At 43.1% G+C, this 246,782-nt stretch overlaps 2 protein-coding genes across 2 annotated transcripts; one reads left to right on the top strand and one right to left on the bottom strand.

Annotated features, from left to right (window-relative positions):
• Positions 1-18,753: 18,753 nt before the first annotated feature.
• Positions 18,754-184,634, bottom strand: ola1 (Obg like ATPase 1). The gene is made up of 11 exons (XM_033023932.1): positions 184,481-184,634; positions 183,943-184,057; positions 152,937-153,080; positions 145,223-145,350; positions 108,605-108,780; positions 106,624-106,704; positions 106,314-106,411; positions 49,252-49,392; positions 43,403-43,499; positions 32,292-32,414; positions 18,754-20,008 (listed from the first exon to the last, which is right to left on the bottom strand). The coding sequence occupies exons 2-11, from the start codon at positions 184,041-184,043 to the stop codon at positions 19,907-19,909; spliced, it is 1,191 nt and encodes a 396-aa protein (XP_032879823.1). The 5' UTR covers positions 184,044-184,057; positions 184,481-184,634; the 3' UTR covers positions 18,754-19,906.
• A 46,228-nt stretch (positions 184,635-230,862) lies between these two features.
• sp9 (Sp9 transcription factor) lies at positions 230,863-232,970 on the top strand. The gene is made up of 2 exons (XM_033023931.1): positions 230,863-230,985; positions 231,225-232,970. Exons 1-2 carry the CDS (start codon positions 230,965-230,967, stop codon positions 232,554-232,556), a joined length of 1,353 nt encoding a protein of 450 aa, XP_032879822.1. The 5' UTR covers positions 230,863-230,964; the 3' UTR covers positions 232,557-232,970.
• The last annotated feature ends 13,812 nt before the right edge of the window (positions 232,971-246,782 follow it).

The following is a 246,782-nucleotide window of genomic DNA, read 5'->3' as shown; positions in this document are numbered from 1 at the left end:
TAGCTGGATAAAGTAAGATGGGGCGCAACTTTTTCTTAAACAACTCAGACATTACATTATGGAAAAACTTTCTCAATTCCAAAAGCTCATGGCTGTAATCAGGAACAAACCGAAACTTGCATCCTTTATATTCAACCATGCCCAACTTTTTTGCTGCCTGGAGGATATTCTTCATCTGCAAGAAGTGAAACTGAACGATCAAATGTCTCGGTTTATCTGGGGGACCAGATTTCTTCCCGATCCTGTGTGCGTTATCCAAAATTGGAAGATTTTCATAGTGCTCGATGTTGAAAGTCTCCTTTATAATTTTAGAAGCATATTTTATAACATCTCCTTCTTGACCTTCCGGCAAACCAACAATTCGCAAATTCAGTCGACGGCTTCTGTTTTCCAGATCCATATTTTTATTCTTGTATTGCTGGAGTGCCCGAGTATTTTCATTCATTTTCCGTTCCAGTTTTTCAATCTTCAAATCTCTCTCCTGGCCCAAGGTTTGCAAGTTATCAATTTGGTCCTTCTGTTCATGAGATTCAGCTTGTAACATAATCAGCTTGAAATTCCTTTCACCATTTTTTCCAAACTGCAAAATCTTGTTTTCAGTTCATTTTGCATTTCATCGTTCATTTTCAATATTGCTTCTAAGATACCAGAGCAGAAGCTGCGCCTTTCCCACGCTCCTTCCTTGGAGAAGCTCCTTTCCCTCTTGTCTCCATCCTTTACACGATTAAATCGTATAAAAGTGTTATCAACACTTTAAGAAAAGTTAGACCGTGCCTTGAAATCAAGTAATAACAAGTAACATTGAAAGAGTGGTAAGCAAAAGTTAAAAGTTAAGGGAGCAAACGAATTTGCAACCTTTACAACATGCCGCCACTAGGAGAGTTCCCCACTTTTTAAGAAAGGCGGGAGAGAAAACGGGATTTTAGACCAGTTAGCCTGACCTCGGTGGTGGGGAAGATGCTGGAGTTAATCATAAGAGTTGAAATAGTGGCACATTTGGATAGCAGTAACAGGATCGGTCCGAGTCAGCATGGATTTACGAAGGGGAAATCATGCTTGACTAATCTTTTGGAATTTTTTGAGGATGGAACTCGGAAAATGGACAAGGGAGAGCCAGTGGATGTAGTGTACCTGGACTTTCAGAAAGCATAGAAACATAGAAATTAGGTGCAGGAGTAGGCCATTCGGCCCTTCGAGCCTGCACTGCCATTCAATATGATCATGGCTGATCATCCAACTCAGTATCCCGTACCTGCCTTCTCTCCATACCCTCTGATCCCCTTAGCCACAAGGGCCACATCTAACTCCCTCTTAAATATAGCCAATGAACTGGCCTCGACTACCCTCTGTGGCAGAGTTCCAGAGATTCACCACTCTCTGTGTGAAAAAAGTTCTTCTCATCTCTGTTTTAAAGGATTTCCCCCTTATCCTTAAGCTGTGACCCCTTGTCCTGCATTTGAAAAAGCATTTGATAAGGTCCCACATATGAGATTAGTGGGCAAAATTAGGGCACATGGTATTGGGGCTAGAGTGCTGACATGGATAGAAAATTGGTTGGCATTCAGGAAACAAAGAGTAGGGATTAACGGGTCCCTTTCAGAATGGCAGACAGTGACTAGTGGGGTACCGCAAGGCTCGATGCTGCGACCGCAGCTATTTACAATACATATTAATGATTTAGATGAAGGGATTACAAGAAACATTAGTAAATTTGCAGATGACACAAAGCTGGGTGGCAGTGTGAACCATGAGGAGGATGCTATGAGAATGCAGGGTGACTTGGACAGGTTGGGTGAGTGGGCAGATGCAGTTTAATGTGGATAAATGTGAGGTTATCCACTTTGGTAGCAAAAACAGGAAGGCAGATTATTATCTAAATGGTGTCAAATTGGGAAAAGGGGAAGTACAAGGGGATCTGGGTGTCCTTGTTCATGTCAATGAAAGTAAGCATGCAGGTGCAGCAGGCAGTGAAGAAAGCGAATGGCATGTTGGTCCTTCATAACAAGAGGAGTTGAGTATAGGAGCAAAGAGGTCCTTCTGCAGTTGTACAGGGCCCTAGTGAGACCACACCTGGAGTATTATGTGCAGTCTGGGTCTCCAAATCTGAGGAAGGACATTCTTGCTATTGAGGGAGTGCAGCGTAGGTTCACGAGGTTAATTCCCGGGATGGCGGGACTGTCATATGCTGAGAGAATGGAGCAGCTGGGCTTGTACACTCTGGAATTTAGAAGAATGAGAGGGGATCTTATTGAAACATATAAGATTATTAAGGGTTTGGACACGCTAGAGGTTCCCGATGTTGCGGGAGTCCAGAACCAGGGACCACAGTTTAAGAATAAGGGGTAAGCCATTTAGAACGGAGATGAGGAAACACTTTTTCACACAGAGAGTTGTGAGTCTGTGGAATTCTGCGCCTCAGAGGGAGGTGGAGGCCGGTTCTCTGGATACTTTCAAGAAAGAGCTAGATAGGGCTCTTAAAGATAACGGAGTCAGGGGATATGGGGAGAAGGCAGGAACGGGGTACTGATTGTGGATGATCAGCCATGATCGCATTGAATGGCGGCGGTGGCTCGAAGGGCCTACTCCTGCACCTATTGTTTAACATCCACTCCTGTGTCATCTAAAAAAGAGGAAATTTCCATTGGAGTCCATTGTTTATATTTTACATCATTAGGGAGTAGCCTGCTTGTGAATTAGCACATTTAACATACATAAAGATCCCCAAGTATCACAGAAACATTAACAAAAATTTATGCTCATCCACTTGAGGATATTATAATAATAATAATAATAAATTTAATTTTTATAGTGCTTTTCTAAGACTCAAAGTCGCTTTACAATAGTAACAGATAATAGCAAACGGAGAAGCGGCGAACAAACAGCGCCAGCGTCCTCTCCGTGCAGCACATAAAGAAAGAATACAGACATAACAATAATAAAGACATTTAAACATAAAAACATCCCCCCACAATGGTTCCCATTATGAGGGAAGGCACAAAGTCCAGTCCCCATCCCCAGTTCACCCATAGTCGGGCCCATTGAGGCCTCCACAGTTGCCTCCACGGAGGCCCGATGTTCCAGGCCGTTCTCGCCAGGTGATGGTGCTCCGGCGTCGGGAGAATCCTCACAACGGCATGGGAACCCTGGAATGGCCGCTTCCGTACTGGAGACCGCAGCTTCCGAAGCCAACAAGGCCGCGCCGGATGGAGCTCCACAACTGGTGATATCGTTGAGAGATCCCAGGCTCCCGATGTAAAGTCAGCGCCGCCGCCCGCAGCTGGCCGCTCCTCAGACCCGCAGCTCCGCGATGTTTTTTATCGCCGGTCCCAGCATACCGGAGTTCCAGCGCGGAGACCCGGGCAAGGCATCGCCCGCTCCACGATAGCGCTCCAGTGCTGTGCCGCCACCGAAGCCGTGGTACTGGGCGGTCCCCGACAGGAAACGCCGCTCCAGGCCCGCTGGTAGGCCGCGAGGACGGGTCGAAACTGCAGCCCGGAGAAAAGCTGCCTCTCCGACCAGGTAGGGACCCTGAAGGAGTTTCCCTCTTCCCACCCCCCCACATAAAAAAGTTTAGACCTCCAAACAAAACACTTTAACTAACTAAAAATTAAAAAAAAGATGAAGAGACAGACAGCTGCTGGCTGGGCAAAAAGCTTGTTTAAAGAGCTTGGTTTTAAAGCACATTTTTCAGGGAGAAAAGTGGAGCATTTTGACGAGCGATTCTGGTGCCTAAAGAGTTCCATGCTAAAGGCATGGCTGCATTTTCTGGAACAAATAAAACTGGGAATGTTCAAGAGGCTGCAACGAGGCGATTAGCACAGAAGGATATTACCGAGATTGGTAAACCGAGGTCATAACAGATTTGAAGACAAGGACAAAAATTTAAAAAATCGTTATCATTTTGAGAACTACAAAATCAACTGCTGTTAATAGCAACATGTCTTAACTATGCTAGAACAGCTATTGACCACATTGGTGTCAATGATTAAAATATCTAACACAGCTATGGGTAAATAAAACCAGAATCCTTTAGTAAAGGGTTAAACTCCAAAGCAAAACGGAAATACTGAATTGAAGAAACAATTTATATGTTGGTAGATCAAGAGAACATACATATTGGGCTGAACACAGGGTTTCTTAGTAGCCTTCTATCCAAGTAGCTGAGCAACATTTCAGAACTAGATCTACATATCAACACTTCCATGTGTCTCAAATGGAACACAATGCCATTGGAAAAATTGCATACAAGCAACTCTGTGACAGATTACTATTCCTTCAACCAAGCTAACTGATTATTTAGGGCACAAAGAACTGGAGTAACTCAGTGGATGAGGCACATCCCTGGAGAAGATGGATAGGTGAAGTTTCGGGTCAGGACCCTTCTTCAGACTGAAGTGTCTTTAGATTGAAGGGTCACGACCTGAATCACCTAACCATGTTCTCTAGGGATGCTGCCTGGCCCGCTGAGTTACTCCAGTACTTTGCGTCCTGTTTCATAAACCAGGATCTGCAATTCTTTGTTTCTACTGGTTGATTATTTACTTACCGTGGTTATTTTTGTAGATACTTTCCTCAACCACCCAGGTTGGGCACGTTATGCACCAAAGTTAATATTTGCTTTGCCTTCCAAAGTAGTCTGCTTTTATAATATTTCTCTATATTGCTATCTAATTTCATCCTTTTAATCACTTTATTCTTGTTTGTTGCATGAGTGTTAAATTGATATGCAAGATTGGGTAGATAACAAAAATATCGGAAATGTTCTGGAATGGTGCAATGTATTCCATACTGTTGACTTCAGTCTCCTGCACAACACAAGCATTCATGAATTCTCCTGTTATTCCCTGGAAACCAAACAGGTTCAGATGGTGGAATCTTAAATAAAAGCAGAAAATGCCTGACTTGCTGAGTTTTTCAACCATTTTCTACTTTTAACTTCTTGTTCTTGCCTACCTGGTACCACTATGACTGCACATTAGATTTTATTCAGTGTAATGAAGGCCATTCACAAACATCTGAGAACTTTGCTCCATCAAAGTGATGCTCAGAATAATAATGTTTACGTCTGAAGAGTTTGAGTAAGAATTCTCAACTACATTTTAGGAACACTTGAAATGTTTCCCGTCACCCGAGTTTTTTCACCATTAGGTTAAGACCCATGTGATGTGATTACATACTGTCTCTTGACAAATTACATTTAAATCTAATACATAAAGGCGAATCACAGGTGCTGCCTGCTTGTGGTCAGCTTGTGGCTATTTCCAGATTACAGCTCTGTTCCTAAGAACTGTCGTAATTTGATTTTTCTCCAAGTCAGAAGCGTCCGTCTCTATAACTAATGGAATATATACTCTGAAGTCTGAAGAAGGGTTTCGGCCCGAAACGTTGCCTTTTTCCTTTGCTCCATAGATGCTGCTGCATCCGCTGAGTTTCTCCAGCTTTTTTGTGTACCTTCGATTTTCCAGCATCTGCAGTTCCTTCTTAAACACGGAATATATACTCTATTGGATTGTTAATGAATATAACAAAACATTGTTATTACAACAAAAAATTCTCAAAAAATTTATGGAAGGCTGTGTGTAAAGTTGAATTTCCATATGTCAGGTCAATTCTTTAATCAGGAAAGACCCTGCACAAGATCTAACCCACTTACCTTAAAAAACCATAAGCACATTACTATAATTTGCATGGAGCTGAATCATTCACTATATTTATCCATAATTAATCAAATTACCTCAAAATAGCAATCAAGTTCAAGTGAGTTTATTGTCATGTGTCCCTGTATGGACAATGAAATTCTTGCTTTGCTTCAGCACACAGAACATAGTAGGCATTTACTACAAAACAGATAAGTGTGTCCATATACCATGATATAAATATATACACGCATGAATAAATAAACTGATAAAGTGCAAATAACAGAAAATGGGTTATTAATAATCAGAGTTTTGTCTGAGCCAGGTTTAACAGTCTGATGGCTGTGGGGAAGTAGCTATTCCTGAACCTGGTTGCTGCAGTCTTCAGGCTCCTGTACCTTCTACCTGAAGGTAGCAGGGAGATGAGTGAGTGGCCAGGATGGTGTAGGTCTTTGATGATACAGCCAGCCTTTTTGAGGCAGCAACTGCGATAAATCCACTCGATGGAAGGAAGGACAGAGCCGATAATGAACTGGGCAGTGTTTACTACTTTTTGTAGTCTTTTCCACTCCAGGGCGCTCAAATTGCTGAACCAAGCCACGATGCAACCGGTCAGCATGCTCTCTACTGTGCACCTGTAGAAGTTAGAGAGAATCTTCCTTGACAAACCGACTCTCCGTAAACTTCTCAGGAAGTAGAGGTGCTGATGAGCTTTCTTGATAATTGCATTAGTGTTCTCGGACCAGGAAAGATCTTCAGAGATGTGCACGCCCAGGAATTTGAAGCTCTTGACCCTTTCAACCATCGACCCGTTGATATAAATGGGGCTGTGGGTCCCCCTCCTACTCCTTCCAAAGTCCACAATCAGTTCCTTGGTTTTGCTGGTGTTGAGGGCCAGGTTATTACGCTGGCACCATATGGACAGTTGCTCGATCTCTCTTCTATACTCTGACTCATCCCCATCAGTGATACGCCCCACAACAGGGGTGTCGTCAGCGAACTTGATGATGGAGTTCGCACTGTGATTGGCTACGCAGTCATGAGTATAGAGTGAGTACAGCAGGGGGCTGAGCACGCAGCCTTGAGGTGCTCCCGTGCTGATTGTTATCGAGGCTGACACATTTCCACCAATACGAACAGACTGTGGTCTGTGAATGAGGAAGTCGAGGATCCAATTGCAAATGTGGGAATCTAGCTCTGCTGCCACCTGATATGTCAACTAAGATTTATACAACAAATTTAAATAATACAATTTCACAGGATTGTAAGATGACAAAATATATTGGCACACAACTGAAGGAGATTTAGAGCATGATATTAGGGTGTGCAACCAAGTTTACGTCTTAGGACATACACATTATGAATTAACTTAGGGCGTGAATCGGCACATGTAATTGGGATGTTGTAACTGTTGCGGAAATGTGGCTAAGAGAGGGACAGGACTGGCAGCTTAATGTTCAGTGTGTTTTCACGTAGTGGTAAAGTGAAAAGCTTTTGTTGCATGCTATTCAGTCAGCGGAAATACAACGTTCCAGGTTACAGATGCTACAGGGAAGAAAGGGGTGAGGGTAAAAAAACGAGTGTTGCTTTATTGATTGAGAATTTCACGTTAGTAATCCAAGATGATATTACTAATGTTCCCCCCATAGAGGCTATATGGGTGAAGCTAAAAAATAAAAAAGATGATCGTCTTGTTGGGCGTGTACTATAAGCCTCCAGTCAATGGGAATTAGAAAAACAAATATGCCAGAAGGTAGCATGCAGGTGCAAGACAAATAAAGTTGTCATAGTAGCAACATTTTACTTTTCCTAAATCCTAAATAGACTGGGACTGTCATAGTGCCAAGGGTTTAGATGGGGTGGAATTTGTCAAATGTGTGTAGAAACGTTTCCTCAGGCAGTGTGTAGAGGGTTCTACAAGGAGGAGGGCAAAGCTTAGAAGGACACCAACATCTGCAGTTACTCAGAAGGTCTGGCAGCATCTCTGGAGAACATGGATAGGCGACGTTTTGTGTCAATACCTTTCTTCAGACTCATTGTGCGGGGGGAGGGGGGGGGGGGGGGAAGAATGCTAGAAGAGAGGTGTAGGACAAAACCTCACAGGCAAAAGATGGATGCACTTGAGGGGAATTTTTGATAGACAGAGGGTTGGAACAAAGGGCAGAGATAAAATTAGTTGTAAAATAGTTATGAATAAAGACAGGCTAACTTAGATCATATTAAACAGGTACTTGCTCGAGTTGATTGGAGTAGATTGGCTGTGAGCAAAGGAACATCCGGAAAGTGGGATGCTTTTAAAAGTGTGATGACAAGAGTTCAGGAAATGCATGTTCCAGTTAAGGTGAAGTGCAAGGCAGATGGGAGTTCTGAAGCGTGGATGTCGAGAGAATTTCAGGTCAGGAAATGGGACAGGGATAGGCAGCTGGGATCAAGTGTATCCTTGGAAGATTTTGGGAACTGAGAAACATCTTTAAGAAAGAAATCATGAGAGCAAAAAGTGGGCAGGAGTTCGCTCTGGCAGATGATATTAAGGAAAATCCAATGAGATTTTAATGTACATTAAGGGAAAGAGGTTCATTAGAAATCAAAGGTCATCTCTGTTGTGGAGTTGTCCTGTTCTTACCATGGAGAAAGACATGAAGACAGGGGAACTTGGGTCAGTTAATGGAGATGTCTTGAGGGCAATCAGTATTACAATCGAGGTGGACGTCCAAGGCATATGAAGGTAGATAAATCTCCTGGGCCTGATCAGATATGTCATGAAAACTGGAGAGTGTTCATGTCAATGATTTGGATGAAAATGTACAAGGCATGATTAGTAAGTTTGCAGATGACACTAAAATGAGTGGTATTATAGACAGCGAAGATGGATATAAAATAATTACAGCAAGATCTTTATTAGCTAGGCAAGTGTGAGTTATAGTTGATGCAGTTTAATGCAGAAAAGTGTGAGGTGCTGCATTTTGGGAAGTCAAACCGAGGCAGGACCTTTATAGTGAAAGGCAGGGCTTTGGAAAGTGTTGTAGAACAGTGGGTTCTAGGAGTGCAGATACAGTTCCCTGAAAATGTCACAGGTAGGTAGGCTGGTCAAGGCGGCTCTTTCGGTACATTGGCTCTCATTAGTCAGGGTACTGAGTATAGAAGTTGGGATAGACAAAAATGCTGGAGAAACTCAGCGGGTGAGGCAGCATCTACGGAGAAAATGAATAGGCGACGTTTCGGGACGAGACCCTTCTTCAGACTGATGTCGGGGGGAGGAGGTGGTGCGGGAAAAAGAAAAGAAAAGGAGGCAGTACGCTTGTGGGAGAGCTGGGAAGGGGGAGGGGAAGGAGGGAGAAAGCAAGGACTATCTGAAATTGGAGAAGTCAATGTTCATACCGCTGGGGTGCAGACTACCCAAACGAAGTATGAGGTGCTGTTCCTCCTTGTCAGAAGTGGCAGCTTTCAGATAAGGCATTAAGCCACAGCCCCATTTGCTCTCTCAGATTAAACAAAAGCAAGTTATCCCTTATATCTGGAGCTCCATATATTCCTTGCCAAACATTGATAAACAAAACAATTAAACAATTATCGAACCTCAGCAAGAACTGACTGTATACAAATAGGGTTGTCATACAAATCATTATTTAACGCTAATTTTATGCCGTTATTAAATAAATTGAACGCGTTGATTAAATTCTGGAAAGCGCTCCCGTTGTCATTAATAGGCAGAATAAACGCTAAAAAAATGATTTTTTTACCACAAATATTACACCTATTTCAATCTATACCAATATATATACCAAAACATTAAAAAAAAAACTAGATTCTAATATTACCAACTTTATTTGGGACTATAGATCACATAGAATTCAAAGAAAACACCTGTGTAAACCCAAAGATGTAGGGGGACTTTCACTTCCGAACTTTTTGTATTATTATTGGGCAGTGCATATTAAGAATATAATTTATTGGTTGGACAGCTCTTCCCAACAGACAGAATGGATAAGAATGGAGAAAGAGGATTGTTCTCCCTGCGATATAAGAGCGGTCCTCTTCTCCCCGATAAAACGGAATAACACAATATATAAGAATAACCCAATTATCCATAATACAATAAGAATTTGGAAACAAATAAAATTAACGTTAAAATTAAGAAACCTATCTGTGTTAACGCCAATAGTGAATAATCCTTCATTTAAACCACCTCTTATTGATAAAACATACAACCAATGGGAATTAAAAGGATCGGTGATATGTATGAAATGGGAAATCTGTTATCATTCCAACAATTACAAATAAAATTTGTTGAATCACAACCAATATTTTAAATATCTTCAGATCTGCGATTTTATGAAGAAATATATACAAAGACAAACTATAATTTTAGACCCACTGGAAGAAGCAATGAATATTAAGACTGACTCACAGAAATTAATATCATATCTATACAATAGTATTTTAAATATAGAACTACCATCGACAGAGGCACTTAGAGAAGAATGGGAATGAGAACTAATGATAAAAATCACGAAAGAAACATGGGAAAAGTATTTGATATCTATCTATCTATTAATATATAAAACTCTCGCCCAAAATTCCGAAACGGAACTCCGTCCGGCTGTCACATTTCTTCCATTGATTCCCTGCAACTCCGAAACTGGACGCAGAATCGCCGACATCTTTTCCATTTCGGTAGAGATTTCACTTTTCTTTCTAAGTATCCGCTCCTCATTACATTCCGTCGTGTTTAAGTACACGTTTTTAATCAAATCCTTCCCCCCCCCCCCCAATATTTCAAAACTAAACTGGCTTCACACCCACAGAACCTTCACCAGCCCCAGCCCCTGCTGAACGTTCCATCGTGTGATGTCACAATGCCCAATCTTCACATATGTCCAATCGGAATGGATCCATTTACATATGCCTATGCAGGAGCCCAAGCCAATGGTGAAGGTTCCATCGTGTGATGTCACAATGCCCAATGCTCAAAGACATCGTTGCCATAGAGAGGGATTACAGAGAAGGTTCACCAGGCTGATTCCTGTTATGTCAGAACTTTCACCACTTAAAAGTGTAATGCCCCAACGCAAAAGTGTAATGCCTCCTCCCCCCCCCCCCCCCCCCCCCCCACAGTTTTTCAAATAAAAACTGGCTTCTCACCCATACAAGCAGCCATTTCGGTAGACATTTCACTTTCCCTTCCAGCTGTCCACTCCTCATTACATTTCGTTATGTTTATGTCCATTTTTTTCATTAAATCCTTCTCCTCCACCCCCCCCCCCCCCCTCACTCATTTAAAAACGGCCTTTCGGGAACGGCTCTACTTCGAGGACCACGTCTCCCGTGGGGGCTGCGGGTAGGCAACGGCTGCATTGGGGCATTACACTTTTAAGGCTCTGTGTGTGATACCGCCCCGCCACCCCCCCCCCCCCCCGCGTTGCCGAGACGGACCCGACTTCGACGACTTCAAGATACGCTATTTTAAGACCCGACTTCGACGACCACGTCTCCCCTGGGGGCTACAGGTAGGGAACGGTCTTTATACACTTTTCCAACTCTGTGTGTGGGGGTGGTTAGTGTGTGTGATGCCGCCCCCCCCCCCCCCCGTGGGGGCTACGGGTAGGGTACGGCTGCGTTGGGGGATCAGACCCAACGGGTTTGCCATTGGTCGTCGTGTTTAAGTACACATTTTTAATCAAATCCTTCAACCCCCCCCCCCCCCAATATTTCAAAAATAAACTGACTTCTCACCCATAGAAGCATCACCAGCCCCAGCCCCTGGTGAACGTTCCATCGTGTGATGTCACAATGCCCGATGCTCACAGATGTCCAATCGGAATGGATCCATTTACATATGCCTTTGCAGGAGCACAAGCACTTGGTGAACGTTCCATTGTGTGATGTCACAATGCCCAATGTTCAAATACATTGTTGCCATAGAGGGAGTACAGAGAAGGTTCACCAGACTGATTCCAGGGATGTCAGGACTTTCATATGACGAAAGACTGGATAGACTCGGCTTGTACATGCTAGAATTTAGAAGATTGAGGGGGTATCTTATAGAAACTTACAAAATTCTTAAGGGGTTGGACAGGCTAGATGCAGGAAGATTGTTCCAGATGTTGGGGAAGTCCACAACAAGGGGTCACAGTTTAAGGATAAGAGGTAAATCTTTTAGGTCCGAGATGAGAAAAACATTTTTCACACAGAGAGTGGCGAATCTCTGGAATTCACTGGCACAGAAGGTAGTTGAGGCCTGTTCATTGGCTGTATTTAAGAGGGAGTTAGATGTGGTCCTTGTGGCTAAAGGGATCAGGGGGTATGGAGAGAAGGCAGGTACAGGATACTGAGTTGGATGATCAGCCACGATCATATTGAATGGTGGTGCAGGCTCGAAGGGCCGAATGGCCTACTCCTGCACTTAATTTCAATGGTTCTATGTTTCCCTCTACGCACCCCTCTCCCACCCATCCCTCTCTCCCCCACCCCCCTTCCCTCTCTACGCCACCCCCTTCCTCCTACCCCTCTGTCCCTCTTCCATCACTCCCCCAACCCCTCTCCACCTCCCTCCCCACTCTTCCACCTCTCCCACTTCCCCCTCCACTCTCCCTCCCCACTCTTTCCCCTCTCTCCCCCACCCCTCTCCCCCTCCCTCCCTCCTCCCCTACCTCCCCATCCTCCCCCTCCCCCACATATCTCTTCCCATCCCCCTCTCTCACCCCCTACCCCGCTCTCCTTTCCCTCCCAAATCTGTCCCATTTCCTCCACCTCCTCTCCCCTCCCTCCCCTCTTCACATCCCCCCCCCCTCCCCCCACCTGTGTGTTTGGGGGTTGGTTAATATGAGTTTGATGCCGCAGCCCCCCCTCCCCCCCCCCCTGCAAAACGCCGTTGGGGAAACAGACCCAACGGGTCTGCACTTGGTCTAGTTAATATATAAAACTCTCGCCCAAGATTCCGAAACGGAACTCCGTCCGGCTGTCACATTTCTTCCATTGATTCCCTGCAACTCCGAAACTGGACGCAGAATCGCCGACATCTTTTCCATTTCGGTAGAGATTTCACTTTTCTTTCTAAGTATCCGCTCCTCATTACATTCCGTCGTGTTTAAGTACACGTTTTTAATCAAATCCTTCCCCCCCCCCCCCCAATATTTCAAAACTAAACTGGCTTCACACCCACAGAACCTTCACCAGCCCCAGCCCCTGCTGAACGTTCCATCGTGTGATGTCACAATGCCCAATGTTCACATATGTCCAATCGGAATGGATTCATTTACATATGCCTATGCAGGAGCCCAAGCCCATGGTGAACGTTCCATCGTGTGATGTCACAATGCCCAATGCTCAAATACATTGTTGCCATAGAGAGGGATTACAGAGAAGGTTCACCAGACTGATTCCTGGGATGTCAGGACTTTCAAATGAAGAAAGACTGGATAGACTCGCCTTGTACTCACTAGATTTTAGAAGATTGAGGGGGTATCTTATAGAAACGTTTAAAATTCTTAAGGGGTTGGACAGGCTAGATGCAGGAAGATTGTTCCGGATGTTGGGGAAGACCAGAACAAGGGGTCAAAGTTTAAGGATAAGGGGGAACGCTGAATCGCCGACATCTTTTCCATTTTGGTAGAGATTTCACTTTTCTTTATAATTATCCGTTCCTCACTACATTTCGACGTGTTTAAGTGTACGTTTTTAATCAAATCCTAACCCCCCCCCCCCCCCCCCAATATTTCAAAACTAAACTGGCTTCACACCCACAGAACCTTCACCAGCCCCAGCCCCTGCTGAACGTTCCATCGTGTGATGTCACAATGCCCAATCTTCACATATGTCCAATCGGAATGGAGCCATTTACATATGCCTATGCAGGAGCCCCAGCCAATGGTGAACGTTCCATTGTGTGATGTCACAATGCCCAATGCTCAAAGACATCGTTGCCATAGAGAGGGATTACAGAGAAGGTTCACCAGACTGATTCCTGTTATGTCAGAACTTTCACCACTTAAAAGTGTAATGCCCCAACGCAAAAGTGTAATGCCTCCTCCCCCCCCCCCCCCCCCCCCCCCCAGTTTTTCAAAAATAAACTGGCTTCACAACCATACAAGCAGCCACTTCGGTAGACATTTCACTTTCCCTTCCAGCTATCCACTCCTCATTACATTTCGTTATGTTTATGTCCATTTTTTCCATTAAAACCTTCTCCTCCCCCCCCCCCCCTTAAACTCATTTTGTCGCCTCCTGCTGGCCAGCGACCATAACGGCTGCTGGCGCCCGCAGCACAACTTCAAGCGACGCCATTTAAAAACGGCCTTTCGGGAACGGCACTACTTCGAGGACCACGTCTCCCGTGAGGGCTACGGGTAGGTAACGGCTGCGTTGGGGCATTACACTTTTAAGGCTCTGTGTGTGGGGATGCTTTGTGTGTGTGATGCCGCCCCGCCACCCCCCCCCCCCCCCCGCGTTGCCGAGACGGACCCGACTTCGACGACTTCAAGATACGCTATTTTAAGACGGCCGGAACCCGACTTCGACGACCACGTCTCCCCTGGGGGCTACAGGTAGGGAACGGTCTTTATACACTTTTCCAACTCTGTGTGTGGGGGTGGTTAGTGGGGGTGATGCCGCCCCCCCCCCCCCAGTGGGGGCTACGGGTAGGGTACGGCTGCGTTGGGGGATCAGACCCAACGGGTTTGCCATTGGTCGTCGTGTTTAAGTGCACGTTTTTAATCAAATCCTTCAACCCCCCCCCCCCAATATTTCAAAAATAAACTGACTTCTCACCCATAGAAGCAGCACCAGCCCCAGCCCCTGGTGAACGTTCCATCGTGTGATGTCACAATGCCCGATGCTCACAGATGTCCAATCGGAATGGATCCATTTACATATGCCTTTGCAGGAGCACAAGCACTTGGTGAACGTTCCATTGTGTGATGTCACAATGCCCAATGTTCAAATACATTGTTGCCATAGAGGGAGTACAGAGAAGGTTCACCAGACTGATTCCAGGGATGTCAGGACTTTCATATGACGAAAGACTGGATAGACTCGGCTTGTACATGCTAGAATTTAGAAGATTGAGGGGGTAGCTTATAGAAACTTACAAAATTCTTAAGGGGTTGGACAGGCTAGATGCAGGAAGATTGTTCCAGATGTTGGGGAAGTCCACAACAAGGGGTCACAGTTTAAGGATAAGAGGTAAATCTTTTAGGTCCGAGATGAGAAAAACATTTTTCACACAGAGAGTGGCGAATCTCTGGAATTCACTGGCACAGAAGGTAGCTGAGGCCTGTTCATTGGCTGTATTTAAGAGGGAGTTAGATGTGGTCCTTGTGGCTAAAGGGATCAGGAGGTATGGAGAGAAGGCAGGTACAGGATACTGAGTTGGATGATCAGCCACGATCATATTGAATGGTGGTGCAGGCTCGAAGGGCCGAATGGCCTACTCCTGCACTTAATTTCAATGGTTCTATGTTTCCCTCTACGCACCCCTCTCCCACCCATCCCTCTCTCCCCCACCCCCCTTCCCTCTCTACGCCACCCCCTTCCTCCTACCCCTCTGTCCCTCTTCCATCACTCCCCCTACCCCTCTCCACCTCCCTCCCCACTCTTCCACCTCTCCCCCTTCCCCCTCCACTCTCCCACCCCACTCTTTCCCCTCTCTCCCCACCCCCCCCCCCCTCCCTCCCTCCTCCCCTACCTCCCCATCCTCCCCCTCCCCCACATCTCTCTTCCCATCCCCCTCTCTCACCCCCTACCCTGCTCTCCTTTCCCTCCCAAATCTGTCCCATTTCCTCCACCTCTTCACATCCCCCCCCCCTCCCCCCACCTGTGTGTTTGGGGGTTGGTTAATATGAGTTTGATGCCGCAGCCCCCCCTCCCCCCCCCCCCTGCAAAACGCTGTTGGGGAAACAGACCCAACGGGTCTGCACTTGGTCTAGTATATACATAAATGTTCGATTAATGTAAGACACAAATTAATACAATTCAAAATTCTACATAGATTATATTATTCAAAAACTAGACTGAATAAATTTTATTCAAATACTTCTCCCATTTGTGACAAATGTCTATCTCAAATTGCCACTATAACACATTCTTTTGTTTCCTGCATAAAACTCCATAAATTCTGGTGCGATATTTTTGATATACTTACAAAATTATTCAAGATAATAATGGAGCCTAACACTGAAATTATTATACTTGGAGTAACGGGAGACGGGAATAAATTAAACACATTTCAAAATTCATTTTTTAATTATGGGTTAATAAAAGCAAAAAAACTCATACTCAAATTTTGGAAAAATATACTCATACCAATGCTTAAAATGTGGATTATAAATATGTTGGACACAGCACATCTTGAAGAAAGCGATTCCTCCTAACAGATAAACCAGACCAATTCTTAACGAGTTGGTCTCCATTTATTGACTTCTTGGAAGCATATGGTGCAACAAAATCGTAAAAACCAACTGTTTCAGGTCTGGGTGAAAGATGGTCAAGAATATAAATACTTATCTCCTATCTCCTATTTTCTACTCTTTCTCTCTCTCTTTCTTCTTTTTTACTTCTCTCACTCTCTCTCTTTTCGGTTTTTTTCTCACACTACACATCACATGTTTTTTCTACTCTCTATTGCCTACTCTCTTTTTCTCTCTCTCATTTAAAAAAAAAATGAAGCTGTACATAGAATGTAACATGCCAACATATATTTGGCACCTGAAAAAAGGTACCACTGTATTGTACTTACTTCTAATAAATAAATAAATAGAGTTTAGAAAGGGTTGTCATCCTGCCAATGGTGACATCAATAAAATTGCTTAAATTTCTGTGGACAAAATTGTGATATCCCAAAAGACATTATATGAATGAATGAGTCAATGCAAATTTATGTTGATAGTACTCTCCCCATATACAGTAATACTTTACATACCCACTGATACTTCTGTAGTCCATGCCTTTACTTGGATCAGTCCCTCTGCAAACTCAAAATACATTCTGTCAAGTCCAAACTTCACAATTTCTGTGAAAAGATTAAAAATAACTATTTTAAACATAAGGTAGACAAAAATGCTGGAGAAACTCAGCGGGTGAGGCAGCATCTATGGAGCGAATAGGTGACGTTTCGGGTCGAGACCCTTCTTGAAAAAGGGACTCAAGTTGTTTGCCTCCACCTGTTCCTTTTCTTGAGAAGGGTCTCGTCCCGAAACGTCATCTATTCCTTTGCTCCATAGATGTTGCCTCACCCGCTGAGTTTCTCCAGCATTTTTGTCTACCTTCGATTTTTCCAGCATCTGCATTCTTTCTTAAACTCTTTTAAACATAAATTATCCTATAAATTAATTACTTAATTAATTGTTTGAGTCAGAATGATAGAGTGTAGAAACAGGCCCTTCGGCCCAACTTGCCCACACCGGCCAACATGTCCCAGCTATACTAGTCCCACCTGCCTGCGCTTGGTCCATATCCCTCCAAACCTGTCATATCCATGTTAATTTACTCCAGGCATAATTTTATATACCATGTGACATGTTAGATCTGTACCTCCATTCTTTTTACCCACTTTCTCCACACCCCTTAATGGTTAACATAAATCTATCAAAAGCTCCTTAAAACTTTGCTTGGGTGAGGTTTTGGGGAGAAAGTTAAGACTCTCACATGTCTTCTCGTGTGAACGGGCTATTGAACTCGCTTCTGCTTTATCTTGCTACATTCACCAAATATTAGCTTAACAGGGAAGGCCACATTTACTGTCATTCCCCATTTACCCTTGAACTGAGGTAAGAGTGGGTAAGAAAGGCAGATTTTCTTACTTGAATGAAGAATTTTATATCATGATTAAGGGGCTGTCCCACTGCGGCAACCTAATTGGCGAGTTTAGAAGAGTTTGAAAAATTGTCATGTTGAAGACTAGCTTCGGGAAAATTGGAATAGTGGAGAGTGAAGACGACCTCCTTCGATCTGTCTTCGACTATATTGAAGACTATCTGCGATTACCTTTGATTACCCTCGATTACCTACGAATAACATGCCGACCTACTGCGAATTACTTCGACTAAACAGGCCCTTCGGCCAACTGAGTCTGCCCTGACCAGCGATCACCCCTTACACTATCCTACACACTAAGGGCAAATTACAATTTTCCTGAAGCTAATGAACCTACAAACCTGTTCGTCTTTGGAGCGTGGAAGGAAGGAAACTGGAGCACCAGGAGAAAATCCATGAGATCACAGGGAAAACGTACACACTCTGTACACACAGCACCCTTAATCAAAATTGAACCCTGGGTCTCTGGAACTGTAAGGCAGCAACTCTACTGCTGCCACTGTGCCACCCATAAATCTTGGGTATATGCTCCACACTATCTTTCTTTTAATTACTATTACATCCACAAGGTGATCAGTGGCATGAGGGATAGACTCATGCTTTATTTTTTATATTGTTCATCTTATTATCCTTTTCTTCACCTATCCCAGTCCTTCCTAAAACCTCCTAAGCCCTCACATTTAATCTGTCAACATGCATACCCATTCGGCATTGGTCTGATTTTGCTGCATATATTGATTAAATTTTAGTAATTCTTTTCTGAATGGTTATTTTCAGAGTAAAACGTGTAGACACCCTTTTCCAAAAATTATTTCCCAAACATATTTCCAATCACCTAAAATATATACAACTACAGCAACCGTATTTCTTCTTTTAAAACATTTAAAGTTCACATAAGAACAAGAGGGACTCCTTTATATTGAGAATGATATTCAGTAGCTGCTAACTTCTTTAAAGATGCCATATGTACTAGTTGACATTTAAATAGACATTCAATTCAGAACTCTATTGTTCTTGTAAACAAAAAAAATCGTATCCAGAACAGAAAATAAATTCAAATCTATCAGCAACCAGTTTCCAATATGTATCCTAGCCATATAAACTGCTAAGTACTATTCCGTTGCAAATTTCAACACATGATGGAACTGTATAGATCAATTGGCACCTGGAAGAAAAAATGATATATGAATGTGCCTCTGCCAGTATTAAATTTCCTCTCTGAGATTCCAACATTTTAATATGCTTTTTGACTTTTTCTTTTTAATAATTACTGGAAATTTATAGCATTAAAATTACAATGACCAATCCATTGTAAGTGAATTAATTTAATGAAGGACATGTAATAAATATTTCCACAAAGTTACAGGCCAGAATTAAACACCAACTTAAGTCAGTAAAATGCAATGTGCGAAATGTGTCTGGTGACAAGTGTATTATGATATTAGAAAAGAGCTTTAATCACCAACACAACGCATTAAAAAATGTCTAAAGGGGTTAACTGTAAAATAATAAAACCAAACCACTGAGGTGAATTTCAGAGTTGTACACAAAAATAACCAATATGCGAGAAAAATAAAAATTAATGCCTCTGCATTCCCCCTTCTAGATCATGAACTCCTATAACACAGACATGAAAGCACTTATCCTCACAACAAATGTCTATCTATTCATGCTTTCAGTAAATCATCGGCATCCTAATCTTTATCTTTTAATGAAAAGAACCATTTATGAAATATAATAAAAGCTGCCCCACACTGGCAGTTACTGTATCATACACGTCTTTAAATTCTGTAATCAGCAACCACCAGGTGCCATATCACATTTAACACACCACAGTCAGTCAATACAGACATCCCCAAACACACCAAGACTGTTTTTGTCAAATGTTTTATTGACTGTAAACATCTGGAGTACTGTAAAACATGCATTATCTGTAGATTCAGAAAGGAGCAAGTGGCATTGTCTTTTCTGTCAAGTGTGTCAGATTTGGCATCTAGTGATGGAGATTAATGAAGTATCATGAGAGTAATATGGTTCTTGAAATGTTCCAATTTAGAGTAGAGCTTTAATCTTAAATTAAAGCTGTCGACATTTAGTGAACCTACATTTTCATTGGAATAACATTATCTCATTCCAGAACAAACATCAGGAATACAATTAAAGGAATATCACTGCCCCCAGACAGGTTGGAATCATGATTTACAGCCATATATTTAAAAATAAGTAAATTCAATATAGTTCAGATGTTTCAGAACACAGTAAAATCCACATGTAAGACCATATAAGCAGAATCCTGTCAAAGATCCAATTTATTGTAACTGTTGCCAGATGCCAATCTATCCCCGACCACTTAATTAGTCAGAAACCATCTCATAAGTCCTTTTATTCACAAGTTTGGATATGTGCAATGTCTTGCCTATTATGTTCTACTGCTTATGACAGGAGGAAGTTGTACTTTAAATTCATTTCTTTTTTGATTGCTGTGGAGTATTGAATTTGAAAAAGATAATGTCTCCATCTTCAACAATATAATTTCTGCCTTGTTGTCTGTATTTTCCAGCGCTCTGCAAACAATTACAAGAATGGAAATGAATAAATAATCACAACTTGAAAGAGGTACAAAAATATTTTCAAAAACATGATTTAGTATCTTTTTTCCCTGAAAAATCCATGATTTACACATCTATTTATTATTATGTTTATCAGCTTTAAATTTATTCAGTTCTTATTCAACATTAAATTTTCTTTTTTTTCTGAATTAACTTCAGTAATAGAGCCTGAGATATATGACCTGATGATTTCTTCTTCCAATCGATTTTGATGATTGGTCTTGGAATCAAATTATCAACTGGAAAATATTAGTTTCTCTATTTGTGACCAGCCTATTCAAATAGTAAGCTCATACAAATACAAGCACATTCCAAGTGATCTTAGCTTGTATTTATTAACCCATTCTGCCCCAAACCTGATACACCACATTTGGGAAAACATTTATCATTTAATGTTTAGAATGGGAATAAAATCCACTGCATTTTTAATGATGTTTGCCTCTTACAGTTTCTTCTCTTGCAACAAACACTCATTTCACGGACAAAATCAATTGTGTGACACTTTTCAACACAATGATATTGGATGCCAGATGGGATTAATTTAACTTTATTCTGTCTCTCAGACAAGCCTAGCATCAGCCCAGATGCCAAGAATAATAATTCAAATCAAAATGGAGCAGCCAGTTTGAATCTTACCATTCTGATGCAGCATATCAGTGATACTCATTTCAAGTCAAGTGTGTTTTATTATTATAGGTCCCGAAACAGAACAATGAAATTCAAACGCAGCAGCACACCAGATATAACATAGTAGGTATGTTGCAAAGCCTACCTGAAGCGTCTTTGAAAATCTGCCGCTGCGTGTGTGCGCGATTTTGGCGCCGTTTAGAGGGGGCGGGTTTAAAACGCGATTTTCTCTAGGCTGTTCAAATCGAAGATGTTCAGCCTAGTTAATTATTAACGAAAAATCGCTGGAAGACCCCGTCGCAAAAGCTATTATTAGGTTTAAAGGCCTCGTATAATAGTTATAGTAGTTTAAAAATCAATCTCTAAACCCGCGACCGCCAGCAACCGCAGAGTCTCATAAAGCAGATAGCAGAAGTTAGGTTGTATATTTTTACATTAAAAAGGGCTTCTAAAGATCCCTTTATACAAAATTTAATATTGCGAGTAGCTCAATTTGGGCCCATTATATCGCGCAGTATTTTTCTGGGCATTTGGGGCACAAATCTACCGCAATGTGAACGTTCTAAACCAGCGCGTTCCACAGGGACCCACTGGAAAGCTGATTTAAATGGGCATTTATTTACAGCAATTGAACACTGAATTCCTTCCATTTGGTCTATAAATTAATGTAAATGAGATTTAAAAATCATGTTTTATTGTGAATTATTTGTGAATATTATTTGGACATTTAGGCTATTTAAAAATGTTAATAATTTATTAAGAAATGGATAGATGTTTAGATCTAGTAATTGAAGTCTGAAATTAGCTACAATTAGGTAACTAACTAATTATATGCTTTAATTTCAGGTCATCCAAGTAAGATTATTTTATATTTGTTTCAGAATGCTTCAATCTATGATAACTGAAAATTTCATTCAGTTCTCTTAATTTTTAAGAAAGTTAAGGGCTTTTGACTGTTCACGATCACAACTTTTTTGTTATGTCCATAGAAAATCAATAGGGAACAAGATGCTCATTTCCGAGTATGAAAATGGCCATAACTTTTTAAATACTTGAGATATGAAAGTGAATTAGGTGTCAAATTAAACTTATTTTTATGCTTTATCTGATGGGATAAATTACAGACTTGATTTTTAAAATCTCAAAATTTTGTAACATTGCTAAACATAGTACTCAGTAAACACCACAAACACAAAGACTTAAATATAAGAACAAACAATATAGTGCAAAGACAAAAGCAAAGCACCATGGCCCTAGTACTATCAAGGCAGTCCGTAGATTGGATTTTAGTTGGAGGTCGTAGTGTTCAATAGTCTGATGGTTGTTGGGACGAAGCTGCTTGTTGACGTGGATATTACAATTTTCAGACTCCAATACCATCTTCCTGAGGGCAGGAGGTGTGGGTCCTTGCTGATGCTGGCTGTGAGTTTGAGGCAGTGTCTCCTGTGGATTCCTTCAATGATGGGGAGGTCAATACCTGTGATGAACTGGGCAGTGTTCACCACTTTTTGTAATCTCCTTCGTTCCTGGGAGTTTGGGTTGCCAAACCAGGCCATGATATAACCAGTCAGTCACCTGTAGACGTTCAAGAGAGTATTCGTCGACATACTGAATCTCTTAACCTTGTAAAGAGGCAGCGGCTTTGGTGTGCTTTTTTTATAATTGCATCAACGTGCTCGGTCCAGGACAGATCTTCAGAGATATGCACGGCGAAGAACTTGAAGTTTTTGACTCTCTCCACCACCCTTTGATGAAGACAGGGTTGTGCATCCTCGACCTTCTTCTTCTAAAGTCAACAATCAGTTCCTTGGTTTTACTGACGTTGAAAGCAAGGTCGTTGTTCTGGCACCAATCAGTCAGATGATCAATCTCCTCCTATATTCTAACGTATCATTATCTGTAATTCATCCAACAACGGTGGTGTCGTCAGCGAATTTAAAGATGGAATTGGAACTGTGTCAAGCAACGCTGACATAGGTATAGAGTGACTAGAGTATCCTTCAGATAAGCCTAGCATCCGCCCAGATATGAAGACTAATAATGAAAATCAAAATGGAGAAGCCAGTTTGAATCCTACATATTTGTGATACTCGTCTCAGACTTCCTGTTAAAGTTAGATCATTTGGCGTTTAATATAGTAAGAATGGAAATTGAATGGTATTTGTATCATTTGCCAAGTAATCCAGTGATTTAGGAGTGGGCAGCATGGCGGCGCAGAGGTACAGTTGCTGCCTTACAGCACTTGCAGCGCCGGAAACCCGGGTTCGATCCCGACTACAAGTGGTGTCTGTAAGGAGTTTATACGTTCTCCCCGTGACCGCGTGGGTTTTCACCGAGATCTTCGGTTTCCTCCCACACTCCAAAGACGTATAGTTTGTAGGTTAATTGGCTTGGGTTTGTATACTTGGTGTAAGTGTAAATTGTCCCTAGTGTATGTAGGCTTGTGTTAATGTGCGGGGATCGCTGGTCGGTGCGGACTCAATGTTCCAAAGGGCCTGTATCCGCGCTGTATCTCTAAACTAAATTAAACTAAATAGATAATCCAGAAATACAAATTAAAGTGATGTTACTGCAGTTGGAGAAATTGTTTAGTAATTTAATTTTAGTGTATTAGAAATTTTTTAATTTTTGGGCAACTAATTGTGAGATGTAAAAACATCAGATTCACTATTTTTTGTCATACTGACAATGCTCTTGGCTTTTAAACACCCTCAGAAATAGCCGAATGTACAACTAAGATCAAAGACTATTGCAGGGTTACAGGATACCAGTTTTGATTTCTCCATCTCAGAGAGCTTCTCGGGATAAATCATGTCTTGTTTCTACTCTAGTTGTTTGGATTCTGAGGTGGCTGATGAGGCCAAATGGAATCAAAAGATGGTTGGCAGAATAGAGATATGGGTAGTTTGGGAAGTGGTAAATGTTTTCCATATTTTCATTAAGCTTAAGATTAATAAGCTTAAGAGACTCAAAATTCTCAATGTTATCCTAATTCCTCCTCCTTCATTTTCCAAGACAATTGGCTTGGGATTAAGCGAGTCCGTGAGGAAGTTTTGAAGAAAGTTTTTAGAATACCAATTGGTTCATTTAACCTCTTGGTAATTACTTACTATTACTGAACTTAATGCAGAATATCGGTTTTAGGAGTCAGGTGTCAGGCACGTGAAAGATCTTGGCTGTCCATCGGAGCCAACTGAATGTGATTAGAGCCTCGATGTTGAGCATGCTGGATGGGAGAGGAAACTGGCATTGGTAAATTTATGTTGTCAGAGGAATTGCAGGATTTTGCAAAGGTTGATTTGAATGGTGTAGAACACAAAGTGCGAGAGTAACTCAGTAGGTCAACAGCATCTCTGGAGGGCATGAATAGTCAACATTTTGGGTCCCAACTCCAGCACTTTGGTTTCTACTCAAGATTCCAGCATCTGCTGTTCCTTCTCCTCTTAGCCTTTGGACGGTACCTCTTCTGTGCTCCTTGAGACACGTTATGCCTCTGAAGCATACATGAGGTAAAGATCACTGTTACCTTGTAGACCATAAGTATTTTGAACCTCAAACACTATTCCCCAAATTACCCAAGTTTGAGCTGGTGCACTGCACCTATTCTCTCATGAACTTCAGGGAAGCCAATAAAACAAAATAATTGTAATCAGTTGCTAGCAACCTGAAAAAATGTTCAGTAAAATGGAATGTACAAACCATTAGATTTTATGTATAAATCTAAGGTTTGTTTTACAAACTCTGTTTGCTCATGATTCTTTTAAGCACAATTGTCTCCTCTTTGATATTTAAATTATAGGGACAGTAATGGCAACAAGTTAATTGTGCCTAACAAACAATAGACAATAGACAAAGGAGTAGGCCATTCGGCCCTTCGAACATAGTCTGTTCAAGTTAAATCTATAAAAGCATTAAATATTCACTAATTATTTTTAAATAAAGCATTATTACTCAAAGCAAAATAGATCTAAAGGACAACAACAATTTAAATAATTGTAAAGACAAAGCTATTTGAGTGTTGTTTATTAACATATCCTTTACGATGCATTATCTACACGTTCTCTATGTGTAATTAAAAGATCAATTGATCTTTGTTCAGGGGCCTATTTATTTTACCTTTGAACTGGAGAAAGAGTATTTAAAAAATGTAATGACAATTTGAGATCTTAAATATGTATTAAGCGAGATGATGTGAAACCAGTTCATTTGCACTTGAAAGCAGACATCTGGAAAGGCCAGCATTTCACAACCAGATACGACTGGTAATATTACAATACTACAAAGCCCTCACAGAGCCATTCAATGTAAAGTTAGCAGAATAATCAATGTGCTATTAGTAAAATGTATGGCTTACACAATATGCTTTCCGATAATAATTATTAGATTGGCTCAGAATCCTTTCTCCATACATATTTTTAATTCCTTCAGTTTCAAAAATAACTATGTTTCAAGCATATATTTCTTCCGTTTAAGTATTGCGATGCAATTTATTTTAAATTATTTACTCTTGCACCTTTTGAATTGGCAGTTTAGTAGAACATTCCAAAGTGTTAAGTAATGCAGAAAGTATCCAGAGATGAAGTAATTAAGAAAAGACTATGCTTTGTGATTAAGAACAAGAATGGGGCTGTTTTCAAAGAAGGAGGCAGCAAGCAAGGTGAACGAATGCTGCTGAGGATAATAATATAGGTTTCACAGCTGAATATGGAGTGAGGAGAAAGTGAGATGCCCACATAGTTTGAACTGATGACATGCACCAATACAAAGGTTAAATAATTTTTCAAAATTGAATAATTGCTACTACAATCCAAATGCACTTTTAACATTTAATTAATCACATGCTATCAGAACGCGAAGCTTCAAGTTCCTATGATTAAATATCACCAGTAACTTGGCTTGGACCAGCCATATCAAAGCAATGGCCAAGAGAACACATTAATACCTCTACTTCCTTAGAAGGCTCAGGAACTTTGGCATGCCCCCAACAACTCTCATCAACTTTTTCAGATGTGCTGTAAAGAGCATTTTATCGGGATGCATCGCAGTATGGTATGGGAACAGCTCCATCCATGACCTCAAGAAATCGCAGAGAAAGTGGACGCAGGTCAGACCATTACACAAACCAACCTCCCTTCCATTGACTCCATCTGCACTTCACACTGCCTCAGCGAGGCCACTACCATAATCAAGGATGAGTCTCATCCCGGTCACTCCCTCTTCCCCACTTTCACATCAGGCAAAAGGTACAGAAGTGTGAAAACTCATTCCTCCAGATTCTAAGACAGTTTCTTCTCAGCTGTTATCAAGCAACTGAACCATCCTACCAACAACGAGAGAGTAGTCCTGAGGTACTATCAACCTCATTGAAGACCCTTGGACTATCTTTAAGCTGATTTTACTGGACTTTATCTGGCACCAAACGTTATTCTCTTTATCATGCATCTCTACATTGTGTGTGGCTCGACTGTAATCATGTATAGTCTTTCCGCTGACTAGTTAGCACACAACAAAAAGCTTTTCACTGTATGTCAGTACACCTGATAATAAACTAAACTATTAAATTAAATTGATGATTGAAAGCCAGTGAAAAAAACAAATCATTTAGAAATTTCAACTTCATTCTGCATTGCAGTCTCAAGTGTGAAACATCCATTCCTACACTTTTTTTAAACTGCATTGCCACTCAGCAACGCGATCTAGCAACGGTACCAGTTTCAACAGATACATTTTTTCTGAGCTGTCTATATCTGGAGATCATCCAAATTGCTTTTTGTAATACGGTACCAAATGAGCAGAAATTTCCTCCAGCTAAATTTTCATTATCCATTTCCCAGGTATCTGAAACAGAACCAGATTTGATTCCAAGAGGAGATGCTAATAACACTTGTATATCACCACTTAGATTGCCAATTATCAGTTTCATAATGCAGTCTGACCATGTCCCACCTCAATTTATGACCTGCTATTAAAAAAACCCATTCTTTGTTCCTTTTAGATTTCACTATTCCATTGTAGTCCAGGCAAACCTCACTCATTCTGTAAATTTGAAGTCGTCCAAATTTATTTTTTCTGTGTCTTAACTCTTGCCAAATCTCACTCACTCATCACTAAGAGGGTCAAGGCTGTTTAATTGTCTTATGTATTGACAATGCAATTCTGCCCATCAAACCTGGTTACATACACTGGCTCTATTTAAGCAATAAGTTCATTATAAATTTTCCATCCTGTTTATCCCTATATCCGAAATTTATTTGATCCTCACAACCCTCAGATAGCTGTGTCCTCTAATTCGGGACTATTGCTTCTTCTCAAATGTGATATTTCACGTTTTGTTAAGGTCCTAAGCAATGGAAGTGTTTCCATAAAACTGTGTATTTTTAAGGTGGATGCTCTTTAAAATCTTTTGCATATGCATTCAGTCATTTGCACTAATACATTCTTGCATGGATCTGTGTTAAATTGGCTTGGTAACATTCCCAAGGTCTAAAACAAATTGTGTGAACGCTTAGGACTTGTAAATGTAACAGCTCTACATAATCCATCAATATGTTGTGTTGATTAGTTAATGATTGATTATAAATACCTCTATCAGACCATGTAACCTACTTTGTATCAAGGGGAACAATCCTTGTTTCTCCAATCCAGCCGCACAACTAAAATTATTAATCTCTGGAATTTGATAAATCTTGCTTTGATCTCTTTGCTAAAGTGTGGCAATCAGAATTGAAAACATTAGATATCTGAGAAGATGTGCATGCAAAGTCTCTTGAACTATTACAGATGCACTGCAGAAAATATCTGATGTATCTCAATCTGGTATGAACTGGTCTCATACTACTCTGCTCATATTCATGGTGCGTTGCATCAGGAAAACTGCAAGTATCGCCCTGTCCATTCCCTTCCCTCTCTCTTACCTCCCAGGAGAAAGTACAGTATCTGGAAAGCTTGGAAATCCAGACTCAAGAACAAATTCTTCCACACCGCTATCCGACTCCAACCAATTCATCATCTTTTTCATATCTCCTTCAGAGATGCTGCCACATACTCTTACTCTACCTTAATCAGTTACTCTGTTATTGTACTTTAATATTCTTTTGCACAACATGGATTTTGCACTAGTCTTGACAAGTTTTGCTATTTTGTACTCGTCATTGTATTTATCATTACTGTATGTACACTGTTTATTCTGTGAGCTTCATGGGAACAAATAATTTAATTTCACCCTGGAATATATTACAATAAACTAATCTAAACAAACTGACCTTTGACTTCTTGCCTTCAGTAGTGGTTGAGCCTGTATTTTATAAAGATCTATCATGACCTTCATGTTCATAATTATAATGCGCAGAATCTTGTCTGCTTTATCATGTTCAGAATTGTGCTCTCCAGTTTATATTGTCCCTTCTCATTCTTCATACCAAACAGACTATCCTACATTTCTCAGCACAAAGTTTTATTTGCCACCTGTCCACCCATTTTACCAACCAATCCTCAAGTTTATCAATATCTCATTTGGTGCTCACTCTGCCACCGGTTTTTTGATATAATTTAAAATAAATTGTGGCCTCTACACCCAAGTCCCAATCATTGAAATATATTGAGAACTGCAGGAGTCCTTGTTCCAATCCCTGGGAACACCACTGCGCCATTCCCTCCAGCCTGAAAAACAACCTTTCACTATTATGTTTTCTATTAATTAGCCATTTTTCTATCCATGCTTTTACAGCCCCTTTAATTCCAGAACCTACAATGATAAGTCTATTATGTGGCAGTTTATCGAATGTCATTTTGGAAGTCCTCGTTTACATAACACCCACATGACCCTCAATGTCCCTCTAGGATAGATACAAATGGACTTTAAGACATGCATTATAGCTTTCTCTAATCAATTTACACTTATCCAGGTGACTGATAATCCTGTCCCATTATTGTTTCCTGTACTTTACCCATGAGTTAAAATTGGCTGGTCTATAGTTACCAAAATTGTGTTAACATATTTTTGAATGAAGGTGAAACATTTGCTATTGTCACTCAACAAACATGTTGCAGAAATCTTGGATTATGCTTGTAGGTAAAGCCAAAGCTTTGTTTCATGTACTTTATTGTACAAATTTATTTCAAATTAAATCCTTTTATATCATCTCAAGACTAATTAAATTCAAGTAATTCCATTCATATTACTTCACCATTCACTGCAGCCAGATTCCATCTCCTACACCACAGACTTTTCATACCTCTGTATGCTCTCCTCTCCTGTCTTCAGTTAATCCCAGAAAAGGCTCTTGAATTCACCCATCAAGCCCCTAACTTTCTCTTCTTTAAAAAAAGTTAAGATTTATGTATGTGACCAAGCTTTCGTTTACTGAAACCTCCCTACCACTGAAGGGATCAACAGGAGAAGCTGCCTCAAAAAGGCAGCTAATATTTTCAAAGACCCACACCACCCTGGCCACACTCTTATCTCGCTGCTACCACTGGGTAGAAGGTGCAGGAGCCTGAGAACTGAGACCTCCAGGTTCAAGAATTGCTTTTCCCCCAGCCGCAATCAAGCTCTTGAATCATATTGTACAACCTGAAACACAACCCAACCTCAGCTACAATCTACTGTGGACTTTGTTTTGGTTGCATCATATTTATCTGCTTTAGCAACATTACGGCATGCTTACCTATAATTGAATATTTATTTATTGTATTATTAATTACTGTATATTTATTTGTTGTGTTATTGAATTAATAAGCATGTGAAATCTATAGCCAGTCAGAATTTAATTGTTCCATTTCTGGTAATATGACAATTACATGTGACAGGGGCGGCAGAGTGGTGCAGAGGTAGAGTTGCTACCTTACAGCACCGGAGACCCGGGTTCAATCATGACTACGGGTGCTGGCTGTACGAAGTTTGTACGTTCACCATGTGACAATGTGGCTTTTCTCCGGGAGTTCTGATATCTTACCACACTGTAAAGATTAACAGATTTGTAGGTTAATTGGCTTTGGTAAAATTGTAACTTGTAAATTGTCCCTAGTGTGTAAGATAATGCCAGTGACCGCTGCTCGTTGCAGACCCGGTTGGCCGAAGGGCCTGTGTCCGTGCTGAATCTCTAAAGTCTAAATACTCAACTCATTTTATTTGGCTCAATAAATAATTTCGTCACGGTACCAGCATGAAGTGCCTTTGGAATATTTCAATGTTAAACATGCTACCCATAAAGGCTTCAGCAGTGGGTTGATATGGAAGCCTCGCCTCAACCCCGAGTCAAATGGCCAGATGTTCACCTTCCATTCTAGAGACTTTCACATAAAAATTACGATTGACTCTCCAGTGAACTTGCCCAAAATGAGTCATACTTACCCAACCATGCATCAGGACCACACCTTTAGCTTTTTATTATTTTTATTGGCTCCTGGTTTGGGGTCATTTTGGGATTTTTAAATATCTCTTTCTCTTTTCATGGCATCTTCCCCGCCCATTTACCTCCAATATCTCCCTGCTTCTCCTATTCATTCTTCATTTTGAATCTTGCCACTATCAGCAGATGTGTCTTGGTTGCAAAGCCATTGTTTCTGGAATGTGCTTCCCAAGCTTTAACCTCTCGAAGCCTGAACGTCTACTTACCTCAGTTCCCCCTCTCTTACTTTACGTTGAGAGTTTCAAATCTATGAAATTCTCTCCCTCTGAGGCCTGTGGATGCCAAGTCTCTGTCTACTCTTAAGACTGAGATTGATAACTTTTTGGAATAAGAGTTGGTGGACGAGATACAGGAACAGTCAAATTAATTGAATGGTGGATCAGGGTAAATGTCACATTGAGTACTCCTGCTCTATTTATTAAATATTCCTGTTTTTAAATGAAGCAGATCATTTCAGCAATGCAATTATAATGCTTCAAATATAATAATTATATTAGTGTTTTACCCATAGTTCTACAAACCACAGAATACTAGATTTCTTATCTGCAGCTTTTAATGCAATTACTAGCACAATAACAACCTTGAATTTTGAAACAAGGAAGAAATTTTAATCCTAATAACTCAGGCACGATCTTATTGAAGAGTGAAGGAGGCTAGAGGGGCATAACATTCTACTCCTCTTATTTAAGTTATAGCGCAAGGCCAAAAAGTGAATTTGGAAAACATTTCTTTGTGTTTTTATATAAAGTTTAAAGCTCTACACCTAACTGCCAAATAAGAATAACGCATATTCAGGTACAAATTAGTCCATGCCGTTATCGCTCAGGCTAACGTACAACCTCTTGTTTAAAGTGATAGATCTGTATAAATCTGTACAATCAGACACCTGGAGTTACAGGAACCACATTTGCATTTTGTGGATTAATTTTGGTAGAACCAAAATATATCAGAGATCATTATGGTACTAATTGTATATTAAATGGTGAACAATAAAATCTAGTTTTTTGAAACCACAACACAGAAAAAATTCAAATACTAAGACAACCAGAAAAAACAGTTCTAATCAAAGGAAATTTGACATAATGCTTTGTTTACAGATTTAATTCATGTACATTTTATGTAACAGTTGTCAATGTACATTTTTGCAAGGGGGTGTCTATTTAATTTTTTTTTTAACTTAGATTGAATATTCAATTTGTATACGAGTATATACATAACCAGAGTTAAAAGTAATAGTAAAAATTAATAGCAATAGTCATTTCTGTATCTTTGCACAATGATTATTACAATTAATGCAAGTAATATGTTTGAATCATTGGTGATTTAAAAAGTGAAAAATACTTAATATCCCCATGTCTGGAAAGTGCCATCTAGTGTTTAGAAAATAGATTAATTATCATTGTTTGAAGGAGTCGTAGTAGTTCTTTAATTTTTCAGAAACTGAGATTAAAAAGATCGGAACCGTGTCTAATATAAGGATACCTACCTTTTTCACCCACAAATACAACAGACATTTGCTGAGTCACTTAGATATTAATTGATTCATTTAAGACATAACTATATTTAAGATAATGGTATATTTTGGTTTGTGAACATTTATGGTGTGATGTGTTGCTCTGCAAGTCAGAAATATAACTTGATTCAAACGGATTTAAAAATGTTATGTTGTTACTCATGGAAAAAACAAAAATTTAAATAAGGCGATACTGACAAATTAGATTAATAGGAATGATTTAAAGTTTACATTTTTTAATCAGTGATATTAACTAAAACTTTCAAATGCTAAAATTTCAAATATGCTAAGTGTAGGCAAATAACTCAGTGCTGGCTTTTTCATGAAAATATCTGTTTTCATAGCTGATTTGTTTTAATGCAACATAAAATGTTTAAAGTATTTTATTTACAATACAATTTTAAAGTTTTGTTTTTCAATTTACACTTTTTGTATTGAATCCAAAAAACAGTATCTGTATTTCTGCTCAGATTTTCAAATATAATATCTGTGCTTTTAAGCTGCCATTCATTCTCTAATGCTCATGTAATTTAGAACAGATCCAGGATAATTCTTTCCCCAGTGTAAATCCACAATACATTTGTATTAACAGCCATTCTGAAACTGAATGTGACTGCCACAGTTGCTTATCGCTAGAGACTTCTCTTAATTCAAAGAAATGTCTAAAAACCTGCAAAGGTACTCTCACCTTGACAGCATTTTCACAGCCTTCTGCTTTAAAATCTTCAAATTTCATTACTTCGGCCATAATGAAGCCCTTCTCGAAATCTGTGTGGATCTTGCCAGCAGCCTGAGGAGCCTTCGTCCCTTTCTGTCAGTAGAAGACCAAAGGAAAATTAATTGTTTTTAGGAAGATGGATTACAGGAGAGATGCCTGTCTCTTTGATACAAAATCAGGTTTCACAGAAACTTTGCTTCATATCACTTGACATGTCACATATACAATCAGCCTTATCCTGATATTGGATACCCATTTAGCAAACCAGGGATAAAGTGTCCTCTGTTATCAATGCAAAACAGCAATTTTTGATACAGATTTTGAAGGTGGTATTGATTTTAGATGAAGTAATCTTGTCACCGTGAACCAAGCTACATCTCTTCTCATTTAAGGTGTCTGAGGCAATGTTTTGGTTACATGATCTGAAACTGTAATTGGATTTATTGACCCAAAAAGGGTACAAACTGCATTTTCAAAAACATTAGACAGGCTTAGTTTACGACATTTTCAGTTCATATTTATACCAGGACTCTTCAACAGAAATCAAATGTTTTCCTGTCTCAAAACTCCTGATTTGGATCTTTAGGAATTACTGATAGAAAAGGGAAAAATATGAACCTGTTGACTTGTCATCAAATAACTGTATTAAAATAAACTACAAAATGCAAATATTGTTTAAGCATTATCTAAAATATTTGCAATACAACCAAAAGTTTGCTACATATTGGCAAAATGGAGGAAAATAAGGTATTGATTCAATTTTAACCTTGTTTATCAGATATTTAATCTGAAATGATTAATGACAGTTTACTCTGTAATTAACTACATTCGGCGATTGGTACCAAGTTCTGAAAACTGTGTTACAAGGTCACATCCAGGACAGAAAAATGCTCAAAATATCTGGCGCTCTCTTGATAACCATGCAATAATAATAATAGTGCCATCTCAGTGATACTCAAACATAACCATCATAAATCAGAGTTAAGGTTTAAATTGGACCATAGGAATATTATATAATATAACTGTCCAAATGCTATTTTAGGTGGTGTTGATAATATCTAAAGCATCATGCACAGAACCTGAGATACCATAACAATCTGAAAGGTACTTGATGCACAGATTACATTATCTGGCATAACAACATACAGTTTTCATAACAAAATGTATCAAGTTTTTATATAGCTACTCAGTGAAGCTCACCTGACTAAATAACAAACATTCAAAATTACTAATGGAGAGTACACAACTACAATTGCATCAATAATTATCAATGCAAAATAAATTATCCATTCCCTCCATCTATTTTTACAGCATGGTAGTTTAATTACGTGCAGTTCTTGCTTCAAATCAAATGCTGCTGAATCATTCTCTATCCTCCCTCATGCTACACTGCAAGATAACTTGCCCTAAACTTGCACAAAGTCCTATTCACACATCACATCTATCCTTGCTAACCTACATTACCTCATGATCAGCAATAATACAAATTGAAAATTTCCTCAATAGGTGTCGAGGTTATGGAGAGAAGGCAGGAGAATGGGCTTAGGAGGGAGAGATAGATCAGTCATGATTGAATGGCGGAGTAGACTTGATGGGGCGAATGGCCTTAAGGGCCTGTTCCACTTAGGCGATTTTTTCAGCGACTACCGGTGACTGTCAGTCGTAGCAGGTCGTCGAAAAAGCGGCGACTGGACCGCCCCACAACAACCTACCACCTAATCGACGTCACGCTACGGCAAGCTACCGACAACCGGCGATCCATTAGGACATTCACCTACGACAACCTACGACCACATAGGGGACAACCTATGACAACCTGTCAACCTAAGTCCACCCGCGACAAGCTACGACAAGCAACGACCCTGTCGGTGACAATTGAAGACAACTGAACACAATTCGGTCGCCAGTACCTGTCGCCGGTTGACGTAGGTAGTCGCCAATGTAATTCACCGAAGTCAGCACCCAGCAACAACCAACTTCACCTGGCGACAACCTGCATCATCCTGGCAACAACCTACGACAGGACAAGACAAGCTACATGGAGCCCACAGTCGCCGAAAAGTTTTGAACATTTCAAAATCCAGCAAGTCAAGTCAAGTTTATTCGTCACATACACATACGAGATGTGCAGTGAAATGAAAGTGGCAATGCTCGCGGACTTTGTGCAAAAAGACAAACAAACAAACAACCAAACAGAATTGAACAGAATCACATATTCTTTTACATATTAAATATTGTGGGCGGAAGGAAAAAGGGGAAAGAACAGCAATTTAAAAAAAAAAACAGTAGAGTGGTATAGTAAAGTTGGTCCCTGGTGAGATAGAAGTTTACAGTCCTAATGGCCTCTGGGAAGAAACTCCTTCTCATCCTCTCCGTTCTCACAGCATGGCAACGGAGGCGTTTGTCTGAACGTAGCAGCTGGAACAGTCCGTTGCAGGGGTGGAAGGGGTCTCCCATGATCTTATTGGCTCTGGAGTTGCACCTCCTGATGTATAGTTCCTGCAGAGGGGCGAGTGAAGTTCCCATAGTGCGTTCGGCCGAACGCACTACTCTCTGCAGAGCCTTCTTGTCCTGGGCAGAGCAATTCCCAAACCAGATTGTAATATTTCCGGACAAAATGCTTTCCACCGCCGCTGAGTAGAAGCACTGGAGGATCCTCGGAGACACTCTGAATTTCCTCAATTGCCTGAGGTGGTAAAGGCGCTGCCTTGCCTTACTCAGCCTGTGATGACCATGTCATATCCTCAGATGTGGACTCCCAGGTATTTTAAACAGCTCACCCTATCCACAGTATCCCCATTTATCCTCAATGGTGTGTACGTCCTCGGATGATGTGCCCTCCTAAAGTCCATGATCAACTCCTTAGTTTTTTTGATGTTCATGAGGAGGCTGTCGTCCTGACACCAGAGTGCCAGATCAGCCACCTCCTCCCGGTAGGCCTTCTCATCGTTGTCTGAGATCAGGCCCAACACCACAGTGTCATCAGCAAACTTGATTATAGAGTTGGAGCTGAATCTAGCCAGTCATGTGTGTACAGGGAGTACAATAGGGGGCTGAGGACGCAACCCTGGGGGGATCCTGTGCTCAGGGTGAGGGACTTCGATGTATTCCCTCCCATCTTGACTACCTGGGGCCTGGCGGTGAGAAAGTCCAGGGTCCAGGCACACAGGGGGGTGATGAGCCCTAATTCCAGTAGCTTCTCGGCCAGTCTGGTGGGGACTATCGTGTTGAAGGCTGAACTGAAGTCTATGAACAGCATCCTCACGTAGCCCCCCTTCTGGCTGTCAAGATGAGAGAGAGCGGTGTGCAAAACCTGGGAGGCTGCATCGTCCGTGGATCTGTTCGGACGGTATGCGAATTGTAACGGGAGGGAGGAAGGCGCAGTGACCAGAAAAACGTTAGTCGTCTGTAGTTGCCGAAAAAATCGCATAAGTGGGACAGGCCCTTAAGTCTACCTAATTTTCAAGAACATATCTTTGTAGTCCCAAATGCTACCGAGGTATATTGTTCAAGGGTAGATTACTGGATCATTAATCTAAGGAACTGGCCTGATGATTTTAAGTCACATCATAACAGGAATAGTGATTCAGAATTGTCAAACAAAAATTCACAAATACCTTTCAGGGATGGAAATACATTAATTGAAAAGGTACGAAGGAGGACATTCTGATAATTGTGGTTGTGCTGGTCAGAGAAGACCTATCCAATCTAACCCCACCTTCCAACACCTGGTCTTTGGCCCTGCCAGTTACAGCTCTTTAAGTACATATCCAAGTATTTTTAAAATGTGATGAAAGGTTCCATCTCTACTACCTACTGCGTTAAGTAATTTTTCCTCAATTCTCCTCTAATCCTTCCAATTATTTTTGTCTTCTCTGCAAAGGGAAATGGATCCTTTCTGCTTCCTCTACAGTGCATTCAGAAGGTATTCAGACCTCTTCACTTTTTCCATTTTGTTACGTTACAGCCTTATTTTAAAATGGATAAAAATCATTTTTTAATTATCAATCCACACACAATACCCCAGAATGAAGATGCGAAAAAAGGTGTTTAGAAATTTTTGCAAAGTAATTAAAAAAAACAAAAATTGAAATATGACATTTACATAAGTATTCAGATCCTTTGCTAAGACTCAAAATTGAGCTTAGGTTCATCCAGTTTCCATTGATTATCCTTGAGATGTTCCTACAACTTGATTGGAGTCCACTAATGGTGAATTAAATTGATTGGACATGATTTGGAAAGGCACACATCTGTCTATATAAGGTCCCACAGTTGACAGTGCATGTCAGTGATCAAGCCATGAAGACGAGGGAATTGTCCGTAGACATCTGAGACAGGATTGTGTCGAGACACAGATCTGGGGAAGGGTATGAAACAATTTCTGCAGCATTGCAGGTCCCGAAGAGCACAGTGGCCTCCGTCATTCTAAAATGGAAGAATTTGGAAGCACCAGGACTCTTCATAGAGCTGGCCGCCCAGCCAAACTGAGCAATCTGGGGAGAAGGGCCTTGGTCAGGGAGGTGACCGAAAACCCGATGGTCACTCTGACAGAGCTCCAGAGTTTCTCTGTGGAGATGGGAGAACCTTCCAGAAGGACAACTACATCTGCAGCACTCCACCACAAGCCTTTATGGTAGAGTGGCCAGACGGAAGCCACTTCTCAGTAAAAGGCACATGACAGCTCGCTTGGAGTTTGCCAAAGGGCACCTTAAGGACTCTCAGACCATGAGAAACAAGATTCTCTGGTCTGATGAAACCAAGATTGAACTCTTTGGCCTGAATGCCAAGCGTCACGTCTGGAGGAAACCAGGCACTGCTCATCACCTGGCCAATACCATACCTACGGTGAAGCATGGTGGTGGCAGCATCATGCTGTGGGGATGTTTTTCAGTGGCAGGAACTGGGAGGCTAGTCAGGATCTCGGGAAAGATGAACGGAGCAAAGTACAGAGAGATCCTTGATGAAAACCTGCTCCATAGCGTTCTGGACCTCAGACTGGGGCGGAGGTTTACCTTCCAACAGGACAACGACCCTAAGCACACAGCCAAGACAACGCAGGAGTGGCTTTGTGACAACTCTGTGAATGTCCTTGAGTGGCCCAGCCAGTGCCCGGACTTGAACCCGATCGAACATCTCTGGAGGGACCTGAAAATGGCTGTGCATCGACGCTCCCCACCCAACCTGACAAAGCTTGAGAGGATCTGCAGAGAAGAATGGGAGAAATTACCCAAATACAGGTGTGCCAAGCTTCATACCCAAGAAGACTTGAGGCTGTAATCGCTGCCAAAGGTGCCTCAACAAAGGTCTGAATACTTATGTAAATGTGATATTTCAGTTATTTCTTTTTAATTACTTTGCAAAATTTTCTAAACACCTGTTTTCACTTTATTAAGGGGTATTGTGTGTAGATTGATGATTAAAAAAAAAGAATTTAATCTATTTTAGAATAAGGCTGTAACGTAACAAAATGTGGAAAAAGTGAAGGGGTCTGAATACTTTCTGAATGCATTATATCTAAAGCACTCCCCTCCCCACCAATCCTTAATTTTATGCACCATTATTGTCTGTCTTCAGTTTCTCTGCTCCAAAGGACATAATGTTCGTTCATCCATTTTTTCCTCACAGCTACACTATTCCGGTTCTGGTAGTATGCTGAAATCCTTGCTGCAATGTTTCCAGTGCAATCTTATCATTCCTGTAATGATTCCAAGAACTGTACACATATTCACGTTGTGGTCTAACAAGTGTTGCCTACAGTTCTAACATAAATTCTCTGCTCCTGTATTGCATTGGCTCATAAAAAATCAACTCATACACCTTTTTTAACCATCTTGTAGTTTGCTGCATTCATTTTAATATTGCAGCTCAGTTCAACAGGCCTGGACAATAGAAGATTACCATAATGACTTTAAAGGCAAGTGAATTCCTCACAACATGCATAAATGATCTTTTTAAAATCATGGAAACAAAAATTATGGCACTCAGAATGTAATTTAAATTTCTCTTTCAGACTTTAAAATAAATGTTATAGTGCCATTATATCAGATTAAATTGCTAATTGTTAATACTTTTTTAAACTTCGGACTCCACTCCAAAACTAGTGTCGCAAAGCAAATACAAAATAAGTCTAAGGAATTCCTTTTCTTCCATTCGAAATATCATCTCTTCAGCAGTATTCCTTTGCATAGTAATTTAACTAATGAATTTCACCTTTAGGAAACTACACGCCATGTTAATATTTATGATTTTGTAATGTTGACTGAAGAATAAATTGTACCGTGCAATAAAAAAATACAATAATCATCACTTCTATACTCTCTTTCCCTTAGGCCGTCTCTCAGGATCAAGGACAACTTACTTCTTCTTTGTGTAGGAAGGAATTGCAGATGCTGGTTTAAACCGAAGATAGACACAAGTTGCAGGGGAAACTCAGCGGGACAGGCAGCATCTCTGGAGAGAAGGAATAGGTGACGTTTCAGGTCGAGACTCATCTTCACTCTAATTCCTGACCAGGGCTCTCACTTAACTTTTCTTTTCTGTTTCCAGCCGGGCAACCTAGGCAGCTTTTTAGGTTGCCAAATGACAGTTTAGGTGGTCATTTAAGATGGCTTGCATGACGCGTGCAATAATGTGCTCAGACGAAGTGTGTCGGAATTATGCTCAATGAAGCATTCACATATTATTTCTGCTTCAAATAAAGTCACAAACTAAACATATTCACCAATCAAGACATTATATATACCACAATGACATGCAGCAAAATTATAATACAGTATATACAATATCTCAACTCTTTTTACACGTTGCAATGAATGCAATTTCTATTATTTCTTTCCACTTCCAAACAAAAATGTGGTTGGATTATTCAGCGTATGATCAACCTCGGTGAGACAAAGCGCAGGCTTGGCGATCGCTTCGCACAACACCTCCACTCAGTTCGCAATAACCAACCTGATCTCCCGGTGGCTCAGCACTTCCAACTCCCCCTCCCATTCCGAATCCGACCTTTCTGTCCTTGGCCTCCTCCATGGCCAGTGTGAGGCCCACCGTAAATTGGAGGAGCAGCACCTCATATTTCGCTTGGGCAGTTTACACCCCAGCGGTATGAACATTGACTTCTCCAATTTCAGGTAGTCCCTGCTTTCTCCTCCCCTTCCCAGCTCTCCCTCAGCCCACTGTCTCCGCTTCTTCCTTTCTTCTTCTCGCCCCCCCCCCCCCCCCCAGTCTGAAGAAAGGTCTCGACCCGATACGTTGCCTATTTCCTTCGCTCCATAGATGCTGCCTCACCCGCTGAGTTTCTCCAGCATTTTTGTCTACTCATTCACACAAGTTCTGTTATCCCACTTTCCTCACCCACTCCCTACACATTAGGGGCAATTTTACAGAGACAAGTTACCCTACAAAGCCAATGCATCTTTGGGATGTGGGAGGAAACCCACACGCTTGCAGGGAGAATGTGCAAATTCAACACAGTCAGTGCCCGAGGACAGGATCGAACACAGATCTCTGGCCTGTGAGGCAGCAAGCCCACCAGCTGTGCCACTATAATTTTCCAACACAAAAAAATTATACGTTGATAACTTTGGTTACTAAAAAAAAAGAAACTATCCTTTTTCAGTATTAAATCTCTAAGTGACGTTATGTCCCCCTTTACAGCTACTGTATGTTTTAATTCAGTTCAAGACTATGGGGTAGTACATTGGCCATAAAGTTGCTGCCTTAAAGTGCCAGAGACCTGGAATTAATCCTGAATATGGGTGCTGTCTGTATGGAGTTTGCTCTTTTTCCCTTTGATCGCATGGGTTTTCTCCGGGTGCTCTTGTTTCCTTCCACATTCCAAGGGTGTGCAGGAACCTATTTCAGACCCAACCCAAAACTTAATATTTTCCTTTTGTCCAGAGATTCTGTCTGACCTGTTGAGTTACTCCAGCTTTTTGTGTCTATCTTCAGTTTAAACCAGCATCTGCAGTTCCTTCCTACACACACAATACTATATGATAGAACGTTATTAATCCCAGGAGGGAAATTGTGTATGTGTGTGTGTGGGTATATATATTATACACACACACACACACACACATATATATATATATATATATTTATATAGTTATTTATTCATATATAAATATACACTGTTTTGTTTTCTCGTTTACAACATTTTTTACAGAGTACTATGTTTACATATTCTGTTGTACTGCTGCAAGTAAGGACTTCATTGTTCTAACTGGGACGTGAGAATAAAACACTCTTGACTTATGTCGCTAATGTGTGGGATAGAACTAGTGTACGGGTGATTGGTGGTCGGCGTGGACTCGGTGGACCGAAGGGCCTGTTTCCATGCTGTATCTTTAAATTAAACTAAAAACACTAAAACCAGAGGGAATCTAAAGAAGGGTCTCTACCCGAAACGTCAACCAATTTCTTCTATCCAGAGATGCTGGCTGCTCCATGGAGTTCTCCCGCACAATTAAAGCATGGAATAGTCTTCACCCGACCATAGTTACCCAACCAGACGCAACTAAATTTAAGGTAGCTCTTTTTTCCCCAAGAACCCTTTTTTTGCTTAAGTCCAAGTCAAGAGTCAAGAGAGTTTCATTGTCATGTGTCCTAGATAGGACAATGAAATTCTTGCTTGCTGCAGCACAACAGAATATGTAAACATAATACAGAACAGGAGATAAGAGTTCAGTGTGTCTATAACCATAGACCATAGATATACACAATAAATAAACAGATAAAGTGCAATAGGCTGTTATTTTTCAGAGTTTGGTGGTGGAGGGTCCACTCCAGTTTAAATTCCATTTGGAATATTTTTGGAGGACCAGGAAACAAGAGTTACTCCAGCTCCAATGGAGTGATTCTGCGTTGGTTTTCAGCGGTCGCGGCGAGGCGGCGACCGGACAGCAATGGCGGCCAGATCTCCCACAATGCAAAGGGAGGGAGAAAGTTCCCGGCGCCATAGGTGTCCCGGGTGCTTGCCAAGCCGGGCAAAATGGCACGGCTTTTAGGTTGCCTGGCGGGACTTTAGGTCACCATTGGCACCCGGGCAACTGTTAATTTCGAGCCCTGCTGACTCTTACTACCTGTCCCGCTGATTTACCCCAGCTTTTTGTGTCTATCTTCGGTTTAAACCAGCATCTGTAGTTCCTTCTTACACATGTTGCCTGTCCCGCTGAGTTACTCCAGCATTTTGTGTCTTATTTCTTCCCTGCTTTTGTAGGTTCTGGGGTGGTTCATGAGACTGCACTCTTCACAGAAGGGACAGGACCAGACTGATGGGGCAGGCAGGTGGGTGACTGGTGAGTGGAGCATTTCTTCCACCATTATGCGCTTTGAATGCATAGCCTCATGGTTCCCAATACTCTTCTTGAATGCTTTTTTTTAAAAAATAGAGCATTACACTGATAATTTTGCAGGCCGTCATCAAATACTTATGGGTCTCCTCATGCCTCGATTGCAGGTATATAAATTATGATTGGTTCCAATAGAAAACTCTTTATTTACCAACCATAAAATAGCAAAGATAAATAATTTTCTAGTGTGCCCAATTCCCTTCAACTTATTCAACATAATTTAAAGTGTAGAAAAATATACAATTTTAAACTTTTGTATCAACAGTGACAACTGAAAGTATTCCAATTTTTTTTTTAAACTGTTGGGAACCTGGTCATTTAGCAATGTAAATGAAAGTAATCAAATTTTAAAGCAAAGAGTTTGTAGCAACCAAAATGTTCTAATATCTTGCATTTGAATATGGTCAACTATATTGTATATGAAACTAACTATTGGGCTTAATTTTATACTCATCAGTGGTAGAGAAACTACCAATGTGACTGTACTTTAATCGGTACAGTAAATTCAAATCTGAAATAATTTACACACAAACTGAGATTTATACAGATTTGGGCAGATTGCTCAACTGGCGGATCTGTAGCAAACTAGTCATTTGCTGTAGTGTTCATGGCAGTGCCTTCCAGAGTTCCAGGTTGCAGTACACAGTGCATGCAAGTGAAAATGCTGGAAATTCTCAGCAGGTTAGGCCACATCTGTGGTGAGACACACATAATTAACACCGGATCGAACACTCTTCACCAGAGTCAAAGGATCTGGAACCAGAAATGTTAACTTGTCTCTTCCCACAGATGCATCCGATAAGTTGTTATTTAATTTTCATTATATATATATTTACAGTCTCATTAGTTAACGGCAGTTTCATGTGATTATAAAATTAACCAGTGCAGTTTTTGTTAATAATTTGTAGTTATTTCACTGCCACCTTTGATCATCAAAGATATTTTGAAACAGTGAAGCCTCCTGACAGGTTAGGGACCACAATGGCCATGGTGTTGCTGCTTGTTGGATGTCGGGAAGTGTGCAACACAAAACTGCCAGCATTGGTCACGGTGTCAATGTAGCACTGGGGCTTGCACTCACGTGCAGACTAGGATTAGTCCAGGATATTAAAAAACTGATTGGATATTGCATCTGGCCACATTTTGAACCATCATAAAATTCAGAAAGAACCATACTTGCATCATGCTTTGTGTAGGAAAGTACATTAAATATAGTAGAATTCAAAGTAATTTTCCTAAGTTGTACCCAATAAAACATGATTCTGCAGATCAATCACAGATTATATTAATTCAATGCGTTTATTTTTAAACAAATCTCCATTAGTTAAATAAAGCAAAAGAATCAGCCGCACACAAGTCAAAAAAACTTAGCAAATACCAAATGAAAAGCAACATCAATTTCACTGGGGACAAACCCAGTCACACAGATTAAGCAAGCACAATACTGAGGTGCCTTATCTCTGACCACAGGAGGAGGGAAGATAGATTCTGCAGGATGAAGAAATTCATACTATGTAATAGGCAGAATCAATTGCTACCTGCCTCAATCAATGCACCCCACTTTCACTGTTCAACAGCTCACAAATAATTAAAGTTAACACGAACAAAACCTCATCCATAATGACTAGCTAACCACCGCAATGACAAGCTTAAAAGTCGGAGATATCAATCTGAATTCAACAGTGTGGAACTGCATGTGGCTGACAAGAAGACTATGAAACATACCTTTATGGTCCATGCTCGCACTTCATCTAGGCCTGCAGTAAAAAAATATTCAAGCTGTAGAGATGAGAATCCAGTCTTGATGATCTTGGCCAAAGCACTTAAATCACAAACATAATTTTTTTCAAAATTCTATTCAGTACCACAGATCTCAATATTCTAGTATCACAGATACATGTACATCTCAATAGGATATTTTAACCTAAAAAATATCAGACAAAATATGTTTTATAATGTTCTTTTCCCCAATCATTGAACCTTTTCACAACAGTAAACACTTTCTAAAATGATACATTGAGAATAAACCTTTATTATACAATGAAAAGACTAAAACTAGAAATTGCAAGCCGTTTATACTCAAGACGTTTTCTGTGACAATGAGAGTCTTGAGAATATAATATCCAAGGCCTGTCAGGAACATCCCAAAACATCAGCAAGATTATAAGCAGTCGCAAAATCTTTCAAAAAATAAAGCATATGTAACATTGTGGTGCGTGGGTCTCAAAAAGGAAGAGAGGAGTCAAGTATTTTGAGAGGCACCTTTAATTATGTTCCTCCCGGTTGTAGGGAGGTCCAAACGAGAGAAAGATGGCACCCAAACCCCTGCCTTTAAACCCTCTGGTTAAGGGCCGCCTCTGGACTGAACCACTCCCGTACCGAGGGGTTCGACAGCTATGATGGCGCGACCTTTGGGAGCCGCCACAGGACCCCCCCCCAGAACCCGAGGCACGAAACGCACCGGTGGGCGCACGACCCGGCCGGCCCGCGTGCGGAAGTCAGCAGATCGTGGGGCTGGCGGAAGCATAGGTGGAGGGACAGGTCGAGGGAATGGTCGAGGGACCGGCGGGAGGACAGGTGGAGTGACATGCGGAGATAGCCATGAAGGGGGGCGCCCTCGAGGCCGAGGTTGGGCAACCAGCACCGGCTGCTCAATGTCCAGGTGTGCCGGCTTCAACCGGTCAATCGACACGGCCTCCGGCCGGCCCCCCATGTCCAGCACAAAAGTCGTCTGCCCATGTTCCAGCACTTGGAACGGGCCCTCGTTCGGCCTCTGGAGTGGCGTCCGGTGGGCATCACGGCGCAGGAAAACGTATGGGCAGTCCCTGAGGGCTGATGGCACATGCGGGCGAAATGTCCCATGGCGGGACATCGGGACGGGTGCGAGCCTGCCAACTCGCTCGCGAAGGCGCTTTAGGGTGGATGAGGGCGTTCCCTGCTGCCCCGGCGCCGACGGCACGAACTCCACGGGCACCGTGAGTGGCGACCCGTACACGAGCTCCGCCGACGATGAGGTCAAGTCCTCTTTAGGAGCAGTCCGGATGCCCAGCATGACCCACGGCAACTCGTCCATCCAGTCCGGGCCGGAGAGTCGCGCCTTCAGCGCTGCCTTTAGCTGCCGGTGGAACCTCTCCACCAGACCGTTAGCTTGCGGATGGTAAGTCGTGGTGTGGTGTAGCCGCACCCCCAGCAAGCGAGCCATGGCTGACCACAGCTCGGAGGTGAACTGTGGCCCCCGATCTGAGGAGATGTGCGCCTGCACCCCGAAGCGAGCAATCCAGTGCTCGGACAACGCACGAGCGCACGTAGCCGTTGAAGTATCGGCCAGCGGAATGGCCTCCGGCGTGGGTCTCAAAAAGGAAGAGAGGAGTCAAGTATTTTGAGAGGCACCTTTAATTATGTTCCTCCCGGTTGTAGGGAGGTCCAAACGAGAGAAAGATGGCACCCAAACCCCTGCCTTTAAACCCTCTGGTTAAGGGCCGCTTCCGGACTGAACCACTCCCGTGCCGAGGGGTTCGACAGCTATGATGGCGCGACCTTTGGGAGCCGCCACAACATTAAGTTTCTTACAGCACATGATCCCCAAAACATCCGTTATTTGGGTAACGCAATGTTCAAAATTACAGTTCTATTCTAGTGTTAAATTGCATGTTATTACAATCCTTTGCTATTTTCTCAAAAGCCTAAAGGGCCTGTCCCACTTACATGTCCTTGGCACGCAAATTACGCGACCTCGTGGTCGCGTTGAGGCACACGGGCATCGTATATGGCCGCGCGGGGCCGGTCCCACTGAGAAGCGCGGAGGGGTATGTAGTTGTGCGCGACATTGCGCGGGGCTCCGAAATGTTTGTAGCGAACGAAAACTTCGCGCGCCAACGGCCTATCGCGTAACTGACGGCCAAAGTGGGACAGACCCAAGACCCTGGCGCGACGCAATGTCTCACCTCCAACAGCAGCAGAAGCAGGCAAACGATCGCCGAACTCGGCCTGGGGCTCACGGCCGTTGCGGTCCGGATCCGCCCCCACTTCTACTCCCCAAGGAAAATTGAAGATGGACACAAAATACAGGAGTAACTCAACGGGACCGGCAGCATCTCTGGAGAGAAGCAATGGGTGACGTTTCGGGTCAAGACCCTTCTTTTCAGACTGAAGAGTCTCGACACGAAACGTCACCCATTGCTTCTCTCCAGAGATGCTGCCTGAGCCGCTGAGTTACTCCAGCTTTGTGTCCATCTTCAAATGATACACGCTCCAGACGGCTGTTAGTACGCATGAAATCGCGCGTGACATTCGCGGGACCGTCGCGGCTCAACGCGACCACGGGTCATGTAATTTTCGTGCCAAGGACACGTAAGTGGGACATGCCCTTAATGTAATACATTTGTACCCAATGTGGACCCTTTTTAAGAGTTCTAGTATTCCCAGTAATACTACAGCATTTTCTGGGGTAAATAACTGTTTATCTGCTTATTTTTTAATCTACCTCCTGTTGATCCCAGAAGGGCTTTCATAAAGATGCTATACTCTCCAAAGAGCTCATCAAGCCTGCTCATGTGCTTGTGCGTTCTCGCTGCTGCTGGTATTCCAGGCAGCACCAACTTGAGTCAACGCAGTTAGACTGCTGGAATGGGAACCACCCCATCTAACCCACAAAAGATCCATTCTTGAATTGCCAAAGTTTATTACCCACCAAATGATTGCCATCATAATCCAGACAGGAGCAGCGTCATAATGTCATACCACATGTACGTATCATCCTCTGTGTGAAAAGGTTGCCTCCTCAGGTTCCTATTTAATCTGTCCCCTCACCTTGATTCCCCGTACTGGCATTTACCCTATCTTTCCCCTCATGATTTTATTCACCTGTATAAGATCATCCCTCAGCTCCATGCGTTTCAAGGAATAAAGTCTTAGTCTGCCCAATCACACCCAATAGGTCAGGCCCTCCTGGCAACATCTTTTCTGCACTCTTTCCAGCATGGTTCCTATGACAGGGTGACTAAAATTGAATACAATTCTCCAAATGGAGCCAAACAAGTGTCTTCTCTAATTGTAATATAACATCCCAACTTCTATACTCAATGGCCAATATAGAAAAAGCTTTCATCACCACCCTATCCATCTGTGACACCTCTTTCAGAGAGCTGTGTATTTGTACTCCTTGATCCTCTGCTCTACAACACTCCCTGTGGCCATACCTTTTACAGTGAAGGTCCTGCCCTGGTTCGACTTCCCAAAATGCAACACCTCACACTTATCCAAATTAAACTCCGCTCGCTATTCCTCTAGCCCAGTGTTTCCACTTTGAAGGAAATTACCCGAAATTCGGAAAATTCTGATTTTCTTCGGGTAATTTTAGGGAAATTAGCTAATTTCGGGAAATTTCTGGAAATTTCCGCATCTGGCTCACGAAGGGGTGTAAAGTTAATACACACAGCACTGCTGGTTTGGCGCCCAAAGGTTTAAACAGAGCGCTGACAGTTTAATGCGTGGGAATTTAAACGAAGAGCTGTTGGCTGCAGCACTATGGGTTCTAAATGTAGCACTACCGGCAGGAGCGCTATGGGCTCTAAACAGCGCTATGGGCTTTACACATAGCACTATGGCCACAGCGCTATGTGTCACAAACTGTTCGGGAAAATTCTCGTATAACAATGAGTCTTTTGAATTCTCTTTCTCAGTGGAAGTCGAGCATTCGATTATTTTTCAGGCAGTGGTAGAATTCTGGATAAGCTTAGTGGTGAAACGTTACCAGTGGGATTGAGTTACATTGGGATTGCCTTGATTTTACAAAACGGTGGGCTCAATGGGCAGAGAAGGAGGGGTGGAGAGAGGGAGAGGATGGAGGGGGAGGGAGAAGGAGGGAGGGAGAGAGGGAATAAGAGGGAGGGAGAAAAAGGAAGGAGAGGGAGGGAGGGAGGGAAAGGGGGAGGGAGGGAGAGAAAGAGGGAGGGGGAGGGAGGGAGAGAGAGGGTGGGAGAGAGGGAGGGAGAGAGGGAGGAAGCGACAGAGAGAGGGAGAGAGGGAGAGAGAGGGATGGAGGGATTGAGGGAGGGAGGGGAGGAAGAGGGAGGGGAGGGGAGGGGAGGGAGAGGGAGGGGGAGGGAGTGAGAGGGGGAGAGGGAGGGAGAGAGAGGGAGGGAGAGAGGGAGGGAGAGGGAGGGGAGGGAGAGGGAAGGAGGGAGAGGGAAGGAGAGAGAGGAAGGGGAGAGAGGGAGAGAGAGGGAGGGAGAGATGAAGAGAGGGAGGGAGGGAGGGAGGGAGAGAGAGAGGGAGGGAGAGAGCAGAGACTGAGACACATGAGAGCAGGTTGAAAAAATGAAGATACCGAAAGCTGCTGGAGGCAACGAAAGCTGCCTTGCATAACACTCTACAAGTGAGTAACAGAAGCAGGCAGATACTGTGTAGTTACATAGATCTGTTTTGCCTTGTTCTTCTTTGTGTTGTTAACGTGTGCCCGCAAAAAAAACCCAACAACAAATAGCACGCAGGAAGCATTTTGAAAATTTCAGGAAATACCATCAACTTCTAGGAAATTTGGGATTCTATTTCAGGAAAACAAATTTTGAGGTGTGGAAGCACTGGTCCAGTCACTGCCCAGCTGATCAAGATCCCGCTGTAATTCTTGATAACCATCTACTGTCTACAATACCACTTATTTTTATGTCATCCACAAATTTACTAAACAGGCCATGTACATGCTTATCCAACTAGTTGATATAGATGGCAAACAGCAATGGACCCAGCACCTATCCCTGAAGAATACCATCTACTTTCTGTCTATACCTTTGGTCTACACTTCACTGCAACTCCTACCTATGATGCTCCTATTCTGCTGTTCGATCCCAAAGTCATGCAGCCAGAGCTCCAGTCCCTCATGCTGCTAGTTAGGAGCTGCAGTGAGATGATCTTCCCACAGGTGTAGTCCTCAGGGACACATCCCCAAAACTGTCTTCTCTGTGAATTGTCACCTTGTCCTGGTGGAGAAGCTTGTGTGTTCCTGAGATCCTGAGAGCGATGCCGTCTGGAGCTATGCTCCTGGTAGGGCCACCCATGGCGGTAAGGTCGAGGGGGATGTCTCTGACAAAGAGCAATCCAACCAAGACCTCAACGGTGGAACAGGCGGAGGATGATGGCTGACCTTAGTGGAGCGTCACAACGGCTGGGAAGGCGGATGAAGGCTGCAGCAGAAAAGGGCCTCCGGTCATCTTGGACTCCATGCCACTGGATCCTGACCCAGATCTGTCAAGGACCGTGTGGTGGCTGTCTGTGCATCAGTCTTCCCACGTTAAACAAAGTCACACACTGGCGTCCTCCAACCCTGGGACACCCATGGTCAGCCATGACCGAAGGGGGCCTAAGAAGACTCAACTGATACTTTGGAAACCAGAACAAGTATTTCTACTGCTGCTACATTTAAAGTGCATTCAGAGAAAATGAACTAATCTATATACTTTATCTCATCGCAAATAATGAAAACTTTTTAATTGAATTGGAAAATATAAATTGAAACTTCATTGAAATGAAATTATTCAGAATACAAAATAAAACTTTCCAAATAAATGACTAATAACCTTTGCGTTTTGTTTTCTTCCAGGTATTTTGTTTGTTCTTCTTCATCCATCTCCTGGAACTTGAGTTCTATTGCTCCACTAAAAGGTATGACCAGTGCTTTCGGATCATACTTGTCCACCCACTCCTTAATTTTTATCAACCTGGACACAAAAGATGCAAAACATTGTTAAGTACTATATGCAACATTGAGCACCATTCATTATCCATTGGTGCATACAATTTCAGAAACCATCTGTGTTCTTTATAATGCCATTTTTCTTGTATACATCTCATGTAATGATTACGTTAAGAACCCAATATGTCACTACACTGTTGCAGTTACTTTTCCTCAATCTCGGGGACCAAAAAGTAAATTAGACATACAAGTTACTTGCAAATTTAAAAAAAAAACCCTTTCAAATAAGAAAGCTATTATTGAAACTGGCTCATAAGGTTAAAATATGTGAGATCTGAGATTATGTTGGAAAATGGATCCAAAATCTGCTTTGCTGATGGGGAGCAGAGGGTGAAGGGCTGATTATCTGAACGGAGGTCTGTGGTGCCCTGCAGGAATAGGTGCTGGAAACTTTGATGTTATAAATGACCTGGATGGGAATGTAGGTGGTTTGATTAGTAGGGATGTTGATGACTAAAAAAATTGGTGGAGTCGTAGATGGTGAGGAAGATTGTCCAAGGATATAGAGATATAAATCAATTGGAAAGCTGGACAGAGCAGTGCCAGGTGATTATTAACCTAGATTATGTTAGTTAATGCATTCTGGGCAGTTAATGCCTCCCAATTTTGTTAGCCCTTGCTGTCTCCTCCCCTTCCTCAGCCCTCGGGCTGTCTCCTCCCATCCCTCAGCCTCCTCCTCCTCCTTTTTCCTTCCTTCTCCCCGCCACCCCCTATCAGTCTGAAGAAGGGTTTTGGCCCGAAACTTTGCCTATTTCCTTCGCTCCATAGATGCTGCTGCACCCACTGAGTTTCTCCAGCATTTTTGTGTACCTTCGATTTTCCAGCATCTGCAGTTCCTTCTTGAACACTGAGTAAAAGGGTTGGCATGTCATATTGCTGTAGATTAGTTGGGTTGCATTACTGTGCACAGTTCTCGTTGTCATACTACAGGAAGGATGTAGCAGCATTATAAAGAATACAGCAGACTTTCACCAGGATGTTGTCTAGAATGGAGGGCTTTATTTACAATGAGAGATTGGATAGGCCGTGTTTGTTCTCTGGAGCTGCGAAGCCGAGGATAAACTATATAGATGTTTAAACGATATTGAGATGCAGAGATATAACAGATAGGATTTTGCTTCCCGGGTAGCGGAGCCTAAACCTAAAGGGCATATGTTTGTCTTTAGTCTCGACCCAAAATGTCACCTATTCCTTTTCTCCAGAGATGCCGTCTGATCTGCTGAGTTACTCCAGCCTTTTGTGCCTATCTTTGGTTTAAACCAGCATCTGTAGTTCCTTCCTACACACCGGGCATATGTTTAAGGTGAGAGGAGAAACATCAATTACACATCCATTTTCTACAGAGAAGGTAGTAGCTATATGGAACAAACTGCCAGAAAGGGGTGGTAGAGGCAGATGCGATTGCAACGTATTTGGACAGGGTTAGGAAAAATAGAGGGATACAGCTATAGTGGCAGATTATTATATCGTTCAAGAGATCGCTCCGTTATCTCTATCTACTTAGGTGACAACATGGTATTAGGAGAATGTCGTATCGTTACGCATGTGAGCTCTTCACGAGACTTTCAGAGCTTCACCAAAGATAAATCTTCAAAACACAGTCTTTTGATTAATAGTTTCTTTTTGTTGAAGAAAAACAGTAAAATATTCATCCAACCTTCTTCCTAGACTCGTACACTTTAATCTTCGTCAATCTCCAGCATATCGCTTTTAAACGTTAGAAAACTCCTCATGTATCGGCAAAGCTCCACATGGTCGAAGGATATTCCTTCATGCCATGTGGAGCTCCAAAACTAAACAAAAAAGTTACAGCTTCTGCGCAAGAATCTCAGCAGCAAACATGCCTCCGACTACGTAATAAATCCCACCCACATAATTACGGGCAGACTAAATTTAAAGGCAAATGCCATAATATATGATACACAAAATAAAGTCAAATGACCACTACAACAGGTCTAATGCAGTTAAATGAGATTAGATAGGCCGAGGAAGGAACTGCAGATGCTGGTTTACACCATAGACACAAAATGCTGGAGTAACTCAGTGGGACAGACAGAATCTCTGGATAGAAGGAATGGGTGACGTTTTGGGTGATGACCCGAAACATCACCCATTCCTTCTATCCAGAAATGCTGCCTGTCCCGCTGAGTTACTCCAGCTTGTAGTGTCAATCTTGAAGATTAGATAGGCATTATGGTTGGCATGGATGAAGTAGGTCAAAGGGCCTGTTTCACTGCAGATAGTTCTATGACTATCACAGTGAAGGCTCATTTGAACAAATTATCTGAAATATTGCAATCTATTAATTTGATTTGTAATAGCCTATTAGTTAAGTTACTGACCAGCAGAGAAACCTGAACAACTGATTCAAGGAAATTCAGGAACTTTCAGTTTCACCAGAATTACTGAATGTATTAGAATAATGTGCTAACAACAATGATGTTTATCATGAAATTACATAGTGTTGTGAAAAATGATCTATTCCTTCAGGAAGAAAATCTGCGGTCCCAATCCAGGTCATCCTCAATATCTCCAGAACCGCTAATGTAGCTAATTCTTAATTTCTCCCTGATTTGGCCTATTAGCATTGGTTTATTATTGTCACTTCTACTGAGCTACAGTGAAAAGCTTATACTATGCAAAAGTACAGTCAAGACATAGGTAATAGCTTAGCAAGCCATTCAGTATAGGAAACAATTAGTGATGGACCAAACCTCTGTACTTGTTGATGAGTTCCTTGTCCCATGATTGAACAAAAGAAGCTCAATTTATTGTTAAATTACCACAAATGCTTTGCCTTGTTCAAGTCTAATTGAAACAATTCAATATTTTTTTTTAAATGCTTAAATTATGTTCTGAAGGTAAATCTTAACATGAAATTTAATTAGCGGAACCAGCAAACACAAGAATGAAACTGACAAAAAAGTTTTTTTATTTTGCTATTAATAATATTGATTTCCAGATATAAATGTGTGAGTGGGGCATAGTAGAATGCAAGAGACAGGCAAGGAGGTTTGCTAATCTCAACAGAAGCAGGTTGTATAGAGTTTATTCAAAATGTTAATTCTTAACAAAACAGCAGGAGGCACGAACAATTATGGGATTAAACACACCCATTCAGTCAGTTTTGGACTGATCCCAAGAAATTAAATGCAATCAATTTCCATCGTTTTGTTTCTATGAGCTGGAACATTATAGTAAAAGGACATTTCATGAGTAAACTACATTTTTATTATAAAGAAATGTGAACACAAGAAACAAACTAATAGTAATTAATAAATCTATCTTGCTATTCCCCGGATTTTAGGGGCATATATGTAGATCAATAAAGATACTAGTTTTTATTTCAGACATCTTGCGAATGTAATGTTCAATATGTTTAATTTGTTGTCGCTCTAAAGGCACAATTAATGAAAATTTCCAGTGTGTAATGGAGGGATCTGTGTGCCGAAGCTACTCAGCCCTATTTTTTTAAAACTAGCTCTAAAGATTGCGGAAGCTCAATTTAGACTCATTTCACCCACTCAAGATCTGGTTTAGGCTAGAAATCTTACATTTTCTGTGCCAGAGCAGTAAAAGTTACAGTAAAAAGGCCATCGAGCTTCTCATGTTCATGTCAATGCCAACCAAAACCTGTGCAGTTTAATATCACTTCCCAGGGTTTGGTTTGTAGCCTTGTACTTCAAGTGGAACTGGCAGTATTTTTTAATAAATGTGGTCAGGATTTTTGCCTCGACCACACTTTCAGTTGGTAGACCCATCATATCTATGTAGACCACACAATTTTATCAATCACAATCCCAATAATCACAATCACAATAATACTTTATTAACCAAGTATGTTTTGCAACATATAAGAAATTTCATTTGCCAAGTCAGTCATACAAATAAAAAGCAACGCAACACATAAAACACATTTTAACATAAACATCCATCAGACTCCTCCACATTCCTCTCTGTGATGGAAGGCCAAAAAAAAAGTTCAATCTCTTCCCTTTGCTCTCCCGCGGTCGGGGGCCTCGAGCACTCAGTTGATGGGATGATCTTTACTCCCATAGCCGGCGGCGGGCCCTCCACATTGAGGCGATCAGCTCCTGCATCAGGGGGATGTAAGCTCCTCCGCGCCAGACGAACGAACTCTGCGTCTGGGTAGGTCAAAATTTCCGCGACGTTGGAGCTCCCGACATCCACGGCCTCTCCCGAGACTGCGAGCTCCCGATGTAAAGTCCACGTCCTGCAGTTGGAGCGATCCCAGGCAGGGGATCGTCTCCGATGTAAGTCCACGTCCTGCAGTGGGGCCCAAGGTGAGTCCGAGGAAGCCTCCAGCTCCATCAATGGTAAGCTGCAGAGCAACCGGAGAATGCAATCCGAAAATTAATCGCATCTCGGGTAAGGTAAGAAACTGAAAAAAAAGTTTCCCCCTCCCCCTCCCCCCACATAAAACAAACCAGAGAACATTTACACAAACTTTTAACACACACTAAAAATTAAAAAGACGAAAAAACAGACGGTTGGCGGGGCTGCCAATCATACGGCGCCCCTGGTGGGGCGATTTTTTATATACTGAGTATATTAAAAAATTACATGGCATGGTGCTGAGGATTGTCACCTCAATATCCAACCAGCTGGACAGTGTCCTTGGAAATGAGGACCGATGAGTGAAATTTGCTGCAAATCGTTTCATAAACTACAGATAAATTCAGAGGTGGACGAAACCTCAATTGTCTTAAGGGCCTGTCCCACTATAGCGACCTTATATGCGAGTTTAGGAAAGTTATTGTCATGTGTCCCAGATATGACAATGAAATTCTTGCTTTGCTTCAGCACAACAGAATATAGAAGGCATGAATACAGAACAGATCAGTGTGTCCATATACCATTGTATAAATATATACAAACATGAATAAATAAAACAGATAAAGTGCAAATAAACAGATAATGGGCTATTAATGTTCAGAGTTTTGTTTGAGTTGAATTCAATAGCCTGATGGCTGTGGGGAAGAAGCTGTTTCTGGACGTTGCAGTCTTCAGGCTCCTGTACCTTCTACCTGAAGGTAGCGGGGAGATGAGTGTGTGGCCAGCAAGGTGTGGGTCCTTGATGATGCTGCCAGCCTTTTTGAGGCAGCGACTGCGATAGATCCCCTCGATGGTAGGGAGGTCAGAGCCGATGATGGACTGGGCAGTGTTTACTACTTTTTGTGGTCTTTTCCGTTCCTGGGCGCTCAGGTTGCCGAACCGCCACGATGCAACCGGTCAGCATGCTCTCCTGTTGCATCGTGGCTTGGTTCGACAACCTGAGCATGGTCGACACGTGGTCGTAGGTGGTCACTGGTAAGTCTCCTTCATGGTCGAGAGGAGTTTCCGCATAGTGGTTACTACTCGCGGCCTCAGTTTGCTCGCGGAAAATTTTTCAACAAGCTGAAAATTTTTCTGTGAATAAAAATTGTTCGGCATGGAGAAAATCTATACTTTTGAACTCGTAGTGCAGTGGTAGTGCGGTTGCCATGTCGTTGTAGGTAGTCAAGGTAGCCGTAGGTAATCTCCTTTGCCGACCGGGCATTTTAATTAGCTCATTGGGGGGAAAACAACGTAAGCACAAGTTTTTAGAACCAAGGAAAACTGACCGGTAATGTTAAATGCTCGCTAAACGCGCGCGTGTGTGTGTGTGCAGTGCTGCCGGTCGATCCATCTCACGGTTGTTCAGCCGAGTGCCCCCGAGCTTGAAGGTCGCAGACAGTTTGCTGAAAAGTCGCATACGTGGGACAGGCCCTTGAGGTCATAATTTATTTGTTTTCATTTTAAAAGGAGGCTGATTTCATTTTTTTTAAACTTACTGAAAGTTTTGTTGAGGAATCTTTTAAAACTAACAGGTTTTAGGGATAATCACAAATTTTGTGATTATTACATTTGTTTCTAGTTTAGGTTATTATTTCAGACTGAAAACATGAGAATTCCTCCATATTTTGAGGGCAAAAACTAGAAGTGATAATCAACTAAGAATTATGGAATTAATTCTAAGTAGCAAAAGGGAAAGTAGAGATGTCCACAATGAGGGAATAAGAAAAACAACAGCATTTTCAGTGATTTGTGAAGAGGGAGGGTAGGACAAGAAACAAGTTGATGACATAAATTTAAAACAGAATGCAGGGGGAAAAAAGCAGTAAGAGACTGTAGATTGCACTAAATACAGCAAGTTAGTGAATGAAGCACAAGCTTTTGACAATTTTTCAAGAATCACAAAGTACTCGTTACATATGCTCGTTCTATTCTCACAGAACGAGCATATGCAACGAGTAATATTGCAGATTTGCAAAATAAATACCAGCAAAAACTGACTAAATGTAATGAACTTCTTCAGTTCTACCGTAGTTCTAATAAAGGGACGTTGACCTGAAATGTTAACTGTCTCTCTCCACAGAATGCTGCCTGGCCTTTCGAGTCTTTTCAGCACTTTTTCTTTGTTATTTCAGAGTTACAACATCTGCAGTTTTTGATTTTCAACTGTTCTTCAGTTCTATGGTAAAAGATGAGCTATCAGAAAGGCCATCATATTAATGTCAGGCTGCACAGCTCACAGTGGGTACCCTCTTGTCGCTTGATTGTCAGTATCTAGGCCTCCCAATTTTTTACAGACACAACACACTACATTATTGTAACCACTGAAGAGTCTGCAGAAACTGAATTATACCATAGTTATTCTGGAGGCAAGATATAGGAGAAACTTTCAGTTGATAAAGATGCAATCTTGTTGCTAGGAATCAATGATTAATTTGGCAAAAAAATAAAAATCAATAAAATCCATAAATTTATCAACATTAAAGACTTTACAATTATGAAGGCACTCTTTTGGAGATGGCTTGTTATGACTTTTTACAAGCCTTCTTACGTATTGTTCTAAATTACCTTCCACATTCTTCATAATGGGAATATAAACCTCAGCCTCAACATGGAAGAAATGAGTGGACCATGTACACACTTGTTGAAGCCTTTCTTTGTTATTTATGAAGTTCAGTAGCATAATGATATAACTAAAAGAGCTGTGGCTCATTGTTCCACTGACCCTGTTCAATCCAGACCTGCTGTGTTATTTTTGTGGAATTAGGAGAGGTTCCCAATGATCATGTGATGGTCAGTGCAGACTCTGTGGGTTGAAGGACTGTTTCCCTGCCATGACTCCGGAAAAATATATTCAACTGACAAAATGAAACAAAATGGCAAAGCAAAAAGGAAGGATGCAATCCAAGTGAAAAAGCATCTAAGACAGGGGTGGAGAGGGTGATGTGCCAAGAGGAGAATGATAGAGCACATGGTGGGAGAAAAGGAAAACAAGCAAAGTGATGTTCAAAAGTGAGCAGGGAGATAGGGAGAAGGGGTGATAATGGCAAAAGCCAAAGGAGACAGAAGAGAGCTAGTGGCAGCAAGGAGATGTGGAGCCATGCCAGGTGGTTGGGAACAAGCTGGGAGGGTGTTGACTGCAGGTCAAAGAGGGTGCAAGAGAAACATTTGATCACAAATACAATTGATATTCCTTATATCAACAAAAAAAACAAATTTGAATGTACTAATTACTTAATGTATCTATATCAGTATGTGGCAATATGGTTGAAATTTATAATGTTTTTAAAAAGTCAAATAACTTCATTGTCAATCCCAGAAAAAGAAACGAGTTTTTACTTTTGAAATCAGCATACAGCTCCATGACAAGTCCACAAGGTGGCAGTGAATAATATGTGTTAATGTAACTGCAATATCCCTAAAAAGCAACAACAATACCACATCAGAAAATGCATAACAGATCTGAAAAAAGTGTGGGTTCCTAAATTATTTTTTTCCTGAAATAACCTCTCGTAGTCCCGTTCTACTATTGCCAATCAGTGTGCACGGAACCATGCGCTTTACGGGCTTAGCACATTTCCTAATTGAAAGACATTTAAAATTTCATCCAAGGATCTTTTAGTCATCTTTAAATTATCAGAATTCTATAACTGCTGAAGAAATTTAAATTCTAAATAAACAGAATACTTTATTGCCACATGTGACTAGGCACAGTAAAATTATTTGCTGCATACCCTATGTATACAAATAGCAGCCACTGCCACCCATGGCACTGACAAAGTTACAAAGCACGGCGGCTCCTCCTTTTGTTCTCCCCCCACCCCACACGCAGCAGTTCCCCCACGCCGGGTCCCCATTGCTGGTTCCCCCACGCCGATCCCCATTGTCCTTAGTGCTAATAAAGGAGGGGGTGAGGAGGCATGAAAGATATGGGAGTAGAGAAGGAAATGCTGAAAGATGCTGGAGTTGGTGGAGTGCACTGGCAAACATGGGGAAATGGGATTGGGGATGTCATCTCTTGATAACGGAGGGAGAAAGAATACAGAGAAAAGGGCCAGGCACATAAAAAGTGCTGCACATAGATGTTTATGTACTAGTTTACCAACCATTTGTTATTTCACCTCAACTTGATAAAAAAGGTATATAATAATAATTATTATATAAAGAATCCTCAGGAGAAGCCATTATTGAACTCAACCACCAAAATGCTGGAACCAAATTACAGAACAATAAGATATATAATTGGATCTATTCAGGGCACGTAATTGGTGATCCTCATAATATAACAACGATCACCCTACTTGTTGCGGAGCAACTATTCAGTCTCAATGCAAGCTATTCCATTGGAAATCTGCTATAAACAAATGTTGACACTAATAGTTTTCGCAAAAAAACGAACAAAACTCGATTCCAAAAACAATTAACAATTTAACGTTATCCGATAAAAATGTATTCGATTTATTCCAGCTACAAGAGAATTGGTTTGTTGTTATGACTCCATCATTATAAAACAACATACTTTACCTAACGCCATGGTTATACTTTGTCTGAAATACTATGAGAAAGTCTGAGCTGAACACCTTACAAAATATATTGCGCTTCTTCCAGTTTAACATCGTGAATTTGTGTTCACTGTGATCTGCTCTACATTGGAGACCCCAAATGCAGATCGAGCGTGGAGCACCTGGATTCAACCTGTAGATGTAACCAAGGACTTTCTGTCCATGCCACGTTAATTCTCAATCCTACTCACATTCCGACCCATCTGTAGCCCCCTTCACTGTTATTATTTATTTATTTACTTTAAAAAAATATTTAGAAGCCATGTACAAAAGTATAAACCGTGGCATATGACATAATACATTTATTGTACGGCTTCCATTTTAATTTTAGCAAAGATGAAATAGAATAAGAGAGAAAAAGCAAGAAAGAAAGTGAAAGAGAAAGTGAATGTGTAAGAATAGAACCCCTAAACTACCAAATGAGTGTAGTCAAAGAGTAAGTAAAACTTTAAAAAATAAAGACAAAAACGAAAAAAAGAAAAAGACCCAAAAAGTGTTGATAAACCTGCTTCATTTCTCACCTCACCCATCACCCAGTCCGTAAATCGGTTTAATTCCAAAGTTGTGTTGCACCATACTATCTTTGTAATGAATCAATGAAAGGAATCCTTATCTTTGAAAATTGCTCTGATTTTCCTGCTAAGACAAGTCTCATATCTTCAAGATGTAGCCTCAGACATGTTTGTAATCCACATTTTAAGAGTTGGAGGAGATGTATTTTTCCAAAATGTAAGTGTACGTTTTTTCGCCATTATCAGGCCATAATTAAGGAAACGTCTTTGAAATATTGATAGCTCAGAGCAGGCTTCTGCTGTTCCGAAAATAATCAGTTCTGTATGGGGGTCCAGTTTTGTTTTTAATGATTTTGAGAAAATTTCAGATTCCTATCCAAAAGTTATGGAGTTTTATGCAAGAGGCAAAGTAGTGTGTTATAGTTGCTTCTTGAAGGGGACATTTGTCACAAATAGGAGATACATTTGAAAAAATCTTTTTCAGTTTAGTCTTTGAGTAGTAGAGTCTGTGGAGTATTTTGAATTGGATTAAAATGTGTCTAACATTAATCGAACAATTATTTATATATACGAGATATTTTTCCCATCTGTCTTTGGAAATTTTTAGGCCTAATTCCTCTTCCCATTCTCTTCTAATTGCGTCTGACGATGGAATTTCTATGTTTAGAAGGATATTATACAAGTATGATGTTAGATTGTTTGACTGAGTTTCTATTCATACCTTCGTCTAATATATCTGGCAGCAGAGTTTGATAATCGTGGGTATATGTTTTCAAATAATCTCGAATTTGAAGATATCTAAAATATTGATTACCTTTCAGAGTATATCGACTGTAATTTCTGGAATGACAGGAGATTTCCCATCTCGTACAGATCTCCAAGCTTTTTAATTCCTAGTCTTTCCCAATAAATAAACGTTTTATCTATAATAGATGGCTTGAACGACGGGTTATTAGCTATTGGAAAAGAAGAGACAAATTTCTTAGTTTAAAAGTAGATTTTGCTTGTCTCCAAATTCGTAAAGTGCTGTGAATAATCGGATTTTTCTCATATATTGTGTTCTTCAACTTTATCGGGGAGAAGGATCGCGCCTATATTAAAAGGCGAGCAATCCTTTCTCTCCATTACTAACCAGTCTACCTGTTGGCATGCGTGATCCAGCCAGTAAATTGCATTTTTAATATTCGTTGCCCAATAGTAGTACAGGTGCACAACCTTTTATCCGAAAGCCTTGGGACCAGACACTTTTCGTAATTCGTAATTTGTCGGTCTTCGGAATGGAATTTTTTTAGCGTAGATTTTAATGGCTGGCTCAGTGGTAGAGTGCTCGGCTCATATCCGCAAGGTCGCGAGTTTGCGCCTTGATCCCGGCAGTAAACTCGGTCGCGAGTTTGAGTCTTCAATGTAGTTTTTTCTTGCAGAATAAATGTTTGTATGAAATGCAGTGTAGGAGAGGTGTACTGACTGTGTGGGCAGAACTTTGGAAGTGATTGCCCACCAGTCTAAAAAGCCGCTGTGTCTCCCTGTCCCTGGGATAGCAGGGGGCGATCAAACAGCACAATACCCCCTCCCCCTCCAGAGGATACCGCTCCCCGATGGGCCGCTACGGCGACAAGTGGCAGTTTGCCCACAGCCCGAGCTGCGCCCCCTCATCCGCCACCCCAAGAACAAGACGTACCTTGCACACCATCAGCTTCTGCCCCTGCGTGTTCCTCTGGAGTTGGAGCGGGGCTGGGCTGGAGCTACTGCTGGCTGTGGGTCTCTGGGATCTCCGTGCTTGCAGTGGGCCTGGGGGTCGGTGTCCCGTTGGTCCTGACGTCTCCGGCCACCCCCCTGGACTGGAGCTGAGACTGGAAACTGTACCGCCCTTGCCCCCTCCCTCTGCAACAACAAACAACCCCACTCTCCTGCAAGGGCGGTACAGTTCCCGGAGGATGGCAGGTGGCCGGAGACGTCAAGACCAAAAGGAACCCGCTCCCCGATGGGCCCCTACGACGCCCCGAGCTGCGCCCCGTCACCCGCAACCCAGGTTCCTCTGTAGTTGGAGCGGGGCTGGGCTGCTGTTGGCTGTGGGTCTCTGGGATCTCCGTGCTTGCAGTGGGCCTGGGGGTCGGTGTCCCGATGAGGGGGCGCAGCTCGGGGAACGGCTTCTGGTGGTCTTGACGTCTCCGGCCAGTTTGCAGTTTTCCTCTGGAGTTGGAACGGGGCTGGGCTGCTGCTGGCTGTGGGTCTCTGGGATCTCTGTGCTTGCAGTGGGCCTGGGGGTCGGTGTCCCGTTGGTCCTGACGTCTCCGGTGACTGGCACGGTCCTGCTGCAATCGCCGACTTGAAGACAGTGCAAAGCCCCCGCGCCGGTGCAGAGGGGAGGGAAGGGGACACACATATGGCCGGGAAGCAGAGGGGTGTAGGTGGGGTGAAACTGAAGCGAGCGACAATCTGCTGCTGCCTGCCCGCTGAGTTAAAAAGTTCCCAGGCAAGACTCACGAAACACTGTGTATCGTGAGTCTACCGTGGGAACTTTTTAACTCAGCGGGCAGGCAGCAGCATATTGTCAATTATTAACCCTCCCGCGCAATATACCCTCACCTTCTCTTTTATGAATGGGGATTTAGTTCCCCTTTCTTCGAGGACCGACCGGAGGTTCCGCTGTCACCTCTGCGGGCCGCCCTCGGTGAACGTTTTCAAGGACCTTTCTTCAAGGACCGAAAAAATGGCCGCTATTCGGAGGTTTTCGTTATTTGGATCTTCGGATAAAAGGTTGTGCACCTGTATAAGAAATTGGGGAGCGCCAATCCGCCCATTTCTTTGGGTTTACATAGATGTCGTTTATGAATTCTATGTGATTTATGATCCCAGATAAAGTTTGTAATCCGGGAATCAAGTTTTTAAAAAAAAATTTAGGTAGGTATATCGGTATTGATTGAAATTAATAGAGAATTTGTGGGAGGAAAATCATTTTTATGGCATTTATTCTGCCTATTAGAGACATTGGAAGTGTTTTCCAGAATTGAATAAGAGTGTTTAATTTAGTAACTAAAGGCGGGAAGTTTGCATTGAATAAAGAATTATATTTTCTGGTTACTTGGATACCCAGATATTTACATTTTTCTGTAGCAATTTTAAAAGGGAATTTTAAAAGGTGTGTCGGCTCTTGAGGTTTTATTGCCATAATTTCACTTTTGTTCCAGTTTATTCTATATCCTGAGAAGGAACCGAATTCCTCTATAAGATTTAATATATTTGGAATACTAACTTGAGAATTGGTGATATATAATAATACATCATCTGCATATAATGATATTTTGTTATTGGAATGTTTAGTATTATAACCGTCAATGTTCGGATGTACTCTTATACTTTCCGCTAAGGGTTCAATCGCAAGGGCAAATAACAGGGGTGATAATGCACAACCCTGTCTATTGCCCCTGGATAGTTGAAATTTCGAAGAAAGAATGTGGTTGGTCAGTATTCTGGCAGTCGACCTAACATATAGTAATTTTATCCATGAAATCAAATTCTCTCCCATCTGAAATTTTTGCTGTACTGTGAAAAGGTAACATAGACATAGAAACATAGAAAATAGGTGCAGGAGTAGGCCATTCGGCCCTTCGAGCCTGCACCGCCATTCAATATGATCATGGCTGATCATCCAACTCAGTATCCTGTACCTGCCTTCTCTCCATACCCTCCGATACCTTTAGCCACAAGGGCCACATCTAACTCCCTCTTAAATATAGCCAATGAACTGGCCTCAACTATCTTCTGTGGCAGAGAATTCCAGAGATTCACCACTCTCTGTGTGGAAAATGTTTTTCTCATCTCGGTCCCAAAAGATTTCCCCCTTATCCTTAAACTGTGACCCCTTGTTCTGGACTTCCCCAACATCGGGAACAATCTTCCTGCATCTAGCCTGTCCAACCCCTTAAGAATTTTGTAAGTTTCTATAAGATCCCCCCTCAATCTTCTAAATTCTAGCAAGTACAAGCCGAGTCTATCCAGTCTTTCTTCATATGAAAGTCCTGACATCCCAGGAATCAGTCTGCTGAACCTTCTCTGTACTCCCTCTATGGCAAGAATATCCTTCCTCAGATTAGGAGACCAAAACTGTACGCAGTACTCCAGATGTGGTCTCACCAAGACCCTGTACAACTGCAGTAGAACCTCCCTGCTCTTATACTCAAATCCTTTTGCTATGAATGCTAACATACCATTCGCTTTCTTCACTGCCTGCTGCACCTGCATGCCTACTTTCAATGACTGGTGTACCATGACACCCAGGTCTCGTTGTATCTCCCCTTTTCCTAATCGGCCACCATTCAGATAATAGTCTACTTTCCTGTTTTTGCCACCAAAGTGGATAACCTCACATTTATCCACATTATACTGCATCTGCCATCATCTTGCAGCCTCCTAGCATCCTCCTCACAGCTAACACTGCCCCCCAGCTTCGTGTTATCCGCAAACTTGGAGATGTTGCATTCAATTCCCTCGTCCAAATCATTAATATATATTGTAAATAGCTGGGGTCCCAGCACTGAGCCTTGCGGTACTCCACTAGTCACTGCCTGCCATTCTGAAAAGGACCCGTTTACTCCTACTCTTTGCTTCCTGTCTGCCAGCCAGTTCTCTATCCACATCAATACTGAACCCCCAATACCGTGTGCTTTAAGTTTGTATACTAATCTCTTATGTGGGACCTTGTCGAAAGCCTTCTGAAAGTCCAGATATAACACATCAAAAGGTATTTCCATTCTACTTGGTCAAATGCTTTTTCTGCATCTAATGAAATAATTGATAAGTCTTCTTCAATTTTGTGTGAGTACATTATGTTAAAAAGATCTCAAATTATTAAATGAATGTCTCTTGGATATGAACCCTGTTTGATCCGAATGTATTAATTTATTAACGTATTTACTTAATCTTCTTGCCAAAGTTTTCGCTAATATTTTCTGATCTGTATTTAACAGGGCAATTGCTCTGAATGAACCGGGGTCTTCTAGATCTTTATCTTTTTTGGGTATAAGTGTAATAGTTGATTCAGCTAGTGTTTGTGGTAATATCTGTTCTTTAAATGCATATGTATAAAGCTTGTGTAAACGTGGTGAAATTACCTCGTGAAATATTTTATAAAATTCGTTACTGAACCCATCTGGTCCAGGTGTTTTACCGTTCTTCAGTGAATTTATTGTCTCTTCTATTTCTTTGATTGAAAACAGTGCTCATAATTCCTCTTGTTCCAGCGTGTTAAGAGATTACAGTTGTCCAGAAAGTATGTTATTTTTCTGCTTTCTGTTGATGTTTTGGACGTGTATAAATTTTGATAAAATTGGGCAAATCTTTTGTTAATGTCTTTGGGAAGCATTAACATTTCACCTTTATCTGATTTGACTTTTAGAATAGTCTGATCCTTTTCAACTTTTTTCAGCTGACGTGCCAAAAGTTTGTGTGGTTTGTCGCCAAATTCGAAATTTTCCTGTTTTGTAATTTGAAATAATCGAATAACTCTTGCAGATAAAATTTGGTTTAGTTCAAATTTCAATATTGCTATCTTGTTGTGTTTATCTATAGTTGGATCTTTTCTAAATCAAGGTCTAATCTGTTCTTCTAGTTGCAATTGTTCCGTCCTATTCTTTTTATTTTGATAAGCTTGGTATGAAATGATAGAACCTCTAATAAACTCCTTAAAAGATTCCCATAATAGGGAGATAGGTTATAATGAGGCCCAACAAAAGCTTGAGAACTTTACTGCATTGTTCATCTGGTAATACTGCTATTCTGGACTTAATATTGAACTATCTATAACTTCAGGTAATTAACTTTCTCACTGCATCACAATTGACAATGTCTACACATTGTCTTGCATTTGTGAAAGCGATGCTTCTCTCTGATTTAGCATAGGCTGATCTACCGGGAACCTCCTATAGCCTGAGTGTGTAAAATTTTATGTTCCTTAATTTATAATTTCATTCTTAGCTACCAAAATCAAGTCATCGACTGGATGTCCTCTACAATTCATCCCAATGGCAAACCCTAGTGTCAGCATATCAGTGACATTATTAGAAACAAGCGCGGACCCGTTGCATCCCGTACCCCAATTTGATTCAAACTGATTTTTTTTGGAAAATCATGATTTTTTAAATGTAAATAAGATTCGGGATCACATTGTGCAGAGCTGCCAAGTTTTGTCAGAGCATTTCAGTATTCTAGTACCTGAAAATCAGTATTTTGCTGAGGAAAGCAGTACTTTTACGCAGTGCCATTTTGCTGGAAAAAAAGGTTGTTTTTTATGTGCAGTCATTCCCACAGGAATGCATAACTTTGCTACCAATTCACATGTCTTCTACGCAGCTTACTTGACAGTGCATTCATTGTCGTCTCTTTGTATACTGCTGTTTGAACGGCTGCTTCCTGCTTTTAGCACCAGATGATGATGTAGAAGCCATTTTGGAAGCCTCCCTCTCCCTCCATCCTTCCTCTCTCTCCCTCCCTCTCTCCCTCCATTTCTCCATGCCTCTCACCCTCCCTCCCTCTCTCCCGCCCTCGCCCCCTCCCTCTTTCTCTCCCTCCCTCCCTCCCACCCACCCTCCCTCTTCCTTCCTTTTTTTCTCCCTACCTCTCTTATTCCCTTCCACACTCTCTCCCGTCCTCTCTCCTTCTCCCTCCCTCCCTCCCCTCCCCTCTCCATCCTCTCCCTCTCTCCCCCTTGAGCCCACCCACCGTTCTGTAAAATCAGGGCCAATCCCAATATTACTGCAATCCCACTGGTAACATTTCAGCACAAGGCTTATCCAGAATTCTACCACTGCCTGAAAAATAATCAGGGGCTCAACTACCACTGAGAAAGAGAATTCCAAAGACTCATTGTTATACGAGAATTATCCTGAACAGTCTGTGACCCATAGGGGGGGGAACGGTCCAGTGGCAGTTCGGCAGCGCTTGCGGCGCCGGGACTCGGGTTCGATCCTTGCTGCGGACGAGGCGGGTCTGTGTGGGTGTAGCTGCCGAGAATGTCTCTCCGCCGATCCAGTCTCCACAACCCCCCCCCCCCAGCCCCGTCTCCCACTCGCATCTGCCCCCTCTATCTCGCTACTCCACTCTCCCGGTGCCTGGCACCCCCGTTTCTCAGATTAGATATATTATTACACATAAATCATGAATAAAGATAAGAATTTATACACAGTTTATACAGTCAGCGCTCCGTTCGCTTTTTCTTTATAACGAATGACCGTTGACAAATCCCATGATTCCTTGCGTTTTTCGGAATACCGAACTCGCTTATACAGACCACCTTTTTGAGCCAGGACACAAATCTTGTAATAATGAAATCCTAAGGTCCTTTTAGGAGTTATGATCATTCATTACTGCAAAGAATCATGTTCCTTTAGACCTTCCATTTTATTTTTGTGCAAACACAAATTTACAAAATCATTTTCCTGCTACAAATAAGACTTTGATCAATGAACATATTATTTCCACTGTATATCATAATTAAACAAACCATGACAATGTTGAACATCATAAGTGGAGTAACAAAAGACACCATTTCAAATTTCGACAGCCTATCTTCATAATTTAGAAGCAAAACTGGTATATTCAACCAGTAAATGAGCATGAAGGTCTTAAGGTTTCTACAGTGACTGACATCAAATCTGACAAAGACTGACTAACAGACAAAGTATAAAGAAACACCATGTACGGTGTAAACACTTCATTCCCTGCCTTAATGTCATATGTCTGCCACATACTGTCGTGTGAAATGAAAAAGTACATTCTTGCCAACTTGACATAATACAGACAGCATGCACCAGTGAATAAGGTAAAAAGTCTTAAATTATCAGTCTATTACAGTAAAGTAGTCTTCAGCTGTCTAGTTATGCAGTTCGTTAGTTTTCAAGCTAGTTCATGATAGCAACTTAATAGTAATCAAAGACATCTTATTCTTCACATGATATCTTGCTCTTGTAGACATTGTTATAAAAGCTAGCAGAAGGCAACGCAAATTATATTAACTTTAAAGACACAATAGTCCCATGAAGAAAATACTTGTTTAAAACAAAATTGCTGTAGGTAATTAATCAATGCACTGAAGCAAATTTGAAAAGCACATACATGGGTATTTCAAATATAATCTTCCTGTGGTAATATAGTATGCCAGAAAAATATTACATTAAACACAAATGCACATGAAAACAAATGTGTCAATACTGCATATGTAACAACAAAAATGCTTTACAAGAAATACGTTGTGGATCAAGAGTTTATACAGGCAACTTACAATATTAATGAAATATTGCTGCAATACTGCCCGACTTCAGTACATCCATTAACAATTCTTTCAAACCAACCTAAATTTTGTAGCATAGTGCCTCTACAACGTAGAAACAAAAAACTGCAGATGCTGGTTAATACACAATAGGATACAAAGTACTGGATAAATTCAGCAAGTCAGTTGCTGAGTTACTCCAGCACTGTGTCCTTTTGCCTCTAAAAAGTATTTGGTTAATCAAAACAAAAATGACATCTGTATGGTTACAAAGGAATGGAAAAATGACGATAATTCATTCAGCTGTGGGAATAAATGGGAATCGCCACTTGTATATAAAATTAATTTCTATTTACTAGTAATGTGGCTGTAATAGCTCACTCCCAAAAGTTATTATGAGGACTATGATTCCTTCAAGACACCTATTTAAATTTGTTACTAATTTAAATTGTGATCACTAATTTTTTTGCACTTCATTTTTCACCAAAGATTTCAGGTACTGGTTTCCTTTTTAAATTATGTAAGCTAAATATTGTCACAGAGCTTTCCTTCCCCGTTAACTGCAAATTGTTACCTTCCCCAATGCAATCCAAACTGGATTTAATCTTTTCCTGACCTTGAAATCTAGGCTAAAACTAGGCAAACTCAACTAGCCATAAAGGGTTCAATGATTCCCAAACTTGCTATTCAAAATAGTGACTAGGAAGAAATGAGTGACAGCAAGAGATCAATGAACCCGATCAGTAATTTTATTCAAAACTTCCTGAGATAAAAACTGCCTTTTGAATGGACAAATAAGGGAGAGGATCTAATTTCCAAATTTCAAATATATTATGATACATATAACAATAAAAGATACAAATCCAACCGTGGAGTCAACAGCTTCAAGTCCATGGGCATGCATATCTATGGCGATCTATCCAGCATAGTGATGCAATCACGAAGAAAGCTCACCAATGCCTCTATTTCAAAAGACATTTGATGAGATTCTGCATGTCGCTGAATACTTTATCGAAGTTCTATAGTTGTATGGTAGATAGCTTTCTGATTGGTTGCATTATGGCCTAGTGAGGTAACTTGAATGGATGCTGCAGAAAGTGGAGAACATTGCCTGGTCCTTCACCAATATTTGATCACCCCACAATAGAGCGCTGCCTCAGGAAGCAACTAATATCATCAAAGATCCACATTATCCTGTCCATACTCTCTCATCTTGCTGCTACCGTTGAGGAGGTGGTTACAGGAGTCTGTGAACCATTACATCCAGGTTCAAGAACAGCTTTTAGAGTTTAGAGACACAGTGTGGAAACAGGTCATTCAGCCCACTGAGTCCATGCGACCACCATACACTAGTTCTATGGTATCCCACATGCATCCTACACACTAGGGGTAATTTACAGAAGCCAATTAATCTACAAAACTGTACATCTTTAGAATGTGGGTGGAAACCGAAGCATGCAAAGAAAACCCACGCGGTCACAGGGAGAACGTATAAACCCTGCTCAGACAGCAACCATAGTCAAATCGAAACTTGGTCTCTGGCGCTGTGAGGCAGCAGCTCCACCACTGCGCCACAGTGCCGTCCCTTCTTCCCATAAATCATCAGGCTCTTGAACCACTGCACTATCCTAACCACTACCTTTCCTCAGCAATGAAGTACTTTTTTTGTACAGATTGCAGTAGTTTGTTCTGGTTACCTAGTATTACTGATAGTTTACTGTACACTTGGTTATTGTAAATTGACTTGTGTTGTTGAGTTAGTGTGTCTGCAGCAAGTACAAAATTTATTGTACCGTTCCCAGTGCAAATACTCTTGACTCCTTCATCCTAAATCACCGTTAATACCCTCTATTTTCTACTATGCTTTGTTTGTGCAGTGTTCCCTGTTGAAATGTTTCTGATGGCTACATAGAAACAGGAACTCTTGCTCTCACAAGTATTCTTTCCATTGAAGACCAGAGTATTTCTATTGAAATAGAAGTGAACTCTGACATTGCAGAGTTTTACTGGCCAAGGCTACTCAAATAACTCATTCCTCCATTGTTAAATGCTTATTATTACCATATGTATTTCTCCAGTCAACGTCCCATGGGAACAAGCTCATGTCAGCAAGGGTATTATTTCTGTGGCCCTTCCATCCAGCTGCTAAAGGTGACAACAGAGGCACCAGCCGATTATCTGCAAACATACTTTGCATGCCAATCTTTCCAATAGTATAGTTAAGAATATACTGGAATTTTGAAAAACCTTGAGGTGTATAATGTTCTTCCAACACAAATGGATCTTGCATATTTCAAAAGGGGTTGCTTCTTAATTTCTCTCTGTTCGTACTCTGCTCCATTTGATTATACATTTCCCTGATTCTCCAGTTTTATGCTCTTTTGATCTGTAACCAAATAATACACAAAACCTAAGGATGCATAGTGCCCTCTAAAATGTTTAGGACAAAGACCCATCATTTATTTATTTGCCTCTGCACTTCACAATTTGAGATTTGTAATAGAAAAAAAAATCACATTTCAATTCAATTTATTGTCATTTGGACCCCTTGAGGTCCAAACGAAATGCCGTTTCTGCAGCCATACATTACAAACAAATAGACCCAAGACACAACATAATTTACATAAACATCCATCACATTGCTGTGATGGAAGGCCAAAAAACTTTTCTCTCCACTGCACTCCCCCCCCCCCCCCCCCCCCCCCCCCCCCCCGATGTCAGAGTCAAAGTCAAAGCCCCCGGCGGGCGATGGCGATTGTCCCGTGGCCATTAAGCCACGTCGGGTGATGCAAGGTCGCACACCGGGTCTTGGTGTTAGAGCCCCCGGCGCGCGCTCGCAGAGACCCGCGGCCATTCCAAGCCGCGCGGGGCGGTGCTGTAAGGCCCCGCTCCAGGAGCTCTTCAACCCCGCAACTCGGGCGGGAGAAGTCGCCGTTGCGGAAGCCCGGAAAAGCGGTCTCCCTCCAGGGACCCGTGGGCTCCCGGTGTCACTGTCCGCCAAACCCGCAGTTGCAGCCACCGAATCTCCGGGGGTCGGGTCGCAGCAGCGTCCACCACAGCTCCGCCCGCTCTGGACTCGGCCAGCTCCGCGACGGTGAGGTGAGTAATCGGCACCAGAGTCCCCGGTCTTCATGTTGGAGGCCGCTCCTCGTTGCAGCCCCAACGACAACGGAGACCCGACAAAGAAAAGGTCGGGTCTCCCGTGCAGGGAGAGATTTAAAAGTTACCCCCTCCCCCCCACACCACCCCCACCCCCCCACACACATACCCCAACAAAAAATAACAAAAACTACATAAAAACATAGACATAAAATAATAAAAACGCAGACGGACTGCAGAGGCCGCTGCTGACGAGAGCCGCGCCGCCTACCGGAAATGGTAGGCCTCTGGGTAGTGTTGTAGAGCAGAGGGATCTAGGAGTACAAGTGCATGGTTACTTGAAGGTCGAATTGCAGGTAGATAAGGTGGTCAAAAAGGCTTTTGGCACTTTGGACTTCATCAGTCAGAGTATTGAGCTGGAATGGCTGGCAGACAGGCACCCATTGTAAAGAATTGCTGATATTCAGCAAATATGGTGCCAACAATCTGCCAACCACATTATAATATCCCCACAATCAGCAAATCAGGCTAAAAACTGCCCAATTCTGCACTTGCTGAAGCCCATTTGCTGAAACCATCATACATGTTGTTGTGACTTCCACAATGAACTATTTGTTCAACTTTCCATGAAACAGAGCCCATAATCTGTCGATCTTGTCGAAACTTTTATTACGCTATTTTGCAAGTATTTTAGTTCTCATCATCATTCAATATCCTCCAAAGATTCTCCACGCCATATGTTGCATTTAACTTTAGCCTTACAAGACAAGTTAACTTGCCCTTCTACAAATCCACATAAACATTGGTGATTGCAATTCAGGATTTTGCCTTCAGTTACCAATGTCACAAGCTCTAGAATTTCCTCCTTAAACCTGCCCTTCTCTCCTTTAAAAACCTCATCATCACCCACACATTTGATCCTCTTCCCATATATCTCAAAACAGTCAGATTCTGCTTCATAATGCTTCTGTGAAATACCTTTGGTAGTTTATATTTTACTTTAAAGGGTGATATAAATACATGTTGTCATTGTAGAGTTTGATTTCAAGGAATCACATATTCCCTTTTCCTTGTATTGCCTCACCACAATAAAACACGTTCACACCTAGTGTCAATGCTTTTAAAAAGTATACATTATGAAAATGTTATATTTTATCAAAGTTTGTTTCAGGCTAAATCCTAAATTTCTAGCTTGAATATATAATTCTCTATGTTTCAGGCTAAATCCTAAATTTCTAGCTTGAATATATCACTAATACACCCATGATACAAATGAAATCCTAACATGACTAATACATGTCACTATCACACTGTTGTATTAACCTATCAACCCTTTATTCAATTACTTGAAGGGAGTCCTGCTAGCATAAAGAATTATGATATTTAGCAGATTTATCTTCTGAACTAAATTTTGGATTCAGATGATCTATCCCTCAGTTTACTCATATTCCAAGTCTGTTATTAGTCCTTGCTATTTAAATCCTTTCGCAGAAGCCGAGACCTATAAAAAAAAGACATTTAAATCAGCAGACTAATTTTCAAACCATATATAGGAGATTTACCTCTTAATATTTATACTGTTATCCATCAATGTAGTTTCCAACTGCATGCCCTAAAAAAGACACTTTCTGATCACATTTGAAAGTCTAACATTTCTCACATATCACTTTATAACAGCAAAATATAGCCTTATAATTCAGAATTTTAATCTGTGGTCCACTTTAGTATAATTATTCAGATAGCAATGGTGAATGGCAGAACAAGGTCTGATGTACCATTATTCATAAACACCAAGCCCAGATCTATACAAGACCTTTTGATCTTGTAATGATGGCATTTCAATGACTTGCATTGCAAATCTAGTAGAAATCTTTGCATATTAAGTACAAAAATTAGGTGACGTTTACCACATTTTAATGTAATTAAAGCAAATAGGATAATTATTTCTGCTAATCATTTATCAGCTTAAAACATTCAAAAATAGACTTTGGTAACTAATAATATTTGAAATCATTTCAATTTTAATTACTTACTTAAGTTCAAATGAAAACCATTACCATTCCACTAATAAATTTAAAAAAATCATTTTGATTGCCATCACAGCACTTTTCCTACAATTCAGTGAACACCAAAAAACAAAACACAAATGTTTACTGTCAAGAACTCCAAAATATTGCTGTTAGAACAAATTCCAGCAATTAGCTTATATTATATAATTTTGCTGAGATTATTTTGGTTTTAAAATGCTTGTTGTCAAATCAACATCTGCTTTGTGGCAAATAACTCTGGTTGTTATATTGCTAGCAGATGACAAACATACTGATAGATTTAACAAATTAGCATTTATACCAGGTAAAAATATTATTTATAATTACCTTAAGGCTGTCAATTAGTCACAGTTGACATGTTCCATTAACTCAAGGTGTGCATTAAAGAAAAAGAAAAAACATTGAGCAGATTTTGGTAAGCCCACATTGTTGTTGGCAAAAGCGATGAAATAAAAAAGTTGGGGAATATTGCTACAACTGTACAGGGCTATGGTGAGACCCAATCTGGAATGCTGCATGTAATTTTAGCCTTCTCAAGCAGGCATTTGATTAATTCTTTTGATAAATGGTTGTTTAATAGGAAATAAGAGCACAGTGGCCATATACTCATTGGAGTATGGAAGAATGACATGACAAGAATACCAAGAATAAAAGGAAACTGATTTAGGATGCAATGAGGAACGATCTCTTTTCTGAGGGTTGTTCAAACTGAGTCATATTTGTCTGAACTACAGGAGAAATCAAAGATTATGAGAGGAGAATTGAACATGGTCCATTAACAGAACTGTTGGCAATAAATCAGTTGTGTGGAAAGACTAGGTAAGCTTGAGTTGTAAAAGATAAACCCTGGGCTGTCAGATACAAAAGGACCAGATAAGATTGGCCTTCACTTGTCAGCTCTGCTGAAAAATGTCAGCTCACTGCAGAAGGCAGGTCAACTTGCTGCAAAGTGAATGACACATACAAGCTTAATGCCAAAACATCTGATGTCTTTTCACCTGCAGTATCAGCTCTGATGGGTGCAATATACCTTGCATCCGGTCAGTTTCTTTATACCAGGAATAACTGACGTCCATTCCTTTGAATGGGATCATTGATGTTGACTAAAAATGTTGCCATGGGTGCATGGCTCAGTTCTTTTATTTTACTTGTTATTGAAAGGCACCCTTAAGTAGGCCCCCCCCCCCCCAGTTGCATTAATAAATTTATTAAAGGCACTTACATTTTTAAAATATCTTCGATCATTGTTCCTTTTGCCAACAATGTGGGCCTACCAAAATCTGGTCCAAAAGTTTCTATTTCTTAAATGCACATCTTTGAGTTAATGGAACAAGGCCAACAACAGAAGCTGTCAATAGGGCGGCAAAGCATTCTATGGACATGTTGCTGTTCTCAGCCTGCTCTGCTTCTTGGAATGATGCTGATAGACAGGTGTCCAAATTAATCAGATCTGCAGGGACGCCCATAATAAAGAGAAGCCACCAGAAAATGGTGGGTGTGTTTGGAAGGCAGTGGAATACACTGCCAGCAGGCCAGCTCAAACACAATACTGTCCAATATTTCTGAATATCTCAGAGTTCACAAAACAATTGTAAAACAAGGTCAAAAATACCTAGTTTAAATTAAAACAGAAAACAATTAGAATGAACCACAGTTCAAAATTTAAAAAATATTGATACTGTTTATCAGTGTGATTAGAACTGAGCTCAAGTGACGATTAATGTGTTAAATGTAGTCGCAGAGTTACAGCATAGAAAGTGATTCTTCAAACCAACTCGTCCAAGCCAACCAAGATGACTGCCTAAGCTGGTCCCATTTGCCTCCATCCTTCTCAACCTGCATTATCCATGTACATGTCTAAATATATTTTAAACATGTAAATGTACCCACCTCCACCATTTCTGTAGGCCGCTTGGTCCATATGCCCATCAACCTGAATGAAAAACTTCTCTCGTAAGTCCCCATTAAATCAATATTTAAAAAAATTATAATCATTCAAGACTCCAAATTAACCAAATTCAATTGAACATGACTCCAAATTAACCAAATCCAATTGAACCAGGGTATACCTTACAATGTTAGAGACCCAGGTTTGATCCTGACAACAGGTGCTGTCTGCACATTCCCCAGGTTTTTTCCCAGGTGCTCTGGATTCCACCCACACTGCACAAATGTGCTGGTTTGTAGGTTAATTGACTTCTGTAAATTGTCCCTAGTGCGTGGACTTGGTAAGCCAGAGGGCCTGTTTCCACACAGCATCTGTAAACTAAACTAAATTAGTATGATTGGCATTATACAAATAAGGATCAGGACTCAAAATGAAGACACAAGAGACAATGTTGGAATCTGGAGCAAAAATACAAACTGCAGGAAGAACTCAGCAGGTTAAGCTGCATCTGTGGAGGGAAATTAACAAATGAAGTTTTTGGATAACACCTTTCAACTGGACAGAAAAAGGGAAATAGCTACTATAAAGAGGCGAGGGGAATAGGTGGGCAAAAGCTGGTAAATGATAGGTGCGGAGTGGATGATTGGCAAATGAAGTCTGATGAAAGGATGGTGGAGATGGCAACTGAGCTGAGAGGTGATGATAAGTGGAAACAACAAAGGACTGCAGTTTATGGGATCGGATAGAAGGAATAGTGGGAACCTGTATCTACCCATTGCTTGCCAATTCTTGCATCACTTCTCTTCCTCACCTCTTTATAGTGGCTATCTCTCCTCTATTCTTTTTGTTCCAGATTGAAGGGCTCAGCCCAGAATGTCAACAGTCCTTTCCCCTCCTTAAATTCTGCTTGCCCTGCAGAGCTCCTCCAGCAGTTTGCTTTCAGCATTTAATATTACCTTTTGGAAATGTTAACAATACAATAATCTTGTATTTTTTTCCCTCCCTGACAATTTCCAGACGTGGAAGATTACTTTCCAGTATGCAAGCCTATTAAAAGCACAATCAACTTTTCCCTTAACAATACAAAATGCAGCAGCTCTTATTGCTCTTTTGCAGGCAAAAGTAAAGTTCATGCAATAAGAGGAAACATTACTTGGTCTTTCATTTTATAAAAAGTAATGAAAATATCAGAATATGGAGATGACAAATTATATATTTGCTACTCATGAGTTTTTAATTATTCTGTATACTCTTAAACGACACTGTTATATAATTCAAGTGCCATTTCTTGGATGTCTGATTATGAAGATTCATACCAAAACTAATTTAATTCTGTAAAGCTCTTCCTGGTTAATCAAAGACAGACCTGTTACAAGTAAAAAATACCAGAGTGGAAAGATCACTTTCAAAACCAATGAAATGAAATGGGAAATTGGGAAAGACAACAAATTATTTTTTCCAATACAGTTTGTACAATTAATTTTGAAATGTGAGGAATGAAAGTGATAATTTTAAACTACATGTGTAATTGGAGGTGCATCCATGCATGCTAATGCAGAGTCTTCTAACATGCTCCCAAGTTGTGACTTCTGTTGTAGCATATCCAGTGAATGATTTGTTATCTTGTTCACAATAGTTGTGCAGCTGGTCTAATTTAGCTTCTGGTCTTGATTATCTTTCACGATGTTGACTGAAGGGTGCGTGATTACTTGACTAGGGAAAATGGTCATACTCTTTCTTGTAGAGGGTAATTCACTGACAGTTCAGAAGTGCAGCAGATCCTGGAAAATTATTGATCTTACAGGCATGGATTCCTTCAACTTCAGAGGTGTTACAAAAAAGCTATTTGACCACTGTGCAATCAGCAAACAGTTCAATTTCTGACTTTATAATGGTATTATCTGGGCAGGACTGCCAAGCCTGCCTTGGTGAACACTTGTTGCAATAGCTGAAGTTTGAGATATTTGTCTCCAACAACCAGGACCACCTAATGCCTTCCATAATGTTTGGGACAAAGACCCATCATTTATTTATTTGCCTCTGTACTCCACAATTTGAGATTTGTAATAGAAAAAGTCATGTTGTTAAAGTGCACATTGTCAGATTTTAATAAAGGCAATTTTTATACATTTTTGTTTCACCATGTAGAAATTACAGCAGAGTTTATACATAGTCCCCCCATTACAGGGCACCGTAATGTTTGGGACACAGCAATGTAATGTGAATTAAAGTAATCATCTTTCGTATTTTGTTGCATATTCTTTGCATGGAATGACTGCTTGAAGTCTGTGATTCATGGACATCACCAGTTGCTGGGTGTCTCTCAGGTGATGCTCTGCCAGGCCTGTATTGCAGCCATCTTTAGCTTATGTTTGTTTTGGGGGGGATAGTCCCCTTCAGTTTTCTCTTCACTATATAAAAGGCATGCTCAATTGGGTTCAGATCGGGTGATTGACTTGGCCACTCAAGAATTGACCATTGTTTGACTGAAAAACTCCTTTGTTGCTTTAGCGGCATGTTTTGGATCATTGTCTTGCTGTAGATTGAACCGCCGACCAATGAGTTTTGAGGCATTTGTTTGAACTTGATCAGATAGGATGTGTCTATACACTTCAGAATTCATTATGCTACTACCATCAGCAGTTGTATCATCAATGAAGATAAGTGAGCCAGTACCTTCAGCAGCCAACATGCGCAGGTTAAGGTTTGACTGATGTCTCCAACAGTTTTGTTCTTGTTTCTCAGTCTCATAATGGATTCTTTGACTTTCATTGGCACGTTGGGTCCTCATGTTGATAAACAGCAATGAAAGTTTCCAAAGGTGATGGAAAGATTGGAGGAAAGACCAGGTGCTGAGCGCTCTCTATACCTGCATTAAGGAGGCATTTAAATACACCTGAGCAATCACAAACACCTGTGAAGCCATGTGTCCCAAACATTATCGTGCCCTGAAATGGGGGAACTATGCACAGCTGTAATTTCTACATGGTGAAACCAAAATGTATAAAAATACCCTTTAATAAAATCTGACAATGTGCGCTTTAAACACATGTGAATTTTTCTATTACAAATCTCAAATTGTAGAGTACAGAGGCAAATAAATAAATGATGGGTCTTTGTCCCAAACATTATGGAGGGCATTGTAAATAGAAATGGACACTCTTGTATTTATTACAGGAGGAAAATTGATCATAAGCCTGGCGATGAAAATGTAGCAAAACAACTATATAACATAAAAGGTATCCTGTGCAACAAAGATAAGAATAATTGTTTGCAATGAAACTCCGATAGGTTCATGAATAAAATTAAATGATTATAAGTATTTTTGAAGGGACATCCTTCATTACGTTATTTTTGCTTTCACTCATCACATTCATGGTATTTCCCTCAGTTTCCTAGACATTTTGACATGGTAGAGGAATAAATATTTCATGTAGTACATATTAACTTGTCATTCACAGCAGTGCTTAAAGTACAACTACAAAATTGAAGGAGAAAACAGTCTGATGTTGAGGTTTTGTAGTCCGAAGCATATTTGTCAAATTCACAGCATGCCTTTAAAACCTCCTCAGAAATGCATTATTCCTAGGTTAACTACTTTTGATATTAGTACAGAAATAATTTTATGATCATAATTTTTTTTAATTAATCCAGTCTATTTTTAATCAGGAAATTATTATTAAAATCTACTTTAATATATTAAAATGGGCACACTTAGCTATTTTGATGAAAGATGAGAGACGAACAATGGCCCAACTGACAGAGCCTTCCCTTCAAGGCAGTTTTTATTAAATATATAAATGTACTCATTTTAGTGATCTGGTCATTGCTGACAGGGTCAGCATTTATTTCCCATCTGTAATTGCCCTTGAGAAGAGCTGCATTCTTGAACCATATATGCACTGTGAAAGACAGAAACCCAAGACAAGCTGGAGGTCAAATGACAGCACATCCAATCATCTGCTCCACACCATTGATGTGCTGAGTATACTTCCCATCTGACCAGCAGCCTTACAAAAGGAAAAACTGGAACGTTTGGCAAACCTGTAGATAAGGTGACCAACTACAAGCTGTGCTTAAATTTCCATTACAATATTTTACATTATTTGTTAATGTTTCAACATGTTTCCATTTAATTTGATTATTTTTGACATTTATAACTATTCAAATACGTAAACTCCCTAATTAAATGTATTGGGAGTAGTTTTAAATTTCTGTATTAAGGACATTCGATTCTTTTAAAAGCTTTTGACACCCTGCATACACAAGGCTTACTTGCTTCTGAGTGACTATTCTGCATCACCTGTTAAGCATAGTTATTCAGTTGTCCTAACTTCCATATCCAGACAAAGTGTAGTTAAGAGATGAATGTAGTTGGGAACCTTGGATAATGAATCTGGGCAGAGAGCCAAGGCAAGGAAGATGCAGTCCATGTGTTTCATAGAATGACTTGTACTCCAATTCATTAACTTTTGTATTCAGAAAAGCTCTTAAAATAATTTAATATTTTGAAATTCACTAATATTCAATAGTATTAGTTCAGTAACATTCATGTTGTTACTGTTGATGAGATAGAAAGAAAAACAAAGTTACAACAATGCAGTGCAAAGAAAATCTGTCCCGATTATCTACAATTTATTCACTTTACCTTCCTTTGATTTTCTGCACTCACTAAGCAAATTACCTGTTGTGTAGCAGCTGCTACATTATTACACCAATTTTACCAGTTGCTTTACAATGTGCAAGCAATGAAAATTATGCTATTTAAAAAATATATGCATCTTTAAATTTCCTATTATTTTAACTGATCAAGACGGCAATTCTATCCACAGAATGCTACAACCCAGGCCATATCACCACACTGGAACACACTAGCTAGAACACATAAGCGAGCCAAGATCAATTGCAGTCTGTCATTGTTCCCAAGGGAGTGGGTTTTTTTTTGTCACCCACGTGCAATTAGACTGGTAATTTCCATGAAATTTGGCATATTTCTGACCTCCGTATGTGACAAGATCATCAAAATTACAGAAGGTTGCAGTGCATTATTAGAGAAAGGAAAATATCGCTTGGTTACTTATAATTTACAAAAAGATGTCAGAATAATATGGTGAAAACAGCTTTTTCAAATGTACCCACATTTGCAGAACTCTTTCAATTACTTTCTGCCATAGGTTTATAGAATACTAGACCAAGTGGGACCCATTGGGTCCCATCCCCTCATCCCCGTTAGGTTGCGTCACCCACACACACTAACCCCCCCCCCCAGATATATTAATATTATTAATTTGCTCCTTTTACCCCATCCCCTGCCCTATCCACTCATGCATAGCCCCCAACTGCGCAGGTGCGGCTCGAGAGGGATGGGGGGGGGGAGGTAGAGAGGGAGAGCGTGAGGGGGTTAGAGAGGGAGAGGGTGAGGGGGTAGAGAGGGAGGGGGTAGAGGGGGAATGGGAGGGGATAGAGGGGAGGGGATAGAGGGGAGGGGGTAGAGGGGAGGGGGTAGAGAGGGAGGGGGTAGAGAGGGAGGGGGTAGCGAGGGAGGTGGAAGGGGTAGAGAGGGAAGGGGAGGGAGAGGGGGTAGAGGCAGCACCCACCCAGGTCGTTGAGCAGCGCCAGGGCCTGGAACTCGGCCTGGTTCTCATACTCAGCCCGGCCCTGGCTGCAGCCGTCAGTTCGGCCGCCGCAGTCTTCAGTCCAGGTCCCGACTTCATCTCCGTGCAGGTCCCAACTTCATCTCCGGGCTCGTCCTTTGTTCCACCAGAGCTTCTTTTTTATTGCGGGTCACAGCCCCATCCCAAGCCCTGGTTCAGCCCTCACTCCAGCTCCAGGCTCTGCTCCAGCCCAGGCCCAATCACTGGGCTCAGCCCGCCGCAGCAGCATCCCCACCAGGCGCCAGGCGGCGGACCCGAGCGAGGCTGCGGGCGGGCGTGGACCCGAGCAAGGCTGCGGGCGAGCGGGTGTCGACCCGAGGACCCCGAGCGAGGCGGCGGGCGGGCGTCAACCCGAGGACTGTGAACGAGGTGGCAGGCGATTGTCGACCCGAGGGAGGCTGCGGGCGGACGTGGGCTCGAGGGAGGTGGGCGAGCGTCGACCCGAGGACTCCGAGCGAGGCGGCAGGCGTCTAGCCGGGCTCAGCCCGCGGAAGCAGCCTCCCCACCAGGCGCCGGACCCTAGTGAGGCTGCGGGCGGGCGTGGACCCGAGCGAGGCGGCAGGCGGGCGTCGACCCGAGGACCGCGCGTTCGGCCGCCGCAGTCTCCAGTCCAGGTTTCAACTTCATCTCCAGGCTTGTCCTTTCTCCCACCGGCGGCGTCTTTTGAATAACCCGGGGGGGTGAATAACCCTAAGGGGTGGGAGAGGAGGGGTAGGGGGGGGTGACGTCACTCAAGGCGCGTGGAAGATACTGTGTGTGAGACGGCACCGAGCAGAGCCATTGTGACGTCATTAGTGAAAGCTCGTCATTTAAAATTCAGTAATTTGATATTTTTAAACATTTTCAGTAATGTCGAGAAATAAAGCATGAAATGTTCAGATAAAGTGATTTGGACTCGACGGGAAAAATGTCAACCAGAAGATGTAAAAATGTTATCGTTACCACGCGGTTTTTTCGCGAAGTTGTAAAGACACACACATATACTAGGTATGTTGCAAAGCCTACCTGAAGCGTCGCTGAATATCTGCCGCTGAGGTTGTGCGCGATTTTGGCGCCGTTTAGAGGGGGCGGGTTTAAAACGCGATTTTCTCTAAGCTGTTCCAATCGAAAATGTTCAGCCTAGTTAATTATTAACGAAAAATCGCTGATAGACCCCGTCGCAAAAGCTATTATTAGGTTTAAAGGCCTTGAATAATAGTTATAGTAGTTTAAAAATCAATCTTTAAACCCGCGACCGTCAGCAACCGCAGGGTCTCATAAAGAAAATAGCAGAAGGTAGGTTGTATATTTTTACATTCAAAAGGGCTTCTAAAGATCCTTTTATACAAAATTTAATATTGCGAGTAGCTCAATTTGGGCCCATTATATCGCGCAGTATTTTTCTCGGCATTTGAGGCACAAATCTACCGCAATGTGAACGTTCTAAACCAGCGCGTTCCACAGGGACCCACTGGAAAGCTGATTTAAATGGGCATTTATTTACAGCAATTGAACACTGAATTCCTTCCATTTGGCCTATAAATTAATGTAAATGAGATTTAAAAATCATGTTTTATTGTGAATTATTTGTGAATATTATTTGGACATTTAGGCTATTTAAAAATGTTAATCATTTATTAAGAAATGGATAGATGTTTAGATCTAGTAATTGAAGTCTGAAATTAGCTACAATTAGGTAACTAACTAATTATATGCTTTAATTTCAGGTCATCCAAGTAAGATTATTTTATATTTGTTTCAGAATGCTTCAATCTATGATAACTGAAAATTTCATTCAGTTCTCTTAATTTTTAAGAAAGTTATGGGCTTTTGACTGTTCACGATCACAACTTTTTTGTTATGTCCATAGAAAATCAATAGGGAACAAGATGCTCATTTCCGAGTATGAAAATGGCCATAACTTTTTAAATACTTGAGATATGAAAGTGAATTAGATGTCAAATTAAACTTATTTTTATGCTTTATCTGATGGGATAAATTACAGACTTGATTTTTTAAATCTCAAAATTTTGTAACATTGCTACATATACACACGTTCAAGATCAGTTTTAGAGTTATACTAGACCAAGTGGGACCCGTCCCCTCAACTCGCAGTGGGGTGGCCTGTCACATGGTAGGCCTGGTCCCCCAACGCAACCCGTACCAAAACGCAATATTGCACCACTAACCCTTAGCCCCCACGGGAGGCGTGGTCCCCCAACTGAAGCCATTCCCGAACTTAAGATTCCAGCACTCCCCTGCCTCCCTCAGCAGTGGATTTTAAAAGAAATTCCAATTGCACCTCCCCCGCCTGCTGCAATTGCAATACCAATTGGCGTTCCCCCTGCTGTTGAAGGACAAAGTTCAAAGAGTTCCTGTCTTACAACTTTGTATCGAGGTGTGTTTGAAGCTGTGAAGAATGGTTTTAACAGTAAAAATCTTTAGAAAGTTGGCATTTTTAAAGCTTTAATCGCGAATAACTTGTGAAATATAGGATCCAATCTTAAGTGAATCTGATCACTGCCTGGATGGGGAAAATATGAGTCCAAATATGTAAAAATGTACGCGCTACTGCGTAGCGTTTTGGCGAAAATCTAAAGACACACACATATACACATGTACAAGATGAGACTTTTAGTTATATACTCTTGAAATGGTAATTATTAGTGTGTTATTGAATTAATTCACACATTTTAAAATTATGTGTTGGAGTTCACAATATGTAGCTTTTCAGAACAAACTGTCCAATCCTGCCTGTTCTTCACTCAGCTCCCTAATGATGCTTCATTACAAATTAAATTGCAAGACTCATATGGAGAAATTTACAAGAAATCTGTGGGTAATATGGTGGCTTACCTGATGTTCCCAGAAACCTGACTGCTGGAATGATAAGCAGCTTCCCACAGTGTCTTTGTCTTTTTGTTGCCACGTTACATCATAAATGTGATTTGATATTCAAACTAAGAAGGATTAAGATATTCTCTCAAATGCCACTATTGTATCTGCCTCCACCGCCACCATTGGCAGCGTGTTCCAGGCATCCATCAAACTCTGTGTAAAACATTTATTTTGAAGTTGTCCCTCTCACCTTAGCTATGTCGTCTAGTATTTGATATGTTCAACCTGGGAAAAATAGTCTGACCATCTACCCTATCCATGCCTTTCATAATTTTATGCACTTCTATCAGGTCACCCCACAATCTACAGCATGCCAGAAAAATAACCCAAATCTGTTCAATCTCTCCCTGTTGCTAATACTCCCCAATCCAGGCATCATTCTGGTTAACCTCCTCTGCACCCTTTCCAAATCCTCCACATAATACCTGCAATAAGACGAACAAAACAGCACGCAGTACTCCCATTTGGAAGTCAATGATCTAACTCGGAATAGCCAGCACGTTTTTGTATGGGGCAAGTCATGTCTCACTAACTTGATTGAGCTTTTTTTGATGAGGTGACGAAGGAGATTGATGGAGGTCTGGCAGTGGATGTTGTATACATGGATTTTAGTAAGGCTTTTCATAAGATCCCTCATGGTAGACTGATCCAGCAGATTAAGGTGTGCGGGATTCATGATGACCTGGCTATATGGATTCAGAACTGGCTTACTCCTAAAAGATAGAGGGTTGAGGCAGAAGGTTGATATTCTGGCTGGAGGACTGTGACCAATGGAGTTCTGCATTCCATCTCTATACTTATAAAACTCTGATCTTGGATGTGTATTTAATTGTGTGATGTTCGTGTGCGTTTCACATCTCCTCGAAAACACGACGCGCTAACGGTGAAATTTTTATATATTCCGATAAAGATTTACGCCATGATGTCAAAAATCGCCTTATCTGAAAATTTCATATTTTCTCCCCGTATTGCCTTTTTAGTTATCTTCTGTTGCTCTTTAAAAGTTGCCCAATCCTCTGGCTTCCTGCTGTTTTGTAGCTAATCAATATAGTTGTATAGTTTGACAGCTTTCTTCACAAGTCCACAACCCCAGCAATCTTGGCTTCATCTGTAAATTTACTACCAGCTCATCTGCATTTATGTCCAAGTCATGGCTGCAGCACAGATCTCTGCAGAACTCCACTGGTCAAAAACCTCCAGCCTGAATATTGTAATTTCATGACAACCCCCTGTCTTCTATCAGTAAGCCAGTTCTGAATCCATACAACCAAGTCATTGTTAATCTCATCCTCCTTAATCCTTTTGATCAGACTACCATAGGAACATTATGAAATGCTTTACTGAAATCCATGTAGATAACATCCACCGCCCTATCCTCATTGATCACCTTCATCGCCTCCTCAAACAACAAACTTGATCAAGTTAGTAAGGCATGACCTGCTATGTACAAGCCCATGGTGACTGTCCCCATTTAACCCATTCTCTTGCAAATCGGAGTAAACCCTTTCCTGAAGAATCTTCTCTAATTGCTCCCTACCACTGATAGAGGCTCACCAGTCTATAAAACTATGGACTCTCTCTACTTCCTTTCTTAAACAAAAGACCAACATTAACTACTCTCCAGTCCTCCTGGACCTCACCTGTAACTAAAGACACAAAGATCTTCATCAAGGCTCCTACAATCTCCTCATGTGTCTTTCAATAACATGAAATGGATCCCATCATGTCCGTTTCAATGTTGTAGTGCTCTATGATTATACAAGAAAGATAATTAATCTTTCAAATTAATACCATTCATGAAAACTGAGTGAGAAAATAAATTGGTTTTAAATTGAGTGGAGGAGGAAAAAAAAGAGCACAAACATACAGTCCCCAAGATAATGAGGGTTCAATTTCTGTCAACTGCAAGTTAGGAATGAACAAATTCAATGAGAATCAATAAATGTGACCATTTCATCTTAGAATCCCCACATCCAATGGCTGCTTTGGATGGCCTTAAAGTGTCATAATTGTTACACTGCTTTATAAGGTATCAAAGAATGTTAAATTGAAGAGATTATCTTCTCAGTTTCCAAAACAAATCTCTAAAGTAGCCTCCCTTTGGGAACCGGCAACTGTATTCTTTAAGAAAATGGAGTCAGTTTGATTCTGACAGGTTTCAATCAAAGTTTTTTTTTGAAGACTGGTTGTCTGTATTCCTAACTCCAGAAGATATTTGCATTTCTGTTACCAACATTTGTATCTTAAAAATTGCTCTAAATGCTCTAGGGCATCACGGTGGCGTAGCGGTAGAACTATTGCCTTGCAGCGCCAGAGATCCTGGTTCAATCCTGACTATGGGTGCTTGTCTGTACGGAGTCTGTACGTTCTCCCCGTGACCAGCGTGGGTTTTCTCTGAGATCTTCGGTTTTCTCCCACACTCCAAAGTTGTACAGGTTTGTAGGTTAATTGGCTTGGTATAAATGTAAAATTGCCCCTAGTGTGTTTAGGGTAGTGTTAATGTACGGAGACCATTGATCGGTGCAGACTCGGTGGGCCGAAGGGTCTGTTTCCGCACTGTATCTCTGAACTAAACTAAATTAATGGAGGAAGTTGCATAAAGTCAGATTTCCATCAGTCAGGTCTTCTGGATCTCTGAGTCAAGTAAGGGTGTACTCTGGAGTATCACTCATCCCCATAAAAAAAAACAACACGTGGCACTGATTCAGCCATCACTGAAATTTTGTTATCCATTAATTCTACATTTACCAGTACGTGCATTCAGATTTCTTAAGCATTGTTACAAACCTAAATTTACTGCATCAATAATCTATATGGGTCATCTTCATCTTCTGCAATCAATGCTATAATTACCATCAACATCAAAATGTCCACAACTCATTTGCTTTAGATCAGTCCATAAACAAGCTTATGCAAATTTTGCATACAACTTTGACATTTGACATTTTGACGTCGTAATTTCAATAATATTTTTCCGTCAAACGTAAGTTTTCTATCAGTAATATTGATTGCACTCAGTATACCTTTTACCAAGTTGTTGTATTGCAAACAATTAACTGATCATACTGCAGCCTCTTTTGAAATCTTCTTGCTTTCTTGAGATTCTTCTAAATTTAGCCATAGGCCTTCAGTGGGTAAATCTAAATAGATTCCAAAGTACTTGGCACGGTTTGTTTTTATGGTACTAAAGAAATTTGAAGTGCGGGTCTTTAGATTTAAAACAAAATCAATGATGCTAACCATTGTTTATCTGTAGCTCAAAATCTAAAATGCATTGATTTGACTGCAACAGAATGCTGAAAAGATTGATAAGGATGTTGCCTAAACTGGAGGGTTTAAGTTATAAATAGAGATTGGGTAGTCAGGATAGGCTGGAACTATTTGCCCTGGAGCGAATGGGGCAGAGGAGTGAAAGGCATAGATAGGTTATATAGTGACAGTTGTTGCCCAAGGTAAGAAAGTCTAAAACTACAGGGCATTGGTTTAAGGTGAGAGAGAATAGTTTAAACAGAGCTGGCAACATCGGGTGGTAGTTGAGTGAGAAATTGCGATGGAGCATAGGGACCAAGGGGGGGGGGTAGGGTGTGGGAGGGGGGTGTCCCCCCTCCCACGGTAGGGAACTTTCGCATTTTTCAGCTTGAAATTGTGCAATCTGGTGTCACGTCAATAAAGATGAACACATGATTCTGATTTCTGCCCTCAGTTGGATAACACACATCTCCAGTCATTGTTTTATGGCTGGTTTTCAACCTCTTCAGTCTGAAGGTCTCGACCCGAAACATCACCCATTCTTTCTCTCCAGAGATGCTGCCTGTCCTGCTGAGTTTTTCTAGTTTTTAGTGTCTATCTTCAGTTTAAACCAGCATCTGCAATTCCTTCCTCCACTATTTGTTAAGTAAAACAGGTCAATAGACAATAGACAATAGGTGCAGGAGTAGGCCATTCGGCCCTTTGAGCTAGCACCGCCATTCAATGTGATCATGGCTGATCATCCGCAATCAGTACCCCGTTCCTACCTTCTCCCCATAATCTCTGCTATTTTTAAGAGCCCTATCTAGCTCTCTTTTGAAAGCATCCAGAGAACCCACCTCCACTGCCCTCTGAGGCAGAAAATTCCACAGACTCACCTCTCTGTGAGAAAAAGTGTTTCCTCATCTCCGTTCTAAATGGCTTACTCCTTATTCTTAAACTGTGGCCCCTGGTTCTGGACTCCCCCAACATCGGGAACATGTTTCCTGCCTCTAGCGTGTCGAAACCCCTAACAATCTTATATGTTTCGATGAGATGCCCTCTCATTCTTCTAAACTCCAGAGTGTACAAGCCCAGCTGCTCCATTCTCTCAGCATATGACAGTCAAACCATCCCGGGAATAAACCTTGTTGAGAGTTTACGCTGCACTCCCTTAATAGCAAGAATGCCCTTCCTCAAATTAGGGGACCAAAACTGCACACAATATTCCAGGTGTGGTCTCACTAGAGCTCTGTACAACTGCAGAAGGACCTCTTTGCTCCTATATTCGATTCCTCTTGTTATAAAGGCCAACATGCCAATCGCTTTCTTCACTGCCTGCTGTACCTGCATGCTTACTTTCATAGACTGATGTACAAGGACCCCCCGATCCCCTTGTACTTCCCCTTTTCCCAACTTGACGCCATTTAGATAGTAATCTGCCTTCCTGTTTTTGCTACCAAAGTGGATAACCTCACATTTATCCGCATTAAACTTCAACTGCCATGCATCTGCCCACTCCCCCAACCTGTCCAAGTCACCCTGCATTCTCATAGCATCCTCCTCACAGTTCACACTGCCACCCAGCTTTGTGTCATCCGCAAATTTGCAGAGGTCCTATTCGCAAAATATTATTCACCTCAACTAAATTTTTTCTTCACCTCCGTTGCTGCAGAGAATACAATCCCAGTTATCAAATCTTTCTTCAAAATGAAAAAAAAATTCCAGCCCTGCCAACATTTTCATAAATTGCCTCTGGATCCTCTCCAGAGTAATTGCACCCTTTCTACAATGTGTCATAGTCTTACAGCATGGAAACAGGCTCTTCATCCCAACTTGTTCATGCAGATCATGATGCCCCATCTAAACTAGTCCCATTGGTCCGCATATGGCCTATATCCCTTTAAACCTTGTGTGTACCAGTGTGTGCGAGAGAGTGTGTGTCAGTGAAGCTGCGACAACATCCGGAGTGAGCGGAGATTTGCCAATGCCTGGGGAGCGTTTCCCTCGCCCCCCCCGGGAATGCGGGCCGGCCCAGGTGCTCCTTGTCCAGCTGGGGTCCGGGGAGGTGAGGGTCAGTGACCCGGGGGTCGGGCATCGGAGCGGAGCCTTAGCCCGAGATTCATCCCCGCGGCTCCGGATGCGGCACCGATGCCCCCACTCACCCGGTCCGCTCATGGCTCTGGGCCGGGGTTAAAATTCCATGGGGTGTGGACAGAGCGGCCGACGGACCAGCACCTGCATATTTTTGAGCGTGAGAAATTTGTGATCAGCGTGAGAACGTGAGAATTTTGTGAAATGTGTGACGCTCACGCTCAATGCGTGAGAGTTGGCAGCCCTGCTAATAATGCAAACATTTTATGCAAGTTCCAATTGTTTGGACAAAAATCACTTATTACTGCTTTATAACAGTTGTTACTTGAAGACCATTTCAGAAATTATGGCAGTCAACTAACAATCAACTAACAAATTAAAGCAAACTAAAAAAAAATAACATGTTCCCTTTCCTGACTCTACCTCATAAGTACTTTAACGCTGTTAACAGAGCAAAGGGATATTAATCTCAAGAATCAAAATGGGGAAAGTGGGGGCAATTTTGCTTAAATGGTCATTCTAAGCCCATTCAGATCTGCATAGTCAGAGTTATACAACATGTACGTGGCTGGTCCAATTTGTCCATAATGATCAAGTTGGCATTCTGGCTACAGTTCCCAGATCAGCTCGCGTCCCAGGGACTGCACTTCTCAGGGTCAGCTCGCCTGCCCCGACCCCGCAAAAACGAATTGAAAAAATAAAACGCGTTTCTTTGGGTCACGGGCCGGATTCGGCCCGTGTGCCGTAGGTTGCCGAACCCTGTCCTAGATGTTTGGCCTCAGAGTGGTCCCCCCCATGTTTTACAACTGATTCACCTGGTTAGTTCTGTCTCCGGCTGCTTCATGTTGTCAGCGGCTGCACATCCAACCAAGAAAGAAGAGAAGAGAAGAAACGAGACGTCACTCACAGCCGTCAACCAATGCGTTTCCCCTGACTGCACAGATCGCTCTAATGTGGCGTAAAGAGACAAACTGTGCAGGGACTGAAGACAGCGTGAGAATTCTGTCATCAGCATGAGAGCGTGAGAATTGGCTGAAATGCGTGACTCTCATGCTCAAAGTGTGAGAGTTGGCAGCCCTGTCTAAGGCCAGAATGTGACAACACACACACAGGGAGACACACACACACACAGGGAGACAGACACACACACAGGGAGACAGACACACACACACACACACACACACACACACACACACACACACAGGGAAACAGACACACACACACACAGGGAGGTACACACACGCAGAGACACGCACACACGCACAGGGAGGCACACCCACACACAGAGACACGCACACACACACAGGCAGGCACACACACGCAGAGACATGCACACACACACAGGGAGGCACACACGCACACAGAGACACGCACACACACACACAGGGAGGCACACCCACACACATACAGACACGCACACACACACACAGGGAGGCACACACACGCAGAGACACGCACACACACACAGGGAGGCACACACACACACGCACACACACACAGGGAGGCACACACACGCAGAGACACGCACACACGCACAGGGAGACACACACAGACTGGCACACAGGGAGACACACACACTGGGACGGGCGTGGAGAGGGACATCGGGTCACGGGAAGATGCGACGGCTGCAATAGGGCTTTGTGTCTGGCTGGAGATGGAGCAGGAGCTGCTGGAGATGGAGCTAGAACTGCTGGAGCTGGAGATTGGAGGTAAGTAACCCTAGCACCAGCCCCAGCCCCATCCCCCACGGGGAACAAGGGCTGAAGAGGGCTGGAGATGCGACGGCTTTGTGTCCGGCTGGAGATGGAGCTGGAGATGGAGTTGGAGCTGCTGGAGCTGGAGGTCGATGGTAAGTAGCCCCAGCCCCAGCACGAGCCCCAGCTCCAACCCCAGCCCCAGCTCCAACCCCAGCCCCAGCCATAACCCCAGCCTCAGCCCGAGCTCCAACCCCAGCCCTAGCTCCAACCCCAGCCCTAAAATAGTTTTAATCTCTCCATCACGTGACACTCCCAAACGTGATCATCTCCACCATGCTGAGTAATATCCGTCACATGAGTATTTTATGCTCATAATGTGTAAAATAATACAATGATGACCATAATTATCATTTATAATTGATAAATGAACAGTATGCCTATTCATCTGAAGTTAATATTGTTTTAGAGGAAGTTGGTGAAAAGTTATGAAGGTTACCATTTTGTGGAAAATCACCACTTTTTTCGGCAAGAATGGTCACATTCACAATAATGCGTTAGACTGAATACGTTTTTTTTTTGGTGGTTTATTTGAGGAAGATACTCTATAAATTGAAAGACTGCGACAAAAATGTGATTTTATATTCTTAAATCAGTTATATTTTGCAGTGCTGTTCATCATAAAAGTATGATGGATATGACTGAATGCAATGGACAACCTGGAAAAAGAAGAGGAAAAAATAAATTAAATTCTCTAAAAGATTGCGCCAAACATATTTTTCCCATAGTACAGATGTTCATCTATGTGAAACAACATTCAGAGTTGCAAAAATTTAAGTTTTATTTTCCGGTTTCCAGAAACTTAAAAGTACACACTTACTGAAGAATCACACAGACATATTGGTCAGCATGGACCAGTTGAGCCAAAGAGTTTCTTTCCAAGCGTTATGACTGACTATTAAGTCATGTAAGCATTAACAAGCAACAGTGACAACACCCAATAATTAAATTACAACTTCCAATTTACTAATTTGTTTCTGAATATAAATGTTTGTGGTCCAAATCTGTGCCAAGAAGGCATTATTTCATTTTAGATTTGTCAACTGTACAGACTTTTCTCTCAACTATTTTTCACAATATTATTTTCAATTTAAAAGTAAAATTATGAGTTTGAAAAACTAAAATAAAACCACCAAGTGGCTGAAAGAAAAATACTGATCCCATTTACAGGATTATGATCTATCAGAAAGTAGCATTCATCAACCTCAAAGCAGAATATTAATAATATTTATTTTCAATTTTTAATGGTATGCACTGCGGCCTAATATAATTTTCAATAACTGAATAATGCTGAATGCTTAAGAACTTAAGTATCTTAAGTGCGATACGAACGTAGCATTTGGGAGAATGGCTGAATGGATTTATTCGTAAAAATGCAAAATACAATTTAATATGCTTTTCCAATCTCTCTATCTATCTATCTATTCCTATCGAATAATCCACATCTGCCATGTGAGGGCTCTTCTGACTGGCAACCTGTTCGGGTTACAAGAAGTACCCAGGAAAGGAACCCTGCCAAAACCTGGGGAGCACCTATATTAAGATACTATCACTAACTAGTTACACTGCCCAAGTTAAATCCACTAAATCCTGAGAAATGATGCACAGAATCAATAGTTATAAAACTCTGATCTTGGATGTGGTTATATTTGTGTGTGTATTTGTGTGTTTTTCTGTGATTCACATCTCCTCTAAAACACGACGTACTAACGGTGACATTTTTACATATTCTGATAGAGATTTACCGCATGATCTCAAAAGTCGCCTCATCTGAAAATTTGATTCATTTGGATTTAACTTGAGTTTTTTATTAAAATTGTTCACAAATCTGAGATCTTTTTGAAAGCTAACGAGCTGATGACGTCACAATGGCTCTGCTCCTCGCGGCCAGCTGCGCAGAGTTTTCAATGCGCAGCCTGCTGGCCACTGTTTTCCACGAGCTGCGAGTTACATGACCCCCCCGCGTAACTCGCACTCGGCCGGCCGTCCTCAGCGCCCCGCCCGCAGCCCCCCCAGGGCTCTGGATTGAAGCCACTGAACACCCAGTAATTTGGTTGGGCTTCAGAGGTCCCGAGAGCTGCAGAGGCCCACCGTCCGCTCGCCGAGTTCAAGTCCGCCCTCTCCCTCTCTCCCCCCTCCTCTCCCCCCTCCCCCAATTTAAATGTGACACTAGCATGTTTGATTTTGTGCACGTATAAGCTTTGTTATGAGCAATTCATATTGTCATGAGATAATGGCCACAAAGAACTGGACTAAAACAGCTTGAATTAATTTTATACAGGGCCTACTTGGCACCTTCTGACACTTTACTTCTTGTCCTGCATATCACAGCTTCAAGTACACATCCAAGTACTCTTTGTATGTCATGGAAATTTCTGCTTCTGCCATTTTGCAGGCAGCAAGTTCCATGCGTTTACAATCCATGCCTCTGATAAAGGACTCTAAACTTCTCTTTGTGAATAGTGCACAAATCAATTGTCCGAGAATTGATAAACCATTTCTTCCTGTGCCTATGATTTGGCTATGCTTAAATAATATTAAGACTGCAGTGGAATTAACAAAAAACGATGAGTTAAACAATCTCTGCAGACTCATGCACAGTATGATTTGACTGAAGAACACGCAAACAAAGGTTTTCACTTTAATTCAGTACACATGACAATAATGATCCAATTCCAGTACCAAAATTGGAGCTAATCGGTGTCATAAATTCAGGTTACAAATAGGAAAGATAATTAGACCAAGATGAGGAGAATAACATTTTGTGAATAACTATTATAGTACATAAAAGGATATTAAATTTATTAATTACTGGACCAACTGGGACCCGTTGGGACCCTGTCACACGCGAGGCCTGATCCACCAACGCAACCCACTCCCCAAAGCAATATTCCACCACTCACCCGTTCCCCATATTCCAGTACTCACCCATGGCCCCCAACTGTGCAGGGGCATATCGCCCAGCACTGCCCCTGCACAGTTGCTTCGAGGACTTTAAAAAATAATGCAATTGCTCTCTACCCCTCCTGTTCAGCTAAAAACTTGCTGGAAGGACTGAATGTTCCTCGATTGCAACTTTGTTGCAAGCTGGGCCAGCAAGGATTTTGGCTGCTAAATTTTTCTTAAACTTGAATTTCTAAAGTTAAAATTTATGAATAACTTGTAAAATAAAACATCAATCTGAACGAAACTTGACACAGACCACCACAGGACAATGTTGAGTAAGGTGGTGCAAAAAAAAAAAAAAAGCTTTATTGTGTATCGTTTTGGCGTAATTTCAGGATCACATGGGATTAGATAGATAGACAGACAGACACAAACAAGATGAGAGTTTTAAGTGGAACCCGTTGGGTCCCTGTCACACGGGAGGCCTGGTCCACCAACGCAATATTTGACCATTCACCCATAGCCCCCATGGAAGGCCTGGTCCCCCAACGCAACCCGTTCCCCAGCGTAAGATTCCACCACGCACACATTCCCCCAACGCAACCCGTTCCCCCAAAGCAATATTCCACCACTCACCCATAGCCCCCAACTGTGCAGGTCGGCTCATTTTTTCACCCTCCCTCACTTTAAACTTTTTAAAAAATGCAATTCCACTGAAATTTAATGTGATGTAGGCAATCTTTTGTTATCCAAATCTAATCATTAAACTTTGCTGTGCTGGGTTAGGCTGGCAGATTCTTTCTCTGAAGGACATTTACGGTGAAGGACTCAGTCTTCTGGGATAGCAACATTGTAGCCGGTAGGGCATTGTGACGTCATAGCTGGTAACTGCCTAACTGCCAGTGCATATTTGGGTGTAATGTCCACTGTAAGACCCTGTCGTTCCGGAAGTGGCGGCGCTGTTAACAGCTGCGGCTCGCCTGCAGTCCGTCTGTCTTTACTTTTTTCTGTTGTTTTTTTTGTCTTGTTCTGGTTAAGTTTTAGTTTGTTGGGTTGTGTTAGAGGGGGTGAAACATGTTCTCTGTCTCTTCCTTTGGGGGAATGCGACTTTTTCGTGTCGTATCTCCCTTCTCTGCCTCCGTCTGCGCTGAGGCTGGCGGCCTCCAACCTGCGACCGACCCCGAGGCTCCGGAGGCAGAGCCAGCCAGGACTACCAACGAGTGGTTGGCCGTCTTCGGGGCTAAGGCAGCGGTGGCCCGACTTGCTGATGCGGCGTTCTGGCTTTCGGCGGCGGCCTGGAGCTGATGCAGCGGGGCTCGGAGCTGAGACTGCGGGACCCGGAGCTGGGGCAGCGGCCTGGAGCTGGGGCGGCTGCCTGGAGCTGGGGCGGCGGCCCGGAGCGGAGACTGCGGGACCCGGAGCTGGGGCAGCGGCCTGGAGCTGGGGCGGCGGCCCGGAGCGGAGACTGCGGCACCTGGAGCAGCGACTGCGGGACCCGGAGCTGGGGCGGCGGCCCCGAGCTGGGGCAGCGGCCCGGAGCGGAGACTGCGGGACCCGCAGCGGAGACTGCGGGACCCGGAGCTGGGGCGGCGGCCTGGAGCTGGGGCGGCGGCCTGGAGCGGAGACTGCGGGACCTGGAGCTGGGGCGGCGGCCTGGAGCTGGGGCTGGGGCTGCGGCCTGGAGCGGAGACTGCGGGACCTGGAGCTGGGGCGGCGGCCTGGAGCTGGGGCGCGGCCTGGAGCTGGGGCGGCGGCCCGGAGCTGGGGCGGCGGCCCGGAGCTGGGGCGGCGGCCCGGAGCTGATGCTGTGGCGGGCCATCTCGGAGCGGAGTTGGCGTTCCGGCTTTCAGCGGCGGCGACAACACCACGGAGGTCCGCTGGACTGGAGGGCGGCATCTTCGGCCTGGATCGATCGCCTCAGTGCAGAGGGAGAACAAGGATGGAAGAGACGGAGATTAAGACTTTGCCTCCATCACAGTGAGGATGTGCTTGGTGAACTCACTGTGGTGGATGTTTAATTTGTGTTTATTGTATGTTTTGTTATTATTGATTCTGTGTATGACTGCAGGCAACATAATTTCGTTCAGACCGAAAGGTCTGAATGACAATAAAGGATCTATCTATCTATCTATCTATCTTGTGACCGGCACAATGAATACAAGTCTGCAATTTTGTAAGAAAGATTTAATCAGAACCATCAACTGAAACTTCTAGAAGGTCACCTGACCTCAGTCACGAGGCACATGCACATAAACCAGCTTCTGCTCTTGGCCTCAAGGGGCACTGGCATTTACATTACATTAACATTACATCTCCCCCTTCACTTTATTTACATCACATCTCCCCATTCACTTTGGGGTCAATACAACCTATTTTCAATACTAATAACTTGAACCTTTAATCAATTTAATGTGGATAAAGTACCACAATTAACACAGTGCTGTTCATACCAAACTATAAAATAATTGCCTAACTATTTTACATAACAAGTCGTGTTGGGGGTTTTGACAATCGCCCACTTCTCGTGCAAGTCGTATTTTCGACTCGTTCTGTGTTGTATTTTTGTTGTGTGTGAGTGTGGCTTGGCACGCTTCGAGCAGGTTCCCCCACCACATAACCTTGTGATGCGGCCTGTGATTGTACTCTTGAGTCTAGGAGACTGGCTCTTTCTGGGAGAGGGGCTCCTCCATGTGGGAGTTTTCGCGGTCGTTTGCTGCGTGTTGCCAGGGCATGGCTCAGCTGCTTTGTGCGCAGTTCGTATGTCCTTCCTGTTTCTGCGGTACTTAGTACCGCTCGGTGTAGAAATGAAGTAGCTCCGAGGGGATAGGGTTTCTCGTGCATTCCGGCCACGTTGCCACTCGGTTGGTTTGGCACGAAACCACACCTGTTGTTGTAGTTCCAGGCGCAGCAGCGGCTCGGCGCTTGCCTTCTCATTGAAGTATGGTGCCTGTTTTTCTTGCCGGACGGCCAGTTGTGGTCCCATGGGAGGGACATGACAATTTGCTTCTTATCAGTCTACTGTTCAGTAGCTGTGAGGGGGCATAGCCGCATGTCCCGTCAAGGGGGGTGTTGCGGTATTCGAGGATGGCGTACATCGGGTCATGGCCGCTGCATTCCTCATGATACTTTTCATGGTTTGCACACAGCGCTCCATCTGCCAGTTGCTCTGTGGATATATGGGACTTGGGGTGACATGGGTAAATTCCCATTCATCCTGGAACCTGCGAAACGCAGCAGTCAAATTGTCTCGTGTTGTCTGTCATCACCAAGTCAGGAATGCCATTCCGGGCAAACATGCCCGTTATCTCGCGTATCACCGAATGTGACGTCATGTCTGTCAGTTGCGCTATTTCTGGGTACTTGGAGTAATAGTCCACTACAAGCTAATGGTCAACTCCATCCAGATGGAAGATGTCTACCCCGACCTTAGACCAAGGTCAGCTGGGGATGAAGTGTGGTTGTAGCGGCTTGCTTGCTTGTGCTTTCCTAGTCGTCTGGCATATCGAGCAAGTTCCCACTGTGTCCTCAATCTGTGCATTCATTCCTGGCCACATAAATAAATTGCGGGCTCATTGTTTAAGTTTCGCTACTCCCAGATGTGATTCATGTAGCGCGTTCAGCATCCGCCGGCACATGCTTTGGGGGACTATGATTCGGTTTACCCTCAAGACTAATCCATCTACTTCAACCAGCTCGTCATGGTATGCATGAAACGGAGTCAAGTCCGAGAGCAGATCAGGCCTGTTACTAAGCCAACCCTTTCTTATATACTCGCACAGTGTGAGAGTTTGATCTTTTTTAGTTTCAGCTTTGAACTGTGCATGGCACTCGTCAGACATGTGTAGGATGGCTTCTACAGCATGTATCACGTTCGGCAATGCGGTATGCTCATCCGCAGGCGTGTTTGCACTGGGCAGCCGGCTCAGGGCGTCAGGGACAAATATTTCACGTCCCGGCATCCACTGTATTTCCAGATCGTACTGTAGCAGGTGCATTCACATGCGCTGGAGTCTGGGGATTAATAGGTGTAGCGGCTTGACAATGAAGTCATGAAACTTTTTCTTCAGCAGTTGTATTTTGTCACATTCCTCCGGGCAAACCGTAAGGTCTCATAAAGCTGCTGAGCGGCCGGCCCCGCCACGTGGAGGAATGTTGCACACCAAATCTTTTCTGGCTTACTCGTCAGTTCTGTTGCCATCTCGTACAGCTGGAATGCCCTTATCTAGTCCTTATAATTCTTGGCCAAGTTCCCTTGCATGGAACTTCTAGTGGTCCCGGTGGGTTGAGTCCTGCCATTCTTTTATTTTGTTTTTTTTCTTCTGACACCATGTCCACTGTAAGACCCTGTTGTGACTAGCACAATGAATACACGTCCGCCATCTTGTAAGAAAGATTTAATCCGAACCACCAACTGAAACTTCTAGAAGGTCACCTGACTTCAGTCACGAGGTACAGGCACATAAACCAGCTTCTGCTCTTGGCCTCAAGGGGCACTGGCATTTACATTACATTTACATTACACACCACTCACCCATCTGTGCAGGTCGGCTCATTTTTTCACCCTCCCTGATTTTAAACTTTAAAAAAAAATGCAATTGCACTAAGATTTAATATGATGTAGGTGCCACTGACAAGGCCATCTTTTGTTATCCAAATCTAATCATTAAACTTTGCTGTGCTGGGTTAGGCTGGCAGATTCAGTCTTCTGGGATAGCAACATTGTAGCTTGTAGGGCATTGTGATGTCATACAATACAATACAATATACAATTTATTGTCATTTGAGCCTCAGTGAGGCTCAAACGAAATTCTGTTTCCACAGCCATACAAACAAAGACAATTTCCTAGACATACACACAATTTAATTCACACAAACATCCATCACAGTGGACCCACTGTGATGGAAGGCAAAGTCTTTTTTCTCCCCTGTTCTCCATGTCTATCCCAATATCCAAGCCCCAGGCGAGCGATGATAAGTCCCACGGCCATTTTAGGCCGTGCCGGGCGATTTACGGCCCTGCTCCCGGTCTAAAAGTCACAAAGTTGGAGCCCTCGGCGGGCGCTGGAATGTCCCACGGCCATGAAGCCGCGCCGGGCGATGTACGTCCCCGCTCCAGGTCGTTCCAACCCCGCGACACGGGCTGGAGAAGTCGCGTTGCGGGAGCTCCGGGAAGCGGTCTCTCTCTCCCCCCGGACCCGCGAGCTCCCGATGTCCCAGTCCACCGGACCTGCGGCTGCGTTGCTGGAGCCTCCGAGCCCCAGGAGTCGAGTCGCAGCAGCGAGTCACCACCGCTCCCCACGCTCCGAGGCCGGCCAGATGGTGAGTAGTTCGCAGCTGGTAACTGCCTAACTGCCAGTGCAGATTTGAAGAAATTCTTCTCAAAGTGGGTTTTATAAACTTTAAATGTCAATAACTCGTGAAATATAACATCAATGTAAACTAAACTTTATACAATCGACCACGGGACAAAGGTGAGTAAGATGATGCAAAAATTTAGCGCTATCGTGTACCGTCTTGCTGTTGTTCCTGGAGCTCAATCACTCACACGCACGCAGACACGCACACAGAAAAACAAGATGAGAGTTTTAGTAACATATATACTGGTCCAACTGGGACCCGTTGGGTCCCTGACACACGGGAGGCCTGGTCCCCCAACGCAATATTCCACCACTCACTCAGAGCCCCCACGGGAGGCCTGGTCCCCCACCGCAACCTGTTCCCCAACGCAATGTTCGACCACTCACCCATTGCCCCCACGGGAGGCCTTGTTCCCCAACGCATCCCGTTCCACAAAGCAATCTTCCACCACTCACCCGTTCCCCCATATTCCACAACTCACCCATAGCCCCCAATTAGGGGATCACCCGTTCCCCCAACACAATATTCCAGCACCTACCCATAGCCCCCAACTGTGCATGGGGTGTCTCCCCCAGCACTGCTTCCCCCTCCTCTTGCTTCAAGGACTTTAATAAAATAATGCAATTGCACTTCCCCTGCCACCCTCAGCACTTCCAATTCCTCTGGCCTCTCCCCCTCCCGTTCAAGCACTTGCGGCCACGACCACGACTAAATGTTCTATGATCGCAACATTATTGCAAATGTCGGGTGGAGGACTGAGATCCCATTGTGATGTCATAGCTGCAACTGCCAGAACTGAAGTGTTGAAGTGATTCTTTCTCATTGGATTTAGTAAACTTAAAAATGTGATAACTTGTGCAATATAACATAAATCTGAACAAAACTTGATACAAACCACCACGGGACAATGGTGAGTAATTTTAGCGCTATCGTGTACCGTTTTGGCGTAATTTGGCGACATGACCGAATCAGAGAGCACAAACATGCACGCATGGAAACAAACAAGATGAGAGTTTTAGTAATATACTAGACCAAGTGCAGACCCGTTGGGTCTGTTTCCCCAACCGCGTTTGCGTGGGAGGGGGGGGGGCTGAGGCATCACACTCACATTAACCACCCCCCAAACACACAGGTGGGGGGAGGGGGGGGATGTGAAGAGGGGAGGGAGGGGAGGGAGAGGAGGAGGAGGAAACTGGGACAGATTTGGGAGGGAAAGGAGAGCGGGGTAGGGGGTGAGAGAGGGGATGGGAAGAGATATGTGGGGGAGGGGGAGGATGGGGAGGTAGGGGAGGAGGGAGGGAGGAGGGAGGGGTGGGGGAGGGGTGGGGGAGAGAGGGGAAAGAGTGGGGAGGGAGAGTGGAGGGGAAGGGGGAGAGGTGGTTAGAGTGGGGAGGGAGGAGGAGAGGGGTAGCGGGAGTGATGGAAGAGGGACAGAGGGATAGGGGGAAGGGGGGTGGGGGTAGAGAGGGAAGGGGGTGGGGTAGAGAGGGAACGGGGGTGGAGGAGAGAGGGATGGGAGAGGGGGAGGAGAGAGTGGGAGAGAAGTGGTAGAGAGGGAGGGGTAGCGGGAGTGGTAGAAGAGGGACGGGGGAGTGGTGGAAGAGGGACAGAGGGGTAGGGGAAGGGGTGGTGGAGAGAGGGGAAGGGAGCGGAAGAGAGAGGGGTGGGGGAGGGAGAGGCGTGGGGTAAGGGGATAGAAGTGGAAGAGTGGGGAGGGAGGGGTAGGGGGAGTGATGAAAGAGGGACAGATGGGTAGGGGGAAGGGGGTGGTGGTAGAGAGGGAAGGGGGGTGGGGGAGAGAGGGATGGGTGGGAGAGGGAGGGGGGTGAGTAGAGGGAAAGATAGAAGCATAGAAATTAAGTGCAGGAGTAGGCCATTTGGCACTTCGAGCCTGCACCACCATTCAATATAATCATGGCTGATCATCCAACTCAGTATCCTGTACCTGCCTCCTCTGCATACCCCCTGATCCCTTTAGCCACAAGGGACACATCCAACTCCCTCTTAAATATAGCCAATGAACTGGCCTCAACTACCTTCTGTGGCAGAGAGTTCCAGAGACTCACCACTATCTGTGTGAAAAATGTTTTCGTCATCTCAGTACTAAAGGATTTCCCCTTTATCTTTAAACTGTGACCCGCTTGTCCTAGACTTCCCCAACATCGGGAACAATCTTCCTGCATCAGACAAATGCAATTCAGGACTTTTCACTTCACGAGCAAAGTCAGAATGACGGTTAGTGAAGAATTCGAACAATCGCGGAGCATTCAAATGCTGCGCGCGCCTCCTGCACCAAAGGGGGGGGGGGGGGGGAGCGTGTGTCGTCACACACAAAGATCTTTGGTCACACACTATGCACGCGCCTCCACAAACAGATGAGCGTCTTCTTGAATGGAGAGCGCGTGGCTGTCTCCACAAACAGTCACATACACTGTTGACCTGCACCCGCAAAAAATATTTTGTGTGGAAGGGGAGGAGGAGGGTGGAGAGGGGGAGGAGGGGGGCGGGGGGAGGAGGGGGGGGGAGGAGAGGATGGGGGAGAGAGGTGAAGGGGGGGGGGGAGATGGAGGGGTTGGAGCGGGCGTGCATGAGTCGAGAGAAGAGAGAAGGGCAGAGAGAGAGAGAGAGGCTGGTACAACAACAAAAAACCTGGATAAACTCAGCGGGTGCAGCAGCATCTATGGACTGAAGGAAAAGGGCAAAGTTTTTGGCCGAAACCCCTTCTTCCGGGTTTCGCTCCATAGATGCTGCCGCACCCGCTGAGTTTAACCAGGTTTTTTTATGTCTACCTTCGATTTTCCAGCATCTGTAGTTCCTTCTTAAAGACAGAGTGTGCATGGTAAGGGAATGAGGAGGGAGAGGGGGAAGAGTGTGGAGGGAGGGGGAGAGTGGGATTGGAGGGGGAGAGGGGTGGGGGGAGAGAGGGGAAAGAGTGTGGGGGGGGGACTAAGCTATAACAGTAAATTAAACATTGTCACTAATGCCAGCGTGTTGTAGAGTAATCCCTTCTGATTTGCTGGAACACAAAGAAGGACCCCATGAAACAACTAACTCACTTCAAAAGTGCATAAAGACCGTTCCCTACCTGTAGCCCCCAGGGGAGATTTTGTCGTCGAAGTCGGGTCCCTGCCGTCTTAAAATAGCGTATCTTGAAGTCGTCGAAGTCGGGTCCGTCTCGGCAACGCGTGGGGGGGGTGGTGGGGGGGTTCGCGGTGCGGCATCACACACACGAAGCTTCGACACACACAGAGCCTTAAAAGTGTAAATGCCCGACCTCTTTTCCGTTTTTCTCTAATTTAATTAAGATGTGCAGGTGGTGTTCTTATCGAGGTTCAGGGGTGAATGACGTAAATATTTTCACACAATATGGGAACATCTCATGTTGTCTTGAAGGCTCCTCGGCCCACATCTGACTCTCTGTACTGTCACTATGGCAACGATGTCTATGAGCACTGGGCATTGTGACATCACACGATGGAACGTTCACCATTGGCTGGGGCTCCTGCATAGGCATATGTAAATGGGTCCATTCCGATTGGGCATCTGTGAGCATCGGGCATTGTGACATCACACGATGGAATGTTCTCCAATGGCTGGGGCTGGTGATGGCATATGTAAATGGATCCATTCCGATTGGTCATCTGTGAGCATTGGGCATTGTGACATCACACGATGGAATGTTCAGCAGGGGCTGGTGCTGGTGAGGCTTGTGTGGGTGAGAAGCCAGTTTAGTTGTGAGATTTTTGGGGGGGGGGGGGGGGGGGGGGTGGGTAAGGTTTTGATTTAAAACGTGCGCTTAAACACGACGGAATGGAATGAGAAGCGCATACTTAGAAAGAAAAGCGAAATCTCTGCCGAAGTTGAAAAGACGCGGGCGGTCCTGCGTCCGGTTTTGGAGTTGCGGAGAATCAAAGGGAGCGCGCCAGCAAAGGGAGTGGGCCAGGCTGCCGGACGGACGGCCGGACGGAGTTCCGTTTCGGAATCTGGGGCGAGAGTTTTATATAATAATAGATAGTAGACTAAGTGGGAGGGTCCTTGTAACACGGAAGGCCTGGTCTCCCAACGGAACCTGTTCCCCCAATGCAATATTCTACCACTCAACCGGTCCCCCAGAGCAACCCGTTCTTTCTTTCTAAAGTTAAAAATTATGAATAACTTGTAAAATATAACATTAATCTGAACAAAACTTGACACAGACCACCACAACACAATGGTAAGTTAGGCGGTGCAAAAATGTTAACGCTATTGTGTAACGTTTTGGCGTAGTTCCGGGATGACATACACGCAGATAGATAGATAGAAACAAGATGATAGTTTAGTAATACACGAGACCAACTGGGACACGTTGGGTCCCTGTCACACGGGAGGCCTGGTCCCCCAACACAACCCATTCCCCAACACAATATTCCACCACTCACCCGTTCCCCATATTCCACCACTCACCCCTAGCCCCCAACTGTGCAGGGGCGTATACCCAGCAGTGCCTCCCCCTCCTCTTGCTTCGACGACTTTAAAAAATAATGTAATTGCCCCCTCCCTCTCCTGTTGAGCTCAAAACTTGCTGGAAGAACTGAGTGTTGCTCGATTGCAACTTTGTTGCAAGCTGGGCCAGCAAGGATTTGGATCCCAACAGCAATTGCCCCCGGATTTGGATCCCAACAGCAATTGCCCCCTCCCCTTCCTATTCAGGTAAAAACTTGGTAGAAGGACTGAGTGTACCTCGATTGCCACTTTGGATGCAACTTTGTTGCAAGCTGGGCCAGCAAGGATTTATCTGTTAAATTCTTCTTAAACAAATTTTTTAAACTTAAAAATTATGGATTAAATCGAAAGGTTGTGCAAAAAATTTAGCGCTACCGTGTACCGTTTTGGCGTAGGTCCCAGATCACATATGGATAGTTAGATAGATAGTTCGATAGATAGTTAGATAGATAGATAGATGAGAGCGAGAGAAAGGAATTTGTTCATGTTCCACATGTGCTACACAAATAAAAAAGACAAAATAATTGTCTATATTTAATGCACCTCTGGCAAGGCAATGACTCTTCTAAAATAATGCAATCTTTAAGCATCCTGAAAAGTGCATTTATAAACTGTTCTTAAACCTTTGCTTGCCACAAAAAAGCTATCCAAAAAAGAGCTAAGGGACAAACAGAAATTACATTATACTGACTACTCTCACCTTTTTCATAGAATTTGTCCCTTAATGAAGGCCATCATACCCATCTATTAACACCACGCTATCAATGAAGAATCCAAGCCTGTACCACAGCAGTTGCTTTACTATTATACAGAGGACACCATAAGTCATGTGTAAATAGAAATTTTTGCTCCTTCAAATAAGTCATGTCTTTCAATTCCAATGAAATCAATAAAACATACGGGCGACAGCCATCTAATTGAAAGAAAATGTCAATTTCACGTCAGTTTATTGAAATCATCATGTTCTTTAATATTGAAAACAAGGCATTAAATAAATGCAAATATCTCTTCTGAAAAAGTGTATATATTTGTCACATTAAAAAGATGCATTGATATTTATAAATTAAGCTACAGGTACACAACCTTTTATCCGAAATTCCGGAAACCGAAAAGCTCCGAAAACCGGACATTTTTTTCAGGATGTCGTCTGCACACCAAAGCTCGCGTTTGGCGCCAAACTTGACCCGAAACGACCCACGGTCAACCCAGGTCTGTACTACTGTAGCTACTTAACATCTGTAAATCATTGCTTAAATGTTAGTCAGTTAGTTTGGAGGTCTTTTATGTGGTGTGGGGGGGGGGAGGGGGAAACATTAATTCTTAGTCCCCTACCTGGTCGGAGAGGCAGCATCCCTCCAAGCTGCTTCTTCACCCCGTCCTCGCGGCCTACCATCGAAAATGGAGCGGCATTTCCTGTCGGGACCGGCCGGGACTACAGCTTCGGCGGCGCAGCGCTGGGATACCAGCGGGGAGCGGGCGATGCCTTACCGGGTCGCCGTGCAGTAAGCTCCGGAGCGTTGTGACCGCCGACTCCCAACATCGCGGAGCTGGGGCTGCGGGCGGCGCTGGATTTGGAGCGCCGCGGAGCCAGGGATCGAGTTCGCCGGGGTCGGAGCTCCAACTGGCGCGGCCTGAGGGCTACGAGTGCCCCGGTCTCCGGTCTCCGGGGAGGAGGCAGCCGCTCCAGACTTTCCCAGCCGCTGAGGAATTGTTTCACCTGACGCTGGAGTTTACGGCAAGAAGGCCCTGAAAATCATCGGACTGGCTACTGCATGGAAGTATATTTTCATGTGTTTAGCTAAGTTTGAGCCAGTTTATGTTTAACATTTTACTTAATGTTTTATCTTTTTTTTTAAATTATTTATTCGGGGGAATCAAGAATCCCCGAGCTAGGCCACCTAAGGCCATGTAGCCCCGCTAGGGTGACAAGAGAGCGCTACCTCCCTCACCGAGTAACTGCCGGGATCGAGGCGCAAACTCGCGACCTTGCGGCCACGAGCCGAGCACTCTACCACTGAGCCACCCGGTCCCCTGTAATGCTTTATCTAAAAAATGTTAAAATCTACGCTAAAAATCTTCCATTCCGAAATCCGAAAAATTCCGAAATCCGAAAAGTGTCTGGTCCCAAGGCTTTCGGATAAAAGGTTGTGCACCTGTACTTATATTTTGGAACTTCAGGTAATACAAAATGAACTTTCCAGCATTAAGTGTATTTTTCCATATTCCTTGTGTATTTTAGCAGACATTCATTTCATAAAAATAAATACCATTAATTTAAAGCAAATGTTCCTTCAGTGAACTAAGGTGCATGAAGATATTAATTAAGAAACAGCCAGCATGAATGATAACTGCACTTATCTTTCACATCTGGCATCTCTGTCCGTGCACCGGTACATTGTGATATTATCTTGAATATACAAACCTACCATTATCATACTTCTAAAATTTATTTTTTAAACGCTTGCACATAAATTTTGCAGAGAAAAAATAGCATTTCAGTTCTGGTGTGATCTGTATCGAAAAGAAAATAGGCACCCCACCCCCCAATTTTAGTAGATGCCTTTCCCATAACGCAATGCTTCCACTCATAAATGCATGACAAAAACTTCCTTAATCATTATTTTTACGGGCAGGCACATGCAGGGGGGTAGTCAGTGACTTGCTGGAGGGAAAACAGGAACAGCAGGCAGTAAATTGTATAGGAAAAATGGCTATGTACCAAATTTGCTTTTGGAACATCACCTGTTTGTAATGTCTTTGATCCTCTGACAAAGACAGATAACAGTATGTTGCACATTTTTAATCCTATGATTGAACAATGGATTATGACCCTCACAAACAAGCTTCTTTCTGTTTTAAATTAAGGTTTGTGATATTTGGCAAAATTAACTCTTTTCACAATACTAGTTCAAATCAAAAGTACAATTGTTCTAAGTAAAACAGCAGGAAAATGTCTCCTGTAAGTTTGCTTATTATTAAGGTTTATTATTGACTGTACAATTACGGCCACTTTTAATCAACTCTGTACAAGTGTGAAATGCTTTCAGATTCAGGAATATGTCTCATATCTAATAAATAATTTCGAGTTCAGAGAGCAACAATTAGTCTACAAAATAAAAGAACAATGAAGACTGATATTTCAATCAGGGCCATATAGTAAAGGTTCTTATATATTGATTATTTCCTACTGCTACTAAACATGGAAATGAAGTTAAAATATTAATCCATGAAGAGACGACAATTTGTTTAATATTGTCTCTACTTCTAAAGTTATTTTATTCTTACTCCTTTTGACTAGGCATAATTTCCTCATTGATCCAGCTGATAACAGATGCAAAATAATCCCCAATGGCTATCATACCACTCGTGTGTAGTGTAATCTAAAGTAGAACAATTACTTTTATTTCCATGTGCAATTAAGAAATATTCTTTAGCCCTCTGTATTTCTAGATTTCATTTCCTTTAATCAGACAATTTCCATTCTAAATATCTGCTCATTTAGGTACAAATGAATAAATTATGCATTGAGAACACTTTTATCTTATAAAATGTACAATTTTCTTCAATGAAAAGGCAAAACAAGGAACCATTAAATGAGTGCACCTGATAATAAGGTTATTCTTTAAATAATACACTACCATAAGCTATAGTGACAGAAGTTTATTGAGCTGGCATTAAAACATGGTTCTCATTTTAAAACTGTTATGAGTCATAACAAAAATTGTTTTAAGATTTGTTCTGAGGAACATTTTCGTAATTAGCGTTTACAGACAAGAGCACAGATCAACAACCACATTACAGGACAATGTTTGGACTCCAATTACCTCTTTCTAGTCGGAAACTCACCATTTATTCTTTCTTCTAATGTAGTCTTTCTCAGACAAGTTAACCAAATAAATCATTGGTTTTGAAGTCAATAGCAAATGTTTATTCAATACTTCAATCTATTAAAAGAGAAAAAAATAAATACATTTGTTTCCAAGTTAAAATAAACCAAATAGTTTTCAATTTAACATGTTTAGTCCTATCACAGGACATTTAAAATAGCTAGGAAATTGACAGTTCTCTTCAAACAACCGAATTGCAAGATTTCTATAGAACAAAATGACATCTAACATAGTTTATTAAAATAGTACATCGCTCATCCATGTCTTACCTCCTTATCGTTCCAATCAGGATAGAAGCGCACGTGTTTCTTTTCATCTATAATCCAGTTCTTCACTTTGAACATTATATCCTGGAAAAGATTGCACTAAAACAGATGCATTACCATTCATAACAGTAAATCAATGCAGGAATAATTAGGTAATTATTTTCCTTTCTCAAAATAATTTATTTTAAAACAAAAGCTTCATGGGATGGAAACAAACTTGTTAATTTTCACTCGAGTAAAGATTTCACAGAACATCTTTTGCTGAAATATGTAATTTCCTCCATTAGACTGACTGGGAAAGAAAATGAACATAGGATCCAGGACTGAAATAAATAATGACTAAAGGCAAGGGAAATGAAGGGAGAAAGATAATCTAAATAAAACATTCAAACTTTTCCAACCTCTCAAACGTGAAGATGGGCAAAAGCTTATTCTGTATTTGCTTTTTGCCGATACCTCCCGACTTCCAGAAAATGAGAATAGGAAAAAATCACTTCAATTGCACAATAGTAACAGAATCATGCTGGTGATCTCCAACCAGCTGCATTCAGTTTCAGAACATCTTTCTCAACAGGAAATTTAAAAGGTCTTCTAGTTATCAAACCAATGAGCATTCAGAAGGTGCAACTGCAGGAAGAGACAACTTTCTTTGTTTCTCTGTCCTTTCCTTAAAGAAAGATTAATCATCTGTGAAATGGAAATGGCAAACAGCAAGTGACACAAACTGAACTCTTGAAGCCTTTTCTTATCCATTTCACTGCTCTGAATCGAGAGCTGCATGTGGCACAATTCCCTTTACAAGCAGGTGTTAATAAAAGGCAGGCAGGTTTAAAAGGTCAAACTCGACTCTTATGTATAAAAATGCACATTGCTTCTTTTTGATAAATGTGTGATAGAAATATTTTAACAAAAATATTAAAGACAGAATACAGACTTTAAGATTAAAATATAGAATTTAAGAATATTTTAAGAGCATCAGTTTCTAAGCTCCATTCTATGAAATTGGCAGCCTCCATACAAGATTCAATTTTATAAATGCATGACCATTTTACCCCAAGAAACAAAATCTAATTTTACTATTGGCTAATATTACGAACATTAACATTGAAGAAAAACATGCAAGGTCTGCAAAGTAGTAGATTTTCCTCTTCCAGGAAACCTCTTCATGACTATCACAATTTTTAAATTTAATGACATGACACTAAAAACTTACACATACATTACAATATGAAAATGCTAAACATCATGCTCACTAACTATTCTGTAAAGCTTAAAAAGGCGTTCAGGAGATTTCAGTTGGCATCTTTACATACAACCTTTGACAAGTGATGCAGACCATTTTTATTCATTGCTTAAAATTGTCAGCAATTATGTGCGTCATTGGCCACCTGCAAATTCTGAATGCCTGCTCCAGCCATCATTGCAAAAACCAATGTCAGGAGGATTAATCTGAGAATACACCGAGTCCCTTAATGGTTTCAGCAGGTGAAATGGCCCAGCTGGTTAATACAACAAAGAGTCGGGATAGCTTTATCAAGATAAATGACAGAGAAAATAATGAAAAGGCCAAAACTTTAACTTGTAGAACAAAAATGTTCTGCACTAGTAAAAATCACAAGTTGGAATTATTTTCCCGAGCTGTCACATCAAGCAGTAGGCTTAAAGATCTGTATAGCTTTCCGAACATGTAAAAGGCCTGTCCAAATACTTTCATTAGCCTGGCATTCTGACCTGAGGTTACCCGTTGAATGAATAACTCAGTGCTAATGATGTCTACAACTCCTGGCCACAGACTTTTATAATTTATATACAGAAATATCATGTTAAACTCTGTCCTTTAATACAACTGTCAAAGAAGGACCATGGATAACAAGTAGAAAGTCGACTGACAATGCATTTCAATTATTTCACACACAGCTGGGGAGCTGGGTCAGTGGGGGGGGGGGGGGGTGACTGGGGGAAAAGTGGTTGATACTTTACTTACATATTCTGGTTTTAGTTTCTTGTCACCTCCTCTTACTGCCACTTTCTCTAGTTTGTCAATAATGGGCACAATTAGCTCTTCATCCTTTAGTCTCAGTTCTTCGTGAATGATTTCAATATCCCGAACAGGATCCACACTCCCTTCAACGTGAACAATGCCATCATCCTCAAAAGCTCCTGAAAGAGGCATTTTAAATGACATTTTAAACTTAAGATTTGTTAATGCAAGTTATAGATGTACCTTTACAGAGTGCATTGATATAAAAATAATAATAAACTGAAGATAGCAAAAGTGCATTTAAAAGTGTACCAATGCATTCAATTTCTCATTTAATTTTGAACCCCACCATTCTTGTTTCTATAAAAAAATTGTGCAAATTGTAAAATAGTTGAATTCATCTGCCACAGCTCTTCTCGGAATCAAATCTATTTTATCATTCTAGCTCCAATGGTGATTAGATAATGAACCATTCAGACACACAATTTACACAGCAGCTAATTTCATCGCCCTGATTCCAGGGTATAGATTTTAGGGAGCCGTGAAAAGAGCAAATGACGGCGCATTTGCCATTTGTGAGTGACAGCGATTCACAGTTTGAAGAAATGGTTCTGGCCCTTATTAGTACACATGCCATTATCACATATTTAAAGTACAGATAGGGCCATAATTTTAAATTGCCAACTGGAAATAAAAGTGTAAAACAACCAGATATTACTGGAGTCTGTGTACTGACTCATGCCCTTCCATGTCATTTTTATTCAGTTTATGCAAACAAACTGCATAAATGTAATTCCAAAGAATCCCATCTATAAATAACCAACAGCCAAAGAAAACCGAAAGAAAGAAACAACTATCAAACAACATATCAGTTTAATATAAATTGCAATTGCTGGACAGTTATTCTGAAAATAATAAATTGCAGTGAACATAAAGGCCAACCTTACAAGTGAAATACAATGATTCATTACTTCAAAAGGTTATTACGTATTTATGGATTTTTCTGAGTCAGCTGCAATAGACAAGAATGAAAGGCTCATTTTTCCACACCATAAAATATTTACAACACAGCTGGCCATTCGGCCTATTATGTCTGTGTTGGTTGAAAAAGAGCTACCCAGCTGAATCCCACCTTTCAACATTTGACCCATGACCCTGCAAGTCATGCATTTTAAATGGTACCTAATTCTAACGAAGTATTCTGCTTCTACTAACCTTTCAATTAATTCCTTCGATCCTCCAGGTGGAAAAAAAGTTTCTCAACTCTCGTCTAATTCGTCCACCAGTGATTTTGGTGCTATGTATTGCAGTTAATGATCCTTCGGCCAGGATATAGATCCACCGATTAACTCTATTTACAACCCTCATTGTTTTAATTTATGTCAAAGTCCCCCTCAGCCACCGCCACTCTAAAAAAGAATCATACCCCCGCGAATCTTTCGTCATGGTTGTAATTTCTCTCTTAACACATCTTTGTAAATCTCTTCTGCACCACCTCACTGCAATCACACCTTTCCCGTAAAGTAGTGACCTAACAATATGTAATAGCCAGCTGTGATGTGGCCACTGCTCTACAAGTTTGAGTATAACCTCTTCACATGTACATCCTGACTCAGCGTCTCAGCTAATAATGGAAAACATTGAAATTGCCTTTTAGTTCACCTCAACATTAAGGTTCTGTGCACGTCAAGTCTGGTAAAATATATTGGAGGGATCACAATACGTGATTCTCAACTGGAAAAAAGTGCAAAACAACTGCATACATGGAATATGTGCATTGACATGCCCTTCATGTCATTCTTTCTTCCAGTTGAACAAATAAACTGTATAAAAATGATCCCAAGGGATCACATTCTTAAATTATCATTGCCAAAAAACATTAGACTAATTTTTACAAAGCTTGAGGAAAGCTTAGAAAATGGTCTACTTGAAGAGCAAGTGCTGTTTCCACATTTATTCCAAGTATTGGGTGTTTGTAAAACAACCTAAGTTTGTTGATAAAACAAGATTGGGCATTTGGCAATAGAATACAGGACTTTAAAATAATTCATGAATTCCCTACTGTCAAAACATTATTAATTTTGGAATAAAATTAATGAAAAAAAACGGAATTAACAAGAAACAAAGTAATAACAGAGAGAAGTCTCCTAATTTGAGGAAGGACATCCTTGTGATTGAGGCAGTGCAGCGTAGGTTCACGAGATTTATCCCTGGGATGGCGGGACTGTCATATGAGGAAAGATTGAAAAGACTAGGCTTGTATTTACTGGAGTTTAGGATGAGGGGGATCTTATAGAAACATATAAAATTATAAAAGGACTGGACAAGCTAAATGCAGGAAAAATGTTCCAAATGTTGGGCGAGTCCAGAACCAGGGGCCACAGTCTTAGAATAAAGGGGAAGCCATTTAAGACTGAGGTGAGGAAAAACATTTTCACCCAGAGAGTTGTGAATTTGTGGAATTCCCTGCCACAGAAGGCAGTGGAGGCCAAATTACTGGATGGATTTAAGAGAGTTAGATGGAGCTCTAGGGGCTAGTGGAATCAAGGGATGTGGGGAGAAGGCAGGCATGGGTTATTGATTGGGTAGGTATGTTACAATACAGCGGTGCTGCAGTTCTGCCACTGGCCGTGTGCGCGATTTTGGTGCCTTTGTGGGGGGGGCGGGGTTAAAACGCGGTTATCTCCTACCTTGTCCTGGATTATATTTGGTTGGAGTGCAAGCTTTTGCTGAAGAATTGTTCCGACGGCCGTTCTGTGTATTTTTTTTTTTTAAATCGTCCGGCAAGTTCAGCGCTGGAGTAATTTTAAAATCAGCTTCTAAAGTCGTCAACGCCGACAACGGGGACGGATTTCAGGTACGGGACAGGTAAAGGAAAGCCGTTTATTTTATGTATAAAAGTGCTCCTTAAGATGCCTTTAATTCACATTTTACGTAGCGAAACGGTGATTTTCCCCCCATACGAACCGGCAGTATTTTTCCTGCCGATATGGGGTTTAAATTCACCGCAAACCGCAACGTTCCAAATGATCGCGTTCCAGAAAAACCCACTCGCAAGATGATTTAAATGGCCATTAATTTACAGGTATTAAACATTAAATTCCTTCCATTTGGCCTATAAATCCATGACAATGAGATTTAAAAATTATGTTATATTGTGAATTCTTGTGTGAATGTTATTTGGACACTTAGGCTATTTAAAAATGTTAATCTATTCTTAAGAAATTGATAGATGTTTAGATCTAGTAATTGAATTTTGTAATTAGCTACAATTAGGTAACTAACTAATTATATGCTTTAATTTCAAGTCATCTAAGTAAGATTGTTTCATATTTGTTTCAGAATGCTTCAATCTATAATAACTGAAATTTCTTTCAGTTCTCTTAATTTTTAAGAAAGTTATGTGCTTTTGACTGTCCTCGATCACAGCTTTTGAGTTAAGTCAATAGAAAAACAATAGGGAACAAGATGCAAATTTCCGAGTATGAAAATGGCCATAACTTTTTTAATACTGAAGATATGAAAATGAATTAGGTGTCAAATTAAACTTATTTTTATGCTTTATCTGATGGGATAAATTACAGACTTGATTTTTTAAATCTCAAAATTTTGAAACATTGGGGATCAGCCATGATCGCAATGAATGGCGGTGCTGGCTCGAAGAGCCGAATGGCCTCCTCCTGCACCTATTTTCTATGTTTCTAGAAGATAAAACAGAAAAAAGTTGAATGATAAAGATACAGAGAAATTCAAATATTGAACATAGAAGAGCAAGAGGGCTGATAGATAAAGTCCGGAAACCTAACAATAATATTTTAGATTTAAAAGAGTAATTATATATTTATACAAAGCACAGAACGAGTCGCAATTAACAGTACTTTTCAAGTTTGGGTGTCCAATTATAGAAAGAATAAAAAAGGTTTAGAATCAGAATAGTTAGACTATTATTTTTACTGGGTACATGAAGCAAAAGTGTTTTTGAAAGAGGCTTTTAAAATTAAGGTTTTGACAAGAACAAGACTTATCTGATTAGAATGCTATTAACAAGGGGTATCATCAAAACCAATAGAAAATCATTTTTCCGGTATTCCACAACAAATTGCCTTCCACTAATCCCTACCCACTCCCAGGACTCATGGAGAATATTGTGCTTTAACACAGGTCTTGGTTGAAATATTTTGGAGGGGAAATAATGTTATTAACCTTAGTTGTTCAAGCACAAGGGCTGAAAGAAAGCGATGGATGAATGACTTGTTCTCTTCAGTCAGCTTTGTATTCTACTATCCAACTATAGCTAACATTGTGGCAAATTCACCTTCAAAGAGCATAATGCAAACCACATTGCCGAGATATAATGTTTTAACAATACAAAGGATAGGTTACGGGATGGTCGCATGACCACTATCCTCTCCTTTGGGGAATGCAGAGGTGAAAGAACAGTAGATGTTGCATTATCTCTCATATCATATCAGCCTCCCTCTCCCACTCTCTCTTCTCCCCTCTCTCTCCTCCCATCTCTCTCTCTCCCCACCTCCCCCCCTCCCTCTCCTCCTCCCCTCCTCCACCACCCCCCCTCTCCCCCTGTCTCTTGCCCTTCTGTCTCTGCCTCTCTCACTGTCTCTCCCCATTCTCTCTGCACACCCTCTCTAGACGTGCCTGCGAGTTGGGGGCTATGCGTAAGTGGATAGGGCGGTTATGGGGTTAAAGGATCTAATTAATAATATTAATATAATATCAAGGGGGTAGTTAGTGTGGGGGTGGTTAGTGTGTGTGATGCCATATGCCGCCCCGCACCCCCTCCCCCCCTCAAACGCGCGTTGGGGGAACAGACCCAACGGGTCTGCACTTGGTCTAGTATCTATTAAAACTCGGTGTGTGTGTGTGTGTGTGTGTTTTTGCATGTAAAACGTATCTCCTCGAAAACCAGACACAAAAACGTGGAGATTTTTACAATTTCTGTGGGGATTTAACTTATGAGTTCAGAAATCCACTGCTATAGATTTCGTCAATTATTTCCCCAGATTTTGAATAAAATTGTTCACAAAACATAAAAAAAAATTAAAATCAAACTGCTGCATAAGTCACAGTGCCACCTCACAGATGTCCAATCACAATGGATCTCATTTACATATATGACATCACAATGGGACAGGTGTGGGAGATTGGAACCTTCACGTGACCCCACTAAAATCGAACTGCTGCATGAGTCACAGTGCCATCTCACAGATATCACAATGGAACAGGGGTGGGAGATCTCTCCCACTCCCTCTCTCCCTTCCACCCCCGTGCCTTTCCCCCACTCCCCCTTCTCTCTCCCCCCCTTCCTCTCTCCCTCCCCTTTCTCTCTCCCCCCCCTTCTCTCTCTCCCCCTCCACTCTCTCCACCTCTCCCCTCCCCCTCTTCTCCCACCTCCCCCTCTACTCTCCCCTTCCCCCACCCCTCTACCCCCCTCATCTACACTTCCCCCCCTCCCCCTCTACCACCTCCTTTCCCTACCCCTGTCTCCCCATCTCCCCCTCCCCACTCTCTCCCCATTTCCATCACCCCCCCTCACCCACCCATTCCTCTCCTCCTCCCCCTCTCTCTCTGTCTCTTGCCCTTCTGTCTCTGCCCCTTTCTCTCTGTCTCTCTCCATTCTCTCTCTGCCCTCACTCTCTACCCCCCCCCCCCTCTAGACACGCCTGCAAGTTGGGGGCTATGCGTCAGTGGATAGGGCGGTTATGGGATAAAAGGAGCAAATTAATAATGTTAATATATTATCAAGGGGGGTAGTTAGCGTGTGTGTGGGGTGGTAGTTAGTGTGTGTGACGCCACATGCCGCACCCCCCCTCGCAACCGCAAGTTGGGGGAACAGACCCAACGGTCTGCACTTGGTCTAGTATCTATTAAAACTGTGTGCGTGTGTGTGTCATTTTGCGTGTGAAACGTATTTCCTCGAAAACCAGACGCAAAAACGCAGAGATTTTTACAATTTCGGTAGGGATTTAACTTACGATTTCATAAATGCACTCCTCTCTAGGTTTGTTCAATTATTTCCCCAGATTTTGAATAAAATTGTTCACAAAACATCAAAAGATTTTAAAATCAAACTGCTGCATGAGACAGTGCCACCTCACAGATGTCCAATCACAATGGATCTCATTTACATATGACATCACAATGGGACAGGTGTGGGAGATTGGAACCTTCACGTGGACCCACTAAAATCAAACTGCTGCATAAGTCACAGTGCCATCTCACAGATGTCCAATCACAATGGATCTCATTTACATATACGACATCACAATGGGACAGGTGTGGGAGATTGGAACCTTCACGTGGTTCCACTAAAACCAAACAGCTACATGAGTCACAGTGCCATCTCACAGATGTACAATCACAATGGATCTCATTTACATATGATTTCACAACGGGACAGGGGTGGGAGATCTCTCCCACTCCCTCTCTCCCTTCCTCCCCCGTGCCTTTCCCCCACTCCCCCCTTCTCTCTCCCCCTTCCTCTCTCCCCTTTCTCTCTCCCGCTCAACTCTCTCCCTCTCCCCCCCCTCTCCCCATCCTCCCCTCTTCTCCTCTCACCTCCCCCTCTTCCTCTCCCCACCCCTCCATACCCCCCTCCCCCCTCTACCACCCCCTTCCCCCTACCCATCTCCCCCTTCACCTTCCCCGCTCTCCTCCCCTCCCCCCCCATCCTCATCCCCCTCCCCATTCTCTCCCCATCTCCCCCTTCCCACTCTCTCCCCATCTCCCTCTCCCCTCCTCCCCCCCTCACCCACACATCCTCTCCTCCACCCCCTCTACCTCTGTCTCTTGCCTTTCTGTCTCTGCCCCTCTCTCTGTCTCTCCCCATTATGTCTCTGCCCTCACTCTCTACACCCCCCCCCCTCTCAAGACGCGCCTGCGAGTTGGGGGCTATGCGTCAGCGGATAGGGCGGTTTTGGGGTAAAAGGAGCAAATTAATAATATTAATATAATATCAAGGGGGGTAGTTAGTGTGTGTGCGGGGTGGTAGTTAGTGTGTGTGGCTCTGTCACGCTGGTGGGTGCGCTTACCTTAGCGGAAGCCACGATCGGCTGGTCCCCCCACTGCTTTTCACCGTCCTCAGATCGGGCCCCCACGAGCTGCTGCCCCGCCCTTCGCTCTCTCTCTCTCTCTCCCTCCCCCCTCTCTCTCTCTCCTCCTCTCTCTCTCTCCCTCCCCCTCTCTCCCTCCACCTCTCCCCCCTCACTCTCTCTCCCCCCTCACTCTCTCCTCCCTCCCTCCCCCCCTCCCTCTCTCCCCCCTTCCTCTCACCCAGCCCCCCTGCCCTCCCCCACCCTCCCCTAAACCCCCTTCCCCCCTCCCATAAACCCCCCTCCCCTCCACACCCTCCCATCCACCCCTACCCCCTTCCCTCCACCCCCTCCCCTCCCCCCACCTCTCCCTCTCCCTTCCCACCCCCTCTCCTTCCATATCTGTCTCCCCCCACACCCACCCTTCCCCCTCACCCACCCTCCCCCCCTCACTCTCCTCCTCCCCTCCACCCCCCCTCCTCTGTCTCTTGCCCTTATGTCTCTGCCTCTCTCTCTGTCTCTCCCCATTCTCTCTCTGCCCTCACTCTCTACCCCCCCTCCCCCCTCCCTCTCTAGACGCGCCTGCGAGTTGGGGGCTATGCATCGGTGGATAGGGTTATGGGGTAAAAGGAGCAAATTAATAATATTAATATAATATCAAGGGGGGTAGTTAGTGTGTGTGATGCCGCATGCCGCCGCCCCCCCCCCTGCAAACACGTATTGGGGGAACAGACCCAACGGGTCTGCACTTGGTCTAATATTAATATTAAAATTCATATGAAATGTAAAGTACCATGATTGGGTATACATTAGTGCTGGTTTGAAAACTTCTGTAAGAAGCATTTTGATCATCTCCTTTCATAAGGACGCAAAGTGCTAGAGTAATTCAGCAGGTCAAGCAGCATCTCTGGAGAACATAGATAGGTGATGTTTCGGGTCGAGAATCTTCAGATTCGAAATATCACCTATTCATGTTCTCCAGAGATACTGCTTGACCTGCTGAGTTACTCCAGCACTTTGTGTCCTTTAGTGTATTAACTTAACATCTTCAGTTCTTTGTTTCTACAAAAATGTTCAAGTCGTACATGAGAGGAATGTGCAACCTGCTTTAAAAATCTAGTTAAAATACAATTAGGCAGATTATCATTACTTACAGGAAAAATTAAAGCAAATGGTCTGATTTTAGGATTCTCATTGTGCTATTTTCCATTGAATCAATTATTTTAGTGACATCTGGTGCAAGAGTAGATTTGTCAATTATTTTTTTTGTCCCTTTCCTAGAAATCTACGAAATGATTAATATCTTCCTACAGCCTAGAATTTAGTTGCTTACTAATAATTGCAGTTCAGTATCAAAGTTTTTAAATCAAAGACTTTACATTTAAGTTTATGCCCTTTACATATATGGGATCTATTACCCTATTGGGAAAAGTGCCAATCATAAATTATGATTGACAAAACCTTTTGCTCTTTCTCACTAAGATAATTGTTAATCCCATCTGCCATTTTCCCTTGGTTGCCCATAGGCTTTTATTTTCCTGATCGAGTGCCAAGCAAGATGCTTTCGATAGTGTAGGAATTTACAGATTACATCAAATGTTCTCATCAACCTTCTTTACCTAAGAAAATTCACAGTGGTTCGAAGGGCTTGTTTCCCTGCTGTATCTCTAAACTAAACTGCCGACTCGCTGCCCTTAGTTAGATTAGTTAGTCTAAACTTAGTTAGTCTATACATAGTTAGTTAGAAAATGTTATGCTTCTATGCAGCTCCTGTCCTACTGCCATGTTAAACTGTTTTGTCATAGATTTCCCTTTTATGCCTTACTTCCAAGTTGGGAATACCTGCTTTACTTTTATTTGGAACATATTTGATCCAAATCCTCAATATTGTCTCCTTGCACATCTCCATTGCTCTAACACTGCCATCTTCAAATAGCAAATCACATCTCATCAACCCACAAGGGTCACCCCAAGCATCCTTGCATATTAATTCTCCATCCCCATCCACTGTGTCCTCTGTCATTGGTCTCTTACATTGTTGCGGAAAGGCTCAATGTGAGGTCAAAATACAGTAACTGATCATCCAACTAGGGCCCGTAACTATCCTCAGGAATCAACACCGAATGTTAGAAAAACAGACTTTAAAAATGGTGCTTGACCTGCAGCGTTTCCAGGATTTTTTCTTTTTTATTTCAGATTTCCAGCATCTGCAGGATTAATACTTATTTTCTGCATGTGACAAGCTCTGATGAAAGGAGATGCCCGACTCTGAATTATTCCAGCACCAGCAAATAAGTGCGGTTAAATCATATCTCAGTCTTGTAATATTAGCCTTAATAGTTTAGGTCGGTAGGGGTGCTGCAAGCCGGCAGCTCTGCCAGCAGCATGTCAGTTTTTTCAACTTTTTAAATTTTTTTAGTGTGTCCTAATGTGTGTTTTAGGTGTCTATCTGTGTCAGAGGCAGAGGGAGGGCAGAGGCAGAGAGAGAGCAGAGGCAGAGGGAGGACAGAGGCAGAGAGAGGGCAGAGGCAGAGAGGGCAGAGGCGCAGAGAGGGCAGAAGCTCAGAGAGGGCAGAGGCACAGAGAGGGCAGAGGCGCAGAGAGGGCAGAGGCAGAGAGAGGGCAGAGGCGCAGAGAGGGCAGAGGCGCAGAGAGGGCAGAGGCAGAGGGAGGACAGAGGCAGAGAGAGGGCAGAGGCAGAGAGGGCAGAGGCAGAGAGGGCAGAGGCAGAGAGAGGGCAGAGGCGCAGAGAGGGCAGAGGCGCAGAGAGGGCAGAGGCAGAGGGAGGACAGAGGCAGAGAGAGGGCAGAGGCAGAGAGGGCAGAGGCAGAGAGGGCAGAGGCGCAGAGAGGGCAGAGGCAGAGAGGGCAGAGGCGCAGAGAGGGCAGAAGCTCAGAGAGGGCAGAGGCAGAGAGGGCAGAGGCAGAGAGAGGGCAGAGGCAGAGAGGGCAGAGGCAGAGAGGGCAGAGGCGCAGAGAGGGCAGAGGCAGAGAGAGGGCAGAGGCGCAGAGAGGGCAGAAGCTCAGAGAGGGCAGAGGCAGAGAGGGCAGAGGCGCAGAGAGGGCAGAGGCAGAGAGAGGGCAGAGGCGCAGAGAGGGCAGAGGCAGAGGGAGGGCAGAGGCGCAGAGAGGGCAGAAGCTCAGAGAGGGCAGAGGCAGAGAGGGCAGAGGCAGAGAGGGCAGAGGCAGAGAGGGCAGAGGCAGAGAGAGGGCAGAGGCAGAGGGAGGGCAGAGGCGCAGAGAGGGCAGAAGCTCAGAGAGGGCAGAGACAGAGAGGGCAGAGGCGCAGAGAGGGCAGAGGCAGAGAGAGGGCAGAGGCGCAGAGAGGGACACAGAGAGGGACACAGGGAGGGACACAGAGGTGGGCGTCGGCCCGAGAGAGTGACCAGAGTACAGGGCCCGACTTGCTCGTTCTTTCTGCGTCTTTTGAATAACCGGGGGGTGGGGGGGGGGGGGAGGGGGCGTGACATCACTCGCAGCGCATGGAACGGCTCGCGGAGTAGACCCATTGTGATGTCATCAGCGAAAGGCAGTCGCTTTTAGAGGAGGGGGGGCAGAGAGGGAGGGGTGTCAGAGAGGGAGGGGGGGTCAGAGAGGAAGGGGGATCAGAGAGGGAGGAGGGGTGTCAGAGAGGGGGGGGTCAGAGAGGGAGGGAGGGATCAGAGAGGTTGGGGGGGTAAGAGGGAGGGGGGGGTCAGAGAGGGAGGGTCAGAGAGGGAGGGGGGGCAGAGAGGAGGGGGGGCAGAGGGGGAGGGGGGGCATCACCCGCAGCGCATGGAACGGCTCACGGAGCAGACCCATTGTGACGTCATCAGCGAAAGGCAGAGAGGGCGGGGGGTCAGAGAGGGAGGGAGGGGTCAGAGAGGGAAGGGGGGGTCAGAGAGGGAGGAGGGGGGTCAGAGAGGGAGGAGGGGGGTCAGAGAGGGAGGTGGGCAGAGAGATGGGGGGGCAGAGAGGGAGGGGGGGCAGAGAGGGAGGGAACAAAGGGGGGGTGACATCACTCGCAGCGCATGGAAGAACGGCGCGCGGAGCAGACCCATTGTGACAGCGAACGGCAGAGAGGGAGGGGGGGCAGAGAGGCAGAGAGGGAGGGCAGAGAGTGGGGGGGCAGAGAGGAGGGGAGGGGACAGAGAGGGGAGGGGGCAGAGAGGGAAGGGGGCAGAGAGGGAAGGGGCAGTGGCGGAAGGGGGGCAGAGAGGGAAGGGGGGCAGAGAGGGAAGTGGGGCAGAGAGGGAAGGGGGGCAGAGAGGGAAGGGGGGCAGAGAGGGAAGGGGGGCAGAGAGGGAAGGGGGGCAGTGAGGGAAGGGGGCAGACAGGGAAGGGGGGCAGAGAGGGAAGGGGGGCAGAGAGGGAAGGGGGGCAGAGAGGGGGGGGGGCCGAGCGGGAGGGGGCGGAGAGGGCTGGTCGGGAAACCCGAGCAGAGCCGAGGCGCGAGCAGTCGAAAGTCAACCGAAGGCCGCCGCAGTCTTCAGCTATGATTTTTGGTCGTCAGTCGACGGGCCGACATTTGAATAACGGGGGAGTAGGGAGGGGTGTGGGGGTGATGTCACTCGCAGTGTGAGCAGATGGCAGGCAGGCAGGCAGATCCATTGTGAAATCAGCAAAAAAAACAGGCTTTTTGATTTCAAAGTTTTATCGGATTTGTGACCATTTTGATTAATAACTCGAGAAATAATGCATGAATTTTTCAGATAAGGCAATTTTGGACAATGGGATAAATCTCTACCGGGATATGTAAAATTTTTACCGTTTGCACGTCGTTTGTTTCGAGATTTGGTCGCACACGAACAAATAAATACACACACACACACACAAGATCAGAGTTTTATAGTTATAAGGATATGGATATGATATATACTAGACCAAGTGGTACTCATTGGGCCCCGTCCCCCAACACAGGGGGGGGTGGGGGTGGGGGGATGCGCGGCACGGCGCTCATCCCGGATACAGGTCTCCCCCGGAGCCAATCAACCCCCACAAGGAAAATTAGGGAATGTATAGAGGTAATCAATTGTCCCCACGTTGGGGTGGGGGTGTGGCTGGAGTGGGCAGGGCTCGAAATTAACGGTTGCCCGGGTGCCACTGACCACTCAAAGCGCCGCCGAGCAACTTAAATACCGAGTCATTTTGCCCGGCTTGGCAACCAGATACTGGTTTGTACCGAAGACAGACACAAAAAACTGGAGTAACTCCGCGGGTCAGGCAGCATCTCTGGAGAAAAGGAACGCGACGCTTTGTGTCGGCGGTGATGGCTGTATTGCGGGGGAAAGATACTAGGTGCAGGGTGAGGAAGGGTCGGAGCGAATGACGAGCCCCGAACTGCGGCTCTATCTCCTCCTCCTCCTCCCGCCCGCCCTGATAGCGGCCGCGGCTTGCAAATCCGCTAACGGCGCTTTCAATACAAACCCTCCCGCACACCGAGGCAGGGAGGAGGGAGGGAGGGGGAGGCCTCGGCGGCAGGAGGGTTTGTATTGAAAGCGTCGTTAGCCCATTTGCAAGCAGCGGTCCTTATCAGGGCAGGCGGGGTGCGGGAGGAGGTGGAGATGGAGCCGCTTTCGCGGCCGCTGCTGCCGCTGTTAGGGGCCCGTCATTCGCTCTGACCCTTCTGAAGCAGCTGCACCAAAAATACTATAGCTATAGGATCTTTGAGCTGCACCGCTCGGCCCCCGCACCTTGCTGTTGGCTGGCGGAGGAGGGAGGCGGTGGCGAGGAGTTCCCAACGGCCAAGGCAGCGGGGCGATGTTGTCCGAGGAGTGCTGACCCTCCTTCCTCCATACCTCGCCCCCCTTCTCTCTCTCTCGTATGCCCCCTCCACCCCCTTATCCTGGGACCCCTCCTCTCCATCCCGCACTGATCCCCATTCCCGCCTCTATTCAGTCCTCAGACTGTGCTCCCCTCCCCATCTCTCCCCCCCCCCCAATCTATTCATCCTGCGCTGATCACCCTATCCACCTTGCATTGATTCTCCTGCCACCCTCCCCCCCCATCCATCCATCCCACCCTGGTTTCCCCATTCATCCTGTACTTACCCCTTTCCCACCCATCCTCCACTTCTCCTCCATCCATCCTGTACTGATCCTCCATCCATCCTGTACTAATCCATGCATTCATCCCGTACTGACCCACCCTCCATGCACCTTCCCCTCATTCATCCTGTAGTGATCCCCCATTCATCCTGCAGACCCTCCGATCCACACTATACTGACCCCCCCCCCACCTCATTAATCATGCGCTGATCTCCCCGCCCCCCCCCATCCATCCTGTACTGATCCTCCCATTCAAGAAGAATGGGGGGAACAGTCGGAAGAAAGGTCTCGACCCGAAACAGTGCCTATTTCCTTTGCTCCATAGATGCTGCCTCACCCGCTGAGTTTCTCCAGCACTTTTGTCTACCCCCATCCATCCCGTACTAACCCCCCCATTCAACACCACTGACATCCCCCGTGCTCTCCTCGCAATTTTACCTACTCCAACCAACACGTACTAATTCACCTGCCTCAATCCATCTATCCACCCCGCACTGATTCACACACAACCCCCTCCCTGACCCTATTGTCCTGGAAATGTCTTCAGAGCGAACATTGACTATGTTTGATAACGGAATGCAATCAAATGTGTTTTAATTCCCATTATTTGTTTTAATCCATAAAGATGGATTAATTAAATTGTGAATACATGAAACATTAAAACCGCAGTGTTCGATTGTCACTGCTGCCGTTGACACGTTATTACAGAATTCATTTTAACGGCAAATCAATGCTCTTAATATGGAGTATCAGTACTGTAGTTATTTAATGAGCAACATTCACAACTATACGTACGCATATATGTTACCATGGTCCAGGATTTATTGACACAAGTTGATCAAACGCTGAATAATCCAACCACATTTTTGTTTGGAAGTGAAAAGAACTAATAGAAATTGCATTAATTGCAATGTGTAAAAAGAGTTGAGATACTGTCTTATAATTTTGCTGCATGTCATTGTGGGATATATCACGTCTTGATTGGTGAATATGTTTAGTTTTTGTATTTGAAGCAGAAATAATATGTGAATGCTTCATTGAGTATAATTCCGACTGGTAACTACGCACTTCGTCCGAGTACATTATCGCACGCGTCATACAAGCCATCTTAAATGACCACCTAAACTGTCATTTGGCAACCTAAAAAGCTGCCATGGTTGCCCGGCTGGCAACAGGGAAAAAAAGTTAAGCGAGAGCCCTGGTGGGGGGTGCGGGGCGGACAGCGTGGACTCGACGTGCGGGGGGGTTGCGGGCAGCGTAGGAGGAAAGTACTGGGAATATTTTTGGGAAAACAGCAATCAATCTTTGAGTCAATGAATAGACTCGACTTTTGACTCGAGCCCTCCCCCACCACTCACCAGTTCCCCCAACGCAACTCACTCTCTCACTCCCCCTCGATGGCGGCGCGCAGCATTCTCCTCCATGCTTCTGATGCCATTACCGTTGGCAACCTCTTCTTCAAGCTGTTTCTGCTGTTACCATTGGCAATGTCCCATTGTGATGTCATTGTCGCACTCGGCAGTTTGTGTGATTGGTGGACTGTGAGATAGCATTGTGACATCATCATTGGAAGCTGCTGGAAAACTCTCTCCCAGAACCCGTTCCCCAATGCAATATTGCACCACTAACCCGTAGCCCCTACTCGAGAGGTGGTCCCCCAACTTAACCCGTTGCCAAACGAAAGGTTCCAGCACTCCCCTGCCTCCCCCAGCACTGGACTTTAAATTGCACTACCCCAATTGCAATACCAATATACCCTCCCCCTCCTTTCCTGCCAGGAGCTATGATGGCAACATTGTTGCAAATATCAGGTGCACTTGCTGTGATATCCCATTGAGGTGAAACGTTCAGAGTGTTCCTGTCTTGCAACTTTGTATGGAAGTGTGTTCGAAGCTGGCAGGAAGGATTTTAACAGTAAAAATCATGTTAAATGTGGCTTTTTTTTAAATTTGAATCGTCAATAACGTGAAATATAGCATCAAATGTGAAGGGTACCTGTTTATTGCATCGAGAGGCTTAATGTGAGTAATAATGTCTAAATATTTCAACTGTCGCGCGTAGCGTTCTGACGAAGCGCGCACACACACACACACACACACACACACACACACACACACACACACACACACACACACACACACACACACACACGCGTATATAGATAGATAGATATTTTTTAACGGTCCACATCTCAGCTAAACAATGAAATTATAAACTACTCAAAGTTATATTGAATGTTGAGTATTGAATTTTGAGCAGTTTAAAATGATTTTCATTTGTGTATAATTACAAAAACTAAAAACTATTTAGAACTACCTGTATAAACAATTTTTTTTTTTCACGTAGCCAAAATTCAGTTACATAGCTGAATACAACACAGCTTTCAACTTATCAACTGTTTCTATTTTGAGACCTTTATGTTACAATGCAATTTGCTTTAATTTGGTCCAATAATTTGTTTAATTTTGGCAATCCTTCCCACTATCTTCATTCAACATGAACAGCTCTATGTATAATGGATAGTAAATCACTACAATTAGATCTTCAATGATCTGCACAGACATAGCAGAGAGATGATGGAGCAGAACAGAATGGGAATAAAGACAGAGAATCTAGCTAAATTATTGTGTTATATAACATTTCATCAGAATTTCAACCATTAACAAGACCTCATTTGAGATTGGGAAGCAAGCACTCGAGGGAGCTAGGGCCGAAAGGGGATGCACGCCTGGAAAGAGGGGCAGTGGCAAGGACTGGCACCTGGAAGGAGGGTCCGGGGTGGAGGAGGAGGGGCCAGCATAACCTGGTAGGAGAGGCCGGGAGGGTGGCGCCCGAAAGGGAGGGCCGGCACGATGATGCAGTAGTGCAATGTAGAGTCAGTGGGGGTAGCATGATGGCAGAACCAACAGGCTGCACGAAAACAGGCTCTTTATTTTACAGTACTAACAGCACATTGGTCTCCACTGTCACATTCCTTTTGTTATTCCTATCATTACCTAGTCTCTGCAATTTAAAACTTGTTTCTTTTCTTACTTTGCAGTTCTGATGAAAGGTGGTCAACCAGAAATGTTAACTGTTTCCCTCGATTCAGTCAACTAAGTTATTTCATCAGCACTGCAAAGGTAGCAAAGTTCCTTCCTGTAGTATACTCGTGAACAAGAGAGAATTTTAATGACAATACAATAGTTTCATTGTTACAAATACACTTTATTTATTCTGTATATAGTTAATCAATAAATTTTAAATTTCCCTACTGCCATGATGGCACTTGAATTCCTTCTCCATTTGATAATTCTATTTTTCAAACCACTAACAGTGGCAATGAACAATTTGAAACTTAATTTAAATGATTAAGTCCTAAGATAAATGTCAAGTTATCAGCTACTAATATAGCCACTTATATTACACCAAATAACAAGTGCATGGTGAAAGATGGCAATATCATAAATTGAGCACCTAAATATATTTTTTAATCTGATTCTTAAAATTTCTATCTGTATTATCTAAGTGAAGATCACAATGAATAACTTTGTATGTGATATGTTTACATGGTCTATTTTTGTCTTGCAAATGTAGTAACACTACTGTTGTAGCAGCAGCAATATAAAACACAATCTACGAATTGATTTACAAACTGCTCAAATGGATGATGCAATATTATTATTTTTCCAACTGCAAATTACATTTTTAAACTTCGATTTCATTGAAGGTTTATTGTAAATTCACATCGTGTTCTATTTTTAGTGATTCATTTCCTTGCCAGTCAAGACACATTTGTCGAAGGCTGAATGAGCAATGATTGAAAGAATCCATCTTATGTACATTCCAGTTGCCCCATGTCATTGACAGAACAAACCTTTTTAGATCTTTAACTATCGCAGGAGTGCCGATTACAAAGGCACCAGCAATTTCCTAACCAACGACCACCTGAACAATGATGTGTTCAGCTTCTCAGTCCCTCAAGCCTTTCAGAGGTGAATCATTGCACAGTTTGGAACTGATCTCCATAGCAACTTCTCTTTGAGGGTCTTAGAATCACCATCCAGTAATTCTATGATCATCAAGCTCAGCCATTCCCAACGGCTCTTTTCACAGCAGATGGAAAAGGAAGCCTTGAAATTTTACAGTCTATTTCAGGCAATTCATCTGCCAGCCTATTAGAATTCAAAATATTTCGACCTTCAATCACGAAGCATGTTATCTGAAGCTGTGGTGATTTCAAGTCAAGACAACCAGACCTTTTAGTCTAATCATCCATGATGAGAATAAACTGACAAAAACTTGTAATTCAACCAGCATCAAAATGCTTATTTTAACGGCATGAAAGTCTTTCAACAAGCAATGAAAACACACCATGTACCATTTTCTCTGAAGCTTCTGCCAAAAACAAATATGAATTCTGAAACCTGACACTGGAAGATTTGCAATGTGAGATTCTTGACAGTCGATTGTGTAAATTTCCATTTTTTGAACTTAGATATATTCAAGGTTAAAAAGGCAGCAGAATAATAACGTAGAATCTCAAATGGCTTCAGAATCCGAGACCTCACCAAATTCCGAGCATCCTCCGAAAACAGAAATTTCCAAACAAAATAATTTATTTTCATATAAACAAAGGGTTAAGTCAGAAAACAGGAAAATTAGCTTGGAATTTTTTGAAATAGTTTTTATTTTAATTGTCATTCAGGACCATGACACCAGTTCTCACTACATAACAAATATTTATAAACCATTCGTGAGCAGTTTATTTGGCAGGCTCTGGTAATGTACTCCAATCATACACTATGAAGCAAATTTTAAGTGTTTAAAATTTAGCTTTCCTTTTTCTCAAAATCTTTTCAGCTAGTTAAGTAGGTCAGTTAGAATTAGCTGATCCAGATCGAAAAAATAAGCCCCAAATAATGTCAATCAGAAAAGAACACCGAGTTGATAATACGGTATACCCCCCAGAATGAAGAGAGATCAGAGCTCTCTTTAAAAATACTTGCATGGTTTGTAGCAATTGGCAGAGTGTTGTAAGATTGTAAGAAGTTAGTCGCAAATATTTTTTGGAAGTCTATGTAAAAAGGGCATATTTAAATTAAACTATTAATTATATTACAGATGCAATATCAAGATCACCATTCAACAGGATTCAACCAGCAAGTTGAGAGGAATTCTTTTCCACAAATTTCAGACACACTTATGGTTTTGTTCACATAAAAGCCCATGTCAATGAGGCATTTAATTTAAAAAAGCAGTGATGGCTAGCATAATAATATATGCAGCATTAACAGTAATTTACTGTTAACCAGTATTGTATTTTTGCCCTATTGTAACTGATATTTCCAAGAAAATACCACTCCAACATCAATCATTATATATTTGATTGGTCAGGACAATGTTTTTTGCATTTATTCTTTGAGAATATTGGACCATTTTGTTAAAATGCATTTTAAATTGTCTTAAACAGCTTCTTGACTATAATGATTTAAGTGGATAATTTTCAGTACCTGCCCAATATTAAAATTATAATTTTAATTGCCATCAATATTATTTGCTGCCTATACATAGAGGCTGTCAGAACATAGAGGATATTAGAATATTAGGTAGGTACTGAGTAGGATTAAAGAAGAAAGCATATTTCCAATGCACATTGAAATGTCCATTCCTAGTTATACTGTTTTTCCTCTGCACTTCATTCTATATAGTGTACAAGTCAAATGCTGTAAAGCTATTTACGCCTTAACAAGAGGTTTATGAAAAACTTCTAAGCAGAAAAATAGCTATATCTTTATCAGAATTTGTCTTATTTTGTATGTTTTATTTAACTTGTTTTCATTTAAATGATGACAACAGATGCAGATAAAGACACGACCCATTTCAAATCATAAATCCATAAAGATCAATTTCCCCAACACATTCTCATCAACATAAAAACCAAAAGTGCTAACATTCATTCACCATTTTCATTTTCCAGCGCGTGTGAAGAGGACCATGATATTAGCTGTAAAGTTACTGTTCACTGGACTTTTCTGAAATATCGTCAGTGTGCAATTTATATTGTCTCTATTTTACCATTGCCATTCAAATGTCAATATCCTGTAGCTTTCTTTCAGGGTTGATGGGTGCAGTACTTTTTGACTACAAATGTTCTCTCCTGACTCGGCTGATGATTTAGTTTGGTTTAGTTTTGTTTAGAGATACAGCGCGGAAACAGGCCCTTCAGCCCGCGCCAACCAGCGATCCCCGCACATTAACACTATCCTACACACACTAGGGACTCATACCAAGCCAATCAACCGACAAACCTGTACATCTTTGGAGTGTGGGAGAAAACTGAAGATCTCGGAGAAAACCTACGGGGTTACAGGGAGAAGGTACAAACGCAGTACAGACAGCACCCATAGTCAGGATCGAACCCGGGTCTCCGGCGCTGCAAGGGCTATAAGGCAGCAACTCTACCGCTGCACTACTATGTTGCCCTGACGTTGGAGGTCTGTTTTGACTCAATGATTCTGGTCTTATAGATCATGTCTGAACTCTTCTTTCTATCATGATGTTAGATTAAGCCAAAGTTTTCAAAATATAGCATCACCATACACCATATGGCCTAATCATGAATTCCTTTGATGTACACTCTAATTATGGGCAAAATTAGTTCAATTTTACACGTTCTCTCCTCACCTTACTGCAACACTGCTTGGAGATTGATGTATGGTTCTATTAAAACCATAGATCCCTTTCAACTTCCTGTCCTCAATTCTGAAGTCAAATTAATCCTTGTATTTCATATCTTGTTTGTCATTAATAAAGTATTCCAAAGGCTGAAAAAGAGATATGGACGATGGATAGGTAGGTATACATATGCCGATCATTTCAGAGAAGGGCTCATTAAAAATTATTGAGAATGACACTGAACACATACCAGCATTCATTAAGCTACTAAGGACGTACAGTATAAAAAAACAAAATTAAAATGCAGACGTCAGATATCCAAATGATAGTTAAACTTGCTTTGTTTATTTTATTTATAAAGATATTGTAAACCTACGTAATTGCTTATTACTGTTCAGACAGCGCACACAGATTTGCAGACTACATGCATTCCATTATTTTTTTAATCTTTGATAGAATGGGGAAACTTCTTTGTTGGAAAACATGCAAAAATAAATTGCTATGGATGATTAAAATAAATATAGAAACAGTTGGAAAAGCTCATAATCAGTAAATATTATACCCAATGCTGTTGGGAAGACTATATAATATGCCTTACAAAAAAATAGTGTTCCTTGGGCTTTCACTCAATCAAGGGGGGGGGGGGGGGGGGGGGGGGGGGGGGAAGAGTCAGAATGAGTGAGGAAGAGACAAAGTTTCATTTGACCAAAGTTCCAGATCATAGTTGCAAAGGTACACAAAAATGCTGGAGAAACTCAGCGGGTGCAGCAGCATCTATGGAGCAAAGGAAATAGGTGACGTTTCGGGCCGAAACCCTTCCTCCCTTCAATCATAGTTGCGAGCTGTTTTGTGGAATCATTGCCGGGTCCACAGTATTTTCCTTTTAGCATTTCATTGATTCTGCTTCTCTTATTTACACTAGATGTTTTGGATCTATTATTTCTTAACTTGCCTCACTTTCACCTTCTCAAAATACATTATCATCCACAGTCTTTTAGTATTTTTTTTGCCTTCTAATCCAAGATAAGCTTCTTGCCTCTCTTCCACTTATTTTTCTTTTGAGAGGTAAGTAAACTCAAACATTAACCTCTCTTTCACCACTAATTTGATCGGATCAGCTAAGAATTTCCTAGGGTTTGATTTCATTTCAAAAAGTTACTCAATCACATGATGTTTGGTACTAATGTAAATATTTTATATTTTATGATTTTCCAGTTTTGTTTTAAAGAACAAGCCTGCACAAGAGACTACATGCTCTTGTTCTCCAACTTTAGGTAAACAAACCTCCTCCCCCTTCCCCGTGCCCACCATTTCTCCCTTTCTACTTCTCTCCCTCCCTTTCACCTGTATCCATTAACCACTTGCCAGGCTTGTTCCACCCCACCTCTCTCCCAGCTGTTGTGAGGAACTGCGGATTAGTTGAATACTCCAACAGAAAGGGGTGTCAGGCTCGACACTTGCCCACAGCCGCTGTTGCTATCCACTGCAGGTAAATGAACATCTAGTTGTTTGACCGTTGTATCCGTTATGTCAAAGAACCCGTTGCAACTCACTGCCTGGATCTGCACTGAAATGTACACTCGCAGTAGTACTGAAGGATACAATGAGGCTTTCCCTCTTGTACAATTGACGGAGCCCTGCCATCTCCTCTCTGCATCTGCTCTCACCCCACCTCCCCCAGACAGAACAGAAGAAGTGTTTCCTTGGTCCTTTCATTTCATTATACCAACCTCCATATCCAGCATATAATTTTTCATTAGTTCCGCTAGATTAAACACAATCTCACCACCAGTCACATCTTCCCCTACCTGCCCCTTTCTGTTTTCTGCTGGGTGCCACTCTCTCTCTGACTCCTTGGTATATTAATTTCTCCCTGTTCCCAGGCACTTTCTCTGCAACTGTAGATGCAACACCTGTCCATACACCACTTCCCTCATTCAAGCACCTAAACAGTACGTTCAGGTGAGGAAAGAGATTCATATGCATCTTTTCCAATTATGTCTATTACATTAAGTGCTCTGACGGGCCTACCTCTATATCGGCGAGACCATGTACAGACACGTGACCGCTTTGCCAAGAACGCGTGCTCTGTCCACAATGGCCACCTTGAATTCCCAGATGCAAGCCATTTTAACTCCATTCATTGTTCCCATGAACCCACCTGTCCTCTGCTTTCTCCACAGCCAGAGTGAGTCCTAACGTAAACTAGAGGAGCTGCACCTCATATTCTTCCTGGGTAGTTTGCAGCTTAATGGCACAAACACTGAATCCTCCAATTTCAACGAGACCAAACATAGACTGGACGATCGTTTCGCTGAACACCTTCGCTCTGTCCGCCTGGACCTACCTGACCTCCTGGTTGCCAACCCTTGAATTCCCATTCCCACACTGGCCTCCTCCATTGTCAGAGTGAGGTCAAACGCGATTTGGAGGAACAGCTTTTCATATTTCGCTTGGGCAGTTTGCAACCCAGTGGTATGAGTATTGATTTTGCTAATTTCATGTAATCCTTGCATCCCCACTCTCTCCGTCCCTCCCCCACCCAAGTCGTACCAGCTTCAGTCATCTTTGTTGAGTCTCATTGTCTATATTAGTTTCCACCCAGGCCACAGCTAACAAAGCCCCCCCCCCCCCCCCCACATTGTTACCATCTGCCCAACATGCTTCCCTTGAGTGGTTTCATCAATTTCTTATCTGATGTGATAAGCAACAGTCCTTTGTTGTCTCCACTAATCACCTCCCAGCCTCTATCATTATATCCACCGCTTGCTTCCCCCGCTGCCTCTATCTGGCCATCAACTCTTCCCACCTTGATCTACCTATCACATGCCAGCTCAAGTTTCAACCCTCCCCCTATACTCTTTATAATGGTTGTCTTCCCTTTACACTCATGCAAGATCTCTACCCGTAACTGTCCCTTTGCCTCCACAGATGCTGCCTGACCCACCGTTCATCCAGCAATTTGTTTTTTACTCCAGATTCCAGCATTTGCAGTCTCATATCCCCATTGTGCTGAAGGATGATGGCACTAGAGTCTCTATTTATTAGCAGGTGTACGTACCTGCAGCTAAAGCATGTGCAGAAGCAGGGTTCGTACATTTGGAACAGCTATAAATTCAAGGACTTTTCAAGGTCCAAAAATCCAATATTCAAGGACCAAAATCCAGCAAATATTGATGGTTTATCGGAGACGTATATAAATTGCTTGGTATTGGATAATTTGATTCTGTACCAAATAAAAGTATGTAAGAAGGTTGGCTGGTCACCATCTCAGATTTGATTGAAAATCATGTTTTACACACCTCTGGTACAAAGAACATAGCAGAAAAATCAACTTTCAACAAACTTCCTCCGAAGTTAAGAACCATTGATATAGCTCGAATTATTGCCAAATGCCCATTGGAATTTGGAGTTGAGACCTTGATTTCTGTTGTGTTACTTGTGTGCTCTGATGTACAGACACTGATTTACAGGGAAATCTGAGAAGGTGATCAGTCAATCCATTAGTCCAGGTTGCACAGAACGACACTAAACTACATAATAATTACGCACAAGATGGTTAACTTATCTATATCCATACTTCAATAGAGCACTGATGGTCCATCTTCTCATCTCTTAGTTGTTCAATCTGAAACCATGATAGTGGAAAACTTTGCTTTCAACCAGTCCCAGAAAACCTGTACTGTCCCTGCCTGCTTCAAAGGCACCACTATTGTCCCTGTACCCAAAAAGACAAGGATTGCTGATCTTAATGACCACAAGCCTGCGCACTGACCTCTGTAGTCATCAGGCATGAGACAGGAAAAAAATGAAAGAGGAAGAGAGATGGGGGTCCAGGGGGCATTACCCCCTGATAGGGTTCCAAGGGGCAACACCCCTGGCGGGGGTAAAACATTTTTGGTGATTGTACCTTGAAATGAGTTTTCTTGCCTGTTTACCCTTAATTTTAATTGTACCTTAAAATAACACATTTTTCTTGTCACTTCTTAATTTACACAGAAAATTTGTGATAATCATACCTTAAAATGACACCTACTCCTTGCTTGTTTATACTTAAGTCATATTGAAAATATTTTATATTAATCTTACACCTACTTATAACATACCTGTTCCTTGCTTGTTTACTCTAATTAGAGAGAAGTATCCTTAACACAGAAATGTTTTAATGAAATGACACAATTTCCATGATTGTTTACCCTTAATTTATACTCCCACACACACTCCCACACACAAACACTCCCACACCCCTCCCCCCCACACACACCTCCACACACACTCACCCACACACACTCACCCACACCCACACTCACTCACACTCCAGATCGGTCCAACGACATTCCTCGACTCGACCGCCCGCAGGCCTGCAGCCAGCTCCGCCGCGGCGCCGCCTGCCCGACCACCACAAGGCTGAGATAGCCATCACGAGGAGCAGCAATAACATCCATCGCCTCTCCGATCCTCACCGTCTTCCCGGCCAAACCCAGGCTTGGACCACCGAAACTGCGGCCCACGGCTGCCGACTCTCACCACCTCCACTGTCGCTGACCTTCACCGTCTCCCCGGACACCAATGCTGCTGCCGCCGACCCGGATCTCGACTCCAGCCCCCCCCCCCATGGGCCTCCACCAGCGACTCTGCCAACCCTCGCCTCTCGCTGGCCACCAGCGGGCCAAAGCCGACACTCACCTCACCAGAGCTCCAGACAAAGGACAAAGGTGCAGTGAAATGGTGCAGTGAAATGTTACCATACAGCACATAAATAAGATAAACACAACACTTTAGAATTTAACATAAAACATAAAAAAACACACCCCCCCCCCCCCCCCCACAGTTGAATCAACGTTTCCCCACTGTGAGGGAAGGCACCAAAGTTCAGTCCTCTTCCTCTGTTCACCCGTGGTCTGGGCTTATTGAGGCCTCCGCAGTCGCTGCAACAGCGGCCCGATGTTTGTTTCAGGCCCTCGAACGGAAGAACACTCTCAACGGCCCGGAGCCTCCGAATCGGCCACTTCCTACCGGAGACCGCAGCTTCCGAAGTCCACAGGCCGAGCTGGGCGGAGATTCAACGCTGGCGACCTCGGCGAGAGATCCCAGGCTCCGCGATGTCAAAGTCAGCACCGCCAGTGGCTGGAAAGACAGCGCTGCCAGTGGCTGGAAGCTCCCGCCACCCGTGGCTGGAAGCTCCGCAGACCACAGCTCCACGGTGTTCAAAGTCGGCAGTCCCAGCACTCCGGAGCTCCAACACCGTGATTCCCGGGAAGGCATCGCTCACTCCACGATGGAATCCAGTGCTGCGCCTCTGCTGAAGCTGAAGCTCTGGCCGGTCTCCGGCAAGAGAGGTGGTGCCAATCCAGGAGGAGGTGATGATGTGGCTCGGAGAATAGTCGCATCCTCGCCCAGGAAGTGACTAAGAAAAACAGTTTCCCCCTCCCCCCACATAAAAAAAGACTAAAAGACCTCCAAAACCAAACTTTAAACCAAACCAAACATCACCAACCCCCATTTCCCCTAAAAATAATGGTCATCCGAAGCCCTGCTACTTGCTTTCAGACCCAAAGCTTTGAGTGATGCTGCTTTTAACACGACTTTGGCCACCAAAACCCAACTTTGTGGAAAGATGCAGAGACTTGCTTAAAGGTCAGTATTGTAACAGCAAAGCGAAAATATTCCCTAAATAAGCATGAAATGATGGTCACTAGATGTACAGGATGAGACAGCTATGATTACCACATTCAGCAGCAAAGAAGCTAGAGCATTGCAAAATGTAAAGAAGCCAGACAGCAGTCTCAAGTGAAGAAATCGAGTGAAGTTAGTGAATTCAGAATGGGAACAGTTAGAGGCAAATGAACTGGTACCAACAACTGGAATAGGGAGTTAGGGTACTCTCATCTAGAACAACTAGATGAGAGTCTATTATTTGTCATTATGTCGTATCATGACGATGAAATGAAGGCAGGCGGTCATGGCAGAATGCACTCGAAGGGAAACAATACTGTCGTCTAGATGAAACATCTCCTTACTCAAGATCTCTAAACACAGATAAGGAAAAGAACAGCAACAGATAGGAACACAACATTCTCCAAGTTGTACCATGCGGACTTGGAAATATTTGGCAGGAGTAACAATACTTCAAAGTTACAACATATAGCTTATTTCCCGACAATGAAGATGCACCTGCGTCGAAGACACACCCCCAATTTAAGTTGCTAAATTTTGAGAAAAGGATGGCGGGACAGGATCAAGATTTGGTTTAGTCCAGGGGTCGGCAACATCGCCTGCGTGCCCTGGGACTGGCTGCAGTGTCGAGTAACTCACACATACTCACAAACATGGTACAACGGTATTTATTGGAAAGCACATATAACACACTATAGCATGTTGCTTCTACTGTACAGCAGCATAGACTGACTGCACATGTCGGGTTGCGATAATATGAATAGTGTGGTAGTAGGCGGAGCTTCTGATAATAAAGCACTATATTGGGGTTAGTAAGTAAAGTAACCAATCTACATCTTTCCTTGCAGGAATAAAAGTGAAACACATCTAAATTAAAGTGACATATATGAATAAACACGTTACTATGTGCTGACTGAATAATACAGTAACCGAAACGCTAATGGCACATACAGGGAAGTACAGAGGGAGTAGGGGGCACAACCAATGGTTGGTCTGCAGCAGCAGGGCGTGAGGGAGGAGGCAGTCCGACAGCAGAAGAGTAGATCAGACGCGTTGCATCAGGATACGAGACAGCAGGACGTGGTTCCTTCACAGGAAGGAGATGTTGACGGATGCGTCTGTAGATCCCTCCGTCGGCATTCACCAGGTATGGGCGTGGCTCTTTTGCGGGACTGTGAATGTGATCCAAACGGCCATAGCCCTTGTTGGTTTGAAGGTGAACATCTTTCCCACTGGAGAGAGGTTTAAGTGGTTTGCTGGACATCGAAAAATCGCTTCTGGGCATTTCAGCTGGAGTTGTTTCTGTACAGCAGGTGGTGAACGAACCTGTGGCTGCAGCAGCTGCTGTGGCACGGGCAGGGCAGCACGGGTTTGTCGAGACATCAGGCATTAGGCAGGAGACCCCAGTATTGGGTCACGGGCGATGTTCCTTAAGTTGAGCAGGTCCAGATAGACATCGGATTTGGCAAGGTGTGAGCGCCCCATTAATTGTTTTGCGTTCCGGACAGCCCGCTCTGCAAGTCCGTTTGACTGGAAATTCAGGACTGCTGGTGACATGGCGAAAATCCCAACGTTGAGCAAAGTTTTTGAAGCTTTGGCTGGTGAACTGACTGCCGTTATCTGACAAGAGGCGTGCAGGGGGGCCGTGCACGGAGAAATGGCGCAACAGCTTTTGGATGACTGCATCGGATGTGATGCTTTGGAGCAGGTCGATTTCGAACCAGCCCGAATACGAGTCAACGAGAACCAGATAATGTTTGCCACGCCACTCGAATATGTCGGTAGCGACCGTGGACCAAGGCAGAGGAGGAACAGGGTGTGAGAGCAAGGGCTGCTTCTGTTGGCGTGGCGTCATGCTGTTGCAGATAGCGCAGGCTTGAACTTTCTCACGCACATACTCGGTCATCCTGGGCCAGTAAAACATGCTCTTTGCTCGTAGTAAGGTTGCTTCCATGCCGGGGTGGCTCCCTGTGGACGACATCAAAGTATTTGTCCCGTAGAACAGCTGGGATGACTGCTTTGTGACCCTTGATTATGACACCGTCCTGCAGTACCAGTTCGTCGCGAACCAGGTAGTATGAGCAAATCGCAAGTGGGGCACGATGTTGTTTATCCGGCCAGCCACGCCGGATGACTGAGGACAGTAGCGGTAGAGTTGTATCTGCAGCCCTGTGCTCTGCCAGGTTGCTTAGGCATTCTGTAGGTACGTACGACACCATCATTACTGTGAACTGGTCTCTGGTGTTGTGGGTACCAAGACCAGGCAGTGTCTTTGTGAGTTAGTTGTCATAGGGGAGCAGATATTTAGCTGAGGTTGGGAATGAATTTCCCCAAGTAGTTCACCATTCCCAGGAATCTCTGTAAACTCGTAACGTCAGTGGGAGCTGGCATCTCGTTGATGACAGTGGTCTTGGAGGGGTCCGGTCTGAGGCTGACATAATGAACCCATTAAATCTGTATATTAGAGGGTTGTGCTTGATATGGATGTCTTTAGCACGGTCTAGTACTTAAGTTGGCGTCATGTTCAGCCATGTTGCATCCAACAACAAGAATATCGTCTACAATGATGGCGCACGGATACCCTGCAAATAATTGTTCCATTGTGCATTGGAATACCTCGCTGGCAGAGTTGATGCCAAAGGACATCCGTAGAAATTTGTAGCGGCCAAAGGGGGTGCCGAACATGGTGAGATTGGATGAGTCGGGGTCCAGCGGGATCTGCCAGAACGAACTTTTGGCATCCAGAACAGAAAACACGGAGACACTGCCCAGCAGGGCAGCAACTTACTCTACTGTGCGCATCGTGTAGTGCGGGCATTTGATTGCTGTGTTCAGGTCTCTGGAGTTGATGCAGATTCGGATTTCTTCCTTGTTTTTCTTTGTTGCCACCACCATGACATGACATTGCATTTGGCACCAGTGTCGATCTTTGCAACAGTAATGGTTTTGTTGACATGTAGTGAAACTTCAGGTTCGAGTTGCTTGTTAGTGGAAGCAACCAGGGCGTTTATGTTATGACTGTTATCTTCATGCTCTGGGAGCAGAACTGGGGGAGACGCTGCCAGCTCTTGGTACTCGCTATCAGTCGCTTCATGTTTTAACAGGTGTACAGGCTGCCTTGGGAGTGAACGAGTCACACGAGAATGGCAGCATTTTAAGAAATGATTCCTTCTTTTACAAAAGTGGCATATTATTCCAAAAGCAACGTACAGTTCGCGATCTGGAGGGTGGGAGCCGCCACAGTTAGAAAACTTTTCAATAAATCTTTGAACTTGTCGAGATGGTGTGTGGGGCTGTGAAGGCTGGTTACGGTAGGAAGTGTCAGGAGCATCGACACCGTACGCGGAATGCGGTCCGGGGCCCAAAGACCTGGTGTGAGAAACCATGATTTCGGCAATCCGACAAGCATGTTCAGCTCGGGCCAGGGTCGCGGAGCAATTCATCGCGTACTTTATCACTGAGTAATTCACCCACCAGTTCATCACACAGATTAGCAAAATGCAGCAGTATGTTTCAGATCTCAAATGTAATTTCCCACTGGCTCACCTTGTTGTTGGTTTCGAGCTAAAAACTTAATACGTTCAAGTATGGAATTGGCACGAAGGTCACCCAGCTGTCTGAGTTTATTGAGCAAGACCACAGGATCATCAATAGTTTCAGCAGGCACCAGGACTTGGTTGTTGTGATCCAGAACTGCAGGTGCATAGTCGAAACGTTCTGCACGTTTGATAGTTTCCGGGCCAGCGATGTTGAGAAGTATAGAGACACGGTGTTCTGGTGGAACGTTGCGATGAGCAGCATGGATGTAATGGTTGAAATCATGCTCGAAAACACTTGCAAAGTGAGCTGGCCATGGCAACACGAATGGATGGATAAAATGGGTGAAAACAAAGTATTGTGGCGGCTCCCAAGGGTCGTGCCATCATAGTGTCGAACCCCTCGGCACAGGAGTGGTTCAGTCCGGAGGCGGCCCTTAGCCAGAGGGTTTAAAGGCAGGGGTTTGGATGCCATCTTCCTCTCATTTGGACTTCCCTACAACCGGGAGGAACATAATAAAAGGTGCCTCTCAAAACACTGTACTTCGTGCCTCCTTTTGAGACCCACGCACTACATTGGTGACCCCCGACGCTCCATTGGCGTCATGATGGAGAGAAGAGCAAGCCCAACCTACTCACAGGCCGGCCACGCCCTGTCTCTGGACGCGGTCTCCGTGAAACTGCCCAACTTCTGGACCACCCGGCCGCTCATCTGGTTCCAGCAGGCGGAGACCCAGTTCAACCTGCGGGGCATCACGGTCGATGCCTCCCGCTTCTATTACCTGGTGGGGGCCCTCGACCAGGACACGGTTGAAGAGGTCACGGACTTCCTCGCAGCCCCCCCGGACACTGATAAGTATCTCGGCCTTAAGGAGCTCCTGCTCCAGATTTATGGCCTAAGCAGGATGGAGTGTGCTGGTAGGATCCTGCATATGGGGGGCCTGGGCGACCGACGGCCATCTACCCTCCTAAAGGGGATGGTGGCTCTGCTGGACGGGCACACGCCGTGCCTGTTGTTCAAATATACCTACCTGCATCTGCTGCCGGCCTACATCCGTCTGCAACTCACAGACGCCTCGTTTGCCGACCTCAGGGCCCTCGGGAGGCGCGCCGACGCGCTGTGGATGGCGCGCCCTGATGATGTCAGCGCGCTGGCCGTCAGCAGAGACGGGGTCGCGCTGAGGCCGACGCGCCCTGATGACGTCAACGCGCTGGCCGTCGGCAGGCGCGCCGATGACGTCACCCCGGCAGCTCCCGATTTCCTCCGGTGGGGCGGGGGAGCTGTGGAAGGAATGACAGCTCCAGCCCGACCGCCCGCACGATCGCCCCCAGCGGCAGTGAGGGGTACTGCACCTGCAGTCCAGCGCCAGCAAGCTGCAGGCGCCACCAGCTGGAGCAGGCAAGCTCCAAGTAGCACCAACACGAGGCACTGGTGCTATTTCCATCAGCGCTGGGGTGCTGCAGCACGACAATGCCGCCAGCCGTGCACGTTCCCGGGAAACGCCTGGGCCGGCTGCCAATAGTCCCCGCGGCGGCCGGCCAAATTCACCGCCTTTTCGCCTGGGATCGGCGCTCCGGGACCCGCTTCCTCGTGGATACTGGAGCGGAGCTCAGCGTCCTGCCTCCTTCGCTGGCCGACATTCGTTCCGGTAAGCGGGGGCACGTCCTCACCGCGGCGAATGGCAGCCCCATCCGCACATATGGAGTGCGCATGGTTCCAATCGTGTTCGGCTCCTGCCATTTCTCGTGGCAGTTCACCATTGCCGACGTCTCCCAACCATTGCTCGGGGCCGATTTCCTCCGGGCGCATTCCCTCATGGTGGACGTCAGGCATCAGCGTTTGGTCAACGCCGCTACGATGGAGCCGATCACGTTGCGTTTGGATCAACCGGTGGGACGGCCCCTGGCGTCCGTGGACTCCCGCTTCGCACGGATCTTGGCCGCGTTCCCAGACATTCTGACCCCACAGTTTCGATCATCGACCCCCAGCCACGGAGTGGTGCATTTTATCCTGACTACCGGCCCACCACTCCATGCACGAGCACGCCGACTGCCGCCGGATAAACTGCGTCTGGCACGGCGGGAATTCCGCACAATGGAGACCTTGGGGATCGTCCGCCCTTCGAGCAGCCCTTGGGCGTCCCCACTCCACATGGTCCCTAAGTCGAGCGGGGACTGGCGACCTTGCGGGGATTACCGACGGCTGAACGCCGCAACAACACCGGATCGATACCCCGTACTCCACATCCAGGACTTCACCGCCCATTTGGCTGGGGCCACAATTTTTTCAAAAGTGGATCTGGTACGGGGTTATAACCAGATCCCGGTTCACCCGGATGACGTTCCCAAGACGGCGATCATCACGCCATTCGGACTTTACGAGTTCACTCGGACTTCATTTTCGCTACTTCCTGGAGGGCCGCCCGTTCACCGCCTACACGGACCACAAGCCGCTCACTTTCGCCTTGGCGAAGGTTTCCGACCCCTGGTCCGCACTACAGCAGCGGCAATTGGCCTACATATCGGAGTATACGACATCCATCCGCTACATCAAGGGGAAAGAGAACCGGGTGGCCGACACATTGTCCAGCCCCGCTATCAACGCCGTGTTCGAGGTGGCGCCCGGAATTGACTATTCTGCTCTGGCAGAGGCACAGCTCACGGACGATGAGGTGCCCGCCTACCGGACTGCCATCTCCGGCCTCCGCCTTGAGGATGTCCCTCTCGGTCCTGGGGGAGTGACAATCCTGTGCGATGTGTCGTCCGGGCAGCCGCGCCCCATCGTCCCTGCCACCTGGCGCCGGAGGGTGTTCGAGGTGATCCACGGACTGGCTCACCCATCAATCCGGGCGACAACGGCACTAGTGGCCGCTCGTTTCATGTGGCACGGTCTGCGCAAGCAGGTTGGCCATTGGGCTCGCACCTGCATTCCGTGCCAGACGGCAAAAATCCAGCGCCATGTCCGTGCGCCTCTCCAGGAGTTTGGTCGACCTCACCGGCGGTTCGACCATCTCCACATAGACATTGTAGGGCCTCTCCCGCCGTCCCGGGGCATCACCCACCTTCTGACAATGGTGGACCGCTTCACGCGGTGGCCGGAGGCCATTCCGTTGGCCGATACATCAACGGTTACGTGCGCTCGTGCGTTGTCCGCGCACTGGATTGCTCGCTTCGGGGTGCCGGCGCACATCTCCTCAGACCGGGGGCCACAGTTCACCTCCGAGCTGTGGTCAGCCATGGCTCGCTTGCTGGGGGTGCGGCTACACCACACCACGGCTTACCACCCGCAAGCTAACGGTCTGGTGGAGAGGTTCCACCGGCAGCTAAAGGCAGCACTGAAGGCACGACTCTCTGGCCCGGACTGGATGGACGAGTTGCCGTGGGTCATGCTGGGCATCCGGACTGCTCCCAAAGAGGACTTGGCCTCATCATCGGCGGAGCTCGTGTACGGGTCGCCACTCACGGTGCCCGGGGAGTTCGTGCCGTCGACGCCGGGGCAGCAGGGAACGCCCTCATCCACCCTAAAGCGCCTTCGCGAGCGAGTTGGCAGGCTCGCACCCGTCCCGACGTGCCGCCATGGGACATTTCGCCCACACGTGCCATCAGCCCTCAAGGACTGCCCTTACGTTTTCCTGCGCCGTGATGCCCACCGGACGCCACTCCAGAGGCCGTACGAGGGCCCGTTCCGAGTGCTGGAACACGGGCAGTCGACTTTTGTCCTGGACATGGGGGGCCGGCCGGAGGCAGTGTCGATTGACCATTTGAAGCCGGCACACCTGGACATTGACCAGCCGGTGGTACACAAAATCTATGGAGCGAAGGAAATAGGCGACGTTTCGGGCCGAAACCCTTCTTCAGACTGATGGGGGGTGGGGGGGGGGGGGGGAAGAAAGAAGGAAAAGGGGAGGAGGAGGAGGAGCCCGAGGGCGGGCGGATGGGAGGGTGGGAGGAGACAGCTAGAGGGTTAAGGAAGGGGAGGAGACAGCAAGGGCTAGCCAAATTGCGAGAATTCAATGTTAATGCCATAAGGACGCAAGGTCCCCAGACGGAATATGAGGTGCTGTTCCTCCAATTTCCGCTGTTGCTCACTCTGGCAATGGAGGAGACCCAGGACAGAGAGGTCGGATTGGGAATGGGGGGGGGAGTTGAAGTGCTGAGCCACCGGGAGTTCAGGTAGGTTATTGCGGACTGAGCAGCCGGTGCTGGTTGCCCAACCTCGGCCTCGAGGGCGCCCCCCTTCACGGCTCCCTCCACCTGTCACTCCACCTGTCCTCCCGCCGGTCCCTCGACCTGTCCCTCCACCTATGCCTCCGCAAGCCCCACGAGCGGCTGACTTCCGCACGCGGGCTGGCCGGGTCGTGCTCCCGCCGGTGCGTTTCGTGCCTCTGGTTCTGGGGGGGGGGGGGGGGGTCCTGTGGCGGCTCCCAAGGGTCGTGCCATCATAGTGTTGAACCCCTCGGCACAGGAGTGGTTCAGTCCGGAGGCGGCCCTTAGCCAGAGGGTTTAAAGGCAGGGGTTTGGATGTCATCTTCCTCTCGTTTGGACTTCCCTACAACCGGGAGGAACATAATAAAAGGTGCCTCTCAAAACACTGTACTTCGTGCCTCCTTTTGAGACCCACGCACTACATTAAAACCAATATACTTAAAATAAAAACCGATATACTTAAACACGGGGTGGGTCAACCACATGACACCATGTCGAGTAACTCACACACTCACAAACATGGTACAGTGGTATTTATTGGAAAGCATATATAATATATATATAGCATGCTGCTTCTACTGTTCAGCAGCATAGACTGACTGGTTGCGATAATATGAATAGGGTAGTAGTAGGCGGAGCTTCTGATAATAAAGCACTACATTGGTTAGTAAGTAAAGTAACCAATCTACATGCAGTTTCCAGATCCCTTGTGTATCCCCGACCCCCTCCTTCTCAACGCTCCTGCCCTCCCCGCAACTTTACCCCAGCCAATTTGTGCAGCCCAGGCCGTGCTTACCCGGGCCAGACTCCTCACATGCTGTGAAAGGAACTCTCCTCTCATCCCCTCCCCCTCCCCCCCTACCATCTCCCCCTCCTCTCCCACTCCCACACCCAGCGGCACTGTCCTTTTACCCTTTTACAGCTGCTTCCTACTTTACAGCCGCTTCCCATCAGCTGCCAGCAATGAGGGATAGACTTGGCTATCCCTAAGTACAGCAACATCGTTCTTGATGCTGCTGTACTGAAGGATAGCCAAGTCTATCTTTATTTGCTAACAACCTAACCTTCGGCCTCCAAGACGCAGGTAAATTTTCGTGCCTTATTTGGGGTAAAATATGGCGTCTTCATTGCCGGGAAATCTTCATTGAACAGGGTCTAAATTCTGAAACTCCCTTACCAACCACATAAGCCTCAGCAGTTAAAGGAAGTCATTGATCATCACCTTCCCAAGGGCAATTAGAGATGGGCAGTTAACAATGACACTTCCAATGACACGGTTTATTAATAAATGACAAAGGGTTGCCTTTATAAGCACTGAGGACAGAGGGAGAAAGAAAAACGGATGTGGAATGATGGCCATGATTGAGGCTTCAGATTTACAGCACATAATTGCTGCAAGTTGCACGGAGGCTTCAATAAAGAAATCTTGATTAATTGTCAGTTAATGACATTGGATATAAATTACAATTTTACCCTTGTTTGTCTTATCATGCAACCTAATAAATAAACTAAATGTAGCAGTTACCAGCTACAGCTATTAACAAAATCAAGACTTCACACAATCAGATACATAGCAATATTGGACATTCTCTTGAACTCGAGGGAGCACAGCACCTTTCAAGCTTTAAGCATAACCTATTGCATTCTCAGTGGTGCACAAGAATATTTAAAACATTCAATTATACTGCACTTTTCACCGCCTTGAGTTGTCAATAAAGCGCTTTAGACTAAATGCTGTAACTGAAGTATATTCACTCTTGCAATATAGGGAACATAGCAACCAATTTGGTGTTTGGGCTGAAATGATGTGTGTGGTAATAAGCAAATAATCTGATTTTCAAATGCAGATTGAAACATAAACGGTGAGGGCACCTATGACTCCTTTGCCTTTTCAACAAAAATATATTGTCGTGAAACATTTTACATTCATCTGAGAGTGCAGATCAGCCTTTAACATCTCAGTTTAACATCTCACTCAAAAGGTTATACCATCCACCGTGTAACTGCACTGTCTCACGACTGATCTACAAACTTGAGTCACAGCAAAGAATGCTGCAACCAAGTTACAGCTGGCAATTGCCAATGAAGAATACTACTTCAGTCGTACTTTACGCAATGTATTTTTCAGAAATGTATTTACAATATCTGTGGATCTTGTGTATTTCCAATTTTTCTAAAATAAAATTCCACCAAATCATTTCAAAGTTAGACTAATTGCTTGATGTAATAACTTTGCATAATTTCCAAACCTCAAAATGAAAATGTTATTATTTTTTGAAATACTAAAGCAATATTTTTGTAATATCATGGAATGCATTGTTTATAACAAATGACAACTCAAGATCAAGAAGCTCCCCATACAAATGACAAGTCAACAGCTGCCGAGAATCAGCAAACAAATTCTGCCTTTGCAGAAAGGCTACATCACCATTTAGAATGTACATCTTAAATTATTCTAGCGTGTAATACTTTAATTGTGTAAAACAAAGCTGATGTCTAACACAAAAGATTTGCTTGCATTGTACCACAAGTAATTTTCATGGTGCCGTTGATGGGTGACAAGTGATCAGCATGCTTTTAGAATTTAGACGTTTGTGTGGTGTCGGTGAGGGGTGGGGGTGGAGGGGGAAGGGGATGGGAGATGTGCATTTTAGTGAGAATGATAACAATTTAGCAGCGAGTTGTTGGATAATTTTCACAGAATGGTCTGCGCTGAAATTAACACCACAGTTATTTTAAGTATATGGAAATTCGGGAAATTCTGGTTGTCTTCAGGTAATTTTAGGGAAATGGAATAATTTCGGGAAATTCCGCATCCGGCCCGCGAAGGGGTGTAAAGGTGATGCACACAGCACTGCCGGTTTGGCGCTCAAAGGTTTAAACAGAGCGCTGTCAGTTTAACGCGTGGAAGTTCTGCAGTTCTAAATATAACGCTACCGGTTGCGGCGCTATGAGCTTTAAACATAGCGCTATCGCCACAGCGCTATGGGTCATAGACTGTTCGGGAAAATTCTCGTATAACAATGAGTCTTTGGAATTCTCTTTCTCAGTGGAAGTTGAGCCTGAGGGGAGGGAGAGGGGGGGAGGGAGAGGGGGGGAGGGAGAGGGGGGGAGGGAGAGGGGGGGAGGGAGAGGGGGGGAGGGAGAGGGGGGGAGGGAGAGGGGGGGAGGGAGAGGGGGGGAGGGAGGGGGGGGGGGGAGGGGGGGGGGGAGGGGGGGGGGGGGAGGGGGAGGGGGGGAGGGGGGAGGGGAGAGAGGGGGGGAGAGGGAGGGGGAGGGGGGGAGAGAGGGGGAGAGAGAGAGGGGGAGGGAGAGGGAGGGAGAGAGGGGGAGGGAGATGCTGCCTGTCCTGCTGAGTTACTACAGCATTTTGTAACATTTGCTAATAGTTAATACTCGCAGTACAATGATAATGAGGTTGAGGAAACAAAATCATAAACACGGCAGCATTTCAAATTTCATAGATACATACTTGTAAGATGGAAGATTGCATCACAGGCACTGATGTGGGACAGGAAGGCATTTCCAAGCCCTTGACCAGCGTGAGCACCCTTCACGAGTCCTGCTATGTCCACGACATTCAGAAATGCTGGTATTTTACTGTAAGAAAAATCAAAGTTAAATTTGCTTTTCTATCATTGATCTCTGTTCAAAATTGTTGAAACTCAACCAAATCGGGGACATTTATAATGCTTCATTGTGTCAAATAATAATCATAATAGCTCATTGCTGCATCAGGATTAATAAATGTTGAGGGCTGGGGTAGATTACAATCAGAAACAGGTGAATTTGGATTGACTCTGGATCAGTTCCTGTGGACTTGAGGGGAGCCAATGTAACTCTACTTAAGAGAGGGAGAGAGAAAACAGGGAATTATGGAGCAGTTAGCCTTACATTGGTAGTGGGGAAGATGCTCGAGTCGATTATTAAAGATGTTATATCAGCACATTTGGAAAGCAGTGACAGGATCGGTTAAAGTCAGCATGGATTTATGAAGGGGAAATCATGCTTGATTAATCTTCTGGAATTTTTTGAGGATGTAACAAGCAGAATGGATAAGGGAGAGCCAGTAGATGTGGTGTATCTGGACTTTCAAAAAGCCTTTGACAAGGTCCCACACATGGATTAGTGTGCAAAATTAGAACACATGGTATTGGGGCTAGGGTATTAACATGGATAGAGAATGGGTTGGCAGACAGAAAGCAAAGAGTAAGAATTAACGGGTCCTTTTCAGAATGGCAAGCAATGACTAGTGGGGTGCTGCAAAGCTCGGTGCTGGGACATCAGTTTTTTACTATATATTAACGATTTAGACGAGGGAATGAAATGTGACATCTCCAAGTTTGCGGATGACACAAAGCTGGGTGGCAGTGTGATCTGCGATGCGGATGCTGTGAGGCTGCAGGGTGACTTGGATAGGTTGGGTGCAACGAGACCTGGGTGTGCCTGTATATCAGTCACTGAAAGTAAGCATGCAGGAACAGCAGACAATGAAGAAAGCTATTGGCATGTTGGCCTTCATTGCAAGAGGATTTGCGTTTCGGAGCAAGGAGGTCCTACTGCAGCTGTACAGGCCCCTGGTGAGACCTCACCTGGAGTATTGTGTGCAATTTCTGAGGAAGGACATTATTGCTATTGAGGGAGCGCAACGTAGGTTCATCAGGTTAATTCCCAATATGGAGGGACTGATATATGATGAAAGAATGGGTTGACTGGGGTTGTATTCACTGGATTTTAGAAAGATTAGAGGGGAAATTATAGAAACATATAAAATTCTTAAAGGATTGGACAGGCTAGATGTAGGAAAAATGTTCCCGATGTTTGGGGAGTCCAGAACCAGGGGTCACAGTTTAAGAATAAGCGGTAGGCAATTTAGGACTGAGATGAGGAAAACTTCTTCACCCAGAGTTGTGAATCTGTGGAATTCTCTGCCACAGAAGGCAGTGGAGACCAATTCACTGGTCTTCAAGAGAGAGTTCTCTCTTTTCAAGGGAGAGTTCGACTTAGCTCTTAGGGCTAAAGGAATCAAGGGATATAGGGAAAAAGCAGGAACGGGGTACTGATTTTAGATGATTAGCCATGATCATATTGAAGGGCCAAAGGGCCAACTCCTGCACCTATTTTTCTATGTTTCCGTTTCTAAGTAGGATGGGGAAAGAGCATGAATTACATCTGATTTACTGTTATATCATCAAATATAGCAGTAATATTTCTGCAAAGCCATTTCACAAACGGCAAAAAAGGTAGCATGACTGTGGAGGAATTAAATAGTTCCAGCTGTATGATCAGATATAACCTTGGGTCAACCTAGATTAAATACTAAATCCCTGCAAACATCCCTGGAATTTAATTGATGATCTGGGTGTGATGACACAAGACTGCAGATGCTGGAACCTTGAATAAAAAACAAACTTTCAGAGACTCAGCAGGCCAGGCAGCATCTGTGGATGGAAATGGGCAGACGATGTAGGGTCTGAAGAAAGGTTCCGACCTGAAACATTGTCTGCCCATTTCCCTTAACAAATGCTGCCAGACCCGCTGCTTTCCTCCAGTTTTGTTTTTACTCTTTGGAAGTGAATTTGCCAAATCAGACCAATTTCTTCTTGTAATTTCTTGCTGCATGTGATTCCATTTCATGTTGTCATTGTGAAATAAAGAATGCAAAACTGTCTCAGAGGCATATATTCATTGGCATTACTTCCTATGGGAAGTTATATTACTATGCTATTTTGCCATCTAAGCAATATCTGAAGTGGTTCAAATCCATTGACCATTTGCAGGTCTTCAAGGCAATGCACAGGGCAATCTAGGTAATTGCTTCATAAAACTTTCCTGGATGCACATAAGTTCTGCCCATCTCATCCCTCAGCACTAGTTGGCCCAATTAATATTAGGGAAGTTAAAATCACCTACTATTACAACCCTTTTATTCCTACACCTATTTGCGATGTCCCTTCATATTTGCTCCTTTACGTCTCACTAACTATTGGGGAGGGCTATAGTAAAAATCCCAAAGTGATCTCACCCTTCTTATTAAAAACAAATTAACAGAAAGCCCTGACCTGATTGACTTGATGTTCAGGATTTAGCAATCGGCAAGAACATAAATCTCAAAAGCAAGATTACAGACCACAAACTATTTCCTCCCACACCATAGCACCACTCATCTGGTGTCTAGTATCACTCATTTAGCATCTAGTATAATAAAGCTCGAAATAATTGTGATCAGAAGTTGTTCCTTTTCCCTTAATTTATTCGTTCATTCACAGGATATGTATGTCACTGATGACATTTATTATCCATCTTCAATTGCTGTGAACTGAGGGTGCTATTAGCTAACCACATTATCTGGAGTCCCAAATGAGTAAAAACAGCAGATTTTCTTCCCTGACCAGGTTTTGCAATAATTCTCAAAATTCTTGATAACAGTCAATTATCAATCATTATTAATAATTAATAATTAACAATTATGAAGAAGCTTGAGGATTACCATACCAATTTGAGGACACTATCATATCATCTTTGTATCTGACAATGAAGGATACATTCCATCTGGTCTGGTGACTTGCCAACTTTGAATATTCTTTTTTACCTATCCAATGTTATTCTCCTCTTTCACATCTACTTTTGTAAAGTCATGCCGAAAGATTCAGCAACAGTCACGGCCTTTTTGCTCCAGGTCTGTTTTTCGTTCTTCATCAGGTCCACAACTTCTCTAACTGTGCTTTTAGTGTTTATCTGTTTTGAAAAGGCTTTAAAATCCTTGTTTATAAACTGGCTAATTATCTTGTCTGGCACAGCAGTGCAGCAGGTAATGCTGCCGCCTCACAGTTCTGGAGACTCGAGTTCAATCCTGACCTCCAGTATTATCTATATGAAACTGTACATTCTCCCCGTGACTGCATGGATTTTCCATGGATGTTCTTGTTTCTTCCCATAATCCAAAGACATACAAGTTGGAATGTTGACTTAATACTGTAAATGATCCCTGCCATAGGTGAGTGCTTGGAGAATCAGTGTTGGACCTTTGGCATGTGAAAGAGAAAGTTTGATGCATTGCTCAGAGCCAGCATAGGCTCAATGGGCTGAAGAGCCTCATGACATTTGGAAATATAAAATGTGATACTCTTTTTGCCCTAGTTTACTTTTATAAATATAATTCTACACATAACAAATTCAATTAGATTTTGCACTATTATCTACGCCCGACTTTATTAAATACTTAATTTTAGTCACATTTCCTTTGTTGATCTAAAATTGGCTTGTATCTAAACTAGATTAATTGTTTGCTAACTGCTCTCTTAACCATATTTTTAATTTCCAGCCCACATATGCTACAGCTATTTTTCAAGTTACAAATTCTCTATCTTCTGGTTATATTTGACTTATTTTTCTTTGCCTTTTTACATACCAACTTTAAATCAAATTGCATTAAATTTTGTAATTTGTAAGATCGCTTGTGAACTATTCCTCTGTGATTGTGCTTCACACAAATTCACTTCAGTCTTATTTTATCTCATCCAATCAACCATCTTTCCATTTATTTTATTTTCAGTTTTCATTAAATGGAACTGCACTACTCATTTCAATGGCTAGAAACAATTGTAATTGCAACATATTCACACCTTTTTATCAAAATTCTCACCTGGCATTTCTCAAACCAATCTGCCTTTCTCAGCTTGCCTTTGTGAAGAGAATCAACTAATGCAAAGATTCAAAGTTTTACAAATGCATTGTGGTCGAGACAGAGAATAATACAATTAAATTGGTCTCAAATTTTGGGATAATGCAGCAGTTCACATAAACAGCTGGAAAAGAGGTATTGTCATTGATCTCATCTCAGCGTCAGGTTTAACTCAAATGTCACTTCGCTACACAGGAAAGTATTTAGCATGTACACAATACCAATTTACAAATTCATAAAATCCTGTTTGTAACTTTCATAAAGAGTTATTATGTTTTCTACCTATCAATCTTACACAGAAATACAGTCCTTGCCTTTGAACCAAACCAACCCCTCATTATGCTAGACACGTGCAAATTGTTTTTTAATTTCTCATAGAGATTAGGAATTTATTATCTTCCTTGCTTTCCCCAAGTCTGATAGGCTAACAGAAATAGCCAACCAATTCTGCTAATCTTTTCACTTCTAAAATTAACAAATTTCAACTGAACCTCCTTACAATACCAAAAGAACCAGAATCTACAGCAAACCTCCACCAGTAAAACAGCTTCTGTTTTTGTGTTCAAAATACAATCACAGGTGAGACTTTAAAACCTCTAGTACAACATTTCTCAGTAGAATTTACCACCTTTGATTAATAAACCTGGCAGCAACCCCTCAGAAAGTGATGACGAGCTATCTATTCTCGAACCACTGCGGCTATCTGTTGCTGAGTAGGATGTTTCAGAATTTAGAACAAGCAATGAAGAATGGCAGTATAATTCCAATTCAGGATGGTTTGATACTTGAAGGAAAGTGAAAAGCTGTGGTGTTCCCATGTGGTTATGGTCCTAGGTTCTATGTGGAAGAGGGCAAAAGCCTGATATTTCTGTCATCACAGCCTAATTACACTGACGCCATAGTGAGACAGAGATGGGGGGGGAATGAATGTTTATGGTGGCGGAGGTTGTGCAAGATGACGCCAAGACATATGATGTTGGATCTGCACTCACCCTAGCATTAGCTAACCACATTATCTGGAGTCCCAAATGAGTAAAAACAGCAGACTTGCTGTGCTGACTTGCTATCTGTAAATATTACAAAGCCTTTGGCATGTCAGGAGGCTAATTGCTTTTGCAACCACACCGCCAACTTGCTCTTGTAACCACAATATTTATAACAGCATTTAAAAGACGTTTGGACAGTAATGGATATGAAAGGTTTAGATGGATAACACGGGTAAACAGGAACTAGCTTAGATGGGGCATCTTCGTCAGCACGAGTTGTGCGTATCATTATTTATGTGGTTGGCCCATTTAAGTTTCTGGTCTACCGTCTCCCTCAGGATGTAGGGAGTACTGGTAATGGTAATGCATCTGAATATTAATGGTGGGTGACTATAGTTTCTCTTACTAAAAATATTTGTGCTATAACAGTGCTCCTCATCACCTATTTGGCCTTGCTTAAATGTTGTTTAGGTTTTGCAATATGCAGGCAAAAATGACTTCATTTGCTGAGGAGTTGCAAACGGAATAGAGCAGTATACAATCAACAGCTGACATCCTCACTTCAAACCTTACACTGAAAAGGAGATTATGGGTAACACAGATGATGATATTTGGAGGTAGACACAAAATGCTGGAGTAACTCAACAGGTCAGGCAGCATCTCTGGAGAGAAGGAATGGGTGACGTTTCGGGTCAAAACCCTTCTTCAGACTGATGTCAGGGGAGGGGGCGGGACAAAGATAGAATGTAGCCAGATACAGGAAGACTAGTGGGAGAACTGGGAAGGGGGTGGGGATAGAGAGAGAAAGCAAGGGCTATCTGAAGTTAGAGAAGTCAATTTTCATACCGCTGGGATATAAACTACCCAAGCAAAATATGAGGTGCTGTTCCTCCAATTTGCACTGGGTCTCACTCTGACAATGGAGGATGCCCAGGACAGAAAGGTCATATTGGGAATGGGAGGGGGAGTAGAAGTGCAGAGCCACCGGGAGATCAGGTAGGTTAAGATGGACTAAGCAGAGGTGTTCAGCAAAACGATCGCCGAGTCTGCGCTTGGTCTCGCCGATGTAGAGAAGTTGACACCTGGAACAGCGGATACAGTAGATGAGGTTGGAGGAGGTGCAAGTGAACCTATGCCTCATCTGGAAAGACTGTTTGGGTCCTTGGATGGAGTCGATGGGGGAGGTAAAGGGACAGATGTTGCATCTCCTGTGGGTGCAGGGGAAAGTACCTGGGGACGGGGTGGTTTGGGGGGAAGGGACGAGTTGACCAGGGAGTTTCGGAGGGAACGGTCTCCGCGGAAAGCAGAAAGGGGTGGAGATGGGAAGATGTGGCCAGTAATGGCAAAAATGTTGGAGGATTATATGCTGTATGCGACGGCTGAAGAGGTGGAAGGTGAGGACAATGGGGACTCTGTCCTTGTTACGAATGGGGGGAGGGGGAGGGGGAGCAAGAGCGCAGCTGCGGGATATCGAGGAGACCCTAGTGAGAGCCTCATCTATAATGGAAGAGGGGAACCCCTGTTTCCTAAAGAATTATGATATTTGGACCCAGGACAATGTCGGGATCTCCACAACCATTTCTATATTTGAGAAATCACTCCTAACATTAAGGTGTTTTTACTCTGATGTTTATTAACTTCAGTTTTACCAAGGCTGCTTGTTGCCATAATCAAATGTTGTCAAGGGAAATCACTCATTTTATCTTTGGAAGTTAGCTCTTTAGCGCAAATTTAGGACATAGCTGTGATGAATTTGGCTGCTGAGTGCTCTTGGCAAAATTCAAACTATACATCAATTCATTGATATCTAGCAACAGGAAGGAAAAAATAATAATTGCAACACTCAATTGCTTAATATTTACCAATTATTACAACTATTTTCACTTGGCAAAAATTCGTATTGTCAGAATCTCAAGCAGCAGAAACTGGGGGGGAAATTGGTGCAGATTAAAGTATCCTGCCAGGCTTTGAGGTACCTTGTCACTGCAGGGCAGATACAAGATCCCTGAACAAAAACTTTCGTCCCCAACACGGTAGCCTGAAATCAGGAACAAAATTATTGCACCTCAAATTAAACCACAGAGTAATGGGCCTGTCCCACTTAGGTGATTTTTTGGGCGACTACAGGCGACTGCCGCAAAATTTTCAACATGTTGAACATTTTTCAGCAACAGTGGTGACAATTTTTGCTGTCGTAGGCTGTCGAAGGTGCTGTCATAGGTTGTCATAGGCTGTCGTAGGTGCTGTCGTAGGTTGTTGCCAGGTGTCATAGGTGAATTCCAATAAAACTAGTCCCTGGCAGTCGCCTAGAGAGTCACCTAAGTGGGACAGGCCCATAAGGTGTTCAGTTTCATTTTAATTTAACCATAAATGTTGTTTATATATGTATTTTCAGCTCCCCGAATGGTGTTTCGTTGACGTTATTTGTCTAATACAAGCCAATGGACGTGCAATAAATAAACATCAGCATTTCCTAAGGAATGTTATTGAGGTGCAAGAAAAATAAATCAACATACCTGGGAGGCTTATGGTAGTCGCAGAGGAAATCATACCGTTCATCTGGAACAGGCACTCTGCTCTCATTAGGATCAATAGTACAGAAGGGAAAGTTTTCCGCAGCTGCCTCACTCTTGGTTAGAACATTGAAAAATGTAGACTTCCTGTTTCAGAGAAAAAAAGTTAGCTTTTCAGAAAATACTTTGATATAAATATTTTATACAGTGCAAATGAATGGATAGCAAATCTGTATTGTAAGAATATAGTGCATACAGGTTCAATTATCCAAAGAGATATGGACAGGTTTACTAAAAAACTTTATTAAAGATTTTATAAGCAATGCTAAACATATCTTACTCATACAAAATATATTGCAACATAAACGGAGAGACAAAACAGCCTGACAATATTCAATATCAGAAGCCGAGAGAATAAACAACTTGCTTGGCTGATACAGCACCCAGCAGCCTAAAGATTCATTCCCTCTACCACCAGTGCAAAGTGTGCACCATCTACAATGTGAACGGCCGTTACTCTCAGATGATTGCTCCACTAGTTATATTGCACCTTGTGTGTTACGCAAGCTAGTGTTAGTGCTAAAGAAAGTAATGCTTTTCTACTTTAGGCCTTGTTAGTAGAGAATTGTTCTGTCACAAGCACCTAAAGAAATCTATTCTTCGGAGTTTAGAAGAATTGTTGGGGGGGGGGTGGTCTTATTGAAACATACAAGCTCTTTAGGGGGCATGACAGGGTAAATGTGAACATGATGTGTCCACAGGGAAATCTTAAACTAGGGGACATAGTTACAAGATTTGGGGCTGCACCAAAGGGTTGCGATGGCTAAATATTTAGAGAGGAAATAGATACATTTTTAAAAATCGGGGAATTGAGGAATTAGAGGGCACAGAAGAGGAGATAAGGCTTGGGGTAGATCAATCATGTCACATTGAACAGCAGAGTAGGCTTGGGGGTAGACACAAAATGCTGGAGAAACTCAGCTGGTGAGGCAGCATCTATGGAGAGAAGGAATTGATGATGTTTCGGGTCGAGACCCTTCTTCAGAGGGCTGAGCAGCCTGCTCTTCTATTTTCTTCTATTTCTATGAATTTGCACTGATCACTTCCATAGCATTTTAAAAGTACAAACTTGCTCAAAGCGAGAAATAACACACCATTGACCCTGCAACATGCATTAAGCACAACTTCAAAGACCATTTCATACCCATATTTTTTAACATTTACTCACTTGCAATGCAAATTAAATGACATTAAATTACATCCAAATTCAGTTATTACTGAAACTTGTATAGGGATTACCCAACAGGACTCATCATCCACTGTAAAGATACTTCTTGTTTTAAATTCATTAAAGTCAACAGAATGTAATAACTGTTTTCACTGCTAATTTTTATCTAGAGATACCTTTGATGCCTTAACCCAAAAAGGGAAAGTACAGATATTATTTTGGAAGTCATTAGAACTGTATTTTACTGTGTGTGCAACGGAGTAAGTTGCCATTGTTTCAAAGAAAATTGGACAAGTATGGCAGAGGAATAAGTGAGTTTGGTATTCTGAAAAACGCAAGGAATCGAGGATTTTGTGAAAGGTCATTCGTGAGAAAGAAAAGCGAACGAAGCGCTGGCTGTATAAACTGTGCATAAATTGTTATGTATTCTACCAATGAATTAATCAAGAATTCTGTTAACTCAGTAGCGGACAGGCGTCGCTCTTTTATGAATATTAATTCGATTTTATTTCTATCTCACTTCACAAAGCCACCCTCTGGAATTCCGCAAAGCCTCTCCCAGCAGCGTTGGAGGACATTCTCTCTCTCTCTCTCTGAAGGGCTTAACCGACAGCCACTGGATAAGGTGAAAGGTGCAGCTGACGGTCCCCAGCCAGACAGGGAACGGGTTCCTCGGGAGTCGGAGCAGAGTTGAGCCGGAGTTAGCGCTGGCTTTAAGCCTGGGGCCGCCACTGCTCTGAGCCGGTTTCCCGTCACCCCGGACATCTCCGGCCGCCCACGGACAGGGATGGGACACTCGGGAGGGGACGGGGACGGTAGTGAGACTCCGCTCACAAATCTGCCGCCTGGGATTATGCAGGAGAGGGGCGCATGCTATTTGGTCCCAGCCAACTTTCCTTCCTCCCTTCAACCCCACCTGTTCCCGTGTCACACACCCTGCGTCCTCCGATGACTTACCTTTACCTAGTTAGATTAATTTGGTTTAGGGATACAGCACGGAAACAGGCCCTTCGGCCCACCAAGTCCACGCCGATCATCCGTTCGAACTTGTTCTACATTATCTAACTCCAGTAGCAATTCAACAGCGCTTGCAGCGCCGGAGACCCGGGTTCAATCCTGACTACGGATGAAACGCAGGTCTGTATACACGCAGCAGCTCAGCTGCCGAGAATGTTTATCTCGAGTGATCTATGACCTGGGCATGCGAGGTTGAAATACCGAACTCGAGTCTTCACAGTGGAAGACACGACCACAATACAATACAATTACAATACAACCAGAGGTTCAAACGAAATTTGGTGTCTGCAGTCATACAAACAAGCAGAAGAATCAAGACACAACACAATTTACACGAACATCCATCACAGTGAATCTCCTCCTCACTGTGATGGAAGGCAAAGTCTTATCTCTCCCCTGCACTCCTCATTCTCCTCCCGATGTCAGAGTCAAAGCCCCCGGCGGGCGATGGTAAATAAGTCCCGCAGCAATTATAAAGCCATGCCGGGTGATGCAAGGCCGCGCACCGGGTCTTGGTGTTGGAGCCCCCGGCGTGCGCTAACAAGTCCCGCGGCCATTTAAAGCCGCGCCGGGCGATGTAAGGCCCCGCTCCAGGTAACTCTCAAGCCCACAACTTGGGCGGTAGAAGTCGCCGTTGCGGAAGCCCCGAAAAGCGGTCTCCCAGCAGGGACACGCGGGCTCCCGATGTCACCGTCCACCGGGCCGGCGGCTGGAGCCCCCGAATCTCCTGGGTCGGGCCGCAGCAGCGCGCCACCACCGCTCCTCCCGCTACGAACTCGGCCAGCTCCACGATGGTGGGTAAATCCGCAGCTCCGCGACTGAAGCCCCAGGTCGTTCCGGTTGGAGGCCGCTCCACGGTGCTCGGCCCCAACGACAATGGAGACCCGACAGAGAAAAGGCAGGGTTCTCCGTGCAGGGGAAAGATTTTAAAAAGTTTCCCCCCCCCCCGCCCACATACCCAGTTTAAAAAATATATAAAAACTACATACAAACGAGACAAAAAATTTAAAAAACGACAGATGGACTGCAGAGGCCGCTGCGACGTGAGTCGCGCCGCCCACCCAGAACTTTTCTTGACCAACGTGTCAAGAGAGTCAAGGGATGGAAATTCGTGGAGTGGTCATCACTAAAGAGAAGGTGCTAGGGTAATTGAAAGGTCTGAAGATGGATACGTCACCTGGACCGGGACTGCACCCCGGAGAGGTGGCTTTAGAGATTGTGGAGGCATTAGTTGTGAACTTTCAAGAATCACTAGAGTCAAGGGAGGTCCAAATGATAGGAAAATTGCAAATATTACTCCACTGTTCAAGGGAGCGAGTCAGAAAAGTGGAAAATGTAGGACGGTTATCCTGACTTCAGTGGTTGGTAAGATTTTGAAGTCCATTATAAAAGTCGAGTTTTATGAGTACTGAGAAGGACACGATAAAATAAGTCAACGTCAACATGGTTTTGTGAAAGGGAGAGCTTGCCTGATGAACCTGTTGGAATTCTTTGAGGAAGAAATAGCAGGATAGACAAAGGAGAGTCAGTGGATGTGGTTTACCTGGATTTTCAGAAGGCCTTTGATAGGATGCCGCACGTCAGGCTGCTAACAAAGACGAGAGCCCCTGGTATCAAAGGGAAGATACTAGCATGGATAGCAGGTTCGCTGGATGGCAGAAGGCAGTGGCAATAAAGGGGGCTTTATCTGGTCAGCTGCCAGTGACTCACAGTCTTCCGGAGAGGTTGATGCTGGGGCCACTACTCTTCATGTTGTATATTAATGATTTGGATGAGGGGATTGAAGGCTTTATGGCCAAGTTTATAGATTATAAGGGGGGCGAATACAATGCTAGCAATTATTTTGAGAGGGCTGAAATATAAAAACAGGGATATAATGCTGTGAGGTTATAAGGCACTGGTCAGACTGCATTAGGAGTGTGAGCAGACCTCCATCGTGAAAGTAGGGCTATGCATTAAATCAAATCTGTCTGTTTACTTTTCCACTGAAACTTCTTTCATCTTTCATAGCAACTTGCTCACCTTACCCCCAAAAACATCTACCAATCCCAACACCCTACCAATTTGAATCCAAGGACAGGTATTCAATGCCTTATTTTTCATTACGATTTTCAGAAACATTGAGCACAAAACTCAAGTAAAGCGGACATTCAAAAGGCTGTTGCCTACACTTGAGGACTTTAGTTGTGGGGAAAATTTGGATAAGCTGAGCTTGTTTTCCCGAGAGGGAGGAAGGTTGATAAAAGAGGCAGACTGGGAAGATAGTATCATTGAATCATACAGCACAGAAACAGGCCCCTCACTCCATTTCATCCATGCCGACCAAGAGCCTTCCTGACCTAATCCCTTTGGCATATGTCCCTCTAAAACTTTTTTATCCATGTTCAAATTTGTTTTAAATGTTGTAATTGTCCCCAACACTACCATTTCCTCTGGCATCTCTTCCCATATGTCTTTTTACAATACTGCACACAAAAATTTAACAAATGGGGTCAAATTTAAAATTCCTTCTAAAAAGTTGACAAGCACTTTATTGTGTTCAGTATTAACAACAAATATAAGAAAAGATAGCATATTGATCGCAGTTTCTGAAAATGGCATCAGAATACACAAATACATTTTGTGTAACGGTTGTTGCGTGGTGTCCACCAGTGACCTGGTTGGCTCAGTAAGTACACATATTTCTTAATCCTTTCTATGTTTATGAATATCACATGGAACAATAAAATTGAAAACACCGTTTCCATTTCATTCACCTGATCATTTGGTAGAATACTGCATCCATCTGAGTGGACACCGTAACGCTCGTTACACAAACATCCATTGCGGTGGACACTAAAAAGTTTGGTGTCCCAGAAAACGAACGTTACATTATTAGCGAGAACCAAGCATTTTCACCAATGTGATCTAAACGGTACATTAATTTATGTCTTTGAGCAATCGATGGCCGATGATTCGTCAGATCGTTTGATATGGGCTGATTTTTTTGTAAGTAAAATGTCTCCATAAAGGTCGTTGCGGAGCTTCCCGAAGTTAATACGAAGGAGTGAAGTTAGCGACTTGGTCCGTACGACAGGTAAATAAGGGACAATGTGTTGCCAAATTGAAGATTGGCTCAGTTTCCACCCCAAATTTTTTTTAATTGATTTAAAAAAGTCGGAAAATATATCGTAAACGGTCGTTGCGTTTTTGACACCACAATGTTTTTGATATATTAAATTGGAAAATAGGAAAAAATAATTAACTCACCCAAAGATTGATACTACCACAGGATACCTCGTTGGGTGTTTGAAATCTCCCCCCCTGAAAAACATCTCCACTCCCGTCTCACTCCAATCTCTCCCCCCCTGAACGCACTGCCATTGAATCACTCCGCAAAAACCCAGATTGGGTTATCAAACCAGCCGACAAGGGAGGTGCCGTGGTAGTCTGGCGCGTCAAAGCTGAGGCCACGCGCCAACTCTCGGACACCTCCTCCTACTTACCCCTGGACCATGACCCCACTGACGAGCACCAGGCCACCATATCTAGCACCATCACCGACCATCAACTCCCACGCCCTGCCCGACCAAGCTTCCAACCTCATCGTTCCCCAGCTTCGCACGGCCCGGTTTTACCTTCTCCCCAAAATCCACAAACCCGGCTCTCCCGGCAGACCCATTGTCTCTGCTTGTTCGTGCCCCACCGAACTCATCTCCACATACCTTGACTCCATACTATCCCCCTTGGTCAAATCCCTTCCCACCTATGTTCTAGACACCTCAGACACTCTCCGCCGCCTCCGCGCATTCCACTCTCTAGGCCCTCACCCCCTCATCTTCACCATGGACGTCCAGTCACTCTACACCTCCATCCCCCACCAGGATGGCCTCAAAGCCCTCCGGTTCTTCCTCGACCAGAGGAGCAACCTATACCCAGCCACTGACACTCTCCTCCGCCTAGCGGAGTTGGTACTCACCCTCAACAACTTTACGTTTGACTCCTCCCATTTCCTCCAAACACAAGGCGTAGCTATGGGCACACGCATGGGCCCCAACTACGCCTGCCTCTTTGTCGTGTACGTCGAACAATCCTTGTTCAATACGTACCAGGGCCCCATCCCCGACCTCTACCTCCGTTACATTGACGACTGCTTTGGGGCCACCTCCTGCACCCACACACAACTGACTGACATCATCCACTTCACCACCAACTTCCATCCGGCACTCAAATACACCTGGACCATTTCCGACACTTCCCTACCATTCCTTGACCTCACCATCTCCATCGCAGGGGATAGACTTCTGACCGACATACACTACAAACCCACTGACTCACATGGCTATCTGGACTCCACGTCTTCTCACCCTGCCCCCTGTAAGGACTCCATCCCCTACTCCCAATTCCTCCGTCTACGCCGCATCTGCTCCCAGGGTGAGACGTTCCACACCAGGGCATCGGAAATGTCCTCGCTCTTCAGGGAACGGGGATTCCCCTCCTCCACCATAGATGAGGCTCGCACCAGGGTCTCTTCCATACCCCGCAACACTGCTCTCTCTCCCCATCCCCGCACTCGCAACAAGGGCAGAGTCCCCCTAGTCCTCACCTTTCACCCCACCAGCCGGCAAATACAACAAATCATCCTCCGCCATTTTCGCCACCTCCAACGTGACCCCACCACTCACCACATCTTCCCATCTCCCATGTCTGCCTTCCGCAAAGACCGCTCCCTCCGCAACTCCCTTGTTAATTCTTCCCTTCCCTCCCGTACCACCCACTCCCCGGGCACTTTCCGTTGCAACCGCAAGAAATGCAACACCTGTCCCTTTACCTCCCCCCTCGACTCCATTCAAGGACTCAAGCAGTCGTTCCAGGTGCGACAAAGGTTCACCTGTATCTCCTCCAACCTCATCTACTGTATCCGCTGCTCTAGATGCCAGCTGATTTACATCGGTGAGACTAAGCGGAGGTTGGGCGATCGTTTCGCCGAACACCTCTGCTCAGTCCGCAAGAACCTACCTGAACTCCCGGTGGCTCAGCACTTCAACTCCCCCTCCCATTCCCAATCTGACCTCTCTGTCCTGGGTCTCCTCCATTGCCAGAGTGAGCAACACCGGAAATTGGAGGAACAGCACCTCATATTCCGCCTGGGTAGTCTGCGGCCGGAGGGCATGAACATTGAATTCTCCCAGTTTTGCTAGCCCTCGCTGTCTCCTCCCCTTCCTTAACCCTCGAGCTGTCTCCTCCCATCCCCCCGCCCTCGGGCTCCTCCTCCTCCCCTTTTTCATTCCTTCTCCCCCCCCCACCCCCTATCAGTCTGGAGAAGGGTTTCGGCCCGAAACGTCACGTATTTCCTTCGCTCCATGGATGCTGCTGCACCCGCTGAGTTTCTCCAGCATTTTTGTGTACCTTAGAGGTTTGGAGCCTCCTTGATTTAACTTACGGAGATACCTACCCCGATAACGGTCGTTGTGACAATGGACACCAAGCACAACGACCGTTACGGAATCTTTGCTGGGCGGAATACCAGACATGTTACTGTATTTTCCTCCTGGTGTTGATGAAGATATTTCCCTAGACCAATATCAAAACGTTATATGTATGAGGGGCCATATGAAGTTTATTCATGAATTAAATATTCATGACTAAATGTGGCAGAGTTTTTAATGTCACACTTTTGGTGTCCAAAATGGTGGGAAAACAATGAAAATTTGTCTGTTATGACAAAAGTTTTTGACTTTCGGTCTTGAAGTTATCTAACTTATATCTGCTATTTATAAGGTTTCACATGATGGGTAGATTTTTGTTAAGAACAGTGTAATGGTGTAAAAAAGTGATTACTAATCTTGTTCGTCAAAAGCTCTCCAGTATTGTAAAAAGACTCATAATCAACTGCTGAGTGTTGCATATGTTACTCAATAAATACAGTTGTACCAGATCCGTATGTGTGACTTACTCAACATGGGTCAGAGGTGGGATCAACCCACTCCGCATTTAAGTATATCGGTTTTTATTTTCTTTCCAGTGTTTTATTTCACCAGTTTTGTCCCATATCTCGTGTTGCTTTGGGCAATTAATTCCGTAAACCTGATCCTCTGGTTTTTGACTCAGACCTCGCTGATCGTTGGCGGATTTTCGAGCGCGATTTTAACTTTTACATTCTGCTGCTCATCGCAACGTTCCACCAGACCACCGTGCCTCTATCCTTCTCAACATCGCTGGCACAGAAGCTATCAAACGAGCAGAGCGTTTCGACTTTCCTCCTGCAGTCCTGGATCACAACAAACATGGTACCTGCTGAAACTTAGACGATCAACAAATTCAGTTATGTGACCTTCGCACTAACTCAGTACTGGAACATACTAAATTTTTTGCTCGTAATCAGCTACAAGGAGAACCTGTGGAGACTTATATCAGCACTCTAAAGCATATTGCTGCACGCTGCCGTTTTGGGAATCTGTGTGATGAACTTGTCCGCGACAGACTGGTGGGTGGAATCCTCAGTGACAAAGTACGTGATGAATTACTCAGTGATACTGAGTTATGCCTAGTCAGAGCTGAACATGCTTGTCGCATTGCTGAACTTACCGAGCCTCACACTAAATCAATGGGGCCAGGACCGCATTCTTCAGACCGTGTTGATGCTACCACACCTCCTACCGCACCCAACGCTCACAGCCCATTACATCATCTCGACAATCTCACAGATTTATTGAAAAGTGTTCTAACTGTGACGGGCCACACTCCGCTGTTCGCGAAATATGCCTTGCCTTTGGTATATTATTCCACTATTCAGTTCCACGGCAGCCTGTGCACCCGGTAAAACATGAAGATTTAGTTATTAGTTTATAAAATGTTTAAATTGAAGCAGTACGAAAATTGTATAACTGTTATGTCGATTACTTTCTCTTTGTACAATTGCTTCTAATAAAATAAATAAATAAAAATTTAAAAGAGAGATTCGGATGAGTACCAGGAGCTACTAGCACCTCCTCCAAATACTCTCTCCGAGCCTGATGATAACAGACATAACATACACTCTCTGGTTGATTCCACCAACAAGCGCCTCAACCCTGAAGTTTCACTTCGTGTCAACAATACCATAACTGTTGCAAAGATCGACACTGGGGCCAAATGTAACATCATGCCATTGTCCGAATTTACACGCGTCAAGAATGCCGAACGTATTGTAAACACATTGGCTGCTTTGTTAGCTTATGGAGGAGGGGAGGTGCACCCAGTTGGAAGAGCTGAGTCGCAGTGCCACTTAGCGTCACGATCTCACAAGTTGAACTTTTTTATTGTTCATGGGAAAGTTGCAACTCTGCTTGGCATTGACGCATGCCAGGACCTAGGACTGGTAACTTTCGGGCCAGCTGTCCTTCAAATATCTCCTGCCGAGGGCTCCACCCAGCAGATACTTTTCCAGTACAGGGAACTTTTTGACGAAAAGCTTGGGAACCTACCTCTCAAGTGCAATATCGTCACCGATGCAAATGTCTCACCTGTGGTACGAGCACCACACCGCATTCCACATGCTATGCGTGACAGAGTACACAATGAGATCCAGCGGATGGAGTCCCTGGGTGTCATTGCCCCGGTTACCGACCCATCCGACTGGGTTTCCCCCATGGTGGTCGCAATAAAGAAAAACAAAGAAGAAATCCGAATTTGTATCAACCCCAGAGATCTGAACACCGCGATCAAACGCCCGCACTACCCGATGCTCACGGTGGAGGAAGTTGCTGCTCAGCTAGGCAGTGCCTCTGTGTTTTCTGTTCTGGATGCCAAAAGCTCATTCTGGCAGATCCCGCTGGACCCCGACTCGTCCAAACTCACCACGTTTGGCACCCCCTTTGGCCGTTACAAGTTCCTGCAGATGCCCTTTGGCATCAACTCTGCGTACAATGGAACAATTATTTGCGGGGTATCCTTGCGCCATCATTTTTGACGATATTCTCGCCGGTGAAGGGAAGATGATGCGGATTTGTGCCATATGCGCGTGGGACGGGTTTGTTGGCCGCCCCTTAGATACAAGGACTTTGTTTGAACCACCTGAATTCCCTCGTATGTGCTATTAGCATTTTTGGTCGCATTATTAATCAGTCAGCACCCAGCAAAGTGCTTTCACTTTTTATTCTTACAAGGAAAGATGTAGATTGGTTACATTACATACTAACCAATGTAGTGCTTTATTAATATAAGCTCCGCCTACTACCACACCATTCATACTATCACAACCCGACATGTGCTGTTAGTTGGTGATGCAGCACGGTAGAATTGATATGCTGCTGAGTGTTGTATATGTTACTCAACAAATACTGTTGTACCAGATCCGTGAGTATGTGTGACTTACTCAACAAAATCTGGAACACATTGCCAGAGATGGTGGTGAAATAGATGCATTAGTTATGTTTAAGAAATATTTTGCCAGGCTCTTCAATAAGAAAGACATAGATGGATATGGCCCTAACACAGGCAATTATGATGAGTGTAGAGGAGGTAGGCTGAAGGACCAATAACTCCATAACTATTTTCACACAGAATATTACCAAGTTCAACTATGCCATCATAATTCTATCAAAACCATTAACACTACCTGTTCAGCATCAAAAACTGTGGGCAACAATTTCCTCCAGTGTTGGAAGGCAGAAGCCAATGTCTCTGCCCACTTTCATGTCTCCATCTATAAAATTATCTTAAGCCAAACTAGCTCACAACTTTGGTGTTGTATTGAACAGAGAAGAGGTGTGCAGCATTCTGTCAAAATACAACAGCAACAGAAGCTTTTCACTGTACGTGACAATAAACGAAACTGAAATGAAAATGTTTTGTCTCTCCATTTTACCTTGGCTCATCTGCTCAAGCCCTAAACTGTGCATCTGTTAACTCAACACTTGGCTACTTCAAAAGATTCAGGCCAGCAACTTGTCTATCTTCACAGTTCACAACAGAGAACAACTTTCAAACATTGCACTTTTTCAGATTTTCCTTCTTTTTAGAAACATCATGCTACTTCAAAATGTGATATTTTGGTGAATGCAGCTCTCAACAAATGTTGTGTCACAGCAGAAATTCCAAGTTGCAGTTCTGACTGCCATTCGGCTGTCACCAAACAAATCAGTACAATTATGCCTGACTATGGAAGCATCCATTGGAAGGTAGACGCAAGAAGATTGACAGTTGGGTAACAGATCCAAGTGACATTAAATCTCTCAAGATATAGCAACAGGCAGTTCTGCAGCTGTGTTTCGATCAACATTTAATTTTTCCACCAAAGTGGTTTCAAAAAAATTTCAAAACTAAAAATGGGAAATGCTGGAATTACTCACAAGATTTTGCCTTTTTGTTTCAGATTTTCAGCATCTGCAATATTTTACTTTTGAAAGATATCAGAAGTTATATCTGTTTTTATAATTGGAAAAATTGACTACTGATTTGACTTTTAGAACGTGCACATTTGTTGACTGTCAATAATTAAAGTCAAGCATTGTGTATCAAATTATTCCGATATTTAGCTATTTCACTGACATGGATGATAGATCTAAAGATTTACCTCTATCAATAAAAATCAACACTGGTTATTTCACGCATTTCAATCACAGTAGTTTATTGAAATGTATTTACAGCATTCAATGCAACAATTGATTTTTAATATTTTAATTGATTAATTTCATAGATTTCCTACATAGCAACAATAGGAATAATTCAGTGATATTCATAACCACAATAACTGATTAGTTGAACAATGCAACCAACTTAAGTTAGAGGAAAGCAACCTTTCTAGACACCGATTTGTTCTGCTGGACTCTTGTACAATAAGGCGGAAAGTTGATTGAAACACAAGATCCCAGGAGGCTGGACAGAGCTGATGCTGAGAGGATGTTTCCTCTTGTGGGGGAAACTAGAATTAGGGATCACTGTTGAAAATTAAGGAGTCACCTATTTAAAACAAAGATTTGGTGAAAAATCTCGGAAGAGTCTTAGAATATTTTCAATGCAGAAGCAGATAGATTCTTAATGTATAGAGGTAAAAGGTTAGAATGAATTGATAGAAATTGATTTATTAAAATTAGATCCGCTGTTATATCATTCATGTTTCACCTAATTCATACGTTTCAAAGATAATCACTTAGCAATGTACTTCACTTTCATAAGACAATTTTGGATGGAAACCCTAACGCTAATAAACCAAAATAATATTCGACGTAAATCTAAAATAAAAGCTGAAAGTGCCGTTTGTATCAGAAAACCATGCATCAATGCACATAATTTTGTGGCAGTTTAGAAAATGAACTTTTGACCTCTCATTTCATTTACTGGTAAACTATTGTACCATATGACCCATGAACAACAGAAGAACCAAGTGTGAAAATGTCAAAACACTGTCACGACCATGGCATTTTGCAGATGATGTTGTCAAGAAATGACAGGTAAAATGCAAAAGCCTTCCCCCTTGCTGGTAGTGAACAATGATGGAGTTTTCCCTAACAAGTTGCCACATTGCTCCCATCAACCACATCCTGGAATACAAAACTAATGATTTGCATTAGAATAACAACGATTTCAGCAGTTATTCTTATGCTCATTTTTGATATCTATACACAGCACATCATTTTAAGTGGGAGTTGAGTGCACAAACATAATGCACTTACTTTAAGAACAGCTTCCTCCCCGCTGTTGTCAGACTCTTGAACGGACCTAATATGCCAAGGATAAATTTCCGATCTCCTAATCTATCTCTTAACAGCATTTGCATTCTTTATTTACACTTTCCCTGTAGCTGCAACACTAAAATGTCTTCTCCACGACAGAGTGTACCATGGTATTGTAGTCCCATATGACTTTTGGCACAATCTCAACTCATTTCTCATTCATCTCTCAACCCAATCCCAAATTTCTACAGATGAGCAAGCATAAAAGCAGTGCAAATGAAAATTAGGTTACAGAACAGTGCACAACTTTCTTTATTGCAGAGAGGCCCAAACTGACCATCTCAATCACCGCTCACAGCCACTGAAGCAAAAGTTGCAAACGTAAAGATCCTCACAAATGTTACTTCAATTACACTACTAAAGTAGACCCCATCAACAGTTTGCTAGCTTCCCGCAGTTCCCAGCAATTACACTTGAAGTGTGAGCTCTGAGACAACATTAGATTTGACCTAACACAAGCAGTAACTTCATTTGTTTCAATAGAAAGGCACATGTGCAAGAGATAGAAGTGGGCTCTACGAAATTTAATTAATTGAGGCAACAAATTTGTTTTAAACGTTTTCTAGTGTTGTAAAAAAATTTAATGCATCATTGATCTGATGCCTTTTGAACATTTTTCAACGTTTGAAAATTTAAACTTATTCAATCATTCCAGCTCCATAAGTTTCCACGGCCAGTAAATCTGGCATATTGACTTATTCAGCTGTCATTCCGGAGATAGGCTTCACTAATAAAGGAGCCTGGATGGCTGTGCCAGATATTAAACACCACTGCCAGTCTGAAATTGGTGTCAAAGTGAAAATAAGCCGAAGAGGTGCATTGTGATGAAACAAATAACACCACACAATTTCTAAGTCATCATCTTCCCTCCTCCTAGAACAATACTTCATGCTTTTAAAACTGCTGTGAATATCACTGCCTTGCATCTTTCATAGTATTTTGTTTGATCATGGGTATGTGAACAAATATCAAAACGAAAGAGGCAAGGTAGTGATATTCACAGCCATTTTAAAGGCATGCTGTATTGTTTTAGGCATGCTCAATGTAAGGATTTTATGTTCATCCTAGATTGCCCCCGGGTTACTAGGCAATGTCTGGAGTCATGTGTTGCCTACACTACATAAGGAAGACATAATCACTTTTCTGAAGTTTACTAAATGAACCCAGTGAGCCAGATTAATTTCCCATGTGCCTGCGTCCCTTGTCCTTGGCAGAGCTTGTCTTTGGAAGATGGTGGTGGAATTGCCAGAGTAATTAACTGATATGGTTTTCAGATGGAACACATTGCAGTCATAATAAACATCTAAAATGGATGGGATGTAAGTTGGCTGCTTAAACGCCTTTGAAGCTGCACTCATAAAAATTAGTGTATATAAAATCATTGTATATTCTGTTGTACTCCTGACTTGTACCTCACATAGAAACATCAAAAAATAACAGCAAGTGTACCCCACCCGAGTTCCATGTTAGTCATAGAGCAAGAAAACAGACCCTTCGGCCCAACTTGCCCATGCTGGCCAAAATGCCCCATCAACACTAGTCCTACCTGCCTGTGCTTGGCCCATAACCCTCCAAATCTAACCTATCCCTGGTCTTGTCCAAATATCTCAAACGTTATGATAGAACCAGCCTTTTCCTCCTGTAATAAATAAAATAGTGCCGATTTATATTCACAGTGCCCTCCATAATGTTTGGGACAAAGACCCATCATTTAATTTATTTGCCTCTGTACTCCACAATTTGAGATTTGTAATAGAAACACATGTGGTTAAAGTGCACATTGTCAGATTTATTAAAGGGTATTTTAATACATTTTGGTTTCACCAAGCAGAAATTACAGCTGTGTTTATACATAGTCCCCTCATTTCAGGACACCATATTGTTTGGGACACATGACTTCAAAAAGCTGTGCCAATGAAAGTCAAAGAAGCCATTATGAGACTGAGAAACAAGAATAAAACTGTTTGAGACATCAGTCAAACCTTAGGCTTACCAAAATCAACTGTTTGGAACATCATTAAGAAGAAAGAGAGCACTGGTGAGCTTACTAATCGCAAAGGGACTGGCAGGCCAAGGATGACCTCCACAGCCAATGACGGAAGAATTCTCTCTATAATAAAGTAAAACCCCAAACACCTGTCCAACAGATCAGAAGCACTCTTCGGGAATCAGGTATGGATTTGTCAATGACCACTGTCCGCAGAAGACTTCATGAACAGAAATACAGAGGCTACACTGCAAGATGGAAACCACTGGTTAGCTGCCAAAATAGGATGGCCGGATTACAGTTTGCCAAGAAGTACTTAAAAGAGCTGGAAAAAGGTCTTGTGGACAGATGAGACGAAGATTAACTTATATATCAGAGTGATGGCAAGAGCAAAGTATGGAGGAGAGAAGGAACTGTCCAAGATCCAAAGGATACCACCTCATCTGTGAAACATGGTGGTGGGGGTGTTATGGCCTGGGCATGTATGGCTGCTGAAGGTACTGGCTCACATCTTCACTGATGATACCACTGCTGATGGTAGTAGCATAATGAATTATGAAGTGTATAGACATATCCTATCTGCTCAAGTTCAAACAAATGCCTCAAAACCCATTGGCTGGCGGTTCATTCTACAGCAAGACAATGATCCCAAACATACTGCTAAAGCAACAGAGGAGTTTTTCAACGCTAAAAAATCATAAATTCTTGAGTGGCCAAGTCAATCACCCGAGCTGAACCCAACTGAGCATGCCTTTTACATGCTGACGAGAAATCTGAAGGTGACCAGCCCCCAAAAAAAGCATAAGCTAAAGATGGCTGCAATACAGGCCTGGCAGAGCATCACCAAAGACACCGAGTGATGGCCATGAATCGCAGACTTCAAGCAGTCATTGCATGCAAAGGATATGCAATTTCTTTACATATTCCGGAAGACATTTTTCCCCCTGGAGTCCAAAATCGTCTTATCTGAAAATTTCATGCTTTATTTCTCGAGTTATTAATGAAAATGTTCAAAAATCTGACAAAATTGAATTTTAAAATGACTGTCGTTCGCTGATGACGTCACAATGGGTCTACGTGCCTTCTTCCTTGCACTGCGAGTGACGTCGCCCGTTCCTCCTCCCCCCCATTATTCAAAAGAAGCAGCCAGAGATGAAATCGGGCCGTCGACTGAAGACCAAAGATCATAGCTGAATACAGCGGCGGCCCAACTCGCGGTCCTTTGGTCGATGCTCGCCCGCCCACCCCCTCGCCCCCTCACTCGGGGTCCTCGTGTCAGCGCATGGTGGGGAGGTAGCTGCCGCTCTCTGCCTCTGTCGCTGCCCTCTGCTTCTTCGCGCTGCCTCTGTCCTCTGCCTCTACCAGCTACCTCTGCCCCCTGCCCCTGCCCTCTGTCTCTGCCCTCGCTATCTCTACCCCCTCACTCTCCTTCTCTAGCCGCGCCTGCGAGTTGGGGGCTATGCGTGAGTGGATAGGACGGGGGAATGGGTAAAAGGAGCAAATGAATAATATTAATATAATATCAAGGGGGGTGGTTAGTGTGTGTGGGGGGTGGTTAGTGTGTGTGACGCCGCAGGCCCCCACCACACCCCCCGCAACCGCGCGTTGAGGGCACGGGACCCACTTGGTCTAGTAAAATACTAAAAACTACTACTTTCATTTACATGACATTGCTGTGCCCCAAACACTATGGTGCCCTGAAATGGGGGGACTATGTATAAATACTGCTGTAATTTCTACATGGTGAAACCAATATGTATAAAAAATGACCTTTATTAAAATCTAACAATATGCACTTAACCACATGTGATTTTTTTTTCTATTACCAGTCTCAAATTGTGTACAGAGGCAATAAATAAATGATGGGTCTTTAACCCAAACATTATGGATGGCACTGTACGTCAGGCTGTTGTTTATAGGCTACAGCTCGGCATTCAATGCCATCATCCCCTCCAAGCTGGTTACCAAATGCCGTTGACCGGGCCCCCCCCTCCGCCGTGATGGCCCGGGCGTGAGAGCAGACGGTCCTTGTCTCGCCCCACCGGGTGTCGGGGGGGCTCAAACGTATGGAGTACTTGTGGTTGAGCAAGCCCCCGCTCAGCCGGAAGTACTCATCGGACCCAGGCGCCGTAATCCATCCCGGGAGCCGGTCCCACACAATTTGAGCCGCCTTTCCTCGACACCCTTTGTCTCCCTCCGAGACGCAGGGAGGCGTGTCCTGTACAGGCTCCTCCTCCAAACCCTGCACTTCCTCGCCCTGGTCCACCGTCCAGACACCAAGTGGCGGTCGGTGTTGCCTTCCGGTCACGAGGGGGGCCCCCAGTGGGGGTCCCTCTATGCAGGGATTCTCCCCCTCTACATTGGGGACCTGGGTTGGAGGGTATTGCACCGAGGTGTTCCCTGCAACCTGTTTCTCTCGCGGTTCAGACTCACCAGCCGCCTGCCACTTTTGCGGGCTGGAAGAGTCTGTGTATCACGTGTACATGGAGTGCGTGAGGCTGCAGCCATTGTTTGAATACCTAAAGGGGCTGCTCCTTGCCTTCTGGCTGCATTTTCCACCCACCATCCTCATCTTTGGACACCCTGTGCGTAGGAGATAGGGTAGGGCTGAAGATGTCCTGGTTGGGTTGCTCCTGGGCCTGGCCAAACTGGCCATCCGCGAGTCAAGGCGCCAGACGATGGAGGGCTCTACCCGAGCCGGCTGCCTGCCCCTTTTCCGGGGATACGTCCGTGCCCGGGTGCGGATAGAAAGGGAATACGCCCTATCTACGGGCACCCTGAGGGAGTTCCGGGACCGCTGGGCTCCGCAGGATTGTAACATAGTTGTATTGTAGTTTATTATGGATATATGTTTGTATTGTATTATGGTGGTGGGTTCTGGCTTGTTTTATTGTAGTGTAAATATTATTTTTTAATAATTGAATAAATGTTTTGATTAAAAAAATTTTTTTTTAAAATAATTAAAAAGAGCTGGTTACCAAGTGTTCCAATATCTAAATATCTGGCTGTACTTCTCACCCACCATCATCATCTTCAGACACTCTGTGCGTAGGGGAGAGGGTACGGCCGAGGATGTTCTGGTTGGGTTGGTCCTAGGCCTGGCCAAGCTGGCCATCCGTGAGTCACAGCACCAGGCTGTGACTCACGGGCTCTGCCTGAGCCGTCTGCCTGCCCCTTTTCCAGGGTTACGTCCGTGGTGTTAGAGAGGGACTCCGCGCTGTCCACAGGCTCCCTGGGGGATTTCCGGGACTGCTGGGAGGTGGGGGTTGAATGCATCCTTGACAAGGAGTGTAATATAATTATATAATAGTTTATCGTTTCTCGTGTATTATGGTGGTAGGTTCTGTTTTGTTTTTTACTGTACTGTATATATTATTTTAATATGTGAATATTAAACAGACCAAATGGCGCCAGCACAACAACCTGGCTCTCAATGTCTGTAAGACCAGGGAACTGATTGTGGACTTTGGAAGAGAAAGGATGAGGACCCATAAACCTGTCTATATCAATGGGACAATGGTGGTGAAAGTCAAAAGCTTCAAATTCCTGGGCGTGCATATCTCTGAAGGTCTTTCCTGTACCCATCACACTGATGCAATTATAAAGAAAGCACATCAACACCTCTACTTCATGGGAAGTTTATGGAAATTCTGTATGTCAGAGAAGATTCTCTTGTACTTCTGCAGGTGTACAGTAGAGACCATATTGACTGGTTGCATCACGGCCTGGTTCGGCAACCTGAATGCCCAGGAGTGAAGAAGACTGCAAACAGTTGTGAACACTGCCCAGTCCATCACAGGTTTTGACCTCCCCACCATTGAAGGGATTTACCGGAGTTGCTGCCTCAAAAAGGCAGCCAACATCATCAGAAACCCACACCACCCTAGCCACACACTCATTTCACCCCTGCCATCAGGAAAAAGGTACAGGAGCCTGAAAACTGTAACGTCCAGGTACAGCTTCTTCCTAACAGCCATTAGGTTATTTAACACTGCAATCTCAAATAAGCTCTGAACTACATAGACTATTATTGTTATATTGCATTGTTATTATAGACAATAGACAATAGGTGCAGAAGGAGACCATTCAGCCCTTCGAGCCAGCACCACCATTCAAAAGTCATCATGGCTGATCATCTACAATCAGTACCCAGTTCCTGCCTTCTCCCCATATCCCCTGACACCGCTATCTTTAAGAGCCCTATCTAGCTCTCTCTTGAAAGTATCCAGAGAACCAGCCTCCACTGCCCTCTGAGGCAGACAATTCCACAGACTCACAACTCTCTGTGTGAAAAAGTGTTTCCTCATCTACGTTCTAAATGGCTTACCCCTTTTTCCTTAAACTGGAGCCCCTGGTTCTGGACTCCCCCAACATCAGGAACATGTTTTCTGCCTCTAGCATGTCCAAACCCTTAATAATCTTATATGTTTCAATAAGATCCCCTCTCACCCTTCTAAATTCCAAAGTATACAAGCCCAGCCGCTCCATTCTCTCAGCATATGACAGTCCCGCCATCTCGGGAATTAACCATGTGAACCTTCGCTGCACTCCCTCAATAGTAACAATGTCATTCCTCAAATTAGGGGACCAAAACTGCATACAATACTCCAGGTGTGGTCTCACTAGGGGCCCTGTACAACTGCAGAGGGACCTCTTTGCTCCTATACTCAACTCCTTTTGTTATTGTTTGTTTTTTATGTGTACGTATGCTTGTGAACACACTAGACGTTTTTCTCATCTACATTCCTAAAAGTCTGATCTTGACCGCTTTTGGCCCACTGTGCTGCGATTTCCGAGAGAACGCCGCCACCTACGGCCGTCATTTTTGGCCACCTCGCTCAGAGCCCCCCTCCGCCTGCCAGGACCGGAGGATTTTTCCCATCGATAAAAAATCAGAGAGATATTAATGTTTTTTATTAATTCACCATTCTCTCTGCTGCCCCTGCTGGAGGGAGAGGGAGGGACTATAAAACCAGGGAGTGGTGTGCCTCACCCAGTCTCTGCAAGATGGAGGAAGCCAGAGGATCACGTCTCTCTGAGCTCTGAATAACACTGAACACATGTCTACTCAACTGTGAGTGCCCTTAATGTGGTTTGAAAATGAAAATATGGTTGGTTTGGAGTAAAAATTCACTGCTAATGGTTGTTTGGGTTGAAGTAATTGGTGGAGAGGTGGAATATTGCGTCGGGGGACCAGCCCTCCTGTGTGAATATAATAGACTAGACTTAGTCTAGTTTATTATATTTGTTTACAGTGCACTATGTTTCAGGCATGAGACAGGAAAAAAAATGAAAAAAGAGGAAGAGAAATGGGAGTCCAGGGGACATTGCCCCCCAGTAGGATTCCATGCGGCAACGCCCCTTGTGGGGGTAAAAAGGGGCAGCGTCCCCTTTATGCAGAATTTTTTTGATAATTGTATCTTGAAATGACACGTCTCATGCCTGTTTACCCTTAATTTCTCACAGGGTCTTCTCCACTCACACTCACCGGGAACCCCTCACTGCTCACACTCACAGGGACCTCCCCCCTTACCTTTGCTCACACTCACAGGGACCCCCTCATTGCTCACTCACAGGGATGTCCCTTCACCTTTACTCACACTCAGAGACTCCCCCCTCTGCTTATTGACACCGACAAGGCCCCAGCCCTGCAGCCGCGCCCCGGCCTTTCCCAGCCCAGTGCCCATTCTTCCGCTGCCCTCCCCAGGGCCCGCCGCTACCTGTGGTAATTGCGCTCCCGGCCTCGGCGCCTCGGTCCACCAGGCCTCGCCTAGTCCCGCCCCCAGACGCCTCCCTCCTCCAATCACCGCTCTCTATCCTCAATCCCATCCCACCCCCCACTTCCGCCTCTGACCAACGCCTCCCTCCTCCAATCACCGAGCTGAATCATGTCCCGCTACCCCACTGCCTGCTGACCGACGTCCCTCTCGTCCAATCGGCACCCTAGACAGGGCTCGAAATTAACGGTTGCCCAGGTGCCATTGACCACTCAAAGTGCCGCCGGGCAACTAAACACCGAGTCATTTTGCGCGGCTTGGCAACCAGATACTGGTTTGTACCGAAGACAGACACAAAAAACTGGAGTAACTCCGCGGGTCAGGCAGCATCTATGGAGAAAAGGAACGCGACGTTTTGTGTTGGCGGTGACGGCTGTATTGCGTGAGAAAGATACTAGGTGCGTGGTGACGAAGTGTCGGAGCGAATGACGGGCCCCGAACAGCAGCAGCGGCCGCAATAGCGGCTGCATCTCCTCCTCCGCCCGCCCTGATAGCGGCCGCTGCTTGCAAATCCGCTAACGGCACTTTAAAAAAACCGTCCCGCACACGCTGAGACCGGGAGGAGGGGGAGGGGGAGGCCTCGGCGTGCGGGAGGGTTTGTTTTGAAAGCGGTTATCGCCGTTAGCGGGTTTGCAAGCAGCGGCCGCTATCAGGGAGAAGGAGATGGAGTCGCTATCGCGGCCGCTGCTGCTGCTGTGCGGGACCCGTCATTCGCTCCGACACTTCTGAAGCAGCTGCACCAAAGATACTATAGCTATAGGATCTTTGAGCTGCACCGCTCGGCCCCGTTGGCTGGAGGAGGGAGACGGTGGCGAGGAATTCCCAACGGCCAAGGCAGCGGGCGATGTTGTCCGAGAAGCGCTGACCTTCCTTCCTCCCTACCTCGCCCCCCTTCTCTGCCTCTCTCTCTCACGCCCTCTCCACCCCCCCCCCCTTTATCCTGGGACCACTATTCTACATCCCGCACTGATCACCATTCCCGCCTCTATTCAGTCCTCACTGACATCCCCTGTGCTCCCCCCCCCCAATCTATTCATCCTGCGCTGATCACCCTATCCATCTCGCATTAATTCTCCTGCCGCCATAGCCCCCCCCCCCCCCCCCCATCCATCCTACACTGGTTCCACAATTCACCCTGTACTTACCCCTTTCCCATCCATCCTGCACCGTCCTCCATCCATCCTGTACTGATCCCCCATCCATCTGTACTAATCCACGCATTCATCCCGTACTGACCCACCCTCCATTTACCCTGCACCTTCCCCTCATTCATCCTGTAGTGATCTCCCATTCATCCTGCACAGACCCTCCGATCCACACTGTACTGACTCCCCCCCCCCCATTCATCCTGCGCTCATCTCCCCCCCCCCCATCCATCCTGTACTGATCCTCCCATTCAAGAAGAATGGGGGAACAGTCTGAAGAAGGGTATCGACCCAAAACGTTGCCTATTTCCTTCGCTCCATAGATGCTGCCTCACCCGCTGAGTTTCTCCAGCACTTTTGTCTACCCCCATCCATCCCGTACTGAACCCCCCCATTCAACACCACTGACATCCCCCGTGCTCTCCCCTCACAATTTGACCTACTTCAACCAACTTCCCTGACCCTATTGTCCTGGAAATGTCTTCAGAGCGAATATTGACTATGTTTGATAACGGAATGCAATCAAATGTGTTCTAATCCCCAATGTTATTATTTGTTTTAATCCATAAAGATGGATTAATTAAATTGTGAATACGTGAAACATTAAAACCGCAGTGTCACTGCGGCCGTTGACACGTTATTACAGAATTCATTTTAACGGCAAATCAATGCTCTTAATATGGAGTATCAGTACTGTAGTTATTTAATGAGCAACATTCACAACTATACGTACGCATATATGTTACCATGGTCCAGGATTTATTGACACGGGTTGATCATACGCTGAATAATCCAACCACATTTTTGTTTGGAAGTGGAAAGAACTAATAGAAATTGCATTAATTGCAATGTGTAAAAAGAGTTGAGATACTGTCTTATAATTTTGCTGCATGACATTGTGGGATATATCATGTCTTGATTGGTGAATGTTTAGTTTGTGACTTTATTTGAAGCAGAAATAATACGTGAGTGCTTCATTGAGTATAATTCCGACTGGTAACTACGCGCTTCACCCGAGCACATTATCGCACGCGTCATGCAAGCCATCTTAAATGACCACCTAAACTGTCATGTGGCAACCTAAAAAGCTGCCACGGTTGCCCGGCTGGCAACAGGGAAAATAAGTTAAGCGAGAGCCCTGCTAGATCATCAGTCCCGCCCCCACTGTCTCGCAGAAAGCTATTTAGAAATTTATAGAGATTTCGATTTTTTTAAAAACAAATTTCAAAATCCGCGGAGAAATCTCATGCCTGATGTTTACATATTCTGTTGTGTTACTGAAAGTAAGAAATTCATTGTTCCATCTGGGACATATGACGATAAAACATTCTTGACTTTCAAGGAACTATGTAACTGCACTCCTAGACCCCTCTGCTCTACACATTCCACAGAGCCAGGCCATTCACTGTGTAGGCCCTACCCTTGATAAACTGCCCAAAATGCAACATCTCACATTTCTCTGTATTAAATACCATCAACCATTCCTCAGCTACCTGCCCAACCAATCAAGATCCTACTGCAATTTTTGACAACCATCTTCACTATCTACATTACCACCCATTTTAGTGTCATCTGCAAACTTGCTAATCATGCCTTGTACGTTCTCATCCAAATCATTGATATGGATGAGAAACAGCAATTGGGCCAGCACCAAACCCTGAGGCACACCACTAGACACAGGTCTCCAGTCAGAAAAGCAGCCTTCCGCCATCACCTTGTTTTCTTCCATGAAGCCAATTTTGTAACACCAGGTGGCGCCGGGTGCAGCAAGGCATTTGCCAAGGTTCTGCAAGGTAGGCTGCTCTGGAAGGTTAGTTCGCATGGGACAATTAACACCGGGTGGCGCCAGCAATGGCTGCCTCGCCAATATTCTGTCTGTCCCTTCCTTCTTTGTTGGTTTTATTTAGTATGTGTTAAATGTATGTTTTAGTGTTCTTTAATTTGTTTTATAGGGAGGGTGGGGATTGAGGGAAACTTTTTTTAATCTCTTACCTCGACAGAGATGCGATTTTTTCCATATCGTATCTCCATCTGCACTGCGGCTTAACATCAAGGAGTTGGCGGCCTTTGCTGGAGGCCGACTTCGGGAGCTCCAACCGCGCGCGGGAGCCTGTGGACTTTAACATCGTGGAGCTCATGATCCCTGGTTAGAGACCGGCTCCGGGAGCACCAAGCCGCAGGAGCTTCGATCGCCCCGTCGCGGGGGCTCAATCGCCCCGACACAGGGGCTTCGATCGCCCTGACTGAGGGTGGTTCGACTGCCCCGACCGTGGGAGAATAAGGAGGAAGTAGATTGAACTTTATTGTCTTCCATCACAGTGAGGAATGTGGGGAATCCGCTGCCCCCCCTCCCCCACCCCTAAGTTAGGATGGGGTAGAAGCCCAAAGGTAGAATGGGGCTGAAGCCCAAAATTTAATGCCTGGACTGCTTTCTCGCCAATAGTTATTGGTTTTCCGCGTTCGAGTTAATTAAATCACTTTTTTTCCCCATTTCATAGTCACTAAAACAAGTGGTCTTGTCACTATGTACTTTTCAGAGGTGATCTACACATTTTGTTTGTTACATGTAGGTTTACATGTATGCAATTTTATATTAAAATGTAGCTTAGATCTGTTTGGTTCATTAACTTGCAGGCACTTTTTCAGCGCACATTTTGATTACTTTCCATTCTACCATAGAGATATAAAGTCCATAATAGACTTTATTTATATTTCTATGGTTCTACAGACCTTGGCTAGGTATGTTACAAAACTTACCTTCGGCGGCGCTGCAGTTCTGCCGCTGCCCGTGTGCGCGACTTTGGCGCCTTTGAGAGGGGGGCGGGTTTAAAATGCGATTTTTCTGCAGCCTATTCAAATCGATCTCGGTTAGGCTGTTTAGTTGCTAAAGAAAAATCGCTTCGACTGCCGTTTTATTACGTTTATTAAAATTAGCGCTGGATCATTTAATTGGTAGAGTAAATTAAAAATCATCTTCTAAAGCCGCGAACGCCGACAATGGGACGGATCTCACGTAGGGGACAAGGCAAGGTAGGCCTCGGCGTGCGGGAGGGTTTGTTTTGAAAGCGGTTATCGCCGTTAGCGGGTTTGCAAGCAGCGGCCGCTATCAGGGAGAAGGAGATGGAGTCGCTATCGCGGCCGCTGCTGCTGCTGTGCGGGACCCGTCATTCGCTCCGACACTTCTGAAGCAGCTGCACCAAAGATACTATAGCTATAGGATCTTTGAGCTGCACCGCTCGGCCCCGTTGGCTGGAGGAGGAGGGAGACGGTGGCGAGGAATTCCCAACGGCCAAGGCAGCGGGCGATGTTGTCCGAGAAGCGCTGACCTTCCTTCCTCCCCACCTCGCCCCCCTTCTCTGCCTCTCTCTCTCACGCCCTCTCCCCCCCCCCCCTTTATCCTGGGACCCCTCCTCTACATCCCGCACTGATCCCCATTCCCGCCTCTATTCAGTCCTCACTGACATCCCGTGCTCCCCCCCCCAATCTATTCATCCTGCGCTGATCACCCGATCCATCTCGCATTAATTCTCCTGCCGCCATAGCCCCCCCCCCCCCCCCCATCCATCCTACACTGGTTCCACAATTCACCCTGTACTTACCCCTTTCCCATCCATCCTGCACCTCCTCCATCCATCCTGTACTGATCCCCCATCCATCTGTACTAATCCACGCATTCATCCCGTACTGACCCACCCTCCATTTACCCTGCACCTTCCCCTCATTCATCCTGTAGTGATCTCCCATTCATCCTGCACAGACCCTCCGATCCACACTGTACTGACTCCCCCCCCCATTCATCCTGCGCTGATCTCCCCCCCCCCATCCATCCTGTACTGATCCTCCCATTCAAGAAGAATGGGGGAACAGTCTGAAGAAGGGTCTCGACCCAAAACGTTGCCTATTTCCTTCGCTCCATAGATGCTGCCTCACCCGCTGAGTTTCTCCAGCACTTTTGTCTACCCCCATCCATCCCGTACTGAACCCCCCCATTCAACACCACTGACATCCCCCGTGCTCTCCCCTCACAATTTGACCTACTTCAACCAACTTCCCTGACCCTATTGTCCTGGAAATGTCTTCAGAGCGAATATTGACTATGTTTGATAACGGAATGCAATCAAATGTGTTCTAATCCCCAATGTTATTATTTGTTTTAATCCATAAAGATGGATTAATTAAATTGTGAATACGTGAAACATTAAAACCGCAGTGTCACTGCGGCCGTTGACACGTTATTACAGAATTCATTTTAACGGCAAATCAATGCTCTTAATATGGAGTATCAGTACTGTAGTTATTTAATGAGCAACATTCACAACTATACGTACGCATATATGTTACCATGGTCCAGGATTTATTGACACGGGTTGATTATACGCTGAATAATCCAACCACATTTTTGTTTGGAAGTGGAAAGAACTAATAGAAATTGCATTAATTGCAATGTGTAAAAAGAGTTGAGATACTGTCTTATAATTTTGCTGCATGACATTGTGGGATATATCATGTCTTGATTGGTGAATGTTTAGTTTGTGACTTTATTTGAAGCAGAAATAATATGTGAGTGCTTCATTGAGTATAATTCCGACTGGTAACTACGCGCTTCACCCGAGCACATTATCGCACGCGTCATGCAAGCCATCTTAAATGACCACCTAAACTGTCATGTGGCAACCTAAAAAGCTGCCACGGTTGCCCGGCTGGCAACAGGGAAAATAAGTTAAGCGAGAGCCCTGCTAGATCATCAGTCCCGCCCCCACTGTCTCGCAGAAAGCTATTTAGAAATTTATAGAGATTTCGATTTTTTTTAAAACAAATTTCAAAATCCGCGGAGAAATCTCATGCCTGATGTTTACATATTCTGTTGTGTTACTGAAAGTAAGAAATTCATTGTTCCATCTGGGACATATGACGATAAAACATTCTTGACTTTCAAGGAACTATGTAACTGCACTCCTAGACCCCTCTGCTCTACACATTCCACAGAGCCAGGCCATTCACTGTGTAGGCCCTACCCTTGATAAACTGCCCAAAATGCAACATCTCACATTTCTCTGTATTAAATACCATCAACCATTCCTCAGCTACCTGCCCAACCAATCAAGATCCTACTGCAATTTTTGACAACCATCTTCACTATCTACATTACCACCCATTTTAGTGTCATCTGCAAACTTGCTAATCATGCCTTGTACGTTCTCATCCAAATCATTGATATGGATGAGAAACAGCAATTGGGCCAGCACCAAACCCTGAGGCACACCACTAGACACAGGTCTCCAGTCAGAAAAGCAGCCTTCCGCCATCACCTTGTTTTCTTCCATGAAGCCAATTTTGTAACACCAGGTGGCGCCGGGTGCAGCAAGGCATTTGCCAAGGTTCTGCAAGGTAGGCTGCTCTGGAAGGTTAGTTCGCATGGGACAATTAACACCGGGTGGCGCCAGCAATGGCTGCCTCGCCAATATTCTGTCTGTCCCTTCCTTCTTTGTTGGTTTTATTTAGTATGTGTTAAATGTATGTTTTAGTGTTCTTTAATTTGTTTTATAGGGAGGGTGGGGATTGAGGGAAACTTTTTTTAATCTCTTACCTCGACAGAGATGCGATTTTTTCCATATCGTATCTCCATCTGCACTGCGGCTTAACATCAAGGAGTTGGCGGCCTTTGCTGGAGGCCGACTTCGGGAGCTCCAACCGCGCGCGGGAGCCTGTGGACTTTAACATCGTGGAGCTCATGATCCCTGGTTAGAGACCGGCTCCGGGAGCACCAAGCCGCAGGAGCTTCGATCGCCCCGTCGCGGGGGCTCAATCGCCCCGACACAGGGGCTTCGATCGCCCTGACTGAGGGTGGTTCGACTGCCCCGACCGTGGGAGAATAAGGAGGAAGTAGATTGAACTTTATTGTCTTCCATCACAGTGAGGAATGTGGGGAATCCGCTGCCCCCCCTCCCCCACCCCTAAGTTAGGATGGGGTAGAAGCCCAAAGGTAGAATGGGGCTGAAGCCCAAAATTTAATGCCTGGACTGCTTTCTCGCCAATAGTTATTGGTTTTCCGCGTTCGAGTTAATTAAATCACTTTTTTTCCCCATTTCATAGTCACTAAAACAAGTGGTCTTGTCACTATGTACTTTTCAGAGGTGATCTACACATTTTGTTTGTTACATGTAGGTTTACATGTATGCAATTTTATATTAAAATGTAGCTTAGATCTGTTTGGTTCATTAACTTGCAGGCACTTTTTCAGCGCACATTTTGATTACTTTCCATTCTACCATAGAGATATAAAGTCCATAATAGACTTTATTTATATTTCTATGATTCTACAGACCTTGGCTAGGTATGTTACAAAACTTACCTTCAGCGGCGCTGCAGTTCTGCCGCTGCCCGTGTGCGTGACTTTGGCGCCTTTGAGAGGGGGGCGGGTTTAAAATGCGATTTTTCTGCAGCCTATTCAAATCGATCTCGGTTAGGCTGTTTAGTTGCTAAAGAAAAATCGCTTCGACTGCCGTTTTATTACGTTTATTAAAATTAGCGCTGGATCATTTAATTGGTAGAGTAAATTAAAAATCATCTTCTAAAGCCGCGAACGCCGACAATGGGACGGATCTCACGTAGGGGACAAGGCAAGGTAGGCTGTTTATTTTTACATAAAAAAGTACTTCTTAAGATGCCTTTAATCAAAATTTTAAGTTGCGAGAAGGTGACTTGGAGCCCATCCGAACCGGCAGTATTTTTCATGCCGACATGGGGCTCAAATTCACTGCAACCACAACGTTCCAAACCAGCGCGTTCCACAAAATCTCACTCGCAAGATGATTTAAATGGCCATTAATTTACAGCAATTAAACACTAAATTCCTTCCATTTGGCCTATAAATTTATGACAATCAGATTTTAAAATCATGTTATATTGTGAATTCTTGTGTGAATGTTATTTGGACATTTAGGCTATTTAAAAATGTAAATCTTTTCTTAAGAAATGGATAGATGTTTAGATCTAGTAATTGAATTTTGGAATTAGCTACAATTGGGTAACTAACGAATTATATGCTTTAATTTCAGGTCATCCAAGTAAGATTGTTTAATATTTGTTTCAGAATGCTTCAATCTATAATAACAGAAAATTTCTTTCAGTTCTCTTAATTTTTAATAAAGTTATGGCCATTTAACTGTCCTTGATCACAGCTTTTGTGTTAAGTCAATGGAAAAGCAATAGGGAACAAGATGCTAATTTCCGAGTATGAAAATGGCCATAACATTTTTAATACTGAAGATATGAAAGTGAATTAGGTGTCAAATTAAACTTATTTTTATGCTTTATCTGATGGGATAAATTGCAGACTTGATTTTAAAAATCTCAAAATTTTGTAACATTGCTACCTTGGCAGGGAACCTGGGGCTCACCAAAATTGTTCTCAATTGGGCCCCGCACCTCCTAAGGCCGGCCTTGGTTGCCCGTACCACATGTAAAAACATGTTACTTTATGTTGTTAAACAGAAAATAAAAAATGCATAAGTGTTAAATTCACTAATTAAAAAACAACATTCACTTCAATTTAACTCAAAACGGTGACACACTATTATTCAAGCTATTCGCCACCCTGATAGCTTAACCAGTGTCAAATTATAACTGGACATAATTGATTATGACTGGACAGCAAAATCATATTTTAGTTTTATTTGGCAACCTATCCAAGTATGAAAAAGGAGTCCGTTTGAAAATAACCTCCCTTCCAAATGCCCATCCATCATCTTCCATGTCTTATTTTCCTTTCAGGTGGTAGGTGTCAGAGCAGAGTAGAGATACATTTTCTATAGATTAATAAAATCAACACTGCAAGAAAATTATGGCAGCAGTTCCATCCTTATTCACTCTCATTTCCTCAATTCCACATCACCTTTCATTTTCCAGTTTCTACTCCCTTCCGATTATCTATTTAATTCCCATCACCAGAGCTAACACTTTAAAATTACCAAACACCACTTACCTAATGATTGCCTATCCGAAACACTTCATTCACTTGCTATTCCATACCAAATGCAACCACTTTTCCCTTAAACATTTTACTTTAAAATCAACATTTTATATCACACAGAACCTTATAATAAGTTAGCCACCCATATTTTTCTAATGAGATTACAGAGTTTAGTTTAATTTAGAGATACAGCAGGGAAACGGGTCCTTCGGACCACCGAATCCACACTGACCATCAATCACCAGCTCACACTAGTTCTATGGTATCCTACTTTCACATCCACTTCCAATTTACATTGGCCAATTTACCTACAAACTGCATGTCTTCTGGATGTGGGAATGAAACCAGAGCACCTGAAGGAAACCTATAGTATGCACCATATCTACAGGGAGAATATGAAATACCACACAGACAGCACCAGAAGCGAGAATTGAACCGAGGTCACTGGCGTGGTGAGGCAGCAGTTCTACCAGCTGAGCCACCCTAGTATTATAATAATAATAATGAATGCAATAAATTTAAAAAAACATTGCAGAAACTTAGAACATAATTGAGTGGTATATAGTTATTTTCGCGTACACAAATAACAAGGACTTCTCTTTTTGCTTTTATTCCCAAAAAGCTGCTTGAGCTCAAACAAACCCGAGTACTCATGAAATATAATGAACTAATGTCAGATATAATTAAAGTATAATTTATAGACCGAATAAGATTTTACCTAAAAATCTACTACAATGGAACTTAAACTAACTTTTTAACTATGGCAGTTAAATTATCAGTTCACAAGTACTTAATTCAAAAATGAACCAGAAGAACTTGTAAATAGTTTACAACTCCCATCATGAAGGCAAGTAAACTTGATTTTTAAGTTTAAAAAAAAAATGGTATTCATTTTAAAAATTAAAAACCATTCGTGGTCAGCCAACTACAATTTGTTACTGATCCTGAACAATTGGTGACATAAGACTACCATGAATTCAAGAACATCAAGTTTTAAAAACAAACTGCGTTCATAAAAGTTAAAGCAGCCTTGGGCCCACAGCTATATTTTGTCAGATGAACATTGAGACAGCAATGTTAATTAGATCCGTCAATCATAATCACTGCTACTTATCCCAAACTATTGGTAACTATTGGTAATATAAAATGTGTTCATATTAAAGTAATATTGACAATATTTATAACTTACCCTACATTTGGCAATCCAACAATACCAATTTTCAACGAGGTACCAAATCGTCCAATGATGGGTAGTGCCTTCAGTTCACCGTCTGCCTTTTTTGGAGGCATGTTCTAATGGCAAGCTGTCAAAATAACAGCTGTGTTACATATTTCTGACAATCAGCGATATATATATATATAAAACATGTCTGTAATTTCAGAACTAATGTCAGAATTGATCACTGTCATGCTGAAACTGTGAGTAAAGAAGCGGTGGATTTCTCTCTACTCGTCCAAATGGAGCAGACTCGTGCTATTTATAACCAGTGGGTTAATGGCTGAGTGCTGACATGTCACCTTTCAGAGGCTGCCGCTTCACCACTGGCTCCACTCTGCACCAACCGGTTAATGAGACCAACAGCTCTGGAAGCCGCCGGCGGCGGCCGCAGGCCCCGCACTCCCCGGCAAGGCCTGTACAACCCTCTCACTACAACACACACAAAACACACGCCGCCTGATCGAGTCGCGGAGACCGAACTGTCAGAGCAGCAAAACGCGGCTTTCACCTGGTTGAATAAAGCGAGGGAAGAAGGGGGCGGTGTGCTTGAGAGTTTAACTGTTCAGTTAAAACGCCGCCGCTCTGCACACTACACGCGCCGACCGACCGACCGACCCAACCGACCGAGCGGCCAGAGGAGGAGGGGCGAGCCGGCGCCTGCGCACACGCGGCACCCGCTCACTGGCTCACATCAAGCCAATTGCAAATCAGTGGAGGAAGTAGATGGTGTGGGAAGAAAGTTGGGGGGAGGTTAGAAGAAGAAAAAATATATAACCTCCCACTGCTGTTTCACAGAGTAAACGAATCAGGGTTCACCGTCGCTATCGTTTATATTTAGTTATTGCAGCTTATGTATCAAGTATTTCAACAGGCAATGAAGTACAGGGCCTCGAGCAGAGAAGTTGGGAGGCCATGTTACACAGGGCTGCCAACATTGGGTGAGAGTTGGGAGTGAGAAATTGCAAGAGACCAAGCCCGAGGGAACATAGCGACCGGGGGGGGGTGGGTGGGAGGAGGGTACGGAACGTTTGCATTTTTCAGCTTGAAATTGTGCAATATGGTGCATACTGTAGCGAGTCTTTTAACTCACACTTGAATGCAATATATATGCTTTAAATTGGATTGGAGCGTTTTTAAAAGGGATCAGTGATCACTGGCCTTGGGAGTACCCGGTGAGGGAGTGGAGCAACCGAGTGGGGAGAGGGTGTGCAAGAAGAGTGTCCCCCCTCCCAGGGTAGGAACTTTTTAAAATTTGATGTATTATAATCATGTTTTAGTGCTCTGTAGAAGTATGCTTTCAATGTTTTTTGCATGAAGTATTTTTAAGAGGTAACTTTTTAAGGGACCATCCCAACATTTACGAAAAAGTTAGACTGATACATGGATAGGACAGGTTTGGAGGTATGGACCAAAAGCAGGTAGCGTAGCTGGGACATGTTGACGGGTGTGGGCAAGTTGGGCAGAAGGGCCTGTTTTCACACTGTATCACTCTATGACTACATTATACATCCACCATGCATGAATACTTCAAAATCAAGTGATCGAGTTTTATTGCCATATACTCAAGCATAGAAAATAGGTGCAGGAATAGGCCATCGGCCCTTCGAGCCAGCACTGCCATTCAATATGATCATGGCTATTCATCTAAAATCAGTACCTCTTTCCTGTTTTTTCCCCATATCCCTTGATGTCATTAGCGCCAAGAACTAAATGTAACTCTCTCTTGAAAACATCTAGTGAATTGGCCTGCACTGCATTCTGTGGCAGAAAATTCCACAGATTCACAACTCTCTGCGTGAAGAAAGTTTGTTCCCATCTCAGTCCTAACTGGCCCCCTCTTTATTCTTAAACTGTGACCCATGGTTCTGAATGCCTCCAACATCGGGAACATTTTTCCTGCAGTTACAGTAAGTGAAAATCTAGCAGGCAAGCAGGATGCTTTCACCAACCACCCGCATTTGAAGTCCACTATCTTCCACCGTTTCAATCCAGTGCTTGGTACTTACTTCCAGCAGCCACTGGTTGTCCTCCAGGATGCACCGAGCCGCAGCCTGATCCATTCCGGTCACCTGGGTGAATTCGGCACAGAGACTCTCTCTCTCTCCCCCCTCTCTTCCGCTCTCTCCCCTCTCAACCCCCCTCTCTCTCCCCCTCGATCTCCCCCCTCCACCTCTCTTCCCCCTCTCTCTCTCCTCTCTCCCTCTCCCTCCCGTCTCCCTCCTCTCACTCTCCCCTTCCCTCTCTCTTCTCTCTCCCTCGCCCTTCTCTCTCTCTCCCCCTTCTCTCTCTCTCCCCCTTCTCTCTCTCCCCCTCTCTCTCTCTTCTCTCCCTCTCTTCCCCTCTCTCCCTGCCACCTCACTCTCCCCCTCTCTCTCTCGTCCCCTCTCTCCTCTCCCTCTCTCCACTCTCTCCCCTCTCTTTCCCCTAACTCTCTCTCCCCTCTCTTTCCCCTAACTCTATCCCCTAACTCTCTCTCCCCCTCTTTTCTCTCTCCCCCTCTTTTCTCTCTCCCCCTCTTTTCTCTCTCCCCCTCTTTTCTCTCTCCCCCTCTTTTCTCTCCCCCTCACTTCCCCCTCTCTCTTTCTCCCTCCCTCTCTATCTCCCCTCCCTCTCCACACACTCCCCCCTCTCTCTCTCTTCCTCTCTCTCTTCCTCTCTCTCTCCCTCTCTCTCTTCCTCTCTCTCTTCCTCTCTCTCTTCCTCTCTCTCTTCCTCTCTCTCTCTTACACACTCTCTTCCTCTCTCTCTTCCTCTCTCTCTTCCTCTCTCTCTCTCTCCCTCTCTCCCCCTCTCTCTCCACCTCTCTCTCCCTCTCTCATCTCTCTCTCCCTCATTTCTCCCTCACCTCATTCTCCCCATGGCTCTCTCTCCCCTTTCTCTTTCTCCTCTCTCTATCTCCTCTTTCTCTTTGCCCCCCCCATCTCTCTATCTTTCCCCCTCTCTCCCTCTCTTTTACCACCCCTCTCTCTTCCCCCTCTCTCTCCCATTCTCTCCTCCCTCTCCACCCCCTCTCTCTTCCCTCTTTCTTCCCTCTCACCCCTCTCTCTCTCTCTCTTCCCCCCCCTCTCCCACCTCACTCTCCCCTCTCTCTCCCTTTCTCTCCCCCCTCCCTCTTCTCTCTCTCTCCATTCACTCCCCTCTCTCTCCTCTCACCCCCTCTCTCTCTCCCCACTGTCTCCCTGTCTCCATCCCCTCTCTCTCTCTCTCTCTCTCCACCTCCATTTGAGAGTCTGTCCCTTCGGCACAGAGACTCTCGCGGCAGTGGCAGCAGCGCAACACTTCCGACGCCCCCGACGGCCCGGGACTTGCACTGTCCGGACTGCTCCATGGCTAGAGCTGCAGCGAGCGACATGCCAGCCCCGCAAACACATCGCCAGTCCCGGCTCCCCGCATCTGTTCCCGCCGCTGGTTCTGCCCCCATCCGTCCCTCAGCCCCGGCTCTCCAACATCCGTGGACCATGCAGTTTATCCGAGTTTTGAAATTTTCGTAGATCACAGAATTTCTCACCACAGACGGTGAGAAATTTCCGATCAGCGTGAGGGCGTGAGAGTTTGCTTGAGGGCGTGATTCTCACGCTCAAAGCGTGAGAGTTGGCAGCCCTGTGTTACAGTTGTACCAAACGTTGGTGAGACCACATTTGGAGTCTGGTGTTCAGTTTTGTAGCAATGTTACAAAATTTTGAGATTTTAAAAATCAAGTCTGTAATTTATCCCATCAGATAAAGCATAAAAAGAAGTTTAATTTGACACCTAATTCACTTTCATATCTTCAGTATTAAACAAGTTATGGCTATTTTCACACTCGGAAATTAGCATCTTGTTCCCTATAGGGAGGTTTCACGGCAGTCGGGTCACGACCCATGACCCGTACTGTTGCTACGCTACTCCAAAAGTGAGGAGAAATTACGGTAGATAGAAGTGAGCGCTGAAGGGACAACAACAGACAAGAGTGCTTAGCGAACATTGGCCGTTTGCTCACTCATTTCATCAACAGGCATTATTTGTGTTTTTACTTGATTCCTTTGGCATCTAAAATGTTTCAGAAGTGATAAATCTGGCTGTAAATTTTTTAAATCGCCCATGGTTGTCAAGTGGGTTTTTGATAAATATGAAACAATCTTACTTAGCTGACTTGAAATTAAAGCATATAATTAGTTAGTTACCTAATTGTAGCTAATTACAAAATTGAATTACTAGATCTAAACATCTATCAATTTCTTAAGAATAGATTTAAAGTGTCCAAAGAACATTCACACAAGAATTCACAATATAACATAATTTTAAAATCTCATTGTCATGGATTTATAGGCCAAATGGAAGGAATTTAATGTTTAATACCTGTAAATTAATGGCAATTTAAATCATCTTGCGAGTGAAAACGCATCTGAAGAAAAATTTACAGCCAGATTTATCACTTCTGAGACTTTTTAGATTCCAAAGGAATCAAGAAAAAACACAAATAATGCCTTACTGTTGATGAAATGCAGTGAGCAAACGCGATAATTCCCAATATTTTCAATTCCGATATGTTCGCCAAGCACTTTAGCTGCTGTTCTCCCTTCAGCTCTCGCTTCTCTTTACCTTCATTTCGCTTCACTTTTGGAATTCTAAAGTTGGATACATGTCTCTCACACTTACCCCGACTTCCACAATTTTTTTCAGCGCAAATATTCACCATTTTGGCGGTTTTTAACAGGTAGGAAAGTAGGCGTTTCTTGCATTAATAACATATACCGGAAGTTACGGATGTCCTCCAGATGGATTGAGCGGCTCCGTGCGTCAAGCCCTATGACCCGGTGACCTTACGTGCAACCCCCCTATTGCTTTTCCATTGACTTAACACAAAAGCTGTGATCGAGGACAGTCAAATGGCCATAACTTTCTTATAAATTAAGAGAACTGAAAGAAATTTTCTGTTATTATAGATTGAAGCATTCTGAAACAAATATGAAACAATCTTACTTAGCTGACTTGAAATTAAAGCATATAATTAGTTAGTTACCTAATTGTAGCTAATTACAAAATTCAATTACTAGATCTAAACATCTATCAATTTCTTAAGAATAGATTTAAAGTGTCCAAAGAACATTCACACAAGAATTCACAATATAACATAATTTTAAAATCTCATTGTCATGGATTTATAGGCCAAATGGAAGGAATTTAATGTTTAATACCTGTAAATTAATGGCAATTTAAATCATCTTGCGAGTGGGTTTTTCTGGAACGCGATCAATTGGAACGTTGCGGTTTGCGGTGAATTTAGACCCCCCCAAAAAAAAAAACACAGAATGCCCGTCGGAACGATTCTTCAGCAAAAGCTTGCACTCCAACCAAATATAATCCAGGACAAAGTAGGAAAAAAACGCGTTTCAACCCCCCCCCCCCCCCCCCCCAAAGGCGCCAAAATTGCGCACACGGCCAGTGGCAGAATTGCAGCGCCGCTGAAGGTAAGTATTGTAACATACCTAAGTTTTGGTCACCCTGCTCGAAGAAAGACGTTGTTAAGCTGGAAAGTGCAGGGAAGATTTACGGGGATGTTGCCAGGACTTGAGGGCCTGCAGGCAGGCTTCAATTTTATTCTTTGAAGTGCAGGAGGATTAAGGGTGATCTTATCGAGGTGTATAAGATCATGAAGGAAATAGATAGGGTGAATGCACAGTGTCTTTTACCCAGAGTAAGGAAATAAAAAACTAGAGGTCATAAGTTTAAGGCGAGAGTGGAAAGGTCATAGGTAGTTGGTGCATGGAACAAGCTGCCAGAGGTGGTAGTTGAGGCAGGATCTCAATACTTAAAAGGCGTCTGGACGGGTAATTGAATAGGAAAGGTTTAGAGGGACACGAGTTAAATGCAGGCTAGTACAACAAGTGTATATGGGGCACCTTGATCAGCATGGACAAGTTGGGCTGGGGGGCATAATTCAATGCCATATGACTCTGAAAAATGTAAAGGGCTAGATTTGGGCCCCATATCGGAGGAACGATGTGCTGGCTCTGGAGAGGGTACAGAGGAGGTTTACAAGAATGCAGGGCTGCCAACTCTCACGCTTTCGGCGTGAGACTCACGCCCTGGAGCAATTTCTCACGCCCTCACGCTCACGACCGAGTTCTCACGCTGAGTTCAGTCCCTGCGCAATTTGTCCCTTAGCGCCGCGTGCCAGGGATCTGTGCGGTCCGGGGAAGCGCGTCAGTTGGTGGCTGTGAGTGACATCGCGCCTCTTCTCTTTCTTGGTTGGATGTGCAGCCGCCGACAACATGAAGCAGCCAGAGTTGGAACTAACCAGGTGAATCAGTTGTAAAACCTGGGGGGGGGGTTTCGGAATGGCCATGGATTATTAATTAAGTATAAATACGAGGAGTCCTCAGTAGTGTGTTGCAAAATCTTTTGCAAACTGATCCCAATATGCAATATACGGGTTTTCGGCCGACCTGAGAACTGCGGACAGTGCCTGGGACGCGAGCTGATCTGGGAACGGCAGCCAGTCCCTGGGCACGCAGAATGCCAACTTGATCATCATGGACAAATTGTGCCAGCCATGTACATGTTGCATAACTGACTCTATACGGATCTGAATGGGCTTAAAATTACCATTTAAGCCAAATTGCTCCCACTTTCCACATTTTGAATGTGGAATGTGGAAAGCTTCGGCCATGGAGCACTCCGGACAGTGCGAGTGTCCCGGCCGTCGGAAGCGCCGCTGCCGCGAGAGTCTCTGTGCCGAAGGGACAGACTATCAAAGGGAGGTGGAGAGAGAGAGAGAGAGGAGGGAAGGAGACAGTGGGGAGAGAGAGAGGGGGGTGAGAGGAGAGACAGAGGGGGAGTGAATGGAGAGAGAGAAGAGGGAGAGGGGAAAGAGGTAGGGGAGAAAGGGGGGTGAGGTGGGAGGGGGGGGGGAGAGAGGGGTGAGAGGGGGTGGAGAGGGTAGGAGAGAATGAGAGAGAGGGGGAAGAGAGATGGGTGGTAAAAGAGAGAGGGGGAAGGAGAGAAACGGGGGAAAGAGAAAGAGGAGATAGAGACAGAGGAGAAAAAGAGGGGAGAGAGAGCCAGGGGGAGAGTGAGGTGGGAGGGAGATATGGGGAGAGAGAGGGAGAGAGAGGAGGAGAGGAGGAAAGAGAGATGAGAGAGAGAGAGAGAGAGAGGGGGGGAAGAGAGAGGTGAGAGGAGACGGAGAGAGAGGGGAGAGAGAGAGGGGAGAGTGTGGAGAGAGGGGGAGATAGAGAGGGAGGGAGAAAGAGAGAGAGGGTGATGCGAGGGGGAGAGAGAGGAGAGAGAAAGGGGGGGGAAAGAGAGGGGAGAGAGTTAGGGGAAAGAGAGGGGAGAGAGAGAGAGGGGACGACAGAGAGGGGCGAGAGTGAGGTGGGACGGGGGAGAGTGAGGTGGGACGGAGAGAGGAGGAAGAGAGAGAGGGGGGAGAGAGGAGAGAGAGAGGGGGGGAGAGAGAGAGGGGGAGAGAGAGAAGGGGAGAGTGTGAGAGGGGGGAGACGGGAGAGAGAGGGGTGAGAGGAGAGACAGAGGGAGAGAGGAGAGAGAGAGGGGAAAGAGAGATGGAGGGGAGAGAGAGGGGGGTTGAGAGGAGAGAGAGTGCATCCTGGAGGACAACCAGTGGCAGCTGGAAGTAAGTACCAAGCACTGGGTAGAAACGGTGGAAGAGTGTGGACTTCAAATGGGGGTGGTTGATGAAAGCATCCTGCTTGCCTGCTAGATTTTCACACTAACTGCAGGAAAAATGTTCCCGATGTTGGGGGCGTTCAGAACCATGGGTCACAGTTTAAGAATAAAGGGGGGGCCAGTTAGGACTGAGATGAGAACAAACTTCACCCAGAGAGTTGTGAATCTGTGGAATTCTCTGCCACAGAATGCAGTGCAGGCCAATTCACTGGATGTTTTCAAGAGAGAGTTACATTTAATTCTTGGGGCTAACAACATCAAGGGATATGGGGGGAAAAACAGGAAAGAGGTACTGATTTTAGATGAATAGCCATGATCATATTGAATGGCAGTGCTGGCTCGAAGGGCCGATGGCCTATTCCTGCACCTATTTTCTATGTTTCTATGCTTGAGTATATGGCAGTAAAACTCGATCACTTGATTTTGAATCATTCATGCATGGTGGATGTATAATGTAGTCATAGAGTGATACAGTGTGAAAACAGGCCCTTCTGCCCAACTTGCCCACACCCGCCAACATGTCCCAGCTATGCTACCTGCTTTTGGTCCATACCTCCAAACCTGTCCTATCCATGTAGCAGTCTAACTTTTTCTTAAATGTTGGGATGGTCCCTGCCTCAACTACCTCCTCTGGCAGCTTGTTCCATACACCCATCACCCTTTGTGTGGATAAAGTTACCCCTAAAAAAGTTACCTCTTAAAAATACTTCATACAAAAAACATAGAAATCATACTTCTACAGTGCACTAAAACATAATTTTAATACATCAAATTTCAAAAAGTTCCTACCCTTGGAGGGGGGACATCCTTCTTCCACACCCTCTCCCCACTCGGTTGCTCCACTCCCTCACCGGGTACCCCCAAGGCCAGTGGTCAGTGATCGCACAGCCTCCCCCCTTTCAAAAACACTCCAATCCAATTTAAAGCATATATATTGTATTCAAGTGTAAGTTAAAAGACTCGCTGCAGTATGCACCATATTGCACAATTCCAATGGGGGGGGGGAGGAGGGTGTCCCCCTCTTATTGGAATTGCCCACACCCACCAACATGTCCCAGCTATGCTACATGCTTTTGGTCCATACCTCCAAACCTGTCCCATCCATGTAGCAGTCTAACTTTTTCTTAAATGTTGGGGTTCAAAAATGCTCCAATCAAAACCCCCCCCCTCCCCCCGGTCGCTATGCTCCCTCGGGCTTGGTCTCTCGCAATTTCTCACTCCCAACTCTCACCCAATGTTGGCAGCCCTGAGAATGATTCCAGGAATGAGTGGGTTAGCATATGATGAGCGTTTGACAGCACTGGACCTCTACTGGCTAGAGTTTAGAGGGTTGAGGGGGGACCTCATTGAAGCTTACAGAATAATGAAAGGCTTTTTTTTTTTAAATATTCATTTTTTTCAAAAACAAAAACAAAACAACAACAAAATAATGATAAACATAACAATGATATTCATACATAGGGATCAGGATATCATTAACAACAGGCATAACCTAAATATGAGTCCTGTTGTCAAAATACACATTGAATATATACCTCCCGGTCTCTATGTAAATATAGTTAAGTGTTTAAAAGAGAACTTATATATATAAAAACAAAAAGATAAAGAGAGAAAAAAGGAAAAAACAAACCCCCCTCCCCATGAATAAATCTAAATTTTCCAAATTTAAACATGATATCGTTTCAGAGTACCAATGGAGTGTGGTTGGAGGATTAGAGTCTTTCCATTTAAATAAAATAGATCTTCTGGCAATTAATGTGGTAAAAACAATCAGACGATGGGCGGAACGGGGCAGAATAGAATCTAACATTGGTAGCCCAAAAATTGCAGTAATAGGATGAGATTGTAAATCAATACCTACAGTGGCTTGCAAAAGTATTCATACCCCTTGAACTTTTCCACATTATGTCACGTTACAACCACAAACGTAAATGTATTTTATTGGGATTTTATGTGATAGACCAACACAAAGTGGCGCATAATTGTGAAGTGGAAGGAAAATGATACATGGTTTTCAAATTTTTTTACAAATAAAAAACTGAAAAGTGTGGCGTGCAAAAGTATTCAGCCCCCTTTACTCTGATACCCCTAAATAAAATCCAGTGCAACCATTTGCCTTCAGAAGTCACCTAATTAGTAAATAGAGTCCACTTGTGTGTAATCTAATCTCAGTATAAATACAGTTGTTCTGTGAAAGCCTCAGAGGTTTGTTAGAGAACATTAGTGAACAAGCAGCATTATGAAGCCCAAGGAACACACCAGACAGGTCAGGGATAAAGTTGTGGAGAAGTTTAAAGCAGGGTTAGGTTATAAAAAAATATCCCAACCTTTGAACATCTCACGGAGCACTGTTCAATCCATCATCCGAAAATGGAAAGAGTATGGCACAACTACAAACCTACCAAGACATGGCCGTCCACCTAAACTGACAGGCCGGGCAAGGAGAGCATTGATCAGAGAAGCAGCCAGAGCTACAATGGAATGGTTTAGATCAAAGCATATTCATGTGTTAGAATGGCCCAGTCAAAGTCCAGACCTAAATCCAATTGAGAATCTCTGGCAAGACTTGAAAATTGCTGTTCACAGACGCTCTCCATCCAATCTTTTATTTATTTATTTATTTAATTTAAATTTTTAAGTACAGTAAATTACAGTAATACACATCACATATATCTTATTACATTTTGTTGTACCACTTCGTTTTTCCAGCTTTAAAAAAGGTAGAAATAAAAGAAGTAAGGAAAGTGAGCAAGAATCGTGAAGGTGCAGGAAAGTGTTGGGAGAAGAAAGCCCCTTGGGGAAGAAATTAGAGAAGGAAGTAAAGAAAGGAAATAAGACCCTAGAAAGAAAAGAAAAAAAAAGGAAAAACAATCGCTCTATTGTAACACAAAACTCCGCAAAAAAGGATATACCAACCGTGTTTTTTAAACATTTATTTTATACCCCCCGTTACCAGATCCTGGTACCATTTATATTTTAAATTACTATTGCACCTTATGCTTGTAATAGTTCCGTAAATGCAGACCACGTCTTTTGGAAGTGGTCTGCTTTGCCTGCTAGGAGGAGTCTCATCTCTTCCAAGTGTAGTGTTTCGAACATGTTTGAAATCCACATTTTTATTGTTGGTATTGGAGCATTTTTCCAAAATTTGAGTATAAGCTTTTTTTCCCATTATTAGCCCGTAATTAAGTAAGTTCTTTTGAAACACATTTAATTCGGGGTTACCTTCCGATATTCCAAAAATGATCCATTCTGCTTTTGGTACAAGTTTTATTTAATTTTGTGAAGATTTCAAATATTTCTTTCCAGAATTTTTGAATTTTTATACAGGAAACAAAAGAGTGCGCTATGTTAGCTTCTTGCAGAGTTGTCCAGCAGGTGAATCATATTTTTAATATTTACTGCCAAATTATAGTACATAAAGTTAGGGAGCGCTAGACCACCCATCTCTTTTGGTTTACTAAGGTGTGCTCTTTGTATTCTGTGGGATTTGTAATCCCATATAAAATTTGTAATGTCTGAGTCTAGTTTTTTGAAAAACTTTTTTGGAAGATATATTGGAATTGATTGAAATAAATATAGGATTTGTGGTAAAAAGATCATTTTTATAGCATTTATTCGACCTATTAAAGACATCGGGAGTGTTTTCCAGAATTTGATTAGATTATTTAGTTTCTTAAGTAAGGGGCTATAATTGGCATTAAACATAGCGTGATCATTTCTAGTGATTTCAATTCCTAAATATTTAAATTTTTCTGTGGCTATTTTAAAGGGGAATTTCAAGAGATGTGTTGAATCTTTCCGTTTTATCGACATAATTTCACTTTTGTTCCAGTTTATTCTGTATCCTGAGAAAGATCCAAAGTCCTCAATTAGATTTAATATGTTTGGTATACTGATTTAGGGTTTTGTGATATACAGTAATACATCGTCTGCGTATAAGGATATTTTGTTATTTGAATATTTTGTATTATAACCGTAAATATCCGGGTGTGTTCTAATTTTTTCAGCTAAAGGTTCAATTACCAGAGCGAATAACAGCGGTGATAATGAACATCCTTGTCTATTGCCCCTTGTTAATTGGAATTTCGTAGATAGTATATTATTAGTTAATATTCTAGCCGTGGGTTTGTTATATAATAATTTTATCCATGCGATGAAGTTCTCTCCCATTTGAAATTTTTGCAATACTTTAATCATATAATCCCAATCTACTTGATCAAACGCTTTTTCTGCGTCCAATGAAATGATAGATAACTCTTGTTCTTGAGGTTTGTGAGAGTGCATTATGTTAAACGGACGTCTCAGGTTATTAAATGAATGTCTCTTAGGTATAAATCCCGTTTGATCCTCATTTATTAATTTACTAACATATTGACTTAGTCTTCTAGCTAGTGTTTTCGCTAATATTTTTTGATCCGTATTTAACAAAGCAATAGCTCTATATGAGCCTGGTTCTTCTATATCTTTATCTTTTTTAAATATTAATGTGATCGTTGATTCTGCTAGTGTTTCAGGTAGGATTTGTTCTTTAAAAGCGTATGTATACATTTTCTGTAGACGTGGTGTAACTATGTCGTAAAAACATTTATAAAATTCATTACTGAATCCATCTGGTCCTGGTGTTTTTCCATTCTTAAGTGTGTTTATTGTGTCTTCTATTTCCTTAGATGTAATTTGTGCTCCCAGTTCCTCTTGTTCCTTCAATTCTAGTTTTGGAAGGTTACAATTGTCCAAAAATTCTGAAACTTTATTATTGTCTATTAGCGTTTTCGATGTGTATAAATTCTTGTAAAATTGAGCAAATCTTTTATTGATATCATTAGGTAGTGTTAATAATTCCCCTCTATCTGATTTAATCTTTAAAATTGCATGATCTTTTTCCCGTTTTTTCAGTTTGCGTGCCAAAAGTTTATGGGGTTTATCCCCAAATTCGAAATGTTCTTGTTTTGTAATTTGGAATAATCTTATAATCTTCTCTGATTTATTTAGCTTAAATTTCAGTATTAAAATTTTATTATGTTTATCCATAGTTGGGTCTTTAGCATTATCTATATCTAGTTGTCTGATTTGTTCTTCTAATTGTCTTTGTTCATTCTTATTCTTTTTGTTTTGAAAAGCTTGATACGAGATAATGACTCCTCTAATAAATGCTTTGAAGGATTCCCATAATAAAGTGGGCGATATATCTGGTGTATCGTTTGTCTCAAAAAATAGGTCCATCTGTTTTTTTTAGATATATACTCCCTTGTGGGTCTTTCAGAATTTGCGAGTTAAACCTCCAGAACGATTTGTTCGTAGACATTCCTTCTAATTTTAAAACGAAAGTTAGCGGGGAGTGATCTGAAATCGTATTGGTGTGATATTTAGGGTTCATAGTAAAAGGGATTAGTTTTGTATCCACTAGGAAGTAGTCTATACATGAGTATGTTTTATGTACCATTGAATAAAACGAGTATTCCCTTCCAGTCGGATTCACGATCCTCCAGACGTCTGCTATATTTGTATTTTTTATATATGTATTTAAGAGTTCACTAGTTTTAGATTTCATATTACCTCTTTGTTTTTGCATCGATTTATCTAAGTACGGATCTAAAACACAGTTGAAGTCTCCTCCAATTATAACATTTTGGTAGTTAAATTCTGCGATTGTATTCAGGATTTTATTAAAAAATTGAGGATTATCAAAATTGGGCGCATATATGTTTACCAAAGTGATTGGCGTAGCATGGATCTCTCCTGTAACTATAAGATATCTCCCTTCCTTATCTGATATAATGTTCTTTGATTTGAATGGTATTCCTTTGCGAATAATAATTGCGGTGCCTCTTATTTATAATTAGTTATACCTTTGATAATAGTAAGCTGTTAGCTGTAAGGGTTAACCAGAAACAGGCTCCTGGAATTATGCCAGGTGCCTGAGTCTCCTCCCTTCTCCACACGAACTACATAACACTTAACCTTTCAGTATTATCTATTTTAATTCTAAAATTTGTTATCTCTATATACGAGCTAGTCAGTCTTATTAGCAGATTATTACATTTTGCCCATTATATAGTTCAGGTTAGTTTCCATTTATATTTCTATATTAGTATTGTTAATTATTATTAATTCTCTATATTTTGATCTTAAACCGCCATTTGGCCTTGTGATGTTTACCACATTCGGCTCTGCTGTTCATCTCTGCGTTGCTTATCAGTCTTTCCTTCATTTTGAACAAAGAATGTCCTTGAGTTGAATTCCAAAGCGTCCAAAGGAGATAAGGTGTCTAGACCAGCGCACGTGGAAATGCTCTTCCATTTTAAACTTTTAGAGAATGGTGTTTCTTCCCTTATCTTCAGGTGTTCTCTGTGAAGTAATAAAAGGGAAGAAATTGTGCATATCGTCCCGCTGCCTTGATTAATCTTCTGTTTCTGCCACAATCTCTTGGGCATATTTATAAGATGCGTCCGAATTAGGTAAAGTTTTCTCTTTTCCCTTGAAAGTAATGCGCATCCTGGCCGGATAAAAAACGCCACATCTGACATCTTTAACTCCATGGAGAATCTGTCTTGTCTGTGCGAACTTTCTTCTCTTTTGCACGATCTCATAGGGATAATCCTGGAGGAGTTTGATAGAGTCGTTTCCAAAGGTCATCTTCACTCCATATTTGATTTTTTTCATCAGCTCTTCAAGTGCTGAAATGTCCCAAAGTTTGACTATGATCTGTCTTGGGTGGGCTGGATCTGCTTGTGATCTTGGCTTAAATCTAGGTATTCGATGTGCCACTTCAATTTCCGGTTCCACAGGTAAATTGAGTACATGTTTGATTAAATTGGCAGTGAACTCACGGGCGTTGTTCCCCTCTGCCCCTTCTGTTACTCCCAGTATTCGTATATTTTGGCGTCGTGAGCGAGCTTCGAGATCAAGACATTTATCTGAGACTTTCGCCAGTTGACTCTTGAGGCTGTCTAGTTCTAGCTTCATTCCCTGCATATCTTCAGCCATTTGATCAACAATTGTTTCCATGTCTTTTATTTCAGTTACATGTGAAGAAACAATTACATGCACAGCCTCAAACTTCTTCTTAGATTCTTCTTCCCCTTTATTAATTCTCCCCATTAGCTCTTCATGCACATCCTCAATTCGTTTTTGTATAATGCCTATGCAGTCAATAACTTTTTGATTACCAGCATTGATGTTCGACATATTTTCCATCAATTTAACATTAATATTTTCCATCATTTTTGAGTTTCCAGCCTCAATATCCTTTCTCAGTTCTCTTACCGAGTTCTTTATCTCCTCCTTCATTTTTCTCCTTAGTAGCCATCTCAGTCTTGGCCCTTGTAGCCATTCCAGAATCCACTTCAGAGGTCTGTTCTTCAGTTTTCTGTGTTTTCAGCAGTTTTGAGATTGTTCTCTGAGGGCTCTGAGCTGAAGACGGTTTTTTCATTTAAAATCCTTTATCCTCCGTTTTAAATCACAGCGCTTACTGATGACATCATCAGCGCGACGTCCCGGGGCTCCGGTGAGTTTTTGAATTGGTCCCGACCTCCAGACCCGATTTTAATGCGAAAAATCGCGATTTTACAGCAGCGGAGCTAAAAGTTGCGACTGCTAGTCCAGCATGGCGCCACCGGAAGTCCCTCTCCATCCAATCTGACTGAGCTTGAGCCATTTTGCAAAGAAGAATGGGCAAACATTTCAGTCTCTAGATGTGCAAAGCTGGTAGAGACATACCCCAAAAGACTTGCAGCTGTAATTGCAGCGAAAAGTGGTTCTACAAAGTATTGACTCAGGGGGGCTGAATACCTTTGCACGCCACACTTTTCAGTTTTTTATTTGTAAAAAAATTTGAAAACCATGTATCATTTTCCTTCCACTTCACAATTATGCACCACTTTGTGTTGGTCTATCACATAAAATCCCAATAAAATACATTAACGTTTGTGGTTGTAACGTGACAAAATGTGCAAAAGTTCAAGGTATGAAAACTTTTGCAAGTCATTGTAAAACTACAGAAATAGTATCAAAAATGTATTTCCAATATTTTTCCAAAAGTGGGCAGGACCAAAACACATGAGTCAATGAGGCCACTTCAGAATTACATGCACAGGTAGGATTTATATGACCATAAAAACGAACTAACTTATCTTTTGACATATGAGCTCTGTGAACCACCTTGAATTGTATCAAAGCGTGTCTTGCACACATTGAGGAAGTATTAACTAATTGAAGAATCCTCTCCCATTTCTCTATAGGTAAAGAAATTTGTTCTCTTTCTCAATCATTCCTAATTTTATCAAATGTATCTTTTTTAAATTTCAAAATCAACTCATAAATAGTTGTTATTAAGCCTTTCTGATAAGGGTTCAAATGTAAAATGTTTTTCAAGATTTCGGTTTGATGTGGTAACGGAAAAAAAGGTAGAGTAGCCCTCAAAAAATGTCTAATTTGTAAATATCTAAAGAAACGCGAGTTAGGTAGATAATATTTATTGGAGAGTTGTTCAAAAGACATAAAACAACCATCCAAAAACAAATCACAAAAAGCTACTAATCCCTTCCTCTTCCATAACAGAAAGGCTTGATCAGTACTAGACGGTTGGAAGAAAAAATTAGATATGATCGGACTCAATAAAATAAAATAATTCAATCCAAAAAACTTACGAAATTGAAACCATATTCGAAATGTATATCTTATTATTGGGTTAGTCGTACATTTATTCAATCTCGTAATTGTAAAAGGTAACGAGGCCCCTAGAATAGAAGCTAATGATAGCCCTTGCATAGAATCACGTTCAAGATTTATCCATCCTGGGCATTGGGTATCTTCTAAATATTTTGCCCAATAGTAAAATCTAAGGTTCGGCAGTGCCAAACCACCGTCTTTTTTTGATTTCAGTAAGTATTTTTTACTTAGTCTGGAATTTTTATTCTGCCATATATATGATGAGATTTTGGAGTCAATAATATCAAAGAAAGATTTAGCAATAAAAATTGGTATTGACTGAAATAAATACAAAAATTTAGGTAAGATAAACATTTTAATAGCATTGATTCGGCCGATTAAAGATAAGGACATTGGTGACCATTTAATAAGCTGTTGTTTGATATGGTCAGTTAGAGGCATAAAATTGGCTTTAAATAAATCCTTGTGTTTCTTGGTAATCTTAATGCCTAAATAAGTAAAACATTCAGTAGTCAATCTAAATGGAAACTGTCCATAATTCAAAACTAGATTGTTTAATGGAAAAAACTCACTCTTACTAAGATTTATTTTATAACCAGAAAAACTACTAAATTGATTAAGTAGTGATATTGCCGGAATAGATTTCTCAGGGTTAGAGATGAATAATAACAGATCATCTGCATAAAGAGATAGCTTATGTGTCTCATTCCCACGGACAATACAAAAAATATTAGGGGATTCCCTAATAGCGGTGGCCAAAGGTTCCAAAGTGATATCAAACAGTAAAGGACTTAAAGGACAGCCCTGTCTAGTACCTTGAAAGAGCCTGGAAAAAGGGGATCTCTGATTATTGGTAAGTACAGAAGCCTGAGGTATATGATAGATCAGCTTGATCCAAGAAATAAATTTTGGACCAATCTTACATTTTTCAAGTGTATTGAATAAATATAGTAAGATTAAACGAGAACTTACCAGTTTGAAGTTTGATCTCTATTTTATGAGGAGTTACGTTGAGGGACTACGTGAAGAGACCCCGTCCAGGCGCACACACGTCAATCTTCAAAGCAGCGGTGTGAAATCACAGATGATAGTTACCGAAGCATAATAGTAAGCTACGTGAGACAAACATAACTTACATTTGATCTTTATTAGGGTGGGAGCGGAGGGCACATAGTCCCTCAATGTAACTCCTCATAAAATAAAGATCAAACTTCAAACTGGTAAGTTCTCGTTTAATCTTACTATTTTACTTCGGAGTCACGTGAGTGACTACGTGAAGATTTTAAAGCTTCTGTGATTTCATGCCGTAGATTCAATCCAGGCGTCTCACTGCATTGATTGACTCTAAATGAGTGAAAAACAATCAATAACATACAATAATAACATTGATGTAATCAGTTACTGGTTTTTATTTATCATAATAAAACATTTTTTGTCCCCTTTTTTATCACTGGGGAACATTTAATACTGAATCCAAAACAGCACCACCAAATACACCAGGGTCTGTAAACTCTTTATGGTAATACTTGTGAAACATCCTTTCACTTGCGGCCGCGAGGATATGGTCTATTGGAACGTCCAATTCCTTGGCCGCCGATGTTGCCGCCGCCCTGGTGGAATGAGATTTAAATTTGTCAGTATCAATTCCTGCATCCAACAGCACCTGCTTCAGCCATCTGGAAATAGTCTGTACTGACACTTTCTTATGTGTTTTTTTATGGCTAATAAACAATGCTGATTCTGCACCTCTTAAATCCTTGGTGGCCACAATGTAACATTTTAAATGTGTCACTACACATAGTCTTGGATCCGTAGGATATGCTGCAAAGACCAATTTGCACCCCGTGACTCCTGGTCTGCTCTGTTTGAGTAAGTCATAGACATAGAATGTAATTTTCTCTGTTGTCATTCCCATTCTGTCTATACGTAATTTATGTAATGTCTGTACTCTTTGTGCTGAAACTAATGCCATTAACATGACTACCTTCATGGTAATTTTGTCCAAAGACAAATTTGAAATGGGACTCCATTCCCGAAGTAACATGAGCACATCCCTCACATTCCAGATTTCTGTATATCTGGGTCTGGGAGGTTTGGCATTGAAAATTCCCTTCATGTATCTACAGACCAAGGGGTGTGATCCTAGAACCTGTTGTTCTGATGCTCTCCATAAATATGCAGAGAGGGCACTCCTTGCAGTATTGATCGCACTATAACTTAAATTTACATCAAAATGTAATGTTGACAGAAATTCTAAAACATCTGAAATGTCTGCAGTGTGGTATGAAATATTTTGTCTTGAGCAAAACTCCTCCCATTTCTTAATGTAAGAAATGTACTGCTTCTGGGTACTATCCCTCCAGGCTCCTGCAATTACATCTATAGTGCGATCTGATAGTCCTCTTCCGATATATGGCCTTTTTAGAACCTGCAAATCAACAAATCAATACGATCATGTAAAGGATGAAAATCACCAGTTACAGGGTGCACGAGTAGGTTTTCTTGTCTTGGAAGATGCATTAGAGGTTCTGTGACCATTTTTAGCACTAGTGGATACCATGGTTGTGTAGGCCAATCTGGGACCACCAACAATCCCGAAGCATCATCCTGCTTGATCTTTTGTAGACACCTACTAATAAGGCAAAAGGGAGGAAATGCATATAAAAACATTCCACCCCAATTTAGCGAGAATGTATCCACCGCTGTTGCACCTGGATCTGGTTCCCATGAAACATATTGAGGCAATTGGTGGTTCAGTCTGAATGCAAACAAGTCAATTTCTGGCCTTCCAAATTTTCGAACAATGTTATAGAAAATGTCACGATTTAACATCCATTCTGTATTATCATTAAATTTTCGTGACCTAGTGTCTGCAATTATGTTGAATTTACCTGGGAGGTAAATTGCCGAAAGCCTAATAATACACCAGTGCCAGATAATGTTTGCCAATCTGTCACAGGGTTCTGACTTGATTCCACCCATATGATTGACATATGCTACTGCCGTAGTGTTGTCAATCTGAACCTGCATATGCAGATTTTGCACATTAGAGCAATAAGCTTTAAGCCCATAAAATGTACTTAATAATTCTAGATAGTTAATTCCATGTGCTTCAAGCAAAGATTCCTCTTCCACATTCCATCTACCTCCACAGCTGGTAATGGTGTCAGTAGCTCCCCAACCTAGCGCACTTGCATCAGTCTGTAGAATGATAGCAGGTGATTCAACCAGAATCTCCTGGAAGAATAGGGAACACTCTTAATCCACCATTGTATATCAGCAATTGCTGTTGCTGATAGTTGCATCGGTCTATCAAAATGCCCAGAATGTCTTTTTAATGTTTGTACCTTTGCTCGCACCTTTGCTCGCTACAGTTGCTGATAATGCAGTAGACCGAACTGCACAGCTGGAAAAGAAGCAATAAGTTTGCCAAGTAAGCTTGCCACTTGCCTAATTGATGGTTGATGCTCTGTAATCAGTTTGATACAACCCTCAATTAACTGCAGCTTTTTGTCCTTGGGTAAAGTCACTATCATGTGTTCTGAATTAATAGTGAACCCCAAGTAATCAATTGTTTTGTTTGGAGACAGTCTAGATTTATCTGGATGTATTAAAAAAAAAACAGATTTTGAAATGTGAGTTTGACTTCTGAAACTGATGCTTTTGTTGTAGCTTCAGTGTCCCCCACAATTAAAATGTCATCCAAATAAGCAATTATCAAATGGCCCTGGGGCTCTTAACAATGCTAGGACTGGTTTTAACAATTTTGTAAACAGTCTAGGGGCTGAGGTTAAACCATTAGGCAATGCTTTGAATTGCCATAATTGATTCATCCAGTTAAATTTCAAATATCTACGATCATCACCATGCACAGCCACAGAGTAATATGCATCTTGCAGATCTATGCTGGCCATATAGCATTCTCTTGAAATTAGCTGCATAGCATTAGTAAATGTCTCAATTTCGAAATGTTTATACTGCACAAAAGGGTTAAGACTAGTTAGATCAAGAATGATTCTACAACCAGCATCCTTTTTTGGTCTAGAAAAAATACTAGATATAAATTGGTGGTTTCGATAGACTGTTTTTTCAATAACCCCTTTCTTACGCAATATGTCAAGTCTGCTTGAATGTTTCTATTCTCTTCTTTAGAGAAAACATGCATTCGCTTAGGAACATGTTGAGTAGGAGGATTCAAATGTGGGTAGAATTCAATTCTGAACCCCATAATACTGCACAGTATAAATGCATCAGATGTTATTTTCCGCCATTCTTTTAGGAAGAATTGTAACCTTCCTCCAATTTGTGAATGTGAAACATCTGATATGTTCCTTTCAGAACCAGAACCACCTACCTCAGGGTTTGCTGGTGTCACCTTTTGTACCTTGCCCCTTGTGGGAATGCCATGTGCTTCACGTCCTGGAGCAGTGCGCCAATAACGCGTATACGGGTACGAGCGACTTGTTCCTTCACCAGCTCCAGCCACCCTTCGGTATGGATATTGCCTTCGAACTGATCTGCCAAACATCGGTGGTTTAATCATGCCCACGGTTTTTGCCTCTTCATTTAGGATTTTTACCCTTTTGGCTAGATCTTCTCCAAAGAGTAAGTTTGGCAATTGTATATTTGATGGTTTACAGAGCCCTGCAAACTTAGGATGTATGTTAGGTCTTATAGCAGTTTTACGAATACAGTTTATTTCGAAGTGTGCATTACACATTAGTCCCAAATCATACAGTTGTAACGGTGTCACATGTCCTTCTTCCAGGTCTTTGGCAAACGCTGTAATACTTGACCCCATTAATCTCAGCACCCGCTGTAACCTCATTTCTTGTGCACGTACTGCGGTGCCCAAATTACACTATTTACTGCTGGGACTGCTAGCAGTGCGCAATTCTGCGGGATTTCATATTTATTGATAGTCTCATCCATCGTTAGTTCTTCTAAGTGATGGGAAAGCAGGTAATTTATACTTGCTGCTATTTCTTCTGGCAATGGTTGTCCCTTATGTCTGGGACTTGAGATTTTTTGTGCCAGACCTGGTACTTTGAGCTGTGTTATTGGGCTCTGATCCTCATATGATTCATTGTCAGAATCTTCTGGAAATCCCTCCTCATAATGGGGTTCACCTGGTATTTCTTCTTCAGGTGTTTCGTGCGCTGGCTCTCTTATAGGCCTACGCTTAGTAAACCCCTTTTCGGGTATCACAGGCTCTTCCATAGAACCGTACTCTGGCAGCCCTTTTTTGGATGCTGCTAAGGCTGGGTCTCCTGTAGACCAACGCCTGTATTGTCTTTCTTCAGGCATTTCTAGTGCTGGCTTTGTGCTAGGCCAACACATATATTCTTCAGGCATTTCTGGTGCTGGCTCTGTGCTAGGCCAACACATATATTCATCAGGCATTTCTGGTGCTGACTCTGTGCTGGGCCAACACGTATATTCTTCATCTTCAGGCATTTCTAGTGCTGGCTCTGTGCTGGGCCAACACATGTCTAGTGCTGGCTCGGTGCTGGGCCAACACGTATATTCTTCATCTTCAGGCATGTCTGGTGCTGGCTCTGTGCTGGGCCAACACATGTATATTCTTCTTCATAAGGCATTTCTGGCGCTGGCTCACTTGTAGGCCAACGTTTCCCAGGACCTCTTCTGGGTGTTCCATACGCTGGCTCTCCTGTAGGCCCGCGGTAACTGTACTCCTTGTGGAGTTTGCCTTTGTATATCATTTTCCCCATGAGGAATTCCAATTGTGAAACCCGATCCGACATGACCTCCGGTTCCGACTCAGCCGAGTCTACTGGCCTGCTTGTTTTCTTTTTGGCCTTACACCCTGTGGGTGTTTCAACTGAACTTTTTTCTCCCGTTTTAGCAGTCGCTGCTTTTTCTACAGCCGACTTTTTAACGGGGCGCCCGCTACTCTCAGACATTCTGTCCCTTGAGTTTTAGCTGCGGTGCGCTTCCCTTTACTTTTCCCACTTTTCTCCATAATTAGACTTGCCTGTTTCCCAGCACACAGTCTCCACGGAAGAAAAATGGCCTGAAGTGAAAGTAAAAGTACATACCTTCAGGTTTTCTTTCACTCACCGCTTGGAGGGCTCTGCTCCTTCCAACGCGGTCGCAGTCGCTATGCGTCTGACAATATGACGCGTGTGCGCCTGGACAGGGCCTCTTCACGTAGTCACTCACGTGACTCCGAAGTAAAATTCCCACTCTACTCTATCAAACGCCTTCTCAGCATCAAGTGAAATGACACATTCTGAAGTTTTATTTGACACTGTATATACGATATTCATTCATCTCCTAACGTTAAAGTATGAGTAACGATTTTTAATAAAACCTGTCTGATCTTCAGAAATAATTTGCGGTAAAATATTTTCCAATCTCATAGCTAATATTTTGGGAAGAATTTTGGAATCTACATTTAACAGTGATATAGATCTATATGATGTCACTTCAGTAGGGTCTTTATCTTTTTTAAGAATTAAAGGAATAGATGCTTCATAAAAGGATTGTGGTAATCTGTTCATTAAAAAGGCTTCTTTAAAAACCTTGCATAGCCAGGGAGACAGTAAACTTGAGAAAAACTTTTTAAATTCTACTGTAAACCCATCTAAACCAGGAGCTTTACCAGAATTCATCGAGAGGATTGCTTTCTGTAATTCTTCCTCCGTGATGGGTTCGTCTAACAACAGACTCATTATGTGGTAAATTTGGCAAGTTTAGTTTCTTTAAAAACTCATGCATTATATTGGAATCAGTAGGAAATTCTGATTGGTTTAGGGAGGTATAAAATTCCTGAAAGGATTTATTAATTTCATTATGGTCTACAGTCAATGTACCATCCCGTTTACTCACTTTAATAATCTGACGTTTAGCTGACACAGATTTCAACTGATTGGCGAATAATTTGCCAGATTTATCCCCGTATATAAAATTGACTTTTGGTTTGATTGATTGATTGATTGATTGATTACTTTATTAATCCCCTTATTCAGGGGAAATTCTGATGTCCTTGCAGCACACTAATAAAAATACAACACAGTATTCATAAAGAAATTCAACACCAAAACATCCCCCCACAGTGATTCCCACTGTGGGGGAAGGCACAAAGTCCAGTCCCCATCCTCTTGTCCACCCATAGTCGGGCCTATTGAGGCCTCCACAGTCGCCGCCACGGCGCCCGATGTTCTCGCCGGGTGATGGTACTCCGGCGTCGGGAGAACCCCCAGCGGTTTGGGGTGCCAGGAACGGCCGCCTTCCCACCGGAGCCTGCGGCTTCCAAGCCAACAGACCACGCCAGACGGAGCTCCGCACACTAGTGATCTCGGCGAGATGTAAATTCAACGTCGCAGCTGGCCGCTCCGCAGAACCGCGGCTCCACGATGTTTTCCTCGGCGGTACCAAGCATACTGGAGTCCCAGCGCGGCGACCCAGGAAAGGCATCGCCCGCTCCACAATAGCGCTCCAGCGCTGCACTGCCGCCAAAGCCGATGTTCTGCGCCGCCGCCAACGCTGACGTTCTGCGCCGCCGCCAACGCCGACGGTGATACTAATAACAAATCATGTCTCAATTGAAGTTCAACTCTATTCTTATAGAGCTCTAGACTAGGAGCTTTTGAATATTTTTTATCAATTTCTTTAATCTCATCAGCCAATATACGTATTTCATTTTGAGTTTGTTTTTTTAATCCCGCAGAGTATGAAATAATTTGTCCACGAATATATGCCTTAAAAGCATCCCAGACTACACCATTGGATATTTCTTCAGTAGAATTTGTTAAGAAGAAAAAAGCAATCTGATCTTTAATAAAATAAACAAAATTTAGATCTTGAAGCAAAGTAGTATTAAATCGCCATTGTTTAGCACTAAACTTGGAATCGGGTAGTTTAATTGATAGTTTCAATGGTGCATGATCAGAAATAGCAATTGCATCATACTCACACGCAGTGACCGATGAAACTAGCCGAGAATCTATTATCAATCCTAGAGTAACTATGATATACATGAGAGAAAAAAGAAAATTCTTTGTCATTTGGGTGTAGGAATCTCCAGACTTCTAACATTCCAGAGTCAAGTAAAAAAGAATTGATAAAACTAGCTGATTTATTTGGAAGCACATGATCAGGTGCAGATCTGTCCATCGAGGGGTTCAAACAGCAGTTAAAATCTCCACCCATTATCAAAAGATGTTCATTTAAATTAGGAAAGGATGCGATTAGCTGTTTAAAAAACTCAGGGTGATCAATATTAGGTGCATAAACATTCACCATAACAACTTTTTGGTTATGAAGAACACCAGTAATCATCAAAAATCTACCATATGGATCAGAAATTGTTTATTAATGAACAAACAAAATTGAGGAGTCAATAAAAATAGATACTCCTTTCACCTTAGCTTGTGAAGTAGGTCAGTGGGGGCGCTGCAAGCCGGCAGCCCTTCCAGCAGCGTGTCAGTTTTTTCAACTTTTTAAATTTTTTTAGTGTGTCCTAATGTGTGTTTTTGGTGTCTCTGTGGGTCTTGTGGGTAAGGGGGAAACCGTTTTGGTCGCCTCCTCCACTGATATTGATTGATTGATATTGAATTTGAATGAAATTGCTGTCCTCTCCAAAACTTAAAAAATCGTTGATTGTCGTCTTGCCTTGCATGAGTTTCCTGAACAAAGATAATCTGAGCATTTAGTCTACGAAGAACTTTAAAAAATGTTTTCCTCTTAATGGGATGGTTCAAACCATTCACATTCCATGAAATGAAGTTAATAACTTTATCCATATTGTTTGTAAAAATCATGTGGAATGTAAACGGTTAATTTCTTAAAGCATAACAGTTCATGATACTGGAAGGAGAAGAATCTAAGGCAGTCAGAAGTGACAACATTTCAGACATTTTTGTAGTTCAAATTCTGCCCAGTTGGAAAAAACTAAAAGCAAAAGTCCCCCCCCCCACCCCATGCAAAGCCAGAAACTGACCAGTACACAGTCAGTACGCTACCTAATCCCTTCCCTACCCCCATCTCTCCTAATGACAGCACCCAACGTAAAAATAAGGCATATTTACCACTCAATAACCAAAACAAATGAATGTTATGGTTAAAAAGTGCATGTTAACTGAGAAAGACAAGAGCTACTTCATATTATTTATCCAAGGTCAAAATATGAAAAACAAGAACTGCTTCACTTTGTTTGTCTAAAGACAGGGGAAAAAATCCTTCGATGGACATTTTAAAAATAGAAGATCTTAAAAGTTAAAATATAATACCATTACATTAAATTAACAGTATCTTAGAGAAGGTAAAAGTTATTGTTTGATACCATCATAATAAAATTCGAAAAAGTAATTAAAGAACTCATCCAATTAAATTCTTAATCATTCACAAAAGAATATATTGTCAAATAAGAACAATACATCTCCAATTGTAACTTAATCAACTATCAGTAGCTCCCCGTCGCGGCTTCACCCCCATAAGCCTCCAGAAAGCTGGAAGCGTCTTGAGTAGCAATGTTACAAAATTTTGAGATTTTAAAAATCAAGTCTGTAATTTATCCCATCAGATAAAGCATAAAAATAAGTTTAATTTGACACCTAATTCACTTTCATATCTCAAGTATTTAAAAGGTTATGGCCATTTTCATACTCGGAAATGAGCATCTTGTTCCCTATTGATTTTCTATGGACATAACAAAAAAGTTGTGATCGTGAACAGTCAAAAGCCCATAACTTTCTTAAAAATTAAGAGAACTGAATGAAATTTTCAGTTATCATAGATTGAAGCATTCTGAAACAAATATAAAATAATCTTACTTGGATGACCTGAAATTAAAGCATATAATTAGTTAGTTACCTAATTGTAACTAATTTCAGACTTCAATTACTAGATCTAAACATCTATCCATTTCTTAATAAATGATTAACATTTTTAAATAGCCTAAATGTCCAAATAATATTCACAAATAATTCACAATAAAACATGATTTTTAAATCTCATTTACATTAATTTATAGGCCAAATGGAAGGAATTCAGTGTTCAATTGCTGTAAATAAATGCCCATTTAAATCAGCTTTCCAGTGGGTCCCTGTGGAACGCGCTGGTTTAGAACGTTCACATTGCGGTAGATTTGTGCCCCAAATGCCCAGAAAAATACTGCGCGATATAATGGGCCCAAAATGAGCTACTCGCAATATTAAACTTTGTATAAAGGGATCTTTAGAAGCCCTTTTTAATGTAAAAATATACAACCTACCTTCAGCTGTCTGCTTTATGAGACCCTGCGGTTGCTGGCGGTCGCGGGTTTAGAGATTGATTTTTAAACTACTATAACTATTATTCAAGGCCTTTAAACCTAATAATAGCTTTTGCGACGGGGTCTTCCAGCGATTTTTCGTTAATAATTAACTAGGCTGAACATCTTCGATTTGAACAGCCTAGAGAAAATCGCGTTTTAAACCCGCCCCCTCTAAACGGCGCCAAAATCGCGCACACCCGCAGCGGCAGATTTTCAAAGACGCTTCAGGTAGGCTTTGCAACATACCTATCTTGAGGATTGTTAAAAAATCGGTTGTTACCATTAAAGAGTTGTATACGCAGTCTTGCTGGATAAAGCAAGGCAGGGCGCAACTGTTTCTTAAACAACTCACACATTACATTATGGAAAGACATTCTCAATTGCAAAAGCTCATGGCTGTAATCAGGAACAAATCGAAACTTGCATCCATCATATTCAACCATTCCCAACTTTTTTGCTGCTTGGAAGATATTCTCCTTCGTCTGCAAGAAGTGAAACCCAACATCGGGAAAATTTTTCCTGCATCTACCCAGTCCAATCCTCTAAGAATTTTATATGTTTCTATAAGATCTCCTCTCATCCTTCTAAATTCCAGTGAATACAAGCCCAGTCGACCCATTCTTTCATTGTATGTCAGTCCCTCCTTCCCAGGAATTAACCTGTTGAACCTACACTGCACTCCCTCAATAGCAGTAATGTCCTTCCTCAAATTAGGAGACCAAAATTGCACACAATACTCCAGGTGCGGCTTCACCAGGGCCCTGAAAACCTGCAGTAGAACCTCCTTGCTCCTAAACTGAAATGCTCTCGCAATGAAGGCCAACATGCCATTGGCTTTTTTCACTGCCTACTGTACCTGCATGCTTACTTTCAGTGACTGATGTACAAGCACACCTAGGTCTCATTGCACCTCCCCTTCTCCTAACCTGACACCATTCAGATAATAATTGCCTTCCTGTTCTTGCCACCAAAGTGGATAACCTCACATTTATCCACAGACTGCATCTGCCATGCTTCTGCCCACTTAGTAATATGATATATTATAATATGATATTAACAAGCATCTGATATGATAAAGTAGAGATTCAAACCCTTGACTCTCTACTTTCCAACAACTATCAAGTTCTTGAACCAATCTGTACACCTCCAATCCTATCTCAGCAATGGAACAATATGGCCCACCTCTCACTACTATGGACTTTTTTATTTTCTAATCGTGTTTTTGCGCTAATGTCTTGTTTTTTATTTGCAGCCCTTCTTTTAGAAATGTGTAATTTACACATAATTTATGTTTGATTTGTTTGTGTGTGTTTGTCTGAGTTTGTGTGCTTGTGACAATCTAATGTGATATTAACTTTCTAATAACTAATTTGCGAATGAACATGACAAAATCCAACTAAACTCCGAACTAAGAACTGCCATGAATGCACGAGGGACTTAGGGCTTTGTTTTTGTTTTTGCTTCATATTCTTTAAAAAAAATTTTGTTCTTGTTTATGGTGGTATCTACTGAATACTATGGTTACATACCTGTTCCAGTGCTGCAAGTAAAAATTACAATGTTCCATTCTGGGACATATGACAAAAAAACACTCTATGACTGCATCTCCTGTGGTTGCAGGGGAATGTACCTGGGTAGGGAGTGGTTTGGGTGGGAAGGGAGTTGCGGAGGGAATGGTCTCTGCGGAAGGTGGAAAGGGGTGGAGATGGGAGGATGCGACTAGTGTTGGGATCCCGTTGGAGGTGGCGAAAATGTTGGAGTATTATGTGTTGTATGCGATGGCTGATGAGGTAAAAGGTAAGGACTAGGGGAACTCTGTCTCTGTTGCGACTAGGGGGAGGGGAGCAAGGGCGGGGCTGTGGGGTACCAAGGAGACACAAGTGAGGGCCTCATCTATGATGGGATTGGGGAACCCCCATTCTCTAAAGAATGAGGACATCTCGGATGTCCTGGTATGGAACACCTCATCTTGGGCGCAGATGCGGCGTAGATGGAGGAATTGGGAGTAGGGGGATAGATTCTTTGCAGGAAGCAGGGTGGGAAGAAGTGTAGTCGAGAGTTATGGGAGTCAGTGGGTTTGTAATAGACCTCAGTCGACAGTCTATCTCCTGTGATGGAGGCTCTGAAATCAAGAAAGGGGAGGGAGATGGTCCAAGTGAATTTGAGTGCAGGATGGAAATTGGTGGTGAAGTTAACAAAGTCCATGAGTTCTGCATGGGTGCAGGAGGTAGCACCGATGCAGTCATTAATGTAATGGAGATAGAGTTCGGGGATATGGCCAGTGTACGCCTGGAACAGGGATTGTTCAACGTACCCTACAAAGAGGCAGGCATAGCTGGGGCACTTGGAGAAAGTGGGAGGAGTCGAATGAGAACTTGTTATGGGTGACGACCAGCTACACTAGGCGGAGTAGAGGGAAATTGGATGGTTCTGCGGTTGATGAAGTACGGAGGGCTTTGAGGCCTTCCTGGTGGGAGATGGAGGTGTCGAGTGACTGTACGTCCAAAGTAAAGATGAGGGAGTGTGGACGTGGCAAGCGGACGTCATTAAAGAGACGAAGAGCATGTGAAGTATCTTGGACATTGGTCGGGAGAGATTGGATCGGGGTGGATAGAATGGAGTCGAGGTACGTGGAAATCATTTCAGTAGGACAGGAGCAGGCAGAAGCAATGGGTCTGCCAGGGCAGTTGTGTTTATGGATTTTAGGAAAGAGGTAAAACCGGGCTGTGTGGGGCTCGGAAACAATAAGGTTGGAGGTTGAGGAAGGCAGACAGCCAGAAGTGATAAAATTAGAAATGTCTGTGAGATTATGGCCTACAATTCTTCCCAACCTGCTTTCTGCAAAGACTCTATCCCCGACTCCCAATTCCTCTGTCCATGCCCGATCTGCGCCCAAGATGAGATGTTCCATACCAGGACATCCGAGGTGTCCTCATTCTTTAGGGAACAGGGGTTCCCCTCTCCCATCATAAATGAGTCCCTCACTGGCGTCTCCTCGGTATCCTGCAGCTCCGCCCTTGCTCCCCCTCCCCCTAGTCACCACAGAGACAGAGTTCCCCTGGTCCTCGCCTTTCACCCCAACTGCCGTCGTATACAACACATAATCCTCCGACATTTTTGCCACCTCCAACGGGATCCCAACACTAACACATCTTCCCAATCCACCCCTTTCCACCTTCTGCAGAGACCATTTCCTCTGCAACTCCCTGGTTAACTCATCCCCACCAAAACCACCCCCTCACCAGGTTTCTTCCCCTGCAACCGCAGGAGATTAATCAATCAGTTTTATTCGTCACATTGCACATAAAGTGCAAGTGAAATGAATTTGTCAGCAGTGGTACAATGATAAAGAACACACAATACACAATAAAAATTTAACACAAACATCCACCACAGCATTCATCACTGTGGTGGAAGGCACAAAATTTGGCCAGTCCTCCTCCATTTTCCCCCGTGGACGGGACCAGAGTCCAGAGTCAGTCCAGGATCGGCTCTTCCCCACCGGAGACCGCGGCTTTAGGTTGGTGTAGGACGCAGGCCGGCGGTCGAAGATTTAAAGTCCCCGCCGCAGCCAGCAGCACCGCAGACCACCAGGGCCAGCGGTCGAAGCTCCCCTCTAGGGGTGATGGTAAGTCCACGCCGGGTCCGCGGTAGTAGTTGGCCGGCGGTGGAAGCTCCTTCTTCTCCCGGGTCCCCCACGAGGGATCCCGGGCTGCGGACGCCGCGCCAGCTGAAACTCTGCAGACCGCGGTTTCAGGCTGCCGGCTGCCGCGGGCCAGCGAAACAGAGCGCTCCCCTCCGGCGAGCCCCAGTGAGGGCTCGCCCGCTCCACGCCGAGAGTCAGCGCTGCACCCGCCGCTGAAGCCCCGGGCACGTCTCCGGGAAAGGCCGCCCGATCCTCGTTGTTAGGCCACGGGGGAGGTGACCTGGAAAAAGTCGCCTCTCCATGGAGGAGGCGACCAAAACGGTTTCCCCCCCCCCCCCCCCCCACACAAGACACACAAAGAAACACAAAAAACATACTTTAAAACAAACTAAAAAAACAAAAAAAGTTGAAAAAAACGGACACGCTGCTGACAGGGCGCCGGCTTGCAGCCCCCCCACCGACCTGAAGATGCAACACCTGTCGCTATACCTCCTCCCTCGACTCGGTCCAGCGACCCAGACAGTCCTTTCAGGTTAGGCAGATGTTCAATTGCACCTCCTGCAACCTCATCTACTGTATTCATTGTTCAAGATGTGGACTCGTACATCGGCGAGACCAAACGTAGACGGAGCGATCATTTCGCTGAACACCTTCGTTCAGTCCCTCTGGACCCACCTGATCTCTTTATTGCTAAACACTTTAATTCTCCTTTCCATTCGCACACTGACTTTTCTGTCCTAGGTCTCCTCCACTGTCAGGGCGAGGCTAAACGCAAATTGGAGGAACAGTATCTCATATTTCGCTTGGGCAGCTTACAGCCCAGTGGTATGAATATTGATTTCTCTAACTTCAAGTAACCCCGGCATTCCCTCTCTCCATCCCTCCCCCACCCATGTCGCACCAGCTTCTCGTTTTCACCCAACAAACAGCTTACAATGGCCTATTTCCTTTATCATTACTTTTTTGCATATCTTTCATTCATTGTTCTTTATCTCTCTACATCATCGTCTATATCTCTTGTTTCTCTTTCTGCAGACTAGTCTGAAGAAGGGTCTCTACCCGAAATATCACCCATTCCTTATCTCCAGAGATGCTGCCTGTCCCGCTGAGTTATTCCAGCTTTTTGTGCCTATCTTTGGTTTAAACCAACCCCTGCAGTTCCTTCCTACAAATTTAATCCATGATGTGATCAATTTCTAATTTACCTCTGTATCTATGAGTTTAAACAGTACCTCTTTGAAGGATTGAATAATCTGTAATCCAGGGTGGTTAATAAGGCTAAGAAAATTATGTTCATCTTGTTTTTATTTCCGTTATTCTTACCTTGAAGCTGTAATAGTCACAATTCCGAACTCTCATAATTACTATTCCTAATTAGTTTTGTTATTCAAATATGAGATAATGTTCATTTTAAGACAAGTTACAGACAAAGGCAGGCTTCATTGTGCTGCAAGTGTACTTTGGAGTACAACAAAAGGAGAGCAGTGTAATGTATTCATACATATTCATGTATATGGTAATGAGTTGGTGTTTAATATAAGCAGGGAGTGTTGGGTAATAAATCTCTCTCTCGTGATCCAGGCAACCTGCGTGTAAGTTGGTATTCATTCTGCTGTCCGCCATTAGGGGCGCTGCATGATGGCAGCCTCTGCCTACAGTCTGTTTTTCCACCTTTTTTTAATTTTTGGCTGTTTAAAAGTATGTGTGGGAGTATTTCTTAGTATTTTTATGTGGGGGAGGTGGGTAGGGTAAGAGGGAAACCGTTTCTCAGTCACTTCCTGGCGAGGATGCGACTATTCTCTGAGTCGCGTCCTCCCCCCGCCCCCCCCCACCCGCGCGGCCTACCAACTGGATTGGCGCGGCCTTTCCTGTTGGAGACCGGCCAGAGCTTCAGTAGCGGCGCAGCACTGGATTCATCGCGGACCGGGCGATGCCTTACCTGGGAACGCCGTTTGAAGCTCCGGCCTGCTGCTTCAACATCGTGGAGCTGTGGTTTGCGGAGCTCCCAGCTGCGGGCGGCGCTGACTTCAACATCGCGGAGTCCCAGGATCCCTTTGCCGAGGGCCGCCAGTGTGAATCTCCGCCCAGCTCGGCCTGTGGACTTCGGGAGACGCGGTCTCCGGTAAAAAGTGGCCGATTCGGAAGTCCAAGCTGCTGAGAATGTTCTTCCGTTCCGACATCAGAGTTCCATCATCCCGGCGAGAGGGCCTGAAATATCAGGCCGCCCATAGCGGCGACTGTGGAGGGCTCGGGAGGCCCCGACCACGGGTGAACATCAAAGAGGAGGATGACTGAACTTTGGTGTCTTCCCTCACAGTGGGAAACTTTGATTCCACTGTTTGGGGATGTTTATGTTAAAGTCCATCGTGTGTTGTGTTCTTTTTTATTCGTATGGCTGTATGGTGACCCCAAATTTTACTGTACCAATTGGTGCATGTGACAATAAATGTCTCTCTTGAATATAACAAAATTGGGGACGAGGATGGGATAGAGTTTGTGAACTCATCCGTTAAATACAGTGCAGGACTGTTTTGCAACATGCAGTATTGTTTAAAATTTTAAACAGTAAATACGGAGTTGTGTCGCAGTTGTTTGCGAGCTGGACATGATAGGCCGCAGATCCTATGCAGGGGACTTTTGATTAAAACAGTAGCTGGACAAATTGTGGAGAGTTCGTCAGGCTATCTCTATGTTGTGTCTACGTGGCAAGATGCCGTCCTTGGGATTGTATAAGATTTTTTTTTTATCGAGTTCCTCAAGCTGAATAGCCTTTGTACAGGTAAGTTTTAGGTGAAATGTTACACCGGAACAGACAGGAAATCAGGGTTTTTGAACGGACTTTAAAAAAAAAGAGAACCACGTGATGGCAGCGTCCACGGGCTACATCGGAAACCTCGGCACTTTTGATAAGAGTAGAGAGCCGTTCAGCTCCTATATGGAGAGAGCAAACATGTTTTTCACGGCAAACAAAATAATGGAGATTAGTGGTGAAGGAGAGATAGTGACTGGAACAAATAAGGCCATTTGCAAACGCATGAAAGCGATTCTGCTCACGGAGATCGGTGCTGAAGTGTATGGCACACTCGTGACTTTCCTTGCACCCATAAAGGCAAAAGACGTGCCATTCAATGACATTATGAAGAAGTTGGAGGAACATTTCAACCCAAAGCTTCTGGAAATTGCAGAAAGCTATAAATTTGGCACTAGAAATCAGAAGCAGAATGAAACAATCAATGAGTACATTGTTGCCTTGAAAAACTTAACTTTGCACTGTAACTTTGGAACCTTTCTTGGACGCGCATTACGCAACAGATTTGTTTGCAATCTAGTGGAAAAATAAGTAAGTTTATTGGCCAAGTATTCACATACAGGGAATTTGCCTTGGTGCTCCGCCCACAAGTAGCAACATGACATAGTGACAGTTCCAAATGACTCAGAAAACACTAAACATTAATAATAATAAAACATTAAAGATAAAACACCATTGATCAAGCATGTGAACCAACAAAATACCAGATCAAAGGTAGACTGCAGATTTTTGGCTGTTGAGTAGAGCAACTACTCGTGGATAAAAACTGTTTTTATGTCTGGCTGTGGCAACTTTGACAATCCGGAGTCGCCTTCCAGAGGGAAGTGATTCAAAGAGTTTGTGACCAGGGTGAGAGGGCTCAGAGATGATTTTGCCTGCTCGCTTCCTGGCCCTTGCAGTGTACAGTTCATCAATGGAGGGAAGGTTGTAGCCAATAACCTTCTCTGCTGATCAGACGATTCGCTGCAGCCTCCAGGTGTCGTATTTGGTGGCTGAGCCAAACCAGACCATGATGGAGAAGGTGAGAACAGGCCGTGTAGAATTGGACCATCGTTGCCTGTGGCAGATTGCGCTTCCTCTGCTGCCATAGGAAGTACATCCTCTGTTGTGCCTTTTTACTGTGGAGTCGATGGTTGCCCCCCACTTAAGGTCCTTGGAGATGGTGGTTCCCAGGAACTTAAAAGACTCCACAGATGTGACTGTGGTGTTGATGATGGTGAGTGGGGTGAGGGGAGAGGGAGCTCTCCTAAAGTCTACCATCAATTCCACTGTCTTAAGAGCATTGAGCTCTAGGTTGTTGCGATGGCACCAGGACACCGTAAACAAATTCAGTCCAAACTCATGAACACTCCAGATCTCACATTCGAGAAAGCATGCAAGATTGCTACCACAATGGAGATGGCATCAAAGAATGCTCGCGAGTTTCGTCCACCACGGACTGCAGTGGCCGTTTACAGTCACAAGGCAGCGCCTATGGCCAAACCAAGAGGCGCTAAACCAAAACCAAAGTATGGCCGGGAGCCGAGTTCAGCCAGTTGTTATTGTTGCAACGGTAATCACTCATCCCAATTTTGTCAGTTTAAAATGGCCAAGTGCTATAACTGCCAGAAGAAAGGCCATATCGCCTCAGCACGTCGGGTTTAAAACAGGAAACCAACAATCTGTGGGAAACAAGCGACAACTTCAGAGAGGAGTTCACAACTTGGAGATGAACCCAGATGGAAATAAACTTGGGTTGTACACCATTTATGCAACCAACATCGATAAGCCTACAATCAGCCAAGGCAAGGACTTTCGAACTAAACTATTGATAAATGAACAGTTAATCGATGTGTGTATTGACACGGCAGCAGATTGTTTAGTAATGTGTAAAGACCTGTACGAAACAAAGTTCCCACAGACACCATTGTTTCAGAGTAAGGTCAAGCTGAGAAGCTACTCGGGCAAAGTTTTGGAGACATGTGGAAAGTTCAGCATAATGGTCAGTCGGTAACACTGCCCATCATAGTGGTCAGCTACAGAAATAAACCAACCCTCCCTGGAAAGGATTGGCTGAGCAGAATAGAGTTAGACTGGAAGAACATTTTCAGCGTCGATTTGTCCAAATCACGTCTTGAAAACGTCATAAGCAAACATGCAAACATTTTTGCTGACAGTTACACGGGAATAACAGGGTGCTCTGCACACATTCGACTTAAGGAAGATGTGAGACCTGTGTGTTGTCGACTAAGACCTGTACCATATGCACTAAAGAAACAAGTGGAGGAAGAACTCGACAAGTTAGAGAGGAATGGAGTACTCGTGAAGACAGACCAGAGTAACTGGGCAACGCCAATTGTGGCCATACCCAAGGCCGGAAAAACTGTTCGACTATGTGGTGACTACAAAATCACAATCAACCAAGCCGTTGATGATGAACAATATCCGTTACCAACTTCCCAAGATCTGTACGCAGAACATAGCGGAGCAAGAGTCTTCACTAAACTGGATTTGTCTCACGCTTACGCCCAACTCATAGAAACATAGAAAATAGGTGCAGGAGGAGGCCATTCGGCCCTTCGAGCCAGCACCGCCATTCATTGTGATCATGGCTGATCGTCCCCAATCAATAACCCGTGCCTGCCTTCTCAATGTCGACAAGGAAAGTCAGCAATTCTTGACTATCAACACACATAAGGGCTTGTATTCATATACAAAGCTGCTCTATGGTGTGAAATCCTCCCCGAAAATTTTCCAGTCTGTCATGGACAAAATGTTACAAGGTATTCCGCACTGTGTGTGCAACCAGGATGACCTACTGATATTCACAGAGGGCATGGTAGAACATCTGGAAATCCTGGAGAAAGTTCGATTTCTGTGGCAGTTCAACGATTGAACTGCCACAATGTCAAACTGCGACAAAGTAAATGTGCATTTTCACAGTCAAAGGTGGTCTACCTTGGACTCAAAGTAGATGCCAACGGACTTCGCCCTGTGAAGGCGAAAGTTGAAGCAATAGTGAATGCTCCAAAACCCAACAATGTGTCAGAGCTACGATCATTCCTTGGGATGGTGCAGTTCTATGCATGATTCTTTCCAGATTTAGCAACTGTGCTAAAGCCACTACATCATCTGCTACAAAAAGATGTGAAATGGACATGGGGAAAGGAACAGCAACATGCATATGACATCTGCAAGGAAAACTTGACAAGTGACAAACTCCTTGTTCACTACGATGCGACACGCGAGATGAAACTTGCTTGTGATGCATCAAGTTAGGGTGTAGGTGCAGTGATCTCCCACGTAATGAATGACGGACAGGAAAAGCCTATTGCTTTTGCATCCCGCACCCTATCACCGAGTGAACGCAATTATGCACAGATAGAGAAGGAAGCACTCAGCAACGTGTTCGAAATCAAGAAATTCCATCAGTTTCTTCTCGGCAGACCATTCACCCTAGTGACTGATCACAAGCCACTACTAGTGATACTTGGTCCCAAGTCAGCTATACCTTCCATGGCAGCATCAAGGATGCAGCGCTGGGCAATTTTGTCCCAGTATGACTACAAGGTTGAGTACAGAAGCTCCAAGTGCAACACAGTTGCAAATGCCATTTCCTGATCCTATGTGTTGGACCTTTCATTGCTTATATTCAAATATTGTCAACAATTGATTGAAGGAACTGCAGATGCTCATTTACACCAAAGACTGTCTGATGAAGGGTCTCAGTTCGAAACATCACCTACTCCTTTTCTCCAGAGATGCTGCCTGACCTGCTGAGTTAATCTAGCATTTTGTATCTATCTTTGATTATGTGATTGGCATGTTTCATGCTTCATGTAAGAAACCCATCATGCCTCTCCTGCTCTGATCAGATTCTTCTAGTCTCTGCCAACAAGTCCAGTGTGTTTTGAATGCCTGCCTATATCTCATGTATTCTCTGCTGCTTTTCTTGAGTACTTGTTTGTCAAATACCCCAGAGAATCAGTTTCTGTATCATGCTGGTGCACATTGCACCCTGCAGCACAGACTTTACACTGCTGTCCCTGTCTCCACCGTTTGTACTTGATCACTTCTAATGTTTCAGTCACCAGTTGAAAATTTAATTATCTTTCTTACTGAAGTGAGAGCATCTGAGCTGGTACATGATAGGCTCAGTCACCTAACAGGGTGCATTTCAATTGAATAACTTTCTCTTCGTAGGATTCATCGTTTTGTCACCTTATGAGATGAATACGCTCTTTTAGTAAGGGAAAGATATTTTAGAACTGAAAATAAAAGAATGTTTACACTTTTCTTTGTGTACAGTATTATTTTTCACTTACTGCAAACGTCAACTCCACATGAGTGAGAGTTGAAAATACATGGCTACATAAGATATATTCCATTACCGGATATTTATAAGGCCCCTACCGCCTCATCTCCCTACCTCCCATGATGACTATGCATATATTCATGCCAGAGACCTTTGGGGCCCCCTACCCTCAGTGAGTAGTGTGATTGTAGAGGACACCTCCAGTTCTCTGTCCTTTGCTGGTGTTAATGAACAGAAGCGGTGTGACGTAAATGACCAAGACTAATGAGATGTGTAAGATGACAGATAGCAACTGGGCAGCACGGTGGTGCAGCCGTAGAGTTGTTGCCTTACAATGACAGAGATCCTGGTTCGACCCTGATTACGGGTGCGTGTCTGTACGGAGTATGTACGTTCTCCCCGTGACTTGCGTGGGTTTTCTCCCACGCTTAAAAGACGTACAGGTTTGTAGGTTACTTGGCTTAGTACAATTGTAAAATTGTCCCTATTGTGTGTAGGATACGGTAGGTTTGCAGGGATCACTGGTTGGCCTGAAGGGCCTGTTTCCGCGCTGTCTCTCTAAACTAAACTGCTTATGTTGATTATGAGACAGAGGCACAATATTTCTTAAGCCTGAGAAAGTAAACAGCATGGGAAATAATGAACGAAAATCCAACTATCTGGAATATAAAGTTAGGAAGACAACTTCATTTAACTATATTTAAGAGGGAGTTAGATGTGGCCCTTGTGGCTAAAGGGATCGGGGGGTATGGAGAGAAGGCAGGTACAGGATACTGAGTTGGATGATCAGCCATGATCATATTGAATGGCGGTGCAGGCTCGAAGGGCCGAATGGCCTACTCCTGCACCTATTTTCTATGTTTCAGAGAATTTGCTAGTTTTTCAAATGCCGCCATTTGAAGATAGAATGCTAATGCTATTTGTGTTACGACTTTATAACAAAGAAAGTGTAAATGCTTTTGGAATGGGAAAGAGATGCTACAACTTGTACATGTTTTTTGGATATTAATGTTAGTGATAGGAATTAAGTTACTATGAACTGTGGATGAAGAGATAAACATATGTAGCAGGGTGTAACTATAGTAAGTGAGAAAAAAATTGCTGAACTCTTACCTTTCTACTTTTGTGAGATCAACTAACTTTTTCCTACATTAAACCAAACCCCTAGCTGAAGCTGTTGACGGACCTTCTCAGCCATCTCTGTCTATTCCTGCTTTTATTCAGCCATCTCTGTCTATTCCTCATATCCCAACTTTCTCCAAATAGACCTCAAGGAAACATCAAAATTCTGGCAGGAAATGTGACTAGCATTAAGAGATACATTCCCTTTTTAGATAGGCAGGGCTGACCACATCCTTGTCCTAAGGATTGGACCATTCATGCCCTACTAAGAATGACAAAAAACATATAGGGTTTGCCACAACCAGTCCACAGTAGTGTACATGCTCACATATCTTCCCTTTCCATCCAGCACCAGTCATCCTGTTGGCGTATCCCTTTTCTCTCCGGTACTTTTCTAGATTATTTTTGAAAACATCTGAGCTCTTTGTCTTCAGGAACTTCCAAGGACAGCAAACTCCACAGTCTAACAACTCTCCGAGTAAAATAAATAATGTATTGACATCCATTTAATTAGATAAGTAAGTACAGTATATTGAACAGTGCGATTAATTTTGAAGACTCCCTAATCTTGAATTGCGTACGTTTTATGACTGGGCAGTGTGGGGTCAAAGGAAAGTGAAATGGCAGCAAGTGGTAGTGGTGACTGGGAACCCCGTACTTTTGATTTCCCCTTGTGCTGTGCGGTTTGGACATCATATCTAACAACATTTTTTCCAATGGGTCTCCCATCCAGAAGCCAGTTTCTTTAATACTAATCTCATCTCTGCTAAGCAATTTTCTAGAGGAGACTGCAGCACAGGAACAGGTGCATGGCACATAACCAAGCTCGTAGAATCATGAAAACAAATATCTCTAGTAATGTTTGCTGACCCTCTTGGAAGGTACAACACTGAATAACTAATCTCGGTGAAGAGAATGGGTGGCTGAACCTTGTGGGACGCAGCAACTCCTAGGAGGGATAACACCCAGAGAGTGACCCAATCCCAGATCCAGATCAAGAGCTGATTCATACAGAAATGATAATTCTCTGGATAGAATGAGGGATGAACGTTTTGAGATGGAGCTAAGGATGAGGCCTGGTCGAAGGAAGAAAATACTCCCACTTTTCTTGCTGACAAGAAATACTAGAATGCAATTAAATTATTCAATAAAGCTGACCTCATCTCTTTATAGCTGCCAGAAGTCATATAAACCTGGCCGGTCAGATTAAACATAAAGGAATGTTTAAACCTAAATCAAACTTCTTCATCTAATACTGTAAATGATCAACACCATCTAGGTGTGGGTTGGTTGCTTACTTGCCTTCTACGCTGCCTCTTTTAGAATCAAAAATGGATATATAAGTTTTGAGATATTAGATTTTACATCTGCCCCAACTACATAGCCTCTTTGTAATTGTGCCCATTCTCTCATCAACCCATAATTGGGATTTCACAATGTTATTAACAAATCGTCTATTTTTAAAAGAAAAATGCCCCATCACTTCCAATCTTTCCTGTAAGCCATAAAACAGTACTTATGATACCATCCTTTCAAATTATTTTATCTAGTGTTCTGTGTTATTTTGTCGTGTAGAGAATAGAACTCTACACAGTTGTCCGAGTTTGTGCTGATCAGAATTGAATTGAAGTTCAATATAACTACATTATGTCCCTAAAGTTAAATCCCCGTGATTATGTTGCAATTTTATTTACTTTGCTCTCTTGCACTGTTTTTAACAATGTGCTCACTTTGTTGTGCTGTTCTATCCTATTCTTAATTCTTACTTTCTACCTACATGGATTAACTCACACTTACATTAATAATTATTTTCAAATTAATTAATAAGTATTCTGCTTTCCAACTTTCTCCTATCTAAATAATTATCCTGTATCACTTGACATTTTATTTAATTTCTTATCAATTCAACTGTTTATCTATTATCCTCTACATTCTGTAACCTTTTCCATCATATGAATTGTCCAGCATTCACTTTGCCATGCCAATCCAATTCCCATATTAGGTTAACATTAAAGATCAGAACTCCTGTCTTCATATAAACAAAGAGTATTGTTTAGAATAAGAAAACACAGAGAGCTTATCCTAAGCTTTTTTGAACTGGAGGTTGAAATTTACAAGTAACATACTCAAGTAGATCTTGATTGTCTGGTTTCCAGAAAAGACTTCAGCAGAGGTTTTAAAGAGATAGGCCAGAAAGACACTCCATTAAACAGATTACCTGAACTCTGTAGTAATGAAAGCATTGCAGTTTCACAATACAGGGTCTAATCATTCTAAGTTCACACAGACCAAGAAAAGTGTCCACAATTTAGTAAATGTGAATCCTTTTAGATTGTTTTATTATTTAAATTGATTGTGGGGTTTATAAATAATGGTACAAATCAAATTGATTCTGTTGGGACCAGAAAGAGGGATTTTGTGACAAACGTGACAATAACATTTTACAATAGAGCACAAGCTGAACAATAAAATAAAAAATGGTTATAAAGACATAATTGAAAAGGCTGACTCTTTTGTGTGCCATTCTGAAAGCTTGCTGGTTAATTAATAAAGTGGATTGAAAATAATGCAAGGAAACTAGCCAAGTAAATACATCTAAACGTATCTTCTTACATTTATGTGGTAATCTCAGTCTATAGGAAAGTGAAATCCTGTTAAGTTGTCTATTGATTCACACTGAATTGATTTCATAACATCATGTCATGAAGTGACACTTATTTTTAAACTAGTTGGACATTACAAATGTTGAGAAGCTAAACTATATTACTGCAGTGGAGAATGTCAAATTGGACTCTAAAAGGATATTAAGACTTTAACTGTTCCATTGTATGTTAAACACTTATTATTCGAAGTGCATAATTTTGAGACGCACACAAAGGAATTATAATCACCCCTGATAATTGAGTTCCCGATGCCCATCTTCCAAGGAATGGCTTATTTTAACAAAAACTGTTGTGAATTGCCCCTTCCTGAAAAAAGGATCACGACCACAGTAGACGACGCTTCACCCTGGTAGCAACTCACACAAATACGGTTTGGGTAAATTCTGCACGAAAGCTGCGACATTAATAAGGTCAAATAACATGAATATACAGCGAAGCGCGACAGAGCATCTCCTCGGTGTATGAAGCTCAATCTAAATATATCTGCTTTACTCAAGGCTACTATTGTGATTGGATTTGAGCTTCTTTGATTGTGGAATGGGGCTAATCGCGGATACCTGTGGCTGTTTGCCACATAATAACTCAGCTCGCAGCGACAATAAAGTCAAATCCCAAAACGCACATACCAAGTCAGTTTATTTAAGGAATCTCGTGTGTGTGTGTGTGTGTGTGTGTGTGTGTGTGTGTGTGCGCGCATGCATGCATGTGTGTGTGTGTGTGTGCAAATGTTCAAGACATATTACAATGTAATCACATGAGTATCACGGTGAGTGTTTAGGCGGCATTGTCAGTAACCGCATTCAAAATAAGTGAAAAAACACGCTGCTCCTGTCAAATTCGTTAAACGTGTCAGCTGACAGATTCTGTTTATTTTTCACTGTGGGTCTAAATTATTTTTTCAACAAATTATCAAAATGAGAGTTAGGGGAAACGGAATTGAATCCTTCTGTTGCTGGAAATCATTACAATTTCTAAAAGTGGGATTTTTGGTATAGATTATGGATGAATTCTTAAATCGTTCTATTCAAGCCTTCTGGGTCAATGTACAGGATAATTCATAAGATTCAAGTGCTAGTTATAAAATGCGCCAAGCAATACTATCGTACACATTCTGCAAGTAATCGGCCTTTATACTTGATGCATACTTAAGTGAAAAGGAGTCTGTTTACGAACTGTTCAGCCTCCGCTCGCCAATTTCCACACGTATTACCATATCGCAACTATAAGGCGAGTCAAGCCAGCAGCTTTGAGAACAAGCGGCGAGGCACTCGCATCGCGAGGGACGCGTTTTAGTACAAACACAAGCGTGTATGGTAGACATGATATTTTTGCCTCGGTACACAGTTGGTGTACTAAGATTTGCGAGTAACAAAAAGAAAAATCTCAATATTCATATCAAGATATTGCATTCTGATTATAATGAGTTATATGTTTGAGAGAAATTGCTTACCTCTTCTCTTTTTAGAAATCGACCTGTTCAGGTTCTTAAACTTACAATCTTACCTATTGAGGTACATTGCATTGAAAAGTCGAAAATGATCTGTTTGCGTCTCCGGCTAAGACATGGTTACTATTCCGGGAACATACTCTGAAACCTCGAAAGGTAGAGCTAAATCAGTGCGCACACAACAGCAGCCGAAATAAAACGCTTCTGAAAATACAAACGGACTATGTGCACCTGTTCTACCCATTTCAATGCCAATAGGTCCACGGAATTTCTCAAGGTTTATAGCTTGCAAAAGATACGACACCTGGGTAGCAATGGGACATTTTTCACATGAAGCGACAAAACGAAATGGCTCAGGATAGTATTTGCACGTATTCTAAGACTTATACAAGCATAATAATTAGTTGGGAAATGTGCACAATATTTTATTATCCGAATAAATATTTATAACAATATTTATAAATGTTGTGTGTTTATATTTTCAATAACACGTGATTGTTGAAGACTTTATCGACCTTCCGAGTGATTTGGTCGGTACTATAGGACCACTTCATATAAGAATATTGCGTCTCATTTAAAATAATTTGCCTGATCACGACCGCATTTTCCAAAGCGTTGGCAGCGCCACTTACTGATCAGCTGATGAATGAATGAGGGCGATCTGTGCATAATCACTCTAATTAAAATCCTGCATCCCAGATGGAGCATTCATCTTCCACAGCCTGCCACTCTCTCAAACATTGCTGCCGCTGCTGCTGCTGCTGCTCTTATTGCTTTCGCCCATCTGAATCTTTTGCGAGGGGCCCGATGGTTTTCCAAAACGTTTTCGAATCAAACTTCTTTCACGTGGACAAGATAACAAAGCAGACCAAATAAAAATGTATCTGCACTTTACCCACATTCCACTTGAACGGTATTTTCTCATTGATGTATGTCATGATTACATGGTCTTTTAAGCCGATAATTAAAAACTAAGATTTCCCTTGATGCGATCCAATTTTCATTTTATTTGAAGATGAATGAAGGAAGTATTGTTTTGAAACAAAAGACACCTTATAAAATGCTGTGCTCCAAATAAAACGGTTTCAGTTTTAACACGTTGACCCGAAATAATATTCTATAGTGAGAATTTTGAAACCCTTGACTATCCCTATTGTACAGGAAAAAAATTGTATTTCTCTTAAAAACTACATATCCTTCAGCTAACATACATTTTGACCAATAATGTTCACATCGAATTGCGCATTTGGGCTGTGTACGAATAAATTATAACTGCGCATTACACCCGAAGCTTAAAAAAAAAAATGTTTAACCAACGTGAGGCAATGAAGATGTGGACAATTGTCTTGCAAAAATGTTTTGATGGCAGCTTATATCAACATGGAGACATCCACGCCTGTGATTGTGATTCTAAATCCAAGTGTATGAAAACACTTTCCCCTTATGTTTGCTACCTACTAGAATTTAGACGGTTAATAAATGTTTATTAAAGCAGAAAGTTAAAACATATGTATAATTTAATTATTTGAATGTACTGATTTTTTATTTCAACATTATACACCCTGAAGGCTTGAAAACGCTAGGTTTTTGATAACTGAGTATGGGAGCTATTAAAGGTATCGGAAATAGAACCATGGAGAGGTTTCAAAAGCTTCTAGTTAATTTTGTTTATCAGGGTTTTCAACTATATAGTGTCCATTGGAAATCACGTTCTCCTGGCTGGACAACTTGAAACGTTCAACTTAATCAGTGCGCTAAAAAAATAATTGGCCCTAATATGGTTTTACATTATGAAGATGAGAAACTTCATCATGGAAAGCATTTAAAGAACTGAATTTCCTTTGTGACGAAGTAGCTGGTTGCACTTCTATTATATTTGTTTATGCAGAACCCACGTTTAATAGTGCTAATTGCCGTCTCGTCAAATTGGGATGATTGTAATGGGAAGCAATTTTCGAAATTTGTGCAGAGATTCTAAGAAATTGTTTTAGATTCAGTGCCCTATAAAGCCTGCGATATTTGGCACATTGAGTTTTTCGATAAATTGCACGTCTGATGACTGGCAGCATTCATGCGCTATAATAGAGTATTATTTGTCCGTTTTGAATAATGTAAAGCGGTTACTGAAAGCGTCTATCCTGAAATTGCTTTAACTTTTAAAAAGGGATGATGAGTCACAAGCGATTACACTCGGAACTGGGGCTTTGTTAGATTGTCATTACCTCTAAATGTTTTAACCGTTAGCACAACTCATTCGCATAATGCACGGATCCCGGTTTAAAGCCACGATCCGCCATGGTTGTTAAAAGTCCTAAATTCCCCATATGATAGACCTCGTGGATTAATGCTTTAAACTGCACGCAGACTGGAAGTTTTTTTAATTTTGGTTTTCTGTATGGATTGTTATCAATCTGCATGATTTCACTCCCAGCGGGTTGTTAAAGTCTATGGTTATTAGTAAAGATGTATGAATGAGTCTTAATTAATCCATGGGTTACGTACACTAAAAAGCGCATTTCGTTTTAGCGTGCTGAATGCAAGCCATTCTTTCTGATAAGTATTATCCACTCTTAACTGACGATGTTTGTAAAGATGTAACAAGCCAGTTCTTTAAATCCTTTGAACACAACTTATTCAATCAAAATAAATAAGGACAAAACGAATCTTCACAAACTCACTTGTTACACCGTCAATCAGTCTTCTTCGACACAAAAAAATGCCTTTCTCCCTCCCCTCCCTCTCCTGCCCCTGGGCCGGTCGGAAACGCCTTAGTGACATCTTGTAATCACAGCTATCGGTAAAATCCAGTAAATATGGCAGAAATGCACAGATTTAGCACCCTAAAACACAGTAAAGAGCAATATTCATCCGGTGCCAACCAGACTATCAACAAATGCAAGTCTAAGCAGCTTCGTTATTTCTCACAGTAGATCAAACAAGAACCATAACAGCGGCGGCATTTTGATCAAGATCACAGTCCCAAAGGATAAGGTTTAACTGGTTTCAGGATTACGACAGCCTTGCGATTAGTAATTCAGATCTGCGATTCATGCTCTGGACCCTGAACATGTCAACTTTATAATGCACACCTGCACTTCCCCTTCCACTGTGTTTACTGATAATGAAACGTCCACAAATAATTCAGCCAAGTCTCCGTATAGCTTGCGTGCTGCTGTCGACCAGCGCTAGTGTTTTTATAGCGTGGTCTACTTAGTAAAACAAAAATTAAATATGTGCACCTGAAACATTATTCACCTTGAAGTCAAATTTATAATTCGTCTATTTATATAAACGTTTCATTCGCCTTCCAATACACTTTTGGCGGAGTTAAGGTCGTTCCCCAACACTGCACCCCTCCCCAACACACACACACACACACACACACACACACACACATATATATATATATATATATATATATATATACACACACACACACACACACACACACACACACACACACACACACACACACACACATATATATATATATATATATATATATATATATATATATATATATATATATATATATATATATAACGGTATGACAAATCGCATCTCGACAGTAACACATTAATAACGGTGACAAAGTAAATGCAATGAACTACAAACTAACACGACTTTAGTAAAATCTGATCTATAAAAAGGCATATATATCTGATCTATAATAAGTAGGTTCCGGAGCATTTTCCAGAAAATGCACCGGAATGAGATTCAGAAATCATTGGATAAATTAGTACAGAGACTCTTAAATAAGGCGTCCACATCCCCAATAGATAATGTCACAGTCATGAATCCCAACTATAACCTTCACCCCAAAATGGCAAAAATAACTAGTTGCGTTAAGCCAATTTGCTATTTTAATCGTAAAGCAAACAAGTTTGGTGACCCTCAACTTAGGTAGTAGCCCATTCTCTTTTCCACTCCTTTGAAAATGTGCAGCATTTGATATTTGATATATTACTTTGCAAGACGCGAGCCTCTTGGACTAACTGGCAATAGATCAAACTGACCGCTGAGTTACCGTGTACTGTATACACGAACTTGAATGTATCATCAATTTGATCAACGTGCAGAAGGCTGCGATGCTGCAGCGGGTGATTGACGCCTGCTGCCCACTTCCACACACCGCCATTGGCTGTGACCTGTCTGTCGCGGCGTGCTGGGCACTCTGAGTGGCTGACTACTCGCCCTGGCCGTGCAATCAATGGTTTGATTGGCTGAGCTGAGCGCAGCGGCACTTCAAAGGGTGCGCTGAGTACAATTAGGTGGAGTAGTCCAGAGAACAAGGCAGTGAGTGAGCACACACCATCCTCAACTCTGACAGCGTAGTTTCCTTTCATTTAAGGACACCGCACAGTCAAAAACAAAAAAAGAAGAAAGAATCCGCCATGGCAACCTCAATACTTGGGGTAAGTTGCGCAAACTTAACGCTAAATAGTTGATTAAGCTTCGTCTCCAAATGCATCGTAGAATTTGTGGGCGGTAGACCATGTAACAGAAGCAGGGGACATATTACCCATCTTGGTGTTTAAATGCAGATTATTTGACAGAAACTTTTCAGGTAGTTTCTCAGTGATTGTGTTCGGTCTTATTGTTGTTCTTTGTATATTCGATCATATATTACTTTGCACAATGATTCCACCACCAGGAAGAACCCAGGTTTGGGACCACTCCGTTGGCAATGCTGGCCGCCACTTGTAACAAGATTGGCAACACAAGCCCACTGACAACTTTGCCAGAATCCAGTGCATTTGGGAAGGGCGGATTTCATCCATGGAAACGTTCCGTCTCCAATTGTAACCTGGGGTCAGGCCTGTCAGGATTCAGCGTGGCCAACAGCCGAGCTTCGGGCGGCATGAACAACGGGTTCTCGGTCAGCAACGGTTCCGGGAACAGCGCCTTCTGTTTAGCTTCCACTTCTCCAACGTCTACTGCCTTTAGCACCGAGTACAACCTCTTCTCCAACTCCGTCTCGGCGAATGTCAACACGCAGGACACGGGACAGTCGGCGTTCATATCCAAAGTCCACTCGTCCGCTGACACGCTCCAGGGAATGTACCCCAGGGTCGGGATGGCTCATCCATATGAATCCTGGTACAAATCCGGGTTCCACACCAGTATTTCGGGCGAAGTTGGCAGCGGAGCGTCCTCCTGGTGGGATGTGCACACTAACCCCAGTTGGCTGGAAGTCCAGAATCCAAACGGTGGCCTCCAGCCCTCCCTGCACCCTGGGGCTGCCCAGGCGTCCCTGCATACACAGCTGAGCACTTACAACGCAGACTTCTCCACCCTGAGCCACTCCGCCTTCAGCTCCACGGGCATCGGTTCCCCCGCTTCTCACCTGTTGTCCACGGGGCAACATCTCCTCGCTCAAGATGGCTTCAAGCCTATGATTCCATCCTATACGGATTCCACCTCGGCTGCAATCACAGGCAACTCCATGATTTCAGGCCCCTCAGCTTTGGGAAGCTCGGCCAGGTCTTCCCGACGATACTCTGGCAGAGCAACCTGCGACTGCCCCAACTGCCAGGAGGCCGAGCGCCTTGGACCTGCCGGAGCCAGCCTTCGGAGGAAGGGCCTCCACAGCTGTCACATCCCGGGCTGCGGTAAGGTCTACGGCAAGACTTCTCACCTCAAGGCACACTTGAGGTGGCACACTGGCGAGCGGCCTTTCGTTTGTAACTGGTTGTTCTGCGGCAAACGCTTCACCCGATCGGACGAGTTGCAGAGACATTTGAGAACCCACACGGGAGAGAAACGCTTCGCCTGTCCGGTCTGCAACAAACGCTTTATGAGAAGCGACCATCTAAGTAAACACATCAAAACACACAGCGGCGGCGGAGGCAAAAGGGGCAGCGACAGTGACACCGACACCAGCAACCTGGAGACCCCTAGATCAGAATCGCCAGATATCCTAATGGAGGCTGTGCACTCCAATAGAGCTATCAAATCAGCTACTCTGGTACAAAACGATTCCTAAATCTAATCCCCACAACGGGAAATTATTCAAACTTTATGTCCAATATGACCAGTAAGTACCTGGAGTTCCAAGCCCCGTACTCTCACGGAAGCTACATCTTGAAAAAAGGTGAGCAAATGTACATCAAATGCTTGGGACTTGTTTCTCTATGTATAAGATTGTCTAAAATTCTATGTACAGAAAAGTTCAAAGTGTCCTGTGTTTCCTTTTTTTTCATTGTATGTGTTTGATAAAAACTATTTTGTGACCGGGTCGCACTTGAAACTGGGAGATATATGATTTCGATGCACTTTGTGAAAGTCGATATGTAGTAAATTGCATATTAATCAGCTCGTCCACTATATGAACTGCAAATCCGCGCCGCATAAAGTATTATATGCATTTATCTGTATAAATAAATTGTGCAAATACAAACTTGGGACATTCCTGTTTTACTTTCCCTTAAGCGACCCCCCTCCCCAAACATTATCAGGCTAAACTAAATCGAACGCAATTGATAAAATATATATATATAACGATAATGGCACTGGAAGTAAATCGATAGATGTAATTGTTTCTTAATATTTTAGTAATTTCAATAGCTTATTGGGCTGTTTATAGATTTAGCCATATCGAGATATGTCAATACAGAATATTATCATTGTGCATATTATTAGCTATTTTTACAAGACGCTTGAATGTGCATGTCTGACGTCCAAAGCGATTACAACGCTGTGAAGACGCGGCACAGTTGAGTTCTCTGTGGAATAGGAGAACAGTTAATACCCCGTAGCAAACATTTCATGCCTTAATGAAAAGCTTGTTAAATGTTAGTAATTTTGACTTGGAACACACAGCAGCCCCCAGTGCCTTGTATTCCCGATTAGAGATTCATGTCTTATCAAATATCCAATTAATCTCCCAGACATCATTTGTTCCCTTGAACTTTATCCGAGCTTGTCCAAGTAAAACTCTTGAGATTTCCAGCGACAAAGCGCCATTGAAAATCCTTTTTATTTTTTCAAATTAACTGGACATATTTGCATGTCAAACGAATAAAAAACGAATTCAAGATAAAATGTGAGCGTCGGTGGTGGTGGGGAGGGGGGTGGGGAAGCATAGGGCTCTCGATTTGATAACCTTGCTTTTTATGTTATGAAGGCAACTGTTTCATTGCTTTTCAAACGCAGCAAATGTATGCTAATGCTGAATTTGAAATGCTTATGTTCCCAGTCAAATGGCCCTTAAACGTTATTTGAATATCACTGGCTTGGGCATTGAAAAGGTTCAAGGATGCTCTCTGACTTCTTTGTGATTACTCACTGCAGCGTCTGAGGCAAATGAAACCAAACGAATAATTATAGGCTAGGCTCAGGCATGGGAACACGTTAGGGACCGGGATCTCATTTACCCAGGTTCTTTCAAACTCTATACAGTTAAATTGACCAGAGGTAATTATCGGGAAAAAAGTTTTAATTATCTTTTGTTCTCGGCTCTCACGCATTACAACAGCAAATCTGCTGAGATTTCCCTTTAATATTTTTAAAGCATCTGTCCCATAATTTCCCTTCAACATTCGGAGGCTTACTCACTGAGCACTGCACAGCATTTATCCTAACAGCAAGTAGGCGCCGTAATCGTGGAGGGGAGAAATTACCTGCAAAATTAAAGTATATCTCCACAATCAGGACATTATTCAAAATAAATGATTTTGCGGGTAGGTTTGTCAGTGCAATAGTATCGAGATTTTTTTTTAAACTGGCCTGTCCCATATGGATAATTGTGCGTGCGCTACTATGCAGGAAAAGGTGGGCTGGTTGGTGCCTGAGGAACTGTGCAAAAGTTACCGCCAGTAACTCTGTCTGTCTGTTCCTTGTGTTTCTGGTATGCATTCACAGTGGGTGTTGGGCAGAAGTCAGTATTGTTTTCCAGACAGAACCAATGGAGATCAAAGAAAATCTTACTGGTCCGCTTCACGACAGGCCACGGGGTTACAATCCCCAGCTGAATGATCAAGGCTCGTTTTGGATTGCTTTTGCCCCTCTCGGGTCAAACAGTTGTCCATCATTTGAAACTCCCAGAGAGAAAAAACAAACATAAGAAATGCACCGTGCTGGGAGTACTTAACTTATTACATTTCGCCTACGCATTCTTCATTATGATAACGATTACCGACTTGCTTATTTATCATCTGTGCTAAAGCACGTTGCAAAATACACGAATGTTAGCGCCAGCAAAATAGCTTAAATGCAGAGCGAGCAGCGCGAATTTATTGGCAAAACAAAACATTATCATGCCGCAGTGTGTTAAAGCTCATACAGCTATCACGATTTTACATAAGCGGAGTCGTTGTTGTAATACAGTGACATTAAAGATAAATCCAATGTAGCAAATAGGGAACTAGAATTAAACGAAAACGCTTTCCCAGTTTAACAGAAAAAATGGAAGTGCGCTCTTCACATGTGCAATCTAAAAAGTGCAATATGAAAATCGCCGAAACGACACAATTCAGTGATATAACTTTTCACAAACTTAAGACATGCGTTTTTTTAAATATAAGGGTTGGAGATAAATTTTACCCAATATCATGATTTAATTTATGTGAGCCGAATCAGAAAATTGATAATGTCCTCGCTCATCACTAAAATCATTTATCCAGCAGGTGAGGATGTGAAATTATAATTTCAAATATTTTAACTTTTGGTTAGATACATGGGTGCTTTGCCCTATCCCCCCCCCCCCCCCCCCCCAGTAATATAAATAGGTTGTTCGTACATATATCAACATTTAAAAGTAAAAGAAAACCACTGGCTAATAAAGGTGCGACCGTCTTGACCGACGCAAAAGTATTAACAAAATGCAGCAACATGCAAGTTTTTTGTTGTCAGTTTTACGTCACGTACACACTCCAAATTTAGGGAGCTGTTTAAAATGGAATAATCGTGGATTATTTGGAGGGAAGGCACCAATAAACTGGATTTCATGTTAACATAAACATTTGCTTGTTCTAAAAGAAGCACCGCAGACACTAAATAATAATAGTTGGGCAGACTGCATGACGCCAACTTGGTTCGGGATACAATTATTATAAACTGTCTATAAACCTAATTGGGATCTCCATTGAGAGACGGTTCAATTTATTTTTTCGTGGAGAAACTTTTTTTTCTTGAAACATTTCCTTTTACCGCTATCATTTGACAAGAAGAACATGTTAAGAGTGTATTTTAACCAAGAACTTATTGGAAGGAAAATAACATTTGTGTAAGTCAGCAACTCGTGGATAGTAGCGCCGGGGCTGACTTGTAACCTCCGCCGTTCGAATTTATGAAAGGGTTGAAAGCTGAAACGATTCGGTTAGCAAGCTGACTTTTCTTATCGGCAACACCAAAGCGCAGCGATTCCTGAAAATTGCGATGCCCCGATTGTTCTGACTACTCAAGTCTAATCGCCGAAAATTCCTGCTGTTAGCTTATTTAAAACTCACTGCTCCCATTTTTTTAAGCCACGACCATAGAGCGACATCTACTGTCTCCACTTCCAGTCCCCATTTTCCAGAGACTATTTTGGTTTGGTATCTCAGTGGCAAGAGGTAATATTATACATTACATATCAATCTGAAGAGGGATCCCGAACTGAAACGTCGCCTGTCGTCTATTTCCTCCACAGATGCTGCCCGACTCGCCGAATTCCTCCAGCACTATGTTTTGATCAAGATTCCGGCATCTACAATATATTATGTCCCTGGTAATATTAGTTGCTGGATCTTATCGATTTATTATGGTGGTCAATCAAAGTGTCTATTTAATAACAATGGTCATTGTCCGATAACATCTCGTATATTCATCATCCAACGATCCTTATTTCTACAGGAAACGCCACAAGATGGCATTCTTATAAATATCCGTTGCCGTAAGTACTTTATACAATAAAATCTAACACTATGAACACACGCACACGTATATATTTATTTATATATCTATATATTCATCAACCAATAAAGACATATGACAGCACACTCAAACTGTATTTTACGATAAAACGTCAGGACTTGAAATTAATTGTCTTAATGTTCTCGTATTTTAATTAATTGTCTTAATGTCTCCCCCCACCCCCCCACCACCACCACGGAAAATGTGAATATTTGATACTACGCCGATGTGGCGATTAAACCGCCTGTGAGATGCAAGAAACAAGCGGTAGGAAAAATAAACAATCTGTGGCGGGATGCAATATAACTAATTGTAAAGTATGTGTTTTTTTAAAGTGAACTCCTGTAAGAAGCGAGATAAAAGTGGCAGCGGCAAATCATGTCTCGACCCGAAACGTCACCCAACCCTTCTCTCCAGAGATGCTGCCTGTCTCGCTGAGTTATTCCAGCTTTGTGTGTCTATCTTCGGTTTAAACAGCATCTGCAATTCCTTCTTACACAAATCATATCTTAGTCTGGTTAAAAACAATCAGAAAACAAGCATTCGGCAGCCACTTGGCTGCAAACCAGATGCCCGAGCTCCGACTCGTCGCAATGATATATTTCTAAACAGGTGTTTGCCTCTAATCTCTGTCTGTTTACCAAGTGTCAGGTACAACAATAGAACCAGCTGCTTGTAATGAGCGATGGATTAATTAAGTGACACCTTTCACTTTGATTGATGACATTAATGCTCTATAAAAAAAGTACTGCAACATCCCACAACACTCAGTGGTACTTTGCCGGCTTTTAATAAGTCAGTATTTTTTTTAATATGCAAGACGCTGGTCCTGTAAGAACGTTTATCAGTACAGGTCTGAGGGAATCAAACCAAATCTGGATCAGCATGCCGTGGTATAAGGTCACCCACCCGCCTCATTAACTTTAACTTACTATTATAAACAACAAGCGCTGTAAATTAGCTTTATGTCGATGTCAAAAGTCAGTTTAACAGAGGAAAACACACGAACACCGGCCAATGTACCACAAAATGACTCCAGTCAATACCACCCACCACACGATCTTAAAATAAGAAAGCAATTCAAAACTTTCCTTCGAATATGTGGTGGCACCTTCAAAAACCAATACAAATACTGTAAACGCGCAAATAAAGCATTTTTCCAAACCAAAAGCCAGTTTCAGTCACTTTATGAGAAAGCGTGATCAATTTCGACATCATGTTTTTAACCCTGCTGCAATTTGCATTCAATGTCTAATCTTAATACCCGAGATGACCATGTAACGATAAAACTGTAACAGAAAATTGCTCATTTTTAAAAAGTTTTCTATAGATCGTGCCTATTTCGATTCAGAGGTTCGCATTTCAGAACAATTTGCTTGTCAAAATTGCATCAGTTTCAAACACCCAGCGATCTCTTTATATTGCCATTTTTAGCCAAGATTCAATAAAAGGTCAATAACTTTTCAAAGAAAAACCATTATGACGAATCGATAAGGAATGGTGCGTGAAACAGCTTTTCACAGAGCGCACATTTTTACAGAGGTTACTCAGTAAAGGGACTTTAACTTGGAAACATCCTTACACTGCCAATATTTTTAAATTGGCAGCTTGTTCAAGCCAGACGTATGCGTATGTACGACGACATGTTTTTTCTATCTTTCAATATGTTCGCTAAATTTAAAAAAAATATTGTCACAAGGCGCCAGCCAGGGTGGTACAATAAGCCCGGCAGAGAGATCACCTTTAAAACAAAACTCGTTACCTGAGTTTTTAATTATAGTAATTTTGCCCATTCAAATTATAAGTTGAAACGTCTAACAGATGATATACAACTACCTCAATTAGCATCAAATCGTTCATAATCGAAATCTAATGAGCTATACAGTGTGTATTAATCAATGACAACATAAGCACACTCTTACATAAATAATAATTTACAATTATTTATGGAATATCATTGGGGGTCTATTACAGAAACAGCTGAACTCGAGTAGAACAAATATTCCCCTTCATGTACTTCTGCTAGCTTGAAGAGGGCAATGAAGTGAAACATGACAGAAACACGTCGCTTAAATTGATATTGTGTCTCATTTTTCAATTCCAGTCATACAACACTTCTTTCATTGGAAAAGTTCACTTCCCAATTGGTATAACTAGCTGGTGGCTCTAGTTGTTGGCTCTCAACAGAGCTAAAAAAAAAAAGAACGTAGTTAGTAATTGTTAAACAAAGGCACTTCCATTTTATTCTGTGAACCCATTATTCATACTATTAAACCGATGAAAGCTGCAGTAACATACCTTTTCCGGCGTGGTCCTTATGGCGGGAAATAACATAAAACATTTTGTGTGACATGGCGACAAGTCTTTCGTTATTCTTCTTCTCCGCAGGAAGCATAAGCAATTAGATTAACACAGTGGTTATAACCTGTACCATCCTGGATCAAACGATCTCATTTTTTGGGGGGAGAAATGGTATCTGAACACGAGCTAATCAAGTTTGCGGAAAACTAATCCAGATACATTTCTTACGTTAAATTGCAAGACGAGGACTCTTGTACACACACTGTGCAATTTTAACGCGGTGTTTACTGTTTATTCAAACATGGAAAGAACCGTGAAAATATCCAATAAACCGCGCAACAAAAGGATTCCAGTATCTTCAAAATAGATGGTGAAAAATGGAAAGCATCATATGACATTATTCAGCTGGATGTTTTTGTCACAAGTAAATAAAAGTTGATTGTAATGTCAAAGAGAAAACAATGAATCACATTTACAACACTGATAAATAACACAGAATCCAATCGAAACCAAAATAATTCGAAAAACCACACTACGCATCCAACTGTGAAGACTATTCCGTTTTTGCAGGTAATGTATGACATTTTATGTGAGGTTTTTTTCAGCATGTAAGGAAAATATGTTTCTCCGAGTTATTTCGCAATAAATAGACAAGACTGCCCTCTATCGGATAACCATTAATAAAATATATTTCCTTCAAAATAGCCATCTCGCAGATTTAAAGCACAGATATAAAATTAGGATATGGCAATGGGTGAAAAGGATAATTCTGTGTATTTCACTATTCCGCTATTATATCGATTATATGGATTTTACCAAGTAATGGATTATAACATTATGAATAAATAATGGAGAGATAGACAACCTAACATAAAGGTTGATTCTGATCAAAGTCATGTGAATACTTTATTATTTAAGATACTTTAAGAATGAACATATTTAACATATTTAAGAATGAACACATAGACCTACCCGGTTGCAGGTTGGACTCCTGGTTTCTGTTCGGTGTCAACCGTGACACTGATTTTATTAATGATGGACAAGGGAGGAAAAAGTCATCCTAAATATCAGTTGCTCAGGATTATACAGCAACGTCTTCTGGATGTGGGTGCATCAACAGAGTAATTCTTGGGCTGACCTGGAACCTAAAGATCCCCATATCAACAAACCTGGCAATTTATTACTAATATCTTTCTACACTTTAAAAATCAAATTGGTTCAACGATAAGCTTCTGCATGTGTAATTCCAGTCCTGAAATATGTGAATGACACAAGACATAAATTGCAAATATAAATACTAAAGTTTGAGATGCATGGATTTCCTATACTTGAAAGCTATGAATGGACAATTGTTAGTATTTCCACATTCCATATTATTTTTAAACCACAAAATACAGACCATGGGGTGGCCAACTAACAAACCAAGTTATTGTCTGAGCTAACATAAAGAATGGACAACAGGTGAGATTCAAAAGACAGTATCCAATTTTATAGTGTTCCTTGGGAGGATTCATGTATTCAAGAGAGAAAGGAAATGTTGGAGAGTTAATGGGGGCAGGAGAATAAAGGTGTAGCGGACTAGCGGTGGTAACTAACGCGGTAAAAATATAATTTATTTTCCCAGGTATTATGACAAAAAAATAACTACATTTCATGCAGTAATAGATGGCTTTGTTATTGAGGCAATATTTTAACATATGGCTAGTCCAAAACACCTCGACGACAGCCTCATTTGGCTAGTAGTTTACATTCTTGTTCATCTTCATCTAGATAACAATTTATGTATAGCTTTAGCATCACGGATCATGCAATATGATTTAGTTTAGTTTATTGTCACGTGTACCGAGGTATAGTGAAAAGCTTTTTTTGTGGTGTGCTATCCAGTTAGACTGCACATGATTACAATCAGGCTGCACAGTGTACAGATACAGGATACAGGGATTCAAGATTCAAGAGAGTTTATTGTCATGTGTCCCAGATAGGACAATTAAATTTTTAGGTACACAAAAATGCTGGAGAAATCAGCTTCAGCACAACAGAATATTGTAGGCATAAATAAATACAGAACAGATCAGTGTGTCCATATACCATTGAATATATATATATATATATACACGTAAATAAGCATATAAAGTGCAATAGGCTATTAAAGTTCAGATTTTTGTTTGAGTTTAGTTTAATAGTCTGATGACTGTAGGGAAGAAGCTGTTCCTGAACCTGTATGTTGCAGATTTCAGGCTCCTGTACCTTCTACCTGAAGGCAGCAGAGAGATGAGTGTGTGGCTAGAATGGTGAGGGTCCTTGATGATGCTGCCATCCTTTTTGAGGCAGCAACTGTTGTAGATCCCCTCAATGGTAGGAGGTCAGAGCCAATGATGGACTGGGCAGTGTTTACAACCTATTGCAGTCTTTTCCGCTCCTGGGCGCACAAGTTGCCGAACCAAGCCACGATGCAACCGGTCAGCATGCTCTCTACTGTGCACCTGTAGAAGTTCGAGAAAGTCCTCCTCGGCATACCGACTCTCCGTAATCTTCTCAGGAAGTAGAGGCGCTAATGTGCTTTCTTTATAATTGCATCAGTGTTCTGGGACCAGGAGAGATCTTCGAAAATATGTACGCCCAGGAATTTCAAGCTCTAGACCCTTTCCACCATCGACCAGTTGATATAAACGGGACTGTGGGTCCCCATCCTACCCCTTCCAAAGTTTAGTGTTTAGTGCAAGATAAAGTCCAGAAAAGTTTGATTAAAGATAGTCCAAGGGTAGATTAACAAGAGCATAGTTATAGTAAGAAACGCTGCTGTTGCGGTTTAAGAGTGGCGCAATTGTAATGAATGATTGCAGATCCACCTCTGTGACCAGCACACTTAGAGTCGCCTGGCTTGGACGGCATCTTATTTATGAGTCAGTTGTTTAGATTCTACCACACCAAATTCAACCATTATCTAACAATGACAGAGTTTGAGTTTCCTCATTGTAAAGTTTGAAATTGAAAAGTTTGAGTGATCTCCGTTCACAAAAATGTAACCAAAAAAAATCCTTCGCTTGAAATAATTTTGAGACTGAATATTTTATGGCATCATTATTTTCCAGTCGATAAATAAATGTAAATGTTATCCACAATAACAGAAACATCAGCAACTGAAGTGTGGTATTTTAATACATATGCTTTATAACATTATAAAACTTTAAATCTTTTTCAGTGGCTGCAGTACATATTCTTATTATTTTTCCTTCCATGATTGCCCCATTAATTGGTTTTCACTCAGTTTCATGCTAGAATTAACATGTTTCTAACTCAAAATTACTGGTGCAGACATATCTGTCATTGATGTTCTTGGTCGTTGAAGTCCACAGGTCATGTTGTCTTGAGCACTTCACTCAAGTAAAATACACCTTGACATTCCTTTCCCGTGTCCCTTCCATCATTCTTTGATGTCAACCCTGCATTGCAACATTTACTCTTGAAAAGTCCTTCATTGACTGTACAAAAGCACTCTGGGACCATGCTGAGGCTTTGTATTGTTGTGGTATTGAATTGAAGATCTTTCTTTTAATTTATTTAATTCAGTCTTTCCAAGCAACCTAGCTTTTATTTTCCAACCATGCCCAAAGATATTGATTCAAGTACAATAGACACCTGCAGCTTTCTGATCCTATCTAATCCTTCATGAAAATCTCAACAACATGTCTGCAGACAAATCAGCCAGGTAGACCAATACAGTTGAGCCCAATTATGTCCTCAATTAATAAACCATACACAAGTAAACAGGACGAAAAGCATTTACCTGGATACTGTTCCCATTTATAATTTCTTCCATGAATTAAGATCAATTGATTCATATGATCCGAGGGCTTTCTTATCTTTATGTCACTACCATAATATTTACTAAGACATGAAGAGAGACCAGTTTCACGATGGATCAAATAGCTTGAACAATTAGAACCTTAAGCCAATTATGGAGAGTGAGGATTTGTAAGAAAAATCAAAATCAGTGTAGCAACGTGTAAAATCATGGGGGTTTTGTCAGGCATGAAAGCTTAATGAAATAATAAGGCAATAGTATCGAAGGACACAGCAGGAAACACCAGCAAGAAATTAAAATTAATATCTGATAACATGAAAAATTCATAAAGGTAAATAACAGAAACAGAAATATAAATGGGTTTAATCACACATCCATTACTAAGATTTTGTTTGCACGATAACAAACATTCTGAACTAGATATCCGAGAGAGTTTTAGACACAGCAGGCAGATGGTAAAGGAGGAGGAGGAGGAGCCTTGATATTAAAGGAGATCACAATAAACAATAGGGCAAAAACCTAGGAACTCAGGATATAGAATTGGTCTGGCTGGAGCTAGTTGACATAGGACTGAAAACACAGCAAATTTGAGGAGCATGTGCTAAAGATAACATAATATTGTTAGGGAATTTAAATCTCGTATCAATTGAGCAAACTAATTGGTAAAATTAGCCTGGAGAGCAAGTTAGTTTTCTACAGAATTATACAAAGGAACAAATTAGGGAACTGATCATTTTAGATCTAGTATTATGCAATGAAACATGATTTATTAGTAATATTACAATAAAGCAACACTGGAGTAAAGTAATCATAATATAATTGACTTCACATTGGGCTGGATATTGTGGGTTAATACCCTTAGTTCCACATGGAACTGAAAAGAATGTTACGATAACTGCATATCTGGCATAAATGCAGAAATTGCAAATTCATTGACGGTAGTTAATCGGCAATTTCCTTTCTGTGCACCAATGTTTTAGGTTTAATTTGTTTAGTGATTCATTCTACAGGTGATTAATTTTTAATAGTTTTTGAATGTTTCTGAATTTCCAAAACCTTCATAGTTCGCTTTGATTGTTTCAACTAACTGATCTACGAGATGCAACATGGCTAAATGTCAAGGGTTTTCAGCATTTTCAAGACTTTTTATAACCCTCCACTCAATTGGACAAAATTATGAGAGGGATACATGCAAGGGTGTTGGATATCATTGCTGACCTGAGAAATAGTACTACTCAGCAGTGGTCTTTGGAAAACCGCAGAAGGTAACACAGTCAGTGGTGATGCTGGGTGGTTCACCATTTATTTGGAAATACTGAGCCACAAGTTTGAGAGTTTGTTAAATCACAACTTGGATCTTAAATTTAAGCAAACTTGATTGTGAGGGATGGATTGAATGAAGCAGAGATTGGGAAATTAGTTTAAAGGATATGCAAAGACATTGGTAAACATTTAAATAATTAATTCATAACACTCAATAAAAATGCCTTGTAGAACAATAAAAGCTCCACAGGAAAAGTGATGCAACAGTATCTAATTTGTGAGACTATCGATAGGATGAGATAAATAGCTTATGGAAAGGAACAGCAAGCTTGAAGAACAAGAAAGAAACCGATAGGGGAAGAAAATAGATTTGGACTAAACTCGCAAGTATAAAGTCACAAAATGCAAGAGAGCAAATAAAAGCAATATTTTTGGTGTTCTTAATATAGAAGCTAGTGACCACATCAAAAATTGTTTAAATGTGTGTAAGGTGGGGTGGGGGGGACCATAGATCTATTGAGAATGTGGAATTTAACAATTTTAATATTAGAGATACATATGTACTGAAAACATTAAAAGATAATCTAGATTGAAAGCCTTCATTCAAGGGTTTTAAAAAGACCCATAAGCTAAAAACTGTAGATGCTGAAAACTTAAATTAAACTTGGAAATACACAACAATCACAACAACTGTCCATGGGCAGAGAAACAGCAAATAATGTTTCAGGTTGATGAAAGGTGAAATTAGTATGGTTAATAAAAGGAAAACCAGTGAATGGTATATATGCTTCTTTGGAATCCAATTGATAAGTTGTCACATGGTTGTTAAGGGATATTAGGGCTTTTGGAATTAGATAGTAAGGTATTAGTAGGAATTGAGAATTGGCTAATGGACAGAAAGCAATGAACGGTTAAAAACAGAATGCATTTTTGGAATGGCAGTTTATCAATGGAGTGTTGCAAGATTTATCCTTGGAAAATAAATGCTTTCAAATCTATTTTTATAACTTGTGCTAAGGGAAGAGAGCACGACAGAACCAAGCTGTATTGAAAAATGAACTGGCAGGAGGATGCAGGTAAGGTTTAGAAAGCAAAGACAAAATGGTGGAATGTGGATTGTAATTTCAGGAAGTGTTAAACATCCAATGTGACAGAAAATATAGTGGTCGTCTTTAAATACAGGAGAGACTGGAAGACTGGAGGGCAGCAAATGTTGTGCCTCTATTCAAGAAGAGCTGCAGGGAAAATGCTGGGAACTATATGACAGTGAGCTTAACATCTGATGTTGGAAAGTTACTAGAGAGTATTCTGAGGAATAGGATATACAGGTATTTAGATGGACCTGGGCTGATTGGGGATAGTCAGCATGGGTATGTACATGGGAAGTTGTGTCTCACAAATCTGATTGTTTTTTGAAGATGTGACCAAAAAGGTTGATAAGGGCAGAGCTGTAGATGTTGTAGAAGTGAACTTCAGCAAAGCATTCAACAAGGTTTTGCATGGTAGGCTGTTCTGGATGGTTTGATCGCATGGCATCCAAGGAGAGATAGCTGAATGGATAGAAAATTGGCTTAATGAAGGAAGAGGGTTATGGTGGAAGGTTGATTCTCGGACTGGAGGCCTGTGACTAGTGGTGTGCCTCAGGGATCGGTGCTGAGCCCTTTACTGTTTGTCATCTACATCAATGATTTGGATGAGAACATATATGGCAAGATTAGCAAGTTTGCAGATGATACACAATGGGTGGTTTTGCAGATAGTGAAGATGGTTGTGAAAAATTGCAGCAGGATTTTGATCGATTGGCCATGTGGGCTGAGGAATGGTTGATGGAATTTAATACAGAGAAATGTGAGGGATTGCATTTTTGGAAGTCTAACAAGGGCAGGACCTACACAGTGAATGGTAGGGCTCTGGTGAGTGTTGTAGAGCAGAGGGATCTAGGAGTGCAGGTGCATGGTTCCTTGAAGGTTCAGTCACAGATAGATGGGGTGGTCAAAAAGGTGTTTGGCACATTGGCCTTTATCAATCAAAGTATTGAGCATAGAAGTTGGGAGGTCATGTTGCAGTTGTATAAGACGTTGGTGAGGCTGCATTTAGAGTATTGTGTTCAGTTCTGGGCAACCTGTTATAGGAAAAATGTTGTCAAGCTGGAAAGGATATAGAGAAGATTTACAAGGATGTTGCTCGGGCTAGAGGGTGAGAGCTTTAGGGAGAGGCTGAGTAGGCTGGGACTCTATTCCTTGGAGCACAGGAGGATGCGAGGTGATCATTTTGAGGTGTATCAAATCATGCAAGGAATAGATCGGGTAGATGCACAGAGTCTCTTGCCCAGAGTAGGTGAATCGAGGACCAGAGGACATAGGTTTAAGGTGAAGAGGAAACGTTTGGCCTTTCAGTATTCGTGTTGGAACAAGCTGCCAGAGGAGGTGGTTGAGGCAGAGATTATCCCAATATTTAAGAAACAGCTAGACAGGTACATGGATAGGACAGGTTTGGAGGGATATGGACCAAATGCAGGCAGGTGGGACATGTTGGCCGGTATGGACAGATTGGGCCAAAGAGCCTGTTTCTACACTGTATCACTCCAACTAAAAATATGTGTTTCTAATTCTCTTATGCACTAATCACAGAATAGATGTATGCAGATAGTAAAAACTACTAAGGTGGCAAATGGTAACTTGTTGGTCTTTTGGTTGGGCAGTTAGTGAGTCATTTACCGTAGGTAGGGGAATAAAGAACCAGAGGTCGAAGGTGAAGGACCATTTCCATCCCCTACGCCCAATTCCTCCGTCTTCTCCGCATCTGCACCCAAGATGAGGTGTTCCATACCAGGACATCCGAGATGTCCTCATTCTTTAGGGAATGGGGGTTCCCTCTTCCATCATAGATGAGGCCCTCAAACGTGTCTCATCAGTACCCCGCAGCGCCGCCCTTGCTCCCCTTCCCCCC

Source organism: Amblyraja radiata, chromosome 7 (genome assembly GCF_010909765.2).
Source record: "Amblyraja radiata isolate CabotCenter1 chromosome 7, sAmbRad1.1.pri, whole genome shotgun sequence".
NCBI classification, from domain to species: Eukaryota; Metazoa; Chordata; class Chondrichthyes; order Rajiformes; family Rajidae; genus Amblyraja; species Amblyraja radiata.
Note: the sequence above shows the minus strand (reverse complement) of the source record. Positions and strands in the feature narration are given on the sequence as shown.

Coding starts and splice junctions, on each gene's coding strand:
- ola1 (XM_033023932.1), bottom strand. CDS start 184,043: ATGCCTCCAAAAAAGGCAGACGGTGAACTGAAGGCACTACCCATCATT. Junction 49,393..106,313: donor ATTAGAAGAAAGAATAAATG/GTGAGTTTCCGA, acceptor TTTTGTGTCCAG/GTTGATAAAAATTAAGGAGT. Junction 32,415..43,402: donor TGCGAGCATGGACCATAAAG/GTATGTTTCATA, acceptor TTCTACTGACAG/AAAGGGACGAAGGCTCCTCA.
- sp9 (XM_033023931.1), top strand. CDS start 230,965: ATGGCAACCTCAATACTTGGG. Junction 230,986..231,224: donor TGGCAACCTCAATACTTGGG/GTAAGTTGCGCA, acceptor TTCCACCACCAG/GAAGAACCCAGGTTTGGGAC.